The sequence below is a fragment of the Tinamus guttatus genome, unplaced genomic scaffold, assembly GCF_059628265.1.
Source record: "Tinamus guttatus ecotype Peru unplaced genomic scaffold, ASM5962826v1 Tinamus_guttatus_pri_ptg000004l, whole genome shotgun sequence".
NCBI classification, from domain to species: Eukaryota; Metazoa; Chordata; class Aves; order Tinamiformes; family Tinamidae; genus Tinamus; species Tinamus guttatus.
In genome coordinates this window covers 11483612-11771969 of record NW_028288538.1, presented here as the reverse complement: position 1 = coordinate 11771969, position 288358 = coordinate 11483612, and the positions used below count along the sequence as shown (strand labels likewise).

The 288358-nt window shown below is 41.4% G+C and overlaps 8 protein-coding genes and 1 long non-coding RNA gene across 12 annotated transcripts in view; 3 read left to right on the top strand and 6 right to left on the bottom strand.

Moving 5' to 3' along the window:
• MAPK6 (mitogen-activated protein kinase 6) overlaps positions 1–3147 on the bottom strand; it is a 13932-nt gene extending 10785 nt beyond the window's left edge. The window contains exon 1 of the mRNA XM_088519461.1: positions 3020–3147. The gene's annotated coding sequence lies outside the window, so the exon portion shown is untranslated. The remainder of the gene's footprint in view (positions 1–3019) is intronic.
• A 63175-nt stretch (positions 3148–66322) lies between these two features.
• On the bottom strand, positions 66323–190251 carry LOC148596391 (uncharacterized). The gene is made up of 2 exons (XR_015913080.1): positions 190011–190251; positions 66323–66353 (listed from the first exon to the last, which is right to left on the bottom strand). It is a non-coding gene; the product is annotated as an uncharacterized LOC148596391 (long non-coding RNA).
• Positions 86581–97451, bottom strand: LEO1 (LEO1 component of Paf1/RNA polymerase II complex). 2 transcript variants are annotated; one of them, XM_088519568.1, is made up of 12 exons: positions 97376–97451; positions 96022–96747; positions 95643–95750; positions 94837–94931; positions 94259–94404; positions 92832–92916; positions 92392–92486; positions 92002–92136; positions 91271–91406; positions 90771–90957; positions 90416–90513; positions 86581–86854 (listed from the first exon to the last, which is right to left on the bottom strand). In XM_088519568.1, exons 1-12 carry the CDS (start codon positions 97431–97433, stop codon positions 86750–86752), a joined length of 1974 nt encoding a protein of 657 aa, XP_088375694.1. In that variant the 5' UTR covers positions 97434–97451; the 3' UTR covers positions 86581–86749. The 2 variants fall into 2 exon arrangements, with proteins under 2 accessions (XP_088375694.1, XP_088375701.1); XM_088519575.1 differs by having other exon boundaries at positions 95643–95747.
• LOC104571109 (tropomodulin-3) lies at positions 101373–121442 on the bottom strand. 2 transcript variants are annotated; one of them, XM_088519595.1, is made up of 10 exons: positions 121421–121442; positions 115329–115508; positions 113753–113909; positions 107076–107198; positions 106559–106660; positions 105929–106059; positions 105653–105760; positions 104333–104476; positions 103833–103977; positions 101373–101614 (listed from the first exon to the last, which is right to left on the bottom strand). In XM_088519595.1, the coding sequence occupies exons 2-10, from the start codon at positions 115452–115454 to the stop codon at positions 101580–101582; spliced, it is 1071 nt and encodes a 356-aa protein (XP_088375721.1). In that variant the 5' UTR covers positions 115455–115508; positions 121421–121442; the 3' UTR covers positions 101373–101579. The 2 variants fall into 2 exon arrangements, with proteins under 2 accessions (XP_088375721.1, XP_088375724.1); XM_088519598.1 differs by having other exon boundaries at positions 106571–106660.
• LOC104571107 (tropomodulin-2) lies at positions 133678–151002 on the top strand. Its single transcript, XM_010218169.2, has 9 exons — positions 133678–133880; positions 134917–135073; positions 143727–143849; positions 145308–145394; positions 148099–148229; positions 148867–148974; positions 149229–149372; positions 149686–149830; positions 150596–151002. The coding sequence occupies exons 1-9, from the start codon at positions 133716–133718 to the stop codon at positions 150628–150630; spliced, it is 1095 nt and encodes a 364-aa protein (XP_010216471.1). The 5' UTR covers positions 133678–133715; the 3' UTR covers positions 150631–151002.
• Positions 175240–184470, top strand: LYSMD2 (LysM domain containing 2). The gene is made up of 3 exons (XM_088519617.1): positions 175240–175513; positions 179097–179434; positions 184234–184470. Exons 1-3 carry the CDS (start codon positions 175316–175318, stop codon positions 184283–184285), a joined length of 588 nt encoding a protein of 195 aa, XP_088375743.1. The 5' UTR covers positions 175240–175315; the 3' UTR covers positions 184286–184470.
• Positions 190252–191149: 898 nt separating the features above from the next.
• SCG3 (secretogranin III) lies at positions 191150–213237 on the bottom strand. 2 transcript variants are annotated; one of them, XM_010211828.2, is made up of 12 exons: positions 213037–213237; positions 212347–212399; positions 211740–211785; positions 211437–211652; positions 210296–210438; positions 209054–209215; positions 208556–208733; positions 207180–207296; positions 197505–197585; positions 196824–196952; positions 195175–195255; positions 191150–191710 (listed from the first exon to the last, which is right to left on the bottom strand). In XM_010211828.2, exons 1-12 carry the CDS (start codon positions 213113–213115, stop codon positions 191592–191594), a joined length of 1404 nt encoding a protein of 467 aa, XP_010210130.2. In that variant the 5' UTR covers positions 213116–213237; the 3' UTR covers positions 191150–191591. The 2 variants fall into 2 exon arrangements, with proteins under 2 accessions (XP_010210130.2, XP_088375716.1); XM_088519590.1 differs by having other exon boundaries at positions 195187–195255.
• Positions 213238–216838: 3601 nt separating this feature from the next.
• AP4E1 (adaptor related protein complex 4 subunit epsilon 1) lies at positions 216839–234951 on the top strand. Its single transcript, XM_088519534.1, has 21 exons — positions 216839–217004; positions 217274–217345; positions 218200–218323; positions 220122–220195; positions 221177–221298; positions 221982–222141; positions 222653–222819; positions 223404–223477; positions 226064–226186; positions 226274–226383; positions 226685–226840; positions 227491–227587; positions 227722–227840; positions 228924–229226; positions 229681–229795; positions 230272–230407; positions 230565–230820; positions 231423–231995; positions 232676–232860; positions 233606–233763; positions 234244–234951. The coding sequence occupies exons 1-21, from the start codon at positions 216840–216842 to the stop codon at positions 234402–234404; spliced, it is 3450 nt and encodes a 1149-aa protein (XP_088375660.1). The 5' UTR covers position 216839; the 3' UTR covers positions 234405–234951.
• Positions 234952–242040: 7089 nt separating this feature from the next.
• Positions 242041–281460, bottom strand: TIPE3 (TNF alpha induced protein 8 like 3). The gene is made up of 2 exons (XM_088526784.1): positions 281232–281460; positions 242041–243067 (listed from the first exon to the last, which is right to left on the bottom strand). Exons 1-2 carry the CDS (start codon positions 281437–281439, stop codon positions 242505–242507), a joined length of 771 nt encoding a protein of 256 aa, XP_088382910.1. The 5' UTR covers positions 281440–281460; the 3' UTR covers positions 242041–242504.
• Between the last annotated feature and the right edge of the window lie 6898 nt (positions 281461–288358).

The following is a 288358-nucleotide window of genomic DNA, read 5'->3' as shown; positions in this document are numbered from 1 at the left end:
GAGGTAACCCCATTACTACAAGTTAGTTCTAAACGATGACATTTTCCCAAACGCTATCTTAAATTCAGATTACAATTTAAGATTTCAGCATAAACATTCTTCTTAAAATAACCTCTAAGCTTGCTTAAAGAACAAATACCAAATTCATTTTAATATTAATGTCAACATTGGTAATTAATCAATTATTTGATCATTTACAATTTTAGAAGCTAAAAAGCTAGCATCTTGATTTTAAACTTTTTTTAAACCTAAAAAAGTCCTCATGCTCAGCACAAAGTATGGGTTACTTATGCTCACTCGTTTTGAACTGCTTGTGAACTAGCTCACATCACTCTAGACATTTTCATTCCCTATTCCCTCAGAAGTGTTATGTAAATCTTTGGAGCCTACACTTACACTTTAGAGTTCATACCAACTCAAGGCCCAAGGCCTTTGTTCAATTATCCTCCAATAAACTGTGTTCTATGGACTTAGAAACATCCGAACAATTTGATTCTCCCACAGTTAAGCCTCTCATTTCATGTCACTGATGTCTTCAACATGCACTAACACTAAATGGTTTTTTTCCACCTCCTGGGTGTCACACCTGGTTCTCTACTTTAGCCAGTTCCATTAAACACAGAGGAACAGACTCGAGGAGATGCCCAAATCACTTTGGTTGCAAGGAGTAAGATCTGCTGATCTCTTCACCATCAAGTCGGACTTTACAGCTTTGTGCCAAGACTAAGGAAGGGCTGAAGCAACAGATGGGAGAGCAGTGACAACATTAATGTTTACCTCATGGGGAAACAGAGTACATCCCACTTACTTCCTGAAGCAAAAGTCCTAAAAATTTCATCCTTTGGTAGGAAAACAAAGCACTGGTAATTTAAGCAGCCTGCTGCAGCCTTCAAATTGTCCCTGTGCTGACATAAACTTCCCATATAACTATGAGCCACAAAAGGCAGTGCCTAATCATTCAAAACAGGATATAGTCATAGGAAACTGAAACAGGAGGCAACCAATCTATCCAGCAGACACAGTAACCAACACGAGTATTTTGAGGACAACTTTAAGTGGCCAGAGTTGAAATAGCCAACAAAAAAGAAATATCTAGTGTTGTGAGAACAAGTTTTTATTTACTACAATCAAAAATTCTGTTCTGGAAAAAAACCAGGTGACTATATTATAGCAAGTTCATTTACTCTTATCGAACACATGTTTCTAAGGCAATGCGGCACACTAGCTGAGCTTTGCAGTGTCGTTCCTTTCACCGATGCTCACTTCTTTAACCGCGGCAGCCGGGCGCCTGGCGCCGCAGAGCCCCCCGCTCCGAGGCGGACCCCGCGCTGCCCGCGCCCGCCGCTCCTCGCCAGCCCCGCGGCTCTCGCCCGCGCTGCTCTGCTGCTCCAGAGGCACGAGCGGCTCCAGCAGCTCCGCCGCGCACGGGAGAGCAGCAGCCTCACGCTCCAGACAGCAGTTCTGTGCACCAAGGAAAAACAAAGCGGGAAATCCCCAACCTCCTTAGACTATGACTAAAGCATAAAAAAAGACTTAAAGGACAGCCAGCTAACCAGAAATTATGGCTTTTCTTGTGTCAAAATAACCTCAAAGTAGCAAGCTTTCTTCACATTTTACAGCCCTGTTAGCTCTGGGATTTTTTTTTCCACTAACACTTGTAAAGGATGACACAAACACATTAACTGTACAGGTTATTCACTTCCAATCAAAGTCCTAGCCCTCACTCCATCTGCCTACCTTGAAAATACACGGAAAAAAAAGGAGAGATCTTCAGTCGTACAACACACCCTAACACTTATGAATATTCAGTACAACTTGCATAGCACTGACAGCCTAACGTGATGGCATAACATATAGTATTAAAAAGCAAATCACTTTCAAAAAGAAAACACACACACTGTACTAATTTTTATGAGCCTGATTTGCGCTCGATGGGTTATCTATTCATGCAGGCACAGATGTTTTCGCTCAGACTGTCTGTCATTGAAACAGGACCGTCCCTTTTAACAAAAGGGCACATTTGTTCCTCGCTCCCTCCGCGCTCCCGGGGAGGGCAGGGACGCCGATTCCCCACGTGCTCTCCCGGCCGGGGCCGCTCAGCCCCCGCGCGCGGAGCGGAGCAGAGCGGAGGTGACCGGCGGGCCCGCCCGCCGCGCGCCTTTATCGCCGTGGCAGGAAACAGGATGCGCGCGGAGGCACCGCCGCACACGCGGCACTGACTTGTGATGGAATCCAAACAACCCGGAGCTCGGCCGGGTGACGCAGCCGCGGGCGCCCACGCCACGGCCGGCGGGAGGGCCGGGAGGGCCGGCAGGGCCCCGCGCAGCGCCGCCCGCGGGGCCCCCCTGCGAGGGCAGCGGCCACGTTGCAGGCCGCGGGCAGCGGGAGTCACGGCGCGACCCGCCAAGCGGCCGCTGCTCGCGGCCTCGCGCCGCCGCCGCCAAGCGGGGAGCCCCGCGGCGCCCCGACGGGGCACGAACCCGCCGTGGGTGTCGCAGCCTCGCGGAGGCGCCGCCACAACCTGCCGGGGCGCCCGGGGCGCCGCTTGCAGCCGGCCGGAAGGCGCCAGAGGGGCGACCTGGGCGCCGAGCGGCGGCAACGCGAGCCCCGCCGCCCGCCCGGGGCCACCCTCGCTGCCCGCCTCGCGCCAGCGACCGGCTCCGCGAGCCAGGGCCGCGCCAGCTCCGCCCGCGGCCAAGCGCCCCCCGGCCCGGCTTGGCCGCGCCGCCCTCCCCCTCCCCGGGCAGCGGCTGCCGGCGACCGTTACCCGGCGCTGCCGCTGCCGCCTCGGCCTCCCCCCGCCGCGCTGCCCGCCCGGCTCCCTCACGCCGCCGCCGCCGCCGCCTCGGCCCGCCCGCCGCACTGCGGAGGGGCCGCGCCGGCCGCGAGGGCCGGCGGAGCGGGCCGGGGGGGCGGCGGAGGGAACAAAGCGCCTTTGTGCGGCGGAGCCGCGGCGGGCGCGGAGCGGAGCGGGGCGCGCGGCCGGCCGAGCCCCCCCCCGCGGCGCCGCCGCACTCACGGGCCGTGCCGGGCTCATCAAGGGGCTGCGCTGCTCGCACGGCCGGGCCCCGCGGCCCCGCCACCGGCTCCCGCCCGCCTGCTCGCAGCCGCCGCCGCCGCAGCCGCCGCCATGTAACCCGGCTCGGAGGGCAGCGCGGGGCGGGGCGCGGCGGGGCCGCCTCCGCGGGGCGGCGCCGGGACGGGCGGGCCCTGCCCCGCGCCGCGCCGCGCAGGGGGGCGCTGGGCCCCGCGCGCCGCCGCAGGCTGCCGGCTGCCCGGGGCGGGGCTCCGCGCTGCCCGCGCCCGAGCTCCGCGCCCGCTGCCCGGCCTCGCGCTGCCCCTACCGCCACGTGCGGCCTTGGGCCGCGCGCGGGGCCCGAGCGCCCTCGGCAAGGCCCGGGGCTCCGCGCTTGGCGCTGCCGCAGGCCCCAGCAGAACGCAGAGAGGAGGCTGGAGCGCGGCTCGGGGCCACGCTGGGTCCTGGGGCAGCCGCGGGGCACCGGGCGGGGAGCGGAGCCGCAGGGACGGCGCGGGGCACCGCGGGGAGCACAGGGCCACGGCTGCGAGCGAGGGCTACTGCAACAGCACCCGGGGGAGCTGGGGGGCACTTGCATGGAGCGAGCTCACCCATGCTGCCGTGAAAACCTGCCACGGGGGAGAAACAGGAGCACCGTGGCACCTGGGGCCTGCAGGAGTGCCCGAGGGGCCCCTTTCCGTACCCCGGGCCTGGCCAGGACCTGTATGTCCCCCCGCAAGTATCTGTACCCTGCCTGCCATTGCTTTCACCTCGGTGGACACTGGCCTCCTTTTCTCCTCTCCAGGGACAATTTTTTTTCCTGTAAATCATACCCAAAACAGTAAAACAAAACAAAAACAGGTTTAAAATTCTCCCCAGGACAATGATGTGCAGCTGAGTTTGCGGGGAAAGACATGGTTTCACGTATTTATAAAGACACATGAAAATACTAGGTCTGCCCATAACGTAAGAAAGGCCTAACAGTTTCGGCACAACTCATCAGGACCAGTGGAGTTCCCCTAGCTCCCTCATACGCCTTCCCAGGGTAGGGTGACTCAAAGGCAGAAAAAACAAATAATGCTTAAAGAAAAAAAAAACTGGTTAAACAGATTATTTATAGTTGACACGAGCATAAACGTACCTTGCATTGCATAGGGCTCTATGCCTCCCTCTGCTGCCATCTGGGCAGTAGCATTCAGCTGGCCCTGGCAGCTTTGACTCACGTAACTTCAGTTTTTTAATGAACAGTCATATACCAACATCCAGGCAACTCCCTATCCAGCTTTTCTAAAGTTACTTAAATATAATTTAAAACTGCCTGAATTATAAAGCCAAGCATGAGCTGTTTTAGTTTAGCCAGATATGTTAACTCTTCTGCTAGCAGTTACAAAGCAGAAGGCAATATATTGCATGTAATATATTGCTAATATAACTGTGCTGCTCCACACCGCAGTGTCAGTGCCTGCAGCAACACCGTGGATGCTCCCATACCTTACATGCTGAGCGGGTGGCAGCTGTTACAAACTTGCCTGCAAATTCACCCACAAGTTCAAACGTACCCTTGGTGTGCTGCCCTCTTGCACCTACTTGCAATGAGAAAAGTCTCTCACAGCAGAAAGTGTGCAGATGGAAACAGAGTATTGCCCTGAAGAGAATACATTAAAGGGAAAAGGAGTAAAAACCATTCCCTAGCACTGAAAAAAAGAATCTTACAAATAGGCGGCTTGTAGCACAATCCCCAAACACTCAGATATGGGAAGCAAATAGTGAGCTGTGGCCCAGCCTGCCAGAGGCCTGGCGTTTGCTGCGTGTGATGCAGCTTCTTGTTACAGCTATTGTTAGACAACCAGAGTCCCCTGGCATCTTACCCCTTCGTCCTCCCCAAACGCCTAGTCCTGTGCCTGTGACCACGCAGCAAAACACGTGGCTTTACTCAGTAGCAGAAAAGAAATATGAGGTCAGATGAGATAGGCTTATTAAAATACAAGGCTTTGCAAAATTATTTTTAGAAGTACAGATGCAAAAAGACAGGGCAAAAGGTGACAAGAGATATCAGCAGTTCCAGCCTTTGTTGTCCTCCAGGCTGTGCCACTGAACAAGAAAAGCCATGACCAGGTCCCTCTTCCCTGTGGACACCAGCTACATCTGAAGGGTCTTCCAGCCACGCGTAGCCTCTGGGACAGGCCCTGCAGCCCAGGCGCTGCTCCGAGGGGCAGACGCGGCCTGCAGCAAGGCAGGACCCGCCGCGGGCCGAGCGCCCCGGCACGCGGGAAGGCACCGCGGCGGGACGGCACCGTCCACGCAGCAGCGAGAGCCGCGTCCGCTCCCTTCGCTGCCCTTCCCCTTCGAGCCTCTCCTGAGGGAGGCAACAAACTCCTCCTAATCCAGGGTTGTACTAATAACACACGCACGGAAGGCAATAGCCAAACTGCACTTTACAGTATTTGCTAATTTATAGGCACCTATGCCACAAAGATGGGTAGAATACAGGAACAGTCGTAGTTCTGCCCAGCCAGCCTAACAGTGTTGGAAGATTACAGCCCTAGCTACTCCAGACTTAAATATAGTCTACAAAAAAAAGACTGCAAGAGTACATATTTGGAAGAGGTGATGTTAGGACAGCAACCAGAGCCAAACCACAAAGGAGAATTTACTAGCATTAAAGGAAGAGATTTGGGCCTCAGAAAGAAAAAAGGTGGAAGCAGCAGTGGTTGCATATATAAAAGCCAGAGCTATTTACTTAATTAAAGAATTCCACAACCCATACAAACTATTTTCATTATGAGAGACAAAAGAGCAAGCTGATCCTAGGGTACTGCACTAAGAAAAAATATATTAAAGCTTTTTTTTATATATATTAAAGCATCTGGTCAGCCCATCATCTTACTATGTCCACTAGACTACTTGCCAACACCCACATCTGCCATTTCAGTCAGGTGGAAAAGTTAGAGTTTGCTTTGCCACAGCCCCACAGGTTTGAGAAGTTGTTTAGCAAACAGAGAGGCCACGCAGTAAGCGGCAACCTTCCTCACCTAGCCAGGACACGCTCCTAAGTCTCACAATATGAGATGTACCACTATTTTTATGGTTTTCTAATTCACAAGTCAGTCCCCCTCCCACCCCCCAATTTGTCCTGTCTGCCATAGACTATGAGCATAACCTATAATAGGATCTAACAAATTAAATTATTCAACCTCGAGAAAAAGCATACAAATAATTACCTAGTGCAGGAATAATGCCTGTCTTTGGCCTCATTACTTGCAGAGTTACAATGCACATGCCTTAAGCCTTGCTCAGAATTTGTGTCACACTGTAATTCCCAGCTATCTAATCCAGACGATTGCCAATCTGTTCCCAGATTTTAAGTGCCTATTGATTAGACCATAAATAACTGTGTCAAATGATTTCCCCCTCCCCACAATTATGTAGCTTATAGGTGATACCCTCTATGATCCCATTTAAAAACATTTGCAGATATTAACCATCAATAAAAACGCACAGTAAGAAAAGAAGTGATCTTAGGAGGCCTGAAAGCCCAGCAATTAAAAAATAATTAGAACCGAAACAATGAGTCATTTATTTCATGCAAGTTTAAAAAGATCAAACAGTAAATTCCAATGTAATATTTCAACCTTGCATGCAAATCGTTACTTGTGGCGTAACAGGGAGTGAAGTGTTTTCTAAGGTGCCCCACCCGTTAAGATTGGCAAGGGAAGAAAGATCCGTAGCAGGGAAAGGTTGCCCAAGGTGAATTGGCAGCGCCGAGCTTTTGTCTCAGCTCCACTGCTTCACCGAGCGTTTTTTCAGGATTTATGCCGGTCTCTCTAACAACGCCAGGTATTTCAGAAAAGATTGAAGAGTCAGTCGCACCAAACAGCTGCCATGCTCACAGAGGAGTAGGAACCTGCGGCTTCATCGCCCATCCTGCCCAATCTGTCCCGGGGCCGCAGTTTGTGCTGTGCCGGGCAAGGATTCACCAGCACGTGGCATGTGGCACCCGTGCTCGCACTGCACACGCCTGCCCAGAGCACAAGGCATCCACACTGAGCACCCATTTGGAAGGACGGCCCAAGTCTAGGATTAATTTTGCATGTATGAGAATGATTTTAGAGAGAAAAAACAACCAATTAAAAGGAAATGGGGAGAGATTCGAGAAACATTAAGTTTCTTCTGCTTCCTTGGTCTGTTCTGCTCATCTGTGTTCTGAAAGAGGGATTTGGTCCCCAAAGTATGATTTGCTTTTCCTGGAGTAACTTCAGAGAAGCTCCAGAGCTTGTTTGGGTCTCCCTTACCTGCTCCCTCTCCAATTAGCCTAGCTTAGTGCAACCAGGATGACAGCCCAGGTAAACGGGGGCTTCGCTGACAACCCCTAGCAGCTCAGGTAGCTTCACTTCTGGCTAACTCCATTTCCTGGGAAAGATCTGGCCAAAGCCTCTCACCATAGGGTTCTGATGACTTAAGGATTCCCCCCAAATTTGGAAGCATGGTTTATGCCAATATTATTAGCAGATAATCACTCAGGATAGCTTTCAAAGACACTATTTAAAAAAGTTTTACCAAGATTTTTAGTCAAAAATTCCTTCTTAGTTTTACACAGCCCAGAAGCCTTTTTTCTTCCTTCAGTGGAAGGGATCAAGCTCTGTATGACAATAGCCAAAGTCTCCCAGGAGGAGAGCGCAGAGCTCACCTCATTTTCAGTCACTTGGTGGAACTAGGCTTGCTAGAACAAGCTTTGTGCCTGTCCATATTCTGATCAGGAAAGAAGACATGAGGGTGAATGGGGATTTAGGAAAAAAAAAGAAAAGGCAAACCCTAAGATCTTCATCCTCATGCGGGACAATGGAAAAGAACAGGCTATTAACAAAGGCACCAAAGGCCAAGTGAAGGTGGAAAAAAAAAAAGTCACTCACAGAAAACGTTTAAGGCTAGAAATAAATGAGTTCTGTGACATACTTTGGAAAATCTGTGATTGTACAGGAAAAAAAAGTCATTAGATACTTAGAGCAGAACAAATCATTCTTCCCCCTTGGTAGATCACCAGCAATGTAGGACACCACTGGTACAGCTAGCTGCATGCAGGCTCCCCTTTTAATAGCTCACATCTTTATTTAGATAGGCAATTCTGTAGGGTGTTTCTTCTGTCTTAGCCAACACTCACCTACACTGGAAGAAGAGGAAACCTTCAAAAACTTGCCTTTTAGGTCAGCACTGGAAGCATCAGCCCTCAGAGCATTAAATTCATTTGCAGGCCTGGAGCTCTCCCAGATTTCTCAGCCTCTTATAAATTCCTTGCACTTAACCTTGCACAGATGTAGCTGTCATTACTTCAAGCACAGAATAGTAAACATGGCAAAAAGTTTACCAAGGTAGGCCATTAAAGCAGCAGGAAACCAAAGCCTGTGTGAGGTTTAAGGACCTTTTAAAAGGTAACTAGTACCAACATTTTCACACTTGGGTGCTCCAAGTGACCAAGTGGGCCAATCTACAGTTGAAAAATAACCAAATCTCCATAGAAAGAGGATAAGCAATGTTGTGACTAAGCAGAAAAAAAAAGAAGTCCAGAAGTGTTTTTTTTTACTACTGCAAACACAAGAAGATCCCATCCAGACCAGCTGTGCTGCACTGCAGGACAGCGCTGCCCCAGCCGCTGCGTCCAGCGCTGCGGGTGCAGCAGTGGGGAGAACGTGTCACCCTGCAGCGGTGCCACCACAGCAGTCTGAGACATCTCCATATGGCCACAGCAGCACTGCAAGAATTGCAACGCAGAACATCAGTTTGTAGACATTATTTATGTCTGTAATACTTGGAGCACTCCAATGCAGAGAAATGCCCTGGTCATAGGGGGCTCCTCTGCAGTTGTTTATGGAAAGCTACTGAAAAATACTGCAGCTCTTGAGCAGAAGTCATAAAGGCCTGATGTTGCATTTACAATTTTTTATGTGGGACTATTCTTGTTCATTCCTACAGAACAGTAAACCTCCCTGTGTGCAGCATTTTGCAGCATTTTAATTACTATTGCATTACCGAAATAAAGCCTTGCTGTGCAATTGCAAATACAGCTGGTGCTGCAGTGCTTGTCATTTACTGAGGAAAAAAAAATCTAACATTTACTAACATTTTCAGCAAAATCAGAATCCTCTTGAAATACATTTACAGGAGGCAAAGCTCAATAAAAATGCATGACCAGCAACCGATCCACTTTTTTAACAGCCTGAGGCTGTGCAATTCCTACATATCAAATAGCAACAAACGTTATTTAAGAGTTTACAGTTTATACGTATAACTATATATAAGAGTTTATAAAGGGGTGGAGGGATGCAATAAGTGAGTTGAAGCATTTTCAACACTTTCAAACATTACTTTGCAATAAAATATGTACAAACTGATAAGTGGCCAGAAGCAAACTTTACTTCAGCATGGATGAGGCAGAGATCTGGTGCTGCCCTAAGACATTCGAGGATGTGAAAGCCCTTAACTGGCCGTATCAGAAGAGTTTCAAACCTATGCTGCTACTTAAGGGATTAACACTGCAAATCCAGGACACTAGTAATTTTCCCTTTTCTTCAACCCCATTATGCTTTTGCTGCCATTAAGATTTTTCTAGGATGTTTCAGGATTTCTTAATAGTTTTGAGACACTTGCTGGGAGGGAATACATTTCCGAACAGTTTGTTTTCTCATGAAAACTGGGTTTGCCTGTGTGCCAGAATCAGCAGACATTTTATAAATAGCCTTGGAAAGATGACAGGAAATGATGCAATATCTCAGTGTGCTCCACTCCACAGAGGGCAACTGTCTGTAGTTTTCAGGAAAAAAAGGACTTGCACCATTGACTACTACACAGCTAAATATATATATATATATATATATATACACACACACACACATATATATGCATGTCAGCATCATTTACTGCATGGCATCAGCCATTTTCTGATATGAGCAAAATTTTCTTTTGAAGATGAAAAACTGAGCAGAACTGTCTGAACTCACTGTTGTCTTTCACAGGAAGAGCTTTCACCTTCTTGCATGCTATAAATGCCAACATACCCATTGGGAATCCTCCTCACCCTAGCTGGCACCAAACACTGGGATCATCTTCCTACCATGGCATTTCTCATTAACTTCAGCCACGGTGCTTCCAACTCAAATTGCTTTAAGCGGATTCCAATAGTAGCTCTTTGGGGGTAATCTCTATTCATTAGATCCCAGGAATGATCTGTTCTTCTTTGCATTAATAATACAGAATGGAGAATCAATTAAATATCTCATTTTGTTTATATCTATTGGGTTCCAGGAAGGTAAAGCCCAGTGATTATACTTTTTTTGGAACAGCTCTGCTAAGTCTATGGCAAAATTCTCAACAGATTTGAATTCAACACACTAACTTCAGCCTTCTTACCAGCTATCCTGCTCCCAAATTGTTCCTCTTCAAAACAGTAACAGGCATCTCCCTATCAGCCTACTTCTCATCAGGCTTCCACTCAGCAGATGACTGATGAGCAGGTCAAATATCCACAGAACAGTGAGAAACAGTCAGTGTCTTTTCTCTAGATACGCAAGTCCTCTGTGCTCCTGCATTTCAGTTAAGTAGTTTGCAAAGCTGGAAAGGGGCAATCGTGGGAAATCCTACAGCACAAACCACTCTCCTTTCTACACGGCTGGGCATTCGACGTGTGAGTGCATGTATGCTAACTCCCTTGCAGGGAGGCATCATCACAACCAGCCACCCACAGCACTTTCTCCTACACAGCCAGTGTACAAGAGACTGGCTGATATTTTACTTTAACAAAGAATTACATATTTGATCTCTCTCATGACCATACCTCAGAGTCATCCTTCTTTCAGAAGTGAATAGTTTCTCCCCATCATTGCTAAGTATCTGCTCTCATGACAGGCACAACTGCCCAGAAGCACTTCCTGCCTATGAAAGGAGTAAATAATAAATGATAAGTCCTTTGAGCTTTTGTACTGAGTAAGTGATTTTACTCATGATCTAAATTAATATAACTTCAAAGTGAAACTCGACATTTTTGCATTAAAAACATTAAATTTGACAGAGTTTCTGTTATTTTGGAAACGTAAGATTTATTACTTCTGCTAGACTAGTATGACAGCAGACACTGCTGGAAACTGGGTCATGCCGAAACTTTCTTGGGAAAACACCGTGTAAATAGGAACGGCGTCCTTCTGTGCACACATACATCCCAGAGAGCAAAGGCAGCCCCACCAGTCAGTGGGTGTTCACACCCTGTATGTGCATGAGAAAAAAGTGATCGAGAGGGTTCAAGAGAAGGCTGACAAGGCTGTCACCCTTTGGAGCACTCGAGGAAAGCTCTAGTGCACAAGATCCAGCTGTTCTTGAGGATCACAAGCACTGGAAAAAAAAAAGGAGAATTTTAAAACACAGACTTGTTTCATTTTGGAATGTGGAAATAAAACCTGCATATCTTTTCTGCCTCCTGACCCACAAGGAAGCGTGTGTCAAGTGCCTGATCACTGAAGCGCTGAAAAGCTTGCTCCTCGGAGACACACTGTTCATATTTCAAGCTAATGTATAAGCCTTCTCAGAAATACCACCAAAGGGCACCCCGCTCCAGAGGCATCACTTAGCTGCAGCCCTAAACACAGACAGTTATCTGCTACAGATAAACATTTCATTGTACACTGAGGCATAAAGATTCTTACATGATCTGAACAGCAAGATGTGCTTTGGAAGTGAGCTGGAATTAAAAAAGATTAAAGAGGTAGAGAAACCTTCCAATTTTTAGTGCATCAGCATTCTCTTATCCCCAGCATATGTCTAAATAGTCTGCAACTACATTTGGTGAAATGCTATTAAAATAAAAACCTAAGAGATGCCACACAGAGCTAAAGCTATGTAGGGGGAGGGAGCAGGGAAAACTAAGCACTAAAGAAACATTTAAGTCTATTAAAATAAAATCAGTTACTAAAAACAATTTTATTTTAAAAAAGGTACTAGCACTTATCTCACATTTACTGTCACTGTCTAACCTGGACACTCCCACAATAAAAGCAATTGAGATGATTCAAAGAAGGAGAGTTTCAACCTTTGGACCGATTCTAGTTGCAATACGTAGTTCTCATGATAGCTGCAGTTCAATAAGCTCTTATGTCACCACAATGTTTACAGATGCTCCATGACCTACACAGTATCGTCACCTCAGATGACAGCAACAGCAGTAGCATGGAAGGTATTTCGGCGTTCGGATATCCAGGGGGCTGGCAGAGCTACATGTGCTGAAAGACCCGTTTTTGTTCCCTTGCAGCCATAGTCACAGAACTCAGGTGTGTGAAACCGTTCACTAAAAGACTGAAGCCAAGCGCTCATGTTCAGTAATAGGAGAGTATTTTCAACAAGTTCAGTGGCGTATTTTACTTGATCACCCAACGCAAGAATTCAGGCTTCAACCACCAAGGAACAGTGGGAACGCTCTTCCTGCAAGTCTGTGTCCTGAGACAGCGGCCCAGACAACAGACCACAGCTCCCAAACCTCTCATCTTTTCCCTGTTGTCAACTTTTCCAAGACAGAGAGCCTCCCTAGCTACAGACCATCTTGGAAAAGACATATCCCAGCAACCTAGGACAGAAACAACCTCAGTCCTTGCTATCCAATCACCCTAACAGGGTTGGACAAGGAGTCCCGTTGCGGCTCTCCTGCTCCACAGGTAACAGGAGGACTTGATGCTCTCCAACCTGCCTGCCACGCAGACACTTTTTACTAGGACTTCAAAAGACAGTGCAGAATCCATCATAACAAAGTTGCTGTTTTTCCCCTCAACCCAGAGAGAGGTCGGCTGTTTGTTTTTCCCCAGTTTTTCCCCAAGCTGGTATTTCCACAGCTGCACAAGCTGCCCAAATTGTTCCTAGCAATACAGAGAAAAGTGAAATTATTATAGCCTGTGATAACATCCCCACTTAAATAATTAAAGCAATTCATTTGCTTGTAGCAAAAATGATTCAAGGACCAAGTGTACAATCTGCGATCAAAGTACTACTCTGTTTATCTTCCTAGGTCCAATGATATTTGTTAGTAAACAATACAAATGTAATCATTACTAGAAGATGGTAAATCAGTGGCAAGGCTTGAAAAGTCCATTCCCAAGTAGAAAAACTTCAACCAAAAACCTCTAGCAACAGCAGGACAGAAATGGAAATTTTTGAACCTTTTCATGCAGAGGAACAAGAAAAATTATCTTTGTGATTGCTCTGATGTTTCAGATAGCAGAACATAAGAATATGGGCCTTAATGCTAGCTAGCAAACTTTTCTGACCTTTCAATGGAACTATATTTGACATGACAATCACAGCAATCAGCACGAGCTCAGTATTCTCTGACATAGGCTTAGTACATGAGCAGATATTCTTTTTTTCTCCTCACAAGTGCTTTAGTGCTCTGTTTCATTCAATGCAGTTCTCACCTGATTAGCTGTAATTGAATACCAAGAAAAAATAAAATGAGTGTGCTGCTGTGTCTTACTCATCATGCATTGCCCTAGTCTGGGGACAGAACTGCAGACATTTTTTTTTTTTTTTTTTTTTTTTTTACCTTTTGAAGTGCAAGGACACTGTAAATGTCCATTAGTTTAATTTCTACAAGCTGTAAGGCTTCCAGGATATTATTCCACTTTCAGGACTGAGAATTGAGTCACAAAGATCAAGGTCACAGTAGCCTTTAATAACAGATACACAATTTACAATTCTTAGAACTGAATTTTTGAGGTGATTGGTGCTTTATACCACCTTTTCAACTTTCCAAACAACTTTTAAAAAATGATTGATACTTTTGAACCAGGTGCAGATCCCTGAAGCTCTGAGTTTTCAGGTTTTGTGAATTATTCTAGGCTTTCTCCAAGCAGCATGATTTTTCTCCAGCATCAGAACACCCCAGAGCAGCCGTGCTGGCACCTCTAGCACCTCAGGCTCTCTCCTCCCTCATGGCTGTTCATCCACTTTCCCCCTCCATCTCCTCACCCAGTTCCCACTTTTTGTCCTCATTTCTCCTTTCCAATCCAAACTTCATTTCTACAAGCTCTTTCTCCCAACCAATTCCATAAAAATCCCCCACCTCTTTGCTACTTGTTTTTTCTGCTATGAATCAGGCAGCTTTCTCCAGCTTCTCAACGGGACCCAAGGGGAGCTACTAAGAGCAGTACATGGGAGGAACAGTCTCCTTATGTTGGGCTGAGCTGCCCAAACTCAACATGCCTGCAGCAGCCCACAGATGCAGTCACAGGAAAATTTATGCTCAGAAGCTCCTCAGCTGGAGCATTCGGCACTGACAGACTGTCTGGGGAATTTATCTGCTACCACATCTGTCCAGTCTGCAAAAACTGAGGTTTCCAGTTCATAGACGTCAAGAGATTTTCCACAAAGATAAAACGCACATCTTTGATGCTGGCCATCCCTAGACCACATGTGAAGAGTATCCTCTTATTCTGGAATAGACACAGGATTTTAAAAAAACTCTTTTGTTCATCTGTTTTTAAGCTGGGCAAAAATGATGATGTCCTCCAACACAGTTCCTGAAAAACAACCAAATATTTGAGCTAAACTCTCAGACTTGGAATATACCCAGTATCAAACATTTCATCAAACAAAGCCATGGATGACCAAACCATGGCAAGCCCCAAGACAGCTCGCTAGCCTCGCCAGGGCAAACCTGGGGGTGCCAGCACCATGTGGGGCTCACTGGGCTACTGCCTTAACCAGAGCCTCCTGTACATGCCTCCCCTCCAGGATGGAGGGACACGGCAGGGAAGGTCTAGTGAAGGAGTTTCCCCATAAGAGGACACAGCGGGGATGAAAGAAGTGGATCTTGCCCTTTCTGATAATAAACTGGCGCTGGCAGGGCCTGTTCAACAGGTGGGTAGGAGGCTGCTGGCCAGGGAGGCCACAGAGCAGCCTGCACAGTGGCGTGAACACTGGCCGTGGTGGTATCCTGGGTCATGCCCCAGCCTCTTCCCATCCCAAGGGTACTCGGGGGAAAGGAGCTGCTCAACAGTGAGTGGGAAGAGGCCTCCCATAAAGAGAGGACTCACTCTTTAGGACAAAGTTGCTTTCTATTATTTTGCCCTGATTTGCAATCAGACAGAGCCTTTCCTACCACATATGTGGAAATGGGTTTATGTAGTCTCCATCATCAGCTTCTCCATAACCTCCATGTGGACCAGCTGGAGGGGCTGACAGCAAGGCACCTGGGCTGCACTCCAGGTGTGGGCAGCGATGGTGGCAGACAACGTCCACCCGACTCTCCGATGGCTACAGCAGCCTTCTCCTTTGACACTGTCCCGCGTGCAAAGAGCTTCAGGACCCCTCCCCCTCATCCTATTAGGGAAAGCAAAATGTCACAGAGCTTTTTCCCAGCTTGTCAAATCCAGGCTTCGTGGCTGTGCGTGACAGTTCTACGAAGACGGCATTAACTCCTGGCTGAGCACAAGCAAACAGGTCAGCGAGCAGCGGACGCGGTGCTCCGAGCCTCGCCGGGAGCCATCCCGCTCCGCGCGGGCTCTGCGGCGCCTCCCCCGGCACCTGCCCCGTCCCGCGGCCCGCGCAGCCCCTCCGGCACCCCCGGCTCCTCACCTGCACGCGGCGTGCCAGGGCCGGGCTCCTTCAGCGGCCAGGCCGCGCCGGGCAGCGCGCTAGGACAGCATCCTCCAATCCACCCATTTGCTTCAATAAAAACATCTATTTACGCTGCCAGGGGTGGCAAAAAGGTGTCCCTGGCCCTTGCCTACCCCCGGCTCTATTCCTGCATGTGCAGAGACGCAGCTTTGACGGTGCTCTCCCTCTGCAGAGCAAGCACAGCATGTGCAGCAATAGAGTTCTGCTTATGTAAGCTGCTGAGCAGAGCCCGGCAGGAAAACTTCTGCTAAAATCCCAGTTCTTGTCTTTTCTAGAGATCTAATCTGTCTTTTGTGCACTCCTGACCTTCAGAAACTATTTTCATCTCACACAGTAAGTATAACAATCCTCTTAACAGGGGGACATTTTGTTAGAGCTTTAAATTGGGTTACGTAAATTATTTGTAGTTCTGACAGCAGGTTTCCTTTCCATCCACACGGATAGTTGTTGCGAGACTGCTATAGGGTTTGCTTGCAATCCCTGCAGGTAACTATCTGAAGGGACTTTCTGAAATGCCTGCTCACCTGGGGGGATATGCTACAAGTTTAACAAGGTATAAAGACCTTCTTAAAAGCAGTGTTTTTGCCAAATAATTTGCAATACACCAACTTCATGCAAATTAAATAAAAAAACCCTGACCTGAACAACAAGAAAAGTCAAATCTAAGTTGAGAAAAACAGTCATTTCCAAGTCTCACAAACTTCAAGAGGAACAGAACACAGATGGAAGAAATATAAATATATACATATATTTTAAAGAGTGCTTGTGTGTGTGTGTACATATATATATATATGTATATAAAAAGAGAGAGAGAAAGACAGAGAGCACACTTAGCTACCTGAAAGTCAATCCTGCTTGGTACTGAGCTTGTCCCAATCCATTAGTTTATGACTGTTGGCTACAGTGGGAATTACAACCAGTCAGGATTGGGCTCTTTGCATCCCGTTAGGCACTTGTTCAGGAAGAAGCAGAGTGAAAACATTATTCAAGAAACAGCAGCACTACTTTTAACACTACAGCAAAGAGCTCAGTGACTGCAGAAACACATTTTTCAATACTCTACTTTGACTCTCCCTTCTCCCCACCTCTGTTCTTGATGCAGAAAAGTCTCCCTCCTCCCTTTCTCCGGTTACTGTAAAGACTAATTGGGAAAAGTGTTTCTATCCTTTTCAGTCAAAGTCTTTTTTTTTTTTTTTTTTTTGGTTTCTCCATGGAATTTATGAACTAGAAAAAAAACCCAATATTTTACTCAAACCAAAAACATTTCATTCAACTTTATAACACTGATTCAATTAAGCTAAGTTTTAAAATGAAAATTTCCAGTCAAAATATGGATATTTAATTTTAACATCCTTTTAAGTGTATTCCAGATTTTTTTTTCTCCCTCCCTAATGAGAGTAAATGAGTTGAAATTGAAGTAAATCCAGCTCCCAGTATGACCATCTTATGCAGAAGGGACAACTGGGCAAATCCAGTAAAACTGATCTTTACACACCCGTGCTAGCATGAAGCTCTGTACAGCACTGGTCCAAAAAGCCAAGAAAAACAGGCACCCCTCCTGCACTATGCAGGGAGTGATATTTGGGGGGAAAGTGTGGATTTTCTTAAATCACTAACACATGCACACGCACAGACACATAACACAGACAAATGGTTAGGAGTTTTTCCCAGCAGGACCTGTAACCACAAAACTTAAGCTTGAGTAAGATTTCCAAATCTTCCTCAGAACATTTTGATATTTTCAATCATATAATTCACACTCTTTTATACATTTGTTTTGCATCCCCTCCTCTTCTCTCTTTTATGCTAAATATTTATTTTCAACAGTCTTTACAGATTTGTCTCATGATTTTATTAGTAGTGTTAGTAGTCTTTCTCACAATATTTTGTGTACAGAGAATGCAATGTATTAGTACTTCATGGTGCACTATTACATATTTTTCTGAATTACCTGAAGATATTAGCTGACTAATACAAAATGCTAAGAGATGTTGGTTTCAACTGTTAGTTAGAAAGCTTGATCTTAATATTTTATACTTTTCTCCTCTCTAAACAGACAAGTCTTGTAGGAGAATACACACAGACGTTCAACTTACCATTACTGAAGCCATCTTTTGACTTCCTCAGTATCATTAATATTTAAGCAGAAAGACCAGAACAAAACAATTATCCTAATAATCTCACACCAAAATAAATAAAATATATTTTTTTAAAGTGATCCAAAAGTAGTGAGAAGGTCGAATGCTAGTCAGAAATAGCTGTGATCTGAGGAGAAGGGGCAGGTTATGTTTCTGTGATACGAGTAGTGCACAGCTGTCACTCTAGTAATAATTCATCATATTAATATTTAAATGAGAGGAGGGGGAAAAGGAGGGCATTAGATCCTGTGCGACTCGCACAATCCCTCCCTGTCCTTGAGCAGGAAAATAGGCCACCGATACAGAAAGAGCATTAGGAGATGCAGAGTGGGAAGGTTTGTTTTCATTACCGCTTGACTCCGAGTGGGCAAACTGGTTCCCCAGAAAGTCTGGAAATTAAATTGCTCTTGCTACAGAGAGTTAAAGTCTGTTCCTCCTCTCAGGAAAAGCCATCACCCAACAAACACAACAAGCAGGGCACGAGCGCGCGGGGTCTGCGGGCGCCGTTTCTTGGGTTGAAGCGCGTTGCCAGCGCCTGCACCTCGTGCAGGGCCGGCCGGGCTGCCGCGGAGCCACTGGCGCTTTGCCGCTCGCCCGCAGCCGGGCCGGCCCAACGCGCGGCCCTCGGCCCAACGCACCCGCTGCTGCCACGCTGCCCCCTGCGCGGGCCCCAGCGCGGGTGAAGCCCCGGGCAGCGGCACCGCGGTCACCCGGCGCGGGGACAGCCCCGGCAGCGGCACCCGGGTGCGACGCGGGGAGCTGCGGGTGCCCGGGCACGGGCGGCAGCATCCCCGGCAGCAGGGGAAGCCTCGTGGTGTTTGGCGATGCAAAGGGTTGCACAACTACAGGAACAAACCTCCCCCTCTGCATAAGGGCATCTGGCCCCCTGCGCATAAACTGGAATGCAAAATATCTGCTGCTCCTACTAGTAGCACCAAAGATGATTTAAGATAAAGTCAGGTTTGCTCCTTTCCTTCTTGCTCATCCTCCTCCACACAATTTCAGAAGCAATATCCTCCTTGTGCAAGCATTCATGTACAATTGCTAAAATAATCTGCAGAGCGGCCTCCAGCTTTCCCATTGATTTTCAGGATTTTGAAAAGGTTAGCAAGCCAAAGGAGTCTCACTGCCTCTTCCTCCTTTCTTTCATCCTGCACTTTAAAAAGCAACTGTATGAACATTAACAATAGGGGAATAATGCACATAATGCACATTAACAATAGGGGGAGACTAATGAATAATTCTAAATTAGAAGAACAACAACGGACAAAGGTTAAACAGTCCTTGCAACCATTGAATTAATTGAAGGTGAATGTGTGATAGAAGATAAACGCTTTCAGGATCATATCAGATCAGCTGACAGTTCTAATAGCTTCTGTAAAACGTCATATTGCAACATCTTTTATACTGTCGTTAAGGGCAGCTATCGATTCCCGCTGGGCTAGGTGGCAACTGGATTAATGTACAAACTGAGGAAGCCCTAAGCCCAGGCTCAGATTTATTCTTTCTCCAGTCACAGAAGTTGTTAATTTAATCCAAATCCATAATCTTGGTTCAGAAGAGCCTCAAGACAGTGTTAACAAATGCCTTTGAGGTCAAGGCTTTTTTTTCCTCTGTCCCCTCAAATCCCACTCCATCCCAGTCTACTTGTCCATTTGTCCATTTTTAAAAATTTTGTATCTAAAATACATTACTAAAAAGAAATTCCTGTCCAAAGGAGGTTACCTCTAATTTCTTAAGTGCCCATGGGTACGCTTTTGTGCTAAGAGTCCCATTCTGTGCATTTGTCATAGGTGCCACTTACCTTGGAGAAGACATGTGCCAATATGCACAGAGTACTTAATCCAAACATTTGGCACGGGTGAACAGCTCTGCTTTCCAGTCTCATTTCAAGAGAATCTCACCTGGGCTTGCGACAGACATGACAGACGTCTGTGGTGCCTTTCTCTATAACTAGACATTAGGCTGAGCCTCAAGCCCTGAGCAGCTCACGGGAAAAGAAGAGCCCCCAGCAAAGCTGACCACTGGGCTTGCCCAAGGATGCTAGGGATCAGTGTAAAGAGACACCAGAAACCCCCAGCCCTCACCAAGTACAAATTCCACTTTAGCTACGAGCATTGGGGTTGAAAGTTAAGATCATCAGGTCTGCACTGCTGGTCCCAGCCAAGACAAGGGCTGCCCATTTTTACCTTTTCCTTACCCGGGCAGATGCCCCTCACTTGGCCATTCCAGAGGAAAACAAGCAGCCATGCTTCCCGCGGCCACACAAGTGGCCTTATGTGTTTGGCTCTGAAAAGGCTACGTGGCCCACTTGAATAAAGAAAAAGTGCTCTCACCAGGGCTGTGGCTTGCTGAGATTTCAAGTGACAGCAGCAAAGCTAACACAGTTGTTTATTAGTCAGAAAAGAGGGGTAGGCTTTTTATAGTCTAAACTTTATAAAGTGATAAAGATCTATGAGTCATCTAACATACAGTTTATCTAGAGACAAATAGGAGTAAAAATAGAGCAGGTAGTTTTGCCTCCTTTTCTTTTTGGAACGGAAACAAAAAGAAAGCTAAGAAATTAGTCAGGAAAAAGAAGGCTGCCGAAGATACTGAGAAAAGATACTGAGCACAAGGCTACAGCTGAAGGCTGCAATAAGAGCTTCCTCAGTGATTTTGTTTCCCTGACGAAAGGCCAGATCTTAGGTATTCTCAAGTGACTCTAATGAGGATCTCAGTATTTGGACTATTCATATTTATCATTTCTCTTCATTTTGTCCATGAAATCATGGGACTTGATATTTTTACCATTACAGTCAATGTGCAAAATCCTTCCTGCCCTTTAGGTGCTCAGTTCTGCCTTCAGGCCTAAGCATTTTTTAATCTTTTCTTTCCTAAACGTAACTGACTGACAGGAGTGTGCATCCCAGGGGTCAGTTTTCAATTTCTGACCCAAATACCTTCTCTTAACTAGGAGACTTCCCAACAGCTTCCCAAAGAATTTTCCTTGGGAGTATCTGGAAATCCTCTTGGTCAATAAATAATTCTGAGCGAAACACTAACAGAGCTGCTCTGCTCGGCTAGCTCTACGGCAAAACATTAACCCTTCTCCCTTCCCCATGACGGCCAAGGCTGTTTTGTTGCTTGGTGACCCACAAGCAACCTCCCTGTAGACTGCTCATTTTCAGCACACCGACTTCGTGTCCCCTATTGAGTTACACAGGATCTACATTTAAAGAAACAGAGAGATTTAAAGCAACTTTAAATTTTTCCTTGACTCTACTGCGCTTTGTGCTCAGTGAGAGAGAGCAGGTGATACCAGTACCACCTTGTCCTAACCTTCAGGGTGCTTATTCTGCTGCTTCTTTCACCAGTGCTCCCATTATGGAGGCATAAGTCACATTCTCTATTTTCAGTCAGCAAAAGCATGCACAAATGGAGAGGATATAGTACATCCTGGACTTAATCCTGGACTCTCTTTTTGGAGGGGGTCAGTGCTGCTCCTGGGAGCAGTTCTCAGGTGGCACCCCTACACCAGGCAGCTCCATGTGCTCTGCACAAAGGCTAATGCCCACGGGGGCATGTCTGCCTTGCAGCCTCGGGTATCACACACTGCCAAACTTGCCCTGCACTGAGCTGCAACCCACACACAACTCCACAAGCGGTGGCTTTACCCCATGAAGGGGTCGCTGCCTACTGGGATCTGGGCACAGCAGCACACTCAGAGAAGCTGAGGCACCTGGCGCTGATGAAGGACAGGAGGAGGAGACATGCGCTGTTAAAGACAGCAAGGTCAGATGCCCTCTTCAAAATGAGCAGCTACTTGGCCCCAGTCCCATGGCAGAGGCACGAAGCCCAGAAAGATCTCCCTGGACACAGCCATGCTCAGGAGCCGGCAGCACAGCTGCCCACCAGCACCACTCGCACTGCAGGGCTCGGAGCATCCTGGCACTGACCGACATGGAGGACACCACCAAGATCACCATTACAGAATGGTCTATATGGTAGCAACCAGCACCCCCTTCCTGAGGGCCTTTAGGAAAGACAGACACCCTGGGAGATCCTTTGCCACTCTGTGAGCCGCAATACAGACGGTTTGTCCAAAGAAGGTACTGCCAGACACCAAAGCAGTGCATGAGCAGAAACGTCCTCACCCAATTAAGTCCCACCCTAGGCTCTTCTCTGTCTCATTCTTCCAACCTCACCCTTCATCAAACAGTTTCTCTACACCCACAATTCCCCACACCCACAGTTCTCTCTACCTCCGCTTATGATAACATACAGTCTGTCTACTCTGGCAAGACTATTGATGCTTGTTAGCAAGACCTCATGCAGAAAAGGGGCCCTGCTCTTGACCCTACTCCTTGGGGACTCACTGAGAGTGCTCCTTCTTGCCTCTTCCCTAGAGGAGCCATGTAGCATAACCCACGGTGGCTCTGCCCGGCACGATTACCCAGACCGAGGGCTGCGTGACCCTGCCGAGCCTCTGCCACCAGCCCAGGGTTACTGTGTAATCAAAGGCTTCACTCAAGCAAAAGAAGTTGTTAGAAAGTACAGAAAAGTACAGGGGAAAAAAAAGTATTTTACACATACTTCTACATAAAAGCACATAAGTACATAAAGGACAGAAGAACATATTGTACAAATTCCTAGATAAGGAGAAATAAGCCATGTTAATGTCCTCACAAAAAGCATTAAAAAAAAAAAGGAGAGATAGATTTTGGTTTTCATTAGAAAACCAAATCAAACCAAATCCTCTTTTTCTTGAATGCAAGTAGATTGCACGGCCTCCTGCATAAAAGCTGTTACATTTCTGGTAGCTGACCCACAGTTGACAGCGCTGCTGTAGAAGAAAGAAAAAAAGCCAAAACAAACAAACAAAAAAACCCCACTCTTACTCACAAGTCAACCCTCTAACTGCAACCTGCACACATTAGTCGCAGTGCAGTCAGGACAGTCAAGGGAAGATTAGGTCAACTTACTGGAAAACACTCGCATAGCTCAGAGCCCACAGGTCCCTAGAGGACCCCTCGCTTTTACGGGGCTGGGCTGGCCCAGGCACGTCCCTCTCAAAGTCCTCCCTCTTTCCCCGTTGTGTCCCCGTTTCCTGCTGGAGTTGGCGCTCCCAGTGGCTCTGGGCTGAGAGGTCCCTGAGAGAGACAAGGAACAGAGTTCATGCCATGTCCTGGCCACACTGCTCCAGGCCCAAAGGAACAAAAAGCCACAGAGCTGCCCTGTGTTTCTGGACTTCTCTGCAGAGGAAGTTGAAAGGAAAAGGCCACATGGCCCTCAGGTGTTTTGATGTCCAAATAACAGTGCTACTGAGCAGCACCTGAGCCTGGTGTACCCACCACCACAGCTGAAAGTGCTGTGAATTAGCACCTAGGCCAATGTAGGGTCACCTGCTGTGACTACCCTGTCTGCTGGGCACTGGCCACCTCACGCGTCCTCGGCCTTTTGCATTTGAGCCGACGATGGCCTCCAGTGTAGTTTTCTATGGGATGATCCTTGGCTGCTATTTCCCTCCAGAGCTTCTGGCTGAGCTCTTGTTATTTTGTGGTCAGCACAAAGAGCTCTTGTGCTTCAAAATGGATGCCTAAAGTAGGCACAGATATTGCTTGAGAAACCCACCTCTGCTCTACCTGATTTATTTGCTCAACTTCCCTCCAATCCCTTCCTCACCCCCACTAAAGTCATCTCAGCAACTTAAGACAGCAAAACATTTACCCTTAAGGTCACAGCTGGGAGGAAGCTGTAACAGCAGCATAAATGTAACCAGCGATATACAGTCCTACAATTTTTGTGAAGATAGGTGGTTGCACGTAAGGGATGTTGTTAGTGCCTGTTGTGCAAGCCCAAGCATGAGATAGAAATCCATATGCAGCAATTAATCCTGCTGCCTACAGACTTGATTTTTGCTTAGCAATTTATCCCATGATGGTTACATGTGTATATTCAGAAGCCAGAAACATAATATCCACAACAGATAGACTGGCCCAAACACTGAGACGTTCCTGTGACATCCTCACTGTAACTGGCTTAGTAAAGAAACTGTAAACAAATAGTAGTTAGATCTGGTGCACACCGCAAAACTGCTCTCAGGAGCAAAACCTCTTGAGCAAACAGAGAGGGAAAGAGGGAAGGCAGAGAAGCGGTGAACAAAAAAATGAACATAAGTTGTATTGTATGTGAGGATCAGGCAGCTTAAAGTGCATTAAAATCCTCTATACAAATGTTCTTGCAGTAAAATAAAATAGCTATTCTCAGGGAAACTGGAGCTACCCTTAATGATTATTACAAATAGCCAGAATGATTAAGTACTTTTTTCTTTTTAAACCAGATGCTATCATTAGTGGAATGGACCTGTATACTTGTATAATAGTCTAGATCTGTGTATCAGGTTCAAATGGAAGCTATTTAATATATTTATATACCCAAGCTGTATAGGGCTTTGTTCAGTAGTGATTTCTCATGGTGAGATAAGGGACAGAACTGAATGAAGCCATGAACTGACAATCAAAACCCACACTGGTTTATTCATGACTCTCCTTACCTCTGGGAAAGGATAAACAGTTTAGATATCCCTCAATGAAACCTTTCCAGGACCACCTAGTCACAGATTTCCTTTCAGTAGTTTCCTTCTAAAACCTTTGTCCTTGTCTACTGAGTTCCCTACAAGCAGAGTTGCTACAGCATTTTTCTTTTTTATTCCTTGCTTCTGCCACAAGGTTAGTCAAGATACTGAGTCTTGCCCCATTTGCTCAGACAAAATCTCACTGATTGCAAAGATGAATGGGGCTCATTTCCTTATTTTGTCTCTTGGGACAAGAGACGTAGTTAATAATGCTCCAAGTTACCTACAGGTCCCATGTGCTCCTGGAGCCGTCCAGCTCTACCTGTTCCGGAGCAGATTTCCTGTATCCTGGATGACTTCCTCTTCAAACAATCACACGTTTCCTTCCACAGACAGGTGGACTTCTAAGTACTTACAGCCCTACCTCATTAGGCCCTACCTTCTCGGCGGCTCACAAGGGAATCGTCGAAGTAGAGGGGTAGTGTGTAAGCAGCCAAACTGCTATTCTTGTACCAGAGCAGCAGTGAGATCAGCCCTGTACAGATCTACAGAGAAAGCTCTGCCTTAATAAGCTTAGATCAGAGTCCAAATCAGATGGAAACATGCCAGCTAACAAATTCCAGCCCCTGCATGGAGAGTTCACTAAGGAGGGCAAATGGAGCAGTGTCCCTAGCTTCAGTTTAGGAAGTTAAAGAAAATTTCTTCTAGATGCTCCATTTGTGTACTTAGGGATGGACGCACACACACACACAATGACAATAAAAAGATAACACAAGTCTGGCATCCCAATCTGGACTGGGCTCTCCTATCAGATAGGCTCCTCTGCTGTACTAAAGTATTTTTAGATCTTCATTCAGCTCCTCACAGGTATGGGACAAAGCTACAATGAGAATTCAGAGCAAGCGCTGGGCACTGAAACCAATATTAAATCTCTGAGAAGGCAAGGGAGGAGTGAGAGAAAGAAAATGACACGTACTTGGGTCGCTTGTTCCCCTAATCGTGAATTTCAGCCCAGATTTTTCCAGAAGACAATGCACTGAATACAGGGGACAGGATAAAGGGCACAGCCACACTTGTAGGAGGACACAGAGAAATCCTCTTGTAACCCAGCAAGCAGTCAAGGCATCTCACAAGCTCCTACCAGAAGCATAGAGGGTGGGAAACAAAACTACATCTGTGACCTGCCAACGGATTAACATTTAAATAAGATGCGGCTCCAACCACAGCATGCCCATGTTGAGTGCAGTGGTTGTTCATTATACAACCCTCCCAAACCTAACCTTGGTAGGAGCCCAGATGCTGCACACACAGCAGGAGCAAAACTAACCCAGGAGCCAGTAATAGGCACAGAGGCAAAGAGACACAGTCAAGAACCTCCAGGATCCAACCTCGCTATGCAAAGGGCCCAGGAGTCTGCAGTGCCCTAAAGCCACCAAGCACCTAAAGCACCTATCTGCAACAGGTCATACTGCTGCTCTGCCCCATCATGCCCTCCAAAGAGGGCTGACAGCTCCCAGGTTTATTAGCTCTGCAACTTAGATGTCCTAGTCAACCACTCCTGTTCCCTGGCATCTCTGGGAAGTTTGTGCCTAGGCCTGAAACCCCGGGCTCATACCTTTTTTTTTTTTTTCCTGCAAAAACAGCCAGTAATGACAAAAAGGAACAAACCTCTCAGCTGCTCTCCCCTCTCATTCCTGGCTTTCTTCACAGCTCCCGCCCTCCCTGCCCCTTTCACCTCTCTCCGGGCACATCTCTGGGTAACTCTGCTTGTCTCCAGCACAGCCCCTCACGTGTGAAACCCCTGCTCCGAGGGCAGCCCTTTTGTTCTGCTGTGCTGGCACTGCCCTGCTCCTTGCTGACCTCCCCACAGCCCAGGAGGCTTCGGGACGACCCCCTTCCCCTCCCTCTTCTCAGCCACCGTCCCCGTGAGCTGCTGCTTTCAGCCAAGCGCCCGGCCGTGCGTTATAGGGTTTCGTTTTCACACAGATTCAAGCGGGTTATGTGAGCTGGGGCCTAGCTCTGAGGGCAGCCCTTGGTGTGACAGTGACACATCAGTTGGAAACTCCTCAGATACAACTGTCTTGAATTAAGGCTTTAAAGTGAGACCTGTGCGAAGAAAAAGGAAGCAAGCTACCTCTAAAGTAGGCCAGTCATACTGCTGATACTGCCAAAAGAAGACTTACGTTTAAATGCCTTGGGAACTGAGAAGGGCAGAATGAATGTGAAATCATAACTTGCAGAAGTCAATGAGAACTTTCCTGCCTGTTTCATTTGCCCCATGTGAACCTTGCTTTGAATGCAAGTTACTGCCTCAAACTCAAAGGTTTTGCCAAAGCCACAGACTTTCACAGAACCTCCAAGCAAAAACTACTGCAATGTCCAGGTTTGCTCAAAATTCAAACCTCTTTTGTAGGCACCACACCCTATTGCTGACTGGGGAGGAAAGGAGGAGCTGGCTTCAAATGCTCCTTCCAGGCCAGATTTGTGCTCTCCAGAATGAATGGCTGAAGCACAGAGAAAATGGAAGTCAGAAATTTTAGTCTTGCTCCTCAGAACATCAACATATACCTAGCAGAGCCCAACATCTCTGATACCCGTAAGCCCTCAACACTTCTGTTAGCACTAATGATAAATCCTTGTATGAGAGGAGGAGGCTATTAGTCTTAATTGCTGCACCTGTTTTCTGTACAAAAGGATAAGAACTTTTCTAATGCTTGCACCTGTCCTCAAAGAGCTTCCTGCTCCTTCATTTTGTCACAGCTCTGTGGGCTAAATACCTGCTACCTGCTCAAGCCACAGCTTTGCTTCTTCCCGCTTGGAAACTGTGTGAGCGGAGTCAGCAGTCTGTTTCACTCGCTGCCTTTAGCGGCATGTCCTCCTGCTCTGCTGCTAACAGGGCAACATTGTCACTGCAGGACGGTGTTCCCGACCAGTGTGGTGGGAACGGCTCCGGCAGCTGGACGGCTGCAGCCCCACGGGCTCCACCGGTCCCGCTCACCGCTCCTGGGCAGTTCATCTTGCCTGCAGAGTACAGCAGCTGGAATGTGTCAAGCAGGTTCATGTCAAAATCTGACTTGACAAACGTTGTCTCAATCCTTGGAACATTTCTGAAGAATTTTCTCCCTCCTCTGCTTTGGAGCTGCTGCTCTCTCCCTTGGAAAAAAGGGTTTCTTTACTTTTCAGCCACAATTCAGTGTGTCAGAAGAGTCAGAAGTTGCTTGTTGTCTTTTTTTTTTTTTTTTTTTTTTTTTTAGTAAATCACAGAGTATAAAGCCACAGAGGGAAGAAAAGCCTTAGATCAGCATTGGAGATTTGGCTGCTACACTTCAGTCCTCTCCTAACCAGTCAGATATATAGCAAAGAAATGCTTAATACATGCTTAAACATATTGCTGAATCAGAATTAAAATAGTACTTAGATTCTTTATCAAAAAAGTTACTTTTATACCTCAGTTACACTATTCAGTTAAACAGGACATGAGTGGAATATTGGTTTTTTCCAGTATTTTGGATGTTGATACTTCTGTAGGAAAGAATGCATTTCTTATCTCTAACAGGATACATTTTTCATCAGACAGACCCTATTGGCCTGAGCAATAAAGAACAGGCAGTCACATTTTTAGCAACGACACAGAAAGGCAATGGGACATAGGTTCCCAAGAGTCACATTGCCAAAGGCAGTCTGGAAACGACCTGCTACTCTTTCCTTTTGAAACTCTAGTCTGAAAACAGTCTAGACAGGGAAAAAGAAAAGAAAGAGGGAAAAAAAAAAAAAAAAGCCTTGACATTATAGCCTTGTCTGTAACAGCAGATTTTCTCAATGCAGTAAAAATGACAAACTTTCCTAGTAAAAGTAATTTTACTGGCAGAGCATCTTTGAGTTGAGTAAGTAAAACAAGCTAAACAAGAAAACAAACTGCGTTGATTTAATTATGCAGATAAAGTGGGATTCTGATGGCGTAGAAATGGCATCAAAGAAATCTTTTCTTTAACCAGCACTTCATGATTAGCATAAGCTTCTAGTGCTGGCCTGGCCCTGGGGGACCTGTGGGAGAAACTGAAGCTGCGAGTCACTTGATGCTATAGAAATTGGTAGCCGTTGTACTTTGCAGATGCAGCAGCCAATACCTCCTGCTACACAAAACAAAAAACACTTGCTCGGGGCTTTTTCGAGGGGGAACTGTTTGCTTGATTTAATTTTTTTTTCCTTACAATAGAGAACAACCCTAAAGAGTTTTGCAGACAACGTTTCAAAATAAACACACAAGGTCGTACTCAGGCAGGGAGGGAAAGAACAAGCTCTGCTTCACAGAGACAGGAAATTACTGCTGGTGGGAGCAGGAAGTCCCAGCACTGTGAGTGGCAATTCCCAAGGAGCTCCCAGGAGAAGGCAGCCCACGGCTCCGAGCCCAGGGCTGGACACGCGTGTCTGGAGCAGGCAGCAGCTATTCTGCATTTCGGCAATGAGTCCATCCTTGTACCCTGTCCAAACAGCAGCTTTAAAGCAAACTTTGCAGTTCGTTTCTGAAAAGTGCTTTTAAGAACAAAAAAAAAGTAGGACTTATATTTGAAGTTACTTACCCATTGTTTATGTTTTAAAAATCCTCACAGGAATAATAGTATAGGGTGTGATCCGCTTAAGTTTAAACACTTAAGCAGGCCATAACCCCACATTTTTGGTGCATTTTTTTCACATGCATGAGATTAAATCCTTCATTAATTTTTATAGTTAATAACTAAGAGGTTAGTCAAGAATAGAAAAAGCAGCCTCCATTTAGATAAATGCTCATCTGAGTTTCAACACTGGTCAAATAGGAAGTTTGCAAGTTAGGCCTTGAGGAGTAATTGTAAGAGGTTTATCTTAGTGTTAAGACATCCTGCCTTGCATTTTCTCCTTGAAGAGTGGATGACTGCATGCAATCAAGTCAGATCAATTAAAAGAGTTACAGCCCCCTTGGCTGAATAGCAGTGTCCTAATTGGTTTAAACTACTGACAGCGAGGTGGCTTGAAACAGGAGCATTGCAAGGAACTGGGAACACCTACAGCACCAGTCTCTGCCTTAGCTGCGGGAGACACTGCAGCTCTGCTCCTGCTACCCCTGGTCCCCACGCGAGGGTCTGGCTGCTCTTTGATGAGCTCTCGCCTGCTTGGGCTCTCCCGAGCGAGTCCCATAGCACAATCCCAGAAGTAGGAGCTTACAGAGCTCTCCCCTTGGAGGTGCTCTGGCAGTCAAAGAATTTCACTTCGGCGCCAAAGCAACTGTTAGCAGGTTGTTCTCCCAGTAAGGCAGGATTTCGGTGTCCTGGACCTGCTACATGCATTAAAAATAGTCGTTTCCAACTACAGTGAAAGAAGCGAGGCAGGCCTGCTTTTATAGAAGCTACCACAACTGTATGAAAAACAGTGACTGATTTACTGCAGCTAAGGATTTGCCCCCAAACTAACCAAATGGCATTCTGTCCAGCTCATGTTTGTTTTGCTTCAGCCTTCTGCTTTTCTCCCTTGTTCTGACATTGATCTGGCAATGAATCAGCAGCCCTGCACAGAGGGATCTTGCCCCTAGTACCACTAGAAAGAAAATGGTCATTGCCAGCAGGACAGAAAGCACCGAGGAACAAAGGAAAGGCCAGGGTAGAAAGAGGTTAAAACGCGTTTCCTGCCTCATTTTGAGCAATGGAGGATTCTGCAATGCACTGATCTGCAAGAGAGCTAATGCCAGGGAAGGCAGAGGCACCACTTCGGCCTGCTGACGTTGTTAAGAGCTTTACTATTGACCCTACTGCTACTGTATGGTTAAAGCACAGGCACTGGTAACACAATATGAGGTATTTCATGGCTGAACTAGCGGTTTAATTAGCAGAGATTGTGTCAGCAGTTGCAAAGATGTTACATTTTTTCTCATTTCATTTTTTTTTTAATAAAAAAATCACGCCTTCCCAAACTGTTCAGTTCTATTAGGATGAACACCTATTAAGAGCCTACATATAGTTTTAGAAAAGGAGGATAAAGCCATCTCCCCCTTGCCATTTCCTCTACATAACTTTTATACAATGTGATAAACAATTCAGTTGTGCTGCAGTTGTTATTAAAAGCTATTTTTGTATTATCTAGCCTGGATACTGCTTTTCTAACAGGGAAAAATACAGGCATAAATTTTCAATCAATATCATCACTCATCAGCTTTCATGTGACAACGAGCTCTTTCCTAGACAGAAAGGCTCATGACTCCCTTCAGAGAATGGCACAGGCTTGGCTTATTTCTACAGAAATAGAAAAGTCACCAGCAAGGCCAAGTGTGTAAGGAGGGCTCCACATTACAAAAAGCTGAGTAATCCTGTGAGATACTGAGTACCCTCTGCTCCCTCTGATTTCAGTGTGGGCTGAGGGCATGAGGCCCTGGACAGAAAGGCTTTAACATCCTGAAGGATTCACGCTGTTACTACTGAATTCCTCTCTGTTGCAATGTGTCAGGGAATGTCTGTGCCAAAGTGGAAAAAATCCCAGAAAGTTGTTGAAACCATCTTACTATTGAAGGCCTAATGTTTCCACTGCAAATGCATCTAACTCCCAGTGAGATTTCTGGTGTCTTTTAAGGGCATCTTCTATAGCATTACAAAATATGAGGCGTTCGGCTATACTCACAGATTTGGGGAAGGTTTTTAAAGTAAGAAGAGAAAAATATTAGAACACACTTGTGATTTAAGCTATTGCTTACCCATAAGCATACACAACATTGATTTATTCCCTATTCTGACACTTCTCAATACCAATTTGACCCCATTTTCTTAGGTACTTTACTTCTGACCTTGCCTCAGTTTGATCTAGGAATTTGGGTTACTTTAAAGAATCTTTTTGTGCCTTCATTTGAAGTCCCTAATAAGAGGAACTGCAATGACTTCAAACAAGACTCAACAGATATTGGTACAGCATGCCGCTTTCACTGCCTCTACATATAAATATTCTATTCCTCTTGTTCAAACAGGCAATCCCAAAATGAAGATTTACAGAGCGATGCTACAGCAGTCACTGACATCTTTCTTCATGTAGAACAACATTCCCACTGGGTGGGGGGAGAGATTTCAGGCAGTAGAATTAGTCCTGATGTCTGTTTTTGAACTACAATCCTTCATTTTTTTTTCCATGATAGTATAGAATATCTCTCTTGGGAAACAAACAAAAAACTCCTTTTTAAACAGAATGCAGTATTGATTTCAAATGGAGAACAATTCTCCCCTTTCTTTTTTTACCCTAGAAACATTCTCTAAATATACAGATTTTAGTATCCGTCTGGCGAACAGAGATCATGTCTTAAATGGCATTCCATGCAAGTGAGGACTCATTACTGTGAAGCTGTTGCTTCTTGCCCAGACAGTTAATTGAAGCCTGTAAAATTTCCATTGTTTAAACCTGGAGTGTCTCACAGGGGTACGCCTGGGCGAGACAGATCCTGACCCCCAATCCCAAATTGGATTGGCATAAGGGTTTCCAAATGTGAATAAGATGGAGAAGCCTTCCAAGACTCTCTGCTGGCATCATAGATTCTCCCCAGTGATCTTCAGCAGAGGTTTTAAGCCTGTCTGTGGAAGCACAGGCACTAAGACATGAAGTCACTTGCCTTGAGGCATGCAACAATTTAGTTGCAGAGCTGGAAATAACACTGAAGAATATGACCATGCTATAATCAGCAGATACTGTTGCTTCCAAGTTCTAATTAAAGAGCTGTCATTACACAAAAGCATTTGTAGTTTGCAGTAAAAACTGATAAAGCTCAATAGAACCTTTAATAGCTGGAGTACTAGAGGGGAGGCATATATTTTTTAAACACTCGCAAAGATGATAACATGGGTTGTTGTGTTGTTTTTACCTTTACACTTTCAGTCTGCGGCAGTCCCTGTTGCTAGCTGATCCTGGATGAGTTCTCCTTCCATCCTGACAAACCCAGGATCCTGCCAGTCCAAATTAAGTAATGTCAAAAAAATATATTCTACTCTACAATTTCCTACCTAAAGCTGTTTGTGTGAAAGTAACAGTGCACTGTGTCATTCTCATGAAATAGATGTAACAGCCAGTGGGAAAAATAACCAGCCTGGGAAAGAACAGAAGCATTTGATCTGACGCAGTTATAATTAACACAGCCGGCAATGTTTAAATGCCTGAAAATAGGTGCTAATCCAAATAAAAATTAACCAATTTGACGTCTTGGGCATGCAAGTCACACACAGGAGCACACGAACACACACACTCTCCCAGCAAAGGGAGCTTTCGCTTCCCACTAAAGCTGCGCCTCGCACCGCTCCAACTTGGACTGGGCCCAACTGCAGCATTCGGAGCGCTCAATGGCTCCAGTGCCGGTGCTGCTGGCTTTGCCAGCCCCTCTCTGCAGGGCGCCCAGGGGCTCCCACCGGCAACCCTGGCTCCCGCTGCGGCTGCGTGGCGAGGCCGCAGGCCCGGCGCCCGCCTCGCAGTGCCGGGGGAAGCTGCAGCGGGCACTGCTTAGCAGCAACATTGCAGCGAGCGAGGACAGGCAGCTGCTGCCTCGCCAGAGCCATGTCCGGCCCAGAGGCAGCGCGCGCAACACAGGAATGGGGAAAGAGGATTGCAAATGCGCTTCTCCGTGATTCCCACAAGAACAGAGACACCTCAGATATTTCCCCTATGATCCAACACAGGGAATTTATTACCTGACCTTCTTACCTGACAGACACATAGTGCTACAAACCTTAGGTTTGTAGGTGCAGCTGGGAGCACCAGCAGCTTGACTGGGACAAGAGGAGCTAGTGGGAACTGCACCTTGCCCCAAGGGACCAGAAGCTGGTGCGCCCCATAGCTTCCAGAACCCGTTTTGCTAAGCAAAAGCTATGGTATCAAGATGAGACCTTCACCTGAACTTGTCCCGAGTGTTTTGCCTCCGTTCCTCGGAATGCCGTGAGGTCACCAAGGCAGCGCCATGGCCCTCTGCCATGGTGATGGAGCAGGGCATCGACACCGGCCCAAGCCATGACCCAACGAATGCTTTCCCTTCTGAAATCCATTGGTACACTGCGATTTCAGGTCCCAGTAGAGAGCTTAAGGAACATGTTTTTTTCACATCTGTCTCTCTTAACCTCTTAAAACTGAATACTTAATAGCTACTTTTGTGTTTTCCCTGTGCAGTCACGCGTGGAGGGCAGATGTGCAGGCATGGGGTTTGTGCAGCAGCAGTGGGTTTCTGGAAGGGCAGAGATTATGACACCTCGGGAGGGGTAAAGTGCCTGACGGACCATCAAGACCAAATATTTTAAACCACCGTGAGCCCACAAAGCCACATGAGATAAGCAGAGCTGGTATTTGAGTGATCCCCACTATGTGAAACCCAGACTCTGAGAGACAGACCTCTGGACACCAGGAGCGAGCTGGGGAAAAGGCTTACCTGCTCTAGAAGGGGAGAGGACATAAGCAAAGCTCGTGAGGCAAGTGCCAGGCAGAGACACAGGCCATGTGCGTGGAGAGAGGCATGTTGGGCCTGGCAGCAGGCCCGGCCCCGGACAATGTCTCTGCCTGCCCCATGCCAGGCAGCAGGGAGGAGGCAGCTCCTGCTCCCAAGGGGGACGGGCAGCAGAGAAGCTCAACTGAGAAGCCACAGCCCACATTTAGCACTGGTGCCTTGGTGGCCTTGGAAGAGCCAGTGCCTCACAAGGCTGCTGCTCCCCTCCTGGCAGCATACGGAGTGAGGAGGGGGATACACTCTGTGTGGACCCTGGTGAGGTGGCTGCTTCCCACAGGAGGTTTCCACCGGGGACAGTGGAGTCTGTTATAATTTGCAACTACTAAATAAATTCTCTTGGCAAGGAGCGTGGGACAGAAGCAATACCAACCTGAATCCCTTCTGCTTACACCCTCAGTGAGGCCCGCACCCGGTGCTGCCCCGGGTGGGCTGCGCCAAGCCTTGAGCCCTTCCTGAGCTCCCCTCCCTGCCGCCTGGCAGAAGGCTCCGTCCCTGTGCGACCGGGAGCAGGAACACACTGTGCCTTCGCTCCTGAGCAAAGGCTGTGCACGGGACATGGAGCCTTGCCCTTCCAGTTGCTGAACAGGCTGTACTACAGAGAAGCTATCAAACATTTTGTTCATAATTCACTCATTCTCCCACTCTGATTTGGAGCCAAAGCCCTATCTGCATCAGGAGCCTGCCACCAATGGATGACCCAGCACCTCGGCAAATTCCCAGCTTGAGACACAAAAAGATACAATTTTCACCAGTTGAGCTGATCTGGAGGTCTGCCAATACATGCCCAATCACACTGGCAATAACCAAATGGGGATGAATGGACATAGCCTACGTAACGTGAAATACAAATCTAGGAAGTCAGAAAACCTGACTGTCTGGGAACCCTTCTGCAACCTTTCCAACCAGAGCCGCCACCACCACAGGGTCACTGGCTTACTTTAATGGCATAAAAAGTTAGAAAATAGAAACCAGCAGTGCCACATTCTGCAGGGAAGTGACACCATAAATCCCTTTGTAACTGCTGATCTCTGTTACAAGGAGAAGCTGAATGTAAACAGGGTTTCTTTTCTTACCAGACTTGTTTCACTTCAGGTCAGTGAATGTACTCACTAGACTGAAAGGGCAAGTAGTAGGAGTGAAATCTGCCTGTACCTTTCTGCTCCCCACAGATGCCCAGGTGACTTGAGAGAAGCAAAATGTTAACACTGTACCAGTCTCTGTTCCTGCTCCCAATCTCTGAAACAATTTCTGTAACTGCTCCTGTCTGTGATTTTAAAAATCACTTCCTTCTTCCTGCTTTCTCTAAGCACTAAGCACTTTGATTGCTCCATCAGTGCCAGCTGGCCCACAGATTCAATTCCCCCAGCGTGGCAAGCCTGATGCAATGGTGCTGACGGGGTTTGAAAGGAAACGATAGTGAGGGTTGAACTTTAAGCCGGAGTAATGAGTCCCCGCTGTCTTGTGACACAGTAACCCTCACCATGTGGCAGGGCTTAGAGGAGGCCACAGGCAGCGCAGGGAGAACGGAGGGGAAGGGCACAGCTGCTGCCTCGCACTCCCAGCAGTTGTTTAGACATGAACACTTCCCCGGGGGGCTGTTCAGGAGACTTGTTGTGGGCATTATCCTTCATTCACACAGTGCCCCAGGGCACAGAGCGGGGGAGAGACATGGATAGAAATTCCTGACTTTTCATTACCACAAAAACAAAAGGCCTAGAAGGAAACAGCCTGGATGGGAGGCATGTGTCCGACCTGGTGAGCAGAGCCCACCAAACACCATATGACAGCAGAAAGCAAGAGAAGGGAAACCTGCCTGGGAGAAAATGAAAGGCTCAAGCTGTGCAAGTTTATTTACCTAAACAAAGGCAGCAGTGACACAGCCACAGCCTCGGACGCCAGCCTGGATAGAAAACTAGGAGAAAGCACTCACGCACACATAGAAGTGAACAGACCACCGGGCTCCACTCACGTAGCCCCAAATCCCCCCTCCAACACATGCACCCACCCACGTGTGAAACAGGAAGGAATGGAGTCATCTCTGTGATCACATAGGGGAAACAAAACCAAGCAGGGGAACAGTAAGCCACAAAAGCCAAATTGCTGATTTGATACACACCAGCAAGCCATCTGCCCCCATCATGTCACTTCTTGAGTAGTACCAGCCCAGCAGGAGAGTCTCTCTCTCTCCAGTCCAACTTCAAAACCACTTGGCCTCCTGCCTGTCCAGTGCGATCGAATGCTTGGGTGGGAGAAGGTTAAGGCACAGAGAGCACGTGGGCACGCGCAGCCTGGGCCTTGCGGGATGCACTGCCTGCGCTCAGCCCCGCTCTTGCTGAAACAACTCCTCATCCTGCCTTGTCGGCAGAGGTGCAGGACCAAGGCTGCTGTGTGCTTCGCAGCTGCATGCTGCTAGCTGCATTTCCTATGAGCTGACAACTGGAAGATAAATCAAAGTCTTTTTATTTAGTAAACAGGAAACCAAATTCTTTCCCTGTAGATTGCTATTAGAAAACCTCTAGATCTACAATCTAGAGAAAGGTAGTATCTTGGCAGCAGAGAAGCCAACCTCTGCCTTCTGCTTCTTTTATTTAATTAAGTTTAACAAAGGTTGTGTCAGAAACAGATTTTAACTGTGATTCAAGCATACGTCAGCTCTATAGAGGTGCAGCACAGGCATGAGGCATTGGGATGGCATTCAGGTCAAAATGAGCAAATCCCACATCACTGCATGTACAGTTACTCACAGCTCAATTCCTTTCACCTCTGCCTTATTTGAGATTTTATTATTGGCACTTTTGAAGCACAAGAAAACATATTTTAGAAGATTTCTCTAAAAGCAAAAACATTGATGGGGCTCGAGGCTCAGCTGGTGTTTCAGTGGAGCTCCACCAAAGACAATCACATGAAGCACAGCAAGAGAAAGACGGAAAGAGGAAACGCCTTGAAACAACATAACCAGACTTATCCCTAAAGCTCAGTGTGACCAAGGTGCAGTCCTAAGAACATGGGGCCTACGAGACCCCCAAGGGCAAAAGCAAAACCAGGTCCAGTTGGGATCCTCAGCAAAGTAAAAATTACCCATGAGATGAAGGATTGTGTAATTGTTCTTTAGACAGCGAAGGCAGATGAGAGCGGCTGCCAGGGGCTGGCAAAAAAACCCAGTGCTGCAGCAGTACATTACAGACCAAGACACAAGGTGTTTGCCCTCTGGAGCGCTGGCTCCCATTACTTTGTTCACAGAACAAAGAGGGAAGGCAGTTAACACTACAACCTATTTCGGGGGAAAGCAGAAAAGTACTTGTTACTACACCTTGCCATGTACAGGCCATTACTGCATCATTATGAGGAACAGAATTTAAATATGCTTTTATTTTCCAAATAAATCAAGCATACCAACTACTACATTTAGTTAGAAATCACATTGAAATGTATCTTTCCAGATTTTTAAAGATTCAAATGGGACCATAAACATTTATATGATCATGCTGCAGCCTCTGGCTTTCTCAGACTCTGTCACTGATGATCTCAACTGTGTCACTGCCTCACCAGGAGGACACAAACTCTTGTGTTTGTGTTACATATATGCAAGACCAGCACTCTCCATGCATACCTGCAGATAAACCAAAGTCACCTATAGGCAAGTTCATGGCTGACAAAAGGAATTATGAAATTGATTGCAGCAGCACTAAAGGAGGTGTTTGCATATTCAGATGAGGGAGTCACACAAGTTACGAAAAGATCAAAAAAGGGAAGTCACTGGCTTATGCAGTAGCCAAAATTCTTTAAGTTATGTTGTTGAGATATGTTTCCATCCTGATGGGGATGAAAAACTTTTATTATAATCAGGCTGGCAAACTCTGTCCTGTAGCAATACCCTGCTACGAGCAGGGTGGGATGCAGGCAGGCCCAGTCCCACCTCCTGCATTTCCAAGCAGAGCTGGCTTATGGCAGAGGAGAAACACAACAACCTGCAGGCCTCTTGTGAGGCCAAAAGCAGAGCATATACACACAGAGCACTCATGAAAGACACTCAAAAAGAGAGAGAACTTGTTCTTCTTCCCACTCAGAAATCAAGAGAAAAAGCACGAAATTGTGACATAAGTAAAATGAACAGGACTTTGTCACAGATTTCAACAGGCCCAGCTTTTCACCCCAAAAGTCTGTTCCACTGTTGAGCAAAGAGATAAGCTGCCAACAGCAACATTCTGGCCTGGAAATCTGGAGAGCCTTGTTGGCTGACTGCAGAAGCTGCAAAAACACAGCTCACCCCACTACAGATATAACTTGCATGCATCCTGCTTTCAGAAAAGCTGAGGGCTCTCTGTTGTTTATTGTGCAATCGGAAGACACTAATAATCATTCCTGACTATGTTTAAGAATAGAGATAAAATTCTCTATTATGGATTATCAGTTTGTCAGAGGGGATGCTGGCAGACAGAAGCTTTACTGTGATGAGGTTTGCATTTCAATGAGCAATCTGCAGAGAGCTTCAAACTCCTCCATGCATCAACTCCAGGGAGAAGCAGATCTGAGCGGAACCCTCCTTCCAAGATGCCCCTGCAGCATTCAGAGAGGCCTAACTCCATCCAGGTCACAGTCAATGCTGTCAGAGCAAGAAAATACAGCCTGCCTTGACTGCAAAAGATGCTGTGGTATAGGGTGAGTAATCAGGGGTTAGAAAAACATGCTGAAAACTACCGTATTTCCTGCCATTTATAAAATGCCACAACTGCACAGACCGGAGGGGCTGGCACAGCACTTAAACCTCAGAGCTCACTTAAAACCAAGGTTCTCAGATATTGTCAGGAGGAGGATGGTTTAAGGATTCAATCCAGCTGCCTTGGAAAGATTTTCAGGGGCCAACCCTACGTGCCTAGACAAAGACAGAGAGAGCAAACACTGGCAAGCAGCGTAGCTCCAGCGCAGAGGCCTGGAGCGCGGCCTTGCTGCAGACGTGCTACGGCCTGTCTAACGCCTCCGCCGTGGCTATTGCAGAGGAGCCCAGAGAGGCCACTGAGTCTTCCTTCACCTTCCCCCATCACCATTCTTTTCACCAGTTTGGTACTACACACAGAAGGAGATCCTGTATAAGGATGCTTTTCAAGAGACAGCAGTAGCAGGTACAAAACTTTGCACAGTCCTGGACTTAAAACCAGCTGTTCTCTGCTGAGCATGAAAAAAAGAGATCCTAGGATTGGCCTCCTTTAGGAAAGTGCTTTGCCTTGGGTTCTCTTTCTGATAGTAGTATGGGCCTCTCTGTAGCCACCCCAACATAGAGGTTATGACAGTATCAAAGGACAATGGTGAATTCTTTTTCTTTGGCTTCCAGCTTGCAGAAAATATCTGTCCACATTTCCAGGTTTCCTTTTGCAAGCACAAGCGCTAGACACATCTCTCCTTCCCCATCTCTCTCTAGGTAAATACTTAAGTTTTTCTGAAGTATTGTGAATCAAGCAGCTGCCTCTTTGCAAAAGCTATTAAGCATCTCGAGACTCATGATGAAGTCTCAAGAGGTAAAACTGCCAGTACATTTGGCTGAGGAGGCTCTGGGAGACAAAATGCAAACCACGTCACTGCTTTGGGCCTTATTTCTGCTGTCTGTGAGATTTGCACAAGAGACATTGTCAGCTGTATAAATTCTCCTGGTCCTAAGGAGCTAAATGCAGGAACCTGCTCATAGCAGAAACGAATTCTTCTTGCATACCTCACTAACCTTCTGCCACGCTTTAAAGCAGACCCGAGAATGCCAGCAACCACACTGGTACAGTCACAAGACAAAACACAGGCTGCTCCACATTTGCTCCCCCGCATTGAGCCACAAGGCTACAAAGGCAAGGAGCATCTGCTCCGCGTGCGTGGAGCACCATCAGCATGTGCGCACGCACACACAGCCCCCTCCGCGCTCGCACGCTCACCAGCTACATCTTACACTGTAAACACAAGCTGCTGCTCTAGTGTGATGCTCGGCTGAGCTCCCTTCCACCACTACTTCACTTGAGTATTTCAGAAACAAGCAGATTGCTGGACTAAAAACAACCATCAATTATTTCTCCTGCTGCAGAACTGCTCCTGCAAGTTTAATACGTGACATTTGCACAATGCTCTTCCCCATAGGGCCCCAAGCACTATAAAGACATTCACGTGTAGAGGGAAGCATCATCATTCTCACTTCTTAGGTGAGAGAAACAATGTTTTGCACAAACTGCATTTCCCAGAGAGGTAGCAAATCACACAGAATCCCAGAATGGTTGAGGTTGGAAGGGACCTCTAGAGATCATTCAAGTCCAATCCCTCTGCTCAAGCAGGGACACCTAGAGCACATGGCACAGGGTCGTGTTTGCATTCAGACAGACTCTAAGAACTGAGACACAAATCACATGAATAATACTAATGAAGTCTCACAAGCCAGTTTTAGAGATAGAATCAGCTTGTGATGACTGTGGCTGCAGTCTGTGCTTTGACACGCCAGAGGCTACACAATGGATGCACAAAACGTTAATACAGAGAGTACACAGTGTAAGCTGAAACAGATGCCAACCTCTCTGTTTCCATTTTCTCTACCAAAAAAAAAAAAAAGAATCATTTTGCAGTTTGAGCTTTGCTGCCAGGGGTAGAGGAGGTCCATGGGAGGCTCTGCGTGCCCAGCTGTTGGCTTTGCCTTGCCTCAGCTAGAGCCCTGGAGTCAAGCGAAGGGTCAAGGTTTAGACTACCATCCTCCTCCTCCCTTCCCTCCCAGCTCTGGGATTGCTCTCCTCAGTTAACTCTGATCATTAGCACTGGCTTGACACCACTGGTACACTGCCAGTCTTCACAGATGGTCATGGAGCTGAGTTTTCAATATGAGAAAAAGTTGAAACAACAAAAACCCTACTGAGGCTGATTCAGCTTGTTAGCCTGGATCCCATTAACCACATTTTTTTTTTCCCCCAAAGTTTTTCAGGACAGAGTGCTGTAGCCAGTTACAGCTTCAACAGGCAGCACCTCACACACCTGAATTGCCTCCCATCAGCAACCTGCAGACACCGTGGGTAAACAGGGAAAAGCCTCCTCCCAGAGGCAGTGGAACACTGAGGAGAAAGTGAAGTCTGCAGAAGAGGAAACATCTGTGAACCCTGGAAACAGGCACCTGGGCAAAGAGGTGCTTATGATTCCACACGCGACGAGGCAGCTTGGTACAGGCAGGGAAATGGGTGAATGAGGGGCTGAAGTGTCCTGAGGGACAGCATTCCAACTTAAGAAACAGCCCAAAGCTACTAGTGACATATATACTTGTTCCAACATAAGACACTGTAAATTCTGAGTCTTAGTGACAAGAGGATAAATATTAACTGGTCTGTCATTTTGTAATTCCCAAAGTCTAGAGATACAGGAGTTTGCTTAGCTTCTGCTAGCTTCTGCTAAGCAAACTGGTTTCAGTGGATTTTATATGACTAGGACATGCTTTCAGGTACAAGTCACAACCCAAAATGCTAACCAAATTGCACTGGAATCACATAAAGATGATGCTAAAATTACCCAACTGCTTGAGGAGCTGACCCCTGGAACAAGCTGACAAATGTTATCCACTGTGCAAACACCTATTTGCTGGAAAAAGGAATTACTTATCAAATCAAATCTGCTATAGATTACAGATTGATACAGAGACACAGATACATGCAGAATTCTCCCTGTGTTGTGATGTGGCGTGAGATATAGACCGTACAGCTTTGGATGACCCTTGGGGATTTCAGCAACTACTAATATTCCAGAAAGACCAAACATACTCCATATTTCTGTGGGGTTTGGACTCTATACACAGAGGTTTCTGTCTTTTTTTTTTTTTCCCCCTCTTTTCTTTTTCATTTAAGACTTTATCAGAAGAAAATTGTTCTAAACAGTATGAAGTAAATGAGCACCTGTGTAACAAATGCAAGGAGCATTTTTGTGCTGTTTCTCTGAAAGTATTAATTATCAAAAACCGGACTCCGCACTCACATACGCATGTTCATTTGTCATTGCATTCCCTGGTAACTGTGTTGGTGTCTGTGTTGCAGGAAAAAATGACCTTAGCTCTTCAATAAATACTGTATTTCACTGGGGTTTTTTGTTGTGTTTTTTTTTTTCCTTTTTTCCCCCAAATTACAGTGTTTTCAATTTGGATGAATGAGTAACGCATTACAGGATACTGCCCGATCTAGATAATCTAAAGCCAAAGCAGCGTGAAACTTGCACAGAAGAGTGTAAACACTCTTACTCATGTCTCATGGGTTAGGGAATGGAGCACTTTCCCTTCAGTCTGCGGTTATGCCAAATAGAATGGCATACAAAGAGACGGTTTGGCCAACTCTAACTTCAAATGAAGACATCATGAAATCAGCTCTGCATAAAAATGGGATCATATTCCATTCTTGAGGGGGATGCTGCATTATAACCACTGAATAAAATAAGTATAATACTTATCAATATTACTGAAAGAAATTACATTGGTTTAGCACTTCCATCATAAACCAGTAGGCTTACAAGGGATTATAATAAGGTTATAAAACATTCTAGTGCAATGAAACTTGGCAAAGCCATATAAGACCTGAGATTTTGTACTTATTTAAAAGAAATGTAAAACCAGGTTTTACGAATTTCCTGGTACAGGATAGGACACTTTTAGCCCACATAAAAATATTTGTTAGCTATGAACTAGCAGGACGCTGAAATAAAAATTCAATTACCTTGCTTATTTTTCTTCTTTCAGGCAAAGTATGTATTTTGGAGACATGCCATTTGCTCTCCAGTAAACAGTATACTTGACAAAATGACCCATTTCCTCCCTACGAGGCCAGATCATTTAAAGATGTTCATTCCCTTCCTGTAACTAACACTCATGGAATAATTTTCCACTGCGAAACATGTCAACAGCCAACTAGCAGATCTGAAGCTCTATCCAGAAATAAGACTGCACAGGAGGACAGGAAAAGCCTGAACCAAAGCAGTGTGGTTGGGAAATAAGGAACTGCAGCACCTGCCCAGCAGTGACCTGATATATTTTTCTTGAGGGAAGGCAGAAGGAAAAACGGCACCAGAAGGTATCAAAACAAAGGCACTGAAAAACATTGCACTTTTCCCTAAAGCCCAAAGGTATGATGAGTTACACATACAATTTTAAAGATGTGAACAGCTCAAACTCACTGAGTTTAGTCACATACTTAAAATTAAGCATGTTTCATAGCACCAGACTATATAATTGCAGTCTGCCTCATACTGCAGCAGATTTTGTAAGCTGCATACCAAAAATACGGTCTCTCTGCCCTGGTGCTGAATGCCATCAGGTGAGGCAGACTCCTGCTGCCGCTGCTCCCTCCTCACAGGCAGCCTTACAAAGTTCGGGTTACGCTGTGGGGCCTTTTGCACCTATTAGTTTCTGCAGGGTTAGGTAAATGTTCAAGAAAGGCTTTAAACCTTCAAGATTCCAAGTGTGACTTGACTAATGAGTGAGGACTTCCAGAACAGGGCCTATGATTTAACAGCATTTTTAAGAACAAGTCTAGTCTAATCCCATTTCTGACACCGCCCAGTAAAGAAAAATCAAGTAAACGGCATAAGAATAGGACAAGCACACTGTAATACTTCTGAAATCAAGAGAAGCTCAGTGTCAGATTCCATCATCCCCTTAGAGACAACGCAGAAGCCCAGGGTTGCACTATGAACCCAGGCACAGTATCAAAGAACTGCCTGAGGAGCCGCTCAAACCCTTCATTCCCACCTTGCCTGTATTTGATATTCATTTTGGCAGAGATGGCAAGGCAGCATCTTACCTCATAGAGACGAGAAATGAGGTATAATTTGGGTCACACAGTAGCTAATTGCTCTTTAGCCTTGCCCCCATTGCCCAAGTCTCACATTCCAGCTTTCTTGCAATGGTGACCATTCCTCAAGGAGACATGACCAGTTCCCATCCACTGGAGTCACACACCACGGAAGAGATTCCAAGTACCGCCGGAGCAGCAAAGGGCTCTCGTACCACAGAGAATGGCTGCTAGAAGGCCAGCTGGCAAGGCCACTGCACTGCAATGCACTGTCCTCGCTAAGGCAGAGCGCTGTCTGAGGCTGCAGTGACCTTCTCCTGGCACTGGTTAGCCCTCACAGCAAGGGACAGGTAGGGCTGAAATGGAAAATATATCATACACCCTGCCCTGCCTGCCTTCCTCTGCTGCAGGGAGTCTGGCATCTGCAAGGCCTCTTGTCTGGAGCAGGATTGCTTGGTTTCCGTGCACACTCCCAGGCTGCGAGTGCACCCATGCCATGCAGCATGCCTATGGGTCCCAGGGCGTCCGAAATGTATCCATCCTACGGAGAACGCACTTGTACAGGTGAGCTGAGAAAGCCCAAAATGGCTGATACACCAAATGCATCAGATTTCATGGCTATGCCATGGCCAGTTCCTATCAAGGAGGTGCAAGAAATTCAAAGCAGACAGGAGACACTAAGCTCTACATAAGAATTTGCCTAGAGGCACATCCTGGATTTTCAGATATCCATAAATCCCCAACAGTTTTCCAATCTTTTCATCTCCTGCTCAAATAAAACTTGTGGGTGGGAGAAAATGATATATCTAGAGAAAAGCCTCCTGTTTGATAGCTTATTCTCACATCTCAATATCTAAGCCTTTGAGAAACACAAACTCGGTACTGGGGATAATTTTCACCTTGAAGATATTGATGTTACCTTACTCTCTTAAGATTTATAGCTACCAGCTCAGATGTTCACCATTAAAAGGCACTGCTCAGCAGTAACTGGTGAGAACTATCCTGAATTTACCAGGCAAATCCTGGAATCTCTTTTCTAGGCATATTTGCAAATATTTCAATAGATATACTGTCCACCCTTGAATTACTCTTAGCTTTCAAGGCCATGGTCTAAAAGAGCACATCTTATATCTTCATGGTAATCATTCTGTCCTCTGTTTAAGATCAAACAGTAAAAACAGGGTGTCTTAGATTAGCAAACACAGGGGATGGGAGGTTTGGTAAAACATAGAAGCTTAACAGAGAAAAATGTGCTCTCATTTCCCAAAAAAATATCCTTTCAGGAAGAGTTCCTAATAAGCATGGGAAGCAAGATGGTGAATAGAATATCACATGTTTAATTTGCATTTGAACTAGTTCTAAGGGTCCTTCTGAAGAGTCTGCTCTGTGGTGGGTACAAGATGAGAATGTCCTTTTGATCTAGGATGCTCCCAAGCCCTAGTAAACTACATATAAAAAGAGAAATGAAGCCCTGTGACTTAGCATTTAAATCTCAGAACAGGGACTCACCGGCTTTTGGTTAAATGTCAACAGAAACCATGCAACCTCTCTGTGGCTTCACTTCCCCATATGAAAAGCGCAAGCAACAGGACATTAGCACAAGATCAGTGGCCTCCTCCAGCAAGGAGGGGAATTCAGTTGCAGCAAGAAAGGCAGCTGTTATGTTTAACATCACAAAACAGAACCCTATCTCTAGTACTGTTGACAACACTCACAAATTTGATGCAATTGCTCAATAAAAGCCAGCAGCAATGACACGGAGATATGCACGTTGCTCTCTTTTGGAAAACTCTAATGAGCATTGGGCTGGGACTAGGGTAAGATACACTTAAATCAACAGCAGACACTGCTGACAGACACTTAAAAATCTCTTCCAAAACCAGCACTCAAATTGTCTTCAGCCTGTGAGAGCAGCACTTAAAAGAATATACATTGGCAACACAGTGTGGGGACAGGCCTAACTCTACATTGCTGCCACCACAGACATGAGCAACTGAGTGCATATTCTCAGAAGCCAGCAGGAGGGACACATCTCCCTACCCTCCTTCTGGGGTCCTGGCCAAAGATATCCCATTTAAAAGAATGCCTCTGTCAATGCAGAGCGTGCATCCAACTGATACAAGTTCCAGCAGCCTCGCTAAGACCAATGAACGTCACATTCGGTGTTTTGGAAAGCTACAGAAGCATATAGATAATGTGGGCCCTTCCTTGTTGTAATGCTTGGACAAGGTAGTAAAACTCTTTGCATGGGACTGAAGCAACGTTCCCATGGTGGAGGGAAGGGACACAGTAGGTAAACAGCACCTTAATAGTCTGGATCTGCTTGATCCTCCTTGCCCTCCACTGGGCACCGTGCTCCCCGGGACCACTGGCACCTCGGCAGCTGAGGGGCTGACAGAAGGACTTCGCTTAGTTTCAGTCTGTTTTCCTGCACCATCTACCCTGCTGCAGCTCATAGCTAAGAGCTGGGGTGCAATCTGGTTACAACATCTGTCTGACAAATGTCTAGCAAACAGAGAACACTACCTTTTCATAGCACTTTCTGTTTGTGGGAAAGTTTTTGACAAAATTAGTGAAATGGGTCAAAACTCCATATCCTGCTGAGACACTGAAAAGCCTGACAAGTGGATACTATTGAGAGAAATTTTAGCAGCACTGAGAAATCCAACAGCGCTCTTAAATTACAGATGGAATCAAACAATTACAGCTTTGTACTTTCAACCAAGGGACACCACACCTTGTCTGAAGAATCTTCAGAACATTTTCTTCTGGCCATGAGAATGATCTTTGTCTTACATGGCAGCTGTTTTTCTTCCATAAGCTGATCTCATGCAAGCAGTAATCTCAAATGAGTTACGTGGTCAGAGCAATCTCTCAGTGTGATCTTACCGGCCTTTAGGTGCAGATCTCCAGCTCCCCAGGCCTCGACTTTTTGAGCAGATGATATTAAAATCAGACTCTTCTTTTTAGACTTTCTTACGAAATATAATGTAAACAAAGACATAATCATATAATAAAAGACAAGGAAGAAACAGTCTTAAAAACTTATTTGTATCCAACTGTAGTCACTGTTGAACATCAAAGTTGTTTTGCAGCTTTGTTGCCCCAAACCCAGAGAGGGAAATATGCAGTGTTACATACAAGGAGAAAATATATATAGCAAGAGAAGTCATACATTAGAACCCCAAAATAAAGGAAACATAACTAAAGTCCTAGAAAAGACTTTCATTACTACAGAAAAGGAACTTAAAACTAGCTTGAAGTCATTTCTGAAAGGCTCTTAGAACAACACATACAAATATATCTGAAAATCCAGGAATCCTATTCTTGGATTCCTTGAATAGATTCACTACAAAGCCAATCCCTTTTCACTGCCTTTTCCAAGTATATTTTTTTCTATTTGAAGTATCTTCTGAGTAGTCTTTAAAAATAGACTACACCTAGCTGCTCTAATCCTTTGAAAGATATATGCTTTTGGAAACAATCCAGCTCTATGATCATCACAGAAACAGTACTACAGACAAAAGAAGATACAGAGCCTATCAGTTTCCAATTTATATACTAGCTAATCAATCTCACGTTCACTACACAGACGAGTTTTATTTTAGTTTATTTTTAAACACCATTTTTGCCTAGTTTATTCATTCCATATTGCTTTCTGCAAGGAATGCTGATCTAGAATATTTTTAGGAAAATATAACTGTGCAACATAGGGCTTCTTGCGGTAGCCTTTAAATCCACCAGGATTCCTCTGGATCTCTGCTGTCTACAACATTTGCAATAGCTTTAGATACTAACATCACTAAAGCAACCTGCAGTTCTCAAGATACTGCCTTGCCCCAAGTTGCAGGGTTCTGTCAGCTGGCATAGCTTCAAAGAACTGTTAGAACAACTTCATGCCAAAACAAGCTAATTACCACACTCCACATCCAAGATGGGCTCTCATATGTTATTATATAGTCAAGAAAAAAATGTGGCATCCCTAAAGATCTAAAGAAATTCCCAAATAAATCATTGTTGTATAAACTCACTTACATAGCAGAACTTTAAAACACTATGATATTTCAAAGCCAGTAAGTGAATGAAAAAAAAAGAAAGGAAACCACTAAATAGCTAACATTATGAACATTCATTTTAAGAGATCAAAAGCAGTTTTAAATTTGACACCACTTCACTGGCCTCCCATACACACACAATCTCACACACACACACGCACACACACACACGCACACACACAGAGTGAGCACAAGATGCCCCTTCGTTGCCAGGCACTGCCCAGGCCTCACTCGCCAACATCTTTATGCTCATCTCCTCATGGAAAATCCTCCTCTTGCAATTGATTGAAAAACTGCACTAGCAACAGCACGGAGTACTTCCTATTTCAGTCTACATAAGTTTCTCCAGAAGAAACATCAGCGAGAGCTGAAGAGTCTTGTCACTTGCCACCGCATGCCACATTCCTTGCTTTTGACTCCCTTACTCTTCTCCAGATCAGGCTCATACACTACACTGCAAAAGACCCATCTCCTCAAAATATTACAAATATATCTCATGCATCATGCTTTCCTCATCTGAAAGGGATAGGAAGCCATAGTTCAGGTTATTTGTGAAAAAATGTGAACTTCCAGATCAGAACTTTTGCTTTGTTCTCAAACTCCAGGACAGTCTCTCCTTCTGGATCACAATCATATTCTTTTCTTGCTAGTAACTGATATATGCTTATATGCTGATCTTAACTATTCAAGAAAAAGAACATGTTTTTCACCAGAAAAAAAGGAAAGAAAAAAAATATTAACAGACTCAACCAATCTGATAGCTGTGATTGATTTCAATAATTTTTAAGACTGCCTTACACAATGAACCACATTCTGAAGCCAAAGCCAACACTGCTTCCACAGAGCATTACAGCAGAGAAAACTCGGGGACTGTTCACTGTGACATCCACGAGCCACAAGCCTTGCTTCACAGCTTCAGCGTGAAGGTTCACACTGGCACATCCATGCATCTCTAACTCTGTTAAACTGGAATCAGAGTTTAGAGCAGATGCCTCCAGTCTGAAGATGGGTGGAATCAGAAGGCCAAGGCTGCCATTTTAGGCTACCCAGAAGGCTCTTCCACATGCCCTAACTTTGAAAAACAAAACGAAGCAGAGAAATAAACAAAATCACTGGATCACTTGCACTCATTCCCTGAGTGACAAGGAAAGTGTCTGATCTTGATGTTGAAACAGCTGTATAATAAGTAAACAGTCTTCATGCTAGACCTTCTACCCTTTCTCAGAACTCTTACACAAGTATGATCCCTGGCCAAGATCACGAGCCATTTGCATGGCTTTGCATCCAGAGATCATGGGTTTCACACACTGCTACTGTGTTTGTCCTGTGGCCAAGGCTTCGTGGAAAGGAACATAATGCCAGTTACAGCTATCGAGCTTCGTACTCGCCCCCAAGATAATTCTCTTTATGGGAGTTATTCACTGCAGCACATGGGAACCAGCAAGGAGGGAGGATACAATCTCTCCAATTTATTCTCTCTTCAGCCTTGACCATCCACAATCAAGAATCAAGCTGAGCTGGCAGTTTGGTTGATAATACACAGCTCTAGGAACAGCAGAGTGCAGATTAGTGCTCTACAGGGCTAGTTTAAAAAAAAAAAAAACCCTCAAACAGAAATAGAAAATAAAAGCTGTTTGTTTCAGGTTACACGGATTAACATTGTCAGCAGATTACTTTCAGTGCTGACTGAAGAGCATCACTATAGGGACACCGAGCAGGGCAACCCTCCGCAGCTGCCAGCAGCCATTGCCAGCGGGAACGCAGTTTGCTCTAACACACCATACCCACCAGCAATTATTTATAAAATCTGCAGTCATTCAAGCTGTGGATAAAGACACCATTTGTTAACTATTGTTGAAAATTACTGTTCCAATTGTTAAAAGCCTTCTGTGTTCAAGCAGAGACAAATATTAATAAAAAGGACTTATTTCAGATGGGCTTATTTATGCAACTCTCTTATCAGTATCAGTATCATATTATATAATGAATATACAATTTCAATCCATGGAATCTTCACTTTTAAGTCCAGTGCGATCCATAAAATGAGAGCAAAGAAGTATCAGATTTTCATTAATGAGCAGCAGCTGATGAGATCATCACTACAGGCCCCAATCCATGCTATGTGGGAGCAAACATGGAAACCTGGGGTTCTCTTCCTTGGACTTCCCCTAAATATCTGTCCTTCTCTATTCAGCAGCCTTTCTAACATGTTTACATTTGTTTCCCTAACAAATGTAATCGGCCTAAGTACACCTCCTATTAAAAATGGACTGCAGTGAATCACATCAAAACATTATTGTTATTATTTTTATTTTCTCTTATTATTACTCTCAGGACACCATTCAAGGCAAAGTAATTCTGTGGGAATTAATTTTACTTCAAAACACAAATTCAGCAATTGGACTAGACTGTGGTAGCCGTGGGTTGCAAAGCTGCCTGATCCCTAAGAACCTACAGAAAAATCTGCGGCTGTGGAGAGGATGAGCTCGCCATGAAGCACAAAGTTCGGGAGCAGGGGAGAAGGAGGTGATCCCAGACAAGCAATGACAGGGATCCTCTTAGCCATGGCATTGGATGGCTCAAAGGCCCTGTGCCACCAAAAGAGCAGTAACCAGTTTCTTTGCTCCACTTTTCTTTGGTAGCTACCAATTATCTCCAGAAGTTCTCCCTTTTTCTTTGGAAAAGTTTAAATTATAATATCTCTTCATTTGAATTAAAGCAAAATAATTATTTTGGATTAATGGTAAAGAGGTTGCTGTTTGGAAATAAAAAAAATGCCTTTCAAAACAGATTAAACTAATCCATGATAAAACACATCCTCCTGGAACATGAATGTCTATATAGCAAGTTATTCAGAAAGAGTTTGGGGGATGATCATTCCAGAATAGCAACTGAAATCTTGCACAGCTCTGATTACTTTTCTACTCCTTATCTTTTCCTCTCTGGTTTTCCCGCCCTCTCATTCACATGTGCACAACCTCTAGTCTATGCAATATCCAACAGAACCCTTCCACCTATTTGCCTGATTCTTGCATAGTGACGTGTGTTAGGTAGGGGATCAACTACTGTTTCATACTCCTTCATAGGAGTATGAAATTCAACCTTTTTTAATGGTCAAGTGGATTTTTTGCCATCCAGCTCCAGTAATGTTTCTTCTGAGCCATAGCAGTAGCAGTGCTCTAGTTTTAACACCAGAAAATAGAGATTTCAGAGCCTCACTTTACATAAAGCAACACAACAAAACAATGTCACAAAATAGGATGAGTGCCCTGGTACCTGGATTCCTTGCTAAATATTTTAAATCAACAAATTACTTGCCTTAATTCCTGTTCCTCCAGAGATTTGAATTCATTTTTGCTTTCAAATCAACTTTCATGGAAGATTTTGAAGCAGGTGGGAATAATTCAAGATGAAATTAACTTAATGCTGTATAAATCTGAACGGCAGCATATGTGCATACCAGAGCACACAGTGAGGACACCTAACATGAATCTCCTAGTCTGTGAAAGCACTAGCAACCAATCCACAGGCCGGCCACCTTAACGTCAGACACTTCTAGGGGGACTGAGAGTGCACATTGGACTGAAAACTTCAGCACAAACCACCTTAGTACCATTGTGAGGGGATGTCATGGAGCCAAGTAATGCTTGGAGAGGACAGAAAAACGTTGCCCCAGCTTGATCATCCAGAACTGCTGGTGGTGAGGCTGGTAGCATTATAGACACAGATTTCTTTTTGCTTTCTCAAACCTATACACAAGGTTAAGGCTATTTGGTATTTGTGTTTACTACAAGAATACTGTGAACGTTGTCCAGTCACTTCTTACCCAAATGATGAAACATTCTTCCGTGCATCCAAATTTATCTCTATTACAAAGAAATTGGAATGAGATTCTTATGTATGGATCTTCCATTCCTAACACATGCAGTTTGACAGAAAATAGCTGAAAATTTATTTTAGCTTCTAAAATCTTCCAAACAAAGAGAAAAAAAAAAGAAAAGAAAAAAAAAGAACTCTCAGCCTGAAAACAAAAGATCACGAAAATGAAAAATCTGCCCTGAGTCACCTAAAGAGCTTCAGGGATTTCCCCCAGTTTCTTTGACTGGGGAGTGTAACCATAGATTTACATGCTGGCATTCAAAAGGGACCTGGACTAGGAAGAAACACCCTCTCTTTCACTTGAAAGCGTGGACATTATATGTGCTGAGGTACAAATGCCTCCCAAAGGGCTCTGGGCCTATCTGCACAGTATTAATCCTGCCACGGTAGTGAATTACAGCAGCATTTGTTCTTGCTGCTGCACAGAAGAACGAGTCACATTACAGTCCAGTCATGATCCTGTGACCCAATACGTCTAAACAAAGAAAACAAACAAGGACTTCCAGGGAAGACGCTTGGGTCTCACCTGCGTGTGCCAGATGGGCTGGAATGCAACAGGATGCTGTGGTGCTGTGACACAACACCCTGGTGACGGGGTAAGGCAGAACGTTGGGACGTACCTTCAATGCCACAGCTGTGTTAAGCCTGCAAATACATTACCAGAGCCAAAGGAAAGTGCTGGACAAGGGGATATTAACTTACATCCTGACATGTTACAGGCCAGTAAGAGACTAGGAATGCAGTGAAAGCAGCCAGAGAGAAAAGCTGCTCATGACTTCGAGATGTTAAGCCTTGAAAGTCCAAAGGAAGCCTCACCACTGAGTGCCTGTCAGCATAGGGAAACAGAGAATAAATCAGGAAAGACTGTGAATAAGCTACAAGGGTAAGAAAGAAAACCAAGACAAACTGCTTGCAACCTGATTAGTCCAGTTAAAACTAAGGTGAAAACTTGCAGAGAAATCCACTTAGACTGCTTTTTTCCCCCATGTTTCTGAGCCTATTGAGAGCTTACCACATTGTACTATTTCTTTATAAAGCAATTAATAGAGCTTAGCTTGTCTGAAGGCAGAGAAGACAAGCAGGTGCTCTTAGTTCTGTCTAGTTAATTCAAACAGCAGTGAACGCTCAGTGAAGACCACATCACATTAGCGTTTCTCTGTGCAGTGCTCTCATAAGGCACAGGAAAGTCACATTGACTTCAAAAGCCACGTGGATTTATCTTGCTCCTAGTTGTATCAGGTTGCTACATGTCACGGGAGAGCGAGGCAACGTGATGCTTGGTGTCACATTGTGCAGCAGTTCAAAGAAATCCAGCTTCTCTAGAGAAGCAGGCAATTCCCTGCGAATGGTGAGTAGAGTCACCCAGGAACCATGGTCCTGGGTGGCAGCCTTGGTGGGGAGCCAGCAGTGGGTGAGAAGGCTGACAGAGAGCAGTGATGTTCGCTAGGACAGGAGTAATTGGCTGCCTTATTCCTAGCTTTGCCTCTCAGTGTCCCACTAATATGAGTCTGCTCTTTTCGCTTATCCACTCAAACAAGGTTAGGAATCCTTAAATTAGAAAAAGGCAAAACAACCGCCAGGAGAAAACACAGTGAACAAATCAGGAACTAGAGAATATTCAAAAGCAACAACACAGCTGGGCACAAAGGCAGCTACAATATGAGAACAGCGATCTCAAAATAGCAGTGCTTACAGGACACAAAGCAGCAGGGCTCCCCCACACTACAGACACCCCTAACCAAAGCATGGCCGTTTGGGTTCCAGCAGAAATATCTGGGCACCTGCTCCCACCTCAGATCTTACCATAAGCAACTGTGTTGTATCCACCTCGTTAGGCCAATTCCTGTAGCCTGTTCTGAAGTTCACATTTCCATGATAAACCGGAGTGCTGTCCCATCTGAACTAACCAGGGTAAAGCCAGCTGAGGTACACCCAAAACACTCACCCTCAGACTTTACATCTGCTGACTTACAAGAATACCAGTCTCTCTCACTTGCTCAGACGTGTTACAGGTGATTTGCTGCATTTCATCCAACTTGACACGGTGCTGTAACAACAAAAGAAGAAACTTAGTAATACCGGGCCCCAAGATTGCTCTGTAATCCCCATGAAAGATTCTTTACAATAGAGAAATCAGAGATGAACTGATTTACCTTTTCTTTCCACGTCCAAAGAGCTTCAGACTACTTCATCCCATAATGGCAGTCCATACTTACAAACTAACTCCTCAAAGCCAGCCATTACTTACAAAACATATTGAGTGTGACAGTGAGGGAGGCACCACCAGCACTGTTGCACCAAAAGGGAACCAAGACACAAACTCGTGAGATGTCTTCCCCAGGACCATGTACTGAAACCACGGCTGTCGCGAGAACGACGTTACAAATAGGCACCGAGACCAAAAGACAGTAAAAGAAAAGATGTGCAGCCAACCCGTCAAACAAACTGAGTCCAGCTTCCTAAAATCAAAAACAAACAGTGACAAAACAGAAACAGGAATACGTCACTTACACTGGCTATAAACACTTTGAAATTATGGTTGGGAGGTTTTTATCTTATCCGTCAAAAAGACTTTCCACTTCCGGGTCATCCATCCTCCATGCAGCGTTGTCTGAAAACCTCAGTGTGTTACCCATCAAGACCTGCCCACTGGAGATACTGTTTGCAGCGAGAGTATTTGGATGTAGGTCAATAGGAGCATTTGTCCCTGCTGGGTGCCGTGGCTGAATGGGCCCTTAGTGCACAAACAGGACTTACCTCACCAAGTCCAGCTTTGAAGCACTGATCAAATAAAAGCAGTGATTGTTCCCTCTGCACCGAGCGGGAAGCCTCACTCCAATGACCGGAAACAAGATATTACAGCACAAATTTCAAAAAGCATTGCCATAGAATAGGCCTCCAAACCAGTGCCCTTCAAGCCGTGACATTATCAGTGGGCTATGAAACGCTCATAAAGGATGAATCTTTACCAGTCAAGCTTCCAAGCAGCACACAGAGGAAAATAGTTTCTTGGGTGGCTCTACTTTGTACAGAGATCACATTCATACAGAAAGTCACCTGCAAGGAGCTGCAGCCTATTCACATCAGCTACAGTTTGGGCCTCGAAAGTGCACTCAGGTTGCTAAACGTGTTCAACGTCAGGTATCATTAGGCCACACTGCAGTCAGAAACGTAGCCCTCAACCCATTGCTGCCGATGCAGAGGGACACTCATTACTAACCCATGTCAAGCACACCACTGAAGAGGACGAGGCGTTTTCTCCAGAAAATGGAGAAGTGCTTAACTGTTCTCACTGCAGGCAAACCAATCTGGGCTAGAAGGGGAATCTGAGTGTTAGCAGTTCTCTTATCTGTAGGAAATTTTCTCTAATCAGCAATAACTGGTAACCTAGTTTTAAGCAAGCTGTGTTCCCTGTTAGCTTAAAAGCTGAGAGTTTTTAAAGACTGATTAGTCATATTTGCCTGAATTACCAGCAGCGGTGCAGTGAGCCTGGCACAGAGCGGTCTCTGTACGCCTTGTACTCCCTACAGCAATTCACTGGAGAAAAGTGAGTTCATCCAAATTGCATTTAGGAAGGTTCCACTCTCAGAATTCTATTTATCTCAAACTTCTGAATAACCAACTGTATACTTATGTGCAAAACACTTATGTGCAAGACAACCATAAACATAAGAACTTACTTCTGATGTCAAGGTTATCTGAACCCACAGATATTAAACTTGTTAGCTAGAAAGCTTGCTGGCCATGCTTGTATGAAAAAAAAAATAAAAAAGGAAGAGTGAAGATGCATTCTGGGAAGAATTTGTGAATTGGCAGAGAATAAAGTTCTATTTAGGGCTAAAATTAATGGTAACACTACAAGGAGATTCTTGGAGAGATTTTCCAGTTATGCCTATGGGCCCTGGAAAGGAATCAAAGCAGCAGCCAGATTCCTCCCAGAGGAGCGAAGAGCACTGATTGTTGAGCCATTTAGGTAAATTGATCCCATGGGCACAAACAGAGTTACTAAATGCTAAACACTCACCAGAATGCAGCTAGAGCTCTCTGAGGCCCACAGGCTGACCGCAGCCTGTCCAAGACCTTCTTATTGCACCACAGAGGAGTTAGAGCACTCAGTTCCCAGCAGGATTCCTGCTGATGGTCTCAGACACCATCTGAATCTGGTTCAGGACACACTACTCCTCCACAGTGTTTCCTCCAATGCACTACCTGCATTACTGGGGCCTTTCCCCATGGTGGAGGTACAAGTACGGGAAGTTCAAGGAAAAGGGATATGTGACTGTGATGATTAGGAGTCCTCTTAGTCCTCAAAACATGCCTAAATCCGGACTCCCCTCAGATCACTAGGTACCACCAGCAGTTCTTTGCTCTCTTTCCTTCTCCCTCACTCAGACCTGGGGGTCACAGTCACGCCCATGCTCATTAGTTTTTGTCCTTCACACAATACAGTTCTAAGTCTTGTGGTGCTCCCCTCTAAGGAAGAAGGTCTTTCTGTTTTTCAACCTCGGTAAGGTTTGACCATTTGACCAGTTATGCAAAGCAAAATCTCTTTCAGCAAGGCATGATTTGTGGATTAAGGTTGTTTTCCCTTTTGCTCTCAACAATAAACAGAACCCCAAAATCTCTTCCGGCAGCTTATCACAATTTAGCTAACCTCAATCCTTAAAAGACTTCTCTGCCTCAGTACACCAAGGAAGGACTTTGTAAGGGACTTTCCAAAAGCCCTCAGCAAACCTGTTCTACACTGGGTACAGCACAGACTTCTGAATTTGACAAAACATCTGAGATGCCAGAGTGAGAACTGGGAGTTGGATGAAGAAACAGAACAAGCCTGGGCATTATTGCACTTAGAAACCTTTTGCCAGGCATCTAGGAGCTCATCACGTTGTTCCAGGAGCATAGGAAACACAGAGGGCTTCAGAAAGACCACACTACTCCTCGTATTCAGTCTTTACAGTGTCCTGGAGAAGCGACATCAGCTATATGGAGTAAACTGGAACTAGTGAAACAAAAGTGAGAGAAAACAATTCATAAAATCCTTCTTGATTTTGAGGTGCTTCTTCACAGACTACACCTCTTTCATCCTCTGGGGCATGCATGAACACGAGACCCAAACGTTTGCAGTCCAAGGGATTAAGCAGAAGATGCTGTGAATTTGTTTGGAGAGAGGCTATATGTATTTAGTAACAAAGCTCAAAGTGATCTCTGTCACAGCCGTCTTCAGCAATTTTTGTAAATTCATAACAGCTTGTGCCATAGTTTGCTTAAAAAATAATATTATGATCAATCTCACCAATTTCATAAACGAGAACACCCTCACGAAATTACATGAAAATCTGGAAAGTTTGACAGTCAAACAGAATATTTTCACTATATTCACATAGCAGGAGAAACCACAACCATCAGAGAGTGCATCTGGGCTAACTTGCTTGCAATGGAGCTACATTTTGTAAAGCAATCAAAATTAGCTGCTGCCTGGAACTAAAGCTCTATGAAAATATATATCTATGCCTCCTTGAATGAGCTGACATCAAACACAGTTACTCACCAGCACACTTAGAGTTAAGCTCTGGGCACTGCTCTGTAAAGCAAAACTGGTTTCAAGATGTATTTGTTTAAACAAGTTAACAGAAATGTCAGAGGCCATTTCACCGACTGCATATGACGACAACCTTCCTCCTCCTCTATCAGCAGCAAACAATTACACACTGGGAGACAAGAGTTTACTAATGTTGAGTCAGAGTAGGGAAATTCATCCAGAAAATGCTTGCAGCTGAAAGAAGGAAAAGATAGATTTCTGTGTTCTTCCTCCCTGCTCTTTGTCTCTCCCTCAAATAATATGAGCTAAGTAGAGAGGGCCTTTTCTCTTCTGGTTTGAAAAGCCCTATAGAAGAATTTGGCATAGCCACAGACTCATCTGTTCCCAGAACTCACAAATAAGCATTGATAAACTGGATGTCTGGATAAATCCTAGCAGAGGTTAACGACTTTTTGTTATGTCAGTACGGGACACTATTTTCCAAGAGTATCAGGAAACAGCAAGTCCTTACAAGGACCAGCTTGTGCATAAGCACAAGAGTTCCTGGAGCTGGTCCAAGACCAGGAGCTCTGGACTTTCTATGACAGCATGTACAAATCGTGCTGGCATTTCCTTCAAACCATAATTCTGACCTCAGGGAACCTTGGAGACTGTCTTCATTCACCTTTATAAAGGACCTTAGGCTAAAAAGCTAGCTTAGTAATGGCCATGTTAAAGTCCTTTATATAATAAAATTATATTTGACTGTAAGATTAAAAAACAGCCATCCCTTCAATGTTTAAGTGCGCTTGTAAGAACTAAATAGTGCACAAATAGGAACTTACCAGCACCAAAAACAATGGACAAAACCAACTCAATGCAGAGATCTCCCCCTTATACACCCCTCCTCACCACCTGTCCTCTTTTCTACTCCAGAGGTGACTTCTGCTGCATTTCCTTAATGATAGAGGAATCAGCATGGTTCAGCATGTGCAGAGGCACATTCCTGCACTGAAACCTTTTGGAGAAATCCCTCTGCCAGTAGCTCCTGCCTGCAGGTAACAGAGAAGCTCCAATATCAGCACTGGTAGCAGCATTTTGCAACCATACCCAGATTTCAACCAACATGGGAGATGACCGAGCTCTAGTGACTGAGCTGTCTAGTTCACAGCCCACTTGAGAAGCAGCAGCAGCAGCACTCTGTACCAAACACTGCTCCAAGCTGATGTAAGGTCAGTCCCAAGAAAGGACACAGCAATAGTCCAATCACAGGACAAAAGAGTCTTCATGATTTTCTCTTGGATGGGGATTATGAGAACAAATCATGTTTGAGCTGGTCACAAAAGGCAGCTCTTCCTACCTGAAGCCCTGCATCAGGGTTTTCAGTACTAGGTTTGACAGTGTCCTCCCCTAACTGAGCACCAATTCATATAAATAGAAATAGTATAGCATAAATAGTATAAATAGAAACAGGTTAGGGAAAATATGGCTACATCCTTCTTTGCTCCAAAGCCAATCTCCACTTAGGACCATGACACAGCACAGGGCTTCGGTGACAGCTGTTTTGCTTTCCTGTCCATTCCCAGACAGAACCCCTGTCTGTCAGGGAGATTCTGCAGCACCTCTCCATTCATATTTAAAATGCCATTCTGAAAATAAAATCAACCTCCTAATCCCCTCTAGTTTTTAAGAACAAGGCTTACTTAAACTACCACCAACAGTTCTGAAACCTGTGAGGACACATTTACCTTCTGATTTTCAGAAGAGGATGAGATTGCAAAGAGGTGTTTGGGTAGAGCACCATTTCCACTCTCCCAAAAGACTAACCATAAATAACCGAATAGTTCAGCCTCTTCCAAGAATACCAGCCCTGTTCTACCTTACTCTCCCTCCAGCAAAGATGCCATGTTTAGATTACTCCTAAAGTCAGGAAACTTGGGCAATTTCTCATTAGAGAAAGCAGAAGGTTTTACTAAATCGGAAAGGCTACAAAATTCTCAGAAACTGACAGGGAAAGTCGCAGATAGATGTGTTTGTGCTCTGCCTTTTCTAGATGAACACTGTAAAACACAGCCCTGATGTGTGCAAACAGCGCTGCAAGCACAGGCTGCGGGGGCAGCATTGCAGAACAGCGTGGCCATACTGTGGAAAGGTTCTGCACAGCAGAGCTGCTGTCTGGAACAGGTGGGGCTATCAGCCCTGCCGTAATTAATGCTCTCACTTATACATTTCATCTTAGATTTTTACATTGTGCTAAAACACAAGTCTGATAAAAACATTACTCATCTTACCCACTTCATCTTCCCCCAAAGACCCACTCTGCTTTTAAAATTCCCTCCCTGAGCTCATCTCCCTTGCTCATCAGGTGTTGTGCCAATTAATTAGTTAATGTTTGCAAGGTGCTTTGAAGATGAAAAGTGCTAAGTACTTAGCATTAAACATTATTATTTAAAAAAGCACCAGAGGCTCCAGCAATGCACTTCATGGCAGGTGATTACTACAATAAAGTCACTTTACCCTCTTGCCTCAGAACTACCACCACCTGAGGCACGCTTCAATTATACAGAAGAGCAACCTGTCTTGTCTTAGAGCTTAATTATAAAACAACTTCTAGTCAATCATGCACTAAGTAGTGGAGTGGAAAGGCCAGTCATGGTCCACGGCGCACAGAGCAGCAGTGGTGTGACAGGCACAACCCGCAGCAAGGACAGGCTCGCGCTGAGGTGACGCTTGCTGCTGCTCTGGGACGGGGAGGCACCAGAGGGCCTGAGGGCCACCACAGCGGCAGGAGCACCGCACCGGCCCCGCAGGGGGGCTCCAAAGGGAACCGCAGGAGCTACCAGCAGCAGCGGTGCCAGCAGACCCACGCGAGGCTGAAGAACATCTTTAACCCTATGCCTCCCAGTTCTACGCCTTGGTATTTTTAATATGTTTAAAAAAGAAAAAGGCAAAAGACAGAGTTCAGGTTTCCTCAGTACTGAGGGAAACCCATTAAAACACTTTTCTTCGACCTGCCAGTCCAAGGCTGCTGCCTGTTAGTGTTTTATATAACCAAGCCCCCTTCTTTGTAGCTTTTTTTTTAGGCTCATGCTGTTAAAAAATATTATAAACCTTCTTTGTGCCTATACATCTATCATCTACTGCAGAAGGAGGCAAACTGCTAGTCAACGTAATAAATAGATTTTATCTGTTACGATATCTATGCTGAACTGAGCAAAGAAGCTTTTCTTCCAGAACAATGATACAATCAAAATCCTGAAGCATCTGACTTGCTGACAAGCACCAGCCACCTTGCAGCAGAGGCAGCAAATGGGAATCGTGCTGAAATAGTGACAGGACAAGCAAAGGGGAAATTTATTAACAAATGAATCGCTGCTATTACAAACCACTTCCACTTCACTACCAAGACTTTTAAAGGCTCCTGGCCTAATAAAACATCTCACTTGTCTTCCCAAGAGTACAATTTAAGGCTGGATTCCCATGATTGCTAAGCTCTTCCTGCAGTTACCATTAATGGCAGCAAAAGCTGTGAATGCTTCACTCTTCTGAAGCAACCAGAACTGCTTGACAAATCTGGAGAAGGGTTAACCATGCCAGCTGCTCCCAAAGTCTCAGGACACGTCCCATAAGCATCTGCTCCTGCTTCTCCTGGAGAAGCATGTGCAGCCCTGGATTCAGGAGCCTTCAGAGCAAGACGTTGTTCTGAGCAGGGATGGGAACAGGTTGTGCCTGGCTAGAAAGCTCTGACTCCAGCTCTTGCCCTTGCAGGCACAGTTATCACAGGCAGCTGTAATTATGAAGAGCGCACCAGATCTGTGGTACTTTGGGACATGTTTAATCACGGCCTTAGCCTGCAAAGATGACTGGGGCAACGCACTGATGTGCTGATGAAGGACTGGACCTCTCAAGGCTCTTACAGTAGCATCAATTTCAGGCCTCGACCAGTTACAAGAAGATTTGATAGACATCTACCCTCTGGAAAAGGTGCCTTAGAGAGACAGCTCTTCAGAGGAGCTTGCCTGCATTGCCAAGAGTTCCTCCCTCTTACCTAGACGTGGTATTAGCCAGCCAGCTATTGATGCTCCCCAGGGATTTAATTATTTGCAATGAAACACCGTTTGGCACAGCTAGCAAACAACACATGGTAAGGCCTGCTGCTAGCAGACTGCAGGCTGTTTTACAGCTTGATGAGAGGGAAATGACATAAAAACCAGTCTTACTGCACACGATCAGATTAATGCAGCCTTCAGTGAAGAGGTCATGTTATTTTTTTCCAAATGCTGATATAAACTATGAAGTCAAAAACAAATCATGATGCTCTTATTTAACCTCTAGTGACTGCCAGACTCTGAGACTTCTGTGGGAGGTCTGTTTGAACAAAGCTACTTTGGACTATCCACCTGGAAAACGAGAAACAAAGAGAATTTTGTTTCAGTTCTAGTCCCACCATGCGGCCTTACTGATCTGTGACACATTTCCAGAGTTCAGCAGGTGTCTGGGGGAGTGACTGAAGCCTCTCATTCAGCACAACAATACACAACAACAACAGAGAGATCCAAAATAGAGGTCAAAAGAAAAATACAGTGGGAAGTTAGATGTGAAAATGAATGATGAATCTACATAAATTCATTTCTCTGGTGTATATCATATTTGCACAAGCTTTTTGCTTACTGTGATTGCAAAGACACTGTAAATGCATTTATGAGAGAGCCTGGGTTCATGTTTGCACAGTTCAATGCTCTCTGTACTGAAATAATTTATGATCTTCCTTTGTCCTGGCTAGTTCCTTGAAATGAAAAACTTAGAAAGAAGCACTCAAGGGACTGAGAACAACAACAGACCTGGTGAAGTCAAGCTCTAAATCCTCTGCAGGACACATTCTGGGAGATAAAGCCAGGTAGTTTCTGCACTTGCACACTAGACTCTGCCTGTTTCCCACTGCCAACCCCACAGGCAAAAGATCCTGGACACCTGGAAAGAGAGAAACTCAGAAAAATGTGGTATAAGATCTCTTAATTCTGGCTGTGGACAAATAGCTTTGTCATTCTTATCGGGTCCCTTTTTCTATCAGGCTGAAAGTCACAGATTTAGATATACACTGGACAGCAGGTTGAAGACCCCAGAACCACAGACCAGTTCACAGTTTACTTTTTCTACCCCTTCTTCCACATCAGTGCTGCTACATTCAATTTGCAGCACAGGAAAGCTATTTTTATTCCTTCTCTTTCAGAGGTCCTATTAGCACTGAAAGATGACAGAAATAACAACAGAACAATGACACAAACCCAAAACAGAGACAAGTAGCCCTAACTTTGACTGCATAGGAGACAGGTTTGGTGGGGCTGTTCCCACACGCTGTGGATATTCCAAAGGCAAAGACCCCACAATACAGACCCTTTGGCTGTCAGATGTTTCAGAAAGACTGACTGAACATGGTCACAACTCTAAAAATATCCCACTTACTGTCTGCCTGAAGCAAAACACTATGCATGGGCCGGGTAAATATTTATTCTAGTATTGGTGTCATCTGTAGGATAAGCAATTCGTGCCTACCCTAAACTACAGAACTGTCCTCATGGCTGCTCCACTACAGAAACTTAACTTCCAACTGCTAGGAAGAAACAGCAGTTTCAGAGGCAAGGTTACTAAGGTCTACCAAGTACAAACTAAATGGCATTAAGGAGATAACATGGACTCAAATTACCAGCCAGGAAAGAGGATGGCCCTGCACGTATGCTGGCTTCCCCCTTGGAAAAATAAAACAAGCATCTTTTTGCAGAACTCCCTGCTGACTCTTCTGGGCAGAAGTACGTAAGCGGAAAGGCTTCCGCAGCCACCGGGTGGGAGGCACATCCCGCATTCCCAGCCCGGGCGCCGGCCTCCCCCTTCCCGGGGGCGGGCGAACATGCCGAAGAAAATCCTCAGCGTTCCCAGGAAGACTTTTCATGCAGGACATAACAAGAACTTCTTGGCCAAAGTACCAGCACACTAACCTTGAAGTTTTTCCCACAGAAGCTAACATAAATTTCTGAAACTTTGGTCCTTTTACTTTCTGTACAAACCATTTTTCTAAATCTTACAAACTCGACTCATTTTATCATTGAAATTGGAGCAGCCTGTTACAGGGGAAGCTCAGTAGTTACACTCAGTAGCTCACCAAGTTTTGTTCTTATAAAGGACAAAACCAAACCAAAGAAACTCATTTTCTACAGAGCTGCATTTTTGTCTGTGTACAGAAATACACAATGTATTAAATGCTTTGAAGGATGTGTAAATAAATTGATGTGGAAGACTGACATCTGAAATGTAACGAGTTTATCCTTTTTGTCAGCATCTTCATAATATTGTGCATGACTTTTTTCCAATATGAAGGAAAAGAAATACAAGAAGAGAAGGAAAGAAAAAACGAAACAAGCTCACCATGACAGTTGATAGTATACATTTCTCAAAAAAAGAAAAAAAAAAAAACTGCAAGAAAATGTCCTGATCAGTTTGTACGAATGCTGCACTAGTTACTGCCATGACGTGCACATGCAAGGGCTCTAAACCTGATTGCATAACTCAAGTATCATTTCCAAAGGGATCATCCTCTACCGGTTTTTCAATTCCATGTTAGTTTTTCACTGCTGCAACTTGCTAAGGAACTTTCATAAACACCCCTAAGGTAATGACCTAGCTAAAAATGACTGTATTTATAGTGCTATTATTTCCCTTTTAGTACATTTCACAGCAGAGATAGAGCAACTGGCCCCCCTGAGGATTATATCCTAACATACCTACTCTAAATATTTATCTGAGTGACTTAAATTTAGTTAAGCTAGGTCTTTCAGGGACACATAGTGGGCCTTCGTTTGGGAAACCAGAGAAGCAACTCAACACGACCTTCTCATTTTCAAGCTAGTTTTCCCTTAGTACTGCTGGATTAAGTTGCCTGTGACTAACCTGTTTGGCATGGCAGTTTAGTGTCACTGCTTTTCTCAGAATGAATGTCAGGACTCGAAGTCCTTGATACACACTGAATCTGAGGATGGATAATGTAGCAGATTTCATCCTATTTTCATATCACATAAAATCCCCTGGTGTGACAATGAAATGCCTGGCAAGGCCCAAATGATTATTCTTATTTCAAACAGACAACCCCTTTCTGTCCAGTACAGATACAGTTTATTCTCATGAGAGAAAGATGTTTAGGTACTATAAAAAAAAATCCCCAAAGCAACAGCTTGGAAGCAAGCAACATACCTTTTGGATAATGATCTATGGCCTTGGATACGTCTACAGTGATATTTGTCTATGAAGTTCACACCTTCCCTGTAAACTTGCATCTTGCAAACATCTCTCAAACCAATTTTCTCAACAGATGCCAAATTCTGCTTACTATTATCCACACTGTCTCTCTTGGAACATCTGTGCAGCACTAACATTTGTGGGAACATATCCCAGGTTCCTAGCACTGCTCTTCTTGGAACAGTCCTTCCCCACACAGCCCCAGAGGCAGAAGTTATTCAGCCCACTACTGCACAACAGTTATTGGCACAGGGTAATGCTCTGTTTCATGCAGTAGATGCTTCATCCCAAGCCTTTGATTTCAGGCAGCCTTTGATTTCAGCTTTTAGGACCAACAGAGCCATACTATCACACTGCACAGAAAAGATGCAGATGACAAAAGATGTGGATAGCAAGCACTTCAGTGATTATTGCTGAAGCTTTATGGATATCCTGCTGCATTCAGAGAGGTCTCGCAGAGTACGGTGGGGCAATACTGCACTGCAAATGTTGCTGAGTTCAACAACTCCAAAACACCTACCTGAAGACACCAGGCTGCAGCTCCAGCCTCCCTCTGCCAGGCTTTAAGGGAGCCACAAACACTGCTGACAGTCACTGTTGGGAGCAAGGCCTCGGCATCCTGCTAACGGCCTGTAACTAGACAGTTTAATATTCACAGGGCAAGGCCAAGGCTCACCTGACCTGGTGCTTCTCTATGGTTCACCAGCCTTCACCAGCCTCAAGGATTGATGATACCACAACCAGCTTTCAGAGGAGCTTTTCCAACTATATTAGCACAAGTACCCTTAGTTCCACTGCTCTGAGGACACTGAGGCAGTCCCACATGGTCTCCCCAACTATTAACAACAAACTGATCCTAATAATTAACTTGAAGTCTCGCCGTACAACAGGTGTTTGAGCATTGTTTTGCTGACAGGAGGACAGGATCTTGATAAATTGCCAAACTAAGCAATATTTAAACAACAGTCTCAGGTTTGTTCAGTTGCTGCAGAAGTGCCACAAGGCTGAAGGAAAAAAAAAGAACTGAATCACTTGGATTTTTGCTATTACAGGCAGTTCATCTCAGCAGCAAATGTAAATACTTGATGGAACCTTTGCCAAAAACGCACTGCCTCCTCTCCCCAGTTTCAGGGTGGAGACTAATTCCACAGAAACACCAAGTAACCATCTCAAATGCTTTTTAACGTGAGCACACGCTCTGCTGAAGGAGAATACATTTCACAAATGAAGTAGTTTAGTCCAGGAACAAATATTCCCCTTTTGTTTTGGAGGATTGCTTTTTCTTGTTTGAACTCTGATTATTTCAATAAACCCACTTACACGGTAGCCCCACAGGCAACTTCAACAGCCAAGCTGGGTGAGGGCAGGACTGGGCTGCCAGAGTGAGGATAGTTGAGTTGTAGGGGTTTGGATTATTTTGTAAAAAAGTTTGCTTTCTAGCGGAAACATGGTACCGAGCTATGCTGTAACTCAGATCCTGTTTCAGTGAAATGTTTTCATAGACAGAAATTCATGTGCGTTCTACTTATACAGACCAGTGTATTTAAAAGAACAGGTTGAATCCCACCCTACCAGAGGCCAACAGGTATGACCAGTGATATCTACAGTCACCACGGTAGCATTAGGGGACATTTACCTCTCGGCTCGGGACTTTTAAATCCCTCCTTCTCTGAAGGATTTGCCCTATCATTGGTGCACGAGAAGGTACAAGTAGCACAGTCTATCACAAATCTCCCATCATTACTTCCACCTAACCTAAAGACATAGCCACACCAAGAAAGTGAAAATGCACCATGGTTTTGCAGTAAGGTGGAGTTTACCACACCTGAGCAGCAAGAATGGCTGACAGCTCCTTTCTCATCCCACACCTTGCTGCCCCTTCAGCTGTCAGTGACTCAACTGTTTATGGGGCTTCAATAACTAATGAATAGATGCAGATCTTAACAAAAATAAGAAAAGCAATAAAGATAAAATCAGTTTTGTTTTTAATGCAGACCTGCTCAGTGCAGAGTCGTACAAGCAGTTTCATCAACACAAGGTGGAGGTTCAATAAACTCCAGGAGCAGGAACAAGCAGTCAAGGGTGGGGTGAGGATTCTGTTAACCAACATTGCCACCAAAGTGTCAGTACAATGAAACTACACCCACACTAGCTGTCTGCAAGAACAGCCCAGGCCTTCAGCCCCCAGCTTCCCGCTGAACAACCATCAGGCTGGCAGCAGAACTTAGGGGTTGAGGCTCATGATCGAGTCTCCAGAGAAGGCTTCCTAGGTCCCCACACCTCCACGCTGCAGTCGCATCCTGATGAAGCCTTTCAAGGAAAGCCTCCTCTCCCTTCCTGCTCCATACAAAGTAGGTCACCATGGACAGGGCTATGGGAGGTGACCATGTCAATGGGGCCTCCTAATGCTCTGCACACCAAAGACAGCATTCAGCAGCACTACCTGGATCCACCTTCAAATCCTTTGCCTGTCACAGCCTTTCTTCATGGACTTAAGCGGACCTCATATCTCCTTAATAATTGTTCGGAAAGGAAGCAAGATTGGATATATCTATAAATACAGCTGAAATCAACGTTTGCTGCATTTCCACCAGACACTGCTGAGGAGACTTCTCTGCAGACAGCCAGGAAAGCTGGAGCTGGGCTGGTGGAAGAGGGGTTAGCTGGTTGCTATGGCCACTCTATCGCCAGGGGAAAAGGTAGGTTAACACACTGCACTGAAGAGGCAGCTCTGAAAAGCTGTAGAGCTTTAAAGCGCTTGAGAAGCAATGTGGTGCAGAACAGTCTGGCCTAGATGTGGAAAATTGTGGGGCTGTCTGCAGAAAACCGTCTGCATTCAGACCCAAAACTTATGAGGAAACCACATCTGCAATGCAAATTGACCATGAAAAGGCAAGTTATTACCCTGAGCAGATTTGCAGCCCTGATATTTCTTCACCTTCTAAGAGGGAAGCTGGGAATTTCATCATAGGTGTTCACATGTTATAAGTATAGCTGGGCAGCTAACCACAACAAAGAGGCATAAGCTATTTCAATTGCAATTCAATAAAATTTTCCTTTGGAAAAAAAAAAATCTTATATATTAGAGGTTTGCCTGCCACTTTCCCTGGTCCATATAACTGCCGGCTGCTACTTAGATCAACACTCAAACCACCCACTAGCATCTAAGGGGATTTCAATGCTGCACATCTCCAGCAAGCTGACTTCAGCACTGTGAAAGGAAAAACACTGCTGTTATGGGAAGCCTGTTTCAAATCAGGCAGACAGTGACAACTACAAGTGGAAAATAACAGAAGAACTTTTAAGTGCACAGTTTTCTACAGTGTTCGATATACAATGAATCTATTGGTATTATATAAAATATATATTCATGTAATTAAGCATGAGCATTCTGCGAAAAACTTACCTGGACCAGCAAAAATAAAGCAAAATCCACCAGCCCTGACATTCTCCAGATAGGAGAAGGCCTGCAGTGCTATAGAAAACATCCCGTGCTGTCCCATCACAGCTTCTTTTGGGTCTTTCCCTGGAAGGGAAAGGACTGTCCAGCCTGCACATGCTCAGGAGCTGCCTGATGAGGCAGGCAGCATAGAACTGACTTCTCTACACAGCTGGTAAACACAGTGTTTGAGCACATTAACAGGGTCACATTAGGACTACAAAGCAGTCCCAGTGTGGACTTCACTGGCAAGCTGGTTCTTTCAGTGGAGATGCCTGCAAAAGATATAAAATCCATCAAATTGCCAGCAGTCTATGTAATTAGGAACAATTGAAAATTGCAATAGCTTCTATGGAGAAGTTCTAGAACTGCACATCTTGCAAAAAGAAGATTGTTTCAGTCAAGGTAATGTTTGTCCATATTAGAAAGCAAACAAACTTTCTACAGAAAATATGAGACAGACAGGCTATCTTCACCTAAGGTAGGCCAGGGAATGCTCATACTTAAATAAATAGATAAATAAATAAAAAGCATTTTCGAGATCTTTCAGCCCTAAATCTTTTTTCTGATTATTACAGTTGCTGTGGCAGAGGACAAGAATAAATTATTATTAGGGAATGAAATTATTATGGACTACGTGAACATTTAAAACTGTTTTTTTGCTGACGAAGCTTTGTGCAACCACACACTGCAACATAGCTGGATTTCTACTCTCCAAACACTCAGAAAGGCACCTCCTAGACCAGCTGGCTTTCTGCTGGCATTCCCACAGCTCCGTCAGCCAGAGAGGTTGTGTAAGTGCTCCCAAATCAGCTTAAGGCAAAGCTAGCCAGGTTAGCTCAAGTAACCACCAAGTGCGTATGCACATGACCCTTTTGACGAGCAGAACTACAGTAGCCTCCAACTGCTAGGCAAAAATAAGCACTAATATCTTTAGCACACTCCGAGTGGCTCTGTATGGCCTCACTAGCTGCATGGCTCCAACTGGGAATTGTTTTAACAGAACTCAAGTCTCTAGCAGAGCCTCTAGACTATTTTCTACTTGCAGTCCACCACGGAGGTGCACTCCAGTGCAGGCTGGTGTGTAGAGACCTTCAGGCCCTGCCCCATACGTGAGTAAAGGAGAACAGAAAGCCCCTTAAGCAAGCTGCTAGGTAAGAGTACACAAGCTCCGAGTGGTGAAACACCTTACGTGATAGGAAATAGCAACATTCACTGAATAACTTACTTGATAAACTATTTCTGGAGTATTTGGTCACTTCTACAGGCTGCCATCACTCCTGCTGAATCAATAGGCCCAACCAGAGCATATGCTCTAGAGAAAACCTGCAGTGCTGGACACGTTATGAAAGAAGTTTACTGAAGTAAATGTATACCCCACTTGCTCCTCTAAGCCATAATGGAGCACATGTGGAAACTGAAGTAGCTAAATACAAACTTTTCCTGAAGTGGCTGTCTGTGAATACACAATCCGTCCCTCCAACGTTTTCCTATTAACATACTCATGTGTATAGCTATAAATCAAAACGAAAGAGAAGAGGGCAAGCCAGCAGAGAAGTAAAAGACAGAAAATACACTGTAGGCCATTTCTCCTAAAATACCAAACTCATTCATACGCAGAGTAACGATACAGAGACTCCCAACCCCCAGCTGCTTAGAGGCAAACTCATCTTACACCCTGCTCGCGCCGAGACGCCAGCAGGCCGCAGCAGCCCCCCCGAGGAGGACGCTATTTCGGGTGGTGAATCAGTCCGCAGCAGCCGGAGCCCGCGCCAGCGCCCATGACGAGGCAAAGGGCTGCCGGGGCCGCGGCGCTGCAGGGTCAGCTCCTACCTGCGCACCAAACGGCCACAACGGCCACTTGCTCTGTGGCAAGGGCAGATTTTACACTGCTCAGCACTGCTGTTAAATACAGGAACCATTTTAAGGCATGAAAATAAAGTCACATGTAACAGGTTTAGTCAAAGCTGCATATTTTCCTGCTATGGAAACTGGTCACAAGAACCAAAAAGCTGCCCAAAGACAATAATTTTCTGTGCTATTCTCTCCTAATCTGCCTGTTCCTTTCTGAAATCCTGAACGGATGATCAGTGACATGGACTAGCTGCAACTGGCCCAAAGCAGCAATCTGAGCTTGTCATATCACAGCGCTGCCAAAGCATTACCAAGGGTCACCCCACAGCGTAAACGTGCTTCGTATCCCACCACCAAAGGGCTAATTCAATGTGCACCTGTTGCTTCATCTTTACAAATGGACTCTGCCTTGCAGATAGACAAGAGACTAGTTAAGACATGTTTTTCCAAAATTCGTAATAATCCGTAAATCCCAGCAAATGGAAGCCAGCAAGAGCTCAGGGCTCTAAGAAAGAAAGACAATACCAGATTACAAAAAATTCTTAAGAAGTAGATGCAAAAAGAAGGATTCAGAATATGAACCTTGTCCACTAAGGCTAGGAAACTGGAACTTTGCATGTACACAGACATGGTACATTTATGCTCTCAGCTAAAAGAGTCAGCTTAGCAGTTAAAGAGGCTGTAACTCATCCAGCATGCAAACACTTTACGTAGAGAAAAGTACAGAGAGACCAGAAACCCACCACGGAAGTTTAGCCTTAGGGAAGGAATGATAAGCAAGTGGCCACCAACCAAGGACATGTCCACATGGCACAACCCAGAGACCTGCACATTGGGGAACCCTCATGCATGGGCAGTGGGCTCCGTAAGTGCAAAATCTACATTGCATCTCAAGACATTAAAAGTTATATTGCATATAACTTGCATTTTTTTTTTGTTGGCTTCATTTCATTTTTTTCCACTTAAACTGTACTAACACATTCTAAATGTTTTCTTACGCAAGTTGAGAGTTTTTGGTTTATTTTACAGTCGTCTTTGTTACCAGTTATAAAATACACATATTTATACGGTTTAAAAAGAACCATCTGGAATCATGTGCTGAAAAACACATCCTTCTGGCAGACAACTTCTGTGCTTCTGAGTAATTAGAATGTATTTGGAAAGACAGGGTATGCTTGGTTTTTGTTTTTTAATTGCTGAGCCCGCTCTCCACTAATTACATTTTCCAAAGGGCAAGAAATACTGTTCTGTGTCTCTCAAGTCCACCTGCAATAAAGCCCTCTTTGCCAGGCCTAGATCTAATACATGCTACAGATGACTGGCACTGGGACTTGTGCCTTCCTCGTCCCTTCTGAACATTTTGCCTCCAAGGGAGGTAGCTACTGGGAGACAGGCAAAGTAGTGGAGTCTGCATAGTCCTAAACAGTCACAGCTTAATCCAGTAAGTCCCTTTGCTAGACTAAACACCTGTAAAGAGCTCTCTTGTTACTCAGCCAAAAGAATTTTTTAGTATACACTCCCATATAGCCATGAAGTAGGCTTCATATGACCCAACTCCGTGCCACACAGGGGACATGCAGATTAGGTTCATAAACTGCCAAAACAAGACATTAAGGTATTTAGTATTGAAAAGTTATCAGAGGGAATATGGAATATCCAAAGTTAAAGCACACACAGACAAAGTTCAATTAAACATTGAATAGATCCAAGTTTTTACAGCCTTCCTAGAAATGCTTTTCAGGGTTTTGAAATGTCTACATAGGCAGTTTTAAGAAGTATCTAAAACCAGAACTGTAGGGGGACATTGTACAGGGGGGTGCCTCTGACCGTCCTTAACCTGGACTGAAAAGGCTGACATGCAGAATCACTGAATTTCGGTAAACAACTTTTAAGGAAGTGTCTCCTGTACTTGAGGAAGTTCCTAGGACTGAGATGCTGTTTTTAAATCTTGCGGTTAGACGCTTGGATACGGCTTAGCAACCTATGATATGTTAGCACATTAATGCTTGTAACCAATTACTGATGCTCTGCCGAGATGTTGCTATGCTAATTGCTATATATTGTGATACGTAACGCGGAATAAACGAAGTCAGTTCCAGCTTCTATGAAGTTGCTGTCTGGCATTCCTGACCCGCTCCAAGCTGCAACAAGTGGCGCCCGAACAGGGACCACAGGGACAACCCAATTGACCAGTACAGGCACCTGGCACAACGGTGCAGGATTCCGGAAGACGACGTACGGGTGCGGCCGAGTGATCCGACCAAGAAGGTGGACCGGAGCGGGTAAGCCGGCCGTGAATGCGCACACGGGAAGACGGCGTGGGGTAACGGCTAGAAGCAGAATTCCCAGTGCACGTGTACATGGAGCGAGAAGCTGCTGAACAACTGCTGCTGGAGTTATTAGCGAAAAGGGAGGCAGCAGTGAGCACGAAGAAGCTGTATGAGTTGATTAAGTGGGCAAGGGGGAAAGGACATTTAAAGGAGCCACAACTTGTTTTTAGTATAACAGAGTGGCGTGAGATAGGGGACTCATTATGGGAAGCCACTCTGGAGGGCAACAAAACTGCCAAAGAACTGGGTCAAACTTGGCGCGAGGTGGCGAATCAGCTCAAGTGTATGCAGGCTGAAAAGAAAATGGTAGCAGCTGCGACGCAGATGCTGCAAGGGGAGGAATCGTCTCCCGAGGGATTGGCAGTGCAGAAGGGCCCCCTTGGACGAGGCGCTACTGCAGTCCCAAAGAGCACCGCCAAGGAGTTGATTGACAGCGTTCTCGGAGGCGGGTCGTCGCAATCTCAGCGTCCCTCGGAGCCACCACCTTTACCACCGGAACCTGTGCCAGCCGAATCGACCGCGACTCCCGAATCGCCAGACCAGCCGACCGCGACTCCCGAATCGCCAGACCAGCCGTCGGCGCCACCACCCCCGGCAGGGGCAGCTGGGAATAGACCACAGGAGCGACCGCCGGAGCGAAGCCGGGACCGACCCTCTGATAAACTGTTCCGAGAAGCCTCTAGAGCACTGGTTCAAGCTCAGGCAGATGGGCGAGCAACAGATGGGGGGTGGTCTGGGGCTTCCGAGGGACGTTCGGGTCCGCGGGTTTCCTCTTCGCGTTGGTCTGGGGTTATCAGGGATGCGATTCTGGAGGGTCAATGGGAGCCGGCTATGAGGGTAGCGTGCCCGGTAACCTTTGAGCCGGATGGTCAAGGGGGGGCAGCGGGTAAATGGGATCCGTTTGATTGGAAAATTTTGAGCCAATTAAGGGATACGGTCGTGCGTTGGGGGATCAAAGGCGAGCCCTCCAGACAAATGCTATCCTACATTTTTAACAGCGATATGCTTCTTCCTAGTGATTGTCAACAAATCGCAAAATTAATTTTGACACCGGGTCAGTTACTGTTATGGGAAAGACAGTGGGCAGCTCACGCGGCACGTGAATGCGCTGTGCCGCGGGGGCAGGATGACCCATTGTTTAATTTACGGCCCGAAACGGTCATAGGACAGGGAAACTTCGCGGATGTGGGGGGTGCAGATGCAGTATCCTCCTATTCTTTTGAGGCTCGTGACACAGACCGCCTTATCAGCGTTTATGTCTTTACCAGAGGAAAAGAAGGGGCCGTCTTTTGTAAATGTTAAACAGGGTGTGAACGAGCCCTTTGGTGAGTTTGTGGATCGTTTGCTTAAAGCTTTAGAGGAGATGGATGCGCTAGATGAAAGAACTAGGAGGCTTATGGCGCAGTCCTTAGCAGTTGAGAATGCTAATAAACGAACTAGGGATGTGCTGGTGACATTGCCTCAGGGAGTGTCCCTTGAGGAGATGCTTGAAGAGATCGTTCGTCGGGGTGTGGGAAACCCAGGAGCATTTTTAGGGGCTCGGGTAGAGCAGGCATTGCTTGATTCAGCCGCTCAGCAGGCGCAAGCGACCCGAGTGTTAGCGGCGGCACTGCAACCCCTTGTGGGAAAGGGACAGAGGAAACGGCCGAGTGATGATGGCCCTAAGTGCTTCCGGTGTGGTCGTCGAGGACATATTCGGAAGAATTGTGATGAAGGGCGTGTTTGGTGCCCCCGATGTCAGACAGACACTCATTCCCAAAAGGCGTGCAGATCAGCCCCTGGTACTGTCTTTTCGGGAAACGGGAATGTGAGCGCGAACCCTGCCCGCGCGAGGAGAACAATGGTGCAGGGGGGGAGCTCTGGCTGCCTGCCACAAGGGGAAGCCTGGGCATTGACCTGGCAGCCGCAGTAAGCATCTGTCTACAAGATGCCTCCCCCGTGCGAATTCCTTCCCAGTTTAAAGGCTTACCTTGGTCAGGGAAAAGAATTGGGGGGTTGATATTGGGTCGATCTTCGGCGGGAATGTCTGGTATTTTTGTAATACCTGGGATTATTGATTCGGATTCGGAAGGGGTAATCGAAATGGTGGTATACACATTGACCCCACCGGTAACTATTGCTAAAGGTAGTAAATTGGCTCAATTAGTTCCTTTGCAGAATTTGTTAGGGGCTATTAATCCCCAAGCAGCTTCATTGCCGCCACGGAAGCAAAAAGCTTTTGGGTCCACAGGAGGACAAGCCCTCTTAACTCTAAACATGAAACATAGGCCATTAGTGAAGGTGCAAGTGAGTTTCCGGGGCCAAAGCGTGTGCTGTCAAGGGTTGATGGACACTGGTGCAGATTGCACCATTGTCTCAAGCGAGCGTTGGCCACGGCATTGGCCAAAAAGGATAGCCGCAGCGTGCATTGGAGGTGTAGGCGGGGTTCAACAAACAGAGGAAAGTGTTTACCCTGTACAGCTTACAATAGATGATCAAGTGGTCAGCACTCACGTGTCTATCCTGCCGTTGCCTGCTCCTATTCAAATGTTGATTGGCAGGGAGTGCATGGCTCAGCTAGGAGTGGTTCTCTCAACTGCGTCAAGACAGGGTTTTCCTTAGCGGCTACTGTTGAGCAGCCTGTTGCTATCACCTGGATAACAGAAGACCCTGTCTGGGTGGAGCAGTGGCCGCTAACGAAGGAGAGGCTGCAAATAGCGGAAGAGTTAGTAGAGGAACAGTTAAAGGCGGGTCATTTGGTGCCCTCCACTAGCCCATGGAATACACCAATCTTTGTTATTCCTAAGAAGTCAGGGAAGTGGAGGTTACTTCATGATCTTCGTGCAGTTAATCAACAGATGCAGGCGATGGGGGCTTTACAGCCCGGCCTGCCTTCTCCTTCTATGATCCCGGAAAGTTGGTACTTGTTGATAATTGACTTAAAAGATTGTTTCTATACCATTCCGCTGCAGGCCCAGGACTCCGTCCGCTTTGCATTTACGCTACCATCCATAAATAGGGCAGCACCTGCTAGGCGTTATCAGTGGGTAGTGTTACCCCAAGGAATGAAGAACAGTCCAACAATGTGTCAATTGTTTGTGGCCGCGGCCCTGCAGCCATTGCGTACACAGTGGCCACATACATTGATCTATCATTATATGGATGATATCCTTTTTGCACGAGCAGAACCTATTACGGTAAAAGAGGAGGAAGTAATTTCAAAGGCCCTTCGGGAGCGAGGGTTGCAAATTGCACCTGAAAAGGTACAACGTACTCAGCCTTGGAAGTACTTGGGTTGGCTTATATCAGAGGCTACCATTAGGCCACAGAAAGTAGAATTGAAAGTGAGCCTGCGCACGTTGTCTGATGTGCAAACCTTTATGGGGGATTTGCAATGGGTACGGTCTGTCCTAGGTATTAGCAATGATGAGATTGCACCATTAGTGCCTTTACTAAAAGGTACTGACCCAGCGACACCAATCAGCCTGACAGAGCAGCAACAACAGTGCCTTCGGAATCTCTCCCAGGTCTTGTCTCAGCGGTTAGCCTACCGCCGGAGGTTGGACCTCGGTATAACCTTACTACTGTTAAAGGGGCCGACTAGTTACGCTGCTGTAATTAGTCAGCTCATTAAAGAAAAAGGGGGAGAGACGCAGGTATCGGTGCTAGAATGGGTATTCCCTGCAGTGCGTCCAAAAACAGCTATTGCGACACCCTTTGAGATTCTGGGATCTCTAATTCGGAAAGGTAGGGATCGGGTCGTAGCGATTGCAGGGGAAGAACCGAACATGATAGGTCTACCGATACAAAAGGGAGATTTAGAGTGGGCAATTAGGCACTCGACAGCTCTGCAGTTGGCGTTGTTGGATTTTTCAGGGGACATAATATCACGCCCAGTGTCGGGGAAAATCGGTCACTTGTTAAACAGTTATGATTGGGTCGAACGCCCTAAGCGATCCAAGCGACCATTGCCAGATGCGGTAACGGCTTTCACAGATGCAGGTAAAAAATCGCGCTTGGCTGCAATTACCTGGCAGGATGGAGATCGATGGGAGTCTCAGACTTTATCCGCGGAGGAGAAGGATTCCCTTCAAACCTTGGAATTGAAAGCAGTAGTTTGGGCCTTCACCAAGTGGGTGTCGGTACCCTTGAATGTGGTCACTGACTCCTTATACGTAGCAGGAGTGGTAGACCGAATAGAAGGTGCCTTGATTAAGGCCATGGAGGATCAGCGATTGGGAAAGTTGTTCCTTCAATTAAGGAAGGCGATTATGATGAGGACTGAGTCTTACTGCGTGATACATATCCGTAGTCACACATGGGAACTAGGCCTAGGGGAAGGGAATGCCCGAGCAGATAGGTTGGTGAGTGTAGCCCCTCGGATGGGACCATTCAATCGGTTTGAAGCGGCAAGAGTGGGTCATGGAATGTTGCATACTAACGCTAAGGGTTTGGCAAGGCAGTTTGGGGTATCATTGGAAGATGCACGGGGAATTGTGCAGGCGTGCCCACAGTGTAGCCACCACGGTCCAGGATTGGGTATCGGGGTCAATCCGAGAGGACTGAGGGCCTTAGAGCTGTGGCAAATGGACGTCACTCATGTGTCGAGCTTTGGAAGATTGAAATATGTCCATGTTTGTGTGGATACCTTTTCTAAGGTCATATGGGCAACGGCACAGCCTGGAGAGAAGGCCATACACGTAAAAAAGCATTTGTTAACATACTTTGCAGCCTATGGGAGGACCTTGCACAATCGGTCGCCTTAGTATGATATGGCCACATGGGCCTCCTGGGAGCCGGAAAATAGCAGTTAGGCGACGAAGGAGTACAAAGGTTACTGTAGGTAGTGATTGCAATGATGATGTTAGTTTATGGAATGATTGGGAAATAATTTTTGCCTCCTTTTTTGTGCCGGGAGTGTCAGCTGCCCGAGCTCACAGGAACATTGAACGTCTTGCATGCTGGGCAGTTAAGCAGGCAAACGCAACCAGTACTGTGCTTAGTGAATTGTCAGATGGTTTAACCCAGGTACAACACGCTGTACTGCAAAACCGTGCCGCTATTGATTTCCTGCTTCTTGCTCACGGGCATGGGTGTCAGGACTTTGACAGAATGTGCTGCATGGACCTGCAAGATTACTCAGCAGCTATACATCGACAACTCCACGACTTGATCAAACATACGGAGAAAGTAACAAAAGATGTTGGGTTTTTCGGACTCGATGGGTTAACTGACTTGTTTGGAATCGGGGGAGGGATGAAATCGTTGGTAAAATCGCTACTAATGTTGTTACTATGGGGACTGTTGCTTGTAGTTGGTTTAATGATCGCTTGGACCTGTTTACGCGCTTTAATATCACGTTTGTTAAATGCCTTGTCACGTAATCCGAATCTGACACCTCAAGGTTGGCTTGCTTCTCGGGGACATTTGATCTAAAGAAAAAGGGGGAAATGTAGGGGGACATTGTACAGGGGGGTGCCTCTGACCGTCCTTAACCTGGACTGAAAAGGCTGACATGCAGAATCACTGAATTTCGGTAAACAACTTTTAAGGAAGTGTCTCCTGTACTTGAGGAAGTTCCTAGGACTGAGATGCTGTTTTTAAATCTTGCGGTTAGACGCTTGGATACGGCTTAGCAACCTATGATATGTTAGCACATTAATGCTTGTAACCAATTACTGATGCTCTGCCGAGATGTTGCTATGCTAATTGCTATATATTGTGATACGTAACGCGGAATAAACGAAGTCAGTTCCAGCTTCTATGAAGTTGCTGTCTGGCATTCCTGACCCGCTCCAAGCTGCAACACAGAACCTTTTAAGAACAGAGGCCATCAGGAAGCCACCTATCTAAAATCTCTACTAACATTCGAATACTATATATTCTCATTTTTACAAACATAAAAAAAAAAGTGTGTGCTTCTCATGTTCTGCAATCTCAGAGAAGCAGGAGTGGACCAAGACTCCTCCCCCTCTTTGAACTCGGCTGTGAGAGTATTTCAGATTTTGACATTCGCAAAGTTCAGCCTCAGAGCATGACCTGGCTGCTGCAATGCGTCTGACTTACACTGTCCCCAAAGACCCCAGCTCAAATGTGACAAGTTGCTTTCTTAACTATGTCGAAAAGTTTGAGCTCTTATTTCTAGGACCCCTAGCCAACCTGCCAGTACATCTTGAACGATGTTACATAAAAAGAAAAATACGTTTAGCCTGGGAAAGGCTGAAGAGCTTTAATAAGACACTGTGAAAGGAAGACAAAAAAAAAAAAAAAAAAAAAAAGGAAGATACAGATTAGGCATAGAGATAGGGCTTCTTTCTTTAGTACGTAGTTGAAGGTATTGCAGATGCTGCCACGTTGATCCATAGTAGTACATATAGAAATATGAACTAATGTCTAGGTCAGCAGCTTCAAACCTACTTTGATCTTCAGCCTCAGTTCTTAGTAATAATATTAAATCTTCTCCATATCTGACACAAGCCTATTCACAACAGGACATTTTTTCAGAGACAAAGTGGAAGGAATTCAGGTTTAAAAACACTGTTCTATCCAGTTATGTGAATTATATAGTGGTGAATTTCTAATGGCTGTCCTGAAATGCATTAAATTGCCAAATTACAATATGATTCATGTCTTCAATCTGACAGTGCTGCATTCACAGATCTAGTAATACGATGCTATGGAAGGATTAAATCCTAATAAAGACAAACACATGGACGGGGCAGTTTGCTACATGTGAGCAGCTACTCCAGATTCAGTGTTTTGGAAAGTATGAGAGCCAGTATAATCCTATTTAATTCCAAGAGATCAAACAGGATTTCTAAAAGAGTAACATACCCACAGATCAATGAAATGTTCTTAAATTAAGAGAGCGGTCACTTTGTAGCCATGTTCCAAAAGCATTTTTATCTGGAAGTATAAAGGAAGTTTGTGACCATGTCCAGAGAAATTAGCATTATATGAAGTTGTAGATGTCACATTTATGACTTGGGAATGGTATTTAAAAAACACCATTTAGTCCCTTATCTATCCCCTGCTCCAAATTTTGATTTGCTTATCGTTACAGGAAGTCTCCCACAGCCATATCTAATATTAAAAAGGGCAGACATCAACAGACTGCAGCATCCCTTTCCTAGCAGGGACAATATGACACTAGTTTTCTAAATACTGTTTTTTTCAATAAGACCAGAAACATAATACTTAAAGATATAATCTCAATTCCAGTCATTTGCCATTGTGTAATATCAATATTATTATTGATTATTATTATTATTATTATTACCTACAATCGATTCATACTGAATGTAAAATGATGCACTCATGCATAGTTTTAAGAAACACGGAAACATCTCTATGCTTAACCACACATGCAACTACTGCAATTAGCAGTTTCAAAGAACTTGCAAGTTCATTGCTGACAAGATCCTTAATGAACAGCTTAGATACGAAACTTCCAGATCTTTGCTCTAAATTTTTAGCACTCTGTCACTACTATCAAAACAGCAACGTCACGAGCTCACAACAGAAAGGCCTCCACCCATGGCAAATGTGAACGGAATTGCCAGGAGAGAAAGCAAAGGAAAAAAGGAAAAAGGTCTCCACTTAGATCAGTAGAAGTGACTGCTCAAGAAGCTGAGTAGATCTGCAGCATCTAGCCACTGACCTCAGCTGAAGGACAAGGAGGAAGGTCCTTTGGAAGGACCAGTCCTAAAAGCAGAAACCATTGGGATAAAGTTATCTAAATGGTTAACACTAGGCACGTTATTATTTATTATCAAGCAGAAAAGCATCATAGAGAACCAGAATGAGCGCACAGCTGTTACTACTGTCATAAGAACAGGGGCAGTTAGGATTTGCAGAAATCTCTAGGCCTCATTCAGGAAATATAAGACAACTGCTGCTATCCTCAAATACTCCCCTGCCCTATAACTTTTTCATCCGGTTACAATTAAGTAAATAAGGCATGGATAGTGTAATACCCATGAAACTTCTTTATTTACAACAACATTCCATCGAGCATGACTACAGAATAAGAGCAACCAAATTAAGCCATCTGGCTGTCAGGATAACATCTGTTCTCTGTAGGATATTCCGCTTTCCATGACCAAGCGTCTCTGCAAGAGAAAATGCTCCTGTGCTTAGCTGAATATATAATCCTCTCCTGGAACACTTTAACTCAGTGAATAGCAGTGCTTTAAGGGTACTGTGCTCAGTGGACTCCTGTTTCCTAAATTAAAGGTCAAAGCAGCTTGTAGAGACTGACTGGGAACCAGAATTCACTACCTCTTAAAATGGTGCATTTCTTGCTCTGGACTCTGACAGACCCCATTCCAATCTGCAGATGTGGCATCTGTACTGCAGGCTGCTGACTCATGCTGTAAATTCTTGGAAAAGCTTCAGACAGTCCTGACCTGAAATTAATACTGAGAGGGACCACCATGTCTGGTAACTGCACATTGCACTGGATGCTGAAAAAAATAACTGATTTGACTCAATAACTTTAGAGAGGAGAACAGGTAGTTAAAAAATCCAGTATTTTCTACTTGCCTATTTTTTCTTCCCAAGCAAGTTCTATGTTAACATCATATTTAAGAAAACAGAATCTTATTTTCTCAGGGGAAAAATCTCTTCTTTTGATAGCAAATACCTAATCACACAGTGACAGGTCAAGGCTGAGTTAGTATTTTGACTGTAAAACACACTGCTTTTACAAACCAATCCTAAGTATTCTCTAGACACTGTAACTTGCTTTATGCACTCCCTGTTAGACTAACAGATTTTTTTTCTTTTCCTTAAAAGCAGCTTACATATGACTTTGAATGCTGAAGTTCAGTACCTTAAGGATCCTGTGTGTTTACTCTAGAAGCTGACTGCTTTATCTTTAGTTTGGGTTGGCCACCATCCTTCCCCACAAGCTCAGGCACTTCTGAAGTACCTGTCCTTCTTATACACCATAGTTCTGTCAAGTTAGTTTGCTGACTTGAAGGTTGTTGCCCTCTAAATTGATTTCCATTCATTGCTACATATTGACCATTAAATTGTGCATCTTAGATATATTATAATATTTATACATATCTGCACTGTTACAAAGCCCATTTCTTACAATTGTAGCTTGACAGGCTAGTCTTCATAAATGTAGTTCTCTTGAAAATTAAAAGAGCCCGCTATGGGATTAAGCATCTTTACTGCATGCACTGCACTAGTTTGATCTGTAGAGTTAACATCCTATATCCTCCCACTAGGATATAGCTGATCTCAGTGTAGTTAGTCGCAACATAAGAATTTGTCCCAGACATTTTCAGAAGTCTGGATTAAAGAATTTAAACATTCATGAGGCAAAATTCACAGCTATGCCTAACCTGTCCCTATTCAATGCAGCCCTCATTTAAGTTCCATGAAGCCCTCATTTAATTTTCCACAGAGAAAGGGCTCACCAGCTACATCCCAAGGCAATCCGCAGAGCCGTGGGAAGCATCAGAGCGATGCCTTCAGTCGGTGAGCTAACACTCAGCTGCTTCTGCCCTCGTTATTTAAACCTTTTTGTTTCACTGTCAGCCATGAAGAAGCTGTAAATTATTACCAGCACTTTCCAAGTCGTAGTAGGTACTTTGTATTTTTTCCCCCAAAGAAAAAAAATACTCGATGTTCTTTCTCTAATCACCAGAACAACTATTACTGAAAGAGAACCAGTACAGAAAATTCAACCTGAACGATAAATTACTCATCTGACATATACTGTGTGAACAATGGAAATAATTCAGGCTTTTTAATATTAATAAAAACCGAGGTATCCTTGAAGGAAAATGAGAGATGTATTCTTCTTTAAAGAAAGATACCTTCCAGAGTCTGGATTAACAGTTTCCCTTAAACCAACATGGATTAACTCATTTGCAGGAAAGCAGACAGCCTCTAACATAATCCGCTATGAATTCTGAAACGTACAAGCCAGAGGACCCCCAGGATCAGTTTTAAATTATGTAAATTGGGTTTTGGCATTCGAAATTTTTCCAGTCACTTCTGCAGAAAACAAACCAACCAACCAGCAATGCTCTGGGCATGACGCTTTGGCTTAATCCTTCCTCATCTTCTCTGCAATATACTTCTCCCTGTACAGATACAGCATATTCCAAGTACGCATTTATTGTAAACTGAAAAATAAGACTGGGAGATAGCAAAATCACACTGTTTAAGTTAAATTACCTAATCCTATCCCAGTAAACATAACTCGAAAATGCTAGCAGTAAATACAGTAACAACAGAGAGTACTGTTTAATATGGACAGCACCAGTAGGATTGTAGCTCTCAAGTGTTCACACCCAAGACAAGCAAAGGGATTATCCCAACATGAACACTAAGTACAAGTGTACTAACACCGGAATAAAGGTTTAGATTACTGCTGTTGCCAAAAAAAAACTTGTGTTAAATTCCTTTAGACGTTGCAAATGGAAGTGTTCCTTCAGCATCCATGTACATTTTTCCTAGAAGCATTATGAATAATGAAGCAATAATGAATTTTACTGTAAGAACCTGTCATATGAAGAATGTTGACCGTATTAGCCTTACTCTGGCAGATGAAGAGCAGAAAATTGCTAAATTACCAGGATAAAATTAGCATGTCTTTTTCAGGTATATTCTGAAGTATCCTGACAAGAACAAGGAGAGTAAAATGATATAAAATCAGACACCAACTGATTCAAAGGAATCAGAGGCTATCGGTTAGTTAATACTTCTACTGTTTTTAGAAGATTTTATTTAATTTACAATACATATAGAATATATTTAGATGATTGCATAATTATTAGAAACTGAATGAATACTATTGCTTCCCAGAAAATTTGAACCATAGCCCAAAGACATAAAGTTACTAGTGTTGCTGTAAGCTGCTCAACAATCTTTCATTTCTTCAAGACTAAGCTTTAATGGAAAAAAGGCACTTCCAAAGCTAAGTTTCCACTTTAATAACTGATGTTTTTCCAGACATTAGTCCATTACACTAAGTTTAACAGACTGCAAAAGATGAATTGCCCCTAAAAAAAAAAAACCTTATGAAAGTTTCAAAAGAAAGAAAGAAAAAGTAGGCTGACTAGCTAGCTTGCTTGCTTGCATTCTGGTAGAGAAACATCTCGACAGACCTACTCATTTTATGTTATCTTCTCTAGTTAGCTTACACAATTTCTCAGACTGTCTAAGAGTTTTTAAGTAATTGGAGACACACACTAGTAATCAATATATTGGTATGCAGTTTCGTTTTTCCTGTTCAAACAAGTATTAAAAAAGGCAAAAAAGGCAAAAAAGCAAAAACTAAACAGGGTATTAGTAACATGGTTTTCCATGAAGCACTTTCAAGTGAAGGCACAGGCACAAATGCCTCAGAGTGAGAAAAGGCCATTTAAATTTCACAAGTGTATAGTACAAGAAATTTTATAGCAAAAACTGAAATAACATTTACCAAAAGGAGGAAAAGAAGGAAAAAAAGGCACAACTACTCAATCATTCTCACATACCAATCTCTAAGCATTCAACACTACTATGAAAGCTCAATTAACAGTATGAAACTGTTAATAAAAATACACTTCTACACTGGGCTAATACCTAGGAAACCTAAGTCTACTGGCTGAGAAATAAATTTTTGTGACTTTTATAAGAAACACATTCCAGAGGCTGAAGCCTCACATCAGGGCTGATCTAGAACTTGCTGTGATGCACAGGAACCATCCTGCTCTACTTCTTTTTCCCCTCCTGCTGCCTCAAGTCACAGCTGACTGATTTTCACTGTGCCAGCTCCAGGAGATAAACCAATAGGAAACTACTCACTTCCACAGCCAAGCCAGTGTTTGCTTTGGCCGATGAAGCATCGTTCCCCCACATCCTCCAACTCAAGATCACACCAACTCTAGAGCTAGTTTTGATGTTCACATGGCCAGTAAGCAAACTGAGTTGGCCCATCTGGCAGAAAACTCAAGAACTCAGCAAAGGCTCCTGCCAGGGTAGCAGGCTGCCTTTGACTTTGGACTTGCTCAGCTGGGATAGGCAGTAGCAACCCTGCTGTGAGGAGGGACTGCCCGGGCACCGCTCCCTCCAGCGCGCAGCGATCCGTGCGACGGCTGCAGCACGAGAACTGCGCGAGCTGCACAGCCAGGACCGTGGAAAACGCTATCCAGGGCGGGAAAGAAAACTCCAGTTAACAGCGGCAAAGCAGAGAGAATATCTTAAAACAACAACAGAGAGTCAAGAGCAGCTTTCAGTGACCATTTTAAGAAAGTTTATCCTACATCCTAGCACAGTAAATCTAGTACTCAGACAGCTTAAGCTCAGCTCTTCAAAGGAATTTTTTTTTTGGAAGTAGTCCAAATCAGACCCTTTCTGGAAGAAGCATTCTGAACAGTCAAGCACAAGAGTGAACATTCCTCTCCCTTCTCCTTACCCATTTTGTTTCTGGTTTAAAATTTTCAATTTAATGGCAAAACATTGTCCTCAAGCTAAATAAAATTATACATTAAAGTAATAATTAACAAATATGGTGGATAAGATCAAATTAAATTAAGTGACTTTAATTACAATATGATTATTAAACAAAATTTAACTTGAAAACACTGTTTCTAAAAGTCCATATTTAAATAAGACTTAAAATATATATATAAAAGCAGACAGTATAGAAAAATACTTATTTTAATCTTTGTAATCCATAAGAGTCTTCATTTTTGGAAGCTGAAGCATGCCATTTAATAAGTAAAGGCTTAGTCAGCATCAAACTAAGAAAGTGCTTAACACGTTTTCACTCTTAGGAGTGTAGGAAAAATAAAAATAGCCAACACATTTTAATTAAACTGACATAAAAGCAATCACTTTGTCACTGAAATTGTGGTATGCTCCATATGCCAGCTTTGTTGTTTAAGAGGTATCTGGGAGGCTCTTATGTGAAAGTACAACATGTTACATTCACATCTCTACAGCTGGCTTCTTCCTGAGAAAGTGAGGAGTGAAAAGCAGGTAACCTCGTGGAGGGAATCAGTCTCCCTGCAGAGGTCTAAACTAAGAGGATTAATGGGTCAAAATTCCAGCAGATGGAGAGAAGTGTTATCCGCACATTGAAGAGACAGAGGAACTCTTAGATAACGCTTTAATTACAGAAAAACAGAACAGTTTCTCAGGCACTCAAATTCCTGAGTAGAAATTCTTCACTTTGTTTTTCCTATTCGCAAATGTCTATCCTGCAGTCAGCTCCTCAACAGAATACATTAGCACATGCAGAGCTCTGTGCTCCTGCAGCTCGAACGTTCCCTGCACCTTCCAGGCAGGAGAAATGGAGGTAGAGAACTCTGGTAAACTACTGGCCTAATTAAAGGTGACAGAAACAACATGTCCAGGTTAAAAGCTATATCTGGAAGACACTGGGGAATGTCAAACAGCAAAATGCTCGCTTTGCGACACATAAACCTTTCTATCATTCTACAGCAGGATTCAGCTGGGAAGACAGAGATGGGTAATTCTTACATAACAATTACCTACTTTATCTTACATAATATAAATCCACACAATAAACTTTCCAGGGCATTAGTCAATGGCTTCATTTAAAGAGATATTAAGCTAGTTCTTTTTTATTTCTGTTATCTCTTCAAGCTGCAGCCAAACTCTATAGGACTGTGTGAAAACTTCTGTTAAAAAAGCAGCACAGAAAACATCCGAATGCTATCTCACCAGCTGGGGAAACTCTACATACGGGATATTTAATCTTAAAACAAAAGCAAGGGAAAGTTCAGATACTTCTTAAACTTGCAGCTTTTCCCCACTTCACAACTGGCACTGCATAAAGAAATAAGTTGCTTAGAAACAATGTAAAAGGAGCAATGATTCTGTTCATAATATTCTCTTCCAATGACTTCCTATCTCAACCAACCAGTTCATAAAACCAATGAAGAATAATAAGAGCTAGCTCCATAAGTATCATATGATATTATGAAATGCTGTTAGTTTATTTAAGATACATACTTGCATTTTGGTTCCTGGTATCTTCTAAAGGAAATAGAAGGAAGCATGTCCCCTTGCAGAAAATTTTCAACTTTGTTTAAGTAAGTGCTTTTGTTCTAACATTTACATTGCTAGCATATGCTCAGTAGTATTTTTAACTCTCAGGCAAGAGATGGATTTTGTTCCAGACTTCAACAAATTAAAAAACCATGTCTTAATACGAACAGTTTCCAACTCTAGGTTAAGGGATGAGTCCTGTTTTAAATATAGCTGACTGCAGTAACTTCGTAGGTTACACAACAGGTTAAGAAATATTTGTAGTCATCAAAATATACCAGCATAATAATATTCAGTCTGCAGTCACTGTAAATAAGGAATGTCTAGGAAAAAGCTAGCATTATACTAGCTACTTGGACATGTTCTTTCAATTCTTTCATACAAAATAAGCTAAGTCTCCATATTCTCATCGAGCACATTTATCATTTAAGCATTCTGTATAAACATTATAAGGATTTCTCCTAACAAACTTATTGACATCAGTGATTAATGGAATTGGGTAATCGGTTACTACAGTTCTCAAAACTGAAATGTACTGTACAAGATTTAAAAAAAGACACTATGATGACTGGTGCCACAGCTGATGCAATAAAGATAAAACATTTTAAAAATAAAAGAAAGTCAGAAAACTTTATTCACACCAGAAACACAGACATCAATGGAATATGTCTTTATCAAAATAACCCCATTGTGGTTACTTACACTTTTGTTGTAAGAGAACTGTACAATATATATAAATATATATAAAAATCAGCTTTTGTGCTCCCAAAATTAATCATCGTCTTCTTCCTCTTCATCGCTGATCACATATTTCTTATGCTTCTTACTTGCCTTGTCATCATCCTCAGCTTTTCTCTTTCCAGAAGGTTCACCTTCCTAAAGGTAAAAGGGAAGAAGAATAAATCCAACTCATAATTCAAGCTAAAACAAAAACTCAGAGCAGCGAAACTCACAAAAGGTATTTCCTGAAAGAAAAGCAAAATTACTTTTTCTAATTCTTTCCCTTTGCAGTAGACTGATGCAGGACTTCTTATCAGCACTTCTTGAAGTACAGTAAACAGTGCCACCAGTGAGACCCCTGCATGAGAGAGTCCATAATACAGCTTAACCCCATATATATCAAAACTTACCATTTTTGTCAACAGGTAAAAAGATTAAGGTGACAAGGTAGAATAGTTATTGACCCTTAAATGAAAGAAAACGTATAACTTCATGATAAAACTCTATCTCTTGGTGTAAACTCAACCTTTATATCAGAAACTGGTGAAATAATTCACAGCACGGTGCTCTAGAACCTGTAGTAAATGTAAGTAAAAAGGTACTTTGTGAATACAAGAGTATGGGGGGGGGGGGAGGGAGGGGGAATTTAAAATTAGTCCTGAATTGTTTCCTAACCCATTCATTCTGAAATTCATCGTTTCCCCCTCCCCCATCATACAGTGTGTCTCTAAGCAATACCATAAAGCCTTTTATAGGCTGGATGGCACCTAAATACAGAGTTGACAGTCTGATTTTTTAACCTACATGCGTTTTGACCAGTTCAGTTTAAATCACTCTTCCAAACTACATTTTGATACATAATGTTATGAAAATGTTTCTTCACACCAGAACTCACTAGTTGCTAATGGAAATCTCATCAGTTTTAACATTAAGAACAAACAGTATCTCAATTTTATTAAAAAAAGTTTTTAAAAATATATTCTCAAGTCTAATAAGCTCATCTCTTTTACAATTGTTAAAAAATATTAATTGCAGTTTAAGAAGAAACAAATGCCAACATTTTTAAAAAACTAATAAAGTATTTTTCTTCAAGTCATTTTTTTCAATATTGAATTAGTAGGGGGTGAAAATGTGACTTAAGAGGAAATTAGTAAGCATGGAAATGGAAATTAATAAAGGGTAGAAACCTCAGTGACACCTTCCTCAGAACAAGCAAATTCTTCTAATCTACTTGGGCTATTGTTAAATGACTCATCATCCTATTTAGCAGGATATCTCCATTAATTACAACAAAAACAAAAGTACTTGCCACTTAGCGATAAAGTATATATTTCAATGTTGAAACACTGAAGACAAGCAGTTACTAGCACAAACATTAGTGCTGTGCTCTTGACCAACAGCACACAGGGGCAGATCTGTGCACAAGGGAGTGCAGTGTTACCTGTATTTTAAAATACTATATATTATAAAAGCCATACTTCCATGCATGTTAGGTGAAAATAAGTAGTTACTCTGCTACTTTTTAAATACTACAGCACCCCTCTGTGGCCATGTTTGGAATATCACATTTAAATCAAATTATTTTAAAATGGAGGCTAGCTGTCATTACCCAAACCGCAGAGAATCTGTTCAGTTGAATGTTTTCTCTTGAGACAATAGAATTGCGAAGTCTTGACATTGCTGTATCGTAAAAGTAACAACTGGCAGTGTCTTGTCAATATACTAAGAAACATTAACAAAGCTCACAAAATTATACTTTGTCTACACACCTAATGAAAATTATGGCCGTCTCCAGTATAATAGTGTCATAATTTCTAAAATACTAAATTTACCCAACAAGACGACAAAACCCATGAATTTCAAAGAAAACATACTTTTAGCTCCTCTTCCATATTACAATGGCTCTTAGTGCAAACGCTCGGCTGAGGGTATAAGAGTAACAGCATCACAGCTACAAGACCACACACTCAGAGCAGAACCATAGCAACATCCCAAAAGCTGGGAAATAAGACACATGAGAAACTTGTATGAAGCACAACATAGAAATGCAAGTGACAGTAATGTTACCCTTTCTTTCTGTACTGAGAAATATGTGTCATACTGAGAACTAGATGACAAAGGTAATGTAAAGACAATTTCGGAATTTCAGCAGCTATGATTACGGATGTCTGATTTGCATTCGCTAGAAGGACATGTGCCAAATTACACTGGAAAGTTACCCTCTTAAAAAGAAAATCATGGTTTGTTGTACACGTCCCTGAAAGCTACAAACGAGCAGCTATTAGGAAGGACTGAAGGAAATCAATTGGAAAGAAATCTAGGCCAACAGCTAAAATAATTTAAATAGTTCAAAATATCTCTTAAGGGAAACAGCAAAGTTGAATAAAGCCTTGAAAGATATTCCAAAAGCTTACACTGACCTACTCAAACTCCAAAAGCTGTCATTGACCTAACCAAGCCTCCTTTATTTTTAAGCTTCTGTATGTTCTTCTACATAGGAACATTTAATTTAAACTAAAATATAATTTTAAATAAAGCAGGACAGTAAGATTAGTGAAACTAGAATTCAAGCGTAACTTTTATATTCTACAAGGTAGCAATATGAAGTAATGAGGCCAGGTAAGGTTGGATGGATGCTCCCATGCAGTGACGCTGACCATCAGCAGGGCTCAAGTGTATCCAAACTACCGCTGCTAAACCATATTTACCTTGGAAGAAATTGAAGCTCAGCTTCACTTCAGAGCTCCACCCTCTTGATAAACAGCAGGATTACAGTAACAGAGAGCAGCCTGTGCCTAAGAGGAGGTGAGGCTGCACTGGAACCCAGCAGGCCAAGGACTCGGTCCAACCCAGCTCCCTCCTGCAGCAGAGCAGCAGTTAGCCAGAGAACCAGGGTCAGCTGCCACTTGTGACCCGTTTCAAAAGTCTGCTCTCCTGAGGGTGCACCGTAAATGTCCTGCAGCTCTTGGCCACAGAAGCATTTTAGGATAAGGAACAAGGGTCAAGAAGGTATAACAGGTAGAGCTGATGGAGAAGAGAGTCTGTCTACTTCCTGATTCCACTTTGGCCACTGGATGTGAACAATTCTTAATCTTAAAAATGGTATCAGTTGATTTTATAAAGCAATACACTGCAGTGCAGTATCAGGAGAACTGACATTAATAAATCTGAAGATGTGGCATTCATAAAGATTCATTTGTATATACCTATCAGTGATCAATTACAAACAAACAAACAAATCTTAACATTTTGGAAGAAACAGCACTACTACTGTAGCTAACATTCACCTTGATTGTGCCTAAGGTCCAGGGTGATACTTGGGGAGGGACAATATTAATTTAGCAACCTATTAACCACACCTAAGTTTTTAACTGTTTAAAAAGGTGCTTTCTGAAAAGGTTTCATTTGTTTCCATAATAACAGAAGCTTAGCACACAATATCGCACTAGGATTCTGGTATTCTTACTACTTGCCTAATTTTGATGAAGTCATTTTGCATAACTCTACATCAATTTTTCCATCAACAAAATCAGTGACCTCCTTCAGAAATCACTCAGGACTTAATGCAACGTATGAGAAATTAGCACGATTAATTACCGTGAAAAGTATGCCAAGTCAGACAATGTATTCATTACAGCATTAAAGAAACTGGAAAAATCTCAGCTTTTTAAGAATTGGAGTTAGTCAGGAAATGCTCATGACGGAAATGGCTCTTACCTCATCACTAGTAAGTTTCTTTGCCTTGAGCAGTCTTTGTGTTTTATCTTCATCTGAGCCCTCATCACTGTCAGAAGAATAGATTCTAGCTCGTTCCTCTATAAAGAAAATGAAAAAAATAATTATCTGAAACTGGTGAGAAAAGGATGGTATTAAGAATAATTTTCTTACTTTTCATCCCACAAAAATTCATAGAATCTACCCCCAGAGTAAAAAGAATTATACCAACTAAATTAATGTTTTCTCATGTCTCAAATGGTCAGGTAAAAATATAGTCTTACCAGGATTCTCCTGTGAAATTAATCCATCTGACTTATACAGGCCCTATTTATCTGCTGATAAGGTTTATTATTACCTCTGATGCCACCTTTATATCTGTTTTTGATAGCTGCTAAACTGATTGCATCATCTCCCTCATCCTCTTCATCATAGCGATCAGGTTCCAAGTAATTAGCACTCAGACCACGCTGATGCTGCTTCTCCCGCATCCTTCGCTGCTGAGACTCTCTACGGATGGAAGCTCTTAGCCTCTCCTCTTCCTTCTGCTCTCCCCCAAGGGAAAAACAAACAAACAAAAACCACACTATCAAAAATGAAGAACAACAGGAAAAAAAAAAACACTCTGAGCACCTAGTATTCTACTGAAGTTTTCGAAATCACTTCACAGCAATGCAAAAACTATACAACCAGAAAACAGGCCATTTTAAAACAAGATGGTATGCACAAAGTACCCAGGACAAAACAACTGCCTGTATCTCCAAAACACAGTGTTTTTTCAGAAAGTTGTTACATGCAAAAATCATTTGTGATTTTTTAGACTAAATCAGCAAATTAAAAAATCCCACATGACAATACCTTAATCATTTCTGTGCGCTGAGACTCTGGGTCACGACCTGCCATTGGCAAAATACGGATTTTCTGGGTCTTTGAACATCTATCTGCAAGGGACAGGGTCATCTTCCTGTGGGTGGCGCTGTCTGTGGAGTGTGGCCTGTCACAAAATTGCTAGGGGTTAAATACTTGGCAAAATAATCTACCCAATTTCCAAGGACAATTGTTGGGCAGGCACACTTACAAATTCAAATACTCAGCTGTACGAAAGTGAAAGCACTATTATATATTTAAATCCACATGCACTGTAACAGATACAGGAGACATCAGTTCCTCTCCCAGCAGGAACTCCACAGCCCATCAGTGGCCTAAATAATCATCCACACATTTCAGTTCAATATCCCAAGCCATAATCGTCATCTTGATGGCAATCACAAATCAGAAAAAAAGGTTCCTTTCAGAGAGTGTTAATATTTTTTATGATTCATATGAGGCCTTTCCACTTAAAACTGTAAATTAAAATATATGCAGTTTAAAAAAGGAATCTATATACTGCACTGCATAGCATGCCACTTTTTCAGGCTGACAGATCTAGCGCAGGAAAATCTTATCCAAATACTGACCAAGGAAAACAGCACACTTAAATACCTTAGCTCTGAAGGTTTAGAAAATGTTATCTCTCAATTTTTATATGCCAGTTACAACTGTTCATTGCAAAAATAGTATCAGGATTTGATAGAGAATCACACATTTACCTGAAGGTTAGCTTTGTTTTGAAGACAGCCTGTCCTTGCAGACCTGTCCCTTGTCTGATAAACAGATGGTTGTGATCTCCCTGTAGCGGCGCCTTGTACACATCAAAGACCTCGTTGCCCAAGTGCAGTGACATGCTGAAAAGAGATTCATATTACTGTTTACCTCACTTATAAAGGGAGAAAACCTGCCTGTTTCCCTTGTATTTATAACCAATACTGATATTTCAACTCAAACAAGGCAGAGCAAAACATTTTCAAAGCACCAAGACTTTCTAAAAACTACTGCTGTGCAGAACTGACTTCAAACTTTTTGAGCTTCTAATTTTGCATGCCAGGGCCCTTCACTGAAGACAACAACTGCACTCCCAAGGGCAGAAAGGCCAAACTCACCTTCCGTCTGACCACTTGACTATCCGTGCATTACTTTCTCTTATCTCATTCCCTTCCTCATCTCGCCGCATTCGCCATCGTATGGTGTTTTCCACCTGTGAGAACAAAATATTATTTAAACTCATAGCAAGAAATACTGTTGTAAAGCTGTACAATTCTCAATGGAAGTAGAAAATTATGATACAAAGGCTAGATAATTTGCTGCATGATGCAAAGAAAGGGAGATGAAAGGAATGACTTTTACAGGGAAAATGCATTTTTTTTTTAAGTAAGCAAATGTTAGACATTACTAAAGCTGAGCAACTTTCCTCAGTAATGAATTGGCTCATCCCTTCATAATCCAAGTCACAACTCAAAACACCTTTCCACAATATCTGAAACCTACTTCAGAAAACATATCTAGATGATTATCAAAGAAAACAGGAAAATTAACATGATACCTTCAGTTTTAACCTAGTTCTACCCTCTTCATCAAGCATCTCTTCATCTTCAAATTCATCCTCGTAATATTGGGGATCAAAAGGTCTGCAATAAATTACACAACACAATCTTTATTCTTCTAAAAAATGTATCCAGATTATTCGAGTGTAGTACAAACTAACAGGTGCTTGAAACCTATAATTTATAAGCTGCATACAACATTAAGCACTGCAGCTGTGTGAAAGCCAGTTCTGCAGTAATGGCATTTTCTGCATTGATTCTACATCACAGGAAACCTACCCAAGAGTCTGTGCTACCATCAATTACAGCAACTTCTAACATTCAAACCCTATCAAGGGCTTGAGCTTGAGCTAAAAGAAAGCAAGTCTGCCACAGATAATGTTGCTTCTTTAGAATAAGGAAGATGAGGTCAGAGTTTCGAACTATAGTCTGGAACTGAATATACATATGATACAGAGAAAATTAAAAGAAAAAAAAAACTTGTAAATTTAACAAATTAAGGATTTTCTACCAGTACAACGTTTAAGTCTCTATTTTTTATTTTAATCACAAAACCAAAGGTAAAAAAATATATTATAGCAATAATAAATAATAACTAATACAGTTCCTGCTATTCAACTTCATTTTCAGTCCTGTGGGACCAACCATCTGGGATCCTCAGGACTTCTGATTATGGTCACTAAGCAGCTTCTTCACAATTCTCTCTTGAAAAGCCTAGAGCATGGCAGGTTGAAAAATTACTTGACTAACATGACAGAAGCAATGCTGCACTGTCAGGTAAGATGATATCTATTATAATCTTAAATATATATATTTTTTTGATTAAACATTCCAAAGAGGTGGATTTAACAGTAATTCACTAGAAGTGTTCGAGGTGGGACATGCCTAATGTCACAGGGGCTCTTAATTTATTTTGTTTCTCTGTATGAATCCAAATCTTTTGCTTTGCTTAGTTAACTCGTAAAGTGCGTAACTTCATACTAAAATAGTATATGTAGCACATACAGGTAAAAATATGCTCATTTCAAAATAATATTTTAATTATTCTGAAGTGAAGACTGAATTAGTACATTGGTTTTCCCATCTCTGAGAGCTTGAAGCTATGTCTAAAATTCAGCTGACACTATATGCTTTCATTTCTTTTTTTCTTTCCTTTTTTTCCTTTTTTTTTCCTGTTCTTTTTCTTTTTTTTAAAATGAAAAGTTACTCCATCAAGCTGAACTCCAAATTTATAAGAACAATCTCTAATTTCTTGATTGGTTATTAATCAAATGGAGCTTATCACTGATTGACCAGAGAGGCAGTACACATATTAACCATTTAAAATATGGCCAACATTTAATTTACTACTAAAAAAAACCAAAATAGTGAAACACTGACACACACACACACAATAAAAATATATACATGCATTTAACACAATTACCTGGGCTCCACGCTAAGGAAGTTGGGCAGCTTCACAAAATACAAATCATTACCCAAGTCTGTGTTTACTTTTGGTATTTCTACCTCTATTCTAGTCTCTGGAATAGGCTCCTCTTCCTGCTGTTCTTGATTCAGCCCATTCTCATCCTAATGATAAAAAAGCAAAATAAACATGAAGAACAACAACAACAAAAAAGAAGAATTTCACAGTTGTTGTCAAAATAAACACTTGCATTTTGTCTGAAGACGTCATCCATATGCACAAATGGAGAGGAGGTATTTTCTGCTAAAAAATGTTTTGCGTATTTGCAGTGAAAGTAACCAAACTCAGCATCTTCATATTTTTTCATATATGAAAAGTTGGACAGGAATTGGGAAGACGCAACTACTAACTATGCTATATCTACGATTTTAATAATACTTCTAGCTAGGGTCAGTAGCTTCTTACTTAAGCACTTGTTAGTGTTTTTTTTTCTCCTTTTTTTTTTTTTTTAAACTAAGCTGTATCAAGCTTAATCAGTCTTTCAAATTTCAAAGTGGAATGGCAGCTCAATTACTTCAAAAATCAGCTCTACTCACAATGGGCTGTCCTGGAGTTGGTGGCTTCTCTTCTCCATCACTCCCTGAAGAAATGTCATCTGCCCCTCCAAACAGATCCATAACATCTGCATGTTCTTGAGGAAAAAAAAAAAATTAGATATGCATGTATACACACATACATATATGCAAGCATACACACACAAGAAAGATTAACACATCCTTTGCTTTTATTACCACTTAAAATCATCTACAAAGATTAAAAATTGAAAATGCTTATGAAGCAAAGATTATTCTATCCCACAAAAAAAAAAAACTTTGTATTTTTAAGCTGAATATTTAAGTTATGTTTGTCTTGGAAAACATTCTATTAAAAGCTGTTGAAAAACAGCAACACAATAATCATGATTAAACGCAATAAAAAAATGTAAATATCTGCAAAGAGCAACTTTATTATACATCTTACTTCTAAGAAGAAGCAAAACTTATTTCTCAAACAGTTAAATCCCACAGAAATCACTGTATATTCTAACATCCTCCTCTAACTATAAACATAATTTCTTTACCTCCTCCAGAAACAAAGGAGCGAACCAACATTTACCTAAGAAAGGTTCTACCTCTCACGAAGGAAAATGCACGGCAGGTAAGGCAAGGTAAACTGTAAGGCATTCCCCACATGGAATTTCTGCTGAAGCTTTCTGTTATTTCGCTGACACTATAGTGGCAGCATATAGCAAATCTTATTAACTGTATCAGTTCTGCGGCACATGAATGAAGAAACTTTAAGACAAAGGTTTAAAAACAAATGAACCAAAACCCCACAAAAGCCACCTAACCCCACTAGTTACCTTTTTGACCTTCGGTATCACTGTCCGCTTCTGAATCCGATGCAATGGGTTTCTTTCGTTTCATTCGCAAAACTTCATCTTCACTATCACTGCCCCTTGCAGACTCTACTAGAGAGTATAATTATTCTCAACAAATTAAGAATTTTGTTCCACATGTTTTAGAATTCCTTTGCATTAATAGAGCTGATTCAGATAATATGGCATTTTAAAAACCTGTATAAAAAAACCTTTACAAACAGGACAGTAACTGAAAGCTAACTGAACAATGCCTTTACATTTACGTCTAAGTCATTTCAAGCCAATATAAACGAAACAATAGAAATCAAGCTGGGAAAAAAAAAAAAAAAAAGCGAATTATTACCACAGCATTCAGTCCTACCAGATTTATGCTCTTGTTCTTCCTCATCAGAGTGCTGGGCCCTTTCGTCATCATCAGAGTTCTGCATCTTCTCCTCGTCAGAATGCTGGGCCCTTTCATCGTCGTCGGAGTTCTGCATTTTCTCCTCGTCTGATATCTGAGGCCTCTCTTCATCATCAGAGTTCTGCATTTTCTCCTCGTCGGAGTTCTGGAGTCTTTCCTCATCATCAGACATCTGTGGCCTTTCATCTTCATCAGAGTTCTGCACCTTCTCCTCATCATCAGAGTTCTGCTGCCTCTCCTCATCCTCAGAGTTCTGCTGCCTCTCCTCGTCGTCTGACTGGTCACTTTTGTCCTCTTTGCCCCACTTTTCATCTTCTGAGTGTGCTTTCTCAGAACCGTCTCCCTCTGAATGATGGCTGCCTTCATCTGAACCGTGCCCTCTGTCATCGTCATCATCATCGTGAGCAGCTTCTGAAACACTGTGCTGATCCACATCGGACTGATCGTTATCTTCGTGCTCAGAATGGCCTGAAGCTTCAGAGCGATTGTAGGATCTCTCAGAGTGGTTGTCACTCCCTGAATGATGTGATGCCCCTTCATCCTCACTATCATCGCCAAAGAGCTCCTTATTACTCGGTTTTACTGCTTCCCTGTCATCATCCTGGTCGCTCTCACTTCCAGAAGCGTTGCTACCAGAGCCAGCATTCTCCTGATCGGAATCAGATTCGGATCCAGAATCAGAATCTGCAAAACAAACGCCAGCCTTTCAAAAGTTAAAATGTCCCTACAATGAGAAAAATACAAAGATATCTGTTGCTTTAAAAGAAGTAAATGGCAGAGGGCTATAAGAAACAACTGTAAAGGTTACCTAGTAATAAAATATTACTGATACAAACGAAGGCACGGGCAATGAAAGGGCAGAGTGCGCATAACGCTTCAAATCACAATGTGTCACGTAGGCTTATAGGCTCCTGGAAAGGATATGCAACTAAACAGAAGACAATAAAGTTTGAGATGGCAAGAACCTACATAAACAGAGTGTTTGTGGAGCTGTGCAGATTCAGAACTGCCATCGTCCCCGACGGCGGCCCCAAACCCCCTGTTACAGGGGAGCTGCTCCCCAACTGCGGGGCTCCTGGGGCACCGCTGGAAGCACGAAAGAAAAACTCTGCCTGGGAAAGTAATTTAGGAACATTGCGCGTAGGGCTTTAAAATTAAGCAAATAACTTTATATGTATACATATATATATAAATTGTCCCCAGGGGCGCGCGCCACCGCTTTCCCGCAGGCGCTGGCGGCAGCCTGGAGCTCTCCGGAGGAAGAGGCGCCCCCCGCGCCCCGCCGCTCCGCGCCCCGCCGCTCCGCGCGCACCTTTCTGCTCCGCCTCCGAGTCGGCGTCGCTGCCGAACAGATCCTCCATGTCGGCCATGGCGGCGCGGCCCAGGCCCTGCCGCGGCGCCCGCCAGTGACGCGCACGGAGCGCCGCGCGGCACGAGGCGGCCGCTCTTAAAGGCGCCGCAGGAGGCTGCTCTTAAAGGCGCCGCTGCCTCGGCGCCCTGTTACCGACCGCGCCCAGCCCCATCTTAACGGTCCCGTTACCAGAGACTCCCTCCGGACTGGGCAACGCGCAAGCAGGGGGGACACGAGCACAATCTCTGATTTTTGAGGCATTTATGAGAATGGGGTTAACCGAGACCCTCAGAGGACTCTATGATCATAAAGAGAGAATTACTTTTCTGCCCCTCTATGGCTGCATATTTTCACATGTGCTTGAAATAGCTCAAGACTCAGACAAGCACACACAAGTATTAGAGACTTGTTTTAAAAGAAAGCAATGAGCTGCTGTAATAAAACAGTGTATTTTACTGCAGTGAGAGCGAGGAAGTGAAGAAGGAAGCGGATTAACATATTTTAGCAGGGACCTCTGAGGTGCAAGCTGTGCACTGCGGGGCACAGACTCGTGCAGCGGCCTCTTCTCGCTCGCCTCAGAGATTCCTCCTCCAGGAGCCCAGGCTGGGCTGCCCCTTTCCGAGCGCCGGCCGCAGCTCTGCGTTTCCGAAAGGAAAAGGCCAAGCTGGAAATCCAGCCGGTGCAGAAGGGCAGCAGCTGGGGCTGCAGGGAGCATCCCAGAAGTTGTTCCTTGAGGGAGCCTATTTACAAGCATCTTGGCCATGTAGCAAAGCTTTTTAGGGAAAGGGGTAGAAAACAGCAAAACACACATGGACTCCCTTACTAGCTAGGGCTGTGCAAAGCAGCCTAAAAATATCCCTTCACCCCTCCCTTCTTGTTTACTCTCTTTATGACTAAAATTAGATGGACAATATGCTCTCATTTATGCATTCCTTTGCCCAGTGATCTGTGAAAATGAAATTCCAGGTGAAGAGTTCCAGAAGGATCTTTGGTAATCCACTTTCCCACTGGGGGGGAGGGGGAGGGGGAAGAGTTTGACAACTTTGTGCAATGTTGTGTACCCTTAAAAAAAAAAAAACACAGAATTTTAATCATTAAAAATGTTTACTTTTTAACAATCTGACAGCATATAGTGCCAATATGCTAAAACACTCAATTCTTATTTCCTCAATGGAAATTTAAATTGAACACTTGTTCGTTTGTAGCTTATGAACAGTATTAAGCTGTAGAGAGAATGAGGCTATTTCTTTAAATCACAACAGTAAATAGATTATTCTTTTGGAATATAGCTTCTTTTCATGCTTAAAGAGTGGAACCCAACATAATTAATAACATGTTGTCATTTGACTTGTCTCTTAAGCCTGGATAATAATTTAAAAGAAATAAAAATACAAAGAACACAACCTTTTTTGGGAAAGGGACTTTGTTTATTGTAGCTGGCTATTAAAAGTAATGCCACTTTTGTGCTCAAAAATGAAATCATACACAAGATCTCACTCCACTCAAGACCATTAAATCAGAATATTCACTTTGCCTGTTGAGACTGTTTATGATTCCTGGCTAAAAAACAAATTCCTTCATTTATTCGAAAAAGGGATATACATCATCTGCACAAAAATAAGCGCTCTAACTTTTCCATGCACCATACCAAATAATTCAGAGGTTCAGGCCCTTCTGACTGAAAAATCCCATTTTCTGCCTGATTTCTATCTTGCAATTGCCAACAAGCGGTCAAGTATTTGGCTGTTATCTATACAGCCAAGCCAATGAAAAGAGGTCCATTACTAGCATCTGTGACAGGAGACCTGAGAAGTCTCCAGCTTTGATTGGAACATACACCCGTAAGCAGATAAACTCGATTTTAAAATGTAAAATAAAGGTAGAGATTTTAGCTACCATTTCTAATCCAGACTTTATTTTTTCTCCTTCATCTTCAAGCAGGAGATAACTGCATAAACTTTTTATCTAATGACACAATAAATCATCATAGAAACACAGTACGTGAACAGATTTCATGAACATGTAGCCCCTTCAACAAACGAAGGAAGACATTACAACCTGTTTTTTTGACACAAAATGATTACGGTGCCTAGTAGATAAAACATCGAGTACAGCTTTAGAAAACTTTGCACCTGGCACGCTTTGGCCATTCTTATACAGAACTAGTTGTAAAAACAAAATAAGGCAAAAAACACCCACATATTCCACTTAGCTCGTGAGTGTATGCATGCTATAACAACTTAGATTTCAAAATTACATCTAAAAAAAGTCCTTGAAAATTTATATAAGAAATAAAAACAGCCCTTTTTATTGTTATTCATCAGATCATTTCTAGTTGTTTCAAATTTATAGCATGTAAAGTCTTTGTTTTTAACAGAATTAATTTTAGCTTCCTTTTCAGAGTCCACATTTATTTGGAATTAGTCAATAAAAGGCCAATTCTGAAACAAGAAAAGAAACATCCTTCTAAAATTATAAATCAGTTATTTACATCTTCATTGAAGGTATTAAAATTTAAAATTCTCTGTACAGTTGCAATAAAATTGAGTCACCTCCAGAATAAAGCCTGTCTTTAAAGACCTAAAACGTGATTTGCAGTAAAATACAACATGGGCACAGTGAGAGAGAACTGCTCTACTGAACGTTTATAGTATAAACAATGCCAAAATTTCAGTCCTTTACATTTTCTATACATAAAATGCTCAGTTGAATGTTCAGTCAGTTCAGTTGTTATAAATATAGCTGAGCAGTCCTTTAAAACGTGTTTCTGAACTTATGATGTCATTAAAACATTAACCAATCTAGTACAATACAATCCAAATAAACATACATCCTAAGATAGCCTCTAGATTTCATGTTATATCAAAGTAGTCCACTACAACAGTGTATAGAAATTGAGGAGATTCTTGTTGCCATACTAGTATGCTTAGATACAGAACTTTAAATATTTTTGTAAGTACAATGCAATATAGATTTGACACTGCGTACTGGTTGATTTCTGCATGTCCTATGTAGTGCTTCAACATGGAGACATGAAGTAAAACAGAAAGATCCTTTCTGAAAGGTGTTACTTTACTGTTTTATAAAAAAATCAGACTGTTTTATGAAAAAATTGTTATATGAAGGATAATAGTTTAATGCAACAGGTTAAAAAAGGATTCTTCCGTTTGCTGCTTGCTTTAGTTAAGTAAGGCCGTTAGTTTTACAGTTAAAGCTGCTTTTCCAATACATAATTATACAGACTTTAACGAATCCATATCCACTACTTCTAAAAAAAATGATACTATTTATCTATTTAGATAAGGATTTTAAAACAAAGAATATGAAATAAACAATGATGATGAACATACGGACTCGGTCTCAAAACAGTTTAGATGAAGAACAAGATAGTTTTATTGCTTTAAATTACTAAGGATTCAGGTGTAACAGAAATACTGTCATGTTTGCAAGGCTCCTGCTTTAGTTTTTATTAGTCCCTCACAAATCTCTTGGGATAAGAGCTCTTTAAGCCAATATATATTTTGTTTGCTTTTAAAGGGGTGTCTTTTAAACTTAATCACAGTATCAAAAAATGAATCAAAAGAGTAGAATTACAAATAAGACAGTGGTGAAAGATTTCAGTGCATATGAACAAGGCCGAGCAGAGCTTACATAATGAGTCCAATTGTTGTGTAAAGAATCCCTTATGACTTAAGTACTGTTCTTAAGAATATATACATCCCTACATGTAAATAAGCATGCCTAGATTTTCCAACAAACATTTAAATTGGGTTATCTGCCCCATGATCTTGAATGTCCTGTTCTTTGACTACAGACAATAACTCCATTGACTTGTGTTTATATTTTTAGTCAAAAGCACAGCAGAGGTCTGAAATACAAAAAAACTGTGTTTATGTTTTTACATAATACATAAACATAAACAACTATGTTTTTAAAAAACTGTTACAGAGACTTGTGCAGTTAATATGTCTTAATCTGAAAGAGAAGTGATGCATACCACACAGATTAATACAGCTTTGCTTTAAGAGGAATGGGGTTTCCAGTCTTTTCCCTTCTAACCCAGGTAAATGAAGTCCAAGATTGCCAAAGCCCACAGAGATTGCCTGTGCCTCACTGAAGTCTCAAGACCCTTGAAGTCTCAACACAGTTCTGGCAGCAACAAGATTCACTGGTTGTCTCCTTCGACCCTTCTCTTGCGAACTGTGGTAAGAAAGAAAGTAGATTTTACTATTTTTTTTAATTGCTGGAAATACTTTAAGCATTTCTACAACATCAGTTAAGGGAACCATGGTGTTGTTCCCTATTTTGTGTTTTAATTTCTCTTACTACAATAATTAATACTTAGTATTATCCACCATTTAAATTTATGCTTTAGCAATGCTTGCTGTTATTCACAAACACCTTCAAGAATCTGAGAAGAAGCTAACAGGAAACAACAGTTTTACAGTTGGTTAGCAGATTTAACAAGCTACATGATTTTATACTGCCAGTTTCTAGTGGTGGTGAATTTAAGTTATATGACTTCAAAAGAAACAATACAAAAGTTTCACACTATACCTTAAGACAACTTAGACATTTAGCAAAAACAAAACCACGAGGTTATGTTCAATAAAAGCATTCCATTTACTAATAAAAAATATTCAATTGTCAGAAATTGCAAAAGCAACAAGAATTTGCAAATAAAAAGCACAAAAGCTCACATGCTGCTTAGTTTAAAACATGTAAGATTCACTGAATGACTGGAGTTTTGTTCAGGATTTGTAGTATTTTGGATTGATAATTTCTTTTTCCATAGCAAATTATGTTTGCTAGGGAAACAGAGGGGAAGGGGCTTTGTTTCTACCTGTCTGAAGAAATGCTCTAGTGCAAAATATCCAAGTAGGATAAAAGGTTTTCAATTAATTGCTTAAGTCTCATATTTAAAATATTAGTGCTTAGCCCTTTATAAAGCTGAAGTATTACTTATTTTGAGAGTAACCCATCAACTTTTAAATCTCACTTTTAATCCAAATGATTTTCTTCAGTTACATAAGTTACTCATTACTACTTTCAGCAAACTTCAAAAACTTATGGAAAAGATTCCAACTTCAGCCTTCTCCAATCATCCAGTTAAAAACAGTTTCAGACCAAGAAGAACAGAAGTAATACAACACACTGTGAGCTAGGTAGAGAAATGCAGAAGAACGGAAAAAAGCAGCACAACGTACAGAGATGTGAGATTTTAAACATCTCAGTTTTCAATGCTCAATACCCAACTGGGTATTCAGAGTAACCTGTCTCTGTAGCTTCAGGGCTGGAGAGATGAAAAAGCATTTGCAGAAATTTTTACTTGCATTCTCCAGACTAAGAAATCAAGGAAAAAAGGAAAGATATCAGTAGAAACATACATTTCCAACAGTCAAATGCTAAAATGAGAGCGTGCACAAAGAGAAACCTTAATGACAGAAGAAACATGAAATATTGACATAAAAAAAAAAATCTGAAACCTTTTTTGAGAAGCAGTTATGCAGTGTCTGTGCGCCTTCCTTCCCCCTCTGCGATCTAAGCTATTACTCTCCCCACTTTTTCTGAGCTGATCCCTTCCATCTTGAACTTTACTCAAAGGGAAGCAGATCTTCAAATCAAACTGTCTTGCTCTGTACTTCCTTCTCATCTATTCTAGTACTAAAAAAACTCCCTGGCCCATTTTCACACCAAAAAAATTTGAAAATCTTACAATATTACAGAGCATCTAAAGCCAGGAAGTTTAATAAAGCAGAGTTTTTCAAAGCAATTCTATTTAAATAGATTCACCACAACGAATGATTATATAGTCAAAAGCTTTAAACATGTCACATTATTATATAAATGAATTCTGTTCACATGTGATATTAACCAATTTTCTGCTGTCCCATTTAGTGAGGATTCTAACAGATAAACTCCAGCAAAGTTTTTTTGTAGCCAGTTGTCACTGCTACCAGCTACCTTTAATAAAGACAGGGAAAATAACTGCATTAACAGAATCATAAGGGAACAGACAACCTGGTGCCAACCACTGCAAGTGACAGACGATTCAATCCCTACATTTCAAATAAGACTGGATATATGGGCAAGGAGGAGAGCACCTTACACTAATGATTTCCAGTGTACTGTTTTTAAAGTGACAATGGATTTTATCTGAATCAAAATAGAATGATCAAAACTATGCCCTTTTTGCCTCACCTTACCTATAATTCAAACATTCTTCCTTGTTTTAGACTATGCTGCCAAGCACGTCCAAACCTCATACACCTGAACCCCCCATAAAAAAGGGCAACACAGCAGCAAACAGAAAAATGGAAGTAAAGCACAGAAGAGGCCTGAAACATCATGTCAGAAGTGCATAACAAAACCACCTGTAGAATCTGTGCTACATTCATCTTATAGTCATGGGTCTTACCCAAATCATTATTTTTTGTGATAGCTGCAGCTGCCCTGGCCCGAGGTCCCTGCTGTGTGAACTGGTATCCAAATTTAAGAATCTTGGTGTTTTCCTCAAGCATCTTGGCAATTTCCACTTCGGCAATTGTTCCCAACTGTTGCCTCTATTATAAAAAAAGGATGCAAGACAACAGAAATTAGGTTTATTCACTCACAAAAAAAAAAAAAAAAAAAAACCTTACTTTCATCCTACTTGTCATCAAGTGTTATACTGGGCATAAGCTCACAACATCGTAACACTTGCTTGCCCACCAGCAATTACAAAAGTAACTAGGAATTAAGTTCAACTGGATAATTATGAAATCCTCAAAGACAATCATGCATGGGGTTATGGTATTTAAAAGTAAAATATTTTGGGAAGTCCATCACAGACTACCATCTAAAATTATGCAGTCACAGTTAGGGCAGAGAGTGCATAAAATCTGATTTTAATTATCATATTACCCCTGCCTCACTTACCTGATTATCAATTTTTATTTCTGTTAATGTTTCATTGTCTTTCAGTGCATCAACCAGTGCCAAAATCCCAACTCCAGTGATGAAATTCGATTCTATGTTCAAACTTTTTAATTTTGTGTTTACCTTCAACATATCTGCAAGAGCCTTGGAATGCAAGAAAGCCTGGTTATAACTTTGAACAGTGCTGCACTACATCATGTCGTGGAACAGTGGTAGTTATTTTCACTAGCTAACTCAGCAGGAGCAACATGTAGAGTTGAACTACGCATTTATGATTAAGCATGGACTTATTATTCGAGACTGAAGTGAGTGTTCAACTAGGCTTTATCTACCTTATCCCATTTAAAAGTACATGGTCAGGAGAAGGCCTTTCTTGCTCTTGTTACAAGCTAAAAACATACACAGAATATAAATTGTCTGAAATTAGCATATTGGACCAATTCCATTTTGTAAGCCTCCAGAGCATACAATGAGTAAAGCAAGCTGCTAAGTAAAAGGACAAAAAAGGGTGTTTAGTCAACTGAAAAGAGAATTGGATATAGTTAATTTGTAAACGGCAGATTTGACTTTCAGAATGCTTCTGATCTGCTAATATGACTAAGCAGTAAAATTCAAAACCTTAAAAGTGATATTAATATGTGCTTAAAAATACTTTAATAGAAATGGCAAATACCTGATCTTATTTCTCAGAAAATTACAACAGGTAACGCCTGATGCTTATGGTCATAACCATTAGCTTCATTATCACACCATGTAAACTTTTTGGATTAATTTACAATATGGAAAAGAGAGAGAGACAAAGAGAGGGAAAGAGAGAAAGAGAAAAAGAGAACACTCTACACTTCATTACAAAATGTTTCGGCTCAACAGAAAAGGAATGTTTTAATTAACCCAAAACATAGCTTTTAAATTTTCCTTTAACCAAATGTTTCACACTTCTGTTCTTTCCAATTTCAAAAAAAAGGATTATCCTAGAAGAACATTTAATGCTGTCTTTTTACCCTTAAAAAAAGGAGCGGGGGGGGGGCACAGCTTATGATTTAATAAACAAACAAAAAAATAGTTCAAAAAAGATCAAGTTCTCATTTATCTCATACATCTTATTTCTTGCTGTATTCTTGTGAACTAAAAAGTATTTAACAACTTTGAAACACCAAATATTTGTTAAAAACAGAAAAAAACCTTTATGATCTAGCTGAAGTTAATCATTTTCATCCCCAGATATTTTAAAAAGATTCACTTCAAGCCCCTACTAGTTTCTTTCCTGACTTCCTTAGTTCCCCATTCAAACACATAAGCAAAGAAACTCAGTTCACTTACAACAGCAACAGGATCATTACTTCGGGTGGCTGCAAGGCTGAAAGTCTTCACATGTGTGTTGGTTTCTAGGGCTTTTGCAAACTCTTTCAGCGTTGGAATTGGAATGTTCTTGAATTAAAAACAGCATTTTATATATTTAAGCTCTTTTTTTTTTTGCCCCCTTCAGCATTACCCTATTCTTTTTACAGCTATCAGACTGCTTTACAGTATTTCATAACTTAAAGCATTTTCTACTGAGAAAATGCAGTTTGCTTATTTTAGATGTAAAATAATTACCTTAATATTATTTAGATTAACTTCAACAAGGCGGGAATCATTATCTTTAATTCTTTGCAATGTCTCTTCCACATTCGTGGGATTTGGTGGTTCATCAAAAACAGGCAACATTTTTTCGCCTTTTACTATATCTGCAGAGTAAGGCATATAATTGAAATCACACAGGTCGCAACAAATACACACACTAAATACTAAATGTACCTCAAGATCATTTGATTACTTTTTACATTTCTCCCCTACTCAAAACATACCACCTTCTTCTGACCATATTTTCATAAAGTTCAGTCCTTTCCCAAAGGCTTCATTCTGGTTTTCTCATGCACCAGTTCTTTTCAGAAAGCACACAGGAATTGAATAGTGAACACAAACATGAAGCCTAAAAACTAAGACATACAAATGGGCTTGCACCCACTTTACTCCAAAGTGGATTAACTGCAGAATAAATTTTACTGTAGATGCATATATTTTACTTCCACCCTCACCATAATTCAACTAGTAATATTGTAGACACGCATATTTCAAATTCAGAAAAAAATACTATTAAGAATATCAGTGCAACAGAAAATAACTAATAAAATAACTTTGCTATAGCAAAGACAATGTGCAGTAGAAAACTTTTTATTTATATACTTGTATACTTACTTGAGAAGCTGTCTTTGTCAATCCCATTACTGCTTCCTACTACATCACAGAACTGATTGTTTGTTATTAAGTTGGACATTCCCAGTATAGCTGAAAAGAAAAAGAAGAAAAAAGACAAAACAATGTTACTATTCATGGCTAATTAGTTGCTTTAAGAACAGTCAGATCAGTCGTGATATCGTGGTGCACAAAACTCTTGATTCCTCTTCAGGAATCAAGTTCAAAGCACACAGCAACACATTCTTGCAGGTAAGAGAAAGCAATAGCATACACTTAATAAAAGATCTGCAGCCTGAAGGATGAATTTAGACATTAACACAAATCTACAGCGATGAATTGTACAATGATGAATCTACAAGTGACATGGCACGTATCATGATACAGGTTCTACCACAATTACAACCTCATATAATCACGTTTTAGATAACAAATATACGATAACATTACTTATAAGATCATTCCTGTCTCAATATGCACCCTCCCATTCATATGTTGAAAAGCTAACCTGCAAGGTCACATAATTCTGTGTCTGTGGCACTCGTCAAGGCTTCCTCCAATTCTGGATCAAGAGATATTTTTTCTTCATTGAAAGACTGTACAGGCTTTTGTTTTGGAATAAATATTTTCCCTGGAGTAAAGAAAATAAAAAGTGTGATATTACTTTGTTTTATACAACTATCCTTAAGCTTTTCTATAGTTAGAGAGTACATAATACATTTAGTAAGTCTTGAGAATATGAGCAGCAGAAACAACAAAGCAATGAGGTTTCTTCTGTTTGTCCTTGAAAGTCAGAGATGAGGAAAAGGCATAAACAGGAATCTTACATTACTTACAATTCCAGACTTGGAGCCAGGATACAGACTCCTGAGACATTATTTGTCTCTTTGTGGTATCAGAAAGCATTATATAAGGCTATATTATAAATTATAAATGCCCTAGAAAAAGTACCTGCAAAGAAACTTCAGTATCACTAGAAAATGATGTCTTATATGCTTATCTGCCTCAACGGAGAAAGGCACCCAGGCAGAGCTGCAAGGTGAATACGTCAGATAAGTGAGATACCCAAAAATCTTCTGAAAATATGGATCAGAATATTCACTGTAAATTTACAGCTATCTTCGAGTTCTGATTTTGGATGTTGACCAATTTTTTTAAAAAAGTTATTTTAGGAAAAAGCTATTTTAGGAGGATATAAAGTCCAGAAAGTTAGCATGTTTTCTGCTAAAAAGTTATCAGAAGAATCAGAAAATGAGTTACTCAACACTTAGTCTTGAAACAATTCTGATAGGAAGGATTTAAAACTAGTCTATCAGAACCAAAGATGTCTACTGCAGCATAAAATTAACAAGAGGCAAGGTATACTTTGTTCTAGGATAAAATAATATGATATACAGAAAGCTTTGGAATTGTGTGATAGAACTAAATCCATTTCATGCATCTAGAAAATCATTAATCTATTTTTAAATTATTCACACTTTTGCATGTAGTTAAATATCAAGAAAAATAAAAGATCGAGATACTACATTTTTAATATGGACACACAAACACACACATATATGTGCATGGGCGCACACACACACACAGAGGCTTAATAACAATAATAAGCAATTTGCTAGACTAAATTAAAACGCAGTCTATCTGCGTTTCTGTTTACATTTCTGTAAAACACCTGATGCATCATTCAACACTAGCACTCCGCTTGACTTAGCTGTTAGAGAACTGTAAGAAATGGGTTGCAACTTTCTTCGATTTTCTCCCCAAGGTAAGAGGTGTCAACAATCTTTATAAAGTCTGTAGTAATTCAGCATCCCATCATCCGTGCTCATCTCTAAGAGCATTCAGCCAACAAATGAACTGTCCCAGATCATTCCAATTACCCCATGGCAATACCTATCGGGTACCAGATTCAGACTATCTGGTTAGATGCCAGAAGCCCAAGATATTTTTCCTCATTTGTATACAAATGTATTTTGTTACAATGTTTGGACTGAGTTGAGCATTCTTAAATATCTCCTAGTGACATTAAACTTTATATGCATGTTTCAGTTTTAATTCTGGGAAAATTCAGACAAATCAAGATATTCCTTTCCACTTTTCTCAAAACTAGCTTCTTCAGACAGATTCCAGATCCAACAGATTGAAAAAAAAAACAAATAAAAATCCATCCATATTTTCTCTCTCTCTCCCTGAAAATCTCCATGTTAGATTACAATAGTTTGTAGATCATTTTCATTTTAGAATAAATTGTTTATTAGTGCTAGCACAGATTAGACTGGAGCCTATCATTTTTTTCAGCTTAACATCACAGTATGATGACAAAGATTTGTTGTTAGCAACACAATATTTTTGCTCTGGGGTTGCTGTCACTTTGGAAAGTCGTATAAATGGTCATTACCCATATTTAGAATCAGAAAATAAACCTCCTTATTCAGCTGTTCTGACTTACAAACAATAGCTGAAACCTGCTGAAATACATTACCCCAGATAACACCATTTTGATGGGCAGTGCAAAATTAAATGTGGTGAGTCAAGATTAAAGTAGAAGAATCAGAAGTAGAAGGCTTGAGTGAAAAGACTACTTTGATATATATGATACTGTACTGTAGCTATAATTATTATACATTTTAACCTCTGAAACACCCAGACACACAATGTAACGGCTTTCACTGCCTGTATTTCCAGTGTTTTTCCATCAGTAATAAAATGACCAAACAAGACTTTCAGACTACAAGGAGGAAAAAGAAAAGGAAACAGCAAGGTTTGAGCCTTATTCATATTAACACTGAAGCTGCAGATCAGTTGCAGATTCACTCATTTGCTTTTTATTTTAAGTTGGCTTCTTCTGTGCACTATGTCTCTCCAGATAGCCACAAAACCCTGGATACATGAAGAACTTAGAGCATCTTAGTCATGCCTTTCTCTAAACAGTCTTGTCAAAGAAAAAGTCTCACACTTGTACAGCAGAAAAAGCACATGAAAGCTTAAAAGAATTATAAGATTATTACAAAAACTAATTTTGTCTGAGATTAATATACACAGTTTCCAATAGAATTTTATTTATTGTCAAGATTTCTCATCCATGTTCAATATGAGGAGGTAAGGATTTATCCAATGCAAGAGCACAAAATAACTGGTTCAGAATTGTGGCAACAAGTGCCTCTAACACTTTAAGAAAGCACGTTTCCTAAAAAGAAGTGGTAAATGGCATTTTTTGATATTGAAAATACTTTCTATCTAGTCTCCTCCTTCCTCCAAGGAAGCCCTGTCACCTTTTGTGATTAGTCTGAGTTACTTAAGTTGAGACCTCATAGATTCAGAGGGCAGAACACATTCAAGGACAGTCTCGGGGTGCATTCTTGGAGCTGCTTTTCAGCGCGCGTGTTAACAGCGCCAACATCCAAAAGGGAGCACCGCAATCTGCTTTTAGCAGTACCGTGGGATCCTTCCTCACACAGTCCTAACTGTGGTACTTTTAAGACTCCTCTTTGGTTCATTTTAGAACAAAATTCAAGAAGAATCATCCACTTTCAGGTCACCATTAAAGCTTTAGTTAAACTGATGCTTCAGGCTTATCTCTGTGAACGATGAAAAAAATAAAAGAAAAAACAATCCCATGTATCCAAATCTCACATCCTTCAGCTACTGCCTCCAGTGCTGTACCCTACACGAGCATTCGTGCAGCATGCGGCAAGTGGGTGAAGGCATATGATCTCCATTAAAGGCTTTTTTTAAACAACGTTTTATTTTATACTAGATTCACTTCAGCATGGACCAGTCACCAGTCTGATTCACTGCACAGGCCCTACAAATAAGACCTATTTTTTCTGCTGTCAACTTCAGCAATTTTTAAGTCGACAGGTTAGGAATCTCGGTTTCTAAAAGTTCGCTTCTGAAAAAGTAAGGCTAAATTTAGTCATACTTGCTTGGATCCTAAAATAACTTAATAAAAATGAAGAAGCACGAGAAAGAAACTACAACAATTTCTTCATCCAAACAAATGTAAACAGCAGCCAGCACACTTTAGGTCGTAGACTTCAAGCCAGAACTTTCCCTAAAGCAAAAATGTTAAAAGCTGCTCCCCTCAAGCAGTGTTAATTAGAAGCAACTCCAGTCACATCAGCCGGGTCAGTAGCAGTTTGTTAGAAAGCAGGTAACACCCATGTTTATACAATCTCTCATTTACTAATTTCATCTCACTCTAGCCCAGAGTTCAGAGATTTACAACTTGAACACAAAGGCAGCTGTCCCTCCCTCCCCCCGCATGCAGGGAATGAACAACACCTCAAAGAGGCCTCTGGATCTCAGGAGACAACGATCTAAATACAGGGCCTGTTTCCAAGACAGATTTGGGATCCACCCACTCCCTACCTCTTTACTATCACAGGTTGCCTTTTTTAAAAAAAAAAAAAAAAAAAAAAAACTTTTTTCTTTAAGAACACACATACTTATCTGCACATTCCATATGACAGATAGCTTTCCTGGCCCTTCAGTGGAACATTTCTAAATATCAGTGATCTGATCACATGAAAAAACATGATATTCTGGTTATTTATAAGCCAAGTAGTATACTTCAAATTTCAAACAATACAATATAAAGAGACAAATTTCAGAGATGTTCACATCATAGTTTCTGTAATAATTATATATTCTTATATTTTATGCCTAGAGCTACTACATTAAATGGTGCCCTTGGGGTTAATTCTAAAGCAGGCTTTTCTTGCAACAGAATAAACCAACTCCTGAATCACACACTACTGTACTGCTCATAAGCCAAAAATGCTGGATCATATCTACTGACCAGTACTAGGCGTTACACACAGAATGGTATTATCCAAGGTAGGATTGAAAGCCTTGCAAAAGTCAGATACATTTAGCATTTTGTTCGTACTATTCTTATGCCCAAGCGCAATCCAGCACTCACTCTAGCTGGCCTGCAGATCAGAAAACAGCCTAAAATCCATTCTGCTCTATTCTATTTGTGGGAAAGGAATCCCGTGTCACCTGAGGACACCCAAACATAATCTCCCATCAGCTGTTACTCCATGAATAAGAACAAAGAGCAACGCTTGGTGTATTCTATATATTCTTTCTTATGCTCACTGACTTCATCAATCGAAAATACAAAATACACAGTTCAACCACTAATTCTTACAATGAGACAGGACAAAGTACATCACTTATGAGTATAAATTAATACTAATTTTTAAAATACATCTGAGAGGCAACTTGTGCAGTGTCACACTGCGGAGCCCATCCTTTTGTTATCTGTTTACAGAACATGTAGCAGTTAGAAAACTTTCACATTAAGGCTAGTAGAAGATGTTATTTGGTTCCAGTGTTTTTGCATGGAGAATGTCAGTTTGACAAGTTGTTTCTTCAAAGCTTCTACAAGATCTTAACTTCATTTCAGAGCACGTAATATACACTTCCCTTTAAAGACCAGTGATCATGTGAAAAGTAAATAGAGAATATAGCATCCCAAATCCTGCTGCAAGAAGAACAAACAGTAACGCAGATCAGCTAAGCACTAGACAGCTGACAAACTTTAGCCTAAGAATATGCTCAAGTTTTAGTATAAGCAAAGTATAATATAAAGCAAAGTATATTATAAAGGTTAGACATGCTGTTGCCCCACATGAAGTGTGCTAGCTCTCATATGTTGCTGTTCAAAGAGATACAAAGAGCCCACGTAATTTGCTCAGATGTGCAGAATACATTTCAGAGCAACCGGACCTGAGCATAAGTCTAGCTTCACCATTTAGATAAAAGATCCTTCTCTTTGCAAGTATCTTGCAAAATTTTTATTAGAAGCTTATGCAAAGAGATTGAGACAAAACTAGTTTTGTTGAAGATGTCACATTTTAAATAGTATTTCATGAGAAAGTTTCTATCATTAATGTCTTAGCCTGAACTACACTGCAGGCAACAATGGTTTACTGTACAGTTCAACATCAATTGGAATAGAATGTGACTTAAGGCCTTAAATTTTGTTTCAAAGTATGTTTTTTTTTTCCTTTACACACAGCAATCTTTTAGAAACTACATCAGGCAATGGAAAATGTTATATAATAATTTAGGAGGTTTAAGCCTCAATTTTGTTTAGCACTGTTCATCTCACTGCATCAGGATGCTTTACGTGATTTCAGATCTTCTGTGTTTCACAACACACAGCAGTAACAGTGCCAAGGACATATAGGAATCGTGTCATCTATTGGTGATTCAGCATTGTCTTTGTTACACATCCTACTCCAAAACGTCTGAGAATCTTCACTTACACTGAAGCAGAGAAAAGGGATTACCATAATCTGCAGTAAGTAAGGATGTTTAAATTACCCATACTAAGCTTCCTGGATAAACCTGAAGGCCGAATCACCATTGCGTGATACAGTTTTACTAAAATGGGTAAGGGGAAAAAATAGATTTCCCCATTCTCTCTCTGTGAAGTGAATAATTACACTAAACTAGGCTGGCTAGGCATAGAGAAATAAGAAAACACCTCTCAGCAAGTCACTGGGAAGGCTAAAATCCCAAACAATGATTTCAGAATAGCAAACCTTTGTAAGTGTCCCTATCAGTCAATTTTTCCAAGCTTTTTATACCACCAACCATTGATACATTTCAAAGTTTCTTGCAATGCTAACTATACTATTAATAGCTAACAATAATGATACAATCTTATTAAAACCTTTCAGTAAAGATATTAAAAAGATAACAATCACTGCACAGACCATTTACCCAGCCTTACTGACCTATAACGTCTTTGATTATTTAGTGTCTACCATGGCAAATCATTCTACCAGTGCAGTTTAAATTACACACAGTATTACAAATGTTGCTGTTTGTCCTCAGCAGTCCAGACGACAAGCTACAGACACAACAGCATTTGATACAAATCAGGGGTAGCTCTTACATCAGGGAGCCGGTCCCCATCAGAACTTTCAGACCTTTGATGAGACTTTCAGTCTTATTTCCTTCCCCCAGTGTATGCAAATGCACCAACGCCTGCACCACAACACACGAACAGGAAGTGTCCTGCCTCTGCACAGGCGCAATCATTGGGAAATGCTACCAGCTAAAAGGCATGAAAGCTGCCACTCCTTCAATAAACTTTGGTTCAGAGGAGTTCCAGCTGGTCCACTTCAGAAATTTCATATCCACCTACACAGAAAAGGGCGTTATTACCTTTCTTTTCTCTTGTAAAAGGCACATAATCTTCCCTGTCCTTGTGCTCAAGAGCCTGTTTCTCCAAATATGCAAGGAGTCGCTCCCTGTCAAAAGGGCCTGAAGCCTTTTTAGCAGTCTGGTCTTTCTGTCGGAAGCCTGCAGGAAGAAGTGCATTCTAGAAAACAAAACGGAGGAAAGTAAAAAAAATCAGCTTTAAAAAGTTTTGATGAACACCATTTCAGCTTAATATCCGCCCCCCCCAAACACACACACACACACACACACACACACACACTTCCTTCTGCCCTCCCTGAGGTTCCAGCCCAACAGATCATACTTTCTAGGCAATCTTGAATTACTTGCCAGCTTTCTTTTTTGGGCGATTATCTGTTCTTCAGATAACAGCTATTTACTTAGAGCATTCACAGTTGAACTGAAGCAATTCTTCAGCACAACAGTTCTCAGTACTAAATTTGCTAGTGACTTCGCATTTCTTTTCCAGAATGAACTGTTTAGATGGGAAGGAGTAAATAAAACTCATCCATTTATAGTCTAGACATACAGTAACTAGGCTGCCTCATCCACCACTAATATCTATATGTATCCATGTGTTAAGAAAACTGCCTATTCAATTCACCTTCATCTAGCAACTCAGAGATGTATTTCTACTTTTGAGGCTGACTTTTTTTTTTTTTTTGCTACTATCATCTTGTTTCAGTTGGGGTGCAGGGAAAGGATGAGGGAAAAAAAAAAAGAAAGAAAAAAAAAAGGGAAGATAAGCATGAGGAATTCTAGACTATCATAAAAAAAAATACAATTTGCCTTTGCCAAAACTATAAAGCCAAAACCAATCAGCATTAGGAATATCTTGCCATGCAACAAAATAGGTGACCACAAAATCTAAAATCAAGCTCAGCCTTCAGCAGGTCTTATTAAAGCCAAACCAGAGATTCAGAAGATGAAAATATTAGTACTGAACTGAGAATTTAGCTGTAATATCAGTGGAGGATACAAGTCAGCTCTTCATTACCAAAAGTTAAAATATTAGTTACGCAATACCCTATGTTGACATAATTGTTTAGGATAAGACTATTTGTCTCCTCTTTGTAAATTTAGGAAGAGGACAGATGTAGGCTATGAGATACAGAACTAGGAATCTGTAAGAATATAATACTCTCTCCCTCTCAAATTGCAATAGTAGAAGTAACAAAATAAGAAAAGGACACAAAAGTTGTTTACCATACAATGGGAACAGGAAAGTTAGAAAAGCTTTTCTAAATAAACTCTAAATAAACTTCTCAAGAATGTCACTAACAACAATTTTTCATTAATAAATAACTCCCAGGGAGATGCTTCTGACAGTCCCCTTTGCTATTTTCCTCTACTGTGGTTGCATTCAGATTGCAAAAGGAAATAACCACTTGAGACATCATATACACATTTTTTTTGACTATTTTGGGGGATTAGCAGAGAACTCTGTACAACAGTATAACAACTACAAGCTGAATTCAAGCAAAAAAAGAAGAGTCTCATGTTCAGAAACCAGTCCAATGTAACTTAGCGGAAGACAGAACTTCTCTTGGCTAATACTTACCTCAGGGTCAAGATCATCCAAAACAGTTTCCAGTTGTTTCAATTCTTCAGCTGAAAGTTTGCCGAGAATTTCATCCTCATCGAGATCTTTGTATTTGTCCAAGTCCTTGCGAAACGGGAGCGTCATGGCTTGGGCAGTTACTCAAACACTCCAAATGCCAAATCGTATTCTTAATTAGATCTACAGAAAGAGTTTTTAGAAGAAAGAGGCACAGTTAAGGTAGACATCCCAGTCACATATGTCTTCAGCTTCCAAATACACTGCAGAAAGGAAAGCTTTTTCATCCACTATTCAAAGATATTTTATTCTACAATCAGGAGTACTAGAAAGCCCTCTATGCCTTGCCTCTTTCTTCACTGGCAAGAACCATGTCCAGGCATGTCCTTTGAAATCAATAGACTTTTTTTCCCCCCTCCAGTTAAGCTACATGTTTTTACAGATTAATGCCAAAGTCTTAATGTTCTTTAACAATAACTCTAAGGTCTTCCCAAAGAGCAAGGCTGACTACATAGAAACCACCAAAAAATATACTTAGTACTTCTGAGCCAGCTTGCTGCCATCAGTTTTAGAGACTGAAGTCAAGCAAGCAGTTAAGATCCTTTGCATATATTGCTGTTGCTATTTAAGGTCAATTTTACAAAGTGACTAAGGAAGATGCTGCGAAAAACTGCATTACAAGCAGGTGAACTATGTAATAAGCAAGGACATGAGTCAGTAATAACTACAGAGGAAATAAAGGATGTTTGCCTCCCAAGTTAATTATATCACTACAATGGAAGTAACATTTTGTTCTGTCAGATGACAATTAAAATACCTTGGGAAATACACTTATTTCCTAAGCAACAGCACTCCACTCAATCTTACCCTATTGCTCTCTAATTCCCAGTTGACCAACAGAGGGCAAAAATGAAGAGTTTTGCTTTCAGTTTAACACGTAAGAAAAAGGTAACTGGAATGATTCTCTACAAATAACAAAGAGCGTCCATGGTGTGTTTCCAGAGCAAAAGCTAGATTCACACCTTCAGGCTTATTAGCCTCTCTAACACTTTTCTTGATTCTAACAAAAAAAACAAAACATAAGTTAGGCACAGAGCAAAAGTTACTTGTTCTATGGACTACAAAGCTCCAGTTGAGGCTACTATATGCTATACATTACTTCATATCAGAAGACAGGCTATATTTCAACTACACTTCAAAAACAGATCAACCTAAAGTTACTGCCTCTTAAAAAAAGCAAAGGAAAAGGAAGGCTGTACAGACATGCCATGAGATATCACAGGATCCCACTTACGGGACTCCATCTTGGCTGTTTATAGCCACAAAGGTCTTATGAAAACTATTAGTGATATAAACACAAGACCTTATTTGCAAACTAAGCTGACATTGATATGACATAATTCCAAAGCTAAACCACCTACCTTAATTTAAGGTCTCTCTTTTTTAAAAAAAAAAATAAATTCTCCAATTTATGTTAAACTACATCGAGCATCTGGCTTCCCCTGGGTTAGAGCCACTCGTGTAGAAAGAGCTTTGACCTTTAACGAGAGGTCACAGAGAAAAAGGTCAGAAAAATAATTTACTAAATACAGAAAAAAAAAACACACATTAGCATATCTATGTTTTTTAAAACGATGTTCCAAAAATAAACAAGGAGTTACTAGACCAAATGCTATAGTTCTCATAATTTTGTGGTATTTCTGTTTCTGGAGGTACAGAATAGCTGAGGAACAACTAGATTGTAGCAGTAGCAGATGCTGCACAAACTGCTTGCAAACTTCTGATCCCCCTTCCTCACCATTTAAACCATCACACGTTATCATGAAAGAAAACCATTTCCTGCGGCCAGTTACACAGCATTGTTCATGACCAAGCTGCATAGTCTGAATCCTACATCAACAGACTGTTATTTTCCACGTTTCTGCATGTCCTTTTACATTCAAATACTAAAAGGTATAGTTTTAAATGATAATTATAAGGAACAGAATAGTTATAATTGTTCCTTTCATACTGGAAAATCTACTTATCTTTTATAATGCTTTATTGTTCAGGTCATAGTTCTTAGTCTCACCTGTCCTTGTAATAGGATCAAAGCATCCACTTCAAATGCTTTTTCAGATGACCTGACGGCACTTGATGCCATTATTTGCATATCATATCACAATATGAGTTTTGAAGGGTTAAAAACATTTAGGTCATCTAAGACTTACACTTCTAAAGCAGCAGAAATGCCAGTACAAAACTCTGAAAATGAAATTTCAGTAAAAAAATACAAAATTCAGAAAGGACGTAGAGTACAGTCACTATATGTTTAGGTGTAACAGCTGGGTTAGTAAGTGCAGACTGGAATGCTCACGAAGGAAAAAAAAAAAAAAGGGGGGGGGCACAGCAAAAATACCACTGATTTTGTAATTCAGTCTTCTCCTAGCAATAAAACAGAAGCATATCAGACATGGCAAATTGAAAAGAGGCCAAAGAATGAGTTAAGAACACAATTTCTAACACCTATCAATCAGAACTGAACTATTTTTAAAATATATCAGAATACTTAACAGGAGACGCATTTAGAAAGTTACGATTATAACACTGCTTAACACATCTGCATCACACAGGAGTTGCTTGGTGATGACTTTCAGATCGTTCCCTACCGAAAAACAAAGGTATAAAATATGTACATATAACATCCTAAGAACCATTTTTAGGTTTTTAAGAACAGTGCCAAGAATTTTCATTGCCTGAATAGGGCATAATGCCCAGATGAAGGTATAGTCTCAAACAAAACCCTTCACTTCCTATTAAACACATTAAGATCAGACTTTCGGAACTGACATATTCATTTGCTTTCCATCACTCATTTTAAGTGCAGTGTAAAGAAAAATTACAGGTACAGTTTAATTAATTACAAAGAAATTTGGAAGGAAGGAATTCTTGGAAGGAATAGTAAAGTTATTTAAATTTTAAAATACTTGTGGCACATTTTACTGCAAAATAGTAGACAAAAACTAATAATTTAAGCTTTATAAATGCTTTACACTTTATGAGCGGAGCTAGTTTTCTTCTAAGCATGTTTCTTAGCTCTACCATTAAAACATTATACATGTCAAAGGACAAAGGGCTAATATTTTTTCTTTAGATATATGTAACCGAAATGTAAATCAAGTTCTTTATTCTTGTAACACAGCAGTTGCATAAGGAACATAAAGGAATAATGGAAACAAAGCCATCACTTCTGATTAATCGAATTTCCAGTGCTCATGTTTATTAAGCAGAGGAGAAGTTAGAAGCAATTAGTAACAAAGACATTCTGATCAACATGACAAAGACAAAAGCTTGTCACTATTCCTTCACCTGCAAAACCAATGAACTGAGGAATTCTTTATTTCATGCCATTTCATAATTACCCCAGTAATCCCCAAAGAACTCTTTAGCAAGTTTCACACATGTATTTTTGTCCTCTCCTGTCTACCTTAAAGTGAGTGTTTAAAAATAGAAAGTTTCTGATTTTATTTCAAAGACTCAGCCCTCAGAAATTTATCTATTATCTTTAAAGACACAATTTCTTGCAACTCTAGCAGGAATAACTTTTGGGAAATATCCACAGGAAACCAGAGTCTTATTAAAATCCACTGTAAATGGTTTCAGTAACTTGGATTTTAAAATAGAAGTGACATCATGAAAAAAACTGCGCTGATTTTGGCCAACATGTTCACAGAGTTCACTTTAATCTCATTTGTTACGTAGAGTCTTCTTCCAGTCAGCCTCTTGCTGAACCTTAGCTGGCAAGGGGGGTCCGCAGGCAGAGCGCAGCGGCATTCCTGCATCCATCAAAGCTCTGAAACGGTTCCAGATGCTTAATGGAGCCTAAGCTTTTCCCCAGGGAAGTCTTACAATGCCAACAATTCTAACTTTCACTGGGCAAGATCATACATAACTGTTTATGAACACTATTTATATTTGACAGAGTTATCTTTCTTTACCAAAACCAGAAGAGATATTACTGAAGAAACATATGGACACTATTACAGTAATTCCAACAAGTTCCTTATGATGATATTGTAAGATTTTTGCAAAACCTCTGCTGAACAGTCCAGCAGTGGTTTTCTTCTCAAAAAGTTCTTAAGAACTAACCTGACCCTTCCAAATTTCCAGCTGAAGGCACAGCACAAAATCCTGGTTCTCGTGACTTCACACCAGAGGTCTGAGACTGTGTATAACCAGCAGGTGGCATCTCATCTTTGCCTAAACTTTTGTTCAGGGTAAGAGAGAAATGGCTATTCTGGGTTATTTTTGTACACAAACGATCTCGAGGCTTCGTTCTGTTCTAAAAAATAATGTAGTAAGTTTTCTACATGGTAAAGTTAGTTTTGCCCAATAAAAAATTATTTCTGTATGTCTATTCTCGAAAAACAATCATCCACTCTACAAAATAGTAGAAGCAAAACCACGTTCTAGCAAATACCAGAGGGGACGGATTCGAGACCCTGAAGTGTTTGCTATGTGGGTTAACGTGCTGCGGAAGCGACACCTCAACACCTCGTGAAAAGGGCTTGCACACAGAACTCCAGCACAACCGTCTTGGAGACGTTTCCAGACTTGCTCCTCAAACTAGCTGCAGGGCAGCTATTATGATCACAAATAAACACAGGGATTGGACCAGAGCACAGAAAGATAAGCACCTCAGAAATTTTGAGGAGGCTTGCTTCATTCTCGTCTAACAGCTAAAAATCCCAGTGAACAGAGTTACTGACTGCCCCAAGGAGAGAGCAGTTCCTCCAGCAGAAATCTTTTGCTCCAGGTTATCTGTTCCCACTCACGCACAAAGCAGTACCACTGGATCTGACGATAGAAAACATCTAGAATGAGGATTACAAATTAATAAACTGATTACAACTTTTTCAGACAATGCCTAGATTTTCGTTAACAGATATGGGCCACCTATAGAAAGAGGCGCACAATATCTACTCCTCTAGAAACTGCCCAGGGGCACTTTGGTTAATAAGCAATCCCAGATATAAGTTATCTGAACATGCAGACAGCCACATTCATTAGAAAAGTGTTAAAGCATATAATCTTTGAAATCCACTTTATTCAGCTTATGTTGCTTGTTTTTTTCTTGTCTTTCATCCAGAACACCTGAAGCTGGGTGGCTACAGTCATTTAAGTATTCTAGATTTGTATTTAATACTTTAACACGTGCAAGAGAAGGCAAAGGGTAAACTTCCAAGTGCCAGTTTCAAATACTCCATTGCCTCAAGTACTGTCTTTTAACACCTGTATCCCTACATTAAGCATCAGAACACATTAAGCATATCATAGCAAAATTAAAGCATTTAGTAACTTCTCTAGAACAGCGTTTATTCTCAACACACAGTTTGCATCCACCCATAGGGGAGGAGGCGGATAAGCTCTCAGTACCGGCCTCTAAAAGCTGCATGCCAGATTCTCCGAGGTGGAGGAAAACAAACACACGGACACGCACAGGGGCCTCCTGGGCCTCGGCCGTTCCTCGGGGCAGACATACCTTTCCAGCAGGCCCATTTCCTGCCTGAGCGCCGTCTCAGAGAGACGCTCCTATTACCGGAAGACTTCTATGTCAGCGCTACGAAGCATACGTACACTTTTGTCAACCACGGATACACCGGAAAAACATTCTTCTGATTGCCATTAACATACGTGATTTACGAGTTGCAGCGGGCAAGTTGAAAGAACTGTGCCAAGCAGATCTACAGGCAAAGTTTCTAAAGTTACAGCTTCCAGACTTCACGGCGAGCCCCAGTGCTGGCCACGAGAAGTTGCAAATATCCCGTCCGAGCGCACGCTGAGCTGCGCGTGAGCTACGCGAGACACCCCCGCGCTACCCGCCTGGCACAGGGGCAGCCCCGACCCTCCCGCCGCCCGCGGCTCCGCCGGCGGCAGCCGCGCCCAGCGCCGTCCGGAGGCTCCGGGCGCAGAGCGGGCGGCGAGCGGCCCCTCCCCGCGCCGCCGAGGCGGCCGCTGCCGCCGCGCGGCCCCCCGCGGCCGGGAGCCGAGCCCTGCCCTGCCCGCCCCGCCGCCCGCGAGGGCCCCGCGGCGGCCCCGCCGCCCCCCGCACTCACCGGCGGCGGCAGCGCCCCAGCCTCTCCGCCGCCCGCAGCCTCCCCGGGCAGCCCGCCCCGCGCCGCCCCGCGCGCATGCGCGCGCCCCTCCCGCCGGGCGGCGCCTCATGGGCGCTGTAGTGCGGCGGCGGGCGCCATTCCGCGCGGGGCCGCGTTGACGCCCAGCCGCACAGCAGCCTTCATTTTGGCTCCGTGACTTTGGCCAGCTGAAGTGAGGGAAAACAGGGTTTTTCAATGGCAACTGAGAGGTTGTCTTCGCAGTAAACAGTTCAGTTCCCGCCTTTAGCATAAGGCATTTACGGCATGAAAATAATGATCACTACAGCTGTAGCCTTTGACAGATAGTAAAACCCCCACGATACCCTGTGTCCCAGAGAAATAGTATGCCCAGGCTGACCTGGTGGGCAGGCTGAGATACCAAGTGTCTCTAAGGTTTTTGTTTTTCAAAGAGTCGTAAAAAATTATTGGCAGATTCAAGAAAAGAAAGTGTAGGTGAAACCTTGGCCTGCTTGTGTCAATGTGAGCTCTGCCACCTGCTTCAGTAATGCCAGCCTTCAGCTTCATAAAATATACACAGTGTAAAGTAACATATGCAATCTGTCCTTAATATGGAGCTTATTTAAAACACTTTAACTGCCAATAATATTTCAAGTAATACATTAGTAAAAGGTATTTTGCAAAATCCTGCCTGCACTGAGGTCATTAACAAGGCTGTTATTAACATTAATAGAGACTATTTCATCTGTTAAATTATATTAAAATGCAAGTTGTGTGAACTTGAAACAGAGCAGCCCAGCGCGTCAGGCTGAGGCATCTGTGGTGCTTTGTTTTGGAGGACGAAGCCCCCAGTGTCGTGCTGGGTGCGTTCAGGGTGATCTAACCCGGTTTTATGAGTGCTGTGAGACTCTCACTTGTTCAGCGCCCAAGGCCAGAGAGCCTCAAAGCAGAGCCGAGCCGTTCTGGCACGCGGCCTGCGGGTGAATGAAGAGACACTTTTATAGCTGCAAGAGCACTTCTGCAAGCGCTTAGCAGTGGATTCATAATCCTTCAGTCATTAGGGTGCTGGCATTTTCCAAGCTGACAGTCCAGTGCGTGTATCAGAGGGCAAACATAATGTTCTCAAAAGGATTAGTGGAAGGATTTCTTATTCAAAGACTGAAATATAATTTAAGGCTATTAAACATAATTGAGAGAAGTGTAGGCAAACACAAAACCTCCAGGGACACCACAGACCTGGACAACAGTTGAACTGCCATCAGCTCTGAGAGGATTCACATGAAACCTGAGAGTGGACACAGTCCAGACTATCTTCCCTGCCATCACTGAGTGGAACATGGCAAGAAGAGGCACACGCAAGGCCTCAGACATTATCCTAAACTGATTAAATCATAATATATTTACTTACTACAGTGCTGATGTGGTGCACATGAAGTCCATGCCTGAGACATATTTTCCTGGATAGAGAGTCAGAACAGCATGAAGGCAGGAAGGACCCTGTCAGTAAATTATTCGATAACAGCGCAGCTCTGAGCAGCTCTGCAAGCAGGACACAAGCATGGGGGAGCACCCGGGGGGGTCTCCTCAGAGGGCTGACATAAGTCTCCTAATGTCCTTGGGCAGCTCCTTTCAGCTCGCATCTTCTGGAGTCCCAAAGCGGGAGATTTTGGTTCCCATCCCTGACCAAGTGCCCACCGTGTCAGCGCTTGGTGTAAAGTAATGGTCTCACTTTCCGCACCTGCAAAATGGAAACAATGATACAATTTGAGATTTACTGTTGAGACAGTCCAAGAAAATCCTATTGTCTGGCAAACCAATGCAATCCAGGAAACCAAAGTGAAATGTAGTTGCAGTCTGACCACTTGACAAGCTGCTAGCCAGCACTTGAAGACTTGAACCACCCCGCCCTTATGAAGCTGATTATATAAATTCATTCTGTTCAAGTACCATCTCAGGAACTGTAACTGCAACTCAGCAACTTACATGTGAACAAGAGTCAAATTTTATCTTTAGCTTCAGTCTGAGATTGCTGATCAGTCATTGAAACAAGAGTGTTAAATACAGGTCACATAATTTGAACAACAGCTGGTCTGTAAGGGAAGAGATCAAAACATGCACAGCACAGTAATCAAGACCAGATGTTTGTCTGAAAGATGTACTCTAGCACAAGCAGGAATTAATTAAGCCAAGTCTTACGATCTACGTTATAAGGACATCAGATGAAAACATCACAACAGTCCCTCTGCTTCATTATAAAAAAACAAAACAAAACAAAAACATAACAACTGGCCACATTTTGGCTACAAATGGTTCAGTGAACTAAAACTTGCTTTTGGATGCCCCGGGTAAGGATTTAAAGGAATGCAACAGGGATGCAGGTTTAGGTAGAGCTGAAAAAAGCCAAATCTCCACATTCAACAGGCAGCAGCACAGAAAAAAACTCTAATTTGGGTCAAAGAGATAAAGACAGGAAATGTTTTCCCTAGGAACCTACAGGATTATGACCTCTTGAGGGTGTCCTCCATCATAGAGCAAAGCTTTTTCTGGAATAGTTATCCCGTGCATTTTGTATCCTGATAGTGTTAACTCTCCACTGTGCATCTCTCAGTAATGCGTCTTGAATAGATAAATAGAAAAATGATCTGGATGGACAAAAGGCCATGCAAAGATTTCTACTAGGGAAAAAGGACTATCGGACTATTTGTGGAGCTTTACTCCTGCAATAGTGCATTTTAGGTGTACTTTCAAGACATTAGTCTGTGAAGTCCCGTACATTGGAAATAAGGTCTCAATTATGACAGTCACAGCCATATTTATTTGCAAAGATATCCTATATATGGGATATAATACCTCTTAGATTTGTGAAATGTGTAATTTGGGTTTTTTTTGTTTTGTTTTGTTTCTAATTATGAATATATTCAGAACTTACACTCTGTACACAAAGTAACTGAAACATGCCAAGTTTTGCTTTGTATGCTGTGATTTTAAGCAAAATGTTGTTGTCAGACATGTAGCTATACTGCTGTGTACATCTGCATTTAATACATATGTATATTTTTATCTGTACGTCATTAATCCAGTTGACCTATATCTCTTCTTAGTCAAAGATCGTTCATGTTTCTAATTTTTTGATTGCAAAACTGTGTATGAGGTAAAAGGAAGAAAGAAACAGTAAGAAATCACAGCCAAAGGAGAGAACACTGTCTCCAGCCAAGTCCTATATTCCCCACAGAGGCCTTAAATTTTACATTTCTAACCAAAATTAATATAAGTGAATTTGCCAGCAGATATAAGGCAAATGGAAAAGTCAGGATGGGAGGTTTTCCCCATCCATATCAACTGAGAAATAGTTTCAAATTAACAAATACATTTTAAGTCATGACAAGCAGAACTGAGAAAAAAGCTTGCAGAAGTTTATCAGAGAATAAATATCCCAAAGTTAACTCTGTTTCTTTGCTGATATTGTACATATTCTTTTATCAGTATTTGAGTAAGAATGATATCATCCTAGATTTGGCACCAATCTTTGGTGCAAGGCTTCAGCTATTTTCCGGTCCTACACGTAAGCAGTTCTTCAATAGCTACATGAACATAACTCAGCCAACCCTGGTCCTTCTGACCCAGATGAAACCCCAAAAGATCACAATCCCTTTCAAAAGTCACACTCCCAGTGCAGCCTCAGCGCCAAACACGGCACGCAGCAGGTTTCAGAGGAACTCAATGGGACTTCCCAGCTGGTCTGGTCCTGCAGAGAGACAAGCAAAACCATGGATGTAAACCAGGTTGATCTGAACTGCCCAGCAGCAGGGGAGAGGATGTGGGATGCATTGATTTGTTTGCTTTTGTGTGTTCTGTGTTTTTTCTTTTCACCATTTCTATTGGTCTGATAACATTTTGGATGGCAGAAGCTTTGTTAATACCTGCTTTCCCAAGAAGCTGGAGGCAGGGAGGCTGCAGGCAGATGCACTTTTGAACTTTTTCTGGCATTCTGTGCGTTTCTGTGAATGCAGGTGCTTTACGGAGCAGCAGTAGCAAAATGCCTGACTTAACCCTTCAGTCCCTGATACTAATATGAGTTTCCTGCCACAGGTGCATGAGGTTATTGGCAGGGCATGGAGCAAAGCTGAAGTCATCACATTTCCCGGTTGCATTTTTTTCCATAGGAAAATTGAGCCCTGATGCAGCATCTGCTTCTTAACAAAGCAGTGTGTTGTTTTCCTGCCAACACGTCATGAAACTTAAAGACATTTTAATCACTGGAATAGCTTTGCTGCTGTGACTCATGGCCAGAACCATGGGCTGAAACACAGTGCCCGGCACAAGTTAACACTAACACTGTGTAAATGTACAAACATGAGTTGTCAAAGGAGAAACATCACAATGGCCTCTTCCTATATGTTAAGATCAACGTGCTCTTCCAAGAGGAGTTGACCTCACGCTACCCCTGTAACCTCAAGGCACCAGGATACAGCCAGCACTTTCCTTGGCAAGAGGCAGTGCTGAGCAGTGCTTCCTAAAGGCTGCGGGGGGACACACTGGGGACCATGTGCAGAAACACACATGTGCTGTCCTCCAGGAGTGTGGTCCCTGGAGCTGCTCTGCGCCCTCGTGGACATGGAGAACCAGTCAGGGAAGGCAGGAGGCCCTGGACAGCACCAGCACCCTCGCTGCGGCACTGGCCGTGTCCCAGGGTCACGCGGGGCCCTGCGTGGTGCTGCAGGACCTGCCTGGCCGGTTGGGTGGCTGGGCCGGGCGCAGAGGCTGTGGAGCAGCTCAAAGGTGCTTCCAAGGCGTCTGCCGTGTGCCGGGCTCGCGCGCCGCTGCCGAGGCCGTGCGTCCCAGCGTGGCACCTGCACGCGCCGCTGTGTCAGGCTGACACAGGACAGGGCAACTGCTGCAGCCTGGGTGGCGTGTGAGCCCCCGGGTCACCTGCTTTCATAGTTTCCATGCAGAGGAAGTTCTCAGGAGAGGGAAACCAGTGGGGCTACATCATGACACATCAAGAACAGGGGGCAAATGCGCCTGGTGGTGGGGCAGGTCGGGCCTCACCTGCAGGCTTTGGGCAGGCAGAAATGGAAAGATGTGGGGGAAGAGAGGGCCATGGGCAGAGTGGCGTGACCTGGTGAGGGCAGGAGGGGTGCAAAGGAGGTGCTGAGGTGCCGGGGGGAGGGCAGGAGGGGCTCGCGCTGGGGAACTGGCGGCCCTGGCGGTAGTGCTGGTGCTGATGCTGATGCTGACGCCGGTGCCGGCGGGCTGCGCTGCGGCGGCGGGTGCGGACTACGAGTCCCGGCGTCCCCGCAGCGCGGCGCGGTGCGCAGCCGCCGCGCCGGGCACCCACCTGCCGCGCTGCGCTGCGCTGCGCTGGGGCGCGGACGGGCGCGCAGCCGCTGGCGGCGCCGGGCTCGGGCGCGGGCGGCCGCACGCGGGTAAGAGCGCGGGCCGGGGCGGCGGGGGCGCCGGGGCGGCGGCTGCGGGGCGCACGGCGCTCGCGCCCTCCGTGCCGGGCGTGAAGGACCCAGCGGGAGAGGGGAAGGTGCCCGCGGCTGCGGGGGCTGCGGCGGGGGCTGCGGAACCCGCCCCAGGCTGCGGGGCTCTGCGGAAGCATCGGGGCGTTCCCCGCCAGCCCGGGGCTCCGCTGGCGAAGCTCTGCGGGGTTCTGGTGCCAGAGGGAAATATCTGCAGTTGATCAATGAGAAATACCAAATGTGAGCATGGCAACGAAGAGAAACAAATGAAAACTGGTTAGATTCATGTCGGCACCTTGTGCTCAGGAGTAACAAATAGCTACCTTTTAACTGAAGAAGAGATAATTGATGTCTTGTATCTGTCTTACAATTGTAACCGAAAGAATAGATAATGTTCTTCCATCATGGACAATACTGTATGGGGTCTAGGAATGTCAAATCGCTTGGTAGAAGTGCTCAGTAAGTTATTGCTTTGTGTATTTCAGGCAAATATGATCAGTCTTTTCAATTTCTCATCATATGGCAGCTCTTCTATAAGAGAAATTCTCAGAATTCTCAGAAATTGCCCTTGAGCTTCCTCTTTTCTGCCATGCACTTTGGGGACGGGGGAACGAGTAACTGGAGCGAATCCCCTGGGGCCAACTGCCCCAGTATTGCAGGCATCACATCTTCAATCCTGTGCCATGATTATTTGAAAAAAGAACCAACGCTAGGGCCTATGGAGGCGTCTCCCTGCATTTTACTAATGATATTACAATCCTGTCAGCGCTGTTCGCTTTCTAGTAGCCTCTGCCTTCGCTGTGGTGCTGCATGCTGTGCAGCGGCCTTAACCGAGCCTCTGCAAAAGACTTAGATTTTTAAACTAAAGGTAACAATTAAATAAAGAAGGTTATGCAAGTCATTTCTGTGGCTTTGCTGACCTAAATTCCATATGTATCTCTCTTCCCATTCATCTAGCTTGGCTGCAAGTCACTCAGTTTAGCCAGCAGCATCTCTCCTCTTCACACCTGAATAATGATGTTCTACGTGGCCCACTTTGCCACCTCATTTCAAAACTTCTCTTCCTTTTGCAGAATATTATTGTTCACGTCTGTTACCTCACAAGCAAAATTTACACATTTCTGCTGTTATTGACCTGTCCAAGTTTTTCTTTACAGCATTCCTTAGTTATTGATTCAGATTTTATTTCACAGTTTGATGTTTTCGTGTGGTTGGTATCCTTTTGACCTAGGTTGGGGTAGCTGTGCAGGGTTTTGCATTGAAAAGCATCAGGTAGCATCCTCCAGCCATGGGGATTTGCATATGCTAGGTTAATGCTGGAGCGAATGCATTTTTCACTTACTGAACATAGCAGCCAAGCCCAGCAGTGCTGTTACGGCTTCTCTTTAGCACTGCAGTTTGGTCTTTGTCATTTGGTGCTACAGAGATTTGTAAACTTGCTTTTCTTAGCTTTAAAAATCCTTCTTTACTGGGATTATTTCAAGGAGCAGTTGGGTCTGAAGATCCAGCTGCCAATATAAGTAAGGAAATGTGAGAGAGCAGTGATAAAAAGGTAGAACATTGTTATCTCTGTTGTCTGAACAGGGAAAACAGTACTTTTCTCTAATATCACTGTTTCCTCTTTTCCTATGGGTGTTTCCAGCATGCGAAAAATAATAGTGTTGTCTTTTCCAGGAGCAGTCTGATCTTTTTTTTTTTTTTTTTTAATCAAAAGCATATTTGGGTACATTTTTTCTCCCATTTTTAATTTCATCTATCAGGATGTGCAGATGTGCATTTTTCTTATTGGTTTACAGCTAAAATGCAAAAGCAGAACAAAACAAAACAAAAATGTGCATAGAAGGAAGACAGAGCAGTTTAGGAGAGATGCAAGAAGAGTTTTTCTATCAGTAATTTAACAGTTATCACTATCAAAAGCACAGCTTGGTGTGCAGTACTGCACGCCATTAACCCAGCCCTTGGTTCTCCCTCTGTCATATTTCCCCTAGGGTGTCTCATTTGCTTAAAAAAGCAAAACTGGCCCCGATAGGTCATAACGTGACGAGGTTCTTGTTTAGCTGTTGGTAGCTTGGATACTTCACTGACAGGCTCCATATAACTGTGACCGACCAGAATGGGTACCAGCATTGGGCCCCTGGCTTCCTCATGGTGCTGAGGGATGAAGCTGGGGACAGCTCACGGCCCCAGTGCATGCTGTGCTCTCACAGTAGATGTGAAGACAGAAGGTACAGTGCTTTGTACCTCCATTAGTTGGATGGAAGACACTTCCCGCTGAACATCACAGCATTTCTGCAGTGAGCATCAGGCAGCAACTTACCCAGTTCCCCGGGGCGGCCACAGCTCCTCGGGCACCGCATCCCAAGTGCAGGAGCGTTTGCTCCGGGTGCAGCTTTTCCATCCGGGGGCAGTCGCCACCTCTGCCCAGCGGAGCCAGACCTGCAGCGGATGGGGGTTACTGAAAGGGTCATAGTGTCCCTGGTGCCCCCAGGAAATACCAGCGTGGTTGGGTTCCCCTGGTTATCGAATGCCACCTGCCTAGTCCCATTCCAGCACCCTTCCTGAGGACCCCGGTCCATCGTAATGTTACCTCCTGCCCCAGGGAGCCAGAGGCAGCGAGTGCAGCTCTGCAGCGAGGAGCTGCCACTGCTCGCAGCAGAGCTGGAGCTGGTGGATAACAGCAGGAAAAAGCTGCCGTTTCCTACTCCAGTTTGAGGAAAAAGACTTTACTCTCCAGAGCTAGCACTTTACACCATCCTCAGCTGAGGATAGTTAGTAACTAATAGTTAGTAGTTAGTAGTAGTTACTAACTAATAGTACCTATTGGATGTTCCTATTTTAGGCGAGCTAGTTAATATTCTTACAATTAAAAATAATCTTTGATATGGAAACAATTCTAGCAGTTATGATCTAAAACAGATTGTAATTCAGAAACAGATCATAAATCATGGGCCAGTGTAAAGCAAATGAATTTCTTCTCAGGACTCACTTCCATGTTTTGAATAGTTATGAATAATTTCACTAATGTTATTTTACAAACCATTTGAAATTAGTTATTTCCTAACTTTTTTTTTCATCAAAGTGGGAGAAGCAGTACTGTTTCATCTCTTTTAAAATTCTCCAGTGAAAAAAACCTTCATCTTATTCAGATCAAAGGCAGTGCCATCCCTTTATATCTTCTATAAATAACAGTAGGTTCATATGGATAATTTTGCAATTTACATAATGGTTATTTTCTTGCAAAGGGCATGATCTAACTTCCATCAAAGTGAATTGATGTTTAGTATTTTATTTGAATATGAGCTGTCAGTCCCTCATTGAAGAAACTAACTAATGTAAACTACAGAGTGACACACACATTAATAAGGTTCAGAGAAACTCATCCAATTATGAAACGAAGTTTCTGATCACTGCGTGGTCATCCTAAAAGTTCACGCATAGTCTAATACTACATAATTGTTAATTATTTACTGAACTCCGTATGGTAGTAAATTAGCTCCCAGGAACAGGGCACAAACTAATGCTAGAATAGCCCTAGGGACTAAAAGCACTTTATAGAGAGTGACATTTTCTGTCAAAAGGGTTTTAAACATGGAAATTTCATGAGAGCACAGATTGGTCTTGCTCCTTACATTTACATTTATGTATGCAATAAAATAAACCTTACTTATATCTCAAATATATGTCAAATATGTCAGATAATGGACTACTCCTCAAAAAAAATTTTTTTTGAAGTTTTGGGTTTCCATAGCAGTTGCTGGAGAGCGGGGAGATGTGTCCGGGACTGGATTAAGGATATTGTTGGAGCCTCCTCTGTGCGGAGGTGGAGAGCAACCAGCCTCGTGCTACTGAACATCTGTTTGTGCTACACAAACACTGCTCCTAAGCACCACGGACCAAATCCCATTTATTTGGTCCAGTATTGATTTAACTTGGGATTTATTCCACCTGCTCCTCACTTTTTTGTTTGGCTACTTGAGACTAAAGAAAGTGAAGGATGTTGCTGCATTTACAGATCCGTTCCAGAGCAATTCATTAAAAGACAAATATCTACCACTCTATGGAAATAGTTTAAAATAGATTATGCACCAGGATTTTCTTTCTAAATATCAATTGCCACAATTTGTAATGCTAAGAGGAATTTCTCAGATCTGATTTTTTTTTCTACAAAAAAGCAAAGAATTGCATTGAATTATTTCCTTCTAGTGAAGGAAATCTGCATCTAACTACACACTGCCATGCAGCTTCATTCTTAGATACTTACAACTAGAAGTTTACATCGCCTCTCTCACAGTATTCTCCTCTCCATAGGACCTCAGAGACATTATGTTTTCTTAGCCAAACAGCCTGTGTTTTTGAAAGCATGAATGGCCCAATGTACCCTTGTATCTGCTGCTCCAGAGATGGACAGCATAGAGGGAATGTCCCGTGGTTCAGGGTGCTCCGGTACTTCCCGAGGGATTGAAGCCAAGGAGGGTGGGAGCTCTCTGACATCTAAGGTTAGTAGGGTAGAGGACTGACTCCATCTCAGAAAGAAATATACTTGCATCAGTGATTGAAAATTATTACAGTATTATGGTACTGTACTGCAGCCTGACTACTCTAGAAAAACCTTTTATTGGCATACAGGGATTATAGCAAAGAAAATACTTATGGCAGATAGGAGTTAGAGCCCAGCAGGTGCTGACTTCACACAACAAGTTTTATGCAGGTGGACTCCTCTTTAAGTCTTTGAAAACATGTTTTGAATCCTCTCACTGACAGACATTGGCAAAAAAAGCTGCCTCAGTAAAACCGAATTGTCTATTCCTTTCCTTAGAAGGAATCAAAGATAAAAATACATCTGCGGTGTCACCGAAGTTCACTGTGTAACATCTGTGCTGCAAAAAGGTTTAAAAGTAGCACGGTGTGAGCAGAAACGGCACTGCTCGTAGTTTTGCACCACTCTGCATCAGCAGAGGTTTTATATTTGGGGCATCCAAAAGCATATGTTGGTTACCAGTCATAAAAGCATATGTTGGTTACCAGTCATCTGCTGCTTAAGAGCTAATATATTTGAGACCACGATAAACTGTGGTGTTTGGCATCAAAACTGAATGGGATTTGTGCTGCTTTTACTTATCCCTCACTCTCCTTATGTACTCCTGCCAGTTAGGTTTTCAGAGAAGCCCCTTATTCTCACACATGAGGCCCCACTGCTCCTGCTCACGCGCAGCCCCTCGTGCAGTGCTGCCTCCAACAGCATCTGCTCTACAGGTAGCTTGGCCTCTGCACAGTTTGGCACCTCTTCTGCTTTTGTGTGCTCAGAATAACAACAGCCAAGAGGGGCTGGTTAGTTAATTGCTTTTTTGAACTGATTAAAGTTTGAAAGATGTTTACTTCATACAATAATTATAACAAAGGCAACCTGGTGGGTATGACCTATAAAAAGCAAATGGTACGTGTACATTTGGAAAAGTCAAACCACAGTAAGAAGCAGCACAGATGGTGCGTGGCCCTGTTTACACACACAAAATTAACAGTATGGGATCCAATTAAGAAGGTGGAGATAGTCATCATCACATTAGCCAGTAATTTCCAGCACATGTAAACCCAAGAGTTCAGCCTTTCCTTCTCAGGCTGGCTGAGGCTGAACTTATCCCATTCCCTTGGATTCCAATAATGGGATGGTGGCGGATAGGTGCACAAAAACCATCAGAAATGTCTCGTGCACACAAACTGCCCTGCAGGGATTACCCCTCAGCAGCCGGAGTCAGTTCAGCAACTCCGTTCACAAAAGCTGTCACCTGCACAGTCGCAGTGACACTGGTGACACCAGCGAGCAGCTCGTAGCAACACTCCTCGCTGGGAGCCAGCCTGCGTGTCCGGGCAGCATCGCGCGGTGGGAGCGCCGAGTCTCGCTCGCCTGGGCGCTCCTACTGCTCCTTTTCCAGCAGGATTTAACCTACCCTTGGGATTACAGCTCTGTCTTTTCGAGGGGCATGATTAAACTCTAATAAAATCAACACTTAAACAATTAAATAGAGTTTTAAAAAGCCCTAATCCCCTCAAAGAAAATTTTCATCCCTGTTAATGACTGCGAGCTGAAATGCTATGGGTTTAATGAGTTTATCCAAAGAAACTCTGAGAAAGCTCCTAATGCCCTAGTATAGAAATACCGTACTGCATCTGCTTTTATATTTTTAAGAAATTATTACTTGCATTTAAAATACTTACATTAGCTAACAAGCAATTTGGGTAATAAATTGCATCAACAGATGCAACTCTTTTATGGAGTTAATGTTCTGTTTTAGCAACAAGTACACAAAAACATGAGCTCTTTTGGTTGTTTCTTTTGCCAAAACACATCTCACACTCACAATATATGCAAGGATTTTGATAATATAAGGATTTTTTACAACTGCTGTCGCTTTGTTAAACATCAGATGCTGACTAACTTCCTAAAAGAAACCACTAATTTAAAGAATGGTTGAATTCTACCATGACAGAATGAGCAGATGCTGCTGTTTCTAAAATTAAATAAAATAGATTTTTCTCTATGACAAAGGATAAGTGCTCAATATTTTTATGCCAGACTTAAAGCTTCTTTTTGCCATGAATCATGAAGTTCCTGAGTCCTTGCTGTTCCTAGGATACTTGCTGCCTAGCCAGCCCTAGCACTTCCTCACACAGACACGGAGTTGAGCCAGAACATTTTGTTTCTTTGTTTTCATTAATAAAGTGTAAATGCGACTCTCAGCATGTGGGCTCTTTACGACTCTATCTGCTAAATGGAGATACTCAAAATGCCTTTTTGTTAACAGCGACTGAAACCACGAGGAGCGCAGTACTCCTGAATGGTGGAAACCCGAAGAGAAGCATCGTGCGGCTCAGCCATGTCTCTGCCCTTCCGCAAAGAGCTGGAGAAATACAAGAATATCAACGAAGATGAAATACTCAGTAAACTCTCAGAGGATGAACTGAAACAGCTAGAACATGTTCTTGATGACCTTGATCCTGAGGTTAGTGGCTGGGGCCAGGGGACTAATATTTCGAATGCTATCGACTACCAATGCCATGATGTGCTGCATTTTCTATTCATGTTGTGCCCCGGGAGACGCCGTGTGCTCGGAAGGATGAGCAGCTCAGCTAGGGGCATTTTGGTTTTCCTCCTGCTGTGATGGGCGATTTGCTTTTCTACAAGTTGCACTGTCCCCTCCATCCCTTGTCCATTTAGGCACGAGCTTGACTGAGCTGTAAATCTTTAATCATGTTTGTACACAGCAGTAGGATGAGATGCTTTCTATGGCTGCTATTTCTGAGCACAGCAATAAACAAATAAATTTAATGGGTGTTTGTGATGATCAGATCTTTTGAACTTCAGAAATCTGTTGACTATGTCATTCACAACAGATATTTTTAACTGAAGAGAATATATTTAGGCATGATTTAGGGAACGCAGACTCCGCTAAGCAGCTGTCGTTTTCTAGAGAACAAGGATAACGTGGATTCTGAGAAGAATATTGCAGGGTGCCTGGGCAGCGCTCAGTCCCGCAGCCATGGTGAAGGGCACATGTTCCTGTGGGAGGTCTGCCTACACCTGCCACAAAAGCTGTCGAGCTGGGGTGGGAGTTCGAAAATCAGCATTAGAATAACATTAATTTTTTGAAAAATGAGAAGAGGGGGGAAAAATGGGAAAAAAGAACAAATCAAGAGAGGAAAGGTAGAGAAAACATGTCCTGTTCTCACCTGGGCTCTAAACTATATGGTTGTACGGGGCACAACACGAAGGATTCTCATCTTGCGCAGTTCTTTGGTGCTGGGATTGTAAATATGGTTAGTAAAAATATTCTGAGCTGGCAGGAGTGAGAAGCCTGGAGAAGATACTGTTTTTAATGACTACATTTGAATAATATATGTAACTGCTGTCACCAAAGAGCATTATGTGAAGCAACATGCAAAGAATAGTTTCACACACACACAAAAAAAGGCAATTAAATGTGGGACGCTGTGTGACACTGCATTGTGTGCCCATCGCTGTGTGCCGTGTGCCCGCAGAACGCCTTGCTGCCCGCCGGCTTCCGGCAGAAGGACCAGACCACCAAAGCTGCCACCGGCCCCTTTGACCGGGAGCGGCTCCTCTCGTACCTGGAGAAGCAAGCGCTGGAGCACAAGGACAGAGAAGACTTTGTGCCCTTTACAGGGGAAAAGAAAGGTACAGTGTGGGCTCGGGTCCGCGAGGCGCGTGGAGCCACCCTGACATGGGCCTGCGGGGCCGGGCAGAAGCTGCAGCGGTGCTGGAGCTGCGGAGGCCGCGTTGCGCGGGGTCAGGCTCCCGAGCCAGGTCTGAGCTGTTCTAAAGGAAAAAAACGATGACTTATCTGCACTGGGATGGGCTGTCTGGCTACTCTGAAGTTTTAATTCCAGATTTCGGATAAGGCCCATGAGGGAGTTTGCGAACACATTGACAGCAACTCAGCGAAGGGCTGGAGTAGCAGCTTCCCATGCAGCAAATGCCTCTGTCTGAAGTTCAGCACGGTTCTGGGGAGCTTCACCTACTTAATGGGGACTATTCCTACATTACGCCTTAGGGCCATGCATGGGTGCAAGTAGGTAGGAGGAAAAGTCTCAAATACCTTCTAAGTATTATCTACAATCACTCCATGTAATAGTTCAGGGAGTGAATTTGCAAAAAGTAAGTATTTTTCCGGTTGTTTACTAGCACAGCTGGCAATGCTATTCCCACAGTCAGTTCCTCTGTTTCCCTTTGTCCTACAGCTACAGGGAAAAAAAAAAGAGAGAGAGAGAAAAACAGGAAAACCTAATTCTAATTATTCAAACCAACTCATTGGTTGGGTAATCACAGGGTCATCACAGTCATATTTTTAAGCAGACAGGGCTCTTTTAGCACCATTACCTCTCTTTCCTCATGCGTATATAGTGGACAAAAACACCCACCTCAGGAGCCACCCCTTCATTCAGGCCCTTTTCCAAACATTCCATTAATTTCCCCTTATTTCAGCAGGACCTGCTAAAAGGTAAGCAGATATTCTTACAGCAGATATATTAAAGGTAAGCAGATGCCAAGCACTGAGCTTGACTTTGCTGCCTCCCCTTCTTTTCCCTTCCCTCACTCTGCACTGCAAAGACATCATGATTTCTAAGGCTTAGCATCTGAGTCTCAGAAAACATGACTGAAATCTCCATCTGCCAAATAAAAACATACTGAAATCTTCCTACCAACTGTATGATAGTTGTGCTGATTGCGGGGATCTGATGAACTCTGCTGAGTGCTGCCTAAAGGCCATGCGTGTATGGCTGCTCCGTATCTAAGTCAGTGCTTCTAACTGCAGCATTATTTGTTTTGGCAAACTTGACTCAAGGAGCAGTCATGGAGTGACTTTATTAAAATATCAGTGAGTTGGCTTTCATTTACAATAAGCTATTTCCTGTGCAGCTCAGTAATTACTCCAGAATAAATAATCTACTTTTTGAAAATGCATCCTCTAGAGTTAAGAAACTCTACAATCTCTCTCAGGGAAGAGCTTATTTTTCAGCCTGTGTATGGTGATAGACTCTGAAGTACCTTTAGAGTTTGACAAATATTGATAAATATATTGATAAATTGATAAATATATTATTACATTAAATATATGTTCATTAAAAGATTTCTTTACCCTATAGCAGCTCTATAATGTAGCCATACTATAAATAGTCCCAAATTAATTTTAAAGTAATTCTGCTAATTAAAAATTAAGCACTGGGGCAGCTCCCCAGTGCATATGGTTGTGTATAAATAGAAACAGGAGGTGTAGATGCCAATAAGACATTTGGCATTATTTCCCACCTAAGGATATTTGTGTCAGTAGCATTAGAGTATGTCAAGTGTTGTTTCAGATTTGTCACTCTAGTTTGATGCTTGTCTTCCACTGGGAATATATATATATATATATGTTTTCAAACTTTGGAAGTCTGTGATGCATCAGTGTCTGTGATGCATCATTATTTTTTATGCAGTGTCTCTGCCTTCCTTTTTTTTTTGGTTAATGTTTGGTTAATGTTTTGGTTAATGGAGAGTTCTTGAACAAAAGAAGTACCAAACAGCTGCTGAAAGACAAAATTCGGTTGTTGGTCTTTATATGTTCAACCCAACCATAAGGTTTTGATTGTGCTCAAAAACAAGCCAAAACAAATTCCAGGGTTAATGGAGGTTTGGAGACTGGTTAGAATGCAGGAAGTGTTAAATATGAGCTTGGGGGAGTTGGTCGTGCAGAGGATCGCCTTGGTTTTGATTGTAATCACATTTTTGAAAGGTTCGAAGCGTTTGGCGGAAACACCCAAATGTATGGCGAGCATTACAGTTTGGGTCCTCTGCCATATTTTGGCTTGGTAACTTCCCAAATTAATTGCTGTATAAAAGGAAGATTTTAGCCTGTATGGGATAGCTCTCACATTGCAGCGAACCCCCAGCTGTGCGCTGCCCAGAGGACCGCAGCGTGGGCCGCGCGACTGGCTCCCACCCAAACGGGCCGTTTGCTCCGAGCACTTCAGCCCGCGGCCGCAGAGTCCTGCCGAACTCGCGGGCAGCTGCCTCTCCCCAGGCTGCTCCTCCAAGGGCCGGGCAGCGGCTACATCCCGCGAGTGTCCCCGTCACGAGCGTCGGCTCCCGTCGGTCGCGTGCAGCAGCTCTGGTGGCTTTCAGGAACGGTGGTGCAACACAGCTCGTTAATCAGCCCTTCCCATAAGCAGCAGCTTCATAATTCCTGAGCAGTGGAGCTGGAAGGAGAGAGCACCCAGTGATGTAGCCATGGCGATTGGCAGCTTGTAAGTGTTTATTTTGTATATTTGCTGGCTTAGTTTCTACTTATGAGGGATGCTCTCGAAATGAACTATAGAAGTTATGCAGACTGACTCAGTGCATTTAAGATGTATAGCTGGAACAGCGGGTTATCCCACTGAGATCACTGTGAAGCCTCTTCTGTATCATTTGCAAGTTCCTGAAGGGTTAAGGAATAAAGAGGAAAGGTTGGGAAGGTTAGGCTGGGAAGAGCAGGCCAGTGTTACAGCCCCAGAATGTTAAACAGCAATATCGATGCTACATGACTATTAGGAGAAGAATTAGAAATGAGAAGGCATGAGATGCTATTTGAGGTAGAAAGGTCTGAGAAAGAGGAAATGATAATTACATGTCCTAGCATCTCAGTTAGACAACTTTTTGGCAGTTGTGTCACAGCCCCTTGTGTGACTGTCCCCAAACTGTTCAATTTTAGAAAGAATAACAATCCTCTGTTCTTTGCTTATCTCAGTTGTGACATGTCAGAGGCTTTTTCTTACCGAGTGCATGTACATCTGATCTCAGTTAGGATCTGTGTGCTACTGTAATATAAACATTCACTATTAACAATATTTCTACTTCTGTTGCAGTGGTTCTCTTACTGCATAATACTAATGAGACGTAATTGAAGAAAAAAAGTCTTTAGATATTAAAAGTTGGCTATGCCTTTTTTAATTGCTTTAAGGACTGCTGCTTCAACCCTTCGGAGTTATCCCTGTTTTCTACAAGGTCTTCTAACCCTGCCAAACCATTTCATTTTGGATCTGATCCAGTTCTCATCAAAGTCATGGAAAAACTCCAGTGGATTGGGCCATTATTATTTGTGGCTGGAAAAGGAAGGGGAACACACTTGCATGTGATTAAATGCTGACATTTTCAGCCAACTGATAAACAGAAAAAAGGAAGAAAATAATGACTGAACCAAAATGCTTTTGGCCAAACCTGTTTTCAGTTGCTCTGGCAAAGATAAACCTATCCCATGTGCTGTGCTGGGCCAGGCAGAGTATCAATACTCAGCACTAATGATCGTGACAGGCAGTTTCAGGTGGCAAAGTAGTGTAGTAGATGTTGATGACTTCCAATTTCTGTTTCTGTAACAGATTCTATATTAAAAACAGTATGATTTAACTTAGAGACTTATCATTTTTGGATTGACAGAGGCAGCCTTTCATTCCCAAAGCTTAAATAAATTTGCTTAAATTTTTTGTCACCTTTCTCCTGTTCTTCAAGGCTTAAATTTAGTGCTGATGTTATTCTCTTAAAACCTGAGAAGTGCCGCTGTTGCTGACAGTAATGCCTATGGCCAAAGTCTTTTACTGCTTTCTTTTGTAAGACCCTGTTTTAGTTGCTTATGACTTTGCCAAACTCACACAGTTCACAGTGAAATTTCCCATGCTGAGACTCTGCCTCAGCCTGAATTTTTTTAGAAAGTGTCAGCAAAAAGGACTCAGCTGTTTCCAAGAACAAGATTAGGAGAAAACACATTGTTTTAGCCATGTAAAGTAATTTTTTCCAGCTGTTTTTATGAGCTGCAATGCCTCCCTACTTTGAAGAGGGGACTTGAAATGTGTGCCCCCCACACTCCCCAGGGACACCTACTTGAATTTCCCTGGAAAATTGCAGTACTTTCTTGTGCATCCAGTGTGTTGTAGTGTTCTCCAAATATTCCCCCTGCAGTGAGTATTAGTCCTGTCCAAGGAGCCGCTGCTCGTCGCGCCAGGGAGGCCGTGGTGGCACGAGCAGGAGGGGGACGCTCGACGGGCAGCAGACAAGAGGACGGGGGCAATTTGTCAGGGTGCAATCTGGTTTTGCCCGAGTTTCTACACTCTGCAGTGTGCCAGCAGCAGCAGAGCCGGGTCCGTCCCCCTCCACTGCCCTTGCACGCGCACGGAAGAGCTTTCGGCTCCTCTCGGTGCCCGGGTTAATCCCAGGGCTAATCCTGAGGATGGCTGTGGGAGCACAGGGATGCTGGTGCTCTGGTGATCCACATGAGAAAAAATATGGGATTTCTGCTGTTTTGAAGGTTATGGGTTGGCTTTTGCTTGTTGTTTGAGAAAGGAAGGCACCTTCCGAGAGCACTCTTGTTAACATGGTAGAAACCAAAGATGCTCATCACAGTCAAGGCTGCTGGGCAGCTCCACTTGGTTCTATGCCCATATGCACAACAAAAGATTTAACAGCTCTGGAAAGCTTAACTTGCAACCTTCCTATTTCTTTATCATAATTTTTTAGGCATTTGATATGCAGTCAGTAATCCAAGAGTAACAGTAGAACAGCAGTTGTGATTTGCTTTTGAATCGCTACTAGCTTGCAGCTTCAAACTTAATTGAGCTTGGCCTTTTTTCTTGTTCATAATTCAAATGTATTCCTGGTAAGAATTAATTTAATTACATTTTCATATAATATTTGTAGAGAGGAATTTGAGTAAGTCTCAGAAGGAAAGAATAGTGCAAACGGAAAAAGTGAATGTGTGTCTGTGATTTCTGCAAGGCAGAATTCCAGGATTATTGAATTTCACTCCTAAGGGCAGTACAGCATTCTCAGCTCGGAGTTGAGAATAAGCAGGAGCTCATTCTAGTCAATCATTCATTGAAAATAAGAAGTAACGAATGTTATCAGATATTTTCTTAAAAGTATAAAAATCTAAATTACAGTTTATAGGAAATAAAGTATGTTGTAATTTTACAATTATGGTAAAAATATATCTATATTATAAAATTAAGTAACTGTCCTTAATAAAATAGAGAAAGGGCATTTTTGCAGGTATTATCACTGGACTTTCATCTCACTGCTATGCACTTTGTTGAGTTATTTCAGATTGTGCAAGGTGGGAAGAAAACATTACTAAATAAAAATGGTGGCAATTTGTATGTTATATAAGAAGCAAAGTTAATGACATAAGAAGCAGGGCAGAGGGAAGACAGACCAGAAATGATGTTACAAATGCTATGAACTCCAAATGAAGATGAAATCCTCAACCTGACTTTGTAGTTAATTGCTGTTGTGTAGGAAGGTGGAACTAGGGTTACGTCTAATTTCCTTGCTCTACTTCAATTTTGCTTTAAAGGGGATATTTGCACAATGCAGGAAATAACAGCCGGCTGAAACCTAGTGGCTAAACTATGCCAATGACATTATGGCTGTAGCCAGTGTCTTTCTTCTTTTCATAGTATTTGTCTTCCTTTTATCTCACTCTGTTTCTCTGTATTTCAGATAAATCAGTTCAGAGAATAAGAATTCTCTCAGTTTCACGGTATTTGTTTCTTTCCCTTTTTTTGTGTCTTTCTCTCTGGTTTTCAATGGATTTTTTTTCCCGGTCTCTTTTGAGCAAAACATGAACCATATCATATTTCACTTTGGACACAAGCTGTGCAGTGTGTGACACTGGAACAGGCTGCTATTGTCCTGAAGCCCGACAAACTGCTACTTGTGGCACTCCCGGTCACAAAGTCCCCTGGGTTACTTAGGCCACTCAGTCGTCATCCAGGGCACCACGGGAATGTATCCCAGTTCAACAAAGGAAAGGGAAAATTCCAAGGAATTGCTTTGCACTGACAATTTCATGTTCAAAAAAAGCACTTTGGATTCCAGATATTTTGGATTTCTGTACATGTGTAAAAGTGCAATGGTTTTTTATGGCTTACTAGTCTATTTTTACTGAAATGGAGATTTGTTTTGCAGTTAAATGCAAGAGTATATTTTTTCTGTAAATAAATATACTTAGTGTTATTAACATTGAAGCTGCTCAAGTATGACATGTAAAAACATAACTTGTCACTACACTTTCCATTGGTAGAAAGAGAGGGCATTATTATTGATACTCAGTTCAGAATTTTAAGAAATTTAGAGGCAAATGTAACACAACCAACAATGTTCATCTCACATGGAATGTTCTAAGAAAGCATCTTCATTTCATAAGGATATGTAAGAATACTTTATACAACACCTTCAATATAGCATGAATATAAATAGCAATATACCAAGAAGAGCAGCCTTCCTTCGTAAATCTCACTTAGGAAAAAAAATAATAATAAAAACCAAGCCAAACCAAAATGCCAAACCTTCATTATTCTTCCTAGGATTCAAAGCATGTAAAAATAATACATTTTAAATTGAAGCTACAGTACAACTACAAACTCGCACTAGGAACACTGAAACAAGCAAGCCAGAATCCTCATTTTATTTTGCCACTGAATTGCATGATGCTGCTACGTTTTGAATTTACGATGGATGTGGGACCAGGAGGCACTTCCTGTATCTTTGAACTTTGTCTTCAAAATAACAAAAATGGTCGACAGCTGTCCGTAAATACAAGCATACAGTTTTGGCCCTGGCAGAAAGGTGATTATTTTCTAATAATGCGTAAGCTCTTTTAACCTCTATCTAATACTACAGAATCTCTTCACAGTGAGTTACGCAAAAGCAGGTTCTTATCTGGACAGCTGAAAAAGAATATTTTTATAAAGGGACTGGATGCCAGCAAGGCCCACATATATTAAAGATATATATTAACGTCTTTGACATGACCTTTCCCTTTTAAATATTTCATCTAACCAGTAATAGATTTTTTTTTCTGACAAGTTTGCCAAGAATGCTTTAAATGAAACTATCACTGAGCGCTCAGCGATACACATTTCAAAAAGACTCGGGCTGACATCCAAGAATTACACATGCCTGAAGCAAATGCTTAAACCTTGTACTCCGATACATGTGAACTGCCTGGCACAAGTACAAACCCAAACTGTACTAGTTTCCATTAGCCCTGGACTTCTCATATGCAAGATATTTGTCATCCAGTTCCAAATTACATGGGGAAGCACCAGCTGAAATATTTACCATGTTCAGGTTACCTAAGACCTGGGGTCCTGTGTCCACATCAAATATTATTCGATATTCGATGGCTGTGGATCAGGGAGCAGCTACCTCCCAGCAGCTGGTGTCTTGGAGGCTGCCCTCCAACACGCGGGATGCGGCGCTAACGCTCCGAGTCCATAACCTTGGCCCCTGCACTGCGATCCTTCCTTCACAGAGGCAGGGTATTTCTCACCCCAAATTTCCACTTGTCTTTTGTTTGATATCGCCGCCTCTGATTTGTATCACCTAGCAAACAGGGAAATAATTTTTAATTTCTGGCCTATAAATGGTTTAAACACCTCTTCATAAAAAAGGCTAGCTTAAAATATTACAGGAAAAATAATCAAAAAATATATTACTTTATTTTTCTATATCACTGTCTGTCCAGTTTTGCAGATAGAAATTATTTCACCTTGGTACAAATATCTCTAAGGTAAATAAGTCAAATTCTACATCAGGAAGCCTTAAGAATGCTTCAGAAATTTCCATTAAAATATTTTCTGAGCCTATTCAATGACCTCATCCATGGAAGCTGACCATACAGAAACTGCTGCAGACAGGCTTGTAAGAAGAGATGAACAAATTGGGTATTATCTACATAAAAATTATACTTAGGTCCACCATGGGAAAAGATTTAAGTCACGGAAGGATGCCGGTGTTTAAAAGCCAATGGCAGAGAGTCTGTATTTCAACACTTAATATCAGAACTGTATTTATTAATTGTAAGAAAATAACATCACTGAGACAGTGAAAATAAAACTATTTAAGAAGCATTTCAGGAAACCCCAGGATGCGCTTCAAGCATTCCAATCAGATCATACAAAGCTGTACAAATAAAACAATTTTAAGTTTACAGTGGGTCAAAGCCACCTGCATCCAAAGATCTTCACAGCTTTATTACAAAGCTTGCTTGAAAGTTAGTTTTAAGGGACAAAGAGGGAACTGCTCAGCTCTGGACAGCAGAAAATGGAAATTCACACACCTATCAGAGCAATGTCACCATCAACAGATTCTTGTTAAGATCGTGGTGTTAAGGATAACACCAAGTAAGAAATTGAAAAGCATGCATTCAATCTATCTCCAAGCATCTCCACTGTCACAGACCCATTTCATCCATTGCCAGGAGGCAAATGAGTTGTCCTAATAATTCATCTCTCACCCTTTTTTTTTCTTCTCATAGGAAAAATATTTATCCCTAAAGAAAAGCCCATAGAAGCTCGTACAGAAGAGAAGGTGACCCTGGATCCAGAACTAGAAGAAGCCCTGGCCAGCGCTTCAGACACTGAGCTCTATGACCTTGCAGGTACAAAAGACCAATCTGTAGTTCTTGAGGTGGCTCTCAAGGGGTTCATGTCATGGGTTTGTCCGGGGAAGAAGGAGACCAGCAAGGGCTTCCCAAGCCAGAGCTGAGAGACCACTGTGGAACGGCTCTACCTCCTGCCTCTTGTGCCCAGGCCGGGTGGATCCTTTCCTGGCAGTGTGAGGTGCTGCTTTATGGCTCTTGTCTAAACAAGAATTTGGTGGGAGAATTTCAACTGCACCAACAATTTTCTGCTTTTCATTAGCAAAATCTAAATGAAATATTTCGATGTATGTTCTTAATCTAAAGCACTTTACTTTGGGTTAGATCAATATTAAACTTAAGTTTTTGAAGAGCTTATTATCTCACTGAAGGACACTATCTCACCATTTTCTTCTGTGATTCTTGGCTATACCACATATTTCTGGATACATCACAGTCTTGGCTCTGATCGATCCAGCATGGTGTATCACAGGCCTCACAGAATTACAATGCAGCTGGCACTTCTCTCATAGAACAAAGCTCCAAGTTTTGCTGAGCTCTGATCATACTCAGCATTTCATGCCAAAATTCATAGGTAACAAAGTCTCATAAACAAAAACAAATAACACCTACTGAAGAGAGTCTTGAAAAGTCATTTTCTTATGGAACAGAAAGCATTTTTCATAACAAAACTCTGAAGATAAAGGTAAAAATCTCCTAAAGTCCATAGCCTTAATTCATGCATGATCCTGTAGAATAAAATGCAAGTACTTACTTAATCAGAACAGTATCAGCAAGCATTGCATGATTTATCTGGACGCCATGGAGTTTAATTTGTATGAAAGATAACTTTGCCTACAGCTTTTATGGAGGTTTGGTTTCTTTTGTCATTTCTCTCATAATAGTTTACATCCTCACAATTTATTTTAAAGTACTGAAATATGTTCTGTTTCTTCCCAAGGATGTTAGTACCATATGCTTCTATAGCATATGGTCGACATATAAAGTCAAGCAATTCTCAGTTGTGCCAGACAATAGAACAAGGAGCAAGTTCTTTAGAAAAAAAATAGGAGAATATGAAGATAGAGTGAAATGAGTTGCCCAAAGAGGTTGTGGAATTTTGGATGATTGAAGATCTGGCTAGACAAAACCACGACTGACCTGGGTTAGTGCTGGCAACAACCTTCCTTGGGTGGGAAGCTGGATGAGATGACCCCCAGAGGTCCCTTCGAGCTGATGTTTCTATGACTCTGTGATAGCATACTGCAATGACTGCTTTGTTTGATGACCTATATTAAAAATGTCTACATTTCTATTATTTAGACCTTAAAGAGTCACCCAAAAAGCCATCAGAGAGTCACAGTTTTATGAAGGCTATCTGTTTAGAGACCTAAATTAGAATTTGTAGCAGACATTTTTCTGCAAATTTGTTTCTGCTATTAATATTATATTCTGTTGCTGTTATTTATATTTTTGTAGCTGTTCTTGGCGTGCACAACATGGTCAACAATCCCAAATTTGATGAAGGAGGAGCCCGCAGTAAAGATGGAAAAGGAACTGTGAGAAGTAAGCAAGCAGATTTCTCTTGTGTGCTACGTGTCATCCTTAGGGAATTATACAGATATAGGTTGGGTCTATTGGTCTAATTTAGTTCAGTGTAACTTGGCCTGACTTACCATGACTGATCAAACCGATCATGAAGAGGAGCTCTTTAAAGTAAATATGATCTAAAAATTCATTATCTATAATGACAACAAGAAAATGAAAATACAACATTCCCAAGGAGCTTTGTGTTGCTAGGAAGCCTCATCTAGCTCTGAGGTGCTTGAAAGAGTGGGAGCATTTAAAAAAAACTATATATACACATATATAAATATTCCACTTTAGTTTAGGCATGAGAGAGAAAACACACTGCACTGTAGCTAAGAGGTGGCCATAAGGCCACACTGCACATGAGAGCATCTCACCCTGACTATATGTATTTATGTAACTGAAGAATGACTTGTAACTTTCAGGCTCTAGCTTGGCATAAATACTGGCAAGGTCATGTCACTGGCCAAATTCACATGAACCTGCATTCAGAGTGAGGCAAGGACTGTATCACACTATTATTACCCTGGCTACTCCTTATGATCTGTTACTCCTACATCAGATCTGCTCCTTAGGTACAGTCCGCAGAAAGCATAATCTCTCAGGAAAAGGGAAAAAAAAAAGAAAAAAAAAAACAGAAAGTAGGAAAGTGGTTATTAAAGAAATAAATCAGACATGCAGTAAAAAAAGTACTCTGGCATATCAGATTTTAGCTCAGCAACTGTCAGGAAGCTGTGGGGAAGAAACATGTAAGTGCAAGTTCCAAGTTTTTCTTGTCACAGACTTAAAACCTGCCAAGCCTCGATCTGGAGCTGTTCACCCCAAGCTCCGGGACGTAAGCAGGCTAAACTTCACTTTTCAAGGCAAAGTTGTAGAATGTTCTTTACTAAATGTGCAGGAAGCAGTACCCCCAAAATATTTTCTTCTTGCAAGGCCATGAGAACAGCAGCTTTCATTTCCATCCTTCCCTAAAGGAAGGGGAGGTGGGAAAGAAGGCAGGACACGATGTCTTTTCATTTTTCTCAGGATTAACACTGTTCTACAAACCCCCACAGTGGGGCCCTGTACAAGCTGCCATCTATCTCGTAACAGGCAACTGCATGCATTACTAATCCACATAGATTTGGGACTATTTTTGTTGTACTGAGTCAAAATGTTAGCTATGTAAGTCTGCTAAACTATGCTCCAATCACAGATTTAACAACCAGAAAATCACCCTGTCAGATCACTTTGTTCTTTGGTCCAAAAGCAATACCTTTCCTCAGCCAAATGAAATGCTTCAGTAGAAGAAGGAAGGAGATACATCTCAACATTTGCCTGTTAATATGGCAAAACAGTACCATGATTAAAAAAACAAGATAAAACTCATGTGAAGCACGAAAAAGGAGGAGAGGGAGAGGGCTGCTAACTCTAGACAGGGCATAATGGGATATTGAACCTGAGGACAAGTTCAAGGTCTCTCCCTAGCTCCCTGCTCAGCAGGATGAAGTATTTGTTTCTACAAGCACAAAAATGCTGCGCTGTTTTTTTCTGTTCTTTTTAGCCATGAATACAAGATGTGGTAAATAGCCACCACACATTTTACTAGCAGCTTCTAATTTCCAGCTTGCTAGGAAGGCTGAAGTACTATGCATGTATATGTGAAATCTCTCAGGGAATTGACAAAAATGGCTTGAGGTACAAGCAAGCAGAGTAAATGCCACCTCAAGATTTATATATCACTTCATTTTTGCTAAGAGCATGAGCTTTAAAAAATACTTTGGTTTTGTTTTGGCCCATGATATGGAACTTCAACCATGGTATCGAACAGAAGTGCATAGGACATTGAGACTTGAGCACAAGCCTTCAAAATAACTCACTGTCTGTAGCACAAAATAAAGGAGTTTAAACATATTTGTGGTCAGTTAGATATTCCTTTCTTGCCTCTAGTGGCTTGGGTGGTCAGTGTTTATAAATGAATCTCCCCAACTATATGCCTGGGAATTAGAAGTACTATTTGTGCTCTAAACTATGATTTTTATGCACTTATAGCTCATAGCTGCCAACAGTAAAGTTGTATCTCTTTGGAGCACAGATACTCAAAGACTTCATAAATCCTGGTGTTGGCAGACAGACTTGCTTTTCATTCTTCGATAGTTTTATTATTTAGAAAGTGCAGATGCTGCAATTTTACAAGAGCTAATTGAATTTATAGTAGGGCTGATAGCATCAGACTACAGGAGGAAACTGAGGGGCCTCTTGACTGTGCTCCTTCACAACGGCAGAGGCTGTTTGTGAGGTGCAGAGACATTTTCCCGCTAATGCAACGGGGATGTTTGGAGGGAATGTTGCTGTGCAGCCTTTAGGCTAGAAGCAAAGCAGCCTCTGCAGTATATTACATTTTAGTCTGAAAAGCTGCTTTGGCTTAGATTAGTTGCAGTGGGACTTTCACACATAAAGGAGGATTTTTCCCCTGCCGGTGCTGCCCAGCTATGGTGACTGCATTCCCAAGTGCCATGCACAGAAGGTGCAGATGGCAGGGCAGGAATATAAAGCTAATCCTCTGGGTTACAAGCTTCTTGGTTCCTATAAACTGTTGCTTGAACGCTACATTTGAAAGCTAAATAAGAACTGAAAAGCCAGACTGCTTCTGAGGATGCATTTTCCTTCTGTCAAAATTTAACGAGACCTTGTGTTGCAGATGTGGTCAAAGGTGAGAAGGTCAAGCCCATTTTTGAGGAGCCACCTAACCCAACCAATGTGGAAGCAAGTTTGCAAAGGATAAAAGCAAATGATCCTAGTCTCATAGAAGTTAATCTGAACAACATAAAGGTAAATGCTGTGGCTTTGTTTTTGTCATCATAGGAGGGTTTACTCAAGTATTTCCAAAACCCTTTTCTTCTATCCTCAAATTTTGTCTCTTTAAGGTATAGGAAAAACGGGACACACAGGGAAAGGCTGTGGAGGGAATTGCTGTAGAGGCTCCAAGGTCATCCCTGGTTGCTACTGAATTAGGTGCCAATTAAAAGCCCAAGGGGTGATTCCCTCTGGCTGCCTTTCTTTAGCAGCTCATCAAGCAAGATATGTCATGGGCGCCACACAGTCATCACTGGCCTAATTCAATTAGCCCACACATGAGGGCCCCTCCAAGAGAGGAGGGGCTGGAATGTGCAGCCTCTGCGCAACCAGCAGCAAAACAGGAACAGAGCCCAGGGATGGGGCCGGTGCTTGCGTGGGCCTGACCCGGCCAGCGGCAGCGCTGAGGGCCAGCGCGGCCTCACGCGCGGTCCCCAACGCGGCGCAGGGGCAGCTACGAGCCAGGAATGATGCCTTATAGCTCTGAGGATGACTAAATTGCATACTGTTGCATACAGCTATTAATCAGCCAGTCAGGTAATAATTAGAATTGGAGTCTACCGATGTGACTGGTTTTGTTGACTACTGCCTCTATCTTTTTTTCTTGATGTAGAACATTCCTATTCCAACACTGAAAGAATTCGCAAAAGCTCTGGAAAGCAACACCCATGTGAAGACATTCAGCCTTGCAGCTACTCGAAGCAATGACCCTGTAGCTATCGTAAGTATAAACACTGTTTGGAAAAAAACATCCATTTTCAAGCAGGCCTATGTCTGCTGTAGAATGTATCCTGCATTTTCTCTTGCAAAATGTCCCTGTGGCAGTGCATATGGCAGGGTAATCTATTCTATTCCACCTCTGTGTTATTTGGAGCATGTTTGTCTTTGTAGGTACTAAGCTACATTGTACAGATTCCTGTGTTTGCTGAAGCTTTCAGGAATTTTATCTCATATTCCCTCTTTTTACCCCCTCAGGCATTTGCAGATATGTTGAAAGTGAACAAAACACTGAAGAGTCTGAATGTAGAATCCAATTTCATCACTGGGACGGGTATTCTGGCACTGATTGATGCACTAAAAGAGAATGAATCCCTGACAGAGATTAAAATTGACAACCAGGTAAAGACAGAGTACTGAACCTGAGTCTGTTTTGATTCCCTTCTAGGCTGATTCCATATATGATTCTCCAAAGCATTTGGCAAAGGCAAGGCAGCCTTCGGTGGCTCAATCATTCTGCAGCTCATGTCCTATGCCCATGCCCATCTAAATAAAACTGGTCAAAGTCAAATACAAATCTCAGAGAAAAATCTCCAGAGACAGGATTCTCTGGAGTTTACAGTATGATATTGAAATATAACCACTTCTATTTCTCTCTCTCCCTCTCATAAATATTTTCTTTTCTTTTGGGGGCATTTCATCTCATCACCAACAGAGGCAGCAGCTGGGCACAGCTGTAGAGATGGAGATTGCCAAGATGCTGGAAGAGAACTCCCAGATTCTCAAGTTTGGGTACCAGTTCACAAAGCAAGGGCCAAGAACCAGAGTGGCAGCAGCTATCACTAAAAACAATGATCTAGGTAAGATGCTATTACCTCCACTCATCATTTGTTCTTCTGAGCTCAACTTGTCTAGACATAGCTATTCCTGCCCATACATATGACTGATTTTTAACTTTGTTAACATCCAAGCTGCTGGGTGAAAGGGGTGATGCCTACCCCCATCACCTCAGGAGTTGAAAACAGCAAAGATCTCATTGTGATTAAGAGCTGCTATTCTTCTTCTCCCATTTGTGCTGGGAAGGTGAGCAGAGGCTCCCCTGGAGCACCCAGGCTTCCCAGCTGCCCAGGCCTGTAAGTGGAGGGAACCAAGCAGGGAACCAGGGCTTGCTTGCCTGAGTGACCAAACACAGGCAAAGACCATAATAAATAAATAAAACAAAACATAAAACTTTGCAAATTCTGCCTGAGTCGCTGCGACATGCTTTGCCCTGCAGGCTCAATAGACAAAATACGGAGGAGCTGACGGGGTAGTTGAAGCTCACAGTAAAAGGGGCCCCTATGGGTTACTAAACAATTGCGCCTCACTGTAGTGTCAAACTGTGGTGCCTTCACTGGGGCAAATCCTCACTAGCTTCATCTTGGGTTTCTTTCTGCAAGAACTAAGATAAAAACTGAGCTAGAATTCATTTCTTTCACTCAGGCCCTTTGTTTCAATCTTTAGTAGGCTACTTGTAGAAGCCCATTCATTTCTCTTCACATTACTGAAGCATAGAGTGCTACTGAGCAAAATGCTCAGGTTCTCAGGACAGCAAAACTGACCACTCTTCCCTTCTGCTGGTGCAGTTCGTAAAAAGCGAGTGGAAGGAGAGCGGCAGTAGCCACGTCCAAGAAGGAGCAAACGTGCCGGGAGGCAGCCAACACCTGCAGTCTCGCGGAGCTCGCTGCTCACAAGGGAAGGCACTGGAAAACCACTGTAATGGGAGTTGCTCGTTTCCGTTAATGTCTCCTCTTGATCTTGAAAACGCAGCCTGGTCATTTTTAACTTTTAGTTAATTCAACTTTTATGAGAAAAAATAATCGTTGGTTTGATATTTATGAAAAATATGTTTTACAAGCCAATAAGCAGAATGTCACAGTGTTACTGACTATAATATATGGTGACATTGACCTTTATGTTAGACACTTTTTGCCATGTTAAAATATAATCTTGTGTATGGATAAGGAATACTCTGCTTAAAATGGAAATTCTAGGGCCAAGTCCTGCAATGCCTTATGTTTCTGAATAACCCTAGCTCGTGTCTGTAGCCCTGCTGAACTCCGCGCGCTGCTCCGGGAACGCCGGTGCCGGGCTGCAGGATGGCGCCTGCGGGCCTCGCTCCTGCTCTCCGAGCCGCACGGCCGGACCCCTGCGCTCGCCGCGGCCCCGGTACCTCGCACGGTCTCTGCCCGTCCGCCTTGAAGAGCAGGACCTCGCCCAGGTGTAAAGCACTGTCAAAACCTACCTGTTTACATAGGCTGAGGTGGCTCATAACACAAGGTTACAGTGATTTGTTAACCCAACGCCACAATGGGAGGTAGTATTAGTGTTGCCAATCCTAGACACCTTAAATGTTAGCTTTTTTCTAGTCCAATGTTTTTTTATTTGTTACTAGAACGCACCGTTTACAGCATTATTTGCTTTGCTTTGAGCCATGTGTTTGACCTTTTTTAGTTCTGGTATTTATGTGCATTTCTTAGTGTCATAGAACTCAGGACCTTTTAGATGAACATTAATTAATTAATCCAGGAGAGCAGCTGTGCTACCAGAAAAAAAACATAAGATCATAGTTGTACCACCTACCTATCCTTCATTTATAGGGACCAGTTAACGTTTGTCCTTGTATCATAAAGCACATATGTATTTGCATCAGTACTTAGCTGAACTGGGGCAGATTTAAGCATATGCACAAATGCTTTGCTAAATCAGGGCCTTAACTCAGTTCCTGTACATGTTTTAAAGCCAGTGAAAAATACTTGTGAAGCAGCAGCTAACCCCAATGCTCAACAGCATTAAAATTTTAGTAGGGGTTTTGTCCATAGTGTTTTATTTTATGTATTTCACAGTCTAAAACATTATTCTCTACCACTGCTTTACCACTGCCAACTATTGTTTCTGATGAACATCCAGAGGTTCCTTTGGGTTGAAATTAAACATACCGCAAGAGTTTATGAGAAAAATTGAAAAAATGAGAAAAAAGAAAAAATCCTCCCGCTGTGCCTTTTGTAAGGAAATGAGCAGGTCCATGACAGCACTGTTCCTGTGGGATTTGGATCTTCATACTGTAGCCCTAACTAAATGACGTACACCTAGACACCATTTAAAATAATTTGCTAAAATGCTCTGCTGAATTGGGACCTAAAGTACAGTATATCCACAGTTTATTTCCCTGGAAAGCTCTCGCTCCTTAGAGTTTCCATCTCTTCCTGAGATTAAGGCTAATACCTTTTGCTTCACAAGTGAAAAATGCAACACGTGAGGGAGTCTTGCTGAGATTTTCCCTAGACCCATGCAAGATTTGCTGTGAAAAGCTTTGATATTCCATTAAAAAATTTCTGGTTCCATAACATAGTCATAACTCTGCACGGTCTTAGTTAAGAAGTCTCATCTCCAAAGCCAAATGATTTTGGATGCTAACAAAATTCAGTGATTATAATCACATTATAAGTATTTTCCTCTCTTTTTGTTTTAATCTAAATAGGCAAATCCCAAGTCCCTATGACTTTTTTTTTAAATGTATTTCAGTATTTTTTTATTGTTTCTTCTTTTTTTTTAAAGGATGTTGTGTGTATGTTCAAGGGAAACATGTGCAATCCATGTCTAGTCTTAACGGCCGTTGGAAGTGCTGGTATTTGCATGCAGCAGTTCTGTGAGGAGGGCCTGGTCTGGCTGCTCCGTGACTCCGGCACGGCTCTGCTCGGAGCCACGCGAGCGGCTGCGCTGCCAGGTGGCTCCATCCACGCCAGCTACATCACGGACCAAGGGAACTGGCTTGGGGAGGCCTGGTGGCTTCATCTTCCCTTCCTCGGCCCCTCTCTACACAGATCCAGGTTTCTCCTAAAGGCAGGATTCCTCAGGCACTTGAGAGCAGCATCTCACATGCTCGCCACACGCCGCGCTCAGAGCAGCGCCCGGCACTGGCCACCCGGGAGGTCCCAAGCCCCGTCCCGTTGGGCTGTGCGGTGGGATCCGGCCTCGTGGCTGCCCAGCCCCGCGTTGCCCTCCCTCTTCTGCACATTCCACACAAGGGCTGGGGCACTCTCTGGCCGTGGGCATCGCCAGCCACACGCTGCAGCAACCTAAGGGTCTGCTCAACGCAACCACAGCAAATCAGCACCCTCAGTGGTGACAGCAACAGACTTTCACGTAAACTCTGTTTATAGAAACATAGGATGCTTTAAGTTGATTAAAATCCCTGCAGCTAACATGAAGGGGATCAGGATGTGACTGGCTCCTTTTAAAATTCCACTTTCAAACAGTATCTTTTACACTCCTAACTGAATGGGACACAGGGACACGAGTCCCTTTTTTCTTAAGCAAACATTCAGGAGTAACTGTCTACTTTTGCACATTGCTTCTCGTGTTGACAGCTATGGTTTTGTTTGTATTTTTTTATACATTCTTTCCACGGAAAAGCTCAACATTGTGCATGTCCTAACATTTTTGTGTATCGTAGCGTGCACTAAGGACAGTGTGGTGTACATGTCAACTGCTAGATGAAGATGTTATCTCTGGAACATAAATAATTGCATGCGCACAGTGTGGTGCATATTACTCAAGAGGAAGGGAATTACCACGCTATGTAACAGTGACTCCCCAACAACACGGTTTTTCTAAATAAATCTTCATAAAGAATCTGGCTTCTGTATTTTCCTGTGGTTTTGTGCCTTCAATAGTCTCCCTCAGTGCTTGACATCAGATTAAGCAGCTTTCCTCACTGTGGCTCTTGCAATTTTCGCTAGGTCTGGATCATCTGCAAGCTTTAAGCTTCCCTCTCCCCACACTGCAGGCACTGGGCTAGAGCTTTCTGAATCATGGTGATGGCCTCAGCCAGGCTGGAACAGAGTAATCTGGATTCTCTTTCCAGCTTTCCAGGAAGAAGTGACAAGAGAGAATTCTATGTTTCTCCAAAAGGAGCTGAATAGGAAGTTAACATCTCCCATTTTCAGAATACATCAGTATCTGATATATTTTGGATCAGATTTATATGATGCAGCAAGTTATCTAAAGCTGCACAGAAGAACCTGTGGGATTTCAGGAGTGACCACGCACCAACCCATACCAACCCATACCAACTACAATGTAAGTTTAATTATGTAACATACTGGATTCTGTCCTTACCATAAAGGTAAGGCCCAAGTGTCCAACACACTTTAAGCATCTGAGATGTTTTTGAAAATAATGCCCCATATTCCAAGATAGGCCTTCTTTTAACAGGTCAGGGCTGTAAAATTAAATACACAGTGAAAAATGAAGGAGAATGAAAACCAGAACTCTTATTCCAATATACTTCATATTTTCTATAGCTCTCATTTGGATTTTTACAGCTCTGATAAATGATGTGACAAAGCAGTAATAGATTTCCGCAGGCTGCTGCTCTTTCTTGATGTAAAAACAAGTACAATTTATTGCACAGTTCCTTCCATCAGAGCTGCAAAGACCAGACCTCGTGTTTCCTTCATCACAAAATCAGTTTTTTCAGGGAGCGAGAAAGACAGAGAGAGATTTCATAGTTATACAAAATGCAGAATGCATTACACAATTTTGGCTTTGGCATTTAAAAAACACATCAGTTGTTCCCACTGAGAATTATCTGTCATTGACACATCTGCAGTGGCACTCGAGAGAGCTAAAAAATTTCCAGTGAAACCAATAAAGTTTTTTTTTTTTTTAAATAAGCCATTCCATTCCTTATAAAAATTAATGAGACAATCCATTTTTTGATGTAAGCAAACTTAATCTAGACCTACTAGTATTTAATGGAGAACGGTCAATATGTAGCTTCCTTTTACAGAAGCTTTTACGTAATATAGAAACAAAATTCAGTCCATACGAGCTCAGAAAGGGTAACTACTTACAGGGAGTTAAGACTAAAATTGGCACTGTCCAGTCAGGATCTTACGTTCGAAACATTTAGCACAGGCACTACAATCAAATTATCCCTCCCCCTCTCCTATTCAGAGAGCCTCAAATAGGTTTTCCAGGACTACTTATCTCCTGGCCTCTCTTCTCAGCACATGGCGTCTCAGTAATTTTCCATACTGCACCTCATTAGATTCTGACACTAAAAACATATACTGATTCCTTCAGTATGGAGAGAGAGAGAGAGAGAGAGAGAGAGAAACACCAAAAACATCCTCACAGTAACACGCCCTCTGCAAGTCCAGGGAAGCTACCCAAAATATGAACAATTTTGGGAACAGGTAGACAAAGGATATCAAGCAACTAGGAGCCACATGTGAAAATGCCTGGGCTGTTAAAACAAGTGCTTGCACACCACAGCATGTGCTAACTGACAAACGCTTTTTCATTTGAAAAGACATTCCCAAATATTCTACAACTGTTATGGATGAAAATTTCTGCAAACAGAAAATTGCAGGTAGCAAGAAATCAGCAGAAGTTCTTCCCTCCCGCAGGGACCCCAGGCTGTTAACTAGATCTGCCAGCCTAAGAAGAGAGGTCACACATTATCCTCAGCTCGTTTAGTCTGTGTGGCCACCAGAGCAATTGCCAGGCAGAATCGGAAGCAATCAACAAAGTCATTTCCAGCGTCCCTGGAAGGAAACCTAAATGCACTCAACATGCTGTCACTCACGGAGACACATCAGGCTTCCTGTTTGCACTGGGTATTCCTCCTCCATCCTCAATAAACCTGTCTTGCAATAAGGCCAGTTGTATTTCTGGTTGTTCTCAGATCAGCTCCCAGCTACCAGAGGAGCAATGAAGGATTGTACGTCTCATCCTGGTATGGAAAGAGCAACAGACTGTAAATGCCGGCCTTCAGCTCCAACTTCTATACTCGAGGCTTTTCAAGAAGGCTTTTTGCCTCCAACCCTTCTTTCCCTGGAATATTCACATTCCCTCCTGCTTGCTGGCTAAACAAAAGGCACAAGGAAAGAGAACATCTTTCCTGTCCGTTTAAAGATTGCCTTTATTTTTGTCAGTACTTTGACTCACTCTGAAATCTCGCAGTATCCCTCTGCTTTTCCTCTTGCTTGCCAACAAATTGATGAGAGACTTCAAGAAAATGAGGAAGTATTTCACCATGAGAGAGGATATGTATCTCCATGTCCCAGTACGCGGTTCAGCTGGGATTTGCAGGGCCCAGCATTAGAGGGAGTGGTTATGGGAACTATGGAGCAGAGCTCCCAGCTCTAACGCGAGAGAGCATCCAGCTGCTGAAAAGCTCCTAAGGTCACGTACTCCACTTCCTATCCCCAAACTAGGATATTATTTCTACACACTTCCCAACTTTCTCAAACAAAGGAAAAGTGCTCATCAAAATCTGGTTTTGGTCCTGCGTTTCCTTTGCTACATGGGTTGTGTTGAGGTCACCTGGAATTCTGCTATGAACAACTGCTCTAATTAATTCCTAATTTTAGGAATTAAGACTCTTCTCTTGTTCCTGGTTCTTTTCAGAATGAACATTTTGCATACAAACAGCTGAAAAAATGGCTAATTTACAAAAAGAGGATTGATGGTATTTCTATAGTTTCTGAGGAAGCATCTTCATTTCTTTGCTAATCCAACCCCTCCTGCTCCTCGCCTGAGTGAGGGCAGCACACGCACCAGGAGCTCCATTTCCTACAGGGGATGCAGAGCCAGTGACTTGATCTGGAGTGACAGCCTCACTGCAGCAAGCTGAATTTACTGCTGGCCCCTCAACTCCCGCTTCGACTATGCAAGAGGTCCATTGATATTGTTCTTCTGACATATCTATCTAGAAGTCAGATGTTCTCAATTTAGGCTGATATACAAGACAGGCAGTTCGAAGAAACAGAGGTGCAGGTTGACTAAATCTTCTGCTATACTGAAGCATCTCTGATTTGTTTCTTTGCATGGGTCTCTTGGCACAGGCGGAGGCTCTGCATTCTGTGTCCAGTATCAAAGTGCTGCCAAGCCTGCAGAAGGCTGGCACCAAAACGCCGTCTGGGAGAGTGCTCGCTGCTGGGGAGGAAGGCCATACACGACCCACGCAGCGTTCTGCTGGGGCTGAGGGAACGTGGGACAGCAATCACTAAAACACGCAGCTCCTGAACGAACATGGGCTCCATTTTATTAGTGTCAGCTTTTACAAACCAAACATAATAACCAGGAAAGCTCTGTCATTCTAACCTTGATTCAAATTTAGATGAACTCTTGATATAGATCAAGCAAGGGAATACGGTCAGTGGCCGTTGAGGTTTGGTATTCGAGGAAGAGGAGGAGGGGAAAAATAAACCGCATAATTGTCCTCAGAGGGTTCCCAGCCTCAGTAAAGTTTTAAATATTCATGCTTCTCTTGTCCATTCCAGTAGAGCAGATGAGCACAAACAAAAGAAGCACAAGGGGCCTCTCTAATGACGGTCTGCTCCTTATAGCCAGCTGCCTGACTTTATTGAGTCTGACATTAGGTGGACATGTTCAGTAAGCAAGGGAGGGAAAAACAACACATTCAGCTAGAGAAACTGCATGCACTGTTTTGCTCTCTGATAACAGAATGATAATGACTGAATTGATATATTGAACAACAGAATATGTGAGCAACATCTCATATCACAAATTGTTCATTGTTTCCCATCTGTCACCACAGCTGCAGGTCACTGCTAAACACTGCCTGGACTCTTGGTCAACCCATGCTGGTGAACACTGTCTGTGAGAACTACCCAAGCTTCAGAATCTTACATTAATTCTCTCTCTCATGCATACGAAGGTTGGCTTATACCCCAGCACTGGGGACATACGGAACATGCTGGTGTTCAATATCCAAATTAATTAGATTGCTTAGAAGTTGAATGTGTTTTCCTACTAACAAATCTCTCAGTTCTGTGTTAAGGGATACAGAAAACAGAATAGAACAGACATCAGGAGCTGCTATGGAGCCCAGCCCACGCAGCCCCCAGCAGCCACCTTTGCCCACTAGGCGGCACAGTCACTCTATCCCATTGTGATTTTTTCTGCATGCTTTTAGGCTGTTTTTGGGAAGAAAAAAAAAACTCACTGAATGTGTCCAGCCTACCAGAAAATCAGGATAACCCCTTAAATATATCGCCTTCAAATTCTGGAGCTCATAACAGACTGCTATGTGCTGATAAAGTCCTAGTGCAAGCTCTCCCCCCAGTTCACAGGCTCTACTTGAGCCAGCTAACTACTGTGGTATGTCCTTAAATGCAGTCTTCAGGGTTGGAATAAGGTCAAGAACACCTTTTATGATGCTAGACTTAGTTACCTCGCATTTAATCTGCTCCCCTTAGCATGTTTCCACACAGAGCACCATCTCAGAGCCTCATGGCCAGGCGCAGCCGCACACAGGAGCTCAGCAGCAGGGACAGCAGCAGTTTTGCTGCCTGCCAGAAGCTTCAGGCCTTTCCAGTATTCTGAAGGATCATTTCTACGACGAGAAAGCAACTTCAGCTTTAAAGGGAGATAAATGATGCTATTTAAATAAAAGTGCATTGGCTTCTATTTGTGGCACATTTTTCACTAAAAAAGGATAGTTACATATATATCTTTGTGTTATTTCCAATCCTCAGAGAGTCAAAAATAGAAAACATACGTTAAAAATACAATTTCCTGTCACTCTTCAGGGGCACTCAGTCTGAATCCATAGTTAAATGAGCAAGTCAGAAGTTAGCTTTAATATCTGTACAATGGAAAGTATTCTCTTTCAGAGGAGAAATGTGAGGCTCCTGTATGCCCTGAAGCCAGCTGGGACACAAATCTGTGCATGGCCAGGACCACAAGAAAACAGCCCCCAGGAACACCAGCCGAAAAACCTGCTGTTATTCTGGAGGAGTTACAGGGCTGTGTTCTAGACTGGAGACGGAACGAATCACAGTAAGAAACTCCAAAGAGCAGCTCTAGGTGCTGCAGAAGACATAAGCAAACTTGTAAAAAGGACTTGTAAAAAGTCTTATTTTTATTCCACTGGTGCATGCAGTCACCGCAATGCCCAATTATACACTAATTATATCAGTGTCAGATGCTCTACGGCAAAGAGCATGCGTGCACTTAATCACCCTGATGGTACATGTGGCTGCTTTGCCCGTGAGTTACTCTAAGGCCTTGCTGTTTTGAAACTGCTTATTGCTTTGTAACACTGATTCCTTTGGGGCCTGTTTCTCATCACAGGAACTGATGGGATCACCCAGTCGGGCCTCTTGTGTATCCCATATTCTTAAATGGCATGCACAATACATTGTATCCAGCCTATAATTTAGTTAGATCAAATACTTAAATGCTTTGCAACAACAAAAAAAAACCTGGAACAGCTAAGCTATGTATCAGAGAATAAGTGACATAATAGCAGCAATGAATTGGGTAGAATAGATGGAGGTATTTCTGCAGTGTGAAAGTAAAATCCACCTGCTACAGAGAAAGTGAGAAGCCTGAGGTCTCTGCCAGGCCAGCGTGGGGGACACATCAGCTCAAAGCTGGTGATTAAGTTGGCCCTGGCCACAGGGGCAGGACTCGTCACTCGGGCACACAAGAGGAGCTTTCACAGACAGTTCAGAGTTTGGCACCAGTGTTCTGGGTCCTCTTCCAGTGTTCACACGGAGTGCAACCATTCACTCCCCTGGAGCTTAACAAAGGGGCTCTCAGCAGGCTGAATCACTTGATGTGTAAATTAGGGCCAAGCTAATCAACCCCCTGGATGACCCATCTCACCTCTTCCTCTGAACCAAACTCATCCAAAATAAGAGATAAATTTATCTCAGAAAAAGTTCAGATATTACAGAGGCACATCCCAGGTCTGAGGAATGTGGGCTCCAGACAACCCCTTTAACCTAATTCAAGTTAGTAAGCACATTTTAACTGATTTTACTGGAACTATGCCCAATCTGAATGCATCCACCCTTAAGTGCCCTTTAGAATAAACACTGGGCAAAATCTCTCATGGAAACCCTCTCTCACCTGCTGCACTGACCAGGAGCAGAGTGTCTAAACCACTAGGGAAAGTCGAAACAAGAGGCAAACTACTGCCCATCCTTTCCTGTTCGCTGTCACCAAATGGTGATTGATTCACTGGGTTTTAACAGGGGAGGCACATATATTGCACAGTCACTCACTAGTAATTAACAGCCATATATTGCAAAGGCAAATGCTGAAGTTAGTTCAGTAAATTTTGCAGGTGGCAAGAACAAGAGCTCTGAAGCAAAGGTTGGCATTTGGGAGGTTCCCTGCATGGCACAGCTCTGGGCACTCCCACCACGGCATGAGGGAGATGAGCACTGGCTGCTGCTTTCCCAGGGACAGAGCACAGCAGGTCTGCCTCAAGCAACCAAGAAACAGCAGGATGACAAACAAGGTACTCATGGACAACTAAGAGGAAGAGGAGGCAGGATGGTGTTTGGGCTGAGTGTTTGGCCCTCACTGTAAACTCTTTTAGACTTTTTGCAAAGCAGTAGAATAAATAAAGAGCAAAAACTAAGAAATACTTTGGGAGGGACATTTCTTCACATGGTTCTCTGAACTGACACATTAATGGATGCCTAAATCTGTTTGGTTAGCGATCCTCAGAACATCCCTTCTGATAAGGATTTTTACATTTAGAAAATTTTAAAACATTTTAAAACACCCACTTCAGTTCTGACTATCAACTGCACTCCTCCTTTGACTGGTTGCAGGTAATATTTCAATCTGCATGCTTTCTTTAAATCATTAATAAATCCTACGTCAAACAGATTTGGCCCCAAAATTTCAAAGTAATTAAACACTGAGTACTGTTAGCAACCTTGAGGCACAGATACAGTCAGTACTTTTCTCCCATTCATGGGAGGAAATGCTAAGAAGGGAAGTCACCTGCTGGCTCCCTGCAGTGTCTGATCATTCCTCCATCAATCAGGATTTGCCTGCTAGTCCCCTGCCTGTTTTCCAGGGCAGCTCACTGGGGCTACACTAATACCTCTCTCCCCAAATCTCTGCTGTGAGTCACGAAGTCTTTACTCGCTGTGTGGGCAGCAGCAAAGAGCAGCGTCACCCTTGGCACGATGCAGAGCGGGAGCAGGAGGAGCGTGACTCACGCTGGAGCATCCAGGGGCAGCTCTGTCACGGCAACAGTGCTTTTAAGCAGGTTATTACTCAGACTATGTTGCTTTTCATTAATGGTCTGTTTTTCTTTCTCTGTTTTCCCACAGTCTGAACATTTACCTCATTCCCTGCAAGCCACTGAGAGGCTTCAAACAGGTGGTAATCATCAGAAACTGAAGCAGTCGAAACAGCAAAGCCACTGAGCCTGGGGAAGCTGAAGCAGGGCCAGGCTCTGACCACTAGCCTGACCACTGCCCCAAAGGGGCTAAAGATCTTCCCTGTGCCTTTACTCTCATCCCTAAAGGACCTGAGATTCACTACCAGCATCAGATCAGACGGTGATCTGATTCTTACATCCAGAAAGCCCCGTCAGCATCAGGGTAAGAAGGAAAATAAAGTAGAGAGCATCCTTGGAAAAGAAAGCTCCCTGCATGTTCCCTCTATTGTGTCAATGATCAGAGAAGGGAGGGATCAGGATTTGCTCGCTCTCCTCTCAGTAGGAGAATTAAGACTTATCACAAGTAAATGTAGGCTATTAACCTTCAGGAATTCAATGATCAATTGCTGGAAATCCCTTTAGTATAGAGGGTTCAAAAATGATGACACAGCTTGAAATATTTTTTTGATTTGGTACTCAGGGAAGCTCTATACAAATGACCATTCAAGAAACGTAGAATTCAAATCAAAACCAGAAAATGACAAAGACCCTGTAGCTATTTGTAGCAATGACAGTTTCAAAATATGTAGTAAAGGAAATTCCAATTCCAACGGAGAAAGTTCTGCTAGGGCTAAGAAAACAGAGAGTGATAACAGGGTTTTTTTTTTTTTTTTTTTTTTAAAAGAGAATAGAACAAGTAACTCACAGAAAGTATATAGTAAGTATTAAAGGGATCCACTATTGAAAGGAACTGCATTTACCCTAAGAGATAACACCACAGATCAGTTGCTTCCAAGACTTTATAGTTTGGCTTTAAGGCTCATGTTTTGAATTGCTCTTTTTCCTTAATGCAGATAGTACAATAAGGAAAAAAAAAAAAAATCTCCTCTGCATATACAGCCAAATCTTTAGCTAAAAAGCTCTGGCTCCCACAGAGCTGCCGATTTTAAATCTGAGCATGATTTAGTGATGTTCCCCAGCATCTGGGCTTCACTCTCTATCCCACTGCTGTTTGGAGTTTACTTTTTCTGCCAGAACAAAAAGCAAGGCAAGTTCGGCAAAAGCTGAACATCTATGTGTCTTTGGTGTATATAGCTGTACATCTTGTTAGGGCCAAATGGTCCAGCAGAAATTCCCAAGGACAGCTGAAATAGCTGAGGACTCATTTAATCACAAGAAGAGTACGGACATACTGTTTTTCCACATTGCTTTCTCTTGAACGGGAGTTACAGAGGTAAAACCTGTCTAGATGTGGATGAAAACAGGACTAACAGAACGACCTCTTGGGCGAGAAGGCATTTTCTTGTCCCTAACAAGGTAGAACAACTTACAGGTATTATTGCTAAGATGACTAAGAAATCAAACTTAGTTTTCAGAGCAACCAGTCCAGTTGTAATAAGTTTGTATTCCCTTCACAAAGGATGTTGCTGCTTGTTATTTTTTCCCCCCAAGATAATATTGGCCAAGACTCTTGCATTTAAAGATTAATTTATAGGAATCACAGTAAACCAGAAAATGCTTTTTAATTCTCCAAGATGATTTTGCAACAAGCAAGTGCTTACCTTGTAATCAAAGGCACATCAGAGCTGATGTCTCCAGCTGTGGCACGTACAGTTTGCCCGGAAAGCAGGGCCGAGGAGGCAGTGCTGAGTCAGGGCGCTCGCGGAGCCAGCGCAGGGCCTGCGGAACGAGGACAGGGACTCTCAGAGACATTCTGACCTGGACACACCACATTTCTCTTCTCCAGCATCAGGTTTCCTTTGACATCTATTGAGCACTGTGTATTATGGTGCTAATGCTGCTGGTGCTAATAGATCCTCTGTCTGAGGCTCTCAAAGGTGCCACTCTCATGGCACTTGTGACAGACAATTTAAATGGTCATCGAGCATCCGGGGAACTCAAGAAAAATCTTCAATGTTCCAGGATCAGGATTGGATTCCAACTCCAGCTACGCTGACAAAATCAAGAATGACTTTTGTTGTCTCAACATTATCACATTCACACCTTCAAATCTGGAGAACATACATGATTTTAATTTTAATTCCATTTATTTTTAAACTGTCTTGAAAGAGTTTTGGCTGTGGTAATTTACAGCAAAGACAAATAATCATTCACATGCTTGTTAGAAGACAAAATAGAAAGAGGTAGAAATTGATACTGTTTACAGCAATAGATTGGCATAAAGTCTCCCTGAAATTCAGTATAAACAGTAACCCCTAGCTATAAGAAATGACTGAGCTCTATATAATGACACAACTGAAATAACAGCAACCTCATCCCCAAACCAGATGTAACCATACAAAACAAAAGCACATGCAGAAAAGATGAAAGGAGCTTTCTATTAGGAAATGCTTTTACTCTGCTTAAAGTTTGAGTCTAGAAAGAAACTTAAGGACAGTCTGAGAGAATAAAAGCACCAACATGAATATATTAACGTAATGGCTAGCATTTTAAAATGAACTTTTATGGACTTTCAACGAAATTGAAAGTAGATTTGGTACACAGTGTGAGATGTTGACAACAGATGACAAGCAGAAATCCTTGCAAGGAAAATCTTATCAGCAGGCAAACACATTTGTTTGGACAATTCCAGACCAGTGATTCTAGTCAGAGAAGTGAATAAATGACTAGTGTGGTGTCAAGTTGTCCATTGCAAAGAAATACATCATAGTGTAAACATTTCTAGAAAAACAAAGTTCAATGAGCATCTTAGTCTTTAATTTCTGTAAGCCTTACCTTTGAAATACAAGTCCTAAACATGCAACATTCTACTTTATGTGCTTGCAAGATTTAATGTTCAACACAGAATATGTCCTTCACAGGCAGGTGAGGAGCTGGCAATGAAAATATAGAGCTATACAATTTTAGAAAATGGACCTCAGGATATAGCTCAAATGAGCATGAGTAATGATACTTACTTCCTCAGATGTGCGTCAAAAAAAAAAAAAACATCATTAAGAGGCTTGGACAGTTAAGATTTGCAATGCTGTTAGGTTTTAAATTATTCAAGGACAGAAAGAGTTATGATTCATAAAGAAGCTTTTAAGAAGATGAGTCTAAGCCCTGTGATGGAGCAGCCCAGGTAGTGCTCACATTGTAGCTCAGATAATCACTTGGGTCAATTAAAAGCTACAGAACTAGCTCTAATGCTTGCATGTGCATTTGTAGCAGCTCTTTACGTTTTATAGCTCCTAGCATCCTCAGCTGAATGGAAGGCCTCGGTGTACCATAGAGGGCACAAATACATACTTAAAAGTATTGTTCCTGTTCCAGAGAGATAATAAACTCAGTTTCATTCTTTCTATCTTTCAGTTCAAAACAGCAGGCACATGTCTGGCTCCATCAAACCTAACGCAGAAGTCTGGCTGCATCTACACTCACACATTCTGCTTCCTCCAGCAAGTGCAGTGACCTCAGGCCTAAGCAGCCTCATAAAGCAACTGAACTTTGATGGGATCAACCCAGACCCGAGTGCCCTGCAGCAGAGCAAGGAGGATTCATCACCTAGAGCTAGTCCACTGCCCTACACATGAACCCTTCTCCGGTGTTGGATGCCTTTCCCACAGAAATCCCATTGGGCCAACTAGTAGCCCTGTCCCAGGCATGGAGCTAGAACTCAGCTGCATCTATGCTGGGGGGAAAGGGTCTACCCACAAGAACTGTGTTTCTTTACTTCCCTTTCAATATAAATAACAAATCAAAACATTTCGTCAACAAACATTGGCCAAAATCCTTTTAAAACCTAAAAGGGGAAAAACAACAAGTTTACAAAAGCTGAAAATTGCTGTTTTCCTGAGCCCTTACTGAGACACTGAAGAACATCCTATGTGTTTATAGTGTGGAATATGAAAATAATTCAAAAAACAATAACTAAAAATTAGCATTCTGTTTTTTCTGACAGAAGCATTTAAAGTATTTCCACAAGGTCCAATAGAGAATGTGATTCCTGATTGATGTTTTGAAGCAACTCTAACAGCAACAAACATTATGAATTGAAAAGGTCACTGCCTAATCCAATCTCAGGGATTTACCATTATTTTTCTCTGCTGTTATGACTCTATCAAAATAATGATCCTAATTCACTGGACGATTAAACACTTCTATTGATGTTACTTCAGTAGCACACAGTACGAGCTGAAAAATCTTTACATATTTAGGCATCAAAGTACAGTTCACAAAGCCTTTCCCTTCAAGCAGGTTTATTTTGCTGATTAAAAAACAAAACAAAACCCATACTCTACCTAAAAAGTTTCTTTTTCTTCACTATTCTGCACTCAAAGTTGATTTTTTCACACTAATCGGTCATATGAATAAGCAGAAATATACTGACTGCATGAAATCTTACTTTCAATGAAGGAAGATTAATCTCTTTCTTATGACAGACATAATTGATTCAGTAATTAATGAAAGTGGATGGCAACTGGGTCCCTTACAACAGCTAAGAAATCTTCCGTACGGCCTGGTTTTCAACTCACAGATTAAATACTGGCAACCAACAACCTGCCCAAACAGATCTATATAGTTAAATACATGGAAATGGGTTGAGGTTTTTTAAAAAACAAAGAAACAAACAAAAAACCCATTTCTTAGGATCTCTTTGCAGAGATCACCTCACGTCATGCAGAGGAAGAATACAGAGGTAACAAAAAGGTCTCAAAATCCATCCTGCAGTCTCAGTCCAATACCTCAGGACCAACTCATGGTAGCAGCTATTTTTTTCTCTGGTACATTAAGTCAACAGAGCTTTGCAAGACATGCGGCTCCAGCAGACTCCTTTGATTCTAATCCTGGCAAGGGTATAAAGCCAAGTTTTTGTTCCCAGCTAGAAAACCGCGGAGGCAAGTTCCGTGCTTTTATACATGCCTAAGTCAAGACAGGTCGTGATAATTTTGCTTTTCTGAAGATTTCCTGTACTCCCTCCTCTGTCTTCTTAATCTGCTCTTTCCTTTTTTATGGGGTATGCTCTTCTCAAAGCAAGAAATTGAATAACACCAAAATACATAGCTTGATAGTAAATTCTAATCAATTCCATGATTATTTCCTAATGAAACAAACCTATCAGGGATGCTCCCTAGGAAAGAGAAGATTAATTCCAAGAAATAAAGGACACTTCTTCCAAGTCCACTAACCTCTTTGTGTAACATGGAGTTAGGAAATTAATTCAGAGCAGCCTGAAAGAACTGCTTAACAGAAAGGAAGATGAGAAGCAAGTTACACACACTCTGTATGGCTAACAGCACAACAGATGTTTGCCTAAAGTTTATTTGGGCTCTTCCAGTCAATTCCTCTTATTGACTCACTATTTTGGAAATACCCATTCAGCTGCTGAGAATGATAGGACACTTGGAGTAGGAACTAGGTCTCACCCACAGCTCTAATCAGGTGAATTAGCTGATTGTAGCAGTTTGGTCTGTAATTCTTCCCTTCCAATGGGTTCACAGCCAGCAGTGGAGTTCATCTCAGGAAAACACAAATCCCTGGTGCCAAAGAATAAAGTGGCAGATTGGAACAGTCTATTTTAGAAAAGAGCTGCCATGTCTAGTTAATATCATACACAGATACTCTACACAGTAACAAATGGAGGCTGGACTGACCTTGGAAACATAAACCAAAAGTATTTGAGGTTTTCAGCCAGGAAATGGAAGAAAAATGTCACATCTTATCTGCTGTGGCTTTTAGGAGTCAGCACCCATATTTTATTATGTTTGCATCCCCCATTTCTTTTCAAATCATCTTTTTAAGGAGCCAAGATGATAGTGTAAACAATGCTCTACCACCAGATTTGAAATTAAAGAGGGGAAAAGATTGTTGGATGTTAGCAGCAAGCAAATCAATCCTTATTTCAATTCAGATTTCACCATCTTCTGCCACAATACTGCAGCTAAACTACACAGAAAGCAGTAATCACTATAGGAAGGTTTCATAAAGAATGGCATCACAGCCCCTACCAAAGGTACTTAAGATTATTTCATTGACTTTATTTGACAGTGATATCTCACAGAGGTTCTCATCAGTCTTCATGAGCTCATATAAGCAGTATATTTGGGTATGTGCAAGCACAACAATTATGAAGACTAGCTACCTGTGAAGAGAAAGCAAGAACTAGGTGGTCATTGCACTCAGAGAGTCAGAGAGTGAGGGCTGAGCAGCACACAGGAAAGGCAAACAGGCTGAATAGCTCTAGAGTCCCCAGAGAGGCTCGGAAGTAACTGCAGGGGTGGCCACTTTCTTTCTGTCTTACAGCTCTTGCTAAACACAACAGTGGCACAGTCGGAACTCAAAGACACACAAGGAAAATATCAGTGCAAACTGGTCGAGGAAAAATTATTGAGCCTCCTCAATGGGCTGCATAGGCAGAAATGCCTCCTATCTTTGCTTCACTTTGAGTGTCTTCTATTGCTTACATGCGCTATGGGCCTCATCCTGCATGTGTTTCTGCTTCTGCAAACTGCTGAGAGTCCATTTAAGAACTGCTTTCTACAGGAAACAAACCATAAGGTATTACCCTCCACGAGGTAGAGCCCCTATAGAGATTCAGAGAGAGAGCAAAGCAGGAAGAGCTCAGACACTTGAAGCAATCAGTCCTGAGGGACTCCTCCTCTGCAGCTGAAATCCTTGGAGCAAAAAGAAACAATTCTAAATAGAAATAAGTATATAAAGTCATTGTATCTGGTTTCACAAACCACATTGATGCTTGAACAATGCAGGAAAGAAGGAAAGCTCCGTCTTTCTCTGGGTAATGAAACATGAGGACACAAGGATATTCTCTTTAGGACATCCCTTGTCAGAAAAGTGAAAAAACATGCTCTTAGGATTGTATATCCTTTTAAACAATTGGTCTACAATGAAGTGTGGAAACATGGAGTATTTTTCCAAATACCCTGGAAAAGCTAAAACAAAGTCTCCACAAAAAAAACCTAATTCCCTTCACCCTCATAAGATAAATCTGAACTAAAGCCATATCCAACTTGATGAAGGAAGAGATAGAGAAATTAAATAAAAAGGAATGAAGTGTGAGGAGAGGCAATTTAGAAAAATGAGATCAGTGTGTGTGCACACACAGAGAGAACAAGCATATTTTAATACGCAGCACATGTAGATTAAAAAAAAAAAAAAAAGCCTGGTATTATCATCTAGATTTCTGGATATCTGCTAACCTCATTCACATTTTTGGAGAATTTGTGAATGGCTTCTTTGGAAGTCTGTTAGACACGTCCACAGAAGACAGACTTTGAAATCAGCCCCTGATTACTATTGTACTGAGCACTAAAAATTGACAGAAAGATTAAAAAGGCAATTTGATTTTTGTTAAGTCTTCTGGAACTTAAATTTTAATGTAAATAAAATACATAAATTATCCTTGACCTTTTATAATAGGTTACACAAAACTATCATTAAAAAAAAAGACTAAAACGTAATTTTAATGACATCATATATAAGTAAAACAGTAACTCCTTTGTGGTGCTTCATTTAATTAAGGAAGTTCCCTTTGGCTCTGAACAGAGCTGTGACTGGAACTACTTTGGCAAGTGACATGCATAATAACACTTTAAAGTCCCTACTCTGACAAATGAATATGGAAAATTATTTTATTTCTCTATGCACAAACCATTTCCTGTGGGGTGAATCACCTGCTTACAGTGAAATATGCTACAACTAAAGATGTTTAGATTAAAAAAGTCACTCAGGGAACTAATGGGATGAAGAAGGAAAGCCACTTCCTTATTACCTTCCTTCTGGCTGCTCTGTACAGCTCTCCCTCATGACAGGGCTGTCTTCCTTATGCTTATTACTGGGTTTGCACATCAGTGGATGTACCATTAACTATCATACTACAGCCATAACCACTGTATTCATTGGTCTTTTTAATTAAAAGAGTCTAAAGCAGGGATTATTTTCAATGAAATTTGAATTCTGGTACCTTTTAAAATTCAGCAGGGGAAAAACACATTACTGTTAATGCAGCACTTAAATAACTGAAAGACTCAGTGGTGATGGCAAAGTGAGTGAAGAGTGAATATCCTGCAGATAAAGGAGTTACTTGGGAGTTAAATGCATATGAACAGAGGGAAGCACATGGAAGGGAGCAGCTGCATGAACAGGTGAGGTTGCGTGAATAGAAATGTGCCCAAACTATATTAAAAACACATTTAAACATTAAAGTACTCTACAGTGACTGATATTCTAATGTGACATGCTGGAATCAAGACATTAATTTCACACTGGTGTCTAAAAATCAGAGATGATGCCACAGGATCTGATGACAAACAGATGAATATTAAGAAACCACATAAAAAGTTGTCTTTCACATGTACTTTTCTACTTCCATGTTTCTGACACTTTGTGCTGTCCCTTTTCAAAGCAAGTATTAAGTGTTATCAAAATTTTGAAATTGTGTGACATTTACATTGATAACACCAGACTCAAGGCAACACTAGCTGCACATTTATAAGCAAGTCACCTTGGAAGATAAAAGATATGCTGTTAATGTATATCCTGTCACTAATACTCTGATGAAACACTGGAAAAGGGCACATGTTGTTGATGTATCAAGAGATTAGTTAATGTGTATCCCACTGCTATACGTAATTTGATGATACACAGAAAAATCAGCCAAGCATGAATAAAAGGAAAGCTATATCCTGACTTTTTAGTGATAAACTAAGTACATCTAATCCCAATGTCATTGAGGGACAGCAAACAGCATCCCAGGGTGCCTTCTTAACAAGTGCTTCTTAGTGTAAAATAGCAGTTTATGTAGTTTATGCAGCTAATGAACTTATGCTGCTGCTCCACATGTTTCTGCCTCCTGCACGGTTGACTTCATTGCCTGACAACTTATTAACCAGACAAAGCCATAAACAGTTTGATTTCCAGGGAGTTTATAACTTATAGGAAAAGCTGACAAACAATAAAAACTCTAAAACAAACAACAACAACAAAAAAACACACACACAACACATGAGCAAAAATATTAAGCATTGATTCGAGAGGCTGGCCCTGAGGAGCTGCTGGATACTTTCTCACTCCCTCATCTAAAGCAGTGTCAGTGGCAACTAACTTCCTGCTTGCCTAGTCCCCAGCACTGGGTCAGGCTGGGTACCCAAGGTCTAACTCGGCCCATGGATAGTGTCCAGTGCAGACAGACAAAAAGTGGTGATTCTACTTTGTTCAGCCCATCTCTTTGCAACAGACACAAATATAAATTGCCCAAGGGCTAGCTGCCCTTTCAGCATGCACAGGTAGAAAACAGAATCAAACGGATGGTAGGATAAAGGGGCTGAATCCCCTTCTCCTGTGGCATCACCATTCTCCAACACTTCACACCAGGAATAGCAGTGTGAAGAAAACAAATGCATCTGTAATAGCACAAATCTAGCCTTGCCACACAGAAGGTCTCCAACCACTTCCTTCCTCTTGCAAGCCAGACTACTTAAACCAGCATGCAACTTGCAGCCTTCACAGTACTAAACAGAAGGTGATATAGAAGAAAAGCTGGAGGGGATGGTACAAAGTCCTTCCATGCATATTCATGGACCTAGAATGCAGTTTAGAAGGACATTCAGCCTCTACAGATGGTCAGGAAAAAGAATAAATAAAACTTTATCAGTGCTTCACACAATAAAGAAAAAATGCTCTGAGAATATCAACTCATAGCACATGATATTGCAACCCTCTCCTGTAACCTTATTATGGAAACCCATAGTAACCCCTGCTAAGAGTGTTAAATATTAATAAAGGCTCACAGCTGTTACTGCTACATAATGGGCTTATTTTGATGAGAAATATGTGCATGGCTTAAGTAATGTGCATCAGCTCAGACAAATGTATTTTCCTTTTGAAATTCATGCAGGACTCTCCCCCTCTCCTTCCTGCAATTAATTCCAGAACCCAGGGCTATTATTCATAAAAGGCCGGATTTGCCTCTTTGATCTCTGTCCTACATCCGATCAGCTTTTATGAGGGGTTGCAATATGAATTGAGGTGAATACACTAGCTTGATAAGTTACCAAGGAACAGCCTTGTTTTAATCTATTTTCCCCTCATAATGGGTGAATTTTCCCACACTCATGTGGTATGAGGAAAAAATGGGAGTTTTTTTCCCAAAATTGAAACAATCCTGTCCAATATTGCTACAAATATTGTAGGTTCTAGTGTCCCTGGCTTGCATTATAAATAACAAAATTCAGAGATGCTCATTGTTTCTTTCGTTTAACCCTCTACTAGGCAAATTCAGTCCAGGGCTTCTTTACTTAAAAAGGTGGCTGATGAACACCTTTAGGAATATCTTTATAATTAACAGGATGAACACTTAGCTTAAAGGCATTCTCTTCTCTGCTTATCTGGTCATTAAATTATATGTACTACCTTAACTAGACTCAGCCCATATTGAGCTCTATTTTAGAAGTTTGTTGCCTTGAGTTGGTCAACCCACACAACAGTAACTACAACAACAAAATCAAACCACTGTGTAACTCTGACCTAGATGTGAATGATTTACGAAGATAAAAGTGGCAGTTAAGTATTTAATGCTAACTGGGACTCAAAGAATTGGATAGACTTAAGAACTGTTGGTTACTTAGAGAGTTTCATTATGAAACATACTCCTATTCATTATGAAACAAACTCCTGTCCTCAAAACAGATTTTGGAAAACAAGAAAGACAAAAGTAGCTAAACTGAAAGCCTTACTCCATGTCAGACTTACTTTTGTAACTGCTGCTTGCATGAGAAAATACCGTAACATTAGTTCCCACACACCTTTCCTATCATTAATCAACACCTATGCAAGGATTTTATTCAAGAATGTAAACCTAGTTATCTTCTAAATTCTGAATATGTTCCCACAAACAAAGGACTTTCCCCTTCCTCAAAAAATCACCTCTGAAGAACTCCTCAGATCAGGGATATACCAGACACTCCACAACACTTAGTTCAAGTCTCCAAAATTAAATCTTTCATTTAAAAAGCATGTTTCTAGCTCTTGCAATTACAGCAATAACCTCCCAAATGTGAAATGAGTAATAGATGCAGTGATGTCTGCAGACAGAACAATGACTCAGAGGAGTGAACTCCTCTGTCCCATATAAATCTGATTAGGGTGTCAAGTCCAATCCACAGTGATGTGATTTCACTGCTAGCATTACCAAGGGAATTACTGATGACTTTAACGCAAGAAATAGGTCTGGGCAAGTACAGTTCCTTGGAGCTGTAAGCTACGGTGGAGGAAGATAGCACAGTGGCAACAGCAAGGAAACAAGGACAAAAGAGGATAGCAAGAGAAAAGAAACGGAATCAATAATACTTAGAAAGCCTCTTACTGAGCACAGAACGTCACAGTGAGGCACTGAACAAACTGATCCTTGATTGCTATATAGTCACTGTCCACCAGAGAACAGCCACCGATATCAGCAAGTTGCTCATACAGATATCAGGAGGGAGAACATTACTGTGGGGAGTATGAATCCCAAACCTACGAGGCAGAGTCTTTCTAACCGAATGAGTCCGACATCCTTACATTAAACATTCCTGGTTTTAGTGCAGTCTCTTTCCACAGCGTGCCAGATGAGCTGGTTAACTCCCCTCTGCACTCAAACAGGGCAACCAGTAAACAGCGGGAATGGGGGCTGCCGCACCAACTCAGGCCTCACTTAATAGGACAGCGTGAAGCAAGTGAGACCCAACTCCTGACAGGGATAACTCATAACCTTCCCTTCCCCCTGTCCTGAGCCTTTTATCGTGCAACCATAAAACTAAGAAACCACGGGCAACCTGGTATTTCCCTCAACTACCAAAAGATTAGTCTACAAAGACTCTCCAATAGAGCAGATAATAGAACAGACACCGCATTCTTACTGCTAAGCAATTTTCTTTTTTAGAGGGAAGCTTCAAGATACTTCTAGTTTCCTCTGAAAATCATTTTGAATGCATATTAGAAATGCTTGTATGCAAAAAAAAAAAAAATGGATCACCCATTTTGAGGTTACCCCATTTGAACTCTACTTTCTAAGCCATTCTTGATTTTAGTGTATTCACTTTCTACAAACAAAAGGCAAGGAGCTAGTCAGAACAAGTATCCTTGAAGCAGCTCAAATTCAAGATTACCCCTAGATACAACATAGATTTGGGGCATCTGCAAACTGCTGATGCAGAAAGACAACCCTGCAGCTGTGCAAAAGTAACTCATACATCTCTTTGAAAAGGTTTACTTCTAAAATAAAGCTTTCACCATTAAAATATATGTGTTAACTTTACGCTAACATAAGGAATGATGATGATGCTGTTCTCACAGTTGTGACAGTTGATTTACAGTGTATTGCACATACTTTGCATATAAGTACAGTTTAAGGCAACATTAGATGAAATGATACTGACTAATATCAGGGCACCTGTCAAGCACTTTTTCAAACTAATTGATATTACACATTCAACTCATGGTATCAGCAATGTTAAACAACTTTTCTATTTTATCAAGCTGTAGTTCCTCCTTGCTAAAAGCCACTTTAGCTGAAGTAATTGGTCTAAGTAATTTCAGCTCCAGGCAGGCATCCAGAAGCTTCTAATTCCCACTGATCAGCCTTGAGGGGTTGAATTTGAGCTACGACTTGGCGCTACATACATGGTAGGCATTTTGAATAAAGGCTGACCTGCAGTTTTCTCTGCTTTCGCTAGGTGGGTCACAGCTAACTTGCTGACGCAGCTCACAGCACACAGGAGTTCCACAAGGAAGGGAAAGCACAGAGGCACCGCAGCTGATTTGCTGTTTGCTCTATCTGGCTGGGAGAGCCTCAAGGGGACTCCCCAAGGGGAGTCTCCGACTTCCATGCTGTGCTGTAAAACTGTTGGAGGGAAAAAAAAATCTTGCTATTTACTTGTTCAATCATTTGTACTGTCCTGGTCTATCCACATACTTCCTAAGAGCTGTTTTGTTCAGACAACCCAGGGCTGTGATAGCAGAGGGCTGATGTGCCCTTCCTAACCACACTAGTTACATAAATCCGCAGCAGCAGCTTTTGTTTTCCCAGCTTACACCTGGAAACAGGCAGCCATATCAGCAACCTTTGCCACCTCTGCCTTGATCTCTGCATCACAGCAGGCCTTGGGGAGACCCCACAGTCCAGGCACTAAGAATAATCCATCTTAACCCCTCAACTAAGTACCATTTCAGTCCATGCACTTGATTTTTCAAATGATGAACTGGACACACACCAAGCTGCACTGCGCAATACTGAGGCTGTGCCCTGAACCAGTTAATCTCTTCCTGCACTTTGCTTCTCAGTTTTGAGACAGAATGTTATTTTTACAGACTTTTTGTAAAAGACTGTAAAGCATAAGGGTGCTGATATATATACTGCTTATTGATATCCTGATATATAATTGCATATATGATTTTTACAATTTTGGTATTCATATATACACAGGAGAGAGTTTTTGTAGTAAGTTCAGCTTTCAAGAAAAGAGCCAATACAGAGGTTTCCTCAGTATTTAAAAAAAAAAAAAAAAAAAAAAAAAAAAGGTATTCACCGGAACCAGTCTGGAGCACACAGCACACACGTGCTGTAAGACACTGGGACTGATTCAAAACAAGACGTTTGTCAGCCCCTCACCGCCTCTCTCCAGACACCTCTCCCCGCCGCGGCTGCTGTGCTGACCGAGCCGCTACTGGCCCCGCTAGCGCGCGCCGGGGCGGCCCGGCCGCGCTCCCCGCCTGCGCACGAGCCCCGCGCGCCAGGCCCCGAGCGCAGCCGCAGCGCTGGGGCAGGCGGCCCCTCCCCGTGTCGAGCGGCTGCCGGGGGCGCCGCGCTCGGGCGCAGCCTCCGCTCCGCTCCGCTCCCCTCACGCGGGAGGGGACGGCGCCTGCCGGGCGGCCACGCGGCCCAACCGCTCACACGGCCGCTGAAGTGACAAGAGCGCCCAGAGCGCCCGCCGCGCACGCGCACAACGACCCCGCCTCCCGCCCTCAGCGCCGCCCGGCCCCGCGCGTGCGCCCTGCCGCCACCCCGCGCGCGCCGCCGGGGCGCATGCGCGGCGGGCCTGCCCGCGCCCGCGCCGTTGCCGGGGCCGCAGCAGCCGCGGCGGGGGGGCAGGGGGCCATGCCCGGGGCCGTGTCCGGCGCCCCGCGGCCGCGCTGAGGCGGCACCATGGCCGAGTCGCTGCGGGAGGAGGCGCCGGGCGGGCCGGAGTCGGAGGCCGAGCTGTCGCAGCGGCTGGCCCACACCAAGGCCCGCTCGTACGGCAGCACGGCGAGCGTGGCGGCGCCGCTGGCCGAGCGCTACGTGGAGCACCGCCTGGGGCCCGGCGACACGCTGCAGGGCATCGCGCTCAAGTACGGCGTCACGGTACGGCCCGGCCGCGGGCGCCGCCCCGCTCCCCTCCCGCCAGCGCCTTCCCCGCGGGCTCCTTCGGGGGGTGCCCGCTGCCAGCGGGGCTCCTGCCGGGAAACCTGGCCCGCGCCCGGGACAGACTGCAAAAGCCCCGGGGAAATAACTCGCCCTGGCGGCCTTTATTCTCAGAGTAATGCACAGGCCGTGGCTGCAAAGGCTTCTAGTAGCTTCAGGGCTAAAGATGCTCCCGTTAGCCATCCTGCCCTGCGAGCACTGCTGCCCATACAAAACGCTCCGATTCTCCCCAGACCCGAGTTACTCCCTTGGTGCAAAGCCTGAGCAAGGGCCCAGGGATGCCGGCGCCCTGTTCCATACCCCCGGGAGGGAGCTCCCCTGTCCTGGCAGCGCCTCAGCCTCCTGCAGCCCCTGAGCTGCAGAGGGGCCTGCTCCCTTCACAGGCCCTGGCTGGAGGCTCTGGGCTCAGCCATCTTCAGCTGCTTCAGCCTTCATTCAGAAACGCTTTTGCTCACTGCAGTGATTTGAGTAAAAAATTGGTACACACAGATAACTAAAAAGGAAGTTTTTCTGGAAGAGCATTTCAAAACACTTCAGAATCCTCTCTCAGCTAAAGTGGATCAGATCTATCTGGTATTAAAAACATACATTTTACTTAAACTTCTTGTTAATACTATGGCTAAAACAAGCATTTGCTGTGTTACGGATGCTTTTAAAGTATGAATGCTATTTTAAATATCATTTCTTACTTGATTTGATGTTGCTAACATTCTGATAGGAAACCTAAACAGCAGCATTGTAGACCTAAACTGAGAAAGGGCAATTCCATGTCAGCTTAACCCAAAAGTAATAAATACAAAGTTAGTTGAAATCTGTCATTGTGGTTTTGCCTTGACAGGTTCCACACCATATACAAATGTTCATTTTAACACAAGGTGAAGACCCTTACACCTTCACATAATTCAGTCTACACAGATCCACTGTAAAGAGACTTTCTTTACTCCCTATGTCCATTGTACTTTGCTGGAACAGAGGGTTGCTGTAATGTGGAACATTAAAATTATCTTAGGCTGCTACTGCCTCCGGTATTACTGTTTTTAGAAGTTCCCCATGTGGTTTCTGTCACGAGTAGCAACTGCATGGTGAGAGACATGCTGTCCAGTGGCCGTGACACGGCACAGGCAATTTAAGATGGAGGAAAACATGTTGGGGGGAGAGATCGAGCACTTTTTTTGTCCTCCACCCCTTTCCCTCAGATACGGACCATTAAATGTGTATGGCAGGTATTCACTAGCTCTTCCTTTGAAGACCCTTGGGGAAATTAACACTGGGGAATTAATAGCTCATATGTTCTGCATTTATGGTTCAGTTGGAATATTGTTTGCAATATTGCAAACACACAGACATCTCTTTTGGGGAAAGAGGGATGATCCCTGTTTATTTCATTGCTGGGGAAGCTATTTTGACTGCCCAGTTCAGCAACAGTTTATGCATTACTGCAACTTCAGCTACAATATTCAAAGCAGTGGCTTCAGTACATAATAGGAAATAGATGGCCATGCTACAGCTTTCACTGTAGGTCTGTAGCTAATGGCAATCAGGTTAAAGAAGAGAAAATTACTGTCAAATTGTGCTCTCCATACATCTTAATGTATTTAGATATATAGAGTTGCAGAGAGCACAGAATGTAGTGCACATATAATCAAGTACCCTGCTAAAGGCTGTAAAGGTTGTTCTTTTTAGAGACAAATGTTTCCTCCTTCATCTTTACACAGTGCACAGAAGTGCACAGTCTTCTCCAAGTGACACAGGATGATATTTAAAAGTTATTCCCAAAAGAAGTAACCAGAGTTAGAATTACAGTGAAGTAGGGGAGAGAATAGCAATGGACTGCATTATTAATCAGCTACCTTCCTAGTCCCCCAGACTAGTAGAGATAAAGTTTCAGCTTTGGTACTGTATTTTATAGAGAAAGGCTCCAACTAGCATTTTAAAAGAGATTGTTTTGATACTCAAAGAAATAAGATGTTAGAAATGTCTCAAAACTATCCCTTTAGAAATTAAAATTGGCATTTTGACTTAATATTCCCTATTGGTCTCACTAGTAAGTTAGGCAAAGCTTCTTTTATAGCCTGCAGGCAGTAAGATAGGTTCTGTACTATGCAAGATTAACTAAAAACAATTAGTTTCCAGGCTTGTGGACCTGAAAGAGTAACGAGATTCTTTTGTTTGGAGAGGTAACTTACAGTCTAACACTGGATCTTAATTATTCTTCTTTTGAAAGGAACTGTTAAACCCAACCAAGCCATCAGCTGGGCCATCTGCAATAACAGGTTAGGGTTCTCTCTCCAGAGGTAATAGCATTTTCTATTGGATAGAAACGACTCAGTACTTGAGCTTTACTGCTTTGCCATTTCAAGTACTGTCCCTTTTCCAGGCATCCAGCCTTACCAGAGAGAATCTTTGATTTATTTTCCAGGAGAGAGATTTTGAACTGCAAGGACCCAGGCAAATGCATCCCTGCATGATGACACCGCAGCCGTGGAGCGTGCACAGATCTAATGGCACGACAGCAGATGCTCTGTGTGCGTGTGTGCATGCGTGCACTCCATACAGTGCTTTATTCCAGTCCTGGAAGTGGCTGCACAGGTAGCCTGGAGCAGACCGGTTGCCAGTAACTCACATCTGCGCCTTCACCGTTTTCTTGTGTAAACAGGGACAGTCTCTCTGGCCAGAGTGGGCCGTGTTTAAAGTTAATTCAAGTTAATTCAATTTCACCTTTTGCAGTTCCTCAAGCTTGTAGTAGCAGTAGAACATACCAGAGCAGGAAAACTTCCTTCCCCTGCTTTCCTTCAGTTAAGCAGTTCATCTGCTAGTAGCTTCAATATAAAGGACACAAACATGTTAACCTTGTTCTTGTCTGAAGTTCTCTTTTGCAGATGGATTCCAAGCAATGGTAGAACAGAGTTCAAGAGTGCTCTACCACTTATGCTTATCAGTCTTAGAAAATGTTCATGGTCCAAGAACCAAACTCAAGATATTTTAAAGTCTGAAATAGCAACTGATTAGTGCTTAGAGCCATCAGTGTTCTAGACAATTATACTAATATAAGGCTGCTATTATCACAAATGCTTAACAGTACTGTTCTTATTCAGTTCATCTCCATTTGGTTTAATAGAAGTGAACAGTATTCCCCCAAGGCAAGAGGTATTTTGAATTCTCTTCACACTTGTTTTCAAGCAGGTTTTATTTAGAGTGCATTTATCATTACAATACTGTAGTGATTAAGGATCAATGCTTGTTGCAGTCACCAAAGGATTTGTCATCTTTCTTTCTTTCTACTCAGTTATGACTTTTCTTAGCAGTATCAGCTCAGGCTATAACAAAACCGTATAAAAGTCTTATAGAAATTATTTCAGGATTAGTTTATAGTTTGTAATTGAGAAGAGGAACCTTAAGACATTCTTTGCAGCTGCTAAGTGTGATTTTTTCATAGCAACTGGAATTAACCATGGTGGTTCAGAAAGGTGGCGTTTTATACTGTGCTAAAACCTATTAACTTATATTTTCCTGTCTTTTTCAGATGGAACAAATAAAACGGGCAAATAAACTGTTCACTAACGACTGTATATTTCTGAGGAAAACCCTGAATATACCTGTTATATCAGAGAAACCTTTACTGTTCAATGGACTTAATTCATTGGAGTCTCCTGAAAATGAAACTGTTGAGAGCTCCCCTTCTTGTGATGAAGGACTCACCACAATAGAAGATGACAGTAGTTCTTCTCCCAGCCCTCAAGAGCCTGACAATCAGCCTGTTGCACCAGAAGAACTATCTGCCAAAGACTTTCTACAGAGATTGGACTTGCAGATTAAATTATCCAAACAAGCAGCCAGAAAACTAAAAGATGACACTGTCAGGTAAATATCACTTACAATATTCAGCATCTTAATTTCATCCCGAAGGCTTCTCTAAGTCCACGTCAATATCAAGAGATGGATAGAATTCTGCAGAAGTAGAACATTGTTACTGTTAGTATCTGGTTTCCTACCCTGCTTAGGTTATAGCTTGGGAAATTAATACCTACTACAAATTCTTCAAGAATAGTGGATACAGAAGGACAAAATACTTTTTTTTTTCTTCCTGTTTGAATTTAGCAGGTCGTTTTGTTAATTATGGATGACACAGATTTTTATTAGTCATGATGCTACATGAAGCATACAGTGCAGAACTTCAACATGTGCTTACAAATCTGACTGCTGCATTGAGGGGAAAGCTTTTTTAGGAGGCAGACAGAATTCCAGGATGCACCATTACATAATGAAGTCCTGCAGAACTGTCATCCACGATGTTTTAACCCAGAACACCATGGGTAATAGGTGTGCTTTCTGTGTTTTAAGACCTAGGAAAATAACATTTTAAATGAATGAGCGCTCCTAATCTCAGAGGTCATTTTCATTCTGTTGCTACAAGTCTTGCAGATTTTGCAGATGAAGTAATATCATACAAATAACTACTCATATGGGCATTCATTATACAAATAGAGGATTTTACTTATATGCTCATCTAGACTGCCGTTAATGTTGAGCACATATACATCAATAACAGTTTAATGTGAAGTATTTCTGAGTGTTTCAGGAAAAGATCTGGAATCATTTTCTCCACTGTTGTAACTTAAAGCGGGAGCTATAGCTGCAAGTATAAGTCAATTTCATTTGAGCCTAAATGCCTGATGAAGTCTTTCTAATATAACCTTGCACCCAACACCACTTTGAGTCATGAAAGTCGTCTTTGTCTCATCTCCACTGTGTTCACCTCTTTTCAGTGTGGCAAGAGGTGGCAGAAGGGGCAGTGTGAATGCCTACAAAGGCCATCACAGAGGGCAGGACAGAGGAGACTGTTTCCAAGAGCCACAGAGTTACCCTTCAGCCCTGTACCGTGCATGGTACTTTCAGTCCCATAGTGGCAGGTTGCTGTGCTATGAACTGCAAACATCTCTGGCAACATCTGCTACAGTAGCTCCCCAAGAGCAGCTGGTTCTCCCTCCCATGTCTTTCCTGTCCCTTGCTTTCATCAGAGGATATTAAGAATTGGACAGCCATCATAAATGGAGATTTGGGCACTCATCATGAAATTACTATTGTTAGAGTCAAAAACATGAAATCAGAAGTGCTGTTTCAGCTACTCTAGTCTTATATGTAACTGAGACTGCCTTGTCAGGGACTCTTGAAAAATGTATGACTGTGACAAGCACTAGCACTTCAGTGTTCTCTAACATTATTTAGAAAAACAAGCAAGCAACCTCTAGTGCTTTACTTTCTGCTACCAAAAGGGACATGGGGACTGAGGAAAAAAAATCAGAAGCAGCCAATGCTTGTTCCAGAACTTGAGCAGGGGTGTAGCCTCTCACCTTGCCTGATTTGACAGCTAGACTGAGCATAATGACTTGTCAATTATGACGTTTTACTTGGTATCCCACAGAAGTTGCTAAGAATGCATGTGCATACATGCATTCAGTTTTGCTCAAACCCACATAGGTTTCTTTCATAGTCAACGTAAGTTGTGTAGAGATACAAAAAAAGCTTAAGGTGAATTTCATTGTTTAATCATAACCTCTTGAAGTTGCCTTTTTTTTTTTAACCTCTCATCACTCTCAAAGTAGATTAATCTTTGAAGTCACCTTCCTCCACAAAAGCCTCCTGCTGCTAGGTGGAAAACTTGAGGCATAAATAGTTAAAAGGTGTAGTTTTAGATTAGATGTGGAACTTTCATATCTGTGCAAGTAGACAGATGTTAGAGATTGTGAGATGCTGTGTTTGCACTGTAAGAGATTTAATGTAAACATAGACATAGATCTACATGTAAACATATTTTACTAGAGAGTTACATGCAGCATGAAGTTGCTTAGGAGTCTCCCCGCAGCAGGCAGATTTACCTGGTGTGTGGCTCTGTGTAGACATCCTAAAGCAATCAGCCCAGATTTGTTTTTTGTTAGCTTATTATAAAAACATTACCGAAGGTGTAATATAATTTTCTATAGCATGTATAGGGAACTTATGCATTACAGGGTAGGGAAGAATACGCATTACTATTTTTATCTACATGTGACAGAAGAACACTTTGTGATAATTTTAGAGAAAATACATCAGTGTTTCATCTTGTCCAAGATGCTATTAAATATGTTTCAGTTTGCTAAACCTGAAATTTAGGGTTTAGTGATGCTTCTTGTATCAGGCAGTTGAATGCAAGGACTCTAAGGCAAACTCCTTAGAGTCCTTATGATTTTAGGGTAGCAGTGTGGTTGTTTAGATCACTACAGACATACGGTGTGCTTCCAAGTCAGATCTCATTTTTCTGCAATTGCCTTTTGCAATGATTGATTTTGATTGCCTTGTTAATTGATCAGAGCCACACCAGTAATTACTGCTTATACGAGATTACATAACTACTGGTATGCCATGCTAGAATAGATTTTGCCTAGAACTGAATGTAGGAAAAAGCAAGATGTTGAAGCATTTGAAATTGATAGCAAGTTTAGTTAAATTGTCTATTAATTATTCACCAGCATAAGCTAAAAGAATACAGATATGAGGCCACCTATGGAGAATGTTTTCAGGGTTCCTAAAGCTATTAGCTCATGAATTCAGGTTGTCACCTTGTTCAAGAGCAAACGCTGGAAGCATCCACGCACTGGATTGAGATTTGTTCAGTCACAGGTCTGCTCTCAACGTTATGAAGGAGGCTGTTAGCACTTGGTATTCTGGCCTGATGCACACAAAAGCTTACAGCAGATGTTTTTCTGCACCTGCAAATTGCTGGGCCAAGTGGGAGCTGCAAACAGGAGAAGACAACACCACAAAACACTGCAGTGCTTTGCTGTTCCTTCCCCTTTGCCTGAAGGGGAAATTGCAGCGTGACTTATCACATTGCTGTTACAAGTTTCTCAAAAAATGGGAGGAAAGATCATGTTTGATAATTAAATGTAAACATAGTTCTATGTTGTTGCCCAGGGACTACTTACCAGAGCTACTAGTATATAATCTTAAAAATAAGCCAAGCTCTATCCTGTATAAGTCAACTAAATAGACTTTAAGACTTGGTGCATACAGTTCTGAAGATCTACATAATTAAAATTCTTGATCATTACATGGGTTTGGAGCAAAAGCTAGTTAGGAGGTTTCTCCACGTGGCTTGGTCCTGCTCTCCAGGACAGCAGGCTAGAACCTGGTCTTGCTTAGACCCCTTATTGCCTCCTACAGCGTGCCCAGACCTTGGCCAGAAATGTTTTTCTTCTATGCATTAAAACAAGACACTGCTTCCCTTAGGTTCAAACATAACTACCGCACAATTCTTATATCCTTGCCCCTTCACAGAAGCCCCCTATATGTTGCACTTTGAACTCTGCCAAATACCTCCTGATACAACATCAGCATTTCTCCTGCTCAGTTCTGCACACTTACTTTTCCCATCCACCGTAAACAGCCACAGCTAATTGCAGTCTAAGATTTGGTGACTGTCATGTCATAATGGATGCAAGAACATTCTTGCACTGTATTAATGTTTCCAAGAAGGATAGAAAGGAGACTGATTTTGGCAGCCTCTGATTAGGAGGATTTGCTCTAACTCCACCACGTTTTAGCTTCCTGCACTTGTATTCTCAGCTTTTGCAATGACAAAATTTTCCTGAAAAGAAACAGAAAGTGAAAATAAAAAGTACAAAGTCATTTTTAGTATACAGCATTAAAAAAAAAAAGAAAGAAAAAAAACAAAAGAATTTCTGTCTTGCTGGGCAGTCACTGCTTTGTTAAATTCATATTTAATCAAGATACAAAAACTGTCTTTTTGGACCAGTTGATTCATCTTGAAGTATTAAAGTGTTTAAATATTAATATCTTCATACTGAATAATTAATGAACTCCATCTTTGCTAAAGAAAATGATTATGTAAGTTGCAGTAACAGCTTTGGCTGCAGGAGAACTAGATGCTCTTAAAACTAGGATTTTATATACAGCTGTGTAATTAAATACGCTTTTTATAAGCAGAGAAAACAGATATTTTTTCCTCTCCCCATTCTGACTGTATGGATGCATTTCAGCTTCTGGATATGATATGACAAGATCAGATGATACAAGTTACTTGCTTTTGATTCTCTAAATTTAATAAAAGAAATGGAAATGGCACTTCCTCAGCATCTAATTTATAATCTTTAACTTATAGCCAGAAGAATTAAATAGAAGGAACCGTAATCTCTCGGTTATGGAAATTATAGCCCTTCTCCTGTTTCATCTGCTGAATCCCTTATCCTGAGCTTTGAAATTCTAGAGCTTGACTCCGTTCTCAAACAAGCAGAAGATTGCTATTTCCAGCTAACTGTGTTGTAGGCATATGTGGCTGGAAACCAGCTGTCTCAGGAAGGTCTTTATCTGAGCTTCAGAAAATATTTTTAAAATAGACAGCCTTAGCTCAGGTTGCATTTACCAGCCCTTCAATTTCTAGCCTGAGCTGTTATAGCTTTGTTTTCAGCTTTCCATTCATGAAAAATAATGAGAATTCCTGGCATGCATACCAGGAATACTATGTAGCATTCCACTGCAAATAGCATTTCCAGTCTTGCCTATTTTGATCCATTACAAACTTTAGTTACCTGCATTTTTGTGACAGTTTTGCTGTTGAGATATGATACATGTTTTCCTCATCTCTCTTTTTTTTTTTTCCCTAGGGAGGAGGAGAATGAAGAAGGTCCCTATGCAACTTCTTCCTATCACCAGTAGAAGACAGACATGATGGCTTGAAAACTTCCAATGAAACCAGTTCTTAAAGAACGAAATGTTCCATAATTCAAAAAAAAAAAAAAAGAAAAAAAAAAAAGATATTTTGGACTCATCATCATGATGTATTTTAAAAAAGTCATGAGTGGGTAATTTCACTGACTGTGTAATTGCACTGAAATTATGACCTCTTCTGCCTTCCACAGGTTAATGTTCTTATGCTCTATCAACAAAGGGTTTAAGCCTTCCAGAACTAGCAATGGCCTTTATATCCCATCTGTGCAAATTGTAGCATGGTAGCAACAATATATCCTTGAGGTCTCCTTTATGCAGGATGTTGATCTTTAGTAAACTTTTTGTAAATACTTGTTAAAGTGCAAAACTTGTTTGAAGTATTTAAAAATATTAAATAAGTTTGCGTGTCAACAATGAACTGTAAAAACGATGCAAAAATATTAACAGACACAGAACAGGCAAGGTTGCTGTGGGAGTTCTGCCTACGGAACTTCTGCAGAACTTGCCTCTAAACTCTGTGTGACTATAAGAACATCTGTGTATTCCTAGAAAGAGGAATTTGAATTGTTTTGATTAGTTAAAGTCTTCATGGTCAAAGGAACTGTTTGCAGACTGGATTTTTGCTAAAAGTTACAGCAGGAGATATTTTTATTTGTGAGATAGTGACATTGGAATATCAGGTGTATGTTCGTGTGTGCAGTTATACTTTGTGTGATTTTAAGTTAATAAATAAAATACCAGTAATGTCTCTTCGTTATAAAACTAGCTTTGTTTCAGTCTGGATTTGCCTAATTACCTCAGCTATTTCAGATACTAATTTCAGGGCCAGGAATGGTCTTTACGGTGTACAGGACTCATACTTCTCAGTGTAAGGAAGTTTCTGCCCTTTGCCTGCTTCCCCTCCCCTGGACTAGGGGAAAAAAATTAGGAGACTGGAGCTATTCTGTATTAGCTGTTTCTATTTTAAATCCACATCCTTCAAGGAAAGGCTTCTCTCCTCCCCATAAGCTATGGCTGGTTGTCACTGTTTTTAACCCTTTGCGAGTTAAATTTCTTTGTAGGCCAGACACAAACTAGGTAGCTCTCATAAAGGAGAAGTTCCTTCCACTTTCACTAGGCTTAGCAAAGCTCACTTGGCACGTAGCCATATGAAGCAATCGTGAAGCAATTCTGCTCCATGAAGCACCGCTAAGGAAGCGGCAGTTTGCCACACACTTTCATCCTCATCCTCTCCATTTTAAACTTTGTCTGAAAGCAGCCATAGCTAATGGGTAATAAACAGTATATGAAATCCTTGGGCCTCCATGGGCATTTCCAGATTTGGCTGTTCCATACACACCTAGCTGATGAGACGGAGAAACTGCTAGTATTTGTTACTGTTGGATGCCTTTATTATTATCCCCCTATCACTAGCAGACTTTTATAAAAAAAACCAAAAGAATAAATTAAGCACAGAATACCAGCCTTGTTTAGTGAGTTCAAATGTAAAGAGCAAGGGATTGAGACAGGAGAGGATACTGACACAGAGACCCAGAAAGGAGAGTTAAAAAAACAAACACTATTTGAATCATTTAGAAGACAACTGAAGAATAAGGAAACATATCTAATACTGGAATTGGATTTTGATTGACTATAGAATCAAGAGTTTCAATTCTGTGACAATTCAGATTGTGGTTCAAAAACATAACCTCATGTTAGCAGAACTCTGATATGTTTGTGCATTTGCTTATTCAAAGGCAATATTTTATGATATCATATAGGCAATATCACATTCACAGACATTTGGCTACCAAGAAGTGTAAATCACCATTGAAAATTTTACAGATGAAAAGACATTACACAACATCTATGCATCACTTTGATAAAGGAAACACACATTTCCTAATCTTTTATATTATTATCACTCTTTCAAAATATTTTCTGGAATTATTCAAGTTTTACTCTTAAGATCTGATTTCCTATCACCAGTGCATTGCTTTTTAAAGTTCAAGAAGTCAAGTTTTTTTAAAAAGGTGAACAGTTGCGTTGCTGAAAGATACAAATTAAAGAACATAATGCCAACAGATTTTGCCATAGGTTAGTAATGCTAGAAAATAGGTCTTTAATAAAATTGAGTAAGGAAGTCAGCTTTTAACAAACAGTAGATAAAGTTCAACAGAACAAATCCATCTTATAATCGAGATATTTAATCCAAGCAGATGTTTTGATAGTCAAATTTCTATTTTCTACAGGTTCCCAGGCTCTCCCATTTTTTTTGTCAACCCACCATTACTCAAACAATCTTGTTACTTAACCAAAGAGGTAGCTTAATGTTTTTTAGAATTATTCACTATTAATAAGGTTTTTGAAATCTAGTTGATCTAATTGAGCACAGTCAACTCAAACCTTTCATTAAGGGTTCTAGAAGCACAATGCTAAATCCTCACAGCCCTCTGAAAAAGGCCTCAATTTAAAGCTAAATTGAGCCCCCCAATTCCATCCTTGTCCTGTAGTTAAAACATTAGCAACTTCTTGTTAAGCATCTTGGAATTCTCAAAATAGTTCAGCTAAGCTTCGCAAAGTTAACAGTACAAAACAGCAGCATCCCTGCAGAACAGCTGCAATTTTCTGTTTATGAGCTCATCCTTAGGATGCTCTGAAAACTGCTCTGAAAACAAAAGAAAGCTTTTAGCAATATGCTTTCTATATTGCTAAATATATTGCATCTATATTGCATTTTAGTTTCCAAGAAGAGAAATAATTCAAAGCCAGACAAGAAGTTGTTTTGTCTTAGGCCCTGAATGAGCTCAGGTGCAGCTGGTTTAGGTCTGTCCCTAGCTCTAATCTTATAGAGGGAGTGTTAGTTTGTTAACCTGGCAGCTTGCTGTGGCACACAAACTAACCAGAAGCAGAACAAAGAAAAATCAAGGTGTTTTAAAAAACAGACTAGTGCAGAAGCTTCCATCTTTAAGATTTTTCTTAAAGATTTGCATCCATCTTTTACAGGATGGTCATGGCTACTGTTAGGGGTATTTGTCCTTGCTGCACAGATGTTTGCTGCAGAGCGTTCACTGCAAGATCACCAGCACCACCCAGCAGAGACATGCGAGCCCTATCATTCAGTACATGGCAGTTCATTCCTAAAGGACTTCAGGAATGATACAAAGCACAAGAAATGCTGCCTACAACAGGCCCTACCTCAGCAGCCACCTGCAGTCCCTTGGCACACTGGCAGTGCCAGCTCTCCAGCCCTGCCTGGTGCACAGCCAGGAAAGGTGAAACAAGTACAAAACTAAGGGATCCTGAAAAGCAGGGCAAACTCCCTCCTGGCCAAACCTACGTTAGGCAGCTCTTCCCTCACAAACCAGCACCACCAGCCAAACCTTCTCCTCCCCAACAGCCGCTCTTTCTAGCTGCAAGGCACCCCAGCAGGCCATGGGAGCTCCTGCTCATCAGGCCCTCGCTCCCTAACAAAGCCCTGGCCACCTGGGTCTGTTCCTTCCACCTGACCTGGGTAAGTGCTGGGCTGAGGCCGACCTGCTGTGTCGCAGGACCGCACTGCTGAGAAGCTGCTGCTGTAGTCCTGGATCAGCACAAATGACTCCCTTTGAGCGTTAATCAAAAGGTATTCTTTGTCCTGGTAGCACACTGTAATGCACACAAAAAAAATCAGATTTTGCTGTGGTTAATTATCATCTGTTGCCATTTCATAGATAGATGTATTTGATATTTTATAATCCACAGGATAAATATAAGCCTAGAATGGCCGCCTTTTGTATATATAAAATATTTCTTAGAAATTACTTTACCATGCCTCAGCAAACTTCTCATGCCCTTTTATTCAAGTGGTTTAGATTACAAGGTTCAGAGGTTCCCATAATTCAATTTAAGCTTTTGAATTAGAAACAGTGGCTGTTGAAATGGGTCAGGCAAAGAGTTCGGCTACACTATTCCTGGGTTTCTAGGCAATCCTGAACTTTATCCAGGCCAGCTGTTCAAATACACACTACAGCAGGCATGTTATCTCAGGAAAAACAAAACAGATGAGAGCAAGTGATGCCTGAAATAATCTATCTTTAGTGCACTGAACTCAATTGAATTCAACATGAGGCTTCTCTCTACTCTGTGAACAAATGGTTCTTATGTTTTTGAAATAGCTAATTTTAAAATCCTAATCTTTATTGACATATCATAATTCAATAAAATAAGGGTTGTTTTGCTTTGACTGCCTCTACTCACATTTGTTATTTCATTAGGGTTCAAATGGGGAAATTTCAGGTGGAAGTGATGCACACAGTGCAGATTAAGTTATAGTTACTCTCTGATGGACAAACCTGCATTTTTTTATTTTTATAGATTTCTTCAGTCAAAGCTTGTGAAGTCAAAACCTGTGCAGATTTGGACTAGGATCCTTTTTAATGAAATATATGACATATCCAATAAAACAAAAAAAATCACCTTGGATTAGTTTCTAATGTGTCTGGCAGTAATTAAATTTCTGATATGCCAAATTAGTTCAGTCATCAGATGCTGCAGTTCCATCTAACCTTGTCAATGACAGGGCTTCCCTTCTCCTGCAGCCAGCTCTTAGAAGCTCCCATTGCTCCATGATGCAGGGCTTCCGCAAAAAGCTAGGTACTGGATATAAAACCTGCATTCACTTCAACAGACAAAAGCAATCTTGTACTACTATAGCTTGCAGTAAAGTGTTTAATAAAGTACAGCACCTGAAATAAGGAGCCTAATAGAAAAACTCATAATGTGAATACCTTATATATATGTATCATATTTGCTACACTTACAGTGGTAAGTTAGAGAATGAAGCAGCCAGCAGAAATACAAAGAAGACATAAAAGTAACTTCTGTAAATTAGAGTCAGAGATTTGCAGGTGTTGTAAATACCTCAGTTAACAGATGTCTAGTTAGTGACATAACAGCTGTTTACTTAGTAGTGTGCTCCATCTGCTCCCTTCAAAATAAGGACTGCTCCTTATAGCACAGGTTTTAACTCAGGTTGCTCAATCAGACTTTATTTAGCCCAGGTCAAAGTGTTTCTGAAAGGCCGAGTGATTCATCAGGATGGCTGTGTCTTTACTGCCCTGTTCTGAAAGGCAACATGACAGACAAAGCTCGACTTGATGCACCAACAATCGACCCAGGAGTTGAAGCAGTGAAATAACAAGTTTAGCCAGCTTAGTCAGCATGAGAAGTGACTCCGCGTCGTGAACAGTGGCTGGGATTGCTCACCTGCCTATGGAAGGGCTTGTTCTGCTCTCTGCTAATGCTCATGCTCATCTAAGAGGTTGACATTTATGTCCTAAGTGATGCAGAGCAGGAGGGTAAGCACAGAACAGATCCAAAAATGGGCATATTGTGAACCAGAACCAAGTCATACTCACTGTTTGGACTTTTTTTTTTCTCTAATTAATACATCATCCTTTTTTTGTTGTTGTTAAATTATGAAATCTACAAAAAATTAGAGGTTAAAAAATACTGGCCCTGCATTTTGGTGGTCCCAAACTGTTCCTAATTGGGGGTCATTTAATGATGAGATCTTTCCATTAGTATGAGACCTTCCATAGATTCCTGAGAGGGCAGAGTAAGAAAAGAACTTCTATCCAAAACTAAAAATACACTATGATACTCATTATATTATACAGAAAAGAAAGTTGGATTTTTTTTTTAAGGCAGCCATTGGGAAGTTTTTATTATTTTTTCTTAATGCAGATCTTACGCCACTACCACTTTCCAAAATGTAATAGTCAATGGTTATCTTTTTCCTAATTTCTCTGGTAAATCCAAATTTGCAAAATTGTCTGCTTTGAAATAGTCCAGTGTGATAATCACATAGTCAATAAGCTGCTGCAGGAAACAACTGAGATATAAATGGGTGTGAAGGAAATGCTCTGTTTTTGGGGAACATTAGAAACTAGAAATATAAAATTAGCAGGTGTAGAACAATACAACATACTCACTTTAAACAAAAGGATTTTTTTTCTACATATTTTCTCTTGTGCTTTTAGGGATTATCTTTCATAGAGGAAAGATACGTTGACTACATTTCAGATATTGTTTTCTAACCTTAACAACATAACCATTAGTGATTGATATTGTAAATCAATAATCCATATCAGCGTAGGGACAGGTAGGGATGTCTCAGGACAGTCATCTGAAACTGAGTTTAAAACTCACTTTTCTTTAAAACTTCTTCTGCCTTTGCTTTTGCTTCGTGACTTCTTCATCCATACAATTATCCATCCACTTAAATTTTAAAAGAACTTGTAAGCTATTCTTTACAAATACTGTAAGTGAATAAAGAATGAGAGCTGCATTTTTGTTATTATTTTACTCTTTGCCAGGTACTAAATATGATGGTAGTAATAATAAATAATAAATGATGGTAGTATGCATACAAACCAAGAGATAGTCTTCCCTACGGTAGTAACATAGACGAGAAGTCAGTAAATAGATCACTGACTTGATATTCAGTGGCAGTGACATTTGATGGGTTTTTTAAGGGTATCTGAAAAGCAGGGCCGCTGAACACATCTCTAGTTGTAACCCCCCCCTTCCCCTGCAAAATTACGTGATTTGCTTTCCTTTTCTTGCTTTTTAAAATAATTTAATAACTACTTACATTTGTTATCAGGCTACTCACATCAGGAATTCAATTAATTATGCATGCACAGTCATCAAGCGGGGCACCAAAACCTCAACATTTAGACATGCTAGGTGAAGAAAAATCAGGGAGAAGGTACAGAATACCATATTCAGAAACACAAACATGGTCAGGAAATCCTGGTACTAGGTTTTACAAACAAAATTCCTGGATTAAAAATAATATTATGATTAATGAACACTTTAATAGGAAAATTATTTTCAAATATTTTATTTAGAGAACTATGAACTATTTTCTAATAATGCCCTTTACATAGTTGCATCTCTAGAAAGCTAATTGAGTGAGAGCAAAATGATATAGCATTAAATGAACTCTACATCAAAAACTATTGGTTTACCTACAAAGGTAAATCAAACACAAATAATAAATCAAAGAGAACATTACATAAATATTTACCCTGTCAAATAGAAATTCAATGTCAAAATTTGGCCTCTAGGGTTGATTTGTGAATGTTGGAAAATACAAGATGCAGTCAGTGTACAGAGCACTACAGCTCTTCATTGCTGTCTAAAAAGTTGTCAGTACAATGTAAACAGAGCATTTCTAATGATACCCTCAGAAAAACAGATCATAAGTCATTGAGCTGGGAGTGGGGAAAGCTATACTAGTTTTCTATGTTTGGCAGCCACCAGCTTCTTACAGGCTGCCATATATGCGTTTAATTACATCAGCCTCTTCCTTGTCCAGGATGCCCTTGTCCACGTAAGCATCAGCTTGCTGATCAATGAAATCTCTCAGCTTGGAAAGATCATAGTCTGAAAAACAAGAATTAATTTATACAGTAAGTAATCACCATTACACTGCTTCACCTACGAAATAATGCCACTGTAAAGTTTATCCAACAAATGCACTTTAGAGAACATGAAGGGAATTTATGAAAATTGCAACTCACTAAAACGATAAAAATTAAAATCCTGAAAGAAAAGTCTTTTTAGCTATGATGCTAGTTCAGATAAAATTATTTATCTTGATATAGAGCACTACCTGAGGTGAGAATTTCACTTCTGGTTTGTTACTAGCATTACTTGGGGTATATAAGCTGCTTTGGCTCTCTATTCTATTTACAATATAGAGACTATTAACACTTAACAATTTAATAATGAGGTTGTGAGATTTCATTAATGTTGGTAAAGTGATATTCTCCAGTGAAACGTACTGGGAAATGGAAACATATTTGTTATAGTATAAATAGCCATTTTCCTTAACCAAAGACTGTTTTCTACCATTAGGTGTGACTATATATATAACTTGGGGCCACCATGGTACTGTGCAAAGGACTCTGGTTTGAATATTTTATGTGATATGATTATATATGTAGTCCATGAATACAATCACTGTGTGCTCAGAAAGAATAGTAAGGTTACAAAATTCCTGCATGCATAAACTTAGCAGACTTTCAATAGTGTCTTCTTGTTTGGAGATATTTCACACAGATTTCCAAAGCAAGTGCAATACCACATGGAACTTTCAAAGCCAGTTTTTAGCTATCTTTATGATCCCTTGTTTGGGACCTCTATTTCAAAATAAAGAACAAAAGCCCTTTGCAATGGTCCCATTTCTTTTTGGTGAGCTACCTTATCAGTAGTGTGAGTGGACTGCATACGAGTCACTCAATTCTATGCTACGTTAAAATTCCTATAATGAAAGAAATCCCTAGAGGCCAGATCTGCTAGGCCAACTGCTTTCAACTCCTAGAGCACTGAAAGAGTTAGCTGCAGATCTATTTTAACTCACTGTTTTGCCTCTGAAATACCTCACTGGATTAATTGAAGAATCGTGTACCTCTTAAAAAAAAATAAAAGGAAAGAAAAAAAAATGTGGTCAATTCTTCACTGCAGTAAAATTCTCTTTAATTTCAGTGAGAATTTTGTCTCAGTAAGGAACATTCGGGGATGAATATGAAATTACTCTGACAGTTGTATTAAAATTTCTGAGCTCATCTTTTTCTATATATAACTCTAAAATCATTAAAAAGAGATGTGAAGATTTATTTACTAAATGAATACATTCTATATTTATTTATAATAACTAAGATATTATCCAATTCTAGGTAATTTTTATCTGCAATGTCAATTCTATTTTTTTTCTTTTTTAATTGGTAGATGTCGGTTAATTTCTAATATGTATTTACAACTGATTAACTTGGCAAACAAATAACAATCAAGTTTTGGTTTATACTCACCACAACAGCTGCAGCACTAGAGAACTGTGAAACTATTGTAGTAAATTAAGTGAGATCTTATTTCCATATTTAAACCATTTGCCATTATATCCTACAAATAATTCCAGAATTTGCTTTTTATTCATAAACGTGTTACTGTTAGTGTTATGAAACTATGTATTACATAAATATGTTGTGAAAATGCAAACCTCCTATTTTCACATATTTGTTTCATTCAAGCTTTTCATTCAAGTTAGGTCTGAGGGATACAAGGATGGGTTCAATCCAGGCTTTTGACAAGGTTTTCATTGTATCACCCAGACCACGCAATGTAATTGCCTCCTTAAAAGGCAACTGATACTTTTAAACTGGGAAAATTCAGATGAAAATTTCCATTGATCATTGGATGAATGTTAATTTCTATTGAAAATCATTCAAAGTTAAAGATTTACAAACATTCCCCTTAAACAAACCCAAGCCTCCTTGAGTATATTCAGAGAATAAAATGATCCAAAGCAGGAAAAGATTGGCCATTTTAATACATAAATTATTCTGTGAATCATTTTTCCATTAGCTCCCAGGCACTAGCTGGAAGTGGAGAAATGATTGCTGATCCCATAAGTAACACCTAATCTTGTACTGAAGGGACACAAGGCAAGGCATTCCAAGTTAGATGAGCTTACTCTGATTGTACTTCCTTTATCATTATCCTAAGATAACTAAATTAGCATTCTACAAAAACAGAAATTATGGAAAAAGCACAATAAAGTATCAAAAGAGCAAGAATTGTATTCTAATGTTCTTTGTAACTTACACTGACCTGAGGACCCATTTACATTGCCAGAGGACAGTAAAGATATTTACTGAAAATGAAAACCAAGCTACACAGAAAGCCATGCATTAAGCACTTACACAGCAGATCTATTTTCAAAAAGTGGTAATATCAGCACAGCCTACTGCATTCACAGGCAGATAAAATGCCATTGATCTCCAGTCACAGCCATTTTCAGGCTGCAGTAGTGCTGGGGAAAGGCTACTATAAAGAGGAGCAAGGGGTTTCCCAGTATGTGTTAAATGAATAAACAATCTCATGTGACCGAAATCTAATTACTGAAATAAGTATAGTGATAAACAGAAATATTTATTAGAATAGGCAGGAAAACACAGGAGCAAATATGTAAATCTGCTGCCAGTTGCAGTTGCTGCCATAGGTCGATTGGAAAAGATTTTAAGATGGGATAATTAACAGTAGGATTGAAAAGGAAGGAAGGAAAAGAGAAAGAAAAAGGAGAGAAGAGAGTCCTTCCTATTACTAAATTTTTGAATATAGAATGAATATAGACATGCATTCATCTCTGAAATGTAATTCCTACACACTTCAACTCACAGCAGGGTGGCTAGATTACGTAAGGCTAACCTCATCACTTCTGCTTGGCTGGTGCAAGAAGGATCCCTCTTGCCAGGCTCCAGTCACACCCTGGGGATGGATTCCTTGGCTAAGAACCTTTCACTTACAGAGAGGGTGACAGCAGAAGCCCCGGCAATGGCAAAGGTAAGAGCGAGAAGGATGGATTTATGTAAGATCTTGGGGGCAAGCATGATATGGACAAATAAAAGCCTGTGAAAAATAAGGCGTAAATCCTGTTTATGTTAGAAGACTCCTTCCAGCTCTCAGATGGTCCTGCCTTCTAGAAACAGCGTAGATAGAGCAGAGCAGCTGGTGAGCAAACCCTGTGCTGCTTCAGTCACTGCTCCCCCTCTACACAGCTTTGGTTATGAGACATGGACACCAGGAGGGTCAATTTGGGCTGAAATCCAACACATCACAATGCTGGTGGCATACACTTGTGTCTTGACTATTTAACTTGTGGTTATGAAACAAAAAATCATTGCTACTTGTGATGGCCTGCGCAGTGCTAGCAGGATGTACAGAGCCCTTCCAGACATTAAAAAAAGGTTTGTTTATTATCTAACTCATAGCACAACGTTAAGTACTACAGTGCGATTTAAAGAATGCTCTTCATGTATAGAGTGCCCACACAATGCAAGGCTTCATACCTTCTTTGTTACCTTGTTTGTTGTGTTTTTTTAGCCATTCTATATTCTTCCTGATTGCTTCCAAATATGCCTCAGTCTTCCCTGGAGAAAAGGATGACAGAGAAAAAAAAAAAACACTTACCATCAATGATTGCAGTTTGCTTAACTCAATAAAGTTGGTTACAGTGGAAGGCAGATCAAAACTATTCTTAGTTTCTGTTTTAAAGCCAAGTCCTGTCAACCTTACCCAGGCAAAATTCCCACAGATGGCTAGCAGGTTTTGTCTGTAAAAGATTAGTCATCTCTGCCACAAACTTAGAATCATGGCATTTTTTTTTTTGGATCTCTGTGCATGAGTTTCAGTGGCAACCACAGATACGACACATGCAGATTGTGGGCAACTTTCTGATATCCATAACTGTTCACGAATGACAAAGCTGTTAAGACAACGGGAAATGACTTGAAGGAGACTGGGAGCTTTGAGTATCAACTCACACACAAAATGTCAGAATCGCTTCCATTCCATACTACTAACAGCATACTGCAAATATAAGTTGGTGATATTTTGGAAAGACAAGATGAAATACAGCTACTTACACTTACTAAGAGAAAGAAGGCATTAAAACTATCATGATAATTCCTTGTTTCTCCTTGTTATAAGCTGAAATTTTAAAGTGATGGCTATTTTTGGACTAAAAAGCATACAGGACAGAATTAGTTCAAGGATTACCTAATAAGGCCCCTAAGGAAATATTCCAGCTAATGGATTTTGAATTCTTAACTTGGCTGGAGCTTTACTGATGTAATGTTCTTACATTTCTCAGGGAAAAAACCTAGTACGATTAGTATGTGAAAGGCTACCACTGCCAACGATGAGTATCTGATTCCATTAGTAAGTGGACTCGGTATTAGATATACTGGAATTTTTGAGCTGACAGTGCAGAGCTAGCTTTATTGTAAGACATTCTGTGAAACAGCAAAAGACATTGCATGAAGAGACAAAGAACTACATGTAAATCTAATTTAAATCTCTTAAAAGCTATTGAGCTGAACTTTTTCCTGAAGGTAAAAGAAAATAACCTGAACCAAACTCAGCAGTCAAACCTTCAACAGACATGGAAAATACGTTATCTGTTACTTTTCACAGTTGAGATAATTTTATCTTACTATGAAATTAAGACAGCTGTCTTAAGCTATTTCACTATCTATACTCAAATAGCCACTGCTGAAAAAAACTACTTCACAACGCAAAGTGCTTCACTTTGCAGAAGAGATGGTTCAGTATCTTTCAGTATCAGTCTGTTTTAACACAAGCTAGAGAAATCAAGGGACTCACTCAGAATACAGAATATCTTGATGATCTGAGTTCTTGGAAAATACACAAATGCAAAGCAAAATAAATCTGTACTAGTCTATTAAAATCCACTTCATATGGCTGTCGAAAGACAGGAATTCTGTGAAGGATTATAGTCTTACTCATGACAGGGTATGGTTTCATACATGTAAAAGCAAGCGATAAAGTTCACTTCTGAATCAAGCTCTTGTGTGCTGGCTCCTAGTAACTATACATTAAATACAATTATGCTAATACAAAGGAAAAAAATATCAAAGCAGAAGAGTCTAATCACTCAGCACATGCAGATAGCCAAAAAACAATAGCTATTTTGTACCTCTGGGCTCTTCACTGTTCCCTGCTGCATTTTGTTCTTCATTTTTTGTGGAATCCTTTGAGATTTCATATTCTTTTTCCATTTTAGCTGCTGCTTCTTTTGTACTGTCTGTTTCTTCACTGCTCTTATCTAAAGAAATTGCAATAGGAGCAATTTTGTACCATATATATCAAAATCACTTCTAAAACATATCAGTATGTTCTTCAGGAAGTAAAATGTTCTGACGGAGTCAGGAAGAAACTCATTGGATCCTATCTCGAATTGATTTCTAAAAGTCATCTCCACTCTGGACATTTGAAAACAGGAATGCCCTTTTCCTCTCTTACAAACAGTTGTTGAATTCTGGCAACTAAAATACAACAACATGTAGATGACGAAGATCCGCTACTTTTTGCAGAAAAGATGATGGGAAACTTGTCATTCATTAGATCCAAAGTTGGTAAAGAATGAGATTCTTCTATTGAAGTTGTATAAGGCATACACATTTAAGTCTGAACGTATAACACAATTAAGTAAAAAATCCTCTCTTTCTGTGTTTAAACATCCAAGCTACATCTACATTTCCTTGAGGGATCAGACCCAGTCTGACATCTAATGCAATTAACTTGCTTTTACCTGAATAGGTTAAACAATGTTTTATTAAACAGGGATTTATAGGATAGAGAAATATATAAAAAGTACCTGCTGGTTGCTTTGTTTTCGTTCTAGAAGGGTCCTTAAGCTTCTTCTTTGTCTGCTCCGCTATCATTGTGTCTAAGTTTTCTAGAAATCACAGAATCACAGAACGGTTAAGGTTAGAAGGGACCTCTAGAGATCATGAAGTCCAACCGCCCTGCACAAGCAGGGACACCTAGAGCATGTGGCACAGAGTGGCATCCAGGCGGGTTTTGTTGAAAATGAAGACAAAATAAAACCAAACATCAGTTATTCTTCAATATAAATGATACAGACTGTATTTACTACAACATAGGTTTGAATGCCAGGCAGAACTCTATGAGAAGCATCTTCATCTTCGTCTCTGAAGAAATAATGTAGAGCCAACTGGTTACCCAACAAAAGAAGAAGAAATAGCTAAAGGAAATTTTTATCAATTTTAAGTAAAAAAAAATACTAATCATGACATTAGCAGTACCAAACAGGGCCAAAAAGCATTAAGATAGCAAATATGTGTACAGTTTTTTAAATCAAAGAAAAATAGAACACTATCTGTAGCAATTTTGGTGAAAGCAATGAAAGGTATAATTGACTCTCCAGGCGTACAAGACTAGAAAATACGTACTTAGTCCTGTCAGGAAAATAATCTTTCAAAATACTTAAGTCTGGATTTTATATGGCTTTATTGGGGAATTAGTCTAATAAAAGGTTTTAAGTCATATTTAAAATAAAATAAATATGTCAATTGAATTAATTCTTTTTTTTAACGTTAGGGAAGGCAAACTGAAAACCAGTAGACAGCAGTGGCTCTGTATACACATCTAGGAGTGTAAAAGATTTGTTTTTTGTAGTATGCAGAATTCAGTGCTGAGCTCAACTTGTTTAAAACTGAAAGTAACTTCATTAGAATGCAGGTTTCAGATATAATCAGTGTATACTAATGAGGGAAAAAAAATTTTCGTCAGATAAAATACTTAATAGGAGACCCACAAATGCAGATCACCCTATAACCTGGTGTATGTTCTTAACTTGTATCACGGATAAGGTATAAAATTTGCTTTCCCTTTATCAGCTGTTTAAAGGTTCAGTTAAACATAGACGCAAAATTCAATAGATGAATGTCATCTGCCTGGCTTGATGTTTTTGGAAGACTTGATTTTGAACTGTTAATCTTCCCGCTACATTAACAGCTGAAATATTCAATATCAGGCTTGGTAATGTGGCAGAATGGATACTATGGGATTAGTAAATATTTTATATCATGGGTTTTACGTGTGAGGCCAACATTTTACCCATCAGCTAGAAGCATCCTTTTTTCCACAGCAAAAATACTCAGCATTGAAACTTCAAGATTATCCTTTAAACAAACACACTTCTCTTCACAGCAGATTACTATAAGCAATTCTGTCTACCATCTGATGAGAAATAACATAATCCAGTCTGAGTCACCCATATTTTGTTATTTATATAAAATTAAAATGCAAGCAGTTTTTGCTGGCAGTCTGCCTGATTGCAACCTGTCATTTTTATTTCACATTATTTTTTTTCCTGTGAAAATTATTTCACTTGCAATATTTCCTGTTCATATAATACTGAGACTTTGTCATATGCTCTAAATTAAACAGGGTTGGCCTTCATTGCAAGCTGGATCAGATTATTACGGAAGAAAAAACCTCAAGTTACTATTATAGTGGTGGTATTGATGCTCCACTAATCACTTGATCCCAAGCTTACTGAAATGAACATAAACATTCCTTTTAGCTGTGTTTCAGATACTATTTTTCATCCAGAATAAGTACCATGCTATTATCAGCAGAAGTGTAAGCATTTCTCTGTCACAAGAGGCATGATTTTTAGGATAAGATATGCAGCTAAGAACTTTGTGCTTCATTAGCGCAATCTTGATGAAAATAGGGTATTAACCTGGTACTTACCATGTAAATATATTCACTTAAAAGTCCTTTGTAATTTCAAATGAATGTATTATTCTAACTCACTTTCTAATTCATGCAGAAGCAAAAACGTCACCACTGCTTTTTGGTCTCAGTCCAGTAAAATCTTTTAAATTAGGCTTACTTTTCAATGTAAATTTTTTTTTATTCACGGAAGAGTATTTAAATATTTACACTAACACACACACGCACGTGCTTTGGTTGTTATGTGCCTTTCATGTTCCTTCCCTGAGTGGCTACAGTTGGGCACTAGGACAGAGAACAAAGAATCTTCCACAATTAAAGATAGATAAGACTCCTCAACAGAACTGATCTGTAACCCACTTATACATCTTTAGATTTTAATGCCTGCAGACCGACAGTATTTTCAATATATGTTGATAGATATGCTGATATGGGTATTTGAGAGTTGTACATGGATCCACATATAGAAAGTGCCTCTGAAGGCATCAGGATGATGTCCTGCGCCATTCAGTTACTTCTGCAAATCACTTTAGAAATTCTGCAGTTTAAGTGTTTCAGTTAATCTAACAATCTCATTTACTTCAATATAAGAGTAATAATTCATATTACTACTTTGTCAAATATGTCAACATGTTAATAATATGCAGTTTTCCAGCCATACATGTGAAGCAGCTGCATCTCTGTATAAACTACAACACAGCAATACTGACCACTGATGATCCTAGTTCACTGAAGCCAGACTGAATATGACAGTGGCTATATCCCATTTTTAAAGCTTTAGTTCATCAGTAGAGATATGAACAAATTTATGAGAAAGCGTCTTATAAACTGCACTTTACAAGTACTGCATTTTACAGGACAAATATTGAAGCTACACTGCTGGCTGTGTAGCACAATGAAACAAACCTCAAGATTTCACAAACGGCTCTATTTCCTGTGTGACAGAGAGGAGGTAGCTATGTAGGCCTGTTTATGATGATCGTATGATCTTCCTTCAATAAAAATTAAGAGAATTTACCACAGAATCCTAGTTCTCCCTAAGAAAGATTTACTGTGCTCCCCCGGCTTTCTTTTTTCCTCCAGAATTAATGCCTTTAGCAGCTGGTATTGTCTGTACTTGTCTTTCGTGGCTAGGCCATGGCTGAACAATGTTTGCACTGAGTTACACTAATGGAGTGAGTCATCTTCAGAACTGAAATGTGCCTGGCCAGCAGCTAAGCAACCAAATGTCCTATTTGGAGGGCTAACGAGAGCCAATTACTTTTCCGATACTGTTTCCCGAGCAACATAATTTTTACAGAGTTAGAGTTCAGAAAGGTAATGACCCTTCTACGGAGCTGGCCACTTATTTGAAATAACATTAATTAAAACAACAGAACTAAATCTACTGAGATAATGGAAGTGACCTACGATGGTAAAATAGGCCATTCCCCTGGCTGTTGGTTTCTGAGGAGCTGAACAATCTAATCACCAGAACCAGACACCAGGAGTCAGAAGACCTGGTTTCTGTGTTACTTCAGTTTCTAACTTGCTCTTTGATCTCGAGTGACTCACTGAAGCCTTCATTTTTCAAAAGGATCCTTATTTTGGGGATGCATTTGGATAGGCAGATATCGTTGGCCCAGTTTCTACAGGCATTACACACTGTTTGATCCATCTAACTAAATCTGAAAATGCAAATTTCCAACTTTTGAAAATTAGAACTAAAAATTTTTCAAATTAGGCATCCAAAAATATGAATCACATATAAGCAGAAGCCTTATCTTTATTCTGTGAGAATACACTATGGTAACATCCTTTAAATCCATGGAAAAAAAGAATGTGAAAAAATATTACAAATTAAATGACTTTGTTCTTATCAGAGGGACAGCAACTAATCTACACATCCTAGTATTTAACTGAATTGATAATGGAAGCCTGAAATGGATCCTTCCCTATAGCTATACAGATTCATGGTGACTTCTGCACTCCTGTAAAATTTGCTGGAAAGTCTTTTTTTTTTATCTGTGTAATTGTCTTCTGTCAAGGGGCAGTTTCACATTCTATCCTCATCAAACTGACTGAAGCTGACACTTCACATCATTAAACAACACCTTGGCAGAGAGACCTATTTTGCCTTGCTGTTTTCATACAGCATGGAAAGCCCGTGTTTATTAAAGCAGAAACAGAGATGCTCATGGTGCCTGGAATCAATCATAACGATAGCTAAAAAAACAGGTTTATATGGCTGCTTGCATGAGATGTACAAATTTCATACATTAGAAAAGCACAGTGCATGCAGGGCTCATCTCCCTGCTTCAATAGGTGAGCCTACATTTTAGATATTTTGGTAGCATGTATTTCATAAGCATGATGGCTTGGGACTGAGGCAGCACACACCCGCCTCTACTTCAGGAGTGGGATGGAGCCTAATTTTGAAAGTTCAGTGACACCTGCTTCACACCACACCCACGTCATCATCTCAAATCATAGCTTATGACAGCAGTGCTCAGCTGCCAACACGGAGTTACTGAATTCAGAAACCTTTTTTATGCAGACATTTTTCTCATTATAGTGAGAAAAAAATAAAAGCCCAAACTGCCATTCTTTAGAAACAAAAAGCATATGGTAGGATGTAAAATAAGGATTTTCAGGATCAAAACAAAATACTTCTTTTTTTTTTTCAAAAGGGAAACTATAAGGAGACAGAGATGCCCAACAATGTGATTGGGGGCAGGGGTGGTGGCAGGATTAGTAATACCAGAACTAGTGAATATCCCCCTGAAAGGTAGCTGAGAAAATTCAGATTCCACAGAAAAACTAGGCTCTCACACAAGCTGTCAGCCTCAGGTGACAGGCTGAGATCTCCATCTACCTATGATGCCCATATATACTTACCTTAGTAGGTGCTGATGTTTAAGGACTGTGGAGTTAGCTGTCTGACTTTTCATACCGTAATTATCTACTTTTTTCTACGCAGCAAGGCCCAAAAAAAAAAAAAAAAAGGATGATTGAATGATTGAAACAGGCAAGCATTCATGTGTTTGTGCAAGTGCAGAAGCAGCACAACACACACTGACTGGGACAGACGGTTAAACTACAGATAGAAAAGCTATAAAGCTGCGGTGGGGCCTGGGGTCAACGTACTCCCTATATTCCAATCTTATCTGAAATCTTTGCACGTTCCTTGCCTATATATAATTTCAACTCATCTTCATTCAAATTTATCTTGGTTTCGAATATTCACATTACACTATCTTTGCTGTTCATCAGTGTTTGGTCCATTGCTTCTATCCAAGGTGCCTCTTATTTCTACTCTTCAGGTATGTGACATTCCTTAATCTCCCCAAGAACATACAAGGTATCAGCACTTCTGTCCCCTTAGTTCATAGAAGACAAAATATATAGCAAAGAAAGGTGCCTGAAATTAAATAACTCCCCCTGGTAGATGTATGCATCAGTCATGATGCATAATGCCATCATCAGTCATGATAAAGTAACGCTGGGCAAGTAAAATCAAGGGAAATTCAGAGAGAGGAAAAATGATTAAAGATTTTAAGACTTATGTGGAAAACCTACAGTAGCAAGAAAAAGCCTTTTGAAAAAACAAGGACATTAAAAAGGGAGAAAGAAAAGGTATTATGCATGAATGGCTCCCTGTAAGAAATACTGTCGGTACATTTCATCTTCCAGGTCTAAATGTTGGAAAGAAAAGACCCACACAACACTATTGTCCATGCCCAACTGGCAGCTGCTGGCACTGGCCTATGCCGGGGAAATCGCAGAGCTCTCCTACGGGTCGCACCCAGCAAGAATGCCAGGGACAGAGCAGCTATTCCTTAGCCTGGGGGGTCAGGCCCCATTGAAATAGGCTAACAGACTTTCAGGAGATTAGACTGGCATTTTCCCAACATGAAAGGGTTTGGTTACAGCCTCTTCTGGGTTTACCCTAATTCCACCATCCAAGCAAAGATCTCATGGTGGATCTCAATGAATTCTGTCTCTTCTGATTCCCCCAGATATTTTTGTTTCAGGCAGGTTTAATGGCTGATTGGAGTAAAACAGTATCACAACAGTAACTTTAGAAAAGAGTCAAACTAATGAGTGTTTGTCTCCCTAGACAGTGGATCTCACCAATAAACCATCTTCCTACCACTAGCGTGTCCTGTGGTTTTGAGTCCTCTTTTCAACTACCCATGGAGAACAAATGACAGGGCAGTGAAAGAGGTAAATAGAGACATCTGTTCACATCCATTTCTAACCACACAGTCTCCTACTCAGCTGTGGGGGAGAGTGCAGCTGTTGATAGTGAGTCAGAGCCAAAGGCAGGCAGTGTGAGAGGTGGCTTTGGTCCGGTCCAAGGGAGGACGCGGCTGTGACTCCAACACTGCATAGTGTTGAGCTGGAGCAATTTCTCTGTTCTCCCTCCTAATTAAATGATGTTTTACTTCCAAACCAGTCTGCTGTAGGCTGCATGTTGTACACTATCTATGACTACAGGGAGCTAATCACTGCTTCCAGAAGGCTAGAAGGAGCATCCCCAACTGAGACAACAAATCCATGGAATGCTTGGACTTAGTTTTCTTCCCACTCCTTTGCCTCCTTCTCTTCTCTGTGCTGTTAAATTGTGGAAGACATAGAAGCCCTGATTTTAGAAACTGCAGACAAAATGGCCAACCTCAACTATCAGATGTGATGCAATATACATTATATACGCAGTATCCAGGTGTAAGCCTCTCTATATATTTGTGAAATTGAGAAGTAACTCTGCTGACTGACAGCAAACATTGGTGCTAGCTGCACTAGTCAATGGATGAGAATCCAACACAAGACTTTATCATGTCCATTACTAAGCTATACCTCTGAGATAATAATTCACTGGACAAATTTGCGACAAACCTACTCTACTAAGCAGCGTAAAGCAGGGAGAATATATTCACTGTATTGTATAAAATGAATTCTTACACACCCAATAGGGCCTCTTAAAAATTTGCCTATCGCCTTTGAAAGCTCCATTTATCTTATCGTCCATGGCCCACTAGTCTGTAATCACAAGTATTTCCTAGAATAGTTCTAAAATTCACTTTTTTTTTTTTTTTAAGTGGGATGTAATTCATAACTGTCTTTGAACAAACAGTCAGAAATTTTTTGTTTCTGCCTCTAAACTGACAACAATGTTAATAATACAAATGTGTCAAAAAACCATAATTCCCTACCCATTTATTAGAAATGTAGCTTTTACTATAAATGAGAGAGGAACAATATGCTTTCATTTTATAAGTAGCTGAAAGATACACTGACATACATAGGAAAACTAGCTCACCACACAAAAACTCCTGTCTGTGCAGTGTAGGTGAAGTATTTGCTTAATCTTGCTATTATAGATATAGTCTCTGACAGAGAAGCTATCAAAGGCCCACCATGATGCCACTCAACAAAGAAGGCAAATGAAATGTGACACCAATATCCAAACAATATACAGTATATAAACAGTGTAAATAACTATGCAATTAATTTCTTATTCTGCCCTGTTGAAATCAAAGTGAGTTCTACTATGCTTTGAATACCATTTCCTTTTCCCTCAAAGCGCTCAACATCATGAAGGATATATCCTATTTCAGTTCTGTATGGGAAATTCAGTATCAGAGATTTGTGCCACAGAAACTAATCTTTAAAGTTAGAATGCAATGAATAATGAAATCATTTATGCTGAATCAGTTTTAGCTTCTCTGAAAGCTTCTTGCTGCTTTCAGCTGGCCATTACATGGAGGGATTCCAACTCTTTGATTGCTCTACTGCTACATCCTTGTCAATGGCAACCAGTCCTCATTCCTCAGCTTGCTCAGTGTTCAGAGCCTGTTCCCCCATCAGGCTGGAACAAGGAAGAAGAGTTCAGCTGTTCCAGCACCATTTGCTGGAGGGACTACAAGCCCACGAGTGGGTAAGAAGACACCACACCTGGAAGTTTTTGAAGTAGCTGAAACTATTCAGTGGGGCTTTCATTTTTCTTCTGCATTTTCTTCTTTTTTTTTTCCCTTCCTCACAGAAGAATTTGCTCATAATAAATCAAAATATAGCATCCATACGTAAGAAAGTAAGGAATGATGGATGATATTGGCATCCCGCCAGCACTAGGGCAATTACCAAGCATGATGTATTTCGGCTGAATGCCCGTTTATATCGGTTTGTTCCAGCCTCTCTTTCATGCTTCCAGTACTGTACTTTTTGAAGATATACTGTCAAATTTGGGCAGAATTTCCCCTGTTTTATGTATATGCATACATTGTTCCATCCTGTGTTGGAGCCAACACATTTGGGCTCTGTGTTACAGATTAGATTCACCATATGGAAGACTTTTACATATGTATTAAATATGTGCTAAATAACATTAACTATGTGCATTAAATCACAAACTTCATTTTCCTTGCATCCGTATGTGCATACATGGGTGTTTTTTTCTTGCACCAGAGTAGCTAGATCTTTTGTAACTGAGAGTTAACCCTAATAACATCATTCACTGCAACAGCAAGATATGTTCCTGTAGAGTAGGATTCAGTGAAGATGCTGATATAATGCTGTGGTTTCCAAATCCCAGACCAGCTGTTACTGGTGCATTCAATTCACTCTGCATCCATGTGAAAGGCACACAAGCTTATGACTTGACTCAATAAATGATTTATTATTTTGAATATATAATTAAGGGACATAGTTTCCACATGGCTTCAGCCATAAAGTGAGGAAAAGCAATTTACGCCATTTCCTGCTGTAATACTAATCCTATATCTACAACGGATGAATATAATATAGGTTGCATCAGTATCCTAACCTAAACTGCACCCAACAACACAGGACCTATTGAAGAATTTCTGGGTATATAATGTTGCAGCTTGTAGGCGGAGTAAGGGTGCCAATAAACTGCTTTTATTCTTAGAGATACTACAAGAAGCTGATATTCTCCTGTGCTTGCTAGCCTTGAACATTTGAGAATCTTAGCTCATAAATGAAGGTCAACTTTGAGGTAATTTCTCAACAACAGTGCTAAGAAAAGCACACCGCAGACGCAATCTGAGACCTGTGAGAAAGCTTTTTCCACTACAGTAATTTGCTTTGATGGAGTACGAAACCCATCTCCCCATAAATCACGAGTTTGCAAGGCATAGGCTGGCTACATCACTTGATTGGCTTATTTTTAATCCAGACCAAATCAGACCTCCAAAATTCTTAACCTAATCCCTGTTCTCTGTACTATGTCATCCTGGCAATTTGTTTCCAGGGCTATAATATTTATTTACTCATTGTAAAGCCAATGTGAACAAATGTCTTAAATTTCAGTAGGCAACAATGCATCCCTAGTGCAATTCCATTGTTCTGAGTTGTGATGTTCTGATGTTATTGCATCAGGGAAGAATTTTGCCTATTACGTTTTAGGACAATAGTGTCAGTGAGGACAGGATCTGCTCAAGCCACATTATCTTCACTTGTGCACTTCATTGCACTGAAAGCACCGAGCCTGAAACCAACTGCTTCATTATATGCGCTCTGCCTTCAATAGGCAAGCAGAGAAGTAAAGCCCTGACATACTTTAAAACCCATATATGATAAATAATCTTTCATTCATTACTTGGAAATATGTAATTCAAAACTGTTACAATAAGCTACCAATTATGAAAAAAGTGTAGCTTTAATGTTTTGAATTAACAGTTCTGAAACAGGACTTGTAAGAGCAAGAAAGACAACAACGCAACTATCACTGATGGTAGAGTAACAATATAGGATTAATAACATTAGTGCATAAATTATCTCTCACCCAGATAGGAAACTCCTTCTTCTGGTGTGATTGTTCCATATTTAACCATCATTTTCACAAAATCGATCAGAGTTTTCATGATGGTTATCAAGGTCTCCTTTTCTTTAGCCTCTGTCTCTGTGGAAGGGGACAAAGCGAAAGTAATCAAATACTTCAACCAACTGAGAAAGACTGAATTCTGCAAACTTTTAGCACAAATTTCTTGCATAAAAATATAAACTAATCATTAAAAAGAGAGCCTGTGCTAGATCTGTGAAGAGCGATTATTTTCCCCCTTAAAATGTTCCTGCAAAGTCGGGGTGGAAGAGCCTCAGTCCATTTGGAAAGCCACTGAACAGGTTTTTAAAGCTGCAATTTAACAAGCCTCTGTAGGATGCAATTGAATTGTTTCTCAGCTTGATATAAACTGGGAGGTAAACAGCACAAAAGCAGGAGACAAGGCAGGGACAGGTGCAGCTAACAGGGCTCAATTCCGTTTGCTATATAACCTACAGAACCTAACATACTCTTCTGCTTTATGAGCTGAAAAATAAAAGAGAAAACCTGGCATGTGAAACTACAAAGAAAAAATGAAAAGAACAGGAAAAAGAATATGAGCTTTCCAGACTGGTTTTGATAAAGGACGTGCTCAGGTTTCTCATTCTAGCTCTCCATTTAAGTGTTTATGGGAAGACTTTTGAAGAAAAATTTGAAGAAAATCTAAGGCTCCATTGGGACAAGGACTCTGCAGAATAAATTGTTGTTGACTGCATGGAAGGGAGCAGGAGATGGTTGCTGGCTGCAGAGAGTGAGAGTGGGTGTGAGACTGTGTGTGCTGACAAAAGGGCTGTGGCAAGGTGCCACAGCCTTGCCTGCAAGAGCTGGAAGGCAATAATGTCTAGCACCGGAATAGGAAGAGACAGGCATGGCTTTCACTGCAACAAACAGCAAATCTGTGGTTTATGAAAACACTGAGAGGCTCACACTCATTTACTGGTAGTATCACTGTGAAGACTCTACTGTGGCTTACTTGTATCTCTGTTGGCTGAGAAGACAAGGATGTTACAGGAAAGATCTCTGGAGAAAAGAGTTTGCTAGTTTTTCATCCTGCCCTTACAGGAAGGAAGAAAAATCAGTACTCCTGAATCATGCAGCCCAAAATGGACTTCAGAGTTCACAGAGCTCACAGTTTTGAGAATGGTTGTTCTCCCCTTTTGCCATACTCCCTGACAGAATGAGTTTTTGTTATGCGTCTTAAAGAACATTCCTGAAGCACAGGGTCATTGCAACTGGGAAAGCTGATGGGTGGGGAAGGGAAAGGAGAGGGAAAAAATGGGGAGAATCCTTGTTTTCTATTTCTCTTTCTAAATATTTCTATAAATATATGAAGAGCTCACCTGAATTAAGACTTTTTAACAGGGCATAAAAGTTTGGGAAATACTGGAGGTCTTCAAAATTATCTTCAGAAGGCAGCTCATTTCTTCTTTCCAAAGTATTAGACGATGGCCAGGTATTATCCAATGTATCATCAATTTCTCCATTAATGAAACTATCTTGATCAGCTTTGCTTGGTATCTCCACAAAAGACATTACAAAATTCTATAAGCACATTTCTATTAGTTATGTAGCTAGGGCAATATAACTAAAATGAATATCTTTTATCAACATTGTTCTAATTACGAGGTAAATAATAGTTACTTTCTCAAAGTTATTTCAATTTGGGATCTGGCTCAAACTTTAAAGAAAATCATTATTCTTTTTTCTATCTGGTGGAATTTCTTTAAGAAATTTTTCAGTTTCTATATTGGAATAATTATTCCCTAAAGCAAAGCAGTGTATTAGTCCACACAAACCATTTGGCAAGTGGGTAAAAATGATTAGCTAAAAAATATTACCATTTTCTCCTGTGGCTTTTCTTTTGTATCACTGTCTGCTCTGCTTGGAGGATAATCAAAATCTTCAGACTCCTTCTCATGATCTTTTGCTTCATTTGCAATTAACTGCTGTAAAACCTCTGCCACCTCATCTTCTAGGGTGTAGGCCTGACTTTCTGTGATCTGTTAAAACATGTGTTTAAAATACTTAGATAATATTGTGAGATCTTAGATCTAACATCAGTATGAAACCTGAGCTTACTAAAGAGGTTGCTTCAAACTGGTTCAAAGCTAAGCACAGTCAAATTACTTGTAGCACTTCTATTGTTGTGTATACAGACATATACACATATGGGGGTATACATATATATATATATACGCGTATATATACACAGACATATAGCTTCTGATAGGAAAATATAACTATATAATGCTTAATGGTCCAGCTTGAAAGATGGAACTACAACTGACATACACACACATATATATTCTGCAATGGGTATATATCTATGTACAATTGAATAACTACACCGGAATGCAGCACAGAGATAGAAAATGCAGTTTTCCATGACATCATCAAAATGGTTTTTTTCCTCACTTCCTAACAGCTGCCACTTGAGCGAGAACACTGCCATGTGCCTCTTTCACACATATTTCTCTTTGCAATCACTGGGACTTAGCATGCAACAGCTAATTGCAACATCTAGTGTAAAACGGATAAGGCTAGCAGACTGAAATGTAAGGATTCCATACTGCAGTGACTAAAACTACTGAGACATTCAGAGGTAAGAGTCAAACCTAGGCTTGTTATAAATCAGTAACAATGAGAAATGGGTGCTCAGCTAATCAGCATCATTATAAGTCCATTGATGACAGTACATAACATGTGGATAGAAATGATCTCAGACTGTTCTCCATAAACATTCAAAAATAATTGATAACACAAAAACAATGAAAATCAAAAGACAAAATTGAGGGCAAATATATGGCAGGTGTACACTCAGTGAATGTTTTCTTTACGTCAGAAACATTCTGCAATTTGACATTTTGTTGCAAGGCCACCAGGGAATAGCAGTGCTATTGTAGGACAAAACTAATGCGCAGCGGCACAAAGGAGTAGAGTGACTTGCCTTGAGCCGAATCACATTCTGCCCCACTCGAGCCCACATCATTAGCTGTTCACTTTCATGAACACAATGTTTTTAAATAGAGCTTTAAGCCAGCTCACAAAGCAGTTAAGTAAACGACTAACAGAATACTTACCAGTCCCAGATTTAGAAGTTTTGAAACAATCTTGTCAAACACTCCTCTATCATTTTCCTCATAAATTCTTGTAGCAATTTTTTGGACAATGTCTTCCGCTGTCAAAGGAGTGCCATCTAATTGATGGAGGCCATCTGGATCATCTAAATGGATTACAGTTTAACTGTGTGCTGACTATCCTATTTCATTTGGATTAGACATCTTGTAAAAAATATCCGCCCATATCTTTTCCTCTTCAGAACAAAGTCCCACTCTTTCCTCACGTGTTAAGAATATACTTTTATGTACACTTTGCAATGCATTACATTTAGTCCCAATGAAATGCTATTAATGCTCATTTTCTACATCTGAAAAACATTTTTCTGACTGGAATTTTTGGCCTACACAGAAAAATGTCCAGAATATATTTTGCTGTTTGTAGAAAAATATGTAAAAATGAGTACGTTGCTCATATATCTGCTTATATGCATCTTCCTGATATTCATTTTCATTCTATGGCTACTTAGAATAAAACAGGTCATAACAAGCATATAATGTTCTTGTCTGGATTTCAGCAAATTAAATTACTTATGGTAAATATCATCATTATGACCAATGAAAAAGTGAATATGACAAGTAAGCATACATTCATATAATTAAAAATTGCTTAAGCTAAATGCTGCTTACAATTCTTCGAGGACTCTATATAAAGACCATTAACTACTCCTGCAGGAAGGGCAGGTATTCTTTGGTTTTTAGCCTTCTCTTCTGTCTAACAGACATGAGACTTGCAACAAATACAAGTGATTCAGCTCCCAACGAAAGTGCTTTGTGCGTTCAAACAACAAATAACATATTATCATTCAAAAACGTTTCTCACTTTCCTCCTGTCAATTCTAAAGCTCTAAAAAACTTAATGCAAATAACATGGTTGAATTCTCTTCCCTGGAAGACGACTGTGAAAATCAACAATAGTAATTCTTCTGTTTTATATTTCAAAATCTACTTGTTATACAACAAAATTCTAAAACTGAAAATAAATGAAGTTGTGCTCCACTGACAAACACAGTTTGTATGTAGTGGCAAGTACAACGACAGAGACTGTCATGAGTTTGCAAGAAAACTCTATTCTAAATATTACTGAAACATGGTTATAGAATACCTTGAAATTTATAATCCAGCCCACTTTTAGTAGAGTCATAGTCATCCACAATCCTGCGGTTCTTGGTGGAGTCTACATCATCAGTAGCCAGTTTCTGTTCATACAAGGAGCTTCTAATTGATTCCCTCTCCTTTTCATTCCTCTCTCTTTCTGCTACTGACTTTAGCAGATTCAAGTCATCAACAAAGGAATAATTTCTGAACTCTGGTTTGTTCTCTGAAAAAAAAAAATTAATATGACATAAAATCTCATACCTCTTTGAATGCCATTATGACAATCAGTATAAACTAGGAAGTGTTTTACCTGTGGGAACTATTTTCCTATTCTTGTCTGCCTCAGCTTCAGCAATCTGATATATGCAAACAAACAAACAAAAAAAGGACAAGAGAATAAGTACACTAAAATTTACAATCTCTTATCAATACTAGTAGAAGCCTCAATGACCAGTCTGCATTCTCAGTAAGTAGACTGCCTAAACAAGAACATGCTCAGACTCACAGCACGTTCTTTTCCTCAGTACCACTGCATCCTCTGATCAGAATCAGACATTATGAGAAGCTGTAATAGACTTCCAATCTTAAGACAAGTGCCAATTAAGCTTTTCTTCAACCCAAGCTTTCACTGTATTCTCCCAAGATCTGAACACAAAGGAATTACACACCTATGATCTGATGGAGCTGATGACTTGCCTTTGGGACGATGAAGAATAAAATTCTATATATAATATCTTAAAAAATACTGAAACTCAATTTTGTACCCAAAGCTCACTCATATCTACTTTACTGATAAATCTCCTTATGACTCAGTTATGAAGCCATTAGGACATTCACGGTTCTGGTATCTGAAAGATCTAATTATTATGTTGGTACAAAGACCAGAGAGCATTTTGAATATTTTTCATTTCACTTACCTGTTCCTCCAGAGGTCTTTCTACACTTAATTGTCTGTTGTGTATAGCTTTATCTAGAATAAACACACAAATACACACATATGTTCAATCATATGACGCATATGACTACAATGCAGCACATTTTTTCTTAAATTACATTTTCTTCATAAACATTGTGTGTTGAATATGCTACAAATAAATTACTGTAAAAAAATGAAAAAAAAGAGAAGTGTTTCTAGAAGGTAATAAAATAAAATGGCAGAGAAAGATATCCCAGGAATACAAATACACATAGAGTAACCCCTTTCTGATAAGAAAACTCATATACAAACTGGGGGAAAAAACACAGTGTAAGAGATTGACTAAAATAGCAATAGCATAATCGGATTGACGAAACCAAGAGATTAAAAATCTGTTACATCCAGAGAACAAGAGAGAGAGAGAGAGAGACCTGGAAAGTGCTACAGAATAGATGAAAACATTGCTTGGAAAAAGAATGTAAAAATTCAGAGGCTTTTCTTCTACCAGGCCCTACTTCTTCACTTTACTATCAGAAAGCTCTTTCAATGGTCCAGTTTCTCAAGCTAAGAGTGCTGTTTCTTTAGGATCTCATTACATCTAGCCAAACAAAGTGAAAGTTTTCCCTGTCTTGTATCGATCTCCCCGAAAACTTCCCCCATCCCGAGGCAAGGAGCTCCGGGAGGTGCCTACCGTCGCCCCCGGGCCTGGGGAAGCCCTGCAGCTGGCTGGCCATGAGCGCCAGCAGCACGAGCGGCAGCCTGAGCCGCATCCTGCGGCCGCCCAGCCCCCGCGCGGGGCCGCTGCCGAGGGGACGGAGCGCGCGGAGCCGCCGCCCGCCGGGCGCTGTCCAGCCGCGCGGTGCTGAAGCGCAGGAGTGGAGCCGCCGCCGCCGCCGCGCCCGGGAGAGCCGCCGCTCACGGCCCCCGCGCCCCAGCGACGGTCGAGCCCGGCCGCGCCGCCAGCCCCGGCGAGGAGGAGGAGACGGGGGAGGGCCCCGCCGCGGAGCATGCGCGCCCCGCGCCGCGCCCGCCCAGAGCGCGGCGGGGCCGGCGCGAGGCGCGGAGCAAGCTGCGCTCCTGGGGCCAGGAACCCGCAGGAGGGGCCTGCGCCGGAGACCCAGCGAGCCTTCAGACCTGATTCAAACCCCTTCTGCGGGGCGGGGGTTACACCAGAAAGGCGCAGTCATCAAGGACGCTTTTTCCTATAGAATGGACATCCAAAGTTCAGCACATTGCGGTCTGTTACATTTAGAATTAAAAAAGGCTGTAGGGCAAATAAAAAAAAATGCTGATTACTAATAACCATTTCTATAGATTTGAATTTAGACACAGGATAGCCACAAATCCCTAAAGACCCAAGGAGGACATGCTCACTCTCAGCTTTGTGGTAGCAACAAAGGGCCCTGCCTGTGCTGTGTTCGCAGTCCTATAGGATGTGCTTCCATACTGCTCTGACACATTACTGATAAGAGCTGATGCTTTCATTTGCCTCAGCTACACTGTTGTAAACTAATCCCAACAGGTAACACCAACAGGAACCGCAGAAGCAGAGAACACTCCTGATCTAGAAGAATAAAAATATCAGCTTTTATTTTAACACCACTTGATTTCCAACCCAGGTTTAGCTCAGAGGTTTGTATTAATTCATTGGTTCTTTGCCTATCTAATATTCTCAGGATTTCAAAATGTATGTATTTTATCTCCATTACCACATCTGATATTTTATTCTATCCCACTTCTAACATTTCTATTTCTATGACTATACACATTAAGTCATTCAGACCGAAGTCATCACATAATAGAGAAACAGTAAATGAACCTAAACAAATAGAAATCTGGCTAACTGTATGGCAGTGAGGTCTGGGAAGAAAAAAAAAAAAAAAAGAACTGTAATTGGGGACAATACTGCAATGAAGTCACTGGTTAAAATAAACCTACTTAAATGATACATTGATGTACTCTTTTTGTCTATTGTGAGATTTCTATTTGTGTCTAAATGCATCTATTTTACACAATAAATTTCTACTTAGGTGATAAACATGTTCCTACTTACATGAAATTGTTTCTATATCATTTCCTAATGTTTATTTCCTTAGAGCCAAATCAAACCCTCTTTGCCAAGCCTGTCTAACATGAAACGATGCAAGACTGCAGGAACTGATGGTGGGGAGAAAAAGGAATCCCAACCTCTACCTTCATCTGAGGCAAAGTACCCATTACAAATGTTGAAACACTAAGCGAAAAATATTCAGGGAAAGGCAAACCTAAATCTCCAGACACAAACCATTTACAAGCTCCATCAGGCAGAGGCAACGCACTCACAAGCACATGATGTAAAAGGCAAGGACAGTATACCTGCAGTGCGATGGTCTAGTTTTCAGCATCTCAACCAGTATTCCATACAAGTGTGCTCACAAGCTCATATAACATGTGATAGATCTACAAATTGTCATAAATTATGTTTATTCACCATAGAAAAACCACTGTGTAAAAGTGCTGCCTTCGTTTCTTGCTAGATCTGTTTTGATTTGGCATCATTTGCTTCTACTACTACACATTCCTCTTCACAGTGCAGAATCAACACTGTGAAGAGCACAAGCTATTCTATTTTGGATTCTGTTTTGGCTCCTGCACAATCAACCCATTTTCTATTCTAGAACTATTTATTTCCAGTAATGATTCATGAGCCAGAAAGAATACCACTTGCCTATCACATGCCAAGATGTATTTACAGGAATAGCAATTAGAGTGCTTTTTTATTGTAGTGAGCGTAGCTGATACAGAGCCTAGAGAAATAATTGAAATGCAGCATTTCAGTGCTATTTTTGCAGTTGTTTTATAACCGCACTTCAAAGCTTTTCATCTAATTAGCAGGAAAAAAAGCGCACATTACCAAATCTATGCCTAGATGTTACAATTTCCTTACTTTTGTAGATTTGATTTTTCTGCTTATGCTGTCATTAAGCTAAGCAATAAACTAAATACTCTATTACTTGAAAAAATATATAGGAAAAGTGTTACTGGAGATTTTTATCAAGGGTGTCAAAAATAAATATAAACATTTGGCAGTAAGCCAGGTATCTTATGTTTGCAGTATGTGATTATGAATTATGTGACTCTTGGGTCCAAAGCAACCATCCACAGCATCATGCACAGGCCACAGAGTTCATATTCAACAAGTCACTTAACATACACCATATATTTGTATACTACCTAAGGTGAAAAGGAAGACTCAAGGCTCTGGAAACAATATCTAAATAAATATGAAGCTGTTTACGAAACCATTAATGCCATAGGATTTATTCAAGTCCCATCAGCTTTACTACCAGTTTTTGCCATGCCTGCTGAGCTTGCACTTTTCATCTACACATCTTGGAAGCAATGCCAGCTTGTTCATCATAATATGTTTTTACATGGGGAATTCTTAACTGAGATATTCCTAACCAAGGTATTTTTGAAAACGAACTTTAAAAAATACCAACATACATATTTCAATTTAGCATAACGGAAATCTGAACTTCTTATACTTTTATAAACTACAAACCTAAACTTGTTCCTACATAGTTTTTCTTTTTTCCTCATAATAAATCACTTTAAAGAACAGTTCATTTTAAAGCATCATTTCAGCAGTTTTCTGATCAGACATTGAGATACAAACTGGAAAAGAATCAAGTGAAAAGGTGTATGTACGCATTTTTGAAATGTAACTCAGCATTTAAAAATACCTCTACACAGCATTAGTCTGCTATTATTAGCAAGACTCCCAGATTGACTCCCAGATTTAAGCACCACACATTTTCCTTGTTCACGGAAGAGTGGGAAAAAAACAGCTGTGTTAAAAGACTATCTGAACATATATGTCCTTGACAGACAAAAGGGAGGATTTCTGTCACTTGAAATCAGTAGGCTTCTATCTGCTTGACACTTGCAACTATTCCTGTTCATCTGTGGCCACATAAAGCTAATCTCAATTCGAAAGGCATTTTATTACAAAATGGCAGAAACAACTGCTAGAAAAGCCAGACAAATCTGTGTTTTTTACTCTTATCAATTCAAGGCTTATTTTTCACGTGAAGAAACCTTGGTCCTTGCTCCTTGTGAACTAGTCGCCCCTCCTAGGAGCGCAGGGAGCGCCAAGGCAGCCCCGCTGCGCAGCGGCCGCCGAGAGCCTTACCCCAGCGCGGAGCGGCAGCACCGCGGCGCCCGGGCCGGCCGCTGCCGCAGCGCGCGGCCTCCAGCTCCACCTTCCGGCGCAGCAGCCGCCCCAGCACCGGGGGCGGGAGGACGAGAGCGCAGCCGGGGCTCCACCCGCGGCGGCGCAGCCGCCCTAGCCCTTCCCGCGCCTGGCGGCCGTTAACGGCCGTTAGCGGCGCCCCCTGCCGCCCGTCCGCCGGCGCGGGGCGGCGCCCGGAAGTGCGCGACGAGGCCTGCGCGGGGCGCGGCCTGGGCGGGCTCGGCCCTTCCGGGGGAGCCGCCGGGGCGGCGGGGGCGGCCATGAGCGACGTGGTGGAGCGGACGCTGAGCGCGCTGCCCGGCCTGCTGGGGCAGCACGAGGCGGGCGGCGGCCCGGGCGGCGCCGCTGCCGGCCCCGGCAGGGCCTCGGCCAGCTCGCGGCTCGGGAGCCTGATCCGCAGCATCACGGCGCTCACCTCCAAGCATGTACGGCCCGCGGCGGGGAGGGAGGCAGCGGGGCCTCGTCTCGGGGCTCGTCGCCCTCGGAGCCCGCGCGCTGTCTGTGCGGAGCGGCGCGGGGCCCGCAGGAGAGAGGCGGCGGCGGCCTTGGCCGCGCGGCGGGCGCCTCTGGGGCTCTGGGCTCGGGCGCGAATTCTGGGAGGAACTTGGAACGTTATTAAATGAATGTATTTTACTTGGCTTATGTTTCCCATTTTATCTTAACAAATCATGCACTTAAAAATAATCTTTTATAGGAGGAAGAAAAATTAATCCAGCAGGAACTAACCAGTTTGAAAGCCACAGTTTCTGCCCCTACCACAACGCTCGTAAGTTCTGTTGCTGCTTATGGGCTGCAAGAACAGCAGGCAAACACAAGGAGAGCAATGTCCCTGGTTTCTGCTGTCAGAAAGAGTGTCAAGGTTTTCCACACTATGCATGTTTAATCAGCAGCTTTAAAAGATACCCACGTGGATGGTTTTTTTATCATGGTTAAACTAGTGAGAACACTGTTCTCACTAGTTCTAGTTCATATAAATAAACCATGGTAATAGGGTGCCCACAGTCTAGATATTTTGTTTTCTCTGATATAATGTAGGTGAAAAAAACTTGAGGCTTCTGTCCGATCACATCCCTCTCTGCAGTCTGGCCTTGCTTCTGTCACTAGGTGCTTAGGATGTGTTTGGTCATGTGTACTGTCAATCATGACTGAGCTGTGTGAGTTTATGTGGACCCCTGATTTGGGGGTAATTAATACAAAACTCAGCCACGTGAGGGAGAAACTTTGAAAGAAAAAGAAAGCTTGCCCTTTCAAACATATCAATAACCCATCCTAGGTCAGTGCAGCAATTGGTATGAAGTAATTTGCATTTACACTGATCATCTAATGCTTAAGATAATTCAGTAATATTTTTTATGCTGATTATAGTTGACTTGATGTTGGTCTCATAGTAAGCATAATTAGAAAACATGGAAGGATAGTATGTGGAGATTTCTTCCATTGTGGTCAAAATCAGTGCTGACTCAGCACAGAAAAATTAGTACTGCTGTGGTTTTAGAAAATGTATATATGTATACATGTACACATGTTTCTCTTAATGTTGTCTACTTCTTTAAAGCAGTGAAGAACAGCATAAAACATGTTTTTTCTAAAATCTTCAATACTTTATTTCTTGTGTTTCAGAGACTGATGAAAGAGTGTATGGTGAGACTCATCTATTGTGAAATGCTGGGGTATGAGTCTTCCTTTGGATACATCCATGCAATCAAGCTAGCACAGCAGGGAAATCTTCTGGAAAAAAGAGTTGGTATGTGTATGGCTCTGCAGCTTAATAATATTCTTAAGAAATATTTTTGGAAGATAGTGTAATACAAGATTAGACAAAAATATTATGGTAAGACAAACTATTTCCCTACGCATAGTGTTGTTTTTTTTCTCTGGTCTGTTAAATAGCATTGGTCTATTAAATGCTATTTAACTTATGGGTAGTTGTCTAGAATTTTTATAAAGATTTTATTACTGTTAGCAAAGTGGCTTTCAAAAATCTTTTTGCCTGTTTTGGTGATTATAGGATTTTTTAGTTTAGAAGCAGTTGTAAGAAATGAAGCAAATTGGGAGATCTTTAGAGCAGAGGCACAGAAGTTCCTGCGGAAATCTAACAGGCTATTGCAAATTTATTTAAAATTCCTTGCCGTAGGAATTTCCTTATCTCCCCAGTGTGGCTATATAGCTTTTCCCAGTAGACTTTGAAGCAGCTGTTAGCCACTCTTGTGTGGAAAAATTTTTGTAGTTGCTGGTTCAACTGCCTAGTGAAGACATTTCTTCTTGTTTGCAGAGAAAATGATTTAACTCCAAGCAATACTGTATCTGCATACACAGAAGGAAGGCAGTGTCTTGCAGGACATGCTTGTTTGATATCCTTTGTTCGAATTTTATGTGGATCATCCACTCAAATATTGGAATTTCTAAGAAAACCTGTTACAAATGGTGATCTAAAGATGCAGTTTTCCCTGAGTAATAAAAGCCAGTCTGCTGATGTTCTGGTAGGGATTAAGAAAGTCTATCTGCATCAAACCTAGGAGGGCAGATGGTAAGCTGTTTTGCAGAAAGCTTGTATATGGCCTTTGTAAATGTCAAAATGCTGTATGTCTTGTTATTAATCAGTTTGAGCACTTTCCATCCTAGAAGTTGGTTTTACAGCAGGGATGTTTGATTGTTTATTCTTTACTTATATGTGATACATAAGGAGAACTTTGTTCTGGGTGAGATACACAAAATGAGTGAACTGCAGTTTCAGAGTTGTGCTAAACTGATAAAATGTGTAGTTATGTTCCATGGTCAGATAGGCTGGTTTAATAATCTGGAAAATATAGTTGCTTGTGTCTAAATTGTTCATTTCAATCCGTATGTCTAAAATGAGGCATGCCTTTCCTGATGAAAATCGAATTCTCTAGTACAAGTAGTGTTATGCTGTATTTCTGATGTTTGGTGGTACCTGTCCGCCTTTAAGTGCATTCATTTATAAGAAGAGGATTCATTTTTCTTAAGAAAAAAAATTCTGCCAAGTTTCTTTCCTGGGGTTCCAGATTTTTTTTCTCTTTATTCCAAATAGCTAGAGAGAATAAATAAGGAGTTTTGGAAATAGGATGGTGAATTTAATTTTAGTACTCAACTTGGAATACAGTAGTGTATTTAAAATTGAACTTTACTTCTTGAAAAAAGATGGATAGAAGGAAATTAGTTTTCTCAAGAAGAAATGTCCTCTTGTCTGCTGAGAAAATATTAACTTTCCAGGAAATGATTTCTCATATCCTTGGCTACTTTTTAGCATTATCAGGGTGTGTTTTATTTCTCACATACTGTGAAATTCTAGCTGTCATTTGTGGAGCTTTACTGCAACTTAAGTGTAACTGGTTTGTCTAGAGGAAAAAAAAAAAAAAGATTTAGTTAATAACTTGATAAGTAAAATGCAAGAGACAGACTATAATACAAGAAGAAATAATTCAAAGCATTAAAAAATGTTAGGGGACTAAGTTTTCTATTAAGTTTTTTATTACTTCAAAGTAGTAATGGAATCTTCCTTTTTTTCTTTTCTTTTTTTTTAGGTTACTTGGCAGTTTCTTTATTTCTCCATGAAAATCATGAGCTGCTACTTCTACTTGTGAACACAGTTGTGAAGGTACAGTGATTTTGGAGGTCTTGAGGTAAACTAAAGTTGGTCAGATACTTTCCCCTGTTTTTTCCATCATTGTTTAAGCCATGTACTCATTACTAAAATCTTGTTGTTTTGAAGTTGCTCTTTTTGAGGTTTGCAATGACATTTGAAAAATGACTTCGTCTGTTTCGTTTATTTTTGTTTAATTTTGATAATATTTCTACACTTACAATATAAGCAACAATTTTGAAAAGGAAATATGTCATCAAATTTCCATTATAAAGTGAACCAAATTGTACTTTGGGGTATAAATCCTCAACTCCAGGAGGAGCCTTGCATACGTATTCTGATATAAAAGTATCTGTTGACTTCTCTGAGTTCTTTTGATGATGATTTTGATGGAAGGGAAAATGAAATATTCTTTGGAGTGATACTGAAAATCCATTACCAATAAATAATATTTCATCAACATCATCTTCTGTATTTCTACTTTTTACATAATTATAGTGTCTAACTTCTGACATAATGATTACTTTTATACTACATTAGGCTGAATACTTCTGTATATATATATCTGACTATGAGAATGGAACAGCTTTTTATTATTTTCATAAAGAGAAGGTATATCTTTAGGTGCACAGTTTTTCAAAAACCAATAGCATTAGCTAAATTCTTTATTGATTAATTTGAATACCTTGTATTTTATATTTTTATTTTTACAAGTTGAAATGTCTTTGTTCATTAGAAATAAAAATTTTATGCAGGCCAGCTCAAACTTTTAGGCAGGCAGTATGAACAAAGCTCCTTACAACTAGTGTGACTCTTTATTGCCTGCTCCTATCTAAAAAGCCTCCAGGCCACAGACTGGGGGGCAGCAGGATGCTCGCGTGTGACCTGCCCAGGTGTGCTAGGTCCAGCCTGTTTACCTAAGTTTTGGGGTGTGTTTAGTAGAGAATTTAAAAGTTTAAATGAAAAATGACTGTCTTATTTCAATAATTGTAATAGGACTTACAGAGCACTAATCTAGTAGAGGTGTGCATGGCGTTAACCGTTGTCAGCCAGATCTTTCCACGGGAGATGATTCCAGCTGTGCTTCCCCTAATAGAAGACAAACTGCAGCATTCAAAGTATGTATTCACTTACAGAGTTTCAAGTCACGTTCTAAAGTTGAACGACTTGATCTTGCACATGGTTTTACTAGCTAATGTTATTTTTTCAGAGATGGTCTTTACCCCTCATCTTCAGAAATTTCTTCTCTGCTAGTTTTCCTTTTCCATTTTTGTCTCTCATTTTTCACCAGTCTTAACTGAATAGTGTGTAGGCATTTGTTTAATTTGCTATTTAATAGTATCCCATACACAGAATATAATGTCTTATTCTGGTGATGAGAACCTTAAAAGAAAATGCAGAATGAACTGATAACTGATCCAGTAATTAACTCTTATAAAGTCTTTTTGTTTGTTTTGAGCAGCAGATTTGTAGCATCTAGTTTCCAGTTTATCTGGTGCCCATTCGTGGTTTTTTTTTTTTTTAATCTATCTTCAGGTGCTTCTGAACCCTTAAGTTTGCTTAGTTACTTCTTTGCTTAGTTAGTCCTTAAGGAGCAACTTAAAGATTTTAAAAGAAAGTCATTTGGTCTCAAATCTTCATCTGTAAAACATGAGTACTCAGTCTTTCTCTACGTCAGACCTCAGAACATCATAACTTAATATTTCTGTGCTGTAGAAATGAGAAATGCAATTGATTTTGCTAAGTTAAGTGCTTAAAACACAAGAGCAGGTTGATTTTGTTTTGTGTATTTTTTTTTCAGGGAAATAGTACGAAGAAAAGCTGTTCAAGCTTTGTATAAATTTTATCTCATTGCTCCCAACCAAGTCCAGCACATTCATGATAAGTTCCGAAAAGCCCTGTGTGACAGAGATGTTGGAGTCATGGCTGCTTCTTTGCATATTTATCTTCAAATGATTAAGGTAGGCAAAGAATTAGAAACAAAATAGAGCTTAGAGGCTGATTGTATATCTACCACAAATATGGGGACCTTTCTCGGAAGTTTTATAGATCCATAATCTTTAGAAAACCTGAGTTATGTGATCATGGAAATCTATGCTATTTTTGATGGTTATTCAGCTGTCTCTTATATTCAGTCAGAGGTCCACATGTTGCCCAATCCAAATGCTTATTGGTATTTTTACTGCAAACCTAAACTTAATTTTTATAGTATGTTAAGGGGTGTCCTGAAATTTGCATGTAAATTTATGACCTTTGGCTTCAAGTGACATTCACTGTCCTCAGAAAAGTGTGAGTAAATAGCAGTGGCTTAAAGTGAAGAGTTTACAGGTTTGGGGGGTGAGAGCCGAAGTTTTGACCATGAAGCAGTTGGTCAGTGTAGCTATTTTAATTGTATTTGATTTGTGGCCTTACTTCATACTTTCGAGGCACTATGTTAAAATGTTTGAATTGTATTTCTTTTCCATTATTTAGGAAAACTCATCTGGATACAAGGACTTGGCAGGGAGTTTCGTAACCATCTTAAAGCAGGTAGTGGGAGGAAAGCTCCCTATTGACTTCAATTATCACAGCGTACCAGCACCATGGTTACAAATTCAGCTTTTAAGAATATTGGGGCTACTAGGAAAAGATGATCCAAGGTAACCAAATTTTTCTCTGCAAATAATGCTTTTGAGATACAAAGAACACATAGTGGTCAGAGCTTAACTGGACAGCTTTTCTGCTCTTTTATAAAACAGGTGGATTTCAGTGTTGATCTTATACATTTGTTTTTTATAAACAATACTGTCAGCAGATTGATTTTTTTAAATAGAGAAGTTAAATTCTGAGTTTCTGTCTCAGCAAAGTGCTTGATTATTATGGCATACATGTGGAATGCGTTTTTGGTCAGGATTTCTATTACTAGCGTAGCATGCAATTGAGTAAACGCATATGTATGTATTTTTATATAAATAAATATATATATATATATAGCTAAAGTAGTGTATTTTTGTTCAGGTCTATCTGTGACTTTTTCCTGCTGATGTGGTGTGGTAAATGGTTCATTTGAAAGCTGAAAACATCATTAGATGTTGTTTAAAGACAGATTAAAGTGAATCTGTGGATATGAATAATTCATTTTGCACATTGTATTGGTAACTTCTTTTTTTAAAGTAAAGCCTTATGGAAATATATTAGTGCTGCAAATGAGAATTTTCTAAACATTCTTTTGCATTTTAAACAGGACAAGTGAATTGATGTATGATGTTCTGGATGAATCTTTAAGAAGAGCAGAGATAAATCATAATATTACATATGGTGGGTGAGAGTATTGTGTGTAATTATCAGTAGTTGCAAAGAGTGAAAATGTCAGTAGTTGGTCATACTAAAACATACACAGTACATCTGAAAAGGCTAATTATGTTCTCTATGTATTTTTAAGGGTTTGCTGATAGGTGTCTGTTCTGTCAGTGAAAGACAATGTTTACTGGGCATCAGATCGTCCTAACTGAACAGCCTCTTTCTTATGTTTGCATTGTCCTTGTCCTTGAATACAGGAAGTTGACTTCTCCTGGAAAGCCGTTATTGAGCATTGCTTAAGTTGAAATAAATTATAGTAGAAAAATTTTAGCGCTACCACCCTGTTAGAAAGCCTCAGCTCTTCGGCCACTGGTCTTTTCATTGCCTCAAGAAAGACAATAAAATCGTGCAATAGTGATGACATCGGCCCCTTACCGATAGATATTTTCCTAGTAGCCACAGTTAATAAAAATAACATTTCCAGACTTCAGTGTTGTGGTGCCTGTGAAAAGATATTTTTGGCACTTGTCTAAATTTAAATTTCTAGAACATGGTTGCTGGCTATGTTTATTTTATTACCTTTTCTGCAGGGAAAGCTGTATTTGTTGCTAAAACAAAATCAAGAAAAATAACAGTATTATAAAGTTTTTCTAATAAAACTCTGAGTAATTTCTCTGGATTTTTCTTTACCTTCCCCGCCTCACCTGTTAATGTTTTCTCAAGTACCCAAGAGAGATGATTCACTGTAAAAAAAATCAGCAGTTTGTGCATTTATAGTAAAGCCCTATAAATGTTGTCAAGGTACCTATACTAATGGAACAGAGAGAAAATTGAGATGTCTGCTTGATACGTATTTTCTGAAGCATTGTGTAAACTTCCCTACCACTGTAATGTAGGGAAAAAATATTTTTTTGGAAAATAATATATGAAGAAACATTCATTAGACATTAAAGGTATTCAGTTTGTTCCTTCTATGTATTTAGGTACATAGAATATTTTGTTAAAATTAAAAACCAACCAAATAAACAAAACCTTGTGTGCTAAGTATTTAGAGGCCAAAGGGGAGAGTCTATTAGGATTTACACAGAGATGTGAGTAGGTGGTGTTTTTTCAATACAATAAACTGTTTATAAAAAGTTGCCACGATCCCACACCAGAGAGAACTGTGATTATGAGCAGTTACGCTTTCTAATACAAGGTCAGTGCTCATTGAATGTTTTTGCCTTGTTGCAGGCAATTGTGTTGTTCATGTGCAAATCTTTCTCAGATGTGGTTTTGTAATGCTTGGAAAGACATGAATTGTTGCCTACCTGACTCTATGGCGAATTGTTGCCTACCTGACTCTATGGCGAATTGTTGCCTACCTGACTCTATGGCAATTAGTTAAGGGATTTAAGTTAAAAATTGAAAAGGAAATCTAAATGTGTGTTGAATGGATTAGAGCAACTTTGTTTAAGTGTTTGCCTGAATTGCTACGATAAAGAATTAATTTCTGTGTTGAGTATAATGCAGTTTCTTTTTCTAGCTTTCTCCAACATACAGGCAGTGTTTTTGTTTATTTGTTTGCTTGTTTTTAAGGAGGGGCAGTTTTTCTATTCTTAAAACCGTTGCGGATGACCATAAAAATCAGGACTTACTGAAAATGTTAGTTGCCTCTTGGCTTTCTAAAGAGTCACAGTTCAGTCTCACAGAGCTTTCAAAACAGAAATTTGTATGCAGTTAGCCAGAACATTAAAATATTTATGCTAAAAGGTGATAGGTTTTCAGCTTGTTTTCACATGAGTAGGTGTTCTGCAACTAGATTTAGTAACCTTAGGACATCCTCTTGCAGTGAGAGCTCTATATTTTGGGAAGCTATCAGAATGCAGGGTGGTAGAAATGTAATCATTGAGATTATTAAAATATGTTTATACACTAAGATGCTGGAAGAGCTTTGTTTTCACATTTCATTCTATGAGGTTGAATCCCTTTGTAGGCTTCATAATCTGTTGTAGATTAACAGAGGAATGCTTGTTTTTATGTAAGAAATTTTAAGTCAACATACAACAGAACTGTTCCCCATGCTGTTTTGTAGTTTATCTTTTTCTCTTTTTGACTCCCTATGCCAAATGGCCTGCATAGAACTTCAATGCATATTTTTGGCCGTATTTCTGTGCTGCATCCTAAAAGAAAGTAATCATAATTTCTTCTTTTTATTTTTATTTTTTTGTTAATGAGCGAGAAGGAGTATCTCTGCTTTTAGAAATATGTAAATACAGCTGTACTAGAATGGTGACTGTACATTTCCACTTGCTCAGTACCCCAGTATTATATTGTTACTGTCTTTAAGACATTTGCAGTTTTGTTTGGTTGTGTGCAGTGAGAATACTTTATTTGCAGAAAGGAAATGTATTTGGGTAGGAACAGAAAATATACTTTAAAAATGAAATGGAGGTCTGATGACTTCAGAGGTATATCTTGGGTGTAAGATAGTAGTCTGCTCTAATATACTAAATAGACCACATTTGGCCTTGTAGTTGTGTTCCTAAGATGTACGCTTGTTTGTTAAAAATGTTTGAATTATAGAACTATCTAATACACATTAATTATTTGTTTTTGCCCCAGCCATCTTATTTGAATGTGTCCAAACAATATATACAATTCACCCCAAGTCTGAACTACTTGAAAAGGCTGCCAAGTGCATTGGAAAATTTGTTTTGTCATCCAAAATTAATCTGAAATATTTAGGTAAGGATACCTGGCTTCATTAAGAATTTTTTTACCAGATTGTGCTGATATATAGTCCTTTATCATTTCCAAATGCTAATTTTCTAGGTTTAAAGGCACTGACCTATGTTGTCCAGCAGGATCCTAATCTGGCACTTCAACACCAGATGACAATAATTGAGTGCCTGGACCATCCTGATCCCATTATTAAAAGGGAGGTCAGTTAATTTCTGAACACCATAAATGGATTTAATTTTCAAGATTGGCAATGTGTGTGTTTTTTTTTTTTTTTTTAAGAATGGTGCTAAAGACATATGTCTCAGTTACTTTGAGACAGCAGTTATGAACAGTATTACTGTGGCAAACGGTGTAGATAGGCGTTGTATTACATTTAAGGCTTTACAAATAAAAACATTTGCTCAATTTTACATCAGTCTAAAGTGTCTCTTTGTTTAATTCCTGTGTTGACTCATCAGAGCCAGTTGAGTGTTTGGGCTTTTTTTTTGCTTTCTCTTTCAGACTTTAGAGCTTCTCTATAGAATAACAAATGGACAGAATGTAGTTGTCATAGTTCAGAAGATGCTCGATTACTTAAAACAAAGCAAAGAAGAATATACCATCATCAGCTTAACTGGCAAAGTAGCAGAACTAGCTGAGAAATATCCTTTTATTTTTCTGAAGACTTGGAGTCAGAGCTCAGCCAAAAATCAAAGCTTTTTTCATGATCTTCTGTAATAGGAACTGTTACAGCTGAGCCTTTTACTTTAAATGCAAAAGATGAGTAAAAGAAAATGCATATAAAACATTCAGTGATTTTTATATTTCACACGTGAAAGGTATTCTCAAATATTTTATCTTGGGTTTGGAGTTTGGCATTAAAAGCCATTTTTTAAATTAAAACTTTAAAGCCTTATATCTCTGCATGAAAGTAGAGAGATGCGTCAGCGTTTTATTCTGTAATGGTGACAGTGTTCTTCCCACTAGAGACTTTTTTGTTGGCATGTATAAACTATAGTTTTTAAGGATAATACATTTTCATAGAAATAAGGAAAGAGTCATTTAAGCATGCCAGAAAGAAAAAAGGTAATGAATTCTTTTGTCTCTTTTTCCTTCTGTCCTTTTCTGTACTCTTAGATACTGGCTGGGCAAGACACAGAATTTTCTAATTTATTCGCATTTTCTGAAATATTGATCGGCTGGATTATGAGCAGGACCAATAACTTGTATAAAGCTTTTTTTTCTTTAGGAAGCACACCAAAATGATTTAAAAAGTTATGCCTTAGCACTTAATTCCTTAACATCTGGACACGTATGCCCCTGGCAACGAGTGGTTCATCCAAACAATGAACGCCGTGTTCTCAGTTGGAGGAGATGTTGTGTATCCTGATATCCCCAACAACTTCTTGAGGCTCCTGGCTGAAGGTAACTCACTGATTGCTGTGAAGTGTTAGCCAGATGTTAGTTAATCAGCTGGCTTTGTTTTTTAAAATGCCTTTTGAAACATCTGGTGCAGGAGGCATCTTTTACAGACAAAGTATGTGTTATTTTCCCTTTAGGATTTGATGATGGCAAAGAAGATGAACAGTTACGGCTGTATGCCGTGCATTCTTATTTAGCATTATTAGAAGAGGAAGAAGCATTCTATCCACAGAAATTTCTGCAAGTTATGAGTTGGGTAAGGTGGGCACATGGTCAAAATCGAACACGTGGATGGGAGAGAATTATGAAAGGGTTTGATGTTTCGAATTATAAATATTTGTTTTTAAGATTAAATTTTAGTCATGAATATTTTTATTTGATGTTGCAATACAATCCTGAAGTCCATTTTTTTAGCAACCTCTTTTGTTGCCTGAAGACTACTTAGGTTGTGCTAGATAGTGGAAAAGGAGATCTCCCTTTCAAGGCTGGTGACTTTTAGAATGGTTTGGCTGTGACTTCTAACTGTGTGCTGGGAGCCTTCCCAGCATTATCAGTTAGGCCAGATGCAGTTGTGAAATGCGTTTAGCCTAGTAGCTAACAGCCCAGTTGCAGTGCTCACGTTCTCTGGCATCTGGGTAAGCTTCTGGTTCCACCCAAGCTGAAGGGGATGCATTATGGACAAGTCATTTTTTTTTTTTTGTAAGGAAGTTATTATTATATTTATCTTCCTTTTCAAGACAGCTATTTGATTTTAAGAAATGAGAAGATGGAGTCTGCTGAAGTAAACACAAAAGTCATTTAAAGCAGAGCACTAAACAAAACAATGTGAGTGTGTGTGTCTGAGATAAGTCCTGCTTAAGCGGGTTGGAGACGGTTTAATCAGTTGTGTAAGCTTGACAGACCTGACTTCCCATAATAAAATGGGGAGTCCTTGGTAAGCAATTGGATGCTCAGCTGAGATTGTATCTTTTGCATTACTGAAAGCAATTTTGTCCTTAATATACCAGCAATTAAACCAGCAGCAGTTTGGAAGACAACTATGCTGACTGCTGTTCTTAGTTATGGGTTGGGTTGCAGACAGCTTTAAAGTGATAACGCTTTAGTCCAAAGCCACTAGAGGTATTTCCCTTTACATCGTATCTCTTGCTTTCATTTTATGCAGATAGAAAGGCAGTTTCTAAGGCTTTCTAAGTAATTATATCAGTGTCTGTGATGTTTCTTGAATGTGAGGTAGATTTTTGCTGTGTTACTATATTACCTTAATTTCAAAACTGAAAGCACCGCTGTGTGTGTGTGTGTGTGTGACTAAATGTGTATTTTGTCTGTCCTTTGTGCCTAGGTTTTGGGGGAATACTCCTGCCTTGCCACAGATGTTGATCCAGAGATTATTTTGACACGGCTCCACAGGCTGCTGAAGAAGGCGGTCGTTACTCCTGAAACAAAAGCTTGGATAATGGCTGCAGTCACCAAAATAGCATCACGCACCTCCTGTTCTAATACAGTGCACAAAATAATCCAAGAATTCAGCACCTCTCTAGATACCTGTATGAGGCAATATGCCTTTGAATTAAAGCATCTGTGTGAAGACAAAGTGTTGATGAAAAACTTGCTTCCTTTTGATGCTAGTTGCAATGACATAGTGGTAAGATAGCTGCATAGTCTTCCTCATTAACTTTGGGTCAGGGATTGAATATTGCAGGAAACACTGTGAAAGTGAATTATATCTGGCAGTGAAGACTGCATGCACTAGTCTCTCAGTCTCATTAAAAAAGAGTTTTGGGAAACATACTTTTTCAGACATCTAGGTCGAATTTTAATGTTCATTACCAAAAAGTAAAGGGCCATGGTATTTAGTTAGTAATCTGAAGTCAGTTTTTAAAGAGTATATTTTCTTTTTTGTTTTCTTTCTTTTTTTTTTAATAAGTTAGGTCCTATTTATTGATTATGATACAGATTTATTTTTTTGTCCTAGGGTTTTGCTTCCTATTCAAAAACACTGATCTTGGCACTGAAATGTTCATACAGAATGATTTTTTTTAATTTTCGTTGGTGGCTCTTTTCTTAATTTTGTGTTCTTTTTCTTTAATTCTGTGTAGGTGGATGCTTCCTTATCTTTTCTAGATGGATTTGTGGCTGAGGGCCTTGGCCGTGGTGCAGCACCGTATAAACCTCATCACCAGAGACAGGAGGAGAAGCTTTCACAGGAAAAAGGTGATTTATTTAAATGCATTCAGCCAATATCTGGTAACTATCTGATGCGTAGAAACAAGCAGCATAAGTGTACATTTAATAAAACTTCTTGAAGTAATGTTATATATATGTGTGCATATTATATACATAATGCTTCAAAGATATTTTTGAGTACAGAGAGTTTAACTTCTACTTTCATGCAGTAACACTAGGACTAATTAGTATATTTTGCAGCTGGGAGTGATGACTTATGTCCAGTAAGTTTAATGTTTCTAACAACTAACAAAAGCACATATTGAAGATATCTGCAGAAAGACATCCTAGTTCTTAGTATGTTGCAGCTAGAGAAGTGATTAATGATGTTGTTATTTATATTATCATTATTGTTTTCTGACGCCCGAGAGGTAGAGCAGTACAGCGTATCTCTTTTCAATTTTTCTTTTTTCTTACTGCTTATGTTTCATTGTGATTTTTAAAAGATTCGGTCTGTCTTACAGCTCTGAATTTTGAACCTTACGGATTGTCGTTTGCTTCGAGCATGTCTTCATCTGGCTTCACTGGCAGACAGTCTCCCACTGGTTTATCTTTTGGTTCTGATACATCTGGTAATAGTGCTGAGACAGGACATAGAGAGTAAGTTGATTTGTCTTTGAAATGAAGAAGTACATTTAAGCTTATGTTCTTATTAATATCATGTCTCTCTTTGGTGCTTCATTATATGGAAGTAAATAGAATACAGTTGAACTTGGAATCTACCTCTGACCTCTGCCATGTATTTTTATTTTTTTAGGACAAATAGTCTGAAACTCGATGGAGTAAGGAAACTCTGGGGAAAGGAAGGCTATCTCCCAAAAAAGGATAACAAAATAGGGAAAGAAGATGAACCTCTGACTGTTCCTTGTGGCAGCTTATTGACAGGGCATGTGTCTGATCCTCCTGTGTCCCAGTCTCATCAAGCTGCCAGTCTCTCGGAGGAAGAAAAAGAGAAACAGCAGTTAGCATCAACATTGTTTGTTGGACTAGGGTCAAATGCTGGTGTCAGTCTGGTAAGTATGTTTATTTTGTTGATCTACCAGTTTGAAGTTTCTGTATGTCCTTATTTACAGTTACTGATTTTATCTCTACTTCCCTCTGTTTCCGTGCTCTGCTTATGATTCTTTTCTCAGACTTTTTCCAAGGATAACTGTTCTTTGACCAAACTTAACAGTCATAAAAATTGCCCATTTGGCAATAAGGCTAAAGTATGGCACCCAATGTCAATACTTCTTTTTTTTATGGTAATATGCAGAAGATTACAGAATTCACCATTAGGTAATCTTTTTAATAGTGGCCTAATCATATCTGCCAGCTCAAATGTTGGCATTTACCATTGTTTTAATGAGATCCTTTTTAATGTCATCTTCTATTTTATGAATTAGACGGCTGAGAGTCATTTTTGCATTACAGACTCTCCCAGTGCCCTGCAAGAAATTTAACATAAACCTTTTGCTATATTCTTTAAAATGTTTATAATCCATTTGTGTTTGTTGTCTGAACTATTGTTCATTATTTGTCCTTGCTCTTTCTGTTTCATTCTGTTAATAAGTATGCAGCTAATCTGTAGAAGCAAAAAAATCCTTTTTATTTTCACTCCTCTTTCTCTTTTCAGATGGGGAAAGCAGACATGGCTCCTCAGAAGTTCAGAAGAAAATCAAAGATGAATGAAACTCAAAACACCGAAGGGACACCGGACATCCAGAATAGTGCTGCGCTGGCCCTTGGTCCCTTGCTTGATGTACTACCTGGTAACGAGGAAGGCTGTGAGGGCGTTCAACATGCAAAGTTAAGGGAGGCCTCCCTGTGTTGTTCGGATACTGTGGAAGATAGTTTAGCGTCTGAAAAACCTCAGTCCTTAAAACATGGACTGGATAACAAACTTTTAGATAGTAGGCTGTCATCGTCCTCTTTGTTTGCTGATAGTAATATTGAAATTTTTCATCCTTTGCCAAGTGCTGAATGTGAAAGCGCCAGTAAAACCCTGTTGGCCCCTTCCTTACCAGGAGAACTAGCAAAACTCCCTCACTCTGAAGTAGTGGAACTTTGTCAGAGTGATGATCTAGCTCTACATTCGTGCAAGGTGTGGACAGATGACTCTCTGCTGCTTGCAATGTTTGTTTCAAATAAAAACACTTCTGCACTTAATTCTGTGAACCTAGTGTTTGAAGAAGCAGAACATTTTCAGGTAAGAAAGCGCTTCAAGCGTATTTCAAATTCATTTGGAATTCTTGCTTTAATCCGCATTTAACTACAGCATATTTTCTTCAGTATAATAGCCATGTCTCTTCTCTTAACCTTTTCCTAAAAACCTGTTTTATGGCTATTTCACACATTCTAAGGGGTAAGGAAAACTCAATTGTATACTCCAGGTCATTTGATATATTGCCATTTCTTCCTTCACACACAAAAAGATGTGCAAGCTTACCTCAAGTTTTGATTGTTATTTTCAAAGGCATCAATCATATTTCACTCAGTTGATACTGGAGAGGAGTCAGTTTTGCTGTGTGTGTGATACAAATAAGGCTGATGAAAGCATGTGGTGAAGTCTTTAGAGAAACTTCATGTAAATAATTTAAAAGCTAATTGGGAATGGTATATCAGCATGCTTATCTGTGGATTTTAGTGAATTACTGACAGAACTATAAAAACATTAAGGCACTAAAAAAGTGATAACCAGACAAAGGGAATTGACCAAAATGCTTTTTTAGAGCTGCTAATGGGTTATGACTTTTTTTCTGATGGTTTTGGGCTTGTATCAAATCTGTCATGGCATTTGTAGAAGATGAACGTAGTTTGTCTTTCTGTTCCTTGTAACTCATTTAACATTCCACATAAATATTACACATTTTTTTTTAATGTGTATAGATTGCGGAGAGTCCAGCCTACCACTTCTCTGTAATAGAAGCTCAGAGCATGGAATATTGCCAGCAATGTGTGCAGATGGACAAAATCTGTACACAGGGCATTCTTTCTGGCTCCATTAGTTACCAGTCAGAGATGGAAACTTGTCTTCAGTTTTCAATCATTTTATCATTGTTGGACTTCATCAGGTAAATAGAATGAGCTGCCATTTTCTAAAATGCATGTGGTCGAATAAATATTAGATAAGTGCAGGGAGGGTTTGGTGTTGAGTGTGAAATACAACATTTAATCTATGAGCAGCAGATTTCAATGAATTTGAGATTACTGTTAATGATGAATGTTTATTTTTACATTTAAAAGGGGAGATAGGGAAGATGAATTCCAGAAAGAAATGCAAATCCTGTAAAGATATTGACTGTATCTGCAGTTTAGAATATTCTTAAAATAAGAATAATTTTTTGAGCAGGTTATTAGAACTGAGTGAACAGAAAGCTAAGAAGGATATATTGCTTTAGAATATAGCAACAATTAAACCACTTTGGTTTGATCCATTATTTGAGAAAACTTTTTTTTTGGCGGGGGGAGGGAATGAACACTTTTTAATAGCAGGAAGAAAATAGTTTTTTTCAGGTAGACTTTTTGTTTCGTGACTTTTCTGACATGGTGAATTTCACCTTGTTTTCCATGCTTATTTGTATGCAGTTATTTATAAGCAAGCATCTTAAGGTAGTTGACTCTTTTATTTACTTTGATCAAATGATCTAAACTAAAAAAAAAAAAAAAAAAAAAAGAGCTTGTTTAGACAAAGCTACATTTTGTTATTGCTTGTGCTATTGTCCACTTGCTTTTTAGATGCAGATCTTTTTGGAAGACCAAGTATATCCTGAGTAATATGTCTTATTTGACTGAGATCTGTGGTTAACTTATTTTTAGGCCAATGGAAATGACTACAGAAGAATTTGGGAAGCTGTGGCTGTCCCTTTCTAATGATGTGAAACAGAATTTAAAACTGTCGTCTTCTCAAGATTCCTTTTCAGCAGCTCTGAATACACTGCAACAGAAGTTAAAACTCCATGTAGTTGATATTATAGGTGAGTGAAGTTACATTGTAAGGTTGTTACGATCTGCAAATTGTTACAGGAAAATGTGTGTGGCAGCAAGTACATTACAGTCTACATTTGGGAGCATGCTAAACCTTACCCAGGGGCATTTTGCTGTGGACTTTAATGGCCTTATTTGGGGGATCTGTGTAACGCTGAAATCTCGGGGTACTAGTGTACAGAAAACAGCAACTTTCACAGGTAGCAGGCTATTTGTACCACGATTTCCGAAGGGTTTTGGAGGGGAGAAAAAAGTGCAGGTGAGAATTTATGGCAGAAGGTACGAAGCCAGGATTGCATGCAACAGGCGTGACTCAGGGTGATAAAGAAGCAGCAGGCAAGAGTAGAAGAGAACAGAAGAAACGGGCTTTGAAAGTAAGAGTTTTTGTGAACTATACATCTATAATCTATACAGTTGCTACATCTAATTATTATTTTTCTCAAATTGTCCATGGCGTCTGTTATTTTAAGGTAATGAGGGAATACTGGCATGCCGGTTGCTTCCCTCCGTGCCCTGCCTGCTGCATTGTCGTACTCATGCAGGGATGCTGGCTGTGTGGTTCAGATCGCCTTGCTCTGCTCTTCCAGATTGTTTGCTCTATCAGTGCCAAAAGGTGATGGAAGAATCCTAATAATAACAGTGCCTGTTTTCATCTCTCGGTATATGAAAAGCAAATGGAAGATTTACACAGTTGCACAATAATTACCAAAGCTAAATTAAGATACTGATTCTCCGAAGTATAAAAGGTTTCTTGAACTGGCATATGTCATGTGGACTTCTGGAGGCAAATGATGATGTGAAGTATGCTTGTAAAACCATACTCAGGATTGTACAGTCACTGACAAGTCATCTACTAAAGTATCATTACCTGTTTAAGTGAAATGTATATTTCTTTTGTTGTAAATGACCGAAAGTATTTATTTTTATTATGTGACTTTTATAGATGCTAAGAGTCATTCCTCATAGAAACTGTATAATGTCATTTTAAGGAAAATGTATCTTTATTGTGAGATCGGACTTGAACATTTATCAGGATCTTCTCACTTTATTTTAACAGTTTTTCTAAAGCTGTATTGTAAACACTGCAAGCAACAAGGCCTGTATCAGTTGTTGTGTGAAGTACCTTATATGCGAACAAATGTGTGATTTGAAAAAAATTAAAAGATTTCAGTGAGAAATACACTTCCCATGATCTTTGGCATCACCGTTCAGGTATTTAGTGGTAATATCTAAATAGGGTCCTGGTAAGGCAGGCACGGGAAGTGGAGGTTGTTCTCAAGTGCCTTCTGGGGACAACGATCAGGGCTCTTGGGGTTGGTTCCTGTCTGCGCAGATCCCTTCCTGCATCTCGTCCATCCCGTTGCCTTCACCTAGGGCTCTGCAGCAGTTTCGGAGTCTCGGTGCATTTTCAAAAGGAAGTTTCACGTGGATGGAGCCTGAGACAGCTGAGCTGGGTAGCTGGGTGCCACTGAGCGGCCATATTCAGAGTTCTCCAGCCTTAATCCTATATGTTTAATTTGGATAATATCCCTGTCCATGAAATACAGTTTCTAGGGAGGAAACTGTTGTTTTTTTTTTCTCTAATTCTTTAGTAGCTTGCCAATGAGGCTGTGCAAATCTTGAGTGGTTTGGATTTGGCTCTGTTGTGGGTGTGTGGCTAGGACGGCTGTAAGGCAGCAGAGATCCAAATCAGTCCAGCACGAGTGCTGAATGTGTCTGGATATACCTCACGGGCTTGAAAACCTACTCATTTTTATTTATTTAGACAGCACATGAAACAGTATCTTTCTAATACTATTTACCATTATTTATAACTGTTTATTTTTTTATTTATAAACTTCAGATTGTACAAATATTTCTCATAGGTGTTGTATAAATAGGTTCTGCATCATTTTATTCTTTCTGTTTTTAATTCTGAAGGGAATTTTTTGTAATATTACAGCTTTATTGTGCTCTCATTTTAAAGGAAAATATTTTGTTAATTTGCTAACGTTTAGCTAACAGCTCATGAAATCAGAGTAAGAATACAATCTGTATATGCTGTTAGTCAACTGATGTGAATTTTCTTTGTTCTTTTTGTGCTTTTGGGCTTTTTTCCAGCTTTTTTGGGTAGCATTCTAGCCATTTTTCTTTCTTTATGTTTTCTCATATTTTTAAATGTTTTTGCATTTTTTTCTGGGTGGGTTTTTGCAGTTTAAAGTATTAACGCCACTTTTTGCATTGTCACAAATACAGTCGCATAAAGCTCCTTCACTGTTGTTTCAATACCCTTTTACTGAGGGATTTGAAGTGCACTGAACATGTAAATATATTTTAATGGTCTGCTTACTTTAATCATGTTTACTTAATGCTTCATGAGGGTTTTATATAAGTAAAAACTGATTTGTAGTGGAAAAATCGCCAGCATACTCTTTCTGTGATGGTAAATCAGACTTGTGAGATGCAGCTGGCCTTTTGTGTTCATGTTATAGAAGTGTCTGTTTCTGGCTGATGCATTTACACCATTTCAGCAATGAGGTCTTGACTGTCTTTTTCTTTGAAAATAATCACAAAAGACACTAATGCCTTCAGTTGTCTAAGCTCTTTACAGCCTTTCTCACTGTAAGGAATAGTGTGCGTTAAACTGTAAATATGCAGATTCTCAGAACATAATCGGGTTTTATGCTATTGTTGCATAAAGGCTTTTGCAGGAACTTTTACCTGTAATACAGCCTTTATTGTCAGATTGTCCAGCAAACAGCTTAATCTCACTATGTTTCCATTTCTTGTAGTTTAATAAAATCAAGTTTAATACAATTTTCTGCTTAGTTTTCATTGAATGTTCTTTGCTACCAACATGTGGTGGTGTTTCTGTCTTTTAAGAACTAAGTTCTACTTAAATTATTTCTTTCTGCAGCTAAGCAGTGATGAGGAGTGTTACATTGTGGAAGCCTTGCTCATCTCGCGTGTTTCAACTGAAGGTGTAAAAGGCCTGAAAGACGACCCTGGAGATCTCTGGAGTAGTGGTTTGTGTGCCGCCTCACATGAACCAGCGTGCGTCTGGTTTTCGAATAAGTCAGATTGCAGGATTTTAGGCATTGCTGACTGCACCGGGATATCCCAATGCAATGTTAACATAGCATGTGGCTTTTGTAGTGTTGAGAAGAGTTGGAGTTTGGGAATGGAGGGGCTGCCCTACGTTGTGGGGCCCTGGGCGCAGGGCTGTGTGTGGGCCAGGGGTGGAACGAGCAGGTGCTGCTCTGCGCTTGTGGCGCAGGGGAAGTTCTGGGTGTCCTCGAGCCTCTGCAAATCAGTGCTGGGAATCCCTCTCATTCCGATCCATCGTACAGATGCCTCTGTAAAGTAGAACGTAGCTGCTTAAGCAGTTCGACAAAGAAATACTCTTGCATCTACTTTTGTATGGAAAGTCCTTTAGAAGTTATGTTAATCTTCTGAGTTCTTCCATAAGCAACATGTTAGTATGTTAGGAAAAATAGTGCCAAGAGGGAATTTGTTTTTTTCAGAAGGAAATGTATGACTTGGTTTCTTCCCATTTACTTTTCTTTGACTTACTAGTCCTTGAAGTGTTAACCTTTTTCCTGGGAAAGGGAAATAAGATGGGCAGATGTAAGCTGGAATGAACAAGGCATGTAGTTCTGTTAACATGAAAGTCTATTTTCAAGAAGCAGCTAGAGGCCGCTCAGAGCACCCTGACCTTTCTGAAGTGCCAGCTTAGCAGCAAAATTGTGACAAAAAGCCCATGTACAAGGAGGCTCCAGCTGTCCCTCTGTGCTATGGGCACCTTGGGGTTATGGACAATTTGAAAACAAGAGGTGAGTGATGATCTTGGATCCACATGGATTACTTTAGTTGTTTCGGTTTCCTTTCTTCAAATATTTAAAAAAGTGGTAGAGGGTTTGAATAAGAAAATAGGTCCAAGTGTTAAATGGCAGTATGATGCAGTATGTTTGCCTAAACATAGATTAAATCCCCCATTACGTTATGTTACTTTCTGTAAAGTGCTCCAGCTCCCTGCTTGTCCTGTAAGGAACAGAAAAAGTGACTGATGGCCTGCAGTGTTTTGAGATTATTCTGCAAATAGGCCTTAAATTATGTTGCCTATTGGCTTCTAAATACTGGAAAAAGAATAATCTATTTGGAGTCCCATGAGCAACTTGTTTTCAGCATGAAAAACAGTATTTTCTGTGTGGGTTATGAATATGCATTGTCTTTTTTTGGCATCAAAGCTCATAGTATTACATGAGAAAATGGCGGGAGACCTGCCCGGGTCTTGCAGTTAAGACTTGCTTTTGCAGATTTGTTGCTGGGATAGAGTTAATCAGGTCTAACCTTCTGGGGTTTTGTGGGGGGAGGCGGTCAGTCATTTATATGCTCTTCTGTACAAATATTTCCTGACATTTAGAAATAACTACATACTCTTCTGTGGTTCTCATACAAATTCAGTAAGAAGCTAAAAGTGGCCACTCCCTTGAGAGTTTTTTTGAACTTTAACATTTTTCTGTTTGCTCAATAAAGTTGGCAGTGATGAAGCAAAAAATATTGTCTTGCCATGATACGATTCATAACATTCATCTGAGAGCAGTGTTTTACCAGCAGCATGGCACTTATTGAGATTGCCTTAAGACTTTTATTTTAAAATAGTATTCAGCTTTCTCTATTTGTGCCAATCTTTAATTGCTTCCAGTGTTATTGCCATGTGAGTTGTTTGCAAATCCTGAAATCTTTAAGCCAAAGTAATTTGTCTTTTCTGGGAATAAGAGTAAGAAAATTTATGCTTGTTGATATTAGTGCATTTGGGTAAGTTCTAGCATTTCCATGTTTAGAGCAGGGATCTGAAATCTGTCAGGGATGTGTCCTTTTTCCAACACTTAGCTAAACCAAACCAAATGCATAGCTAAAAGTTTTCTCTTGAAGCGCTGAGCTACCTGAATTTCTGTCCATCTGCCTATCCTTTTTTCACAAAATCCTGTGTTTATAAACCATTCTGGTTGCGCAACTGAAGATGTCAAAGCTCAGACTATACCCAGCACTGTTCTCCCTGCCGTAGATGTGCATCAGGGTAGTCTTTATTAACGTGGGTCCCTACGATGTTTTCTTATCCCCGCAGAGCCGCCGCGCTTGGTGCACAAGATGCCCAGAGCTGCAGGTGGTGTGTGCTGGAAGAGCATCCGTCGAGCTCCTGCTGCTTTTATTGCACATGTGGTGAGAGCCGTAGTAGGCAGGTTGTAAGAAGGGAAAGAGGGTCTCGTGTGTTAGATTGCAGGTGCATAGAAGAGACAAGGCTTCCACTTGCTTCTGCTTTCTATGCAGTTGAGAACCAACCCTTGGGTTGCTGGGTTGCTTGAATTCATAGTGTGATTTTGTTTGTTTTTTCTAAAAGAGCTGTTTTTTGTTTTATTTTGTTGTTGTTTTTTCTTTTTCTAAAAGAGCTCTGGGTTGAACATCTAGAGTGGCAAATAATCTGAAAAATCAGGTTCTCTCTATTCCTAGTTCTCTGTTTTTGACAGTGTTCTCCATTAGGTGACTGTGAAAATCAATTAGTGAATTTGTGAAGCCTTCAAACCCAAAGCAATAATTGTTGCAAAACATTTTGAGGAAATCATAAGTCATCTTTGGAGTTGGGTTTCAATTACGTTCAATAAAAATTTTGGGGGGCTATAAACAGAAACCAAGAGCTGCACACTGAATATTGTGGATTCAGTGAATACTGATCTTTTACGCTGGAAGGCAGAATAAATAAAAGGAAACAGAAGGGGCACTAAACACACTTTTTTTTTTAATCCACAAACATGATAATGCATCATATACTTCAAGTGACTTGAACGTTGCTAATGTTTTAGCAATGTTCATTACATACCAGGCTGCAAGTACAAAAGTAAACAATGATTATACAGGATATGCAAATATGAGAAATACTTTAAAACATTTTCCTTCCTTAAGGCTACTCAGATTTATAAATAGAATGATAGATGTTTGGCTGTTTGTCTAAAATAGCAGAATCTGAATATTGATATAAGATTGACATAAAAAAAGATCACGTACACTGGATATTCCTTTCCTTTTGGATATCTTGAATGTTGATTCATATCTCTTTGACTTTAAAAAAGAACTTACATATTTGTTTGCCACAAGTAAAACAAACACCCATAATCTGATGTGTGTGCACTGCAACAGGTATGTTGGATACGATAAATACTGCTCAAAAGCATCAATTGACAAGTACATGCTCTCGGAAAGGATGCAGCTAATGGTGCTTATAAATATGGCTCTCGCATATGTCTAAACTTGCAACCTTGAAAGGCAAATCTTAATGGATCTCTAACCCCAAATGTACATATATTGTTACTGTGCTATGCTACAAAGGGACAGTCCACATACATTGCTACTAAATGTATGTTTTATAGTTATATGGGAAATAGATGGGAAAACGGCAAACTGCTCTGGCAAAGTCTGGTGCTGCCTTTTTTTTTTTTTTTTTCCTGCTTCCTATGTTGCAAAATGCGTTATCCTGAAACACCTAAAAATGTTTCCAGCCCAATCCCAGTGTGAATAGGCAATCCAGGTGTGTGTATTCCTTACTATGTAAAGGCAAGTGCAATAGTTAAAATTCGGATTGCTGTTGCAAGAGATGCACCATAGTTATCCCAGGTGAGGAAGAACAGATGATTTAGATTAAAACATTGAAAAATGTTTCTACTACCATAGTATTTAACAGTATTAAACGGGAAAATACAGATTTCTGTTATCCTGAGTTAATGGGTATCAACTCTGGAAGTTTTTTTAGGCAGAAACAGTTTTCAAATACTTTTTTTCTTTTTTTTTTTTTTCCCTCTGGCAATTTAAAAGTTTGTCTGTTTCTATAAGGTACATGATACTTTTACCTCCTGCCTTCAAGATTACCTGTTACATGTGTGTCACCTAAAAGGAGGTGCAACATGACACTGAAGTGTCAGTAGATTGAGGTAACCCTGGAGGATGAGACCTAGAGGCAAGGAGAGAAGGGATTTCTGAATCTGCATTCTTGACTCAGCCAGCTTGTTTCATCAAAGCATTTTTTCTAGTTCTTTTAAATGCATATTAATGTCTACAATATGAAGGTAATTTGCAAAATGACTCTTACAAATTGGCTACATCACAGTAAAACTGCCCTTCAGATGACTCACCAACCTATTTACCCTTCTCCCCCAACACAAATAACATCCCATAGTTCAGTTCAGACCTCTTTAAGCATTGCCTTAGTACTGGCTTATCCTTAGTTTTGAATTTGTTGTCAAGGACCTGTGCTCTTATTTGATGTGTTCTGATAATTTCAGAACACTTTGCAAAGTGGAAGACTGTGATGCTGAGCCACAGGAAAATTATGACTTGCCAGAGATTATGGGTTAGTAACAGAGCTGCAATTAGCTGCTGTTAAATACTAGGTCATAGGGTCTTCTCTTGTGTTCTGCTAGTACAGGTTACTTAATGGGAATCTTTCCTCAGGTATTACACTATAGAAACCCCTATGATATTTTAGGCATTTTTCCTAATTTCTGTTTGTTTGCATTCATCATTATTTTAAAGCGTATATGAGAACGTATGGATTCTTTGTGAAGCTCACGAGGGTTCTCTTTGGAAGGCTGTGGATAGACTACATGTAGATAGCACTGCAAGACTAGCACACTGAGTTCCTTACGTGTCACAACTCTTGTGTTTTACTGCAGGCACCAATTAAATATAATGGACACATTACACAAAGTTATCCCTAGGCTGGATATTATCTTTTGCAGATATGGGATGTAAATGTTATTCTGTAAATCCATTAGTGTCTTGGGTAAATCACTGGTTTCTTAAGAGGATTTACTAGCAGTCCTCTTGAATACCATTTCAAAATCTTCACCAAGGATGTTTTGCTGTGGCAGGCAAAACAGTGAAATCGGAAAGAACACCCCGTAGCTTTCAGCCTAAACTCATTTGCTGTTACCAAATACACAAAACATGAGAGTGAGGAACCAAAATTGTTCTGCCTTGCCTAGTTTCCTGGTTGTCTTTGAGCTTTAGCCACAGGACTGCTTTTCAAAATGAAAGTTTCCCTCTCTTACTACAAAGAATAAAACAAACACCTTTAAAGGCAATATTGCTTTGTTAGAGCAGTTTTTTAAACTTTCTTATGCTTCTACTCAATTTGCATTATTTGATATCTACTCCTAGACTTAAATCACATGTAAGATCACATACAAAATCAGAGGTGCATCCTTGTATTGATTTCTGAAAACAGAGCTTAATCTTTTGTAGATCTACTTTGTCTTCAGCCTTTTTGATGGCTGTGGAGGTAATAAACATACACCAGGGGCAGCGTAGGGTAAATTCTATGCATGCTTTCTTGCCTTTTCCCATCTATTTTCACACAGCCATGTGTTTGAGTTTAGCTTTATTTTAGATACTAATATTCCAACACAAAGCTATTGAGACTGTGTTGAGTAGCAATCTGTTTCTGAAAAACATATACCAGCAAACTTGTTCACTCCACTCCTTGCAAAAACTTTTTTTTTCTGTGAAGAAAACATTAAAATTGATAGCTTTCTGATTTAGGTTTTCTACCTCATCATGAGCCAAGTGAGCACGTTCTGGCTCCTGTTGGAGACTGTAGTAAGAAAATGATAAGAAGGAAGCCCACATGCTCATCATAGCTCATGAAGAGTGACCAGGTACAGATAGAAGTTTTTGGTTGGCGGCTTCTTTAAGTGAAGTTTCAAAGGACTTTCTCATCAAGTAGTTTGTTGATACCATCACAAATCTTTTTGAGGTAAGGCTGGCAATCCCCATCAAGGCTGTACAGGGCAGTCAGAAATTCCACATCTGCAAAATGATTGAAGACATGGTTGATACGCCCATGGGACCTTGGTGTCAGGTGCCGCTCTACTAGTTCATGCACAAGGTCTTTGCATTCATTCAGAAGTTCTGCAAGAACATTTCTGTCAAATGTGTATTCTACCTCATAGAAACTGACAATTGTCATGGCAGTTTGGTTCAGCTTCTTCCTGAACTTGTCTACAATTTCCAGCTCTTCTTGGTTGAACTGATTATTTCGATAGAGGATCCCAATTTTTATTGCCACTTTAATCAGGTCCTTCATGATTTTATGAGCTTCTTTTTTGTTTCTTGTGTGCTCCTTTGTTACTTTGTACAGCTCATCAAAGATTTCACTGCTGGTGTCATCGATCAGCATGTTAGCCATGGTTTTGGTTGCCATTTTACTCAGGATCTTTTTCTGGGCTTGCAGTGCAAGATTCTTGGAACTGAAACAATCAGGACCTGTTTCAAGATAGCAGAAAAGAGGGAAAATGTTATTTTACTTTGTGAGTAATTTTCACAATCACTTATGAAAAGTAGTACTCGGCTGCACTGAGGCCTAGGATCAATAAATACAGTCAGTATTATAATAATGGGAATATTTCCAACACTATTTCCAGGTGTCTTCAGGGTCTCCGGGATCAGCATTTCAGGCTTTTTCCTAGTTGTCAGTAAGATTTTATTGTTGTTTATCAATTAACAGCAGAATATTCTGAGGGAAAAAATCAATGATAGTTCTTTGCTAGTCTCAATTTTTAAATCTAAAATCAAAATTTTCTTGGCAGATAGAAATGTGCTTAGAAAGGGAAATAAGCTATTAGATGAGTGAGATAAATTACTGACAAATACAAGAACTGAAAGAATTATACTTCTGGTCATTGGGAGTCACTGTTGTTCCACGGTAAGACTAAGCAGCAGCATATAAGGGCTGACAGAGCAAATCCATAAATTTCTAATAACTATACCTACATATTGAGGGGTTTTGTTTGTTAAAATTCTTGAGTTTGAATTTTGTGGATCATTGGTGCATTAGCATAGGTGATTCCTGCCCAAAGCAATTACCTGAGCTACTTGCTGTGCATTCATCAAATAAACATGAGTATCCTGGATTTTCATTTATTCATCCATGTAAGCTTCACTCAGCACAGTACATAAGTATGCAGTTAATTTTTGAGCATGTGGCTACTCCTGGACTTTATCCAATGAAGTCTGTAGTTATTACTTGGGATTAATTTTGACCTTTCTCTGTCCTTCACATTAACACTGGTTTTTAACTGACCCTGTGTAGACAAAGTAAAAGAAATAAATTTCGCATGAATCAATTATCCAGTTAAATACTGCAGTAGGGAAGTGCCTGTCGGCTCCAGGAGCATTTCATCATTATAGCAAAACGGTGATGAGCGATGCTTGAGTCTGAGACTCCTTCCTGCCGCTCCCCTCGCGTCTCGCCTAGCTGCCTGCTGGGCTGCAGGCCCCTTCAGGTGCCGCAGTGGAGTCGGGGGCTCTTCCTGTGCCAGGCGGGAGAGCCCAGTATCTGCGGACCTGAGTGGGGAAGGAGGCCGCGCTGCTTCCGCTGCTCCTCCGCTGCGGAGGAGTTAAGGCACGGAGATTAAAACACCCCAGACTCTCCAGCGCTGACTTCATTTTGGAGCATGAGTAGGGCTTAGGTTGGTTGGGTGAGCTCATGAGGCCCTTTCCAGCCCTTAGCATGGGAATGCTCATCCGCTAATCACGCTGCCATTCTGATGTGTAGCTGTGATCTGTGAGGGAGTGTGGTAGAGCCCAGAGACCCATCCGTGGCCTCGCTCACACTGCGGTGGTTTAACCAGAGGCTCAGGGGTCCCTCATGTTGTCTCATGAGGCAAAAGCGACACTGGGCACCAGTGCTCTCTGCAAATAAATCACATTGTGAATTGAAAGGCTTCGGATTAAATGAGATTTTTTAAAGTTAGTGAAAATTCCACATTAAAGTGGTCACCTTTCCTTGTGTGCTGCCACTATACTATTAAGCAAAATGAAATAGTAACATTTAATTTTAACAGAACCACCAGCTGGAAAAAATAATTCAATGTGCTTAAAAGAATTATCTGTCATTTAGAAGGAAAATTGTGGGCCTGATCTGCTGAGTAAAGGACATACAAAAACTATGATTTAATCTAGAAATGATAAAACCAGGATGAAATATTTTTTTCACTTTGTAGTACATGGGTATCTAAGTAGTATCCATGATGAATAATGCTGTGTATTGGCACAGTAAAATGGAAGATTCATGTTAGTGTGTTTCTGTAGTGTTTGCAGATGCAGTGGCTGCTGTGGATGCAGTTGTTTGGTTTCTGTTCTGAGCAAAAAATAAAAACATCGTTGCAGCAGGTTTTTAGAATATTAACACTCCTGATAATTTAGTTTCCACTTTCCGTAGGTGATAGCCCAAATGGCTCCCCCGGTGTTTAGTTCTTAGGACACAGGGCGCTTTGCCAGAATCATTGTGGGTCCGTGGCTTGAAGCAAAGGCTGAAGCAGCAGCATGCAGAAGTAGGTAGCAAGTGAGGGTGCACGTCCTGCAGTGCCCGCAGCGAGACAGTGCAGGCCATGGAAGGGCCAGCAGCCACCAGCACACTCACACACACGCACATGTGGCTGCCTTCCCCTGCATATGATTTCCAAAAGACAAGATTTGGTGTAAAACTTCTGATGAACTTATCAGAAGTAAGTCTACAAAGTGGATGCAAACAAAGCAGCAGGATTCTGTTTCTGCCTCTATACTGGATTCAAGTCCTGGTTCTCATCTATAAAATGGAACAGAATGTTAGCTTCAAATGGAGCTTTCCTCCCCGGGGATGACACTTCCAGGTTTGGTACCTTGATTCCACGACAACATGTCTTTCTATGAAAGGCCCAAGCTATAAACCGGGCAATACAGCCACAGAGAATTGAGTTTAGTTTAACTAAATGTTAAAGATGGAACAGTTTCCATGGATGCTTTATCTTATAAACAGGTGTTGCAGCCTGCTGCAAGTGTCCCCAGCACAAGGAAGAAGCCGAGAGGATGGGAAAGGATGATGATGGGTGCATCACATCTGAATAGGAGGAGGCCACCCGGGTATCCAGGTTGGTGCTCTGCAGAGGGCAGCCTGTGCCCTCCGCCTGCCCAGTGTCTGTTTGGGCTGTCGGGCACCACGCGCGTGGCCAGGAGGTATGGAACGGGTGTTGGGCCCCGCGTGGCCTGGGCAGCGGGGTGGGCTGTCTGCAACAGGCCGTGCTCAGCTCTCCTTTGGTTCTGGGCACGTGCAGTTTCGGAGCAGCGTGACCTGGAAGAATGCAGAGACTGGATTGTTGTGATTCCTGCCTCTGAAATCACACAGTGCTTAGGAACCAAGGTGATAACTTGCTTTTCAAAGATTGCAAGTAGACATATGATTAAATTCAGGCTTTCATGAGGACTGCAGGTTTACTGTAGAAGCCTTTTCTTGCTGCAATACAATGCTCTTACATAAAATACAACTTCTCTGCCTCCTACATATGGCAAATCTATTTTCTGCTTTCTTTCACATAACAAATCAGGAACAACATTACAGATGCTATTAGCTTTGAGGAACATTTAGAGAAAAAAAAAAAAAAGCCCTGAGCTTTGCTAGGTAACGATCAGCTTCCATTAGGATTTCTGGCGTCTTAGCTTTTCCTAAAGTAGGGACTCGTTCTGTCTCCGTATTTTCTCTCTTGCTTTTTAAATCCCCTAATGACTTGTGTATCATAAAAGCTATTCAAAAAGCCACGTGATCTTCCTTCCTACAAAAGTGCAGTTCTTCAGAGCTGTATTTCTGCAGCTGTCATATCTGAAACCCGAATGGATCCCTGGCCAGCCACGGGTGAGCTGACCTGCATCTTGGTAAAATAGGCACCGATGTCTCACTTCACCCAGTAGCGGAGATGCTTAAAGGAAGTGCAGAAAAATTTGCAAATCTAGATAGAGTTTTATAACTTTTGAGAGTCTTTCTGAGTATAAGGTAAAATATCTGTAATGTTCTCAGTATTTTGATTCCGGATGGTTATAAAGCATATGAAATGGTTAGAACTAAATGCTCCGCAATTCTGCTTTCATGTACGTATCCATCCATCCATGATGTATACAACGCACAAAGAGGATGTGCTCCCATGGTTGTGCACAGGAGAGAGCATGTAAACATGGTCATGGAAACAAACACACTGAGCACAGAGTCCATTTCATTCACAGTTAGCCTAATAAAGTTCTACAGCCAAGGATATTTTCTGCCTAGGCAAAAGGCTGGAAGATGTGTTGAAAGGAGCTCTGAGATGAGAATTTAGAGTAGGAGTTAATCTGCAGTTTCTGTGGAGGTGGCCATGTGTGTTTCCTTACTGTATTGGCAGGCTTGCTCGGAGAGGACGGAAAGAGAATGATTTACCTGTTTTTGTCGCACTTGCATAATCAGGTTTAGGTATCTGGCACTGGCAATTGTTACTAGAGTGCCCAGTGCACTCTGTGCTAATTTATCAACTACCTTAACTGTTGACTTCACCTGCCCAAAGGCTGCTGACGCTTGCAGCTGTGTCACCTCCCCTACACCGTGAGCGCTGGCCCTGCTAACTCTCAGCTGGTGATGCGCTGCACTTTCACACTGCTGCACATCTGGAAGTGCAGAGGCCAAGAACATACTGAAGAGGTAAGCTGAGCTACCGTAAATCGAAGAACTAAGCTGACAGCATGAGGGTGTCACAGGACCACAGCTGGCTCCTGCGGCCTGGCAGGGGTAGGAGGAGACTGGAATGGGAACAGGCCCCGCTCTGTGCTCCTGCTGTGCTATAAATAGGCAAGGGGCTGCATCTCTCCCTGAAGGAAAGGAAGGTATGCAGGAAAGAACAGATAACGATCAGGAAGTGGAATTATTTTTAATACTCCTGAATCTTCCATTTTCAAAACAGTGCAGTCTCTGCACTAAGAGACAGGCTTTAAAGGGGTCAGCAAAGCTGCTGGGAACCTGGGCAGCCACCCGCACTGCCCGCTGCTGCAGGGACGCCAAGCCGTGCGGCAGGCGGGCTCGGCAGGCGGGCTGGGCTGCAAGTAGCTGCACTTTGAAATCTGTGTAAGAAACATGCCCAGCTGAGCAGGAAGAGGAGTGTCCTCCTAGTCTGACAGAGTTTTGACATGCACATAAGAATGTGAGGCAACTGTTTCATAAGGCTTTTACAAAGAGTTAAATGAGTTCTGTATATCTAAGTGGTCAATCAAAAGTTTATTCTCTTGTTGATGCTCCACTGGGCCTGCACTTACCTTCACTTCTAAATAGTTTATAAGCATAAATAACCTTACAGGAAAACAAGAGCAGGAAGTTTTATTAGGCTGTTAGGTAAAACCAAAACTGTAGAAGGACAAAGACAGGGTAGCACAAATTTGGAGAGGGGAGTTTATGTAAAACCACAAGCAACAACAAATTACTTTGCTTAATTTGCACCAGACACAGACAAAATGTTAAGAGTCACTGAGCTGTGAATCAATTTGTTTCACTTATCCTTTATGTGTCATTTATGTGCTGTAAGAATGGTTAGAAAAGTGAATGGCAGAACTCAGGATTTCAAAATAGCTCTAAAACATATATAGGAAAAAAGAAGTGCACTAAAAGCACTTCTGCAGTTGTATTTTAGTACTGTGCAACCAGAGAGCTAGCTCTAAATGTGCGTATTACTCTTGGACAACTACGGGATCCCTGCAGAAGAAACATTCAGTATTTCCAGTAACTTTAAGCCAAGAAATCCAATAAAACAGATGGAATATATCAGTTTTCAGGGAGGGCCAAACTAAACGTGTAAGCACACAAGGCCTAGCACTGAAATTCCTAATGCTTCCAAATTGTGACTATGAGCATAAAAGGGTTGCTCGTTTTCATAATGGATTGGGAGGTGCAGACTGGTAATTATATGATCCTAGGAGAACATACTGGTAACTGAAGTCTGAAATAAAATTTGGATATGCTGAAAATGGCAGCAGCAGCACTGCAAAGAGGAAACATGACTGAATGGAAAGAAAAGAGATCTTTTTCCTCTCAATATTTTTTACAAGCAGCAATTACTTTGCAAAAAAAGCAGTCTCTGGCATCTAGTGACTGGAGATTACTAACGGTAATTTTATTTCAGCATCTGGATTGTATTTTGGACTTTCTTATATTAATGCATTGCCCCTGTGTTCTAACGTGTCTTTCAGTCCGTGGCAAAGATGGTGGTAGGCGAGGAGATTCTTTCTGTGAGGAGAACGGGAGCAAAGCAGAAGGACCAGCTGGGCTGCTGTCCTTGTCCCAGGGATGGCTCCAGAGACTGGATCCAGAGGACCAGAGTGCAGTTGCTGCTCCGGGAGGTCTGCCGGAGTTGCCAAGAAAGAGGCTGGCTGAGCTCCTGCTTGAATTGGGTAGGATTTCTTTTTGGCCTTCAAAATGTCAGTGATTTTTCAATATATGCTATGTAGTAAATTATAGGTTTTAATTAATGAAGAGTTTAATTTCAGTCTCTGGAAGAGTTTGTGTTTAATCTCTTTTGCCTTTCCCACAATTATGAGATTTCTTACAACTATTTCCTAACAAAGACACTTGGCACTTAAAAATAAGATAATATGTTGATTATGTAACAGAAATTTTGTTACATTATAATTACATTACATCACATTATATTATTATCTGTAAGGATAATACCTCTACAGGAAAGCTTGCTTGTTATACTGTCTGGCCATGCAACTTCCTCAGGACAGTAATAAGTTTTTGTATGTGCAAAGCAAATTTTTACTACGTAGACAGGACATGGTCTCTGTGGGAACATCAGGCACATAACGAACAGTAAATGTATTATCTTGCTAAGGAAAAAAATCTCATAGACTCCTTTAAAAGGATGCAGACATTATATTCTTCCACACAATGTAACAATTATCTAGAAAAGAAAAGATATTTTCTTGCCAAAGTAGTATTTGTCACTGATAAAACTTTCAAGATCTTGTAGCTATCCTGTTTTTGTCCAGCCACAATTATTGTAGCAACTTGTCTTTCTAGATAAGAATCTGTAGAATGTGCTTTTGGAGTTACTTATCATCAATTTCCAAACTGATAGATGCAGTTTTGAACAAAAATTTGAACAAGATCACAAGGACTGAATAACAGAAAGCAGAACCTATATTATCTAAGCACCTATGATAAAGCTACACATCTGGGAACCCATATGCTAGAGTGATTTCACTTAAAGCTGTTCAGTTTTGTGGTACTATAGTAAAGTTTTAAATCCTAATTTGTCTTCAATGTGCAGTGTTATTCTTGCTCAAGGAATTTAGTAAGAACTTTAAGAAAATAAATAAAAGCCACAGTCAGAATGGATGGAATTTATCTATAAGGCAGATGCTGTAAGTCTGTGCTTTGAGTGTTCACTTGCTCTCTGCAAGGCTCGGGCTCTGCATCCTCCTGATGCAGCGAGGGGTGTGATGCCAGGGAGCAGCTACGCTCTCTTTCTGACAGCTCTGGTTTGAGCAGCAGAGTATGAAGATCTGGAGGGAATAACCTCCTCATTTCACGAATGATTTAAACAGGTTCTTGATGAGGCTGCATCAGATCTCTTCATTCATCTCCTTCTGGCAGTGTGAGAGGAAGACAAGGGCTAGTGGAGGGATGTGGCTTTGGGCTCGCTTGCTGTAACAGCACTAGCTCCTAGTTAACAGGAGATGCACCAATACCTTAAATGCTTGTCCTTTCCTCGACAAGAAGAAATGCCTCCCAGCAGGAATTTTAATAATATGTCTTTGGAAAAGCAAGGCCTGGCAATATCAACTCTAAATATTAAATAAGGCCTCTGTGCACTATGTTTGCTTTGAATAGATTAAGTGCAGCCAATAAACGGGCTTTTTTTTCCCCATTCTTTTATTAAGAGAATTCTGAGGATTTGTTTTTATGACTTTTAAGCTGTTTCTTGTTGCAGTATGTTGTTCTTTCTCTAGAGATATACTTCCTTGTCTTTTACATAAGAGTGATTTTATTTTTGACTCTAATATATTAAGAATGGCATGAAAAATAACCACTTCTGCATTCTAAGGATGTACAAAATTCCCTAAGAGAGCAGGCCTCTCTGAAGAGGCTGTGAAACTGTGAGCTGGCATGGCTCTGCTGCTTAATATGAGGCCAAAAGTAAAACATAAAAGCTATTTCTCCTAAACAAGGTCAAGGTGGTTTAAACTCGCAGAAGACAACAGGCTGCACGTGCAGCAGGCGCAGGCTGCTGCTGAGCCAGCTGCCTCCCCAGCTGCACCCGAGCGAGAGGACGCGTTTATGAGCCCAGAACAGCAGCCGTGGAGAGCGAAGCTCGTCTCTGTGCACAGCAACTGCTCTCTTCAGCACTCTGTTACGTTCCTCAGGTACACCCGAAATACCTGCTTTGCCCCATATAGCAACAGGGAAGCAACACTCTAATTCACTTGTAAAGCTATTTTGTGGGTGTGTGTTCAGTGCTGCTTTTTTAATGTTACTTGGAGTCCAGGGCCTTAGCACTTAGTCACACTCTCACTTCTGATCTGTGCTTGGCTGCAGCACAGAGAAAATATCAGCTGTTCTGACTTACATTTTAAACTGTTTTGCTTCATCTACCATAATAGGTAACAGGATATCAGTCCAGCTCAGACCTTACAAACATGGCAGGGAGAATTTCTTTGCCTTTTGAAGCAGAAAGTTTTATTTTGCTCAGTTCTGATTAGCTGATATTTTTTGCTGTAGTTTTACAGCAAAGGTGCTGTATCGGAGCCGAATTTTGCTTGTGCAAGTCCATAAAAGACCTGAGAGCATCCTCCCTTTTTGAGTAAGGACTACTGATAATATCAATGTCTGAATGGTGCTATGTCTGGTTGCTTTTAACTCATTTTAAGAGCTTTTTTTTTTTTTTTTTCCCCAGGCTTGAAGTGTAAAGATTCCTTTAGCAACTTCATACAGACAATCCTATTATGGCCTTGCTGAAACAAAACTTCTGCTATTTAATTATAAAACAACCCATCTATAGTGAGTTGGGCCAGTGCTATAGCTACAAATGGACCAGTAGTGTCAAAATAATAATAATAAAAGTAATCAGATTAGTCTAGGTGGGAAGCATATGAGTATACTCCATTTACTTGGAGATACTGGGAAAAGGGGCATGACAGTAGGAGTAGTGCAGGGGTTTTTTTCCTTCTTGAACAGAGAACAGTATACACTTACTGAAATAGCTACCCATGAGCAAACACTCCTACTTTACATAAATAAAAAATCTAATCTGAAATTGTTGGTATTGTCAGTCTGGGGTTAAACCGCTGCCTGATTTTCAGACTGAAAGGGCTAGAAAAGTGTTTCTTAATGATGGCAAAGCTGAAACTGAAAAGGCAAAAGATGGGAACCTTTAAAAAGAAAAGGAGAAGCTGCTTGTGCCTGTTTACTGCTGCTCCCCAAGGAGGACAACAAAACTAGAAGATTCTCCATTATTGTTTAAAACAATGCTCTACTGTTTGCCTGGTTATTGCTGCACTGGATTTTTATGGTTTCAGAATGTTTGGCTGTGTAGAGTCCTTTACATGTTTGTTTTTTATTGCCTCTGGAGAAGGATTAGCTACTGGGGAGATGCCAACACAGATTCAAAATGGAAAACTCTGACCAAGGGAAAAATTAACTACAGTCAATGCAGCTGGGATTCATCACCCTCTCCATCTCTTATAACTCTTTGTGCATCTACATGGGGATTCACTGGGAGGAAGGCAGCACATGTTGCCTCGTGCCTCAGATGTGATCTATAACCCTGATTGTCTTTAAGCTGAAGCCTGGTTAGGAGTTTCACATTCTGCACTGCTCACCTGCAGCTTTAGATCACACATCCCACCAGGATGCGCAAAACACTGGGAATGCAGTATGTGGTGGCTTCCATGGCTGGGAAGAAGGATGCATGCTGATATGGATCTGTCCCACAGGAATTAGACCACCTGCTTTATTCCCCAGAATTGTTCTCTGAAACCCTGTCATAAAGAACAACCACTGTTTATATAGCATTTGTTTATACAGCGTGTTGGAAAACTACTGAAACTACTTAGTTTCCTGTCATTGCATCTTACAGTTTGGTAAATCCTTTTCTAGATATCCAATCTTGCATTTCTTAGTCCCACCAAGACTCTACTGAATTCAGTATTCTTGTTGCTGACCAAGTCTGACAAAGCTTCTTATTCAGCTCTCACCAATCCAGAAGGAATAAAAGTGCATTAGCTCTCCCCTCTCTTATGTTTCCCAAACCACAAGTGAGGAAAAATACTGGTTCCTTTCTCGAACAGCAAGTTGTCACTCACCTGTTGTGCATGGCTACATGCAGGCAGTCCACCAGAGAGGACCTTCTGGCAAGGGAGGAAGGGCTTGGATCCCAATTCTAAAAAGGGGTTGTATTGGGGAAGTCTAACCACCATGTGATGGGCTTCTCTGCGCAAATAAGACTACTCTGTTCATGCATTTTGCAGGTTTCAGCTTTTGCTGAAACAGCATCTTCTTGTAGTTTCACTTCTGCATTGCTGCAGCTAGCACGGCGTAGCCCAGGCACAGCCCAGGCACTTGCACACTGACCTGATGAACAAGGAGCAGAAGGGGATCGCTGCTGCACGGAGCCTTCGGTCACAAACTGTATTTGTAGCCTTTTAAATGGTGACTGGAGTCTTAACAAGGTGCAATCATATACTATATACCCGTCAGTCACTGCTCTTAATGCATATAACAAACTAATCTCAAGAGCGTGCTATGAGTTTCCACAAAACCTGGAAAACAATGAGCCAATTTTTATGCTTCGGATATAAATATCAGATCATATATTTCTAAATAAGGAATGGTTAAGACTAACATGTGAATAAACTCTCCAAGAAAGTAATACAGTTGAGTGATATTCTAAAATAGAACTAAATCGTACAACTTTACTAACGAGCATTGTTCATTTAGTGAAACTTTCTAAGGCGATGTAGACACACAGTAAGAAAGCCTGCAGTTGTGCCCACAGTGAGGTAGCACAGCCTAATATACTGAACATGAGAGGTCAATCCAGGTTTGGAACAAAAGGTCTTTTTTTATTCTTTTTGTCTCATTTTAATTATTGTTAATTGGAGCTGCTAATTTTGTGCCAGAGCCCTACGCTACATTGTATTTGAAGCTTCCCTTGGCAAGGCACTTAGCAGAACTTTAATTCAGCTGACCTAACCTCCATAGACTTATTTTTGTCACCCAGCTCAAAGGCTGGTGTGCCTTTTTTTTCACCTTTTGGCAAGTGTCTTCAAACAGCTCCCTTTGCAGCGCTGGGTTTGTGCTCCCACAGAGGAGCTGCGGGCGCTGGGGCCTGTCGGTGCTGCCGGCCCTGCCGCCCTGGCCGCGTCGGCTCCGCCGCTCGCAGGGCTCTCCGGGCTCGCTGCAGGGACGCTGCGGCCGGCGCCAGCCCCCTGCCTGCCCCTCCTTCCTTCAAGCTCAGAGCCTGAGGATAATTTACAATTAACTGTTTTTCAGGGTCCTTTCCCCACATATTAGATCCTGTTGTGTTTACACAGAACACACAGGTAAAAAGCTTTTACCCTTCCAGCATGCTTAACAGCTAACCCTCTTATGTGAAATACGCTCATGATAAAACCACATTTTCTTACTGAAAACAGAACCCCAGTGAGCCTCTCGCACTAACATCCCGCTATGTGAACTCTCATTAAGCGCATTCCAGTGGTGCCAGCTTAGTGACATCTCCTGATTTCACTTTAATATACATTGAAATCACTAGTGAGATTTTATCAAAGAAAAAAAAATTCAAGAATGCCAGAAACCTCTCTTGCATACCCCTAGAAATCAGAGTAGCACTTCAGATCTTGTGAGATTTTGACAAATGGAGACAGTGAGTAAAAAACGATAATGTCAGTTGTCATTGCCTGAATTTTGGTCCCTCATCCATCCTCATCCATGGAATAGGCTCATCCATATCCTCTAATTCATGTGTCCCATAACTCACACATGGGACACAAATCACTTTTTAGTCACGGTCTAAGGATGCGTCCAGATAACTGAAAACATTAGCACTAGAAACATAAATATGTAAATATGATACTCCACCAGAATTTATTCAGGCAGCATTTTATTTCTTAATCTACACATCTGTAATAATTGTACTGTTTTGTATACTGACCAAATGGAAGTTGATAATCTCATCAAGATTGCAAGGGGTACGGTCTAGAAAAATTCTTGAGATGCTTGAGAATTCTATCGATACCTGCTTTATTCCAGAATAAACAGTAGAACCCAACCATAGAAACAATTTGCACTGCTTAAACTTGGAAAAAATATATGCATCTGAATGTATCTGCACCAAACTCAGTTTTGGCTATGCCTTCAATGACTTCTTTTAGCATTTTTTTTCATATTTTATGCTTACCTATAAAGAATCCTTTTTTAAAAAGCATGCATTAACTGATATCTACATACTGATAGAAGAATCAATGAAACTATATGCATTCAAAGGCAATTCTCTCCTTTGTTCTCTGTTTCTAAAAATAACAAAATTAAAAATGGCCAAGATAATGTAGTAAGAAAAGGTTATCTGGATATTTGCTCAGATAAATTATGGTAAATAAATATTCAAACAAAATGTTTGCTCTTATTTTCTTTATGAAGAACCTTTTAGCATTGTAGAATAGCCTGAGAAGTACCTCTAGGTCCTAAAGTTACTTATGATCAGAGAAATTTAGCACGTGATCTCACCTCCTTTTGGATAGATCGGAATCTCTTTCACTATATTCAGTGTTTCATTAAAAAAAATGTTTACTGGTGTAAACAACAATAACATAAACAGGCCACATAAGATGTTAGAGATGATAACAAGAAGATTACTTTTCTAGAGACAGCCCCCTTTTCTGTGATATGCTCAAACTTGACCACAACAGTTTCCCAACAAAGACTGACCTTATATCCGGCAGATGCTCTTCCCCAATTTCTTTAGAGGGAACTTTCTATTTAAAGGGGAGATATTTCACTTATATCTTTTGAGTTTCACTGTGCCATATTTTTTGGACTACCTAGTCTCTGTACAGCTATTTGGTGTTATAGCATACATTGCACAGGTGCCTACTACTTGAGTTAATGTCCTGAAGTCAAAATATGTGTCTTCATCTTATTCAGGCTCTGATCCCCCAGCCTCGGGATGGGATTAGCAAATCTTGAGGACTATTTTCTGACTTCTCTCTTTTTTTTTAATGCTTATTTTTTGTTATGACAACTTCTCTAACAAAGAATGTGTTTGTTCTTGTCTCCTTCCTCCTTCGTGTGTTCATAATAATATAATTTGTCTGGAATACAGGAATGTAAATTACTTATGTAACTGTATTAGATTGTGTTAGTGAGGGTATTATCATACCATTCAGGTTCATACCTGAATTATACCTTCAGGTTTAAAAAGATAGGAACAAAAGATACAGTACACCACAGCAGCAAGTGAAAAAACAGCCTCAGATACGGGAATGGAGAAGTGTGCAGTGGATGACAAAAAATGTTTTGAAATATTATAAGCTAATTCAACCAAGCTGTCATGATTTACAAGATTTCTAGAACTCTTAGTTCTGCGTTACTTTTTGCCTATCATTCTTAGCACATATGCTAGTTAATGTGTTTTGGTTAAATATGGGCAACTATAATCACACTCTGTTCTTCAAGTCCTAGTTGTGTAATTTTTCTTCCTCCTTTGTTATACAAGAAAAACAGACTTTCCTTTGCCAAAGATGGTGTTAGACCTCTGACTGCTTCTAGTGTGGTCCAAATGATATGTTACCATGAAACTCAGTATTCTGCTGGTAATGAAATTTGATTTTACTCATTTATGGGTTAACTGTGGGGCCATCTAGATACTACTCTTTTGATTTAGAAACCTCCCACAGAGCTCTGCTTTGGTGAGAAAACATTAGAGGGACCGCTGAGTCACGTGCAGCACACCCTGTGCTCTCTGCGTTGTTTAAGTGACACTTGGTATTGCATTAATAGAGGCATCTCCTGATTTGTTCATATCTGTTCTGAAACATACCTGCTTTATTTCCTTCATCTACAAAGATGCAAGCTAAATGGAGTTTTCCTCCCTTTTCCGAGTTTTCTGAAAAGTAATGTTCTTTCTGATCTCTGTTTAACAGCACCGGTCGAGCGGGCGCACGTGCTCCTCAGCGAGCACCCGGCCGCGGCGCTGAGGTGGGACGTGCACATCGGAGCCGGCGCTGCAGCTCCGAGGGTCAAGGACAACTAATGTGGCCCGAGGTTGCTTTGGGTAATATTTGCTTGGCCAATAAATCGAGGGTATGTTTCAGAATGGGCTTCACTCCCCTTTCACAGTCACATTTTTCTTTCTTGTAATGTCGACAGTAATTTACAACAAAACTGCTTTTTAATTATAGCAATTCCCAAAGTGTCTATTATCACTAGTTGCTGCCTTTTTCTGTATTTTTGGAGTTACAGGTTAAAATGCCCAAGGTTGACTTAATGTTTCAGACTTAATGTTTACTTGGGAAGAGGAAAATACTTAGTAAAATTCTATGGTAACAGACATTTGCAGGGAACCTTTAAAACATTCAGTGGAAAAAGTTTCCTTTGACTCTTGCAGAATTTGCAGTGTTACATTGTGGCACAGTGTTAGTGAGTTCCACAGAGTAAAACTGTTTTGATTTGCTTTCTCCAACTGAGCTGTACAGAAATGAACTGCATGATCCAAGGGGTCTGCAGAGCAAACCAAAGAGTAATGCTTAGGAAGTCCTAGCTGACTGCAAGAGTTTAGTAACACCAGCAAAGCCACGTTCCTGTCAAAATATAAAATCTTTATCCTTTGAACGCACATAATAATGAACCTATTCTGCTCTGTTACTCCTGACCAAACTCACTGAAGTAGGAAGAGTGAATAAACAGCCGTTTCTTTTTCCATGGCCAGAGAACAGCCCTCAAAACCCTTTTCAGTAGTACCCTGATTAGAATGGCCAGAGGCTCAGGAGACTCTCAGTTCCAGCTTTGGCACCTTGCTGATTTTCAGCACTATTTGCTTTCTTTTTTAAGCTGAAAGCAAGTTGAAACCAATCAAAACAGGCTTTAGCAGACACAGATTTTGCAGTTAAGCCCTGCTTAAACTTATTGATGTAAACAGTTTTGCCATTTTATAAGACAGTTTTTGAGTAAAATGAGCAGATTTTAATGTGAAACTAAAGAAAAATATCCTGATTTTTTCCTCCCTTATATCTGTCCAAACATGTCCTAAGTTTTTGCCAGCACCAAGGTAATTCTGTCAATGCAGTCTAAAGTTTAATAGTCAGATTGAATCATATCCCAAAGATGAGTCAGAGCACTGCTGCAGTTTGCACTGAGCAACCATACGAAAATATAACCCTGGAATCAAAATGAATTTCTGGTCTTTCCTGTCTCTCCTGTCTCAAGGTTTGGACCCCGCCTCTGAAACCAGAGCTTATTGCTCTTCCTCAGCTGTGAGGAAAAATCCTGTGCTGTAAACTGTAAAGTTCCATCAACACTGACAAAGCGATACCGTACCATGACATCAGACTTTTTTTTAATAGATTGACTGAAGAACAATAATTACCCTGGGCCTAAAGAGATGAATAAGTAGATACAGCCATAACATACAACTGAGGAGAGCAAATTCATGAATTATGGCTATCCCTATCTTCAATATAAGCTGGAAACATTGTTATTAACTTGATTCTTATAGAAAATGTTAACTGATAGGATGTTGGAAATGTATGTATTTTTGATAAAATTCCATAGGATTTCCTGTCAGTCTCACAGGTTGTTCTACCTACGTCTATGGTTTGCAATAGCTTTGCAGCATGGCTTGTGGCAGAGAAAGTGAGATGTTCCTGTTGTGCAATCCATGTTTCTTTGCTCCTCTACAGACTATTAGAGCTGATATTGAGCTTCAACTTTTGCGCTTGTCTGGTAGACCTTAGCATCCTTCTCTTGTGTGTGGAGGGGAGCGGGAAGCTGTGTATATATTTAAACATTTCCTTGAGAAATTGTATTGTATTTTATTCTATTCTATTCTATTCTTAAGCAGAATGCAGCATCATTGGATTTTGTTAGTCTCTCAGCATTGTAAAGCCTTTACTTTTTAACCAGGCCTGGTCTTGCAAACATTTGTGTAGATTTCTCTAACACTACTGTAATTTCAACCCTGTGACACCATAGGAGCGACAGCAGTAATTGCTTCAGAAATTGTTATTACTGTCCAAAATATTTGTCATTTCATAGGATACCAAATGCATTTATTGGGATATCCTATTTCTAAAATATACGCTGGATAAATTATTGTTGTCATTCTAAATGTATGAAGCACTAAGAGAACAGCCTTCTTTCTCACAAACTCAGCAGGATTAAATTACATACTTTGGAAGAACTGCTGCTTATTAAGAAATTATTTATGAGATGAATTATATCACTTCTAAATATATAAAGATTTGGGATGGCTTCCAACAATTACTAAGGAAGCCAGCCAGGCAATGCTTTGCAATTAGAGCAGACTGACAATTTTGTTAACTTCCCTGTGTCCTGCATTCTTTCTGCCGTTTTTCAGGATCCAAGTGGATAATGTATTAACCTTTTACAACAGAAACCTCACACGTCTCCTCTTTGCTGTCCTTTCATGTTGTGATGATCAACAGGAACCTCCGTGTAGGTACTTACTACATGAAAGATTACTTTCTTGTCCATATAATTTCTGCTGGGGATGCTTAAGTTCCTGTGTTTAGTTAGGACCAGTTGTTGTGCAGAGCTTCAAAGCTTGTAGCTTCTGAGAGCTCATTTGTGTTTGTATTGTTCATTCTGTGATAATGATTATGCTCAGAAAACCTTACTTTTGTGCAGAAATGACTGACCTCCATGGTGACGCCTACACTGTCCAAGTTATTCAAGGAGACAAATATAACTCTATGACCTAAATTATTAGCAGGGGAATGGAGACAAATAATTAGAAACAAGAATGCTAAGCATAACAAAAATCTATTAAACCATCCCTTTTCCCACATGCATTGGATGAATTTCACAGGTTTACAAAGGGATTCTGCACCAGCTCCACACTACAGCTGATGTACTATACAGCACTTAAACTATCTCTATATAATAAAAGATGTCACACCTCTCCACAGAGATTTGGGCTACTTTCCTTCCTTACCCACGCTTACTTCTAGGCCTTTGCAGACCAGAGTAGCCCATTAACTTTTTCCAAGGTGTCAAGGAAGAGGATAACTAAGTCTATTACCTATAGGCTTAATGTATTTCTCAGTTCTCAGCTGAAAAAGGTTAATTAACCTGAAAAAATTCAAAATCTTGAATATCACTGAAGTAGACCATTGCAATGGGGGGATGTATTCTTTTATAGGAAAGTTTTCCCATTCCGGGCTATAGCTGCTGCCGCTGCGGCGTTTCCGCTGTTCCGCGCTGAAGGAGGACATCTCCTCCACAGTATACAGGGCCTGTCTTTCTTGCTGGGATTGCCTGTTTTAAGTGGCCACTCAAATAACTAACTGGAATTATTTCTCTTTTCCAGCACTTCAGAATAGATAACAAACCTATTTGGGTATCTGGTGTATTTATCAGCTCCATTAATTGTTCGTGTAGTTACTGATGATCCTTTGCAGGACTTAAATAAATGGTTCTCCTCGATTAGTGCAGGAAAATGAAACCAGATTGTGTTACTTGCAAGGATGATTTAAAATGATGGAAATAATTCATGTACATAAATAGTGCAACACAAGCTCATTGAACAGCTGCCAGCTGAAACAGCAGCCTATTTTGTGCTATGCATTTCACTGATTCCTTCCTAGGGTGTTCCTTGTACATTAAGAAACAATCTACAGTTGTTGAGCTTGAACTGCTCTTTTCTGTGAAGCAGTTGTTCCAGCGCCTTTTCCAAAAGCTCCTTTTGAAAGCTAAAATACTGTGGCACGGAGGTCTGCCAGAGAAGTCTGCTGGGAGCGCAGGAATGCCCTCCTTGCCTGCTGTGTGCAGGGCCTGCCCGTCTCCTCCCGCTCCGCTGGGACAATTCACATGCTGTAATAGTGGCTACCACTTTTCTTGTTCTCTGTATGAATTTCAGCCAGTGGATTCATGAAGCCATGTCCTTCAGTACTGACCTGCAGGCAGAGCACAGCTTGACACCACTGCTGGCCTTCCTGGAGCCCTGCTGACCCTGTCATATTACCTACCCTGTCATATTGCTCCCTGTGACAACATATTAAGGAGTTAACAGTAGAACAATCTACTCTTTTTAATAAGGCTTCTGTAAGTTGGTTTCAGGAATATAAGTTTTCTGGACATAGAACTACCATCTAAACTGATATTTTTAGAAGACTGTAACTGTGTGTGGGAGATAACACATTGGATGGCCTTGCAGTGCTTGACAAAATTAAGGTAGGGAAACCTTGGGAGTGTGGAGGATGGTATTTGACAATGTGAAAAAAATCCTGCTTTTTCTTAACTTATATGTATATGGACAGCAGGGACTTTGGCTACTCCCTATAGATGTAGTTGCTCCACAGATTCCTAGGAGCAACCCAAGGTGGTCTGCAAGGCTTCATCCAATTAGCCCTATGCAGACAGTGGATCATTCTGTGACTCCTACAGCTGAACTACTCTAACTTGTGTTTAATTCTGCTTACAGATTAATCTCATAAAAGATATTTTAGGGCCATATCTCCTTAACCAGACTTTTGTGGAACATCTACCAGGCTCTTTAAAACTATACTCTGGCAAGCCAGGAAGCTTCTGTAAAACTCTTACCTATATAGAGCAACTATGAATAGTCATTTGTGCCCAGAATTCAATATTTTTCTTAATACTACATATATTTTGCAGTAATGGAACATACAGAGAATCCCTACAAAGGTCACTCACTTTAAGGTGACTCTGAGTCCTTAAGAGCGTATGGATCTTAGGTCCTTCCTGGATTGTGTTTTGAGGATCTTTTGTACCCGTATACATTTAACTGCCAGTGCTGCAGCAGGGCAGAGAAAGGAGTGGGAGGAAGAGGGAAAGAAAATCCTGCTCCTCCTGTCCCCCTGCTTGTGCTAAGTCCTTCATTCCGTTAGGTGCTTGTGCTGCGCCATGGGCCTTCCCCTTTTAGACCACGGCTGCATCTATTCCTGTCAATCTTGCAATCTAACCTTCTTCTGTCCCTTTGACAACAGCTGGCTGTTCAGAGCTCTTCCAAAATAGCACTTGGATGCTCCAAAAATTATCACAGTTTCTCTTTTGAGTCACATCCAATGTGGGCTATATCAATTTATTTACTATATATCTAAAAGCCCTTTGACATCCCAATCAGTAGTAAAATGAAATAAACACTGGTTGCTTTTGAGATGTATCAGTCTTTACACCATTATGGAGAGCCTGAGAGGAAATCAGAGTAATAACTTTTGAATCTGTCTGCAAATAGCAACTCACACAAATATATTAAAAAAGAGTTTTAAAATATTCTATAAACTTTTATAATTGGAAAGCCCTCAAAACATGTTAAACACAAATATCTTTCCATTTTGGCTGCAGAGTATATTTTGATTAATAAGCCAATACCACATAACATGTTGATACTAATAAATAAGCACAAGATGAGTGCTGTCAAGCAGAGTGTAGCTCTAACCAGTTATCCGTGTTAATACTTAGCACCTAGTAGCACCTAAGAGAACCTCTACTCAGTGAGAGTGGAGAAATCCACTGGATTTGTGTTAGAAAGACCTTCCTGCAATATCCTTATTTGGAGAAGAAAAATGAAAAGAAACTGAAGCAAGTTTATTTTTGGTTTGTCCCTCCAAGGAGAAGTTATGAAAATCCCCTTCCTCCTGTCAAACCGTACAGAGCAGGATTTCATAGCTTATGTCATAGCTAGAATAATGTGTTTCTTCACTAGTCAGATTTTTTTTTAAGCGTTGGAAAGGTGATGCCCTTATTAAAATATTTCCGATAGGAGTGTTGTTTGGCTTCTCAACACCTCCATAACATCTAGGTTCAAGATTCAGCCCTGTATCTTGATCTTACTCCACAGTCACTTCAGATAGTAAGAAACCAATCTTTGGCAGACGTTCACGCACAGCACCCAACTTTCCTCATTTCATAATCTCCCAGGGAAGCAGGAGTCTGGCTCTATTTATCACTCTTTTTTATAGATGCCATTAAATACGCCTATAGATGCCATCATGGGCACTGCAGCAGGTAATCTGTCTGTCTGCAGCCCACAGGCAGCTATTCACTTCACAGGATCCCATTCTCATTATGCAGGTAGTTTCTATGCTTTTCAGAGGATTACAGTAATAGACCTTGAAGTCTGATTCATTGAATATGTCGTCTTAATTTTTATCTTTAAAGGCTTTCACAGCAACCTGTTTCTGAGCTATTTAAAATTCCCTTACTTAGTTAAAAAGTAGTATTACTGCTGCCACGGATTTGTTAGAAAGATAATGACAGATCTGTTTTGAGCTTCAAATAGCAGGCACTTAGGCTGGGAGCTTGTTCATTTTGCTTTCATAATGAGATACCAAATTTTTGTTCATGTTACAACTCTGTACAACAAAGACCTAATTAGAAAACTGCCTAGCAAATGACAAAGCCCAGATTTTTTTTCTGCTTGAGGCATAATGTTTGAATTCATTCACGTAAATCAGAAATACAGAAGAGAAGGATAATCCGATAGATTAATGTAACATTTTTATTTCCAAATAATTTGTATCAAGTTCTCCTTTTTCTTATCTCCATACAAAACTATATTCAATTTTTCTAGGAAAAAAAAAAAGGCACCTCTTGCTTCCCACATTCCCGTTACTCTCTGCTAAGCTGTAAACCTGCAGCCTGTTATCCATTTCAGAGGACACATGCCAGTGTTTCTTCAGTTTACCCAGTCATATCATCTGGGTCTTTGTACCCCTCAGATTTCACACTCAAGCTGAGACCTTTCATTAATGGTTCCAGAAGGACAGATCTGGGGAGGGAGTTAATCATGATATCTCTGGTCCATCCAAGTATTATAAAATATGCAGGGAAAACTGAACTTTGAAAAGCTCTTTCCGTCTGAACATTTTGACTTCACATGAACCCTAGATTCTTTAGTCAGACTGTTTTGTGCATTTAGACATCAACTTCTGCTATTTCTTCTCGCGATAGGAATCCAGCTTCACACATCCGCTAAGTAAGTACAATTGAGAACGAAGTATTACTGTACAGCAATACTGCTGTTTCTTAGCAACCTCGAGGATATGCTGGAGGATGTGAGAGAGACCCAAATAACATCACTTTTAGATTGAGAATTTCCACCCAGACTCAACTACTAGTGAGAGCCATTTTACTTCAAATCTCTATTTGCCTGTCTCAGTGCTACATCTCTTGCAGCCTCTAACAGCATGATTTTCACAGGCCAGTAAGACACCTCAGCATTTTATTTCCCCAGAACTCATAATATCTGCTTTCTACTTCTGAGTCCCAAAAACGTGTAAAATTTAATTATAAAAATATTTTCCTGCTTCCTTTGTACCAGACTTATGCCTAGTACTAACTCCTCACTTTATGGGAGGCTAACCAAATTAAGTTATACATAATAAATTTTATTAATAGCATATTTCTTTCCTTACCTTGTACAGATTAAAAAAATAAACTCATAAAAGCTCACTTGGTAATTTTGTTTTTTCCCATAAGGCTAAGTAAGCATTTTGAGTACTTAAATTGTTTTACTCTATTCTGGGGATACATATGTCGCATATTAATTAGTTTTAAATTGCAAAGCAAAAATAGTTGTCACTTATTTTTCAAAAATATTAATAGAATTTTTAAAGTCTAACAGAAGAAATATGAATAAAAAGAGTTTTTAAGGCATGCTGAATCTCTCTGTGCTACCATGCTATGTAGTCCAAGTCTGTGCAATTGCCACTTGCATATAACACTGCTCTATTAGTATGAACCCTGTAGTTGAGCTTTTAGACTGGGCATATTCTGACAGACAGAATATGCAGAAACAGGAGCTTTGCAAAGTCACATTGCTTTTCTCACAGGTGCTGATTAAGTCATGGAAGTACCTCACAGATAACCTGGGCATTACAACTCCTACCAGGGAGAACACCCTCATTTCTTCACCTCTACAGCACGGCAGCACTGAGCCAGTCATAGGAGACACATCTCACATGGAACAAGACGAAGAGCACAAGGCCAGCATTCAACATGGCACCATGCCCGCTATTTGGCTTTCTTTTTAGGAGGGAGTCTGAGCTAAAGGGCACTGCTGCTACCTCTGCTCTGCGACTACAGCACAAGGTGCTTCTTGTCAGCAAATCAGCAGCTCTGCTGACCTGGTGCTTGTTGAAAGCCGAGAGGCCATAGTGGTGGCTGCTGCATGTGTGTGGATGGGTTACTTGCAGCAGGGGAATGAAAGGAAAGTAGTTGTGAGTGGTTTGTGGTCAGAGTGCATCATTGCAAAGGTAAGTGTGAGGCTTTTTCCTGTTACTGCTACATCTTCTAACCTGGGAAGTCTTGGGGTTGCTATCTGTTGAAGGCCAGGATGATGTTTGGTGCAACTATCATGAAGTGTTTTGCTCTGTTCCTGTAAATGGATTTGCTGTTGGCCTCTGTTACAGGCCACTTACTAGGCTAGAAGGACACTTTGTCTGGCTTAGTGCCTGCTCTGTGTAGTACAAAATAATACATATGCTGAGGCATGTAAGGAAAGCTTCTGCGAGAAGCAGTGGCTTTTTTTTTTTCTCGCAGTCCTCCAGGAAGGAGTATTCTAGCTAATGATGTTTTTTTTTTTAAGTCCTTCTGTATTGCTCTGGCTCACAGAAGAAAAAAATAAAAGGTACAGATAGAAGCAAGGTTTCTCTGTATGGTTGCTATAGTTTTATTTCCTCATCGCATAAAGCTGAGAATGGATTCAACTGATTATATAAGCTGTTGATTTTCTTTAAAGAAGTACATCTAAAGATGTAAAAATCTAGCTCTACAACTTTTCAGTTATGAACACTGTGCTCTCGCACTATGTGTTGGAGGCTTACAGGACTTGGGGGTTCACCTTTTCAGGCACTAAGTTCAGTAACATATCTGCCAAGACTTCGTGTCCCTCTCTGTATTTAAAGGACTGCTTTTTACAATGGATTTTAATGTTGAAGTTGGTTTGGCAGATCTTGGACTTGATTTATTTATTTCCTCCTCCCAAGCAAAGGCCCTGTTTAATAGTCTTAGAGAAATGCAGGAAATCACTGGGTTAACCAGGCATGTGTTCCAGGCTCAGGGGATGATCACTGAAAAGAGTATTCCCTTGTGCTGTAGGTTCAAACACTCCCTAGTAACCCACTGTTTTATTTCAAATTATTTCTGTTGAGATATTCAATATATTTTGATTTAAGAGGTTTATGAATGTTTAACCCTTTTGTATTCTAAGGCTTGACTAGCTCGCGGTGGTATAATAGCTGAGCATCGTGCCAATGGCCTTCTGCAGTTGTTCTTGTCCATGCATTTTATTTGGGTAGTTTTGCTCTGATGGGCTTTTCTTGCACAGCCCAGATTGACTCTGTAGCCCACTGCCTTTGAGAAGATAAGGCAGTGCTGCTGCCCACTTCCCCTTGTGTTCAGAAGTTCCAAGCCCGCTCCTCCTGTTGCAGGTAAATGCAAAACTGTCCTTGGCTTGAAGCGTGTATCGCTCTTTTGTTCTGAAGCATGGAGCTGAAGAGAGGCTGTGTTCTCGGCCTTGCCTTGTTTTGAATTTGTAAAAAGGTGGATGAGATGGTAGGTCTCCTTGGTTAGAGTCTCAGCAGAACAATCAAGACCCTGATCCCCTGAGTGTTCGAGTAACCCGGCTCAAAATGTTTCACCTCCCTTACTTTCTGTGAAGCGCAAAGAAGGGAAACTGAAGTGTCTAAACCTATTCTTTATGGCTTTGCAGGAGGTTGGGATGAACACCTGAGTTATAGAATACTCCATCTGTTAAGGTATAGCCTAAAGCCTTCCAGAAATGGTTTGTTTTCTGTTGCTCCTGTGAGCAAAAGGGTCTTCATTTTTTACCTCCTTACTCTTCCCCAGGGTGAAGTTAAAACATTATGAAGACAAAATAAAGCTACTCGTAACTCAGAGGTTTTAACATTTTTTTTTTTTCTATGTTAAAAATTGAATTCCTAAGATAGATGGCCTGTTTTAGTCTATCTTGGATCAGGAGCAGTTTTACTTCTATAAGATATTATTCTTGTGATATATGGCTTTGCTTTGATAAAATGAAAACCACAAAACTAGTGTTAAATGTATAAAATGAAATTGGCAGATTTGCCAGGAAGTGTCTGTTCCTCAATAATTCCAGTTGGTATTAAATTGTGTCTTGGCCTCACTGAACTATTAAGGTGTAAGACAACATCAAATTGATACCTAGGCTTAAAGAAGATGATGTATTTTTAATAGAGCAGGAATTCCCATTTTTACAGGTGCATTTTCCACCCAGAAAGCCCATCTAATGCACATAAGAGAAGTTACTGCTGCTAACAGAACAGCAGCTTCCTGTGTGGAAGGAAAAGAAATGCCTGCGGGTGTCACTCCCGGCTTGTGCCGGGGCTGCGAGGTGTGTGAAGCAGAGACGTCAGTGATGGGCCCCAGGCACGGCCTGGTGCCGGCTGCAGGCCGGCCGTCCCCTCACACCAGCTGGCGCGGAGGGAGGCTGCACCTGCCTCTTGGAAGGCACATGGGCCTCCCGGAGGTGGGTGCGCTCCACGGGCCGCAGGTGCTGCCGTCTGTGGCGTTACCGAGCGGTGAGACCTGAGGTGGTGCTGGGGAGCTGGGCTGAACCGCATCGAGGGGGATCATAGCGGGCTGTGCGTTAAGGCCAAGCAGATGCACGTTCCCCCAAGCAAGGGTGATCTGATAGTGCAGGAGACGCAGAAGTGGTGCTCTCCTGATCCTGTGGTTTAGCCAGAAAATCTACAATTCATCAGCTGGTTACAGAGAAGGGAAAAGAAGCCCCTGGATCTGTTTTGGGGATGAGAATAATCAAGTGGTTTTCTCTAACAGTTTTTTCACCTGTGCCTTTACAGGCCCTTGTTACTGAGCTGTGTGTGTTTACATTTTGGGGATAAGAGTCTGCATGAATACCTGCATTGCAGGTGACCCCAGGGATAACTGGCAAATAAGCCAGGGCCAGCAGGGGTTGCTTAGGTAGGGGTAGAATTGGTGGATTATCTACGTGGGTATGAACTGAAGTAATGAAACTTTAAATAACTAACGTAATGGAACTCCTGTCTAATGGACTTCATCCCATTTTTAACACTGTCAGCTAGAATTTCTTTCACTAAAACCTGTTCTTATCTGCTGGCAAGGAAGGCCACACAAGGATAAATCTGGTGCTGAAAAATGGTTGTTTCCACTACTGGATTTGTGTTTACTATCACAGAAGTGCAGTGCTGAGAGAGAACTTTCAAGCAATCATCTAATCCATTCCTTGCTTTGAGATAGGATCAGGAGGCTGAAAGATATTTGTCTAACCTGTTCTCAAAACTTTTTCACAGAGAGAGAGGTTGCAACATCCCCATGTAACTTAATGCAGTGCTTACATCCTTTATAGTTAGAAAGACCTTTCCTAACATCACGCTGAAGTCTCCCTGGCTGCAGATAGGCTGATTGCTTCTTGTTCTGTCCCCAACTGATCCCTATTTTCCATAAGTAATTTCAACAAATTCCACTATTTATGTGGGAGAAAAACTGTTCTGTGGTCATCTCTAGATTAAATAAATTGATCTTGACAAGTGAGACAAGGAAGAGACTCTAATCCACAGCAGCTGTTCATTAACAAGTTTTCAACCTGTGTTTCTTCAAGTTACTCTTACAGTTCTGTTAATGAATGCCTATGGCCCAGAGGGACCTAGGTCAGAGTTGGTCGCATCTCCTGTCAGGTTTCACTAGCTCTATAGAATCTCTAGAAATCTCTGGAATCTCTAATTCCAGGTTACAGACCTAGCTGCCTTTGAACAGGACTTATTATTCCTTCTGCTAAAGAATCAACTGTGACTTAGTAAGAGAGGGCAGATGGCTTGAACACAGATTTCTTTAAGTGTAAAAATCCAGCTTCTTGACTCTGAGACAGGATCAGAAATCTGTTTTCTGGCTTGTACTTGACTGAGCTTGGCAGGAAACAGCCCCTTCTTAGCCTGCCCCGAAGCTGACGGTGTAGGTAGGTTTGTTATGTATGTAAAGCCCACACAGATTTATGTGGGGGAACTAAAACTCAAGTTCCAAAGAAAATAGATTGAATTTAGGTCTTGTGAGAAATATGGTTTTGGGTTTTTCTTTTTTTGTTTTGTTTTCATTGTGACTTATGGTCAGGGTTTTAGGGATGCTATATAGGTCATCTTCCATGACTGCAATGTTTATACCATGGTGTAAATCCTGCATCCCAGTACTGTTGATGAGAATATCTTCTTCTGTGTTTGATCCCACTGCCTATTTTAAGAGTTATGTTAGAAAATATGTCAACAGTCACGAGGGTGTTAATTCTGGTAGGCCTTTGCATTCTGGTGAATTCTCTTTGGGTGAAAGGCTTGTTTTCTTTATTTCAGTGGGAGTCCTATGTGTTAAAAACACACACCCAATAGTTTCAAATGGTGGGTTCTATTTTTATTTCAAACATTCTTTCACATGGCAAGGATCTAGGCAGTCTGAATCAGAAGCCAACAGAAAGATGGAAAAACAATGCTGTTCTCTTTAACTGAATTCTTTAAAATGTAGGCATTTTCTACTTGTAATTGCAATGGTCCTTTATTGTCTCACTAGATATAGTAGCATTGCTTATTTAAAACAAACACCTTAGTCCTGTCTTTTAACAGGACAAAAGAGGTCAAGTGTGGCTTAAACTGCAGCCTGCTCTGAAAGAATTCTAATGCAGTATTGAACCACATATATTTTTGGTAGCTAAATCACGACAACTGTGGCGGTGTAGCTTCTTTCTTGGAGACTGAAGTCCTTTCAGAATATACCTATGTGCTGCATTTATATTTATTAGCTTTCAGTAAAATATTTTGGGGCCCTTACTGCATAGCTACATCATGAAAGATGTTCCTGACCTAAAAATAGTAAAGGTAGACAGATAGACCAGAGATGGGTGGAGAAATAGATGCCACTGTGAAATACTTGCTTAAGGCTGTGATTAAGACCCTGCTGTCAGTTCAGTAGTTCAGCTATTAGACTGTGCAAGCTCCCACATGATATTCTTGGAAAAAGAAATTAGATAGGTATCTTTGTAATATATGTCCTATATGTCTGTCCTTAAATATAAAATCCTATTGACTTTGAAATTCAAGAAGGCATTTCTTAACAGAGAACTGAAATGGCAAAGTGTGTTCTCGAAAAATATACAGACAACAGTTAGCTCTCTGTGCTTTAAATTGCTGGATGAAGGTGTGTGAACCTCTCAAGGGGTGCAGTACAGTCTGCCCCTGCTGTGACTTATTAAGATTTTCAGATCTGTTAGAATATTTTAAAATATTTTATATTAAAATATTTAATATAATTCCTAGCAGGTCTGACCTTCTGGTAGGTGTGTTCATGGTAATATGGATCACCACTCCACTCATGGTGGTCCACTGGTTCATATGGAGGGAACTAATGAAATGATTCCCATTCTGTTAACACTGGTCTCTTTGCTAAGTGAGCTTCTTAGGTTGTTATAAAAGCAAGTTCTTTTTTATAAAAGTATATTTGCTGTATTTTTATTTCTACTTGCTGTAGATATTAATGCAAAAAATTCCTGAAGCCTGCGACTTGGAAGTATTAAGTTTATTTTTCTATATATAGCACTTCCCTAGCTGAAGAAGATGACTTTTGTCTACTTAAAAATAGCTGAGCTATATTCAATCACATGTTGTTTGTATAAAAATGCTTTCAGCTTTAAAAATTTCAGACTAAGGCAAGCTTCTAACACAGCAAATTTACGTAGATAGCTGTAAAACCTTCAATAATAAAATAGCAGAGTTTTATGATGTCATCTCTATTTTTATCACAGACTTTGATAAAGAACCATATTGCTTTAAAAAACAAGTATTTAAGGATTTTGTTCTTAATCTCTTTAGTAACCATATGGTCTGCAGAGCAGACAGAATTTGTATTTTTGCCACTGGTGAAGTGACTACATGTTGGCATAAGATGTCCCCAGATCATCAGCTCTATGAAAAAGAACTGCTTGTTGAACTTCTGTAAAAGTGAGGGAAAAAAAAGCATTCCAGAATTAGTAGGTTATTATAATAGCATACATACTATATAAATTGCCTTCAAATGTGTGTATGGGAGAAAAGAGCTTCATAGAAAAGCTCTTCCCCTAAATGCTCTCCCTGAACATCACTCGCTCGGTCTTGATGCCGTGTGGTTGTTGCTAAGGCAGCAGTTTTTAGCAGAGGTCTAAAAGGTAAATAAATACACGGAGCCCTTGGCAGTGTCGGAGCAACTGTGCCCTGTCTGCTGTGCATGGGCAGAGCAGATGCAGCTCCCGAGGGCGCTGGGAGCTGCCCAGGCCTGTCTGCCGCGAGCAGCCGGCGCGTTGTGAGCGCGGCCGGGCCGGGGACGGCCACCTCCCGGGCTGCTGGCGGCCTTGTCCTCTGGCCTCTCTTGGTGGGTTGTGCGGCGGGTATCGCTGACTGCACAAATGGAGCCCTGCAAACTTGCATCCAAGCTTGTAACCTTGCAAGACAAAACCAAGAAGATTTAAAGCCAAGCAAGGGATTCCTTCCTTGATGGAAGGTGTCAGTGTGTGGCCGCTGGCCTGCAAGGGGCAGGCCAGGCTCTGACTGAATTTGGTACAACTTTGGCCAAAAATACAAAAGGGGATGTGGAAGCCCCGTTGTTTGGTCCGGTGAGCCTGCATCTGACTGCCAGCTCCCCTTGTTCCTTTCCCTAATGCCTCTGCTGGTGTCTGCTGTGCTCTAGGCCTCTTAATGGCTTTAGGAAAGAGTATTTGGAAAGGCATTTTTCTAAGTGAAGTGTTTAATTTCTAGAAAGAGGCTCTTACTGCCTCTTCACAGCTGTGGCAGTGACACAGCACAGGCTTCTGCTTGCTTTCCAGAGGCAACCTGCGTGAATCCTCTTAAAATATCTTTTCCCTAGAACCAATAAAATTTTGCAGAATAAATATTATTAAAGTGTGGTATGTAGATTTTTTTTTTTTCATTTATCTGCCAAAGGAACAGGCAAACTCTTGTTTTCTTTAAGCCCTTGTAATTAAGCTGTGCCACTAGAAAGCAATGTCCTCTGACCTCATCTGACCAGTGACAGTTGCAGGCTGCTGGGTTTGGATTGAAAATGTAATTTCCCACTTGACCTCCTACTGAAGATTTGACTCTATGGGGATGAGGTTATATTGTTTCTTAAAATAGGTGACTGCTCAGGAATGAACTTTAGAAGTAACAGAAAAATTATCTGTAGAAACACGATTGTCTTCTCATTTTCTGGCAAATACTGCACCTACCTGTTTCTAACTTCACTATTTGCAAAAGAAATTATTTTCCCTTTTCTAGACATGCCTAATAATCAGGATGACAACCATCTCATTTGCAAGCCTGCTGTGTGTTGGCTGTGGGAGATAGGCTAGTTCCTCCGGAGAGGCAAATCTGCTTCTAATGCTTCTAGCTACAAAGACAAGAATGCTTTACTCCCATCAGTCTTCCCTTTCTTGAAATACAGCTTAAAAATAGTTTCCCCCTGTCATGGTGGCAGAAATCATAAAAGCAAGAATACTTGGGCAGAAATGAGTTAAAGAGGAATTGGATCAAGACTGAAAGAATTTTGCAAAGGAATAATGTATTACCCCAGTCAAAGCACAGGGGAAATGAAAAGATTGGTTCTGTGCTAAAAAGATGTGGATATTTGCAAAGGAAATGGCAATATTTTTGGAGTAAAAGGAGAGGAATGGCTTTATGGTAACATATTAAATCTGAGGAGCAGAAAGGGGTGGGGGGGAAGTGAAAAGAGAAATATTCCTGACTTGATCAACTGGGACAGCAGGCTTTGGACATATGAAAGTCAGCAAAGTGAAAAAGGCTTTAGAAATTGAGGTTAAAGGTATAAACAAAATTCTGGTGGCTACAGTCCTGAGGAACTAAACCTCTGTGGCAACATATGGCAGTTGGAGGTGTTCTCAGCCCACAGGCATCTGATTTAATACAAACTTTAAAGTTTGAAGCATGGAATTATGCTGAGTATTGGTATTCCACCTTAAAGAGATGACTTGTGCTTTCCATCAGTTATGCATGATTTCTGCAAGGAGAGTGCTTTGTGGAAAAATGCTAGTTGTGATGACATTTTGGGTTAACGTACAGGTTTCCTTTTAGGAAGGGACAGGAAATATTCCAAAAAACAAATGCAGATAAGAGAAAAAGCAAGGCAGAACTTCTCGCTGAACTTGAGCTAGATTTGTACAGTAGAAGCTGGCTTCCGACAGATGCAAGTCTCTTCATTGAAGGAAATACCATTTTATATAGAGAATCTGGCACATTTAAAGGGGACAGACAAGTCCAAGTTGCTAAAAATGTGGCCCACTAGCACTCTGCAAAATCCAGTATTTAGGTTTGTGTATTTTATCCCTTTCCTAAATCCATTCAAGTCCATGTATTCCATCAGTGATTCCTTATCACTTTCAAATAAGTCCAGTAGCTGTGCATTTTAACTGTATTGCTTTAGTATGTACTATTAAACATTTCTAATAACAGTGGAGGTCATTAAAGAAACAATGAGGTATCAAAATAGTGTTGAGTATCAGAATAGTGACAAACCAAATATAACCTGCTTTGAAGTGAACATAAAGATAATTTTTAATACCTTTAAACTTCTGCTTTCCTCTACTTCTGAGGAAACTGGACACACAAATACACAAAGTTTAAAATTAAACACAAGCAAACAAAAAGCACTCTGACATTTTCCTGGTCTATAAATATAGGATACAAAGTGTTTGCTGGTGAAATCTCTCCCAAGGAAAGATGGTTATCTTTTTTAAAAGGAGTGGTGGTGGAATGATGCAGCCTTCCATTTCTTTGATATGAATCTGCCAGTGATTGGGCCATGTAAACTGTTCACTGTAGGGGTAAATGGGAAGCTATTTGGACAGCAAACAGCAACACAATAGGAGTATTTCTTTTTTAAAAGAAAAAAATTAGTCTTTCCTGTAACATGAGTTATTTGAATAAACAGAGTTACTGCCAGAAATGAAATGTTTGGTGGTAGAGAGGCATTCTGTGAGAGTACTGTTTGTTTTTAAGATTACCTCTTATATTAAACTAGAACCATACAAAGACGAAAGAGAACGTCTTTATTAATCATGAAATGTTTATTTCATATCATAGCTAGAAATAATCGTCCTGTTCTGTCTCTCTTCTGTTGTTACACTAACAGATGTTAGCCAAAACCTATTATTTGTACCAAGAGACCAGCTGTCGAAGGCCATCCAAAACCAACAGATAACATATGACTTAGAACCTCCACCAAGGAGGGATTAGCGATTGTTGGCAAGGACGGAAGTTACTTTTGCTCTCTTCCTTTACCCTTTTTCCTTCAAGATGTCTGCCTTAAATAGCAGAGGGCCACTGTCTACCTGTCAGTGCTTCAGCTCAACTCACCTCCTCAAAGACAAGTCTAAGTCTTAAGCATAAAGTGACCCCCCACCCTGCAAGCTTCCTCTGGGTCTCTGTAGATTAAGAGACATCAACCTAGCTGATCCTCTCCCATAACCCAGCTGGCAAAGTCACTTCTGTAGGAAAATAGCAAATGACACTTACAGTTGGGCAAGGCTCCACGCTGGGGTCTTGGCCAATGTAGCTGCTCTGGAGGGGATCCCCAAGCAAGTGACAGCCTGGAGCCCCTCAGTGCAGCACCGGTCACAGCGGTGACTGCTCCCTGCTCCTCTGACCGCGAGGCCTTTACCTGTAAATGAACTGGGGCCGATACTGCGCTACGTGCACAGCAGCCATCTAGATGCAAGCTCAGCTTTCCCACACTCTGAATGTTCTTTAATTCATACTGGCCGCTTAGTCCCTGTCCTGTGCCAGGACCTTTTCTGGGAGGTTATCTGGCACAGGCTGAAACAGTGCCAGGAAGCATGTTAACAAAAAAATGGCTCAGAGGATTGTGTGCCACTGCTTGGGATCACAGCCAGGCCCTGCTTAGCTTACTAGAAAAGCTGTAGTCAGTGAGAGCTCTTAGGAAGGTAGAGCATGTTTCTGCTTTCCTGGGATCCTGAGGGCCTGTCACCCCTCTCTGCCCTGGCTGATGCTGGGGATAAAAGGTAGATGCAAAGGCCTCTTGGGCAGGCTAGGCTTTAGGGAACATTCTCATCTTGCTGACACATCCAAGAATGTATCTAGCCAACAATTTCCATACCTCACAAAGTCCCTTTCAGCAGAGCAAGAGTTCTGATTCTCATTGTAACAGCAGCAGGACTCGCTATGGATTCAAAGGTCTTCTCACAGCAGCTCTTAATGGGTATTGGCATAGAAAGCAGTATTCCCATTCTTCTGTTGCCTGGGCCCCTCATTCCCATCCTGTGCCATCCTCTCCCTTGTTATGTTACAAACTTTGATGTGTTGCGTGGTGAACCAGCTTGAGGAAGCTAATCTAAAGCTAGAGAGTGGGGCGATAGGAGGGGGAGCCCTCCCTGGGAGTGGGGTTTATAGCTTTGTTCTTTCATCTCTCTTTGTTCTACAAAAATGCATGACCTACTTTTCCTTCCCTGCCTTCTCCCTCCTTAGTCCAAATGCAATGAAAGGATATGAGGTGCATCTCCTCCAACAGGAAGCGAGAGGTTGTGAGGTGACAGGCGGGCTGCCCTGATCAGGTCAGGCGCTGTTGCCAAAATAGCACATGAAAGGCACTCGTCCCAGAGCCGTCCTTTGGCAAAGCAGGCAGCAACAGTCACTGATCACTGCGGGACAGGCTTCACGGTCTTGTCTGAGCCTTACCTGGCATAAACACCTGTGCCAAGGTTTGTCCCTATCCAAAGTTTAAAAAATCAAAAAATTGGGGGGGGGGGGGGGAAGAAAAGAGAAATCCCCAAATCTCACACAGCATACATGCTCGCTTTCTGCTTTCCTACCAACAGCACCGCTGAGGAAAGTTCAATTTGGGACTATGCAGAGCTCCTTATAACTACCATGCAAGATGGTGTAAATTCAAAATCTCATTGCCTGAGCAACAGGCTGTCTCTGGCCTGGCAAAGCTGCTGCTGCTGCTGCCTTCTGTCCTCTACTTATGCCCCAGGCTGGCAGTGGCCCACTCTGTGCTGACACAGGAGTTGTGATAAAGCATCTCAGTACATAAATACTTCTGAGAAAACTTCCTTAGGTGACCGAATTCTGCTATCCCTAAACTAGTCAGTTTGTTTCATCCATAGAATCATAGAATTGTAGAATGCTTAAGGTTGGAAGGGACCTCTAGAGCTCATCTAGTCCAACCCCCCTGCACACGCAGGGTCACCTAGAGCACGTGGCACAGGACTCCGTCCAGGCAGGTTTTGAAGATCTGCGGAGAAGGAGACTCCACAACCTCTCTGGGCAGCCTGTTCCAGTGCTCTGTCACCCTCACTGTTGGGAAATTTTTCCTTAAGAGCTCTCATCTTTGTAAGCCATCTTCTCTGAAATAGGAAGAAGCTTTTTGGGATCTTTGTTTTGTACCTGGTATGTGCAAAAGTGTCGTGTTGCCTCCTGAAGCTACTGAAAAGGGCATTCTCTCATATACAGTCTGTGTTGCTGCTTAACACACTGGTCCACAGATGTTGCTAGTGCACAGGCAGGTGAGCTTGGGTCATTCTTAGCTCCACTCAATTTTAAAACACAAATCCCCCCACCCCAGGTTCACATACTGAAGTAACCTCTCTCTTCAGGTTGCCATAAATAATCCCACTTCTGTCACCACCATCACGGCGGAGTGGATTTTTGACCCAGAAAGGCTCCCCCTTCCACCCCCCGCCCCATCCCACACAAACACGCTTCTCCCTGTCCCCCAGCAAGGCTCCCTGTGCTGAAGTGGCCTGTATGTGAATCAGCAGCCAGGTGTTTTCTGGAGGAAATGGTCAGGAGATGTGAGAATTCAGTCAACCAGTTTTGCCTGCCCCAGCTGCTGCCTTTACAGGCAGTCACTGCTGCCTTATCCTGAGGGGTCTCTTGCCCGCTCTGACTTGGCAGACAAATTCTGGCATATGCCTGGCTCAGCATGCAGTCTGAGCCCAAAAAGCACTATAAAAGTCTAACCATTTTGCTTCTCCTTCCTTTTCCAGGAGAAGGGAAGAGCTTATCAAATATAGGTGCTTGAAAGCACTTCATTGCAGATCCATCCAGTAGGGTCTGCACATTTCATTCAAAATAGCAGGGATTTTCCCCTCGAATTTCCCTTCTTCCAATGTGCAGCTGTCTGCCCCTCCTACCTACTTCTCCAGGGCCCGCAACTGCATTTCTGACTCAAATGTTTTTATATAAAAGCAAAACAAGGCTTTGTTAAATCAAAGCCCTACCCTGTCAAACATGCAAGCATTCCCTGGGGCAAAGTATGCTTTTGTTATGAAATAAATTGATTAAATGACCAGTATGATATTGAAGGAAAAAAAAAAAGAGTATAAAGTACTCACATTTTATGCCATGTGGCACATCACTTGTGCCTCAGTTTTGTACAGTACTAAATACATTTTAATATATCTTTTTCCTAATTAATCTTACAGCCACAAAAATATATTAGCTCTGGAATAGCATTTAACTCTGTTAAACTATAATAAAATACGTGAAGGCTCAAAAGACTAATATCCTTTGTGCTTGCAGATCTTAGAGCATGATAAATTTGCAGAAAAGATATTTGCTAAGCATTGCAAATAAAATAAAGTTACTCGACAGCTCTAGGAAACTTATTTATGTCTGTATGGGCCATCTTACAGCAGTAAAGAAAAAGCTTAAATAATAAAGCTTAATTTTTTTTTTTTTAACTAAGTCTATATTTATTCCACATAGTAGAGTTTAGGTAACTTAACAAAATAATTTAATACTGCATGCATTAATCTTTCAGCTGTAGAAATCACAGGCCAAAATTTTGGCCCAACTGAAGACAAATAGTGGGACTTCCCATTGACTTTATGGATGCATATCTGGTGATGAGTATATCAGTTTTGATTTCTGTGGTATCATAAAATTGTAGACTCCGTGGTGTTGCTATGTGAATAAAACTCTATCACCAGTTGAGAATTTTACTTGGGCAATCTGCACCAAGTGAAGATCTGCCTTTCCCGTGCAGAATCCCCAAACCCTCTGCTAAATCAGTGCTGCTGGGGATGACCTGGATTTTTATGATATGCTAGGCAGCAAGGTGGCAGAGGATTGCATTAAGTGGAAGAACTGAAAAGTTTCTTCTTTTGAAGATTTTTCTTTCCACGTCTCAACAGGTGGACATTAAATAATGAGAACAATGGTCTATTTAAGAATTACTTATTCAATTCCAAACGCATATCTGCAGGGAGATCATGCTTTTACAAAGAAATATGATCATGAGATTTTTGCATTACAAAATATACATTTTAAAAGTAATGAAGGCCTGTCTAATGCTCTAATAGGGCTTTGTGTCATCATTTGTTTTGAGGGCAAAAAAATCTGCTTGGACTATTCTTTGCATTGCATTCAAGCTGTCTTGATAGATGGAAGAAGAGTTATGTGGAAACCAAGGCTGGGGAATTGGTTATGGGTGGCTGTTGTGGTGTTATTTCGTTTGTTTTTTGTACAGCTATCCCCTTATATTACTGTCACATGCAAGGGACTTCTTGTTTGCAGAAAAAAAAATAGGAAGCTGCTATCATGACAACACATTGAGAACAAATATAGGAAAATAGTACTTCTGCTCCCTTGGAGACTCAGCTATAAGTGGGCTATTAAAGGAAATGCAGCTGCTGGGATCTAGGAATAAGATTCCAGCTGGCTCTTGGAAGCCAAGTGTGCCTGGCAGGTGGAGGGGGACACAGCCTGTCCACACCTGCTTGGAGAGTCTCGGGAATGGCAGGGCTGATGCTCCTCCAGGAGACAGCAAGAGGTTGAATCAATACTGCAGGAGGAATATACCCTTAAATGAGAGATGCTATATTGCAGCTGTGTTCCACTAGCACTATGAAGCCCTAGTGGCAAATTGTATTATGCTGGGTTTGAACAATTGGACAATTGAAAATGAGGCAGTGACGGCCAGAAGCTTTCATTCAGGTAAGCTGAAATCACTGCCCTGTGTACCAGGAGCTGCTAAGACTGGTAACGATAAAACGAAGTTCAGTGTTCAGGTGAATGTGTCATTTTTCTGTGTGCAATTCTAGCTATTCTAAAGGCAATAGCTAAAATTTACCCCAGATATTCCCCCAGTCATCTTGGTAACAGTTCTTGCCCTCCAAAGCAAAGGCAGAAAGCCCCTGGCCAGTGGTATCTGTGCAGCATTCCTCCTGCAACAAGGTGGTAACTGAAACTCGCACTGTAACCCCTCAAATCCTGTGCTGCAACAGGCATGACAACCAACACCCACACACAGACAGATACTGCACTGTACGTATGGCAGAGTATGGGGGGAAAAAAAGGCCAAATGAAATCTAGCAAAAATATATTTTTTCAGAAGAGGATGCTGGGTACCAACAGCAAGTGCTTCATTAGTTCAGAGAAAACTACTGCAGCTGGCTAAGAGAAAAACACCAAGTTTTCACTCTCTTCCGATTTTATTCCACTGCATAGGCATCTGCCATGTGTGGTCAAAATGACTTTTTTTTTTTCCTCTTAGATAGTAAAAAGAAGGAAGAGAAGAAAGTGTAGAAGAGAATAATGAGTGCCAACTGTTGGCAGCTAGGAAGTGATGACGCAGAAAGCACTACGGCAATCTCTAAGGAGAGTTATCTTTCTAATTTATTTAAAAGAAAATCCTCGTCACGAGAAGAGTAAGTTGTTGGCAGGAGCTGTATTAACATTAGGCTTATAGAGAAATTGATATTTCTTGTAACAACTTCATGCATGCTTTGAATATATGTACAAAAAAAGTATAGATGTTGATGGTTTTGTTAATAAGTTCAGCCTACTGGTGCTTTATGAATATAAGCCTGTTGCTAGTTTTACTTAATGTCTAGATCTTGAGTAAGAAAATGAAGAAGAGAGTATTAGGAGTAAATTCCCCTAATATTTAGAAGTGGAGTTGATTTAAGATGCTATAAAACCCTGCTCTTTTTTTTTTTTTTTTTAAAGTCCTGTTGTGCTGAGAGAATAGACCAGATGACACACATCTTATGACTTCCTGCTGCTGTTCACCACTGAAGTATTAACAGTACAAGTCCTAACAGTTTTCATAGATATTTGAGATATTTTTTTCCCTCTTGTAGTTAAAATGCTTATTACTTGGTAGAGACTCCTTTTGGAGCAGAGCAAGTAGCGGCTGGGATAACGTATGTGTCTAACCTGGGCAGATAATGGTAAAAAGATTTTTCTCAAATATGACCTCTGCAATGTACCACTCTGGGTTTATCATGAGACAGTTTTAGATGTTATTTTGGCTGTGCTTGTCTCATGCTGGTTAAGAAAATACCTATAACTTGTACCATGAGAAGCTGGAGGTCAAACGGGCTGTGTCTCTTTTTCCACACCCAGCTTTGGTAACCCTTAGCTTCTGCCGCGTACCGGGGTTCTGCCTGGACATCAGAGTCTGCCTTCCTGGTGGCAATGCAACCTCGCCACTGACTGAAGAGGCATTAGAAACCTGGACATGTGCCCAGGAAAGTGGGATAGCTTTGAGCTCACAGACGATCCTTATGGTCTGTACTGTACTGGTAGAACAATTCTACTTCTATATGTGCTTGATTTTATACAAGTTTATTGTCCCCATTTACTGCTTGTGCAGGGCACCCTTTCATTACAGCACATGTCAGCAATGGTTGTTTTGCGTAGGACACAGGAATGCAGAGATTTGGGAATGGTAAAAGATTGTTTTTTCTCTCTGTTTTTTTTCTTCTGCCTCATCTAAAAACTATGCAGGCTGCACCAAACAGGCAGCAGCAGTTCCATGTTTTCGGTGGCAAGTTAGGACTCTTCACAACAAAATCCTAGCGGCCCAAGTGCCTTGCATGCCTGGTGTGCGGGGGAGAGCCTTCCATTCCCCACCGGGCTAACTGCAGAGGCACCTGAGGAGACTTCCGCCCCCCAGAGCTCTGCAGCCCCTGGCTCCAAGGCGCAAGGGCCGGGGCTCGAGCCAGCAGCGCGTCCGCGGGCCCCCCCGGCCCCGCCGAGCCGCGGCGCGGGGCACTGCGCGCAGCGCCGGCCGCGCGGCCAGGAGGGTGGGGGCTTCTCGCCCCCTGCGAGCCCCGCTCCAGGGGCGCCGCGGTGGCGCCGCGGCCGCTGGCGGGGCGCGCGGGGGCCGCTGGCGCGCGGGGCTCGTGAGGCGGCAGCGACTCGCCCGCGTGAGGCGAGGCGGCCGGCGCGCGGGACGGCGGCGGTGCCTCCTCGGCAGCTCTGCCGTGCAGCCACCGTGCGAAACGTGCGAAGGGGGTGAAAAAGACGCCCCTTCGCTGACCCTGCAGCCCCTGCCGGCGGCGCCGACTCCGAGGGCGGCAGCCGCCCCCTCCTTCCCCCCGCTTACCTGCGGGTGAGACCACCTCGCCTTCGCTGAGCTCCCCGGAGTCCGAGTCCATGCTGCAGGTACCGGCGGCGAGAGGCTCCGAGCGCGCAGAGGGCGGCGGGCGCCGCTCGCGGGAGCGCTGCCCGGGGCAGGGGAGCGGGAGAGGGGAGCGAGCGCCGAGCAGAGCCAGCCGCCTCCTCTGCCGGCCGCTGGGTCCGCGCCACCACATGCAGCCTCCTCGCCTAGTGCCATTGGCTGCAAAGGAGGAGCGGAGACGGGCGGGCTCGGCCGGGGGGAGGAGGGAGCGGGGGCGCGGCGGGAACGGCGCCTCCGCCGAGCGCCTTGCACAAGTTGGCCTCGGAAGCGGCTCGCTCCTCGCTGCCGGGGCCCTCCGGCCGCCGCTGCGGGGAACGGGGCCCGCGGGGCGCCGGCCGCCGCCATGGCCTTCCCGCTCCGGGCAGCTCGAGGCTGCTCCTCAAAGTGGCCTTTGGGGCGCAGAAAGGGCCAAACGGCAGCCCTTCCCCTCAGAAACAGGCCTGCCCTGCTGCTTCCATTTTACTTCCTCAAAAATTAATCACTGGAATAGTAGAGGCTACTGTGGAAGTGCCAAACTTTCTGGGTATTAGTGTCTGTACCAGAGCATCAGAGGAGTGAATTTTGCTGTTACGTGTTTGCAGGTTGTCTGCAGCTTCAGGAAGACAGTGCAACATTAGGTAAATAAAAGCAGTGTTGGAAGATTGATTTAATTCTGAGTCTGAAAAGTTTGCAGTTTGGATTCTATAGGCTTTACGTATGTCTTGTGAGGTGCTGCAGTCTTGAGCTACACCTTTATTCAGTTGGTTGGGGTCTCAACTCGCTTAGATGTGGTAGACCTTTCTTCCCCTGGTGGGTCTTGCCCTCTTCTACACCTACATGCTGTTGTTGGCCAAGAATCACTTTTATTCTAGTGTAAAAATAGAAAGAAAAAAAAAAGAACAAAACTAGTAGGACTGCTTTTCTAACTCAAAATGAATCCTACAACAAACCTCAGTTAAAAGCCACAGATTATGTCATGTCCTAAGAACCAGACGATGCCTTGAGCAGTTTCCTGTAGATTATTGCAGGCTCCTGCCAGAGGCTTGCTTCTGTCGTTACAGGCGAAAGATTTTCCCCTCTTCTCTCCCCCAAACTGTACAGAGCCTCATGTTTCTAAAGAAAGCAATGCCAAGGCATTACTTAGGAGCTGTGTATGAAATTATCTATTGCCATCAGATTATGCCAAATATTCATGACAAATGTGAAGACTTTTTCTAAATTAGTGTGTGTAATACATTAAAAAAAATCCTTTCCAAAATTTAAAAAGGAATCCAGATAAATCTTCTCATTAATGCCTCATTCTCTGCAATGTTGAGTGTAACAACTACAACAGTAAAATTGAAGCCAGAGTTTGCCTTGTTCAAAGGGAATCCTAGCTTGCTTCTCCTGCTCTCAAATCATGTTGAGCCTACAGAGACAGCAGACCTCAAGCTTTCTGGCCTGGGAGCATGCCAGTTGTTACCTTCAATTTAGGTATTTTGCAGGATTCAACTATCAAAGCTTTGTCTTTTATTTTCCCCAAATCTTCAAACTCTAGGGTGAAAGGTAGGTGTAAAGTGACTTGGCAAGTTGCTATCATATCCTGGGTCCTATGATGTGTTAACATAGTGCCTTCCGCCCCCCCCCCCCCCCGATTTGTAAATTCTTTCACTGAATTTGTAACAGCATTCCAAATACTACTGATTATAGCCCAATTAAATATTGGGTAAGAAAGAACCACTATATGTAAATCTAAGAGGCAATGCAAAATAAGAATGTACATCCATGCATTGCACAAGTTAACAGAAGGTAAGCAGCTAAGTTGCAGGCATGATATAAAAACTGATACAGAAAAACATAGGATCAACAGTCAGGAAAGACTGTCCCAGATCCTTCATCTCATATTTTGTTCTCAGTGAGGTAAGACTTGAATCTTTGTGTTTCTTTGCTTTTTACTACCACAGATGCAAAATACAAAAAGCTTCTCCATGAAGGAATATAGCAGTTTGAGTAAGTTTGTATTAGAGTGTAATTTATTTTAGGGAGTGTGTTTTAGCTGTGTGAAATACTGATGGTAATTTCTAAACTGGGCAAATTCTGACTTTATAACTGTAATCACTGTAGTTAGTATGCAAAAAGTGGAATTTAATGTTGTAGAGGCGTATTTATGGATGGACCCCGTGGTGCTTCCCCAGCAGGAAAGGAGACTGCCAGATATGGTGCATATTCTGGGTCGCATAGTGTGCTTGGTAATGTGCATAGTGGAGCTGTGTTTGTGCTTCCAGGGTGTTCTAGGCACTGGCCTCTACTTTCCAGAGACACTGACCATAATAAGAGAAATTATCTACTAACTTTGTAATTTTTTTTCTGATTCATTTGGACAGGTTCATTTCACAACCTGTCTATAACTGTAATTCAATTTTAAACCCTGAAAATTAATGCATCTCTGCTGCTAAATGATCATAGTTAAGTCAGATATAGGATAGATTTTTCTTTCAAAGGATGTTGAAAAATGAAGTCTTGACCTGGAGTAGTTTAACTTGAAAACTGAATTCCACTTATTTTAATTCAAGTCTTTTTTTTTTCTTTTTTTTTTTTTTCCTTATGTAATCTCACAAGTAATGTGATGGAAATGGAATAACTTGATCAATATTATGTTGCATCAGACTTGTGATATATACATTGGTCATTCTCATTACGGTATTGTAATTACTTTCTACTCCACAGTAAATGCTATTTCAAAATCTCTTTTCCTTCTATTGCTGCTAACTGTAAAGCAGTTATTAAAGTTTTCAGCTGAAACAGAATGAGCACATTGTTTCATTTCAAAACATATGGTTAGAATTCAGTGTTTTTATTTTATTTTTTTCCTTATGTTTTCTGCCCAGCAGAGTTCAGCACTTGGTTTAACATGTGACCTGGAAAATTCCATATGTTTAGAGCTCTTAATTTCATAGTTTCCATCTATTAAAATACTAGTACAGAGAAAGATAGAAAAGCTTTATTAACAGCAGTATATGTACTACGTGGATACACCTTAAATAAAACTGCACATGGAAAAGTAGACTTTCTCCTTTGCAATTACTATTAATTGTACAACAACATGTTCACTGTTATGTTCACAGAGCTGTAACTTATGTTTCCTTTTTTACCATAGGTAATGAGAATTATGTTTGATTTTAGGATAGGTGTGAGGATTGCCTGGAAATTTAGGTGCTGGTACGTTGTTTCTCAAGGCCCAGTTAATGCATCTTCCTGCAAATCTCTACAAATATGACTTACCAGGGAAGCTGGTAACACAGCCTATTGCAACTACCATATGTATGGTATATATTTCCAGTTACATGATGCTCTCTGTAGTGGCTATGTTGCTGTATGGCCCCTCCATTCACATTTTAATTCCATCTGGTCTTGATCTTAATTCCATATGGGACTTGCTTGAAATCCTCCTCTGCCTGCTCATTGTATCTGCGTGCTGAGGATCTGCCTGTGAGAGCTCCTAGGTTTCAGGCTTTCTTATGGTTCTTTCTGCAGGCACTTCTGGATGCTGGAGAAGTAGCTACATACCTTCCCAGACTGAAAGTGTATGTGTTAATTCTGTTGGTGACAAAATTCTTTTGACTAGGAAATTCTATTTGGAAATTTTATGGGTTAGATCATGATCCTCTCTTATCTTAAAGACCAAGGAGTTAGGTCTTCTTATTTTAAAACACTAAAATAATAAAATTTTAGGTACTTATTTCATCTGCAATTTTTATTTTCATTACAGGTGGTTTTAACTCTCATAGTGATCATTTAAGTTGCTTTGAAATTTAGTGTTTTTTTTTTCTTTTCAGGTTTTTCTGCATTTTCTTATCTATTGTCATAGTTGATTATCTCATGGTTATGCTTGAGCATTTGACCAGGGCTAAGATGCAAGTAAAATACAGTTAAACCAGCAACAGATGCTGCTTGTTCCTGAGCTGTTTTTCAGCAAGCTTTGAAACAGTTTTCTGCTTGCAGTCTACATGATGGGTCATCCTTGTTTTCATCCCTGATTTAAAATTATGTGTAGGAGGAGGATTCCACAACTTCATGATACCCTGAGAAAGCAGAGAGAATTTTGTTGCTAGGAAACTATAGTCCTATACTTTACTGTCTTTGCAGAGTGATTTTATGCTTCCCATCAGTTATTTCATTAACTTTTCTAATCCTATTCTTTATGCAAAAATCCACATGTCTTTCTCTAACACATTTATGTATATTAGAAATTATTTTTACTATAGCTACTTGTATATTGCTTTTTTCTGTGTCACTTTTATGAAGTGAGAACTAAGCAAACCAGTAGAGCAGAGTCTTTTAAGTGGTGTGTTTCTTCCATGAAACTATCTTAAAATCTTAAAATGACTTTTCCCTCAATAAGTTGAAACAACCAAAGCATTACTAAAAAGGATGTGATAAGTCATGAAATAGGATTTTATGGAAAAGAAAATGCAGAGGGAGTGTAGATATCTCTTAGAGATTTTGTGAGGGTGATTTATGTGTCTCATAAGCACGAGACCAATTTTAGCATAGAGCTTCTGTTAAACTCTGTAGCGCCGTCTGGAATAAAGAAACCTGTGATTGATGTGAAGCAACCATGAAGAAATTTCCGTGTAGCAGTTCACTAACATCCTCTGACTTTGTCGCAAATAGAAGAATTTTAATAAACTTGTTTCTGGTTTCTATAGAGGTTGATGTAATTTTTAGAACTGTATGGAAACATCTGACAGTGTGTGGGAGTTACTCTGTGACCATTCTAAAGAACATAACAAAAAAACCAATCTGCTAAATAAACCAAATATCACCAACCCAGACATAGAATTTAATTTTATGTGTAGTCTTAGGAATATGCAACATAGACGATTAGGTTACATGCAGTCCTATAACCTTCCCAGTAAAGAGAATCAAATTATGTAGAAACTTGCTATCTAGATCACTTTCAGATGAATTATTCTTCCTGAATACACATTTGAGAGACTTAAATTCAATATATCAATGCCTTAAATTCAACTAGGAGAGTATATCTGTGTGTCCATGGATAGATACACCTGGATCCTTTGTATGACTAAACTTTCAAATCATAGATCTTGGATCCTTTGAAAGCTTTGCAGCCAAGGTAGCTGCACTAGAACACTTGAAAGGAGAAATTATATGTAAAAGAAGGGCTCTTTCAATACTGCTGGAAATTTAAGGGAAATCAGAAAAAGAGGAGGGCTCTGATCAATCTACAGTCTCCCAATGAACTGTACAAACTATATGCCATCAGCAACCACTGAGGGAAACATACCGGTAGCATATATGGCCTTCAATACATTTTTTTTTTTTCTGTTAGAGCTCCACCTGTGATTTTGATGGCCCTTAGGCAGAATCTGTTATTCAACTTCTGTTTCTCCTTAGCAAAGGAATTTGTGGAAAACAATTGGATAAGAATCTCACAAACATTTTTGCTTTGTTTTTTCTCCATCTCTCTGTCAAGGAAACCTGCTCTAGATAAGCAGCCATGGCATGGAGTGTTAGAACTGGTCCAGTCATTCTTGCTCTGTGTGTTTTGTTGTGTTTTTTTTTTTTTTTTCTCTCCTCTTTCTTTTTTTTTAATATGACTTCAGTGACCCTCACTGTGGGATACTCTGGCTGATTCTTGTATGTAAATCCTATGTATGTCTAGCATACAATGGAAAATTAATGTTTAGTAGGTAGAAAAATGCAGTAAGTGGAAGGTTCCGAAGAGCTAAAAAGGAAAAACCCTTGTTACTGCAGTTCACATTGTGTGAACTCGGGAGGAGGGGGAAAAACGATGCAGTGCTTTTACTACAAAGTGCCTGATGTTTTAGTGCTGGTACTTTGACCTGCCAGTCACTGATATTTCTGTATTAGAGAGCAGCTTTCTGTTCCTGAAAATACTGATTTCAGAATTATAAGAAAAATTACAGGAAGGTGACAGCAAGTTTATTTAATTTGCGCGTTTTTAGCCTGGTTCCTAAGAAAACAGGCTCAGGATTGTGTTTCTGTCCTTCCCTGAGTATCTTTTTCACCTGTAAGCCAGTTTTAACAAGCCAGAAGAGAAAAGTCTGTCTCGAAAGTAATTCAGTTTCTACAAACTCTTCCACTCAGCAACCTATTTAGTGTTTCTGCTAAAGGAAAAGCAGGGAAAACTTGGCTGTTACTTGTTTGGCAGCAATTGGCTGGGCTGTTGGCACACACTAGCTGGCCAGTCAGGGTACTGAGATTTAGCTGGTGAATCACATACTGTTACTTTGTCAGTAGGGGTTTCAGAAGGGAAATTGTATTTACCAGGGTGTGGGAAAGCAGATAGAGGAGTTAGATGCCAAGGGATCCAAATCTATAAGAAAGAGAGCTTGTTAATTCTGAGGCTTGTCAAACAATGCATTTGAAAGTGGAATCTAGGCTGGAAATCACTGTAAACCGTAACACTTTTATTTTGTCCAGGAGATTGGAAAAACATAAATGAGAAGAAACCTGTAATGATAAGAACTCTAATGGGATAAAATAGTAATGTGCATCAATCATCAAATCGAAGGGCCTGGCAGTCAGGCCAAAAAGATACAAAATGTAGACTATCTAAATATAATGGGGGGGGTGTGGTGACGTAGAATGTCTTGATTTTTGAGATTATTGAGTTGTGTCTTGTTCATGGTGGAAAGACAAGTTGTGTTGGGAAACACTAGCACAAGATATATGGGCCTCCTCATTTCTGCAGAAGGACCTGGCATAAGGATAGGTGATTAGAAGAAGGTGGAGTAATACTGAATTACAGGTGTGTAATCTGGAATTTACACTGCCTGTATGGAATTCACTGCACTTCCATCACAATGCATCTTGCACAGTGGTGAGGCAGGGAGTGCAAGGCACTAGGTAAATCCCAACTCATCTGCGAAGGTTCATAGAAGAGCATGTCATATGTAATGGTAATTGGTTAAAAACTTTGTGAGTTCCCACAACTTTAGTAGGTGGTACAGGTCTTGGAAGAAAACTACTGTACTAGGGCAAGCACTAACAGTAGTACTTGTATATGGCAGTAGAAGGGAATACCTGGGCAGAGAAACCTTGACTGT

Bases quoted from the DNA above. Each gene is read 5' to 3' on its own strand.
- LEO1 (XM_088519568.1), bottom strand. From the start codon at position 97,433: ATGGCCGACATGGAGGATCTGTTCGGCAGCGACGCCGACTCGGAGGCG. The intron at 92,137-92,391 runs GTGAGTTTGGCC...ATCTCTTTTCAG, and splicing joins GTCAAGTGGTCAGACGGAAG to CATGTCACTGCACTTGGGCA. The intron at 90,514-90,770 runs GTAATAATAAAC...TTTTCTTTATAG, and splicing joins ATATAAAGGTGGCATCAGAG to AGGAACGAGCTAGAATCTAT.
- LOC104571109 (XM_088519595.1), bottom strand. From the start codon at position 115,454: ATGACGCTCCCGTTTCGCAAGGACTTGGACAAATACAAAGATCTCGAT. The intron at 106,060-106,558 runs GTATATAAATAA...CTTACTCTGCAG, and splicing joins CTTCTCAAGTAAGTATACAA to ATATAGTAAAAGGCGAAAAA. The intron at 103,978-104,332 runs GTAAGTGAGGCA...TTTTTATAATAG, and splicing joins AAATAAAAATTGATAATCAG to AGGCAACAGTTGGGAACAAT.
- LYSMD2 (XM_088519617.1), top strand. From the start codon at position 175,316: ATGGCCGAGTCGCTGCGGGAGGAGGCGCCGGGCGGGCCGGAGTCGGAG. The intron at 175,514-179,096 runs GTACGGCCCGGC...TGTCTTTTTCAG, and splicing joins CGCTCAAGTACGGCGTCACG to ATGGAACAAATAAAACGGGC. The intron at 179,435-184,233 runs GTAAATATCACT...TTTTTTCCCTAG, and splicing joins CTAAAAGATGACACTGTCAG to GGAGGAGGAGAATGAAGAAG.
- AP4E1 (XM_088519534.1), top strand. From the start codon at position 216,840: ATGAGCGACGTGGTGGAGCGGACGCTGAGCGCGCTGCCCGGCCTGCTG. The intron at 226,384-226,684 runs GTCAGTTAATTT...TTTCTCTTTCAG, and splicing joins ATCCCATTATTAAAAGGGAG to ACTTTAGAGCTTCTCTATAG. The intron at 232,861-233,605 runs GTAAATAGAATG...ACTTATTTTTAG, and splicing joins TCATTGTTGGACTTCATCAG to GCCAATGGAAATGACTACAG.
- TIPE3 (XM_088526784.1), bottom strand. From the start codon at position 281,439: ATGTGGTGGCGCGGACCCAGCGGCCGGCAGAGGAGGCGGCTGGCTCTG. The intron at 243,068-281,231 runs GTAAGCGGGGGG...ATCTTGAAACAG, and splicing joins CGAGGTGGTCTCACCCGCAG to GTCCTGATTGTTTCAGTTCC.
- SCG3 (XM_010211828.2), bottom strand. From the start codon at position 213,115: ATGCGGCTCAGGCTGCCGCTCGTGCTGCTGGCGCTCATGGCCAGCCAG. The intron at 212,400-213,036 runs GTAGGCACCTCC...TGTTTATTCTAG, and splicing joins CCCCAGGCCCGGGGGCGACG to ATAAAGCTATACACAACAGA. The intron at 197,586-207,179 runs GTGAGAGATAAT...TGTGATTTCTAG, and splicing joins AGAAGGAGTTTCCTATCTGG to AAAACTTAGACACAATGATA.
- LOC104571107 (XM_010218169.2), top strand. From the start codon at position 133,716: ATGGTGGAAACCCGAAGAGAAGCATCGTGCGGCTCAGCCATGTCTCTG. The intron at 143,850-145,307 runs GTACAAAAGACC...ATATTTTTGTAG, and splicing joins TGAGCTCTATGACCTTGCAG to CTGTTCTTGGCGTGCACAAC. The intron at 148,230-148,866 runs GTAAATGCTGTG...TTCTTGATGTAG, and splicing joins TTAATCTGAACAACATAAAG to AACATTCCTATTCCAACACT.